The 288,358-nt window shown below is 36.2% G+C and overlaps 2 pseudogenes; both read right to left on the bottom strand.

The window, feature by feature from the left end:
* Positions 1-242,936: 242,936 nt before the first annotated feature.
* LOC119260063 (U2 spliceosomal RNA) lies at positions 242,937-243,044 on the bottom strand (annotated as a pseudogene).
* Positions 243,045-266,751: 23,707 nt separating this feature from the next.
* On the bottom strand, positions 266,752-270,020 carry LOC119258497 (39S ribosomal protein L9, mitochondrial-like; annotated as a pseudogene).
* Between the last annotated feature and the right edge of the window lie 18,338 nt (positions 270,021-288,358).

The following is a 288,358-nucleotide window of genomic DNA, read 5'->3' as shown; positions in this document are numbered from 1 at the left end:
CACAGACATTTTCCCCTCTCATCAGACAATAACCATAAAGATGGTTTAGTTGCTGTTTGTTTTATGGCTTCAAAATCCTGACAAAGAAGTTATAAGGGCAAGTTAACTTATTAAAATGCTTTGAGCCCTTTGAAGAAAAGATATTTTTATTAGATATATGTTTCAAGGCATTCCTTCTTTCTTTGCAGTTTTCTTGCTCATAAAATGTATTCTCATTTCAAATGGACTAAAACTATTGAATGTGTTTTCACTTAAGTTGACTTCATCTGCTTATATACATTAGGACCCATCTGAAATAATAATGCCTTTGTTAAAAATTTTACCTTTTTCAGAAAAGTAAAACCTAGGCATTTCAAAGAGCCAAATGCCTGATATGCTACAATACATGAATCGATCTCCTTAGTGACTCATGATGTCTTGCAACATTCCCTCCTTTGCCCTTCACCATACACTGGATGTGATCACCTGCTCCATTAGAATGCCATGGTGTCTTGTCATCAAAGACTAAACTATAGACAATTAGATGGTCTATTTCTCTGCCAAAGTCTGAAATGAATCTTTATTCCAGATATTGGAATGACAGCAACACCCCTTGTCCTCCACATGTGATTCCTAAATAGCACCCCAGTGGCTTGAAAGAGTCAATGGATTTCTTTAAGCCTAATTTATGCCCAGAATATGACCTAGGTGCAGGGGCGGACAGAACACATTATCTGATGTTCAGATTGCTCAACTGTACTCTAGAGAATCAAAACATTAAGAAGCATATGGTATGGATATTGTCTTGGTGAAAGCACGTTGTTCTAGTTTGGAATTTAAAACGAGCAATGCAGGAATTGTTATTAACTAACTCAGACTCTTCTAAATCAAAAGTCTTTATAAAATTTCAGGAAGCAGTGTGGTCATGACTCATGACTTGTTCTAAAGATTTTCTGTCTTCCATATCAGGGTTAGTGATTCTACCAAAAAAAAAAAAATCTTAATAACTATCCATAAGTACCATTTAAAAAACCAGCTTTTCGCTTTATCTTTCCCTCACCCTAACAGTGGCAATGACAGTGTTCAGTAACAAAGACTTTGAGCTGCTGGCTGGTGCTGAAGTTAAATGCATATGACAGAAATACCAGCACTGATGGATGGCTCTGGACCTGCTGTGCTGACAAAAGGCTGGAATGTTTGCAATGGTTGGTTATCAGTGAAAATGGGCATTACCCGATTTGGCATTTGAACACTTTGCATAACCTGAAGTGATGGTCAGCACTGAACCCTGGAGACACAAATGCTAGCAGGGTTAGTGTTTGGTAGAATCTGTCTATCCACTGAAATGACACATTATTTACTGAATCCCAGATCTAGACCTTTCGATAAAACCTCAGTTGGGAATACCAGGTTCGTACCAGTTTCTAGTACTTTTATGAGCACTTGTAATATGAAAACCTCCTCATTTCCATCATTTTTTTCTGCCAAACCACTATAAATTAATAGTTTGAAATCCCTTTGCCCTGATATGCATGATTCTTTTTGTTTGTCTATAAATAAAATGATCATATTTGTATGTTAGTTTAAGCTGGCCTATTTTTAACCATATTCAGGCTATTTAAAAATATATAAACTGGAATCAATTTTTTTATGAAAATAATAACATGGATCCTAACATAGTGTATAAAATTAAACATTGAACCAAGGAGACAAAAAGCATTTCAAAAATAATGATAAAGTATTGCAATTCACAAATATAACTTTGGGTTTCCAAGTAGCCCAAGCAAAAAGAAAAATAATAGAGAATACTGATCTCTTTTTCCCTCTAGACAAGAAGATCAATTCATTAGCAGAAGTTAGTTTTCTCTTGTTCTACACACTCCACACAGTTCTGAAAGTAAAATTTCCGAGTTATTGTTCTGAAAAAGAAGAACCATAGACTCAATCTTGTGTAATGCTCAAAATGGAAGTTTTTATTTATTTATTTATCTATTTATTTATTTATTTTAAAAAAGATTTATTTATTTATTTATTTATTTATTTATTTATACAAGCACTGGGTACAGTCAGAAGCGCGGGAGGGTGAGAGAATTCACCAGAGCCAGAGTAGAGAGCAGAACAGGCAGACTGATGAAGTACACTGCTGAGGGGAGCAGTGAGTGGCAGGAGAGTTCTGCACATCATGTGGGACCCTCGCCCTGCGGCCGGGGATTGAACCCTCGCTGCAGAGGCTGTGGCAGCTTCGCAACCCAGGGCTCAACCGTTGCGCCACCGGGGAGGCCCAAAATGAAAGTTTTTTGATACTACAATGATATTCATCACATGACTACTTCTTGTATTCAACCTTAACAGGAGATAGGAACATAGTGATGAGAGGAAGTTCTCTGAAAAATGTAAAAAAAAATCATTTTGTTATGTAGCATTTTGGCTAGCTGACTTCAAAGAATGCTCATGGCCTCCCTGCTGATGCAAAGGGTTAAGTCTCAGCACTATGAAGCTATAGCCAGCCACTGTAGTACAAGTTCAATCTCTGGCCAGGGACCTAACCCACATGGAGCAGCAGATCTGTGATGTCTCACCCACTGCTCCCCTCAGCAGTGTGTTTTGTTTCAATCTGTCCATCCGTTCTGCTCTACACTCTTTCTCTGGTGAATCCTCTCACCTCCTTATTTATGCTCTTGTATGCATAAATAAATAAAATAAAATAAATCTTTTTTTAAAAAGGATGCTCAAAATTCACAGTAATTCTAACAGACAAAATAAACCAAAGGCCTATTGAAAGATCATTCATAATTATATTGCAAATATAAGCAATCTTCATGAGCAAATCATTTTTGAATATCTCAGCAATTTTTAGGATAGTTGTTGAACAGTTATTAAATTATCATAAAATAACATAACAACTAATACATCTAAAAGATACAGTAAATCAAGTTCTTCTTAATATATAGAAGAAAATTTTGTATGACTTCAAAACTATGGTTAAGGTTGCCCACAGTAGACTAACTGTGGGTAGGTAGTAGAGTATTAAAAGGTTGTTGCTGGGTTGTGTTAATGAGTTGTCATAACTCAGAAAGGTGATATTTCAGGAAAATCATTTCTAATGATATACAAAAATAACTTCCTAGCAAAATACAGTAGAGATACTCAGGGTCCCCTTCACTATTATAATATAAAATGAGGAAATCAAACAAACAAATGAGAAGAAGTTGGGTAAAAGAGTTGAAATATCTTTGCACAAATGTTGATTTTAACATTTACATTGAACAGTATAACATTTTCATTCTTTTCAAATCAAAAGAAATGAAATGTTAGCAATTTCACATGGTTCTATAAATAATATAAATGATATATTTCATTTCCTCTACCATGTTTGTGTGAAGTTAGAATTTCTCCTATAGTACACTCCTAAAAATATTTTGGACAGTTACAAGAAAAGTAAACTGTAATTTCAGTGAGAAAACAATTTTTTGAAGCAATTTTAAAACTATAGTTTTTCCCTTGTCCACATAGTTTAATAATATACTTTAACCCTGCTAGGTTGACACATTTGCTGAGAGATTAAAGAGTAGCAAGAAAATAGATTGCAAAAAAACTGCTCACACAAATCGAGACTAAATGTAAATAAATTTGTCTAAAGACTTTAATTTTACCATAGAACTAAATAAATTTTTAGATCTTATTTAAAAAAACACATGTCATTTTAAAAAATTACATGTCATAAAGCAACATTTTCCAAACAGTCTGAATAAAAAGAAGTTTGTTATAAGAAATAGTTTCAATCTTAAGTGTCAGAAAATGCAAGTTATAGTGAGTTAATGAAATTGCTTTACTGAAGTATTTCTTTATGTCTTTCACATGATAATATACTCAGTAACTTATTCTGGAAAGAGTCTTACTATTCAGAATTTGCCACACTTCTTTAATTAAGAAATATTTTCTTAATCGAATACATGTGTTTTAGGCTACAGGGGATGCTGTCTTAAGGAGTGATTCAAAGAACCCCAAATTTTCAATGAAAAATGTTATATTTGAGATTATGATTATAATGCCTGGTTTTCACCAAAGGCATGCATAATCTCTGAACAGAAAAATATACTATTTTTCAAATTGTATGTACTTGTCAAAGATACATATGTGAATAATTCTCAGTATTCAATTAAAAAACATAAGTTAAACCAAGTCAAATTTGAAGTTGTCAACAAAATAAACTTTGGTTTGATATTGAAACACACAAAGTCATTTTATATAATGGACTAGTACTCAGTGTTAAAAAAAAACAACAAAGAAATCCTACCATTTATGACAAAATGGATGAAGCTTGAAGGCATTGCACTAGGTGAACTGTCAGACAGAGAAAGAGAAATACTGTATGAGCTCTCTTATATGCGGAATGTAAAAAATAATAAAACTCATAGAAAAAGAGAACAGACTTGTGTTAGCCATGTCACATAGTGGGGGGAGGGGAAATTGAAGGATTAAAGACACAAACTTCCAGTTAAAAGATAAGTTAGTCCTAGGGATGTAATGTACAACATGATGACGAGTTAACTTGGTGTATGATATACAGGAAAGTTGATGAAAGTACATCCTGAGTTCTCATCACAAAGAAACATTTTTTCCTCTCTTTTTTTTCCTTTTTATTGATCTATATGAAAAGAGGGAATGTGAGCTGAACCTATTGTGGTAATCATTTCACAAAATATGAAAACCAAACCTTAGTGCTATATGTCTTATACAGTGATTTATGTCAATTATTTCTCAACAAAACTATATGGAAAAAATAACATAAGCAATAATAATACATAAATAATAACATAAAAACAATAATATAGGTGGAGGACTCAGGAGTGCCATGTAGCTCTAAGTTATTAAAAAAATAATATTTGCATTTACTTCTGATTCTCTCCTACCACTTATTGATTCTATAGAAATAGTTTTCAAATAATTCCAGTTTATCTTCTCTGTTTTTGAAACCTTCCTTAAAAATCTGTGCTAGCTCTTGTCCAAAAGGGTGTACATCTACAAGTACTTATTGAGTAGCTTTAGTATGGTAGACATCAAAAATAAAAGGGAAGTAAGAAGGGCCCCTACTTTTGAACAACTTTTATCTTGAGGAGACTAATACATACACCAATAATGACTATATGCTCACAGGCCACTAATTTAAGAGATTGCACCAAAAAACTACATGAATTAGGCACCAAAATGAAAGTCAGACATTATCTACAAATGTAACCATTATCCAACAAAATCTACAGTCAACATCTTGCTCCAAACTACCTTCATTTCTTATCTGGATTATTACAGCTAAATCCTTACAGTCTCACAATCCTACTCTTACCTTCCTACAGTCTATTCTTGATAGAAAAGCCAGTGTGATTCTTTAAAAACGCAGTCACACCCTGTGGCTCACCTATCTACTTCCTACCAGTAGTTTTTCTCCTGTAAGGCAGAGTCCTTACCAGGTGCTACGTGGCCCTACTTATCTGCTGTGGAGAAATCAATGTCCCAATAACTGTGACAATGAAAAAGAAATAAATGCGAATATCATTCCCTACCACTCTCCCGTCACACTCTCTGTCGAAGGCATATCAGAGTCTGTTCCCCAGTACACTGTGTTTCTGACTTGGTATTTGCCCTTCAGATCTTTACTCAAATGCCACCACATTGGAGAAGACTTCTCTGACCACTGTATCTGATGTAGCACCTCCCCAACATTTGACTTACCTTGCCTTGCTTTCCTCTTTTGCATTTATCAATGACTGGTATATTATACACTTATTTCTTTTGTCATTTATTGTCTAAACAAAGGGAAGGACTTGTTCTTTTCTGTGCCTACAGGTTACCTTGAATGTAGCAGGAACTCAAAAAGTAATTGTTCTATGAATGCATGAAATAATAGTTCCAATTCACAAAGGTTTTATTAGGTTATGCTTACAGATATATTTTTGCACATTAATTAGGATGAGTCTTTTCCATCAAGGGACTTTTATTTGAAAACTTTCCACCCCATTTTTAAAATCTGGATCAAGTAAACTATTTCATTCCTTTTCAGAACAATGTACAATGTAGAGGCACAAGGCAATGAAATTGGTTAAGATTGAAACAGGAATGGAAAATGAATGTCAAAAAATAGAACGACAAGATGCTATGCAATCTGACCTTAGAAGAACTAAGATGCTTTACAGAAATTTCTCCTTCACTTACATCCTATGCAACCAGCAGTCTTATGGATCTGATTGTGGACACACCAAGGCATTCTACATACGATAACTCTCTGTGTGCAATTGGAAGCTCTTCTCTTTCATTCAGTTAAAAAAAATTCAAGCCAAGAAAAAATAAATCATGTGACCATTATCAATAATCTAACTATCCAATAAATTCTCTATAATGGAAGAAACAAATTTCTAAAATCACATTTTTATTTATCCATGGAATAATAATAAGTGCCCAAAAACATATTGAAACTTCATTAATGTTATAATTTGCTTCCATAATTTGACTTGACTAGTTTGAATTTAGAAGCAGACTCAGTAAAGATCAGTAAGCCCCTGCAATTGATGTCTAAAATGGTCTTCTCTATAGTCCACTTTTTAATGAATACATTAATTTAGCTTATGCAAATTGTTATTGGCTAAACCAAAAGAATAACTTTTTTATTCCTTTGCAGCCTCATCCTTAAACCCAAGCCAACTGCTTCATCCAGGATCAATATTAGAGGAAAGTATCTTTGTTTTTAGTTATTGAAAAGTGCTAAAACAGTAAAACTATAGGTAGGTAGATAAGTAAATAGCTAGGTAGATGATAGATACGTAGGTAGATAGACAGATGATAGACACATATGGAATAAGATTATTCAGAGTCTATATACTCACACAGCATTAGATTCTTCTTTTTTTTAAAGTTTTATTTATTTATTTATTTATTTATTTATTTATTTATTTATTTATTTATTTATTTATTTATACAAGCTCTGGGTACAGTCAGAAGTGCGGGAGGGTGAGAGAATTCACCAGAGCCAGAGCGGGGAGCAGAGCAGGCAGAAGGACCGAAGTACACTGCTGAGGGGAGCAGCGGGCGGCAGGAGAGGTCTGCGCGCCATGTGGGACCCTCGCCTGGTGGCTGGGGAGCAGCTGGGGATCAAACCGGCGCTGCAGAGGCTGCGGGCAGCTTCACAACCCAGCGCTCAACCCCTGCGCCACCGGGGGGCCCAGCATCAGATTCTTAAATCTAAGTTACCATCAGTCTCTGCAATAAGTGCAAATTTCCTTTACAAAATGTATTTCTTCCCCAGACATAAGGACACATTAAAATCTTATCTGTAGTAGGATTCTTTTCACCTCCATTCCTAGATAATTGGAAGTAAAAATCAGAAAATAATCATCAGGAAGAAAAGATACAGTTCTATTTCTGTGGGTTTTTTGTTTGTTTGTTTGTTTTGTTTTTTGAGTTCAAGGCTTTGGGTGTCAAAAATCTGAAGGAAACTCTAATACCCACACAGATCTCTGTCCTTGACTGGCAAGAGATCCCTAGGTCACCTATCAAAACCGCTTCATTGGGTCCCAGTGGTTCAGACAATTTCTCCAGACTCTGTATCCTAAGGCTGTAACCTCTGTGCTGTTTCCTGGGAGTTCCAGCCTCTATCCTGAGACACCGGATATGATGATGTCTCACAACAGAATCTTTAAGGTTCTGTCTGCTTGTCTCTTGGTTCCTACTAGCCCAGAAACTGTTTTTCAGTTATCCCTCAGCGTGTCAGACACAGGCTCCAATCCCACTGCCAGACCAGGCTTTTAAACCTTCAACCTGGGCCCAAGGATAGACTTTCGACTGTACAGGCATAAAGGATAATAGGTATGTTTTCATAGTTCTTGGTAATTACATTGAGCTTGCTTATTGTAGTATTAAGAATAAACATTGAAAATTTGTAGGCAAAACAAGAAAAATAAAAATAAATGAATTTATTTTATGATTCCTCTTTAAAAATAATGACCAATAAAATGTAGGTAGAAGTAGCTTTAGTAGTAGCTATAAGAAGAAACATTTTTAAATAATGAGGTCCTTTATTCCGTAGGACAAATATATTATTCAGATACCAACTATATCTGAACCACAGTGTTTTCCATTTAAAATAACTAACTATTAATAAAGTAAATGAAAAAAGCATTGGCTCCTTGTTTCTGAATTTTTAAGTAATATTTAAAATAATGATTCAAAATTTTATTTGGTATAAACATTTTTTAAAAATGATTCTAAACATTAAAAAAGAAAAGGCTTTCTTTTCCTTTTTCCTACAGCAAGATAACTGGAAGGTTAAAGTTACAGACTTGGTGATTTAGAACAGTGTTATAAGATGCTGAAAGTTTAGCCTCACGTTTCATTTTATCTCTCATTTAAGTATCCAGCATGAAATGATGTTGATGTTTATTTTACTGCTTCCTTACCAAACATTTCAACTTAGCAATCTGGTGAAAGGCCTCTCAAGTTTCACAGAAAAACAAGGTCTGCTTTATATAAATGTGTTCCATCTATAAACTAAACTAGAAAGTATTTACATCCGAGAAGTGAAGTTGTGCACGTTCTGTAAATATACATAATAATTAAAATTAAATAGTTATAAATATTATTATATTTGAATCATGCAAGCATTAAAATACAAGGAAAGGTATTTTGCAGTAAACATGCTAAAGAATTTTTCCAGAACTCTAAGAATCCTAGATAAATTGTTTCATTAAAATGTAGAAGAAAAACAGAACAGACAAAAATCAATCTTTACATTACTGCTTTACTGTTACAGAAATGTCCAATGAAAATATAGAAGCTATAGCTTCTTAGTTTTGCTCAGAGAGGCCTAAGACACACTTTGTGCCTTTTTGCTGATGCTCCTGACTCAGCATGGAGTGTCCTCTCTTTCTCTACCAACCAAATTACTACATCTCTTTCAAGGCCCTTTTCAAAAGCTGTTTTCCATGGAGCTTTCCCCACAGTACAAGTCAGAATTAATTACTCCTTCCTATGGGCTCTCAAAGCACTTTGAACCTCTAAATGGCAATTACTTTATTCTGCCTTGCACTATTTACATGTTTAAATATGTCTGCCTCACAAGACTTTAGGCTCCTCGAAGACATCTTAATCAACTTTTTTTTTTCCTCACCTTACCAGAATTCTTCATCCTGGTGTTCTTACTTATAATTTAGAAAATGGTTACCTGTTACAGAAAGGGTGCCTGATAACTTTGTGTTAAAAAGAGCTGAACTGTAGTTATTTTCTTTGAGTCACTTCCAGTCAAATTCTGACTATAATGATGGCTTTCTAGGATGATCATTTTGTAACTTTGCCAAGAAGTTGAAATTGTTACCACTGTCAATGTGTGGAATTTTCCAATGTTCTTTGGATTCCTAAGCTCACCTTTTAATATATCATACCTGTAGAATGTCTAAAAATGTCACTTGGATAACTGTCTTTTCCCTGTGCTTTTACTAAGATTAACCTTTTGAGTCATATAAATGAAATATTCAGGGAGAGAGAAAAAAGCTGAAATGAATGTCATCTTTGTCCCTTTACTTTGTGAACTTTCAACTTGAATATTGCATTATCGGTTATGTTTTAAACTTTTATCTCTATTTCTAGGTGCTTCTCTCTGTGGAGGTGAGAACAAACATTATTTACTCTCCGATGTCCTTTAATCTGGTGGCAGGTAGTTTTCAGTTAGAAAAATGTGGATATAGACTTTAAAAATTTCCCCAAGGAATATAAATAGTATTGCTATTAAAAATGGACTTGAAATTTTCACTTCTAATCAGTGTTCTAGCCACTAGACCAGGTTACCACGCAAATGATGATTCGATCATATATGTAAAACATTTATGAAATTAAACCTACTGTAGGATTAGATGAATGCTCTGAGCATTGTTTTCTAGCTTAGCCTTGTATGTTTTCACAGATAACTAGGTTTATATATGAGATCAAATAAATTTTTCCATCCATGTATTTTAATGTCAGTTTAACTATTCACAATTTTTAGTTAAATTTAATCATCTGATTTTCTATGATAACCAGGTAGATTGATATCTATTCTCCAATTACAGACAGAAGAAACTAGGCTCATAAGTTTAGTTTAAAAAAATCATTTTTTTCTTTCTATTCCAGGGTTCTTTCCTTTTTGTCAAACTTAGTAACAGGAAAAGAAACGTCAGAGACAGGAGTGGGTGAAACTTAGAAGCACTTCAGAATAATTTGCCTCCAGATTTTCTGAATTCTATTTCATTAAATACAGATTGTTTGGCATGTGTAGATTCTCATTTTTAAGTATTTTTTTAGTTTATAAGGAACTATATGAAGCACATAATCCATTGTGATGCTTAAGTTTCAAATACCTTTGTCCCTTGTGTTAAGAGTACATAGAAATTTTGTCTCCTTATGTCCATGATCATGTACTAAACTGAGTTTAAATAAAGGAACAGACTATTTTAAGCATTAATAGCAGTGTCACATTACTTTATTTTGTTTTGCATACTCTTAAAAATTAATGTTCACACTTTGACACATAATCCAAATATTTTTTTTCTTTAAGATTTATTTACCTGTGCATACACGAGTTGGGGTACAAGACAGAGATGCAGGAGGTGAGAGGATTCACCAGAGACAGAGTGGGGAACAGAACAAGCAGACTGACTAAAATACACTGCTGAGGGGAACAGCAGGTGAGTCAGGAGAGGAGGTCTGCTGCACCATGTGGGTAGCTCCTTGGCTGGCCGGGGATCAAACTCATGCTGCAAAGGCTGTGCATTGCTTCATAGTGTGGCGCTTAACCCCTTGTGCCACCAGGGAGGCCCATCCAAATATTATTATGAATTTGTACCAAAGTTATCAATGGAAGGATTTGTAATATATAAATACATATAGCCAAGGTGGAATACTATATACAAAGAGCACAAAACAATGTTGTGTTTGGGGCCTCCCTGGTGACACAAGGGGTTAAGAACTGCACTATGAAGCAATCCACAGCCTCTGCAGCACGAGTTCGATCCCCGGTCGGCCAGAGAGAAATCCACATGGTGAAGCAGACCTCTCCTGTCTCGCCCGCTGCTCCCCTCAGCAGTGTATTTCAGTCAGTCTGCCTGTTCTATTCCCCATTCTGTCTCTGGTGGATCCTCTCACCCCCTGCATCTCTGGCTGTACTCCAGCTCTTGTATGCATAAATAAATAAATTTTTTTAAAAAAAACACAATGTTGTGTTTGTACAAATTCAGATCTGTTCTTAAATTTCCAAAATATCACTTATTGGAATCTGTGGGAATTGAGCAATAATAAAACCAAGCAGTGATACACCTGAAGAGAAAATAGAAGTAATGTAAGTTACTGTTTACTTTAGGTATATAGTTTCAACATTCATATTTACAAAGAAATAGAAATCAAAGAAATGTTCAGTATAAATTTTAAGACATAGGCAGATATGTGAACACTTATAATGTAAATATGCTATCTACTTCATATCCAAATTATATTATCATCTACATAATTTAAATTGTGTGAATGAGGAATGAAGCCAAGTTTCAGTTTATCGTAGAGGAGTAATAATATACTTGTAGTTTACAAAGAAAATTTGCAGACATTAAATGATCTTCTGGAATGCCAGTAAGGGTCCACCAATGAGAGCAAATGTAAGAACTCTATATAACACACCAATGTGGGCAGATGTTTGAAGAACTTGTGTAAATGATTATAGTGAATTCCTTCTTGCATATATGAGAAACATATGCTTTTGTGAAGTTTCATTTTAGATCAAAAGGAAAGAGAAAAAACTAGAGATATTTTTAAATTGAATGCTCATCTGATTTCTAGCTTCATTTACCCTTAAGGACCCCTTCCCTACTTCACTTGGAAAACGAACCTACTTACACTATGAAATCGACCATTAGACTACAAAAGCCATGATAAAAAAAATCCCAAAAAATAAGGAATAAGAATGTTGCACTTCGTCACCATTGTTTCAAGAAAATAGTAAAATGTGTTTGTGAGTAGTTGAATTAAATTTTGTCATTTATAATAAGATAAAGGCTTATTAGACCATACTTAATTTACTGTAATTACAACAAAAATGAAGGGCTTCAAGGTTGAAACAATAGGGTTGCAATATTATATAAATGAGTTTAAAAATATGAATATTATATAAATTCATCCATGACACAGACTAGGTATCAACATTCTCCTTAGGGAAAAACATGCATCATTACTATTAATACAAATACTTTTAAAATATCTTTAATATGTTAGGTCCGATAATAAGTACCAGGAAAGATAAAAAGAGGATTTAGATATTAACCTTTTCCAATAGGAACTTACAATCAACACAATTATACTTTAATTGTAATAAACTCCACACCCACAAGCAAAGGAAATCCTATAAATCAAACAATAGATTAGTAAAAAGTTCTATATTCACAACAAATTCTTATCAGTGATAACATAAAGATTTAAAAAAAAAATAATTCTGTGAACTGATATAAAACATTGCCAGTAAGTAAAATATAGGTGATTGAAAAATAACCTTACTATACTCCAAAATGGGTAAGTTGCAATGTAAACAATTGAGAAAAGACTGAGAACTTACCATGGTTATAAAAGTGTCCAAGTGTTGAACATTCTCTTTTAAAATGCTTTCTAGGGCCTCCCCGGTGGCGCAGCGGTTGAGCGCTGGGTTGCGAAACTGCCCGTGGCCTCTGCGACACCGGTTTGATCCCCGGCTGCTCCCCGGCCACCAGAGGAGGGTCCCACATGGCGCGCAGACCTCTCCTGCCGCCCGCTGCTCCCCTCAGCAGTGTACTTCTGTCCTTCTGCCTGCTCTGCTCCCTACTCTGGCTCTGGTGAATTCTCTCACCCTCCTGCGCTTCTGACTGTACCCAGTGCTTGTATAAACAAACAAATAAATAAATCATGCCTCTATTAAAAAAAAATAAATAAAATTAAAAAAAAAATGCTTTCTACTTTGAGAATTTAAATGGAATTTGAAAGGAAAGAAATACACAATACTCTAAATAAAAATATTCTATATCCTAACCAATTTTTGTATGTTAGTAGACTGAAATTGTAAAATAAAATTTAGCGAAAGCCTTGTTGACAAATTATTCAGAATTCTATAAACACAAGAAACTTAACCTCTTAATTTACAAATTGAAATTTAGGGGTTTTGTCATCTTCTGTAAATTTCAACTAAAATTTGTGTTAATTTTTATGTAGAGGGGCCTGCCCTGGTGGCGCAGTTGTTGAGCACTGGGCTGTGAAGCTGCCCGCAGCCTCTGCAGCGCCGGTTCGATCACCGGCCACAGACGAGGGTCCCACATGGTGCACAGACCTCCCCTGCTGCGCCTGCTGCTCCCCTCAGCAGTGTACTTCGTCAGTCTGCCTGTTCTGTTCCCCGCTCTGGCTCTGGTGAATTCTCTCACCCTCCCGTGCTTCTGACTGTACCCAGTGCTTGTATAAATAAATAAATCTTAAAAAAAAAAAATTATGTAGAACGCTCAGTAGGTTCAATAAATGCATGCCCAAGATTTGTTAAATTGTCTTACAAAAATATACATGCTTTATATATATGTATATGTCTATATATCTATATGCAGATCTATAATGTCAAGTATGCAGTATATAATCAATATATTTTTGTTGATCTGAAAATCTATAGGAAATCTACATTATTTATGCCATTTTGGAATTTCTCCTCATTATGCCCACTTTAACAGTTTTAAAAAAACTTATTTCCCTGGACATTGGGAAATTTAATTATATTTTGTAGGAAGTAATGTTTTTCCAAAGGAAAAATAAATGTTTATTATATATAACAGAAGCATAGAATCAGAAATTAAAAAATTGCTTCTGTGACATTGCCTTTTATCTTGAAATCTCAATGACTAATCTCCCATTTTCTCTTATGTATGTTAGAAATAAGTAATGATAGCAATTAATTTTGTTTTATTACTGAAACCAAGTTAGTCTCAGCCTGGGGTTGAAGTTCTCAAAGATGGGCAGATTTAATATATTTGTCATCACCTTGATATTGCTTAACTTCAGATAAAAGTGATGGTTAATAAGTCTGTGAATTGAGGACAAACCCCAAGTTGTTATGTTAAAACAGTATTCAAGAACCTCAAATGTTTATTTTTGTTCAAAGTTACACTATATCTTGCTAGGTTCATATTAATTAATCTAAACAATTGCTTCTTTCTCTTCAAGTTATCCATTTATTATTTTAGTTACTATCCTGCTATATTTGTTATATCTTTTAAATAAATAGAATGTAATTTAATTACTACATAGGTTTTTAATTTCTGTTGGATAGCTTAGTAAGACATCTAGAATTTAATTTAGGTAAAAGAGTCTACTACTTCCTTTAAGTAAGTAAAAGAATTTTAAATGCTGTGAGTTCCCATAAATGGATAGTTTCTGAAGATCAAATAAGCCAGGGTCAGTTTAGTGCATATCAAGTGAGATGTCCAGTGTTTGCATTTAAAAATGAATTTGCAACTGTCTTTTGTCTATTTTCTAATTCATTTTTAGGGCTTTAAAGATCTGTTATAACAGGACTCTTGTTACATTTAATAAGTGCCATGTTGATTGGCGTTCTCTAAGTAGGCTTTTCAGTTTGCCTGTGGGGAAATTTAATATAAAAACATTCAACATTCTTTTATTAGTGTTTTTTACTATTCCCAGTCCCATCAGACCTTTGGTGCAAGCAGTGTATTATTGAAAAGCTTATCTGTAAGAAGTGAGCCAAGGGGAAATTCAGCCTTTATTAATATTGACATCATGTTCCCACACAATGGCTGTCTAAAGAAACTTTTCAATTGGATTTCAACTGCTTTGATGCAATATAAATGGAAACAACTGAATGCATGGTTTAACACAGAAAAGTGAATGATGCTGTACCCTACATACCCAATCATAACGTTGGAGTTTAGAGGTTTTCAGGGCCATAATTTAGCATTTTCAATGTAGAATGGCTAGTGGGATGTTAAATTATGTTAATTTTGTAGGTTCTTGAATGCATATACTATTTTCTTTGGGTTCTTTTTCCATTGCCATTACCTATTTAAAGAAAAAGGACAATTAATATATTTCTAGGATGAGCGTCATATTTAAGGAACAGGATAAGACTTAGTCTAGTAGTTAAGCTTTAGTTGAAGATATGTTATACCAGGATTATTATTTCTATTTTTCTTATTGTACAGCAGCAATATCCAGAAAAGATTAGAGAGTTTAGAGGCAATTTGGCTCAACACGTTGAACATACTTTGTCCTACATTTTCTCCTTTCTTTCAGTTTAACATGTAAAGAGCCAATGAAGCAAACTGCTTTCATAGTAATCCAGAGGGCAGATCTAAATTATAGAAGTATACAATTGTCACTTCACCACAGACTGGACTATCATTAAATGCACAAATATTAGCACATTCAGTAAACCAACACTCAAACAAAAAGCAATAATGCCTTCAAAATTAGGAAAAACCATAAGGTTTTTCTCAGAACCCTAATTGGAATTTATTATAGAAGAAATTCTTGATTCACAGAGCATTATCACTTCTCTAGTTAATGAGTCCAAATTTGACATCTAGAACATTTCTTTAAAGTCACCATATTCCTGGAAACACTCTAATTTTGAGGAGTCTAGGGTTATATTTAGCTTTTGAAGGGTAGTCTTTTAAAAAATATGGTTATAAAACAGATTGATTTAGAGGAGCATTATAATTAGCTGCTGAATATGTTAGAAGGATAGATTATTCTACATGAATCACAGAGCTCACTTTAAGTGTCATTCCCCATTCTAAACTGCCAGCTTAATTTCTTCTCATTTTTCACCACAAGAGCCTTTTTTCTATTATGCCAATAATAAAGGTGTAGTTGTCATGAAATAGGTATACCTTTGTGAAATAATGAATTATAAACTGTTTTGTTTCAATATTTTTAAATTACTGAGTCATGATTATTTGATTTGACAATAACCAGGAAAATGCAACTGGAAAATAATTTTATTAAAAATATTTATCCAGATTTAGTAAATAAGACTCTGGCAAACATTTTTAAGCCACTGGAGAAAATATTGTAATATAGAATAGTGATGATAAGTAGGACTGATCAAGTATTGTCTTTGATAATGTCAGAAAACTACAAAAAAAACAACCTAAGCAGCACTGATGTTAGCAATATTGATGTTCAATATTTAAGAGAAAATTACAGTGATACATGTAAACTAACATATTTAATATAAAAGATAATTTAAATTAAATTATGGACTTTTTTCTGAAAATAATGATTTGATAATAAAATAAAAATGGCACCAATCTTTGAAATCCATTAAAAATTTGCTAGCTAAAAGTAATGGCATCATATGGGTGAACTTTATAGAAAAATCTACATTATTATACCATTATGGAACTGTGATAGTAAGAATTATGTAAGATCAGCAACATTGTATAATCTTGGTATTCATCACAAGTGTTAAGAGAAAAATTATTTGGTATACATTGTATGCGTTATTCCTCCTAAAATATGTCATTGGGCTGGATGCAGAGGGGATATTCAGCAAACATTTAATACATGAAATAGTAAAATACAAATAACAGAAAAAAATGTTTATTGTTCTTTAGGATAGCCTATTGTCTTCTTTGTTGTGTTTTCTAATTTCAAAAATCAGTTTCCTAAAGTAAATTATACTAGAACAAACCATAGTATATAAAGGAACTTATTACTAAAATGATGAGTTTCTAGAATCCAGATGGCAACCAACACAGAAGTCTCATTGCTGTAACAGAGTCATGTTGGGCTGGGTTGTGGTGTTACTGTCAATGAATTGTTAAGTTTGAGAAAGAGAAGTGAGGGGAAGAAGCATCTGTTAGTTGAGAACTAGGTGCAGTGTGCTTGGGGAACGGCCTTTGCTCTCCTTTACAAGATTTTTGAGAAAATGGTACAACAGATTGTTTCAGTCCATTGAGTTTCTAATTCAGTTGGTCTGGGGTGCATCCTACAATTTTCTTAAAGCACATTCTCTGTTATTGCTAATACTGCTCATTGAAGAAACAGTCTGAGAACTACTGAATAAAAGAATGGGAGGATTTTTTTTCACCTTTATCAAATGGGGAACTTCTTTATCAGGGGTTATTAACAATAGATAAGTTACTATACTACTTTTCCTGTCCTTGAAATTATGTATCATATTTAAAGAAAAATAGAGTCACTAGATATTGCCTAAAAGATGCTCAGAATAATTATACCTCTAAATGGCAAAGCTACAGTTACATAAAATTGAAATTATATAAAATTGGGGTACAACCACTTTCAAAGAAATAGGCCTTGCCTTGTATTAAAAGATTTATGAATAAATATACACTTAGAATTAAATTAAAATAAAAGTCAAGGGATGTATACTTCTATATCATCCTTATCATCCTATTTTTAATAACTAGGGCAAAAATCACTTTCTAACCAAGTAAGTTCTAACCTTCTTTCCCAGTAGTAGAGTTGCAGCTCTCCTATCTCTTCAGCATATCACCCAATAGAACCTCTTCAAAGCTACCGACTCTCTTGGGCTTCCCTGGTGACACAAGGAGTTAAGCACAGCACTGTGAAGCTATCCACAGCCACTGCAGCACAAGTTCGATCTCTGGCCAGCCAGGGCGTTACCCACATGACGTAGCAGACCTCTCCTGTCTTGCCCGCTGCTCCCCTCAGCAGTATATTTCAGTAGATCTGCCTGTTCCACTCCCTATCTGTCTCTGGCAAAGTCTCTCACCCCCCACACCTCTGGCCTAGACCCCAATTCTTGTATGAATAATAAATAAATCTTAAAAGATTGTTACCTATTCTGACAATTATTACTGTTTTTATTTTTGTTTTTGTTATGTTACACTTCAAAGAAGGGTTGGATTTTATAATTGGGTGAGCTGGTTTGGGATAAAGATGCTGTATAAGGAATCTGGTTCTGAGGGGGACAGAGATAAAAGCAGATTTAATGTGAATATGTTACTGCACATTCCCTACTTTCCTAGTGATTAGATAGGGTTATGTGATTAGTTCAGCCAATAATCTCTGAAAGAAAATTTTGTTCAACTCTCCTAAAGCATAAAAAAGTCAGTGTGCAAAAGTCCAATTTTCTCTTCACCATGAACATCAGGCATCAGGAAAAGTGTAGCTACAGGCCCACGGTGTCTGAATTCCTGAATCATTATGTGGAAAATCATACTAAAGACTCCCCACATCCACATTTTGTTTCCAGGTGTGTTACACCTTGATTCCAGGAGAAGCCTATCCTAACACTATGAACAACGACAATGCAGTGTTCTGGGCACTAAGATGCAAATCTGATGGCCTATTTGGAGGGCAAAGAAAGAGACAATTCCTACTGCTAGAAAAGGAGTGTCAGAAAAGGCGCCCTTAGCATTTATGATGTAGTTACAAAAAATCAAGTATCAGAGTCATGCACAGAATACTGGATTAAGAAAAAAATATGTTCTGGAGATCTTAGAATTTATAAGAGAAAAAAGTTGCTTCTGGTTCCATCCTGTCTAAGCTACAAATGCTACAAGTTTACATATAGGATGGAGAAAATATGACTATTTTCCAAAGCAAGTTTAAATTGAAATGATAAAACTGAGAAAAAATGCTTGTGCATAGAATCTTTGTCCAAAAAAATTTCTTTCATAGTCTCACAACAATCAGATTCCAACATATGCATATTAGTTTACATATTAATATATACAAGTATATAATCAGCCAGCTATATATTAATATGTAGTATAAATACATAATTACATCACCTTTGAGTTTGTATATGCATCATTTATTAGTAAAATTTAGAGGAAGTGTGATATAATATCAATTACATATATATATAAATGTATATATATATAAATGTGTATATATATATATATATATATATATATATATATATATATATGAGAGAGAGACCAGGATTCTCTCTCATTTTCCATCAATAATTGCCTTAGTGACATGACAAGCCAGGTACTTCATCTCTTTGGGCTCAAATTTCCAATTCTGTGAAATACCAGATCTTTATAGATTACTTCATAATTATTCCATTGTATCATTCTGCTCTTGGAAGAACACCATATAGAGGCATTTTGTTCTCCACTTGAAACTTAGTCTCACTTCTACTCTAAAGGCAACGTCAGGAGTATGAAGAAAGTTAAAAAAAAAAGTTTTCTTTTGCCTATAAGAGAATGGGCTCTCACTCTTTCCCCAGACAGCAGAGAATAAAGTGATAAAGAACTGAAAATTGAATGACATGATAAATATGCCATATAAGAATTTTGATGATCTCCTCCTACCTCCCTGGCCATTTGCTACTTTGCTTTCTGTTCATCAATGTCTCGTGTTAGTAACTTTAAATGTGTGGTTTAATTTCTTCTTATAAAAAAACGAATGAATGAGAAATTATATTCTTATGCCAAATGAGGTGAGACCTGTGGTTTTGGAAAGGATAAAAAAATTAAGACACTTTCATAATAGAATTTACCTGAGTTACCATGGGCTTCTGATGTTTTTGTTTTAGCAGACTAGTAACAAACTAACCACTTGATATTTGTGAGGAGATAAACACTCCCTAATTTTCTTTAAGAAATTATTTCTCTTTCACTGGGCACATTCCAGTGAGGTCTTGTTAAAGAGTTCAACTTCAGCTTTCCTTGTTACTGGGGGGATGGGGTGACCAAACCCAGAGAAGTTGCACCTCAGAATATGACCTTGTGAGAGCAGCATGAGTGAAAATTCTTGAGGCTTACTTACACAAGTGTGATGTTGTGCCTTCTGGAATTCCTGCCACCAAGGCTTCTGGGTGGTTGTTGTCATTGTTTTCTTGCCTTTTAATTTACTCTTCCTTTTGATTCTGATTTGCCTTTTACCCTTCCCATATATTTTCTTATAGTAACCATGGTTGGTTTCTATTGCTTGCTACTAAAGTACCCTAGCACATTGGAGTCTAGTAGGATAATGGAATGGAATAAAAGGGTCAATAGGTCTATGCTCTAATTCTGACTGTCACTACTAGCTGTGTCACCTCAAGGATGCAATTAACCTATCTAAGGCTCATCCTTAATCTGCAAAATAAAGATATTCAATTTCCTAAGGTTGCATCTTTGAAATTAAATAAATAACATGTTTAAAGCACCTACTCTTAGATTGGATGAAATGCACTTAATAACTTATTACTAGACCCACAAGAAAGAGAAAGGAAATTAATTTTCTTCTATCTTTTCTTCTCTATAACCTGATTTCAGACTTCAAAAGACTTGCTAAAGAGTATGTGACTGCAGTTTCCTCTGACCTTGTGCATTTCTCCATCTGTGCTTGTCTTTCTTTGAACTGAGAGAACATTCTGCCTTCCAATGGCTTTGGATTCCTGAATAAGACTGTAATGGTAATCTTTATTTTCTTATTTCATTTTGCTATAACTTTTGGTTTAAAAATTTTTGTTTTGCAAGGGACACTGTTAAATACCTGTTTGTAAATATCTCCCATTTATTCTACCATTTGGATGTTAACTTTGTTTCATAAAATCCTTTTATAAAATGTAAAAAAAAATCATTTTAAAAGACATTGTTCATGTCATCAATAAATCGATATGTGGCATATAGAGAAACTACAGAGTCAGTCAAAACCAAACCAAAAATAAACTCTTAACTCTTGGCAAAACCGAGGCAACTAGATGGGGGAGGATGGTAGGTGGGAGTGTGGGAGGGAAGGGGCCCAATGGAACATGGTGGAGGATTGTTGGGGGCACTGATGGTGGGCAAAGTATAAAAATTTACATTCGTAGAGGTTTGAACCTAAAACTCCTTAAGCAGGTACAACAATGTAAACCAACATTAGGTCAATAAACACAATGTGGAAAAAAAAGAAAAGCTATTTGATACTGTATTAGTATTGTTCAACTATGTAAAAGAAGTGACATTTTCAACCAAGCTTTGCTCTGTAAAGTATTTTAACTCATCTTTTCATTTTCTTATATAAGATTCTGTTTTAATTGCCAAACACAGCACTATATGATCTCTATTAAAAAAAAAAAAAGACGTCAATAATTCTTATCATTTATGTAGTTAACCAAAGCCCATTAACAAATTAGCAAGTGAAAGGAATCAATTTCCAAGTTCCCTCCTTGTGTAAACTATTTAATATTAGATGTGAAATTGTTGTTTTCTAAAACATAATCCTCTCTTTTGTTCTTATAGACTCTCAATCATTTTGATTTGAGGATGAATTTGGAAAAATTTCTTCAAGTGACTGGAATATTTTTAAAGGGTTATGCGACTTTGAAATATACATGTTTTTCTAGGGTAGAAAAAAATAAACCCTTACATTTTGGTCTTTTTGCCTACAGTTCTCAGTTCTTTGAATATTGTGAGAGTGATATATAGCATTTATCATCCAGTTAGTTATTTTATATGATTGCTGCATAAACATATGGGGCGCAGGCATGGCTGTTAGTGAGTATTCTTTGAATTCCTTTTATGATCTTGCAACTGTATCTGTACCTGCAAGTTAGAATGGTCAATCCCAAAGAGAAAAAAAACGCCCATGAAAGGGCAGTGAGAAGAAAGAATTATTAACAGGTTATGTCTTCTTGTTTAAGCTTAGACTGAAATTTTGTATCAGTGCCCTTGGCAATTGACTTATTTTCTGCAAGCTATTAAATCAAACCTTAACCATTTCCATTCCAGAGCAATAGTCCAATTCTCTTTACTCGGTTCTACTTTAACCCTTCAACCATTTATCATTTTCATTAACTATAAGGATCTCTAAGATCTAAAAACAAATGTTCCTTAGCTATCATTATTTTTAATGTCTATCTGTATTTGTTATGAAAGAGAATAGTAAAAACTATGTCAAATTTTGATTATGCATCTCTAAGTTCAATGTGTTTATAATTAATGCTTTGTTAAATAAATGTAATACTATATAAAATATTTAATAGGCATTTTAAATATGTTTGAATTTTTGTTAGAATAACAGCAAGAATTAAGGATTTTTACCAAAAAAAATTGATCTGAAATGAATAGCAATATGTAAAATCAGTAAAATGTGAGTTTATAAATCAGGTTGGTTAACAAAATGGACACACACTGGCTGCAAAGGAAATCTCATTTTAAACAACGCCGTCAACCTAAAGAAAAGACACATGAAAAGAAAGGAAATTACTGAAGCCATTATACATACAACACACCCAGCTGGGAGTCCAGCTGCTCAAGGAAGCTGGCAGTTCTTGATCTTTGGGAGTTCCTAATTAGAATACAAGTTAGAAATATAGTAGAAAACATAAAAGAAAAAGAAATCTAATATTGGTCTTAGCTCCTGTTATGTCTCTTTAAATGTTAGCAAAGACAGTGTTATAGCAACTTAGCTAAGTAAGCAATAAATAATTTTTATAACTACTAACTTTTGATACCAATTATACTTTATCAAAGGCTCCAATATTCCATCACATATTTATCCCTACTTTCAGAATAGGCATGCTTACCAATAGCTTGGGAACTGTGTGCTACATTTTAAAACTGCGGTATATGAATCAAGTGGCATGCACTTAGGATGCATTTATATAATCCTTAAAAAGCAGATTTTTCTTCCATTTGGCTCTCACTACATACTTCTCTAAAGGTTTTGCAGTAGATGAGCCTTTGTTAGATTATAAATCATAGCATGCTTGAATAAATGTTCTAGAAATTGAATACATAGTATAATGTTTCGCACAGTGATAATCACCTATAGCTTGAGAGCATATAAATATGTGATTAATTTAGACATTTTATTTCAAGGAACCCAAATAAATATATGCCCATATATTCTGTTATTTATGGTATTTCAAATTCTTCCTTTGCAGGTTTATAGGATTAATGTGTCCTTCCCAAGGTCCATGTTAGCAAAGGAAAAATTCCAAAGCAATTACTAAGAGAATGAAAATTAAAACAAATAAAAAATTATAACAACCTTATTTCTACTTAATTGTCTGTAGAGTCAAGGTAAACTATGTCTAGGTCCAATTTTAAGTGGATTATTGCCTTCATTCTCCATTTTACGGCTAGTGAACCTTATTTTTCAAGGTTGATCAGTATGCAAGACAATGTATTCTCTGATTGATCAGTATGCAGGGTTGGATTACTCAGGAGAACATTTGGGCATTTTCACTATGTCCTGTGGATTAACCTGCAGAGTATGCATTTTGGAGGGCAGGTACTGAGGGAGGAAACAAAAATGACTTAATGGTCTGGCACTGTGGAAGTCTGATCAACTCCCCGAGTGGAGGTCGAACCATCTTATGAAATCACTTGCCATAGGACAATGATCCTAAGCTCTGTGGAAACAAATGTACTTTACTGTGATCACAGAGCAATAAAAGTGATTAAACAAAAAACAATGACATTCATTTTTCATTTTTTAATTATAAAATCATAGTGATGTTTATTCAGATACATTGATTTTCTACTGGTAGAGGCTGTTCAATGTGTGTGTGATATTTTTGAGTGGAAGTGTTATGGGTGTTTACTGAATTACATTTCAAACAACAATTTTAGACTCTTTCTCATAAATAGTGGTACTCTCTCTAAAAGATTTCTGTCATTGCACAGCCTATTGGTCTTTGCACTATCACATGAGAAGACATTTGAAGTTTTCTGCACAGAATCATAGTTTAAAAAAAAAATCCTTTGCTACAAAAGGAATGAAAAAAGGGAATTATTTTTTCAAAAATTCAGTGTAGCCTCTAAAAAATTAAATGCAAGATAGATATTCTAACTCCAAGGTTAAATTTTATTTAAGAATATTTTTTAAATTATTGAATTCTCACTTATTCTTTGGGTTAGCTTAAATCTTTTATATTGGATAACCTCATCACAATAGGATAAATCAGTGGGAACAAAGATTAGAAAAAGATTTAAATTATGTGTTTTATTATCTCATAAAAATTAATTATGTTAGTATAAAAAATACAAGTAGAATTTTTTCAAAAATTAAGCCAATATAAGAGTATAGCATACAAGAAATCTAAAGAGACAAATAGAAGTCATTTGCATTATGAAACAAATATCAGCAAGATACTGATTTGATTGAAATATATTCAATTGACAATTATTGAATCTTTACAGTGAGAGCACCCAGTTCTAGACGTGTGTGGGATAAACATAACTTTTTCAAAGTCACCCAGTGTAAGTTCCAAAGCAGCATCTAGGTAAAAATCAAATCACTTTAACCATAACCATAACAAAATATTTATCTCACTTCAGGCTCCATCTTTTTGTAGAAAAACATTCAAAAGCAAATATGTTATTAAGGAAAAACTGACATGAACCCAACATTAGCTTCTACTAATATGTCAATCTTGTGTTTTATCTGAATAATTAACGTCATGGGCGTTGGATGATAGTAAGTGTCAATGAAGAAACACATAATATGGAAGAAAGGAAAAGTGTTGGAAGGGATTCTAGATAAACACCATAGAAAAAAATCTTGTGCTTTTTTTTTTTATTTAATGTATAGTTTATTGTCTATATAACCATGCCTTAATGTTTGGGGAGAATATATAGATCATTTTTAAAAATTATTTTTCAAGAATAACACTGACATAAACATCTATTAGTTTCAGGTGTGCTACATAATGATTTGATATTTGTGTATATTGTGAAATGATCAGTGCCACAAATCTAGTTAACATCCATCACCATGCAGCGTTACGACATTCTTCTTGTGATGAGAACTTTTAAGAGCCACGCTTTTAACAAATTTCATATATGTAATCCAATACAATGAACTACAGTCACCATGATCTGCATTACATTCCCAGGATTTATTTTATAATCAGAAACTTGTGATTTTGACCCAGTTCATCCTTCACCCACCCCATCCCCCATGTCTTATACTTAAAAGGCTGACTTTGTTTTCCCTGTGTACTCTAAGAATGAGATCACAATGGCCTCAGTTTGACTTTTAAGTTTAATAGAATAGAGAGCTAATCAAGTTATTCTTAAGTGATATGTTTATTGTCTAGATACATACTGGAATAAAGAATTAAAGCTATTAGTCAAGCAGATCTTACAAAAAAAAAAAGAAACCACCAAAAAAAGCAACCTCCCCCAATGAAAAACCACTAAAATTGACAAGCAGAGCTTGGTAGGAATTATTACCAGAGTAGAGTTGAGCCCCACTGATATCAGAATTGGTGCTGCTGCCAGTGGAGGGTATCTTTCAAAATCCCATAGACCTCTCTGAAGTCCTAAGAGCAGTGGAGTATGAGTCCTTCTAGATCCTGCTCCTGAGGGGATTTGACAGTCCTGCTCTCCACTTTTCTGCCTTTTCTCATTACCACAGCCTCTGCTCTTGTCTCAGTGCCTCTGCCTACTATTACATCTTGCTTTCTCATCTTTTGGGCTATTTTTTGACCCCCTCATCCCTCTTCATGACTCTTCTACATAACAGTTTCTGTTGGCACATATTTCAAGATACTTCTACTACTAGGACTTTGATTCCCTTTGTATTTCCAAATTCCTATCCGTTAAGCCAGAAGCCCCACTTCTTTCTGTCTAGACTCATCCATAATGGGTGACCATATAGTCAGAGACATAGCTCTTACATCAAATTTTGGACAGGCAGATAGTATGGCTAGCACAAAAGTGGGAAAATAATCAGGAGTTCAATGATTTAGTTTTGCAAATTCTATTATAGTTTAGATCCCTGAAAGTAGGTGTGAGACTTAAACACTAAAATCATGGTCCCTGGGGGGAGGTAGAGGAAACCTGATCCCCAAGCACTGGCAACTGGAGTTTTTAGTCACACCTAAAAATAATCAGGTTAGCACTTCATATGAAATTTGTATTCAATTTTGAATAAAGATTTCTGGCCCTGAGCTTTAAAGCAGCCTGAACTAACTTGTAGTTTCAGCTCCAACATGAAAAGAGCTAGAAGTCATCATGTCCATCCTTGCAAGAAAAAACAGAACAAACAGAAAATCAAGAACTGCTCTTGCCACCTTGCTATCTGGAGAGACAGGTGTTTCCCAAACAATATAGCAATTGCTATCTAACTGATCTGGTGCAGGAGCTGCTGGAACCATAAACTGATCGCAACAATTATAGTCATTCTACTAGGTGAAGAGAGACAGGAATGGAAAGAAATCAAGAAAGAGAGGGCAGCATGAACAAAGACATAAACCCCAGTGAGGAATGGCCAATGGCATGCAGGGAAAACAAGTGATTCTATGTCACTAAAGAATAAAATTAGAACAGGGAGTGGTGGGTAATGAAAATGGAGATATTTAAATATGCCAAATAACTGCAGATAATATCATGGCAATGACGTTAATCTTGTGAATATAAGAGGGTCAAAGAAAATTTTCAGAATGGAGAAAGGAGGGTAGAATCAAATTGTTTTTTCAACTAGTCAATTCTGATTACTATTTATGCATAAGCTTTAAAATAATAAAAAAAAATGGCAGGAAGATCAGTTAGAATATTGTTAACAGTCTGAATAAAAGTGTTGAAGGCCTAAACTTCACCTCAGTGGTAGACAGAGTGCAGGCAGAAACAGAGGTTATGAAGTATTGAGCAAGAAAAATTTACTGAATCTAAATATTAATGATGAGGCAATGAAGGACAGGGGTTAGGGATGGAAGAACATCAGTTGTCTGTACTGGTTCTTCAATGTTTGTTCTTCATCAGGATTCAGAAAACTTTTTATGCAAAGAGCCAGGTAATAAATATTTTAAAGTTGCATGTCATAAGATCTCTGTTGCAAATATTCAACTCTGCCAAATAAGTGTAAAAGCAATCAGAAACAATATGGAAATGCACAAGAATGGCTTTACACCAGGACAACTTTATTTTCAAGTGGCTCAAATTCACAGTAGGCCAAATTTGGTTCCAGATAAAGAATGAAATCATCAAAACTTGTTTAATATATTTTATATATGTGTATTTAAACATGTAAATATATATCATATGTGTATATATAATCTATATATATGTATATATGTGAGAAATAGGAAGTTGTGGAAGATGAAGATATCCCTGTTGGTTGTTGAGTTTAAGAATTTCTAGAAAATTCAGTTGGTCTGTACACAGAAAATTTATTGGGAGCAGGAAGTGAGGTGGGGGTGCTCAGGATACACATACTTTAGTTTTCAGCGTGAAATAGTTTGAAATCTTGAAAATGGATAAAAGTATCTAATGTCACAAAGGATAAATCTAGATTAGAACACTAGCAGCATGTGTTTTTATAACATTCTTGCTGCAGAAGATACAGAAGGAGCAATATATACATGTTTTTGTTCTCCTGAATTTACAGAGTAGGTGAAAAATGGTGATAGATAGCTAGAAAGCTCACTTTATGTGAAAATTTCAATCAGAATTGATGTGCTGGGCCTCCCTGGTGGCGCAAGAGGTTAAGCGCCACACTATGAAGAAATCCACAGCCTCTGCAGCACAAGTTTGATCCCTGGCTGGCCAGGGAGCAACCCACTCGGTGAGGCAGACCTCTCCTGTCTCTCCCGCTGCTCCCCTCAGCAGTGTGTTTCATCAGTCTGCCTGTTCTGTTCCCCACTCTGTCTCTGGTGAATCCTCTCACCCCCCACATCTCTGGCCTGTACCCCAGCTCTTGTATGCATAAATAAATAAATTTAAAAAAAATTGATGTGCTTTTGCTGGTCAAATCAAGTAAATATTATCCTTTGTGAAAGATGTCTTATTCTGTGTTAGCTGTATGTAAGCATTTACCTCAACTTATTGCAAGCACAAAACCTGCAAAACAGAGAAACAAAAACAAAAGAAAGAGTATCTACACTGAGCTCTTTCATATACGAGATTCAAGTTTATCACCCATGAAGATACTAGTGTGTTCAATTTACAAATGGAAAACTGAATCTTAGAGATAATCAATTGAAGGAACCAGAAAAATAACCACACTTTCCCAAAAGCATATACTATGATTTCCATTAGGCCACATTTCTTCATTACAAGAAGGAAGCCAACATCAAAGATATTGTATTTACTTTATATATACACACACATACACACTCACACATATCAATTATATTTTAAAAGAAAACAATGTAGAATTGTAGATGTGTCCATATTTCCCAGTTAGGAAACTTTGTAAGGAATCTGCCATAGAGCTATTTATTAAAAACCATGAAAGAATTAACACTAAATCTCATTTTTTGAGCCTCCATTTCTCCTTGCTGATTTACTTTGAAGAGAGAAAATCAGTGACCTCATTGTATGAAGTGGAAATGTGCTATAGATTGATCCAATAGCAGATTTTTTACAGGCTGTGCTTTTGTCCTTGTCTTCATATTGCTCTGTGTAATTGGCTTGGCACTCTACACGAAACAAGCAAACAGACCGAGGGAGATGCGATCCTATATATTTGTTAACATTGCACAATATGAATTGCAATATGAACTCTCTTTTGCAAGGATAACAAATAGATAATTATGGCTTCATTGTTTGAATATGAGTTTTCCCCAATAAAATTTGGGGATCAATAAAGAAGAATAGGAAATATTTCTTCTCTATGCCACCTAATTATTATATCAGCTTTTGTGTGCCTGAATCTAAACCTAATGGAAACCAGAGTTGGGAGGATTTGATGCACCAAAGCAGAGACGAGACTGTAAATGTCTGGAGGATGGGAGGAGGCTCCTAGAACTCCAATCCAAGCAGCAGAGCTGCATCTTATAAGTAAATTTACATACTGGAAATGACAGTATAATTTTAGTTCCCAACTTATACACATAGATTCATGGATACAAATTTGGAAAGATTTAATAACTTCCTTAAGTAAATTCTCAGCAGTCTCTTCCAGTGATTTCATAACATGAGCAGGTTGAACTAGCATGAGCTTTGAAATCAGATAGATTAGAGTTCAAATCCTAGATCTTCCATCACAGGCTATGTGACTTTGGACAGCTAGCTTAGGGTCTGTGAATCCCAGTTTCCTGAAGAAAAATGGGAATTATACCTACTAAATGTTTACTAAACGTTTACCACCAAATAACCCTTGAATGTCATTGTCTTAACATAACAAACATTTATTTTTCATTCATTCAAGGGTCTTACCAGGATAACCCTGTTTGGTCTCTTGAGTATTTCATCTCTAAAAACAACCAAACAACCCAAGTTCCTGTCCTCTCTTAGGTTCTTAACACTCTCTCTGCCAAATGGGGGAAACTCATGGAGGCTGCTTCACTGGAGAATTTTGTAGATTGGTACTGGAAAATGTAAACACTCTCTCATTCCATGGAGTTGAATATTCTACAGAACAGAATTTGGTCACAAAATAATTCCTACTTTGGGTGGCTGGGAAACAGTCCAGTTGTTCAACAAGGGAAGTGCTGGAACCAGAGTGAAGCAAGTGTGATGATAATGATGCAAACTAGGGAGACACTCATTCTCCAGGTGAGGCAAACACAGAGTTGTGCAGGAGCAGGGTTGCTATGTGCAGAAAGCAGGAAGTGAGCATTTTACATTTTGCATCACCAGACATCACCCAAGTTCCCGTGAAGTAAATAGCTTGAGAAGAAAACAGTCAGTCTCTGCCACATCATCTACCTATCAGGTCTATTGTGAACATAAATAGAATATTAAGTGTTTGATGTTCACTTATTTAGGTCTATCATATAGAAAAAATATTCCCTTGCCTTTTCTTTCCAATAAAGTAAAAATAATTACATTTCTACAATTTAACAAGTATCTTTAACAAATACCCTTAACAAATATCTTTCAAAGTATGCCAATTTTATCATCCTATATTATTTTAACATATGGATTTTTCAAAGTTAAGCCACATGTAACTTCTTAACAGTTTTTATTCAGCCACTAAAATATTTAGCAGTAAGATATAAACTAGGCAAAACAGTATAAACCCCCAGAGGTTTGTTGCAACTTAACTTCTTTGAAAAATAAGCTTTGGTCTGTGGATCTTGATTTCTTAATGGTTGTTGGATGCAGGCATTTCTCTCAGCCGCTGCTCCCTTAAAATTCAGTGAGGCATTGTTAGGGCATGCTTTCCCATAATGAACACATTATAGTAATCTTTACAGAAGAGAAAAGACAAGAATGACTGTGGTGTAATCTTCAAAATGTTTGCATGGCTCTAATGTTGGTCATTTTAGGGAAACTGCCAACAGCTCATGAAGCAGTAAACATGCGTTCTGTATTTAGAGACGTAGTTTAACTTTCAGGATAGCCAATTCCAACTTCAGTTTATCTTGCTTTATGTACAAAAGAGCTGTTTGGATTTTGACAGCTTATGTGCAAACTATTCTACAAAAGGTGGCTGTTGATCTACTATTGAAAGACAAGGATATTCTTTGGAAAGGCTTCTTTGAAACTGGTTACTGCTATGAGTTGATGAAGTTTTTATTGTTAATTAAGCCTAGAGAATCTCTTCATCTATGATGACTACTTGACAGAAATCTGAAGTGATGCTGTGGTTTGCTTTTCTTTGTCTGGGAATGTTTGCACTCACCATTTATTCTTTTATTTGCTCATTAGCAGATATCTATTTAAGTATTCCCTGGGCCTACCAATGCACTGGATATTAGGGATATTAGAATGTATATATTGCAATGGAATGGGCTCTATACCCAAGAAGTTTCTGGTTAAGTGAAGAATATGAGCATACATATACATGGTTACAAACCATGTATATAGGGCATGCCAGTGTCCTAAAAGAGCCCAAGATTGTGTGTTATACATACATGGAACTACATGAGATTTCTTGCAGAGATGGTATTTGGGCTGGAGGAAAAACCAACAATTGAAATTACAGATATGACAGTGAAGTGTGTGCTAGTGGTAGTGACATGGAAGAGCTAGAGCAAGAACAAGAACAAAGATATATCAGTCTAAGGATTTTTCTCCAAAGTACAGTTGGATAAATTATGAGTAATAAGTTTTAAGTGAGTAGTAATAAAGAACTACAATATTATTATAATGTCACATATAGGGTACTGTGGGTTCTCTTCGTAAACGCAGAATCAGAACTTCCATGGACCTATTCTCTGAGGCTAAGTGCTTAATCTCATGAATGCTCATGTTTTTCTGGGTTCTGGAATAGTTATCATTTACTGAACCTGCCTGTAACAATGCTTTATTTTGAAAAAAATTACAAATATACAATTTAAACCTTAAAATATTTTGATATTTTTCACTGGAAGATAGAGACTTTTTAACAATGTGACAACAATACCATTATGACACTTCTAAATCAACTGATAATTCCTTAATTTCATCAAATGTTGGTTGGAGAAATCAAATTTTCCCAGTATTCTCACCCAGTTTATACATAGTTTATTTGTTCATAGTGGAATGCAAGCAAAATCTATGCATTACTTTTGGTTGATAAGATCTCTTACATTTCTTTCACTGTACATATTCCCCCTTTCAAATTTTTGTTGAAAAAGCCAGAGTTCATGGAGTTTCTCATAAGCAATACTTTGCTGATTGCTGAGGCTATCTGGTTTCACAAAACCCTGAGTGAAAGCAAGCCAACAAATTGAGTAGCCACATTCCTCCATCTACTCCCTCCTGTGCTACACAATATGATTCTTCTAATTTGGTGCACTGTTCCTCTTCATTCTAACAATGACTCAACTCACCCAAATTCAGTCTCAGAGGACAGTGCTATGTTTTTCTATATATCTCAGTGGCAAGCTAGATCCATTCACTTCTTAAACTAAAAACATTTTCATTTTTCAAATGCAGTGTTTACTTCTTTTCAAGACCCTCCTCGGGATTTTGCTGCTTCTGCTCAACCTTTTATCTTTTGTCCACAATCCTTTCTGCTCTTGCACTCTAATTCAAATCTCTTTTACTACTATCACACTCAATTGATGTATTATTTTCATTTTAATGATGGCAGTTCTCAGCGTTGCTGCTATAGGTTCTTCATAGTAAGAAAAAACAAACAACAAAAACACAAATGAGATGACACAACACACACATTTACATGTGTGCAAATACGCCACTAACAAGAGCTCCAAATATAAGTATCACTTACCTAAAAGTAACATTCAGCTTATTTGTATAAAAAAAGAGAATTGGTATTAGATATCAATAAAACAGAATTGATTTTTTTATTATCCAGTCAACAGAAAGATTCATATTCTAGACTTTGAAACCTAAATTTTCCAGCTCATTACTCTCCCAGTACATAGATACTCATCACAAAAGCTATATAGAATCTCCTTTTTTGGTGTTCTGTAAGTAAGAGGAAAATATTAGAAATGGCTGCAGATACACAAAAAACTTTCTTATGGTGATTTTATTTATTGGCCAAATATCACGATACGTTGACTGGTACACTTTTGAAGAAATATATATATACATATTAACATATATTTTGCTTTTTTGTACTATCCATGTTCTACACACACATACACACACAAATGATTTTACATAAAAAGGAGAAAGACCTCTTTTTGCAATCTTGCATCTCTGAGTTGTTCCAATCAGGTTGGTTCTCAATTCTGGACAACTCTAGAGTAGGGTCTTTCAACTTGCAAATTACAACTCATTGGTAGTTCATTCAATGAATTTAGTAGACCAACATCAACTTTTTATATTAAAATAGAATACAATCATTTTGTTCGCAAATTTTTGTTTCAGTTCTGTGTACAAATGCAGATATTATCAGGGAACTTATTCTCTCTCTCACTCTCTCTCTCTCTCTCTATTTCTCTCTCTCTCTTTCTTTCATCTATCATCATTTATTTATTGCTGCAAGTCCAAGTTAGATACATGAGACAGTCACAGCTCTAGCTTGTTGTAGATCTTCCCAGCACTGTTAATTTGTCCTTTAAATGGTATTGAAAGGAGTAGCATTCTTTGTATTTCATCATGGGAGGGATAGAATAGTCAAGAATTCTATAGCAAGTAATATTTAACAGGGTATTTATTTGTACTTGAATAGCAAAGGAAAGAAGAGGGAAGGTGGAAGAAAAAGAGGGAATAAAAGAAAGATAAAAGGGGAGGATAACGAGATAAAATGCAAGCTGTAAAGTGTAATCAACTAGAATACTTGCATGTGCTTATCTCAGCAGGGCTGATGACAATCACACTGCAGTGTAATAATGAATTGACTGAGTTATCCTGAGAACTTACAGATGTTCTTAGAATATATGCTTAAGAAACAGGAGACACCTCTATAAAGATTTGTTCAAAACATTTTTTTTAAAACACAAGAAATTAAGACCAACACATGCTAATTTCATTATATACAAAAATATTGAAGCATATCACGAGAAAATCAATTTGTAAACACTAAGATTGAAGAGTAATAACTAACATGAGTTGAAGAGCAAATTATCAAAGACCAATCTAATAGCCTTTGCTGACAGAGCAGAGTACATTCCAGATAGCAGAAAAGCAATAAACGCAATGCATCTCACCTCAGGATGGCCTTTGATTCTGTCCCATATGACATACTCATCAACAAGCTGAGAAAATATAGCTTAACCTAGTGTTTCTCAAACTGTGCATTGTGACCCACAAGGTTATCATGAAAAAGTGCCAAAGAGGTCATAGGATTTGTAACTGTTTTGCTTCTCCATAGTGCCTGAGTCCATGAAGTACCAAAATGTGGAAAAGGAAAACAAAAATTCCTGAAAAGATTTCACTCATTCTCACATTTCCAGAAAGTCCCCCTGCCCTTTGCCACTCTTACAGAAACATTGTTCCCTGTGACTGGCCATAAAGAAGAGACATCTGGTTGGGCTAGACTTCTGGGTGTTGACCTTCATTACCACTTGAATCACTTCCAGTTACCAACCACATTCATGCTATATAAAATAATATGCCCAAAGATTAATAATAACTAAAGTGTATTAAGTATTTATAATATTGGGACCTCCCTGGTGGCACAAGGGTTAAGACGCAACCTATGAAGCTATCCACAGTCACTGCAGCACGAGTTCGATCCCCAGCCAGGGAAATACCCACATGGCGCAGCAGACCTCTCCTGACTTGCCTGCTGCTCCCCTCAGCAGTGTATTTCAGTCAGTCTGCCAGTCTGCCACTTTGTCTCTGGTGAATCCTCTCATCTCCCGCACCTTTGGCCTGTATCCCAGCTCTTGTATGCATAAATAAATAAATCTTTTTAAAAAAGTATTTATAATATTTAAGCAATTCATATGCATTTAAGATGTGAAGTACTTAATCTCTGTTAGGGTATCTAACAAATAGCAGCTTTATTAATAACTAATTTAATCCCTTAACAGTCCTACAAGGGAGGTACTATTATTTACAAATGAGGAAATTGAGTGGTCAAGAATTGAAGTAGCTTGATCCTGACTACGTGATAATAACTTGGGAAAATAATCAATCAAGATTTCAAATCAGGCACTTTGAATCCGGCATCCAGGCTATTAACTACTGAATGATGACATGGGTCTCAACATAGAACAATAATCACAGGGCTCAACACAGACAGTACTCAGTAAGTGTAAGTGATTGGGATAGTTCATTTCATGTGTTAATTTGACTAGGCTAAGGGATGGTCAGAGAGCTGGTAAAACATTAATTCAGATTGTGTCTGTGAGAGTGTTTCTGAAAGAGATTAACCTTTAAATTTCTGAAAGATGTGTCCTTCCAATCACTTGTATGTCTGAATAGAACAAAAAGGGAGAATTTTCTCTCTCTCCTCTCTCTCTCTCTCTCTCTCTCTCTCTCTCTCTCTTTCTCTCTCTCTCAGAAATCCATCTTCTGCCTTTGGAGACTGATGTTCCTGGTTCTTAGAATTTCAACTCAGACCAGAACTGTCATCCATAATCTTATTCTCAAGCCTTTGAACTCAGACTGAATAAGATCATGGACTTTTCTGGATGGTGAGTAGCTTACAGATATCAGACCATGGGGCTGCTCAGCTCCCAGAACTCACAATTTCTATAATAACGTTCCTCGCCTATATCTAAATTTGTATCCCTATAAATCTGTCTATCTATCTGTCTATCAATCCATCTGCCTACATATCTACTTATTATCATCTATCCTATAGGTTCTGTTTCACTGGGGAGCCCTGACGAGTATAGCTATTTTATTAATGTTCATAATTCACATACCACCTTATACAAGTTTACTGGTGAAGAATCTCACATTTAATGAATTTAAGGACATTTTAAAGAAAATAGGGATGCTTTCAGATGCATGCAAAATGCAAAGCTTTCCTGACAATTCAGCTAGAACAATAATCTGATGAGTCCATATGAAGAAGGATGAGAGTGGCAAGTCATTAAGCAGTGGTCTTGAGAAGGTTAATAGAGCCGTAAAAACAAATGGAAATAAGAGACCTGCACAAAGGGAAATAAAAGTTTTGCTGAGTGGAACTACAGGCTCAGATGGACTATAGAAATTGACATTTTTTGAGAGGATCAAGCCAAACTTTCGTAGTTTTTTCATGATGTGAGATTTTTTCTTATTAAAGAATCTTTAAAGAAGAAATAAGTGAATTTTGTTGCCCAAAGAAGAAAACTGATTGAATACTTCAACTAAATTTTAACTCTAAAATGGCTCAAGAAAGAAGAAATTTCTCCTATTGTATTTATTTCAATAGAAAGCTGAAAATACTCATTATTTTAAAGGGATGAAAACAGCATTTTAAGTTACCTATACACACGTCGTATATTCTTCGGTGGTAAATTAAATTTACACATTTGCTCTTGAATTGGCTATGTCTTCATTTCCCCCTCTATTCATGCTTGTGTGCTCTATATTTGTAGATTTACAGAGAATGGTGTTTATAGAAGAAGAATAAAAGCAAGAGCATTCGAGGAGAAATGATTGTTTCTTCCATATGTAGAGGGTTTGTCTGCAGCAGCGATCTGTTCATCACAGCTCTGCTGCTCTGTTTTGTATGTTACAGATTGTCAAATGAAATGTTTATTCTGCCCTTTTTCATTTTCTCTGTTCATTTGTTATTCTAAAAATAGAATATTTAGCTTTTTTCCACTACAAAAGGTCATTCTCTATTTTTTTAATGTTCCATTTGTTTTCTTAAGTGAGAAAATCAAATATGGAGAGATGTAATGCTTCAAAAAAATCTCCATTTGGGGAAAAATTAGGGTAAGATTGACTCAAAGTATGATAAGTAAGTCTACAAAGTATTATTTCCCAATATAAAAAGAAACACTGAGTAATCAATATATGTTCCAATTTCTTGGCCTCTAATATCAGAAATTACCTTTAGAGGAGATATAGTTAGTTTTAATAGAGGTGAGCAAGCCAAAGTGTTATCACAACATTTCTGGTGTTCTGTGTAAAAGTTTGTATGGATTTTCATTTAAAAAAGAAGTTTATTAAGCAAAATAAATGATAAGCCATGTAGGTTGCCACTGACATATCTAAGATAATTAACAGAAGTTGAAGTTTTAGCACATAGAAAAATCTTTTAAAAATTATCTCTACTCAGTTTTCTTTCTCAATAGTTTGCATAGTGGATACTTAAGAGAGAGAGACAGAGAGAGAGAGAGAGAACCAAAAACCTCCTCTCTACTTCATTTTTAACCATTTTTCTAATATTTATTCCCAAGTCCGTCTCCTTAAATCCTTTGACTTCTGTTTTCTCTTTTATTCTCTTCTTCCTTGCGTTATTCTTCTTTGGTTTATTGTGGTAAGATATACGTAACATAAAGCTTACAATTGTAGGGCCTCCCTGGTGGCGCAGGGGTTAAAATCTCAGTGCTATCAAGCTATTGTCAGTCACTGCAGCATGAGTTGGATCCCTGACCAGGGAGGTGACACACATGGCTCAGCAGACCTCTCCTGTCTCGACGCCTGCTGCTCCCCTCAGTAGGGTATTTCAGTCAATCGACTTGTTCTACTCCCTACTCTGTCTCTGGTGAATCTTCTCATCCCTGCACCTCTAGCCTACACCCCAGTTCTTGTATGCATGAATAAAATTTCAAAAAAAAAATACCATTTTAACCATTTCCAGTGTACAGCCCTGTGGCATGACTACATTCACATTGCTGTGCAACCATCACCACCATTCATCTCCAGAACACTATCATCTCCCACACCAAATCTGTGCAGGCATGAAACAATTACTTGCCCCTAGACACCACCATTTTACTATTTGCTCTAGGAATTTGACTGTTCTACATACTACATATAAGAGGAATCATATAATATTTGTCTTTATGTGATCAGCTTACTCCCCTTAGAAGTCTTTAAGTTTCATCCATGTGGTAACATGTGTGAGACATTCTTTCCCTCTAAATCTGGGTGATATTGCATTGTACATGTGTGTATAAATAACCAAATGTGATATATATGTGTATATATTTCCATTCCTCAATGGAAACTTTGGTTACTTTCACCTTTCTATTATTGTGAATAATATTACTATGAAAAAGGATTTACAAACATCTGTTTGAGTCTCTGCTTTCAACAATTTGAGGGACATCCCCAGAAGTGTGATTGTTGTATACTATGGTAATTCCATGTTTAATTTTTTGAGGAACTGCTTTCCATGGAAGCCATACCATTCTACATTGCCAAAAGCATTGTACAAGTTGTCCAATATCTTTATAACCTCATCAGCATTTGAACTTTCAGTTTGTTTCTTAGCTTGTTTATCTTTTTGTAGTAGCCATTTTAATGGGTAAAAAGTGGTATCTCATTGTTTTCATTTGCATTTCCCCAATGATGGGTGATGTTCAACAGCTTTTCATATACTTATTATATATTTTCCTCAGAGAAATTTAAATTCATGTTCCTTTCCTATTTTTAATTGGATCATTTGGGTTTTTCCCTTGAGATTAAGTTCTTTGTATATTCTGGATGTTCATTTTTTATCATCTATATGATATTCAAACATTATCTCTTATTATTTGGGTTTACTTATTTATATGTTGATAATGGTCTTTGATGCACAAGTCTTTTTAATTTCAATGAAATCCACCTTACCCATTTTTTCCTTTGTTGCTTCAGTTTTAATGTCACATTCAAGAAATCATCAAGAGATCCAATGATCATGAAACTTACCCTCTGTGTTTCCGTCTAAGAATTTTATACTTTTCACTATTATTTTTAATAGTGGTCATTTTGAGTTAAATTGTCTATATGGTATTAGTTAAGGATCCAACTGCATTATTTTGGATCTAGAAATTCAGTTCTGCTAACACCGCTTATTGTAAAGATGGTCTTTGATCCATTTAATAGTTTTAGGTCATTTGTTGAAATTTACTGGACCATGTATGCAAGGGTTTATAAAATAAAAAAAAACCTCTCATTTTATTCCATCATTCTATACATTTGGCTTTATGCCAGTAGCACAGAGTTTTCATCATTTTAGCTTTGTGTTAAGTTTTGAAATCAGGAAGTATACGACCTCTGAGAGAACTTTTTCAAGATTATTATGGTTTTCAAGGGTATTTTCAGATTCCATATAAATTTTAGGATATAATTTTCTCTTTCCTTAAAAAATATCAGTGGGAGTTTGATAAGTATTGCATCAAATGTTTAGATTGCTAGGGTAGTATTGACATCTTAATAATATTAATGTTTTAATGCATGAACATGGATGTCATTTCATTTATGGGTATCCTTTTCAATTTCTTTTGGTGGTATCTTGTATTTTTTTGGTAAAAACTTTACCTCCTTGGTAAAGTTTATGCCTTAATATTTTGGTCTTTTTAATGCTATTATAAATGGAATTGGTTTCTTAATTCCTTTTATTGTGTACAGAACGTTTACTGATTTTTGTGTTGATTTTATATCCTGCCATCGTTTCTGAATTTATTTATTAGTTCTAATATGTATGTGTAGAATTTTTAATTTTATACAGATAAGAGTGTCATCCTTGAACAGAGATTTTACTTCTTTTCAAGTTGGATGGCTCTTTTCCCCTTGTCTAAATGTTATAGCTATGATTCCAACACTATGTTGATAAGAAGTGGACAAAGTTGGAATCCTTGTCTCTTAGACATTGCTTAGCCTTAAAGGACAAATTTTTATATCACTATTGAGTATAATGCTGATTGTGAACTTTTCACATATACCTTTACTATGTGAAGTTTATCACCTACTATTCCTAATTTATTTTGTTTTAATTGTTACAAGATAATGAATTTTGGCAAATCATTTTTCTTCATCTATTGAAATGATGTATTTCTTCTTTCATTCTATTAATATATCTAATTATATTATTTTTTGCATGTTGAGCCATCCTTGCAGCCCACTAATAAATCCTGAGTGGTTATGGTTTATAATCATTTTAATATGCTATTGAATTTTGTTGTTGATATTTTGCATAGGATTTTTACATTAATATTCATAAAGGACAGTAGCCTATGTTTTTCTTTTCTTGTAGTGTCTTTCTTTGACTTGGTATCAATGTTGTTCTCTTTTAAATTAAAAAAAAAAACTCTTTAATGCTATCTTCTCCCTTTCAACTTTTCAGGTTTTTATATTACCCATTATATTCTTACTATTTCTCAAATTGTGGAGGTTGGAGTTGGGTATAGAGTAGGAGACTGAGGCATAAATTTCTGTGTTAGGCAATGGGTGGTGACAGATTGCCAACAACTAAGCTGTAATATCTTTCTTTTATCCCTGTCACAAATGAATTATATTCCATAATGGAGATATAAGTCTTCCAATAAAAGTTTTCAGAAAGAAGCAATGTTGGTTGAAGTATCTGTGAGGAGGTCAGTGTTTGAAAGTTTTTTGTTTATTTGTTTTTTATCATGGACTCCCAATGTTATATTTATTATTATTTTACTTAAATGTCTTCAAACACAAAGCTTATATAAATTCCATCCATAAACAACTCTTACACAAAAGCAAATTAAATTTAAAAATTAAATAGATTCCATCCAACCAAAATCAAACAATTTTATGACAAATAAGACCATTTTACAAAATCAAAAATTGGCTCACATGATGCCAATTACTACCACAAGAAACATTTCAGGCTCACCATGGTTGCACTATTTATGTTGTGATGATTTGGTTTTCCCAACACTCGTATTTAGGTGAATTGCTGAAAAATATTTATATGGCAAAGAATGGCTTCTATGCCTATTTCCAGGTAAACATTAATTAGTTCCAACTGGATTGATGTATACTAACTTTTGCAGAAATTTTGGTTATTTTTCTTGTTTCTGTTTCCTTCAATCAGAGATTCAGATGTGGATTGAAATTCATGGTCAAGCACAGAAGAAACAGTGATTTCAAAATGATGAAAAGCTATCTAAGTATTAGGATGAGAAAAAGATATAGAAAAAGGCAATATAAACTAACTAGCTAGGTATCTACCTTCTTATACTTTCCAAAATAATTATATATACACATATATGTATTTATGTTGTTTGTGCATTCTTATTTATAAAGAAACTACAATTTAAGAGGAAAATGATAAGGAAAAATAAGAAGAGACCAATGTTAAAATGAGGAAATAATTACTCTTTTATACCATCTGATGTAAAATTATATACTTGGGGTAACTTATTTTTTGGACTATGTTGGAGGACTGTGGGTGCCTTGGTGATGGGGCAGGATGGTGACATACAGCTGAAGAGGTGTGAACCTGTACCTCAGAATCATATACAATGTTGTAAACCAATGTCACCTCAACTTAAAAAAAATGAAAAAATGGAATTTAAAAAATTTTTCATTTTTGTTATAGTGAACATGTAAATATTTTGCATTTCCCTTGCGTTTGATAACTTATAAAAACTTTGTTGTTCAACAGGATATGGTCAGAACTGAACTGGAATTGAAGTCAGATGTTGCAGTTTATACCTTCAGGAACAAAACTTCATTCACATAATATAAATGGTACCTTTGGAATTTATGTGACCTTGTGATCCTGCTAACAAATATGTTGTATAATCTTGGTTAAGACTCTTCAGCATCTGGGTCTCTCTGCAGAAAAAAATGTAGTTAGATTTGGGTTAATAAAAATTATTTAAAATTTGTAAATAAGGCAAAAAGTTAGGCAATATGCCCCTTTAATATCATATTGGGACACTATTGAAGAAGCTGTGACCGTTAACTATTTGATTAGACCCCAGTTTAGACGACTAAAAATGTAGAACATTTTTAAAATCTGATATATACAAATCTGCTTAAGGGAATTGGGAAATCTATTTGACTCTATTTTGATGCATCTATATTTTAGTGTTGTAATGGTTGTACTTTGTTCTAAATTAAAGCCTAAAATACTGCAATTATAATTTGAATTTGACTTATTTTTACAGGTTTTGGCAACATTTTTCTCCCTAAGAAACATGTGAAATTATTCTGGAAAAAAAATACTTCCATAAAATTTAAGAAAAACCACTAAGGGCATTTGTTTTTTATAAACAACACACAGCTGGTAGCAATGTTGGCAAGGACACTTGCCAGAGAGCTACGTATTTGCTACTACAAACTGTTCTGTTCACCCTTTATCCAGGAACAGCTGGTAAAATGGTATTTAAGAACAGTTTGATTTAATCTAATGAGAAGCTATGCTGCAATGCATGATACCGCCTGCAGAAAATAATTGGACAAACATTGATTTTTTTATGTTGCTATAATAGGTACATTTTCAATAAATAGGAATTTATATGCATATTTATTTGGCAACATTTCCCTCTATATGAAAGCTAGTGATTGGTTCTTAACAATCATACACACATACATATACACACTAACACATACACACGCATGCATGTGCATACAAATGCAAAGCACACATAAATTAACACCCAGTGTATATAAATATACTACACTGTTTTAACATTATTGCTGGCACAGAGGGGAAACATTATGTGGAATACAGCTTCAGATTTTAGGGCTATCTTTGAAACCAGGATTATCTGTGGAAAAGACACTAGTTTAAGGAAGACTCACCAACTATCAGAGTAGCAGTTACTGATCAATTAGTTCTAGGGACAAAATAATAAAGCAGCACACACTTCAATCTCTGGAAAGACAGAAAAAGAGCTTCCTAAGTCTTCCATATCCCACCCTGTAAACCTTTGAAAAGTAAACTGTGTGGTTGCTTGCACATGCATTCTCCTCTCTGTTTATTTTTCTTTTATCTTTTCAATTCTAAATTCTATGGACCCTGAAACAAGATAATCCACCCTGGTGGTATTTCTGTCATGACTTGCTATAGTAAGTGACTGAAACCACAGATGACCATATCTTGCCAAAACTTGATTCAGTTTTTATTGATACATAGGTACTAATAGTTCATATAAACACTGAGACTTTAAGATAATAATCTAGTTACTCTTCTTAAAAGAAATAGATGCATATATATTTATTCATAAACTCTTCTATTGTCTTCTAATTGGTCTGTGTATTTTAAAAGAGGGAAAAACACAGGTTTTCTTTTTTAAGTGAAAAGGATACAAATGGGAAATAGTGGATGGTGAAGGGAGATTAATATAACAATAATCTGCAGAGGTATGGAGGCTAGGGTCAAGGTGATCATTTCAAAGTCCAATGAACAGATACAGATTTCAGGTAATTACGGAATTTAGGTTTTTGATAATGTAGAGAATGTAAATGAGAACAGTGATTTCTGCTCCCATTCTTGAAGTTAAATAGAACTAGATTCATCTTCCCATCACATAAAAGTTAAAAAAAAAAAAAAAAAAACTAGGAAAATATAAGAAACATGTTTTCATGCTTTATAGAGATGGTTGTGTAAAATCAATATCATTGAGAAACAGAGAAGAAAGGAGGTTAATTCTATAATCTACCTGGATTACAAACTGGACAATGTCTTGACGATGAACCAAAATCATATACCAAAACTAAGTGGAGGAGATGGAGATGGATGTCAAAGGTTTTTTGTTTTTGTTTTTTTAAGATTTATTTATTTATGCATACAAGAACTGGGGTGTAAGAGTATTCACCAGAGTGGGGAGCAAAACAGGCAGATTGGCTGAGATGCACTGCTGCGGGGAGCAGCAGGCAAGATAGGAGAGTCTGCTGTGCCCGTGGGTTGCTCCCTGGCCAGCCTGGGATCTAACTCATGCCACTGAGACTGGCAATAGCTTGTTAGTGCTGTTTTTAACCTCTCCACCACCAGGGAGGCCCTGGGGGGTCAAAGTTTGAAAAAGTCTGGGCTGCTGGAATTTGCAATGCAAAAGTTCAGATAAGAGAAAGAAAGAGACACACAAAGAAAGACATTTTAGCTTTGTAATATCTACAGTTCTTACAATGCTAACAGTTGTCTGAATTTCAACCAGATAAAGGCAGGTCCTGTGTAACACCCAAGGCACAAAAGGGGCCCCAAAATATTATGCCTTAGCAGTAGGTCTAAAGTAACCCAGAATAAAGATCTTTCAGTCTTAATAAAGCTTTAAAGTCATCTTCAAGGAGTCTAGGCTAATTGTAACATAACTGGTAGAACAAAGTCTAACACATTTTAAGAGAAGACAACAAAATCCTGTACTCAGTGACTTAAAATTCACAATAGCTAGCATCCACTCAAAAGCAGCTCAAAGAGGCACAGATATCATAACATAAAAGTACCCACATATGACAGAATGATACAATAATCAGAGAAGGACTTTAAGGACTATCACTAGTAATTTAAAGGTGTAAAGCAAAATATGATAATAATGAGGGGAAACAGGGAAGATGTAAAGAGCTTAACAGAATTTCTAGAGACCAAAAAAACATTATCTAAGATGAAATAAATTTATGGAATTACTTAAAAATTATATACATTAGAAGAATAAACTGAAGGAAAAAATTATATACATTAGAAGAATAAACTGAAGGAATAAAAGAGATCAAAAAAAGAATTATTAGTTCATCTGTAACGTGTTACAATATCAAGAGTAGTAATATGTATTTAATTGAATCCCAGAAAGAGGGGACACATTTGAAAATTAATTTTTATAGTTTTCTTTTCTCAAATTTTAATTCCCAAGCAGGACAAATACAAAAAAAGAAAACCACACCACATTACATCATAAAAAATATAGTTAAGACCAGTGATTAAAAAAAATACTCTTAAAAACACCAAAAGGGTGGGGAAAAAGATATCATATGGGGGGAGAATAATCATCCTATACTGAATAACAAACAAAACTCATCTCAGAACCTTCATTTGAAACCATGTGACCCAGAAAACACAACAGCACTTTTAAAGTGTTGAAAAGGGGTTGGGAGTGGGAATCCCTTCACAATGAATTCTGCGCCACCCAATAAATCCCCTGAAAAATGATGGTAAATAATTCTTCCAATCTTGAAAAATCATCAAGCAAATGCAGATTGGGGTACTTTCTGGTCAGTACTCCTTAAGACTGTCACTGCTATGAAAAATAAGGGAAGTAAGAATAACACAAAAATTCCTAACTAAAATGAAATAAATAAAAATTGCATAGAAAACAGATAATTAGCTCTGGTGCACAGGGAAATAATGACGAACACCATTATTACGCTTATGTAAACTTGAACATTTATAACATTTTAAACTTCAAAATTTCTAACTCTCATAACAAAACAGTAGAGTCAGTATTATTATACCTATTTTAGTGGCAAGAAAATGAAAACTGAGAAAAGTGTATATATTTGCCGATGAACTCAGAGAAAATGCTAGGATGAGGATTGAAATTCTTAGCTTTTATTGTTTTTTCTCACAGAAGTAGTTTAAAATTGACGTTTTCCAGGAACTTTTATCAGAAGCCTCTGGTAGAGTTAATCACTCTCCCTGCATCACAATTTTATTAGTGAACTTTTACTATTCATATGCCTAAGCCTTTTTTTTTAATAGACATACCCCTTAGAGGTAGGTATTAGGTCTCAGTCATTCATTAAATTCACAGCAGGCAACAGTGTCTGTTGCATCTTTAGAGGTCAATAAATGATGTCCTAGTAATGAATTACTAAAAAAATATTAAAGTGAACATTGAGAAAGGTAAGAGACAGACTTATTTATATTACACGAAATGATATTATCAGAAGAGGATATATATATATATTTTTACTAAAAACCATGCAGTGTACCAAATACCATCGTTCTTAAAACATACTTATAGTAAATAGTATGAAAAAATGAAACCTATACCTTAAGAATGTCAAAAGGAACTTAGGGGCTTCATGGGAGTACTTGAGGTTTAGAAATGTGTCCCTTTGAGTAGGAATACTTGCACTGAATAGTCATTTTCCATCAGTTAGGTTCTTATACCTTTCACCAAAAATAAATTAAAATTTTTAATTTTTCTTTAAATTTTTTTCTTCAACTGTAGCAGAAGTGTACGTCAGGGCCTCCTGGATGGCGCAGTGGGTTGAGTAGAGTGGGGAACAGAACAGGCAGATGGACCAAAGACACTGCTGAGGGGAGCAGCGGGCGAGACAGGAGAGGTCTGCCATGACATGTGGTTATCTCCCTGGCCGGCCGGGAATTGAACCTGCACTGCAGAGGCTGCAGACAGCTTCACAGCGCTGCACTCAACTCGCTGTGCCACAGAGGAGGCCCTAAAGAGTTAACTCTTAACCAGTTAAGTGCACCTGGTTTTCTGATCTAAGAATAATAACATAATAAATGGGTGTTATTTGAAGTGTACAAGTCTGTGATAGCTTGTTACACAACAACACTAATGCAGAAAGTACAGCAGATACAGGTGTAGAATAGTGATGACAATATTAAGCATTTTTTTGTTTCTTCCAGCTTTATTCAGATTTAATTGACATAAAACAGTGTGTATGTTTAAGCAAGACAGCGTGATGGTTTGATACATGTATATATTATGAAATGACTGCTGCAATAAAGTCAGTTAATTCATCCTTCACCTCACATTATTACCACTTTTGTTGTGGTGATGATGGTGACATTTAAGATTTACTCTCTTAGCAACTTTCAAGTATGCAAAACAGTATTTTTAACTATAGTCATCATGTTGTACATTAGATCCCCGGAGTATTAAGCTTTGATTCTACATAACCTCCTTGGAACTTCAATGCAAATGTGAAGGGAAGTGAGGATGGAGAAAATTCCGGAGAGACAGGTGAAACAAAATAATAAACAAACCCTAGATTAACTGAGTTTATTTTAGGTTGATTGAATTAATATTTCCATCACAGAGTGGAAAGGGACTTGAAATGAACTGAGTTGAGAAAAATGCGAAAAATAAAGACGCTACCTCATCCAGTTAATGCCAGTAGTTTCTTCACAATATACTGGTAGAATAATCATTATTTTAAACACTGATTGTTAAAACACAAAATCAATCATTTCATATAAAAAGAAAAGCATAAAGTTCTTTTTTGCTGGCTATATATGAAATGCCTCACAGTTTGACCCTTTCACTTAAGTTGATAAGCAAAGGAAAACAGAACTCAATCTCTTTAAAGAGACTTATCATGATTATGTCATCTGCAGTAGAAGGCAAGTAGAAATCAAAATGTGTATATTTAGGCTTAAACATTGACTTAAATCGGGCTTAAAATGTACAATAATTCATATTGGTCAGTACATCTTGTCGATGTACACAAATTTGTTCCCAAGTAAATCATGCCAATGAGTTCTAAAAGGATTGCTGCTTTCATCAGCACTTGCTGATAGAGAGGTAGTTGGAGAAGAGAAAATGGTGCTTTTCCTTTACCCCTAAAATAGCAATTATCTAGTTGTTGGGTTGGAAAGGGAGTAGAAGAGTTGGAAATATCAGGGTCCTGTGTTGCTTCTGAGGCAGGCCAGTAGCAGCAGTTCATCCTGGAATGTAGGGAAGTCAGAAAGGGCCAAAAATTAAAAAAAAAAAAAAAAAGAAAAACCTTAGTATCACATCACAGGAACTGTTACAGAATCAGTATCCAACTCTGAGACCTTTATAAGTCACCTCACCCCTTGTTAAGCACCCCTCACTGGTTAAAATAAGATCTTTCTAATGTTCATTTCAGTTTTAACAATCTATGAGACAAAAGTTGAGGACCAATTTGATTCTCGGCAGCACATTTTTTATCGATATAGTTGATCTCATTCGCCCCCTACAAATTTAAAAATTAATACATTCAGATTGATTTTAAGGTTTCAGCTAAGCAAGCACTAAGGTCCTGAGGACATAGTTTTGAGCAAAACTGAAGTCTGCTCCTTGGAGTATACACTTAAGCAGGTTGACTCCATTTGTTGTTGTTGTTGTTGTTGCTTTTTCCCCCTTTTCTTTCCCTGGGAGAATTAGAATTTATCCAATGGATAGCTGCTGGCAATGTTTTCAAAAAGTGGTTTGAATATAGTAAAGTAGATATTTAATTAGGTGATGGAATTGTAAGTTGTGTTATTTGAGTCTTCACTTAAGATTTAAATTTTGAAACTACACATATTTATTGGCACAAGAAAACATTTTTGTCGTGGACAGCATGATTTTCTTTTCCTCTTTCATCCTCATAAGTATGTAAGCAAGAAGTACTTTTATCTTGGAAAGGCTGAAAGCATAATGGATAGAGATTATTTGTTTCTTTGCATCATTAGGTCCATTTCTGTACTGCTGTGAATCAGTGAGAAACTACAACATAGACATCCAGAGAATAGGTTATCCAGTTTAGACCATCAGTTGGCACAATGCAAAGTCTATTAGTGTTTAGTTGTTTTTTTTTTTTTTTCTGTTAGTAGCATTGAGCTTAATTCTACAATTATTCCATATAAGAAACACACTGAAGTCAATGGGTGTCTCAGAATAAATTTGATTACGGCTTGGTCCATTGAGCAAATGAATGAAATTTGGCTTTTATTAATTTGGAATTTCGCAATTAGTATCTCAACTTCCCAAGCAATTTATAGATATGTTTCTAATGGTGCTTATTTGTACCAAAATGACAAGAAAAGAGTTTTTTTTTTTTTTTTTTTTTTTTTTGCTGCTATGGAAAGAATCTTACTTCCTGAGATTGAAAAAGTTTTCTGAAATGTTAATTGAAACTAAATTCTTAGATAGGAAAAAGGAATAAAATGACACCATATCTTCCATTTCACATTAGCAAAATATAAAACATTATACACCTGCAAAAATTGTTCTCTCTTTCTGATGAAGCTTGTGATTATATTTTTCAGGTTTGGTTTGAAAAGCTAAGACATCTGTTTATCCAGTGCATACAGAATAACTCTCATGTGTCCTTATCTCTGAAGATTTCAAAGGCTTTCATTCTGGTTTAAATCCTTTGAAGAAGCAGTAATCAAAGACAAAAATTATCAGAGGTACATTTTTGTTTCCCAAACAATGAAAATAACAACACTCACCCTCCTTGGATTTCAGGCACTAGTATAAAACTTCAAAATTGGAAATTTGCCATTTAAATAAAAAAGTGGTACAGATAAATAGTGGCCAAAAAAAAAAAAAAAACTAAGAGCATTTCTTCTACTTCCTGTTATTGCATATATTTAAATTCAATATGTGAATACTTTAAAAAACACTATGATGCACCACATCAAACAAAACATCCTACTGCAGCATGACACAACGCATCTGGCTGGTGTGTATGAATTCAGATAAAAAATTAGTTTCAGCATAGTTTTTTATTTTAGTTTATTTTTGCTTATGGAAAAGATGAAGATCAGAGCAGTGAGAATCCTGTCCCACACAAATGAAGTAAAAACACACATAATAAAGCTGTGCTTAGGGAGCTGAAGTGACTGAAGTAATAGCAGTCTTTATTGCCCTTCATTAGTTTCACAATATATAATTTGACCTTCAACACACGTAAATCCAAGTATTAAGGAGCTGCATTATAATTCATTCTATCATCCTCTTTTCAAAGAGAATGATATAAAAATAATATCTATTGCCCTTTTGACCCTGTTTAGTTAAGAGTAAAGATTTTGAGCTCTGACCTCTTTCTGCATTAGCAAAATTGAATGTAGTCTTCAGGATAGATGGCTGCTGTTGCGGCTCCACCTGGGGAGGAAGTGGCAGCCATGTTGCATCAAAGAGAAAACAAGAGGAATTCACTTTTCCTGCCCAGAGACTAATAAGACCAATTCAAGGACAACTGGGTCTCCTCCAGTACCTCTCCTTTTCCAACAAAGAAAGAAAGGAATTTTGCATTATATTTGAGAGGTGAAAATGGCCTTTGGATTGGAGTTCTGTTTTAGTCATTGAAGCTGCTAATAGATATATTTCTGGAGTCTGGCAATAGATACAGCATCAAAAGAAGATGGAGGGATGAAGAGTCACAGCAATAGGGGAGGTAGATGAACCCAGGCCAGAGTAAGTGGGGTTGGATACCTGTGATTCCAAACCTTGTTTCTAAACAGTTAATCACCTGGGGAGCATTTATAAACCTCAGTCCCCAGCATGCACTTATGACCAAATAGATGGGAATTGTTGAAGAAATACAAATAAGTTTTTTTTTTTTTAACTTTGTAAATTTGAGCAACTAGATAATGAGGAAAATTGAGAGACAAAAGAATAATTAAAGAAAGAGAGAGTCATCAATGGAGTGAAATGCCACGGAAATGTCAAGTAAGGGGAGACTGAAAATTACCTTTGGATTTAGCAACATGAATGTCATTAGTCACTGTATTAGTTGGGGGTTCTCCAGAGAGACAGAAATAAGAAGAGATTATCAATCTATCAATCTTTCCATCTATCTGTCTATCAATTGATCAACTAATCTGAAGTAGAGGAATTTATATGAAGGAACAGGCTCCTGCAGGTGTGGAAACTGACAAATACAAAATCTGTAGGGCAGGGTGGCAGACTGGAGACCCAGGAATGAGCTTGAATCTGAAGGCAGTTTGGAAGAGAATTCCCTTTTCCTGCACACAGGTCAGTCCCTTTTCTCTTAATTTAATTTTCAAGGGATTAAATGAGGCTCCTCCATATTTTAGAGAGTAATCTGCTTTACATGTAATCTCACCTAAAAATTACCCTCACAGAAAGGGGCAGGGAAGGTGGTGGTATAATTTCTTCTTCACATCACCTCACATCAATTTTGTTGCCCTAAGGAAGTGGTCACAGAACCAGCACTGCAACATTAAGAGGTGGGAGCAAGGAACTGTAACTGTTTTTAACCTTTATGTCAGAATTCCTTAAGACCTGCCAGGGCAGAATATGCCCCTTTACACCATCTACCAAAATCAGTGCTAATAGTGAAATCAGCTATATTTCTGGTGGAACAGGTAGCTTAGAGTTTTGTGAACATGTTAATTTTACCCTATTTAAATAGACACAGACCGAGGGGGAGGCAATGGATAGACAAGTTGAGTAGGTTCACTTGAAGTGCCTAAATAAGCTTAACCCAAGTTTTGTTTTTTGTTTGTTTTTTTGTTTTTTTGTTTTTTCAGAGAAAGAGTTTTATTATCTCAGATAATGGTGACAAAGAACATGAATTACTTCACACACTGTCTCCCTGGGTCCCCTCCTGGAAGGTGCTTTTTTGGAGAGAAAAATGGCTGACAGGGACAAAGGAGGGTGTTTGGATGTTTGAGGTTCTGGGCATTGCTGATCATCTGATCATCTGAATATGCTCAGATGAGGTCCCTGCATCCGCGTACATTGCACAGTAAGAAAACTGTGGCTTTACCCCTCCCCTAGTGGAGATTTTAGTATATAACAAAGTTGGCGTAAATTTGGGTCAAGACCTTAGACACTGGGCCTGCACTGTCTTCTTGACACACTGCTGGGCTGCTCAAAATGATTAGGGGTGGTTCAAATCTAGCTATCTAGACATTTTTGCCTCTGAGTACATCAAATGGGAGTTGCTTATTAGTGACAATAACTTTCTTGAGTAAACCAGGCAAGCAGTGGACCTGCTGTTAAGGATTTTAACATAGATAATGTAGCTTTCAGTAAACCCCAATTGCCTGGCAGTGAGTTAACAGCCGGAGGCCCTAACCCTTTGTTTCCCAGGTTTCTGAAGCCCTAGAATTATCTGTCCTAGATACTTATTTACCCTGTCTTCTGAGGCCTTGGTCTGACAAAACTGCCTGTAATCTAGGCCTCACAGTGAACAAACCCAGAGTTAAAAAGGTGGGAAAGTTTGGTTATAAATGAAGTGAGAAAAAAAGTTATAGATAAAGGAATAAATAAAAATGTTATGTAATGCAGGAGTCTCTACATGTCTCTTCCCCATGTGTCTCTGCCATGTCCCTGGTGCAAGTCCAAAGTCAAGAAGCAAACTAGCTTTTCCCAATGTCTCTCTTACTGTGTCTCTCCAGATATTCTCCCCCAAGTGTTCTATATCTTCACCTCAGTTCTGCCCTTCATTAAGTGGGACAGGAAACATGGAGCCTCCCCTTTAAAAAAAAAAAAAAGATTTATTTATTTATACAAGAACTGGGGTATAGGCCAGATGTGCGGGAGGGTGAGAAGATTCACCAGAGACAGAGCAGGGAACAGAACAGGCAGACTGACAAAATACACTGCTGAGGGGAGCAGCGGGAAAGACAGGAGAGGTCTGCCATGCCATGTGGGTATCTCCACGGGCCGGTGGGGATTGAATCCCCACTGCAGATGCTGTGGAGAGCTTCATAGTGGTAGGCTCAACCACCCCCACCACCAGGGAAGCCCGAGTCTCCCTTTTTTATGAAGATGTCTGTGTTACAAGATGACCAAAAAAATAGGGTCTTCCTCCATAAGTCTTGGATCACAGCTCTCCCTTGAATTGTCAAGTGTTGCGAGTGATAAAGGTATCTCTTGTTATGTTAATAGGTTAAAGTTTGGTAAACACCCAAGGTTTCCAAGGAAACCAACTAGAATAGAGGTTTGGAACTTTAATTCCCACCTTCCTGACCTTCCGGGAAGATGAAACTAGTGGTTGAGTACAGTTGCCAATGGCCAGTGAGTTAATCAATCATGCCTAAGTAAAAATTCAGGGTCTTCAGGGAACTTATGAATTGGTGAGCATATGAAGATTTGTGGGAGAAGGGTGTGTCTGGAGAGGACACAGAATCTCCCCACCTTTACCTTCTGCTTTGCTCTGTGCATCTCTTTCCTCTGGCTATTGAGTCCTATTCTTTAGTATCTTTTGCAATAAATCAGTAATTCATTAAGAAAACCAAGGGGCAGGGCCTCCCTGGTGGTTGCAGGGGTTAAGTCTCAGAGCTATCAGGCTATCCCCAGTCACTGTGGCCTGAGTACAGTCACCGCACAGGGAGCTAACCCACATATGGTGCAGCACACCTCTGCTCTCTTGCCCACTGCTCCCCTCAGCAGTGTATTTCAGTAGATCTGCCTGTTCTGTTCCCCACTCTGTCTCAGGTGAATCCTATCACCCCCCACATGTCTAGCCTACACCCCAATTCTTGTATGCATAAATAAATAAAAGAAATATTTGGAAAAAAAAAGAAAACCAAGGGGTTTCTTGGGACCTCCAAACTATTTAAGAAGTGCATGCTCTAAATGGGTGTCCAGCTATCTGGGTCATGTAAAATACAATTTCTGATTCAGTAAGTCTGAAATGTAGCACAAGAGTCTCGTTTTCTTACAAGCTCCCGGTTTATGCTGTTGATCTATATTTTGAGCATCAAGGGTCTATCTGCTGGTAGCTTGGACAAAAAAAATGATACAAGATCATGTAAGTAATCTACTCAGGGCTTTGGCTTTTAAGAGAATGATAATACGACTGAAGATAGTAAGAAATTACAGTGAAGACTGCAGTGTTTTAAGTCTGAAAATTGAAGATACATGTGGTGTTGAATATCAATGTCCGCATGAATGTCTAGGAACAGAATGTCCAGATGTCCAAATAGCTGAAATATTATCCTAGTTTGTTTGACTGGTTTTCAAACACCAAACATCCCTCTCTCTGCATATTTGGAGAGCCTAATTATTCACGTTTCTACTTGATATACTTCCAATAAATTGCTTTTCTCTTTAAATTAGCCAGCATTAATTCTGTTGCTTGGGAATTGGTTAAGTAGAGATCAATTAACAAAATTTCTACTGAAGGATATAAAATAACACAGTATTTCCTATAATGAATATATTTAATTTGCTAAGATGTATGTGATCTAAATTACACGCACACAATTCAATAATAATTCTATTTTTCTACGATTTAAAAGAAATACATGACTACTTCAGAATCTGCTGTGCATATATTTTTTAAAAGATTCTTATGTATGGATTTCAACAAATTAAAATTGAGCTACAAGATACATAATCAATCAGTGAAATAATTTTCTCAGTGATGTGGCTTATTAACAATTGAAAGCAAAGATTCAAGAGAAGCTATTAAGATACATTAAGTTCCATTTCTTTGAATTTATTGCAAAACTCTGCTTTACATGTCATTGTTTTAAATTCAACCTTTGGGATATGAAGTTTAGCTGATCCTAAGTTGCTTAAGAGGAGCAAGAATAGTACACAAGCCTTTCCTATATTAAGGACTAGAAAAATTAGGTCCCATTTAGTAGAAAAGCCAAGTGTGCACTGTGAATAGCATTGTCCAGGCATTTTTCATGTAAATGTTATAGGACATCCTTTGCCCCCCTAACATAAACAACTGAGATGATGAAAAAATGATCTAAGAAAAGGGGATCTGTGAATTGGTTATTTTAATGGGAATCCAGAACAGCAGTTGATATTTAGGAGCGTGATCTGTATTTTGGGGATGTCAATCAACAGGATGGAATGGGGCTCTGTGGTAAAGGGAAGAATACCTTGTAGCATAGAAATGAGCTAAGACCAGAAAGAAAAGAGCATAATCTTAGGAATATAATAAACTTTAGCTCTCTTTACCTTTTCTCATTCTGAGAAAGGGCCTGGGCAGATTCACAGAAGCAGTTTTTGAAGCAAGAATAAAAAGAAAAAAATTAAAATTTCAAGTATATGATTTACTACTTATGGAGGAACGGGAGGGGCATAAGGTGACGATCTTGAGTGTCAACACTCACCAGCAGAATAAAGTATTGTTTTATCCTGTCCTCCAGGAGACACAGGGGATATGGTCAGCACTGTCTAACTCCCAGGCACTTCTCCAAGAGCCTTTTTAATCTATGCAAATCTCTGTCCTTGAGGCAAAGATCACAATAGAAGGTCCCCTGTCTCAGATTTTGATCTCTTTCTATTGAATTTTTTTTGTAAGCAGAGATAGTAGGGAAGAAGAAAACAATCTTTGAAAAAAGTACCACCTGTGCCTTTTTCTTGGTGCCTATGAAGTCTTGGATCAAAATTAAGTGAAACAAAGAAAATTAATGAAGCATCATTCGTAGTTCAACCCAATCATACCAGGTAAGATAGCAGATACATTCCAAGCACTCAGTGAGTGGTAACCATTTTTATTGGGCAAGATGCTAAAGACTTTCTCCTCCTACACCTCATCTTAAGTCGTGCCCATTAGCCTGTACATTCGTAACTCTCTAACCATCTCAGAGTGATAAGACTGACAAGCTTAGATGAGCATTATCTACATAAATTCCTGAAACAACAGAAATTAATGCGGAACCCATTATCAGAAATCATACTATAGCTGGTACACAGCTCTGATCATTGCAAATGAGGTTTCAACTAGACCTGAGAGCACTTTTAGTTCTTTTGAAGTGTTTTCCAAATCGGAAAATCTTTCTCTTAAAAGCTTCTCTGAAAATTAACATGGATCTTGACCAAGGATGATTGGTCTCTTCCCAAGGAAACATTATCCTCATTAAGTTATGCTGAATAGCCTAGCCTGTGCCATCTATACTCCTTTAACATGTTTTCAGTATTAAAATTAACTTAGACTCATCAAACATTGATTTTAACCAAAGCCTGCATGTGAAAGTATGAACTGAATAAAACATGGATGAAAGGACATAATTACTTTGCTGAAAAATAACAATGTGATTTTCCCATAATGAACTTTTTTCTAGAAATAAAAGTGATTTTGACAGATTAAGGATGGAGTCAATTCTATATTTCTCTGATTAAAAGTCTCTTGCCTCCCAACAAAGTTATAGAAGCACCTATATAATTTTCTGTAGTTAATCAACTTATTTAACTAGTATAAAAGTATAAAAAGTGACTCAGGTAACACTTATTTTAGAAGGTTTTATCATTATAAAACATCTTTTTTAAAAAATAAACGTGAAAAAATGATCAAAACAGACTATGCCATTCAATAATTGTTAAATCATTCTAAGATTTTAAACATTTTCTCTTGTTTTTTTAAAACAAAATTATGATTACACAACATGCAGAATTTTGTGCCCTCCTTAATGTGTGCCAGGAACTATTTTAATAATTTTACATATAATAAGACATCATGTACATAATATAGCATGCATTGATTGTTTTTTGTTTATAAAACGGAGATAACAACAATGCATCTCCCTTTAACAAACAAAAACAGTGAGTCACAGATTGGTCAGATAACTTGCCTAATGTGTCTGAGAATGTGATATATAGTTAGGATGTGAACTGCAGCTGTTCTCTGAATTTCTGTGGCAGTGTAGGAACATTTTGAGTGACTCTGCAATATTCCATTGAATTATCTTAGCTCTCCTTATAATTGCTGAATATTTAGTTGTTTGCAAACTCTGCCTAACACTTGGAAATATGACCTAAGACTAGATTCCCAAGAAATGAATTACAAAAATTATTTAAATATTGGTTTTTGACATTTAGAATTAAAACATTTTTAAGTAATGACTTTTGCTGATCTTTTTCATAATGATCATGTTATAGGACAGGGAGAGGGGTCAGCCCAAACCCCGCAAACCTGCCTATTCTAAATGGGTTCTGCCATCCGCCGCATCAACACAAAACATATGACACTTTAATGGGAAGGAACTTTAATAAAAACTAGAAAACAATACAGGTAAGGCAAAGAGTCTAGTTTCTAAATGAAGCACCCAAAGTTACCCGTCCCCTCGTGGGTAAAAGTCCATCCATATGGGATTGGCCCAGAACAAGGCCCCAAAGCCTGCCACAAGTCTAAAGCATCTTTCTGTGGGGACCCACAGAAAAGGGTCAGAAACAAGCAGACAAGCCCGGAAGGAAAAGAGCAAAATCAACATCAAGATAAAAGCTGCCATTGTCACCTCCCCATGGATCTCACCCACGTCTGTGTCACCCAGTCCACAACCCAAAGACAAGCGCAGTTTCTTCACGTGTCTCTAGGCTCCATGCGCCTCCTCCAGGTCTCCTGGCTCCATCCTGCTTCCTTCCTTCCTCAGTCTCTTCTGCAGCTTCTCCTCTTCCTGCTCAGCTCCACCCTTCCTTGGGTGGGGCAGGGAACCTCTCCCTTTCCTGGGGACCACCCTGTTACAATCAATTTTATTTCTTCTATGCTTACAGAAAGTAGACAGTATAATTTGGCATATTACTGACTGTACAGGAAACAAATATTGCACTGTACCATATGTTAATAAATCCTCATTGCATGCATGTTCATATAATTAATAATGTAACATTAGGATTCATTGGCTGCAAGCAACAGAAAGAAAAATAGAAAGGGTTTTATTGAAAGGAAATCAAATAATTCATATACTCAATGTAAAGGTTTAACAACTAAAAATGAGTAGTAAGAGGAATTTGACAAACAGCTTTGGGAATCCCAGTCAGGAACTTATGGATAGTTTCTTTTATAAACTAGTAATGGAATAAATTTCATCATTTTGAACTTTTTTTAAAAAAGATTTATTTATTTATGTATACAAGAACAGGGGATACAGGCCAGATGTGCGGGAGGGTGAGAAGATTCAACAGAGACAGAGTGGTGAACAGAACAGGCAGACTGAAGAAATACACTGCTGAGGGGAGCAGCAGGCGAGATAGGAGAGGTGGGGATCCTCACCAGCCGGCAGGGATCTAAGCCATGCTGCAGAGGCTGCGGACAGCTTCACAGCACTGTGCTCAACTGCCTGAGCCACCAGGGGAGGCCCCATTTTGAACTTTAATAGAAATTCAGATTCCTGGGAAAGTATATAATTGACTTTTCTCTTAACAAAGGCTGGGATAGGGAGTTAGGCAAGACTAGACTTGACAGTTCCAGTCCTACAACAACTGTTTGAACAAACCTGAGCAGGCAAGAGCAACAAATGCCAAATTCAATATCGTCGTAATGTGGTAACAAAGCTGAAAAGTCAATAACTTCCTAAATATCCAGCAAGCATCTTCAGGTTGGAAAATCCATGCCACAAAATGTCTTCATTCATAGGCAGGAGCAAATGGATTAACTTCACAAAGACATTGCCTTGACGTGCTATAGATTTTCAAATGTAGACAAATAAAAGAAGATTGCTGCTATAAACTCTTAGCTCTAAAATAGTAGAAGAAGACTCAAAATCAAGGGTGGGTTGGCAGAGAAGGCGTGAAATAAAACTTAGCAATTGAAAAATCAGGGAACTGCCAAGATCAAAACACTAGGAAGCAGAATTAAAACATCAGGCAGGTAAATGTGGTATTCATGAAAGAATCCACCTCCAAAGTTGGTAAATTCAAGGTCAAACTGATAAGAGGTGAAGAGGGTACAGAGTCTGGGGATAAGTGGCATATGAAAAAAATATTTTAGAACTTATTTTGGAAGTCTCAGAGCCAATAGGCAAAATAAGCACAAGCACATAGCAATATCCAAAGGGGAAAAAAATCCAAGGATAACTCATTAAACAAAAGCTTAATGTGGTTTTTTCCCTCCCTTAAATGCACTGGAATTTATTTGAATGACTTAGAATTATTTTTATTTGAAATGCCATGAGCTGGGATTGTTAGGGGGAAATGATGTCCTGAGCTAATCCCATAGAGGCTTTGTGGACCCCACCCCTACTCCAGACTAAAGCCATCAAGACATTGGGAAAGACAAATCCCGTCACCACCAAAGGGAGGGTGGCTGGGACCTGAGGGTGGAGTTGGGCAGCCAGGTTGGGTATAAAAACCAAACACGTGGGCCTTGGGCTCTGGCTCACTTTCGCTCGCCTCCTGGCTACACAGCTCCTGGCTCACGGCCAGCTCTCAGAGCGCCATTTTGGGATTCCTGATCAGCGGATCGGGTAGGACTCATTAAAAACTTTTGTTTCCTACTTTTCTCCCTGTACATTTCCTCATTTCCCCTTCCCTTGTAAATAAACCTTTTATTAACCTTTCGCATGTGCCTGCAGTAGAGCATTGATAAGTCCTTTTAAGAGCGCGGGTGAGGACCTACAGTCAGGCACCCCCTTTTGTATCGGGGTTGCTCTACAACAGGAGCACCTCATTTTTTTTTCATTATTTACACCTCTGAATGTCTTGATCTGATCCTACTCAGTAATATCACTATACTTTCCAAAATTATGCAGTATAGAACTCTGTCATATAACTACCATTGTGATATAAATCAGTAATTTTTTATCAACCAATATTTGTTAAATTCTTACTATCATATAGGCTCTGCAGACATTAAAAATGAAAACTTTATATATATATATTTATATATATAAATTTGGGAAATATTTGATTCTGACAACAGAACTTGGCATTACTAATGCATCTTATATTTGATTGGCCAAATTTCTCCCTTCAGGATAATATCAACCCACGTACCTGGTGAAAAAATAAAATGCCATGGTAACAAATTTTTATTTTTTTATTTTTTATAATTTTTTAAAGATTTATTTAGTTATACAAGAATCGAGGTACAGGCCAGATGCACAGGAGGGTGAGAGGATTCACCAGAGACAGAGCGGGGAACAGAACAGGCAGACTGACTGAAATACACTGCTGAGGGGAGCAGTGGGTGCGACAGGAGAGGTCTGCTATGCTATGTGGGACCCTCACAGGCAGGCGGGGATTGAACTGGCGCTGCAGAGGCTGCAGACAGCTTCACGGCATGGCGCTCAACCACCAGCGCCACCAGGGGAGGCCCGGTAACAAATTTTTAAAGCTCATTTTAATCATTACAAATTATGATATTACCAGACCAAAATTGATCTAAAGCAGGAATTCAGATAGGTAGAAAGAATCTCACCCCTCCCCCATCATCACTATTAACAGCATCATTCACCATTTCCCCCCCAGGGGCATTCATGTAGGCAGATACAGATACTAATTTTTATAGTCTCCTGCATGTGGGGTCAAAAATCAAAGCCTAGGCCCCTCCCCCAAGATGGTACTTAATACATGACCTTCATCTGACAAAATTGTATCCCCAACAGACTATATCCTCAGGAAGTAAGTTAAACCAAAAATGACCTCCCTTTCCCCAAATGAAATTAAGGAAAGTTAGTTTGGATATAAGCAGAGGATGGCAAGAAAGGAGGGTGAGGATTTATTCTTCAGAAGTTATAACTACAAATCAGCTATCAAATGGTTTGAAATATAAAGCTATCACATACATACTGATCTAAACAAAAAAAGAAACAAAAGTACTCCCAAGGAATAAATTTAGCTTATGTGGACCTGATTAGTAACACTCATGGGTACTCAGAAAAGAAAGAAAAAAAAAAATCTATGACAGAATAGTTCTTCATCCATGGTTTCAAACACTCACAATGATTTTGCAAGAGAAAAACTTCTTATAAAAGATAACCTAAGACAAGAAGCATGTCACTAAATTAAGAATCAATAGGGATAAGACAACAAAATGAAACCAACAAATACTTTCTACATTGTAATAATTATGCTTATTATATTTGAAAGATATTGGACTAAAATATCCCCAAAAAGTAGTACACTGAAAACAAAACCCTCAACTAGCAGATTTTAAAAAGAAACAGAACACCTAGAACTAAAAAAAAAATTGAAAGTAAATACTCAATGATTACGTTTAATATCAGCTTAGATGCAGATTGGGAAAAACTTGGTGAAATGGAAGGTAAGTCAAAAAATGTTTTTCTGTAACTGATGAACTTCAGGAAGTTCAACAATATAATAAAAGAAAAAAGGTACTACAATGAGGTACCATCTTACACCAGTGAGAATGGCACATACTAAAAAAACTAGAAACAACAAATGTTGGCGAGGTTGTGGAGAAAAAGGAACTCTCCTGCACTGTTGGTGGGAGTGCAAACTGTTCCAACCACTATGGAGAGCTATGTGGAGATTTCTTGACCTACTAAACATAGAACTTCCATACGATCCAGCAATTCCACTCCTAGGTATTTACCCAAAGGACACAGAAACATCAATTCCAAAGAGCACCTTCACCCCTATGTTTATAGCAGCACTGTTTACAATAGCTAAGCTTTGGAAACAACCCAAATGCCCAAAAATAGATGACTGGATCAAGAAGATATGGTACATATACACCATGGAATATTACTCAGCATTCAAAAAAGATAAACACATGCAATTTGCAGCAACATGGATGGAGCTGGAAGGGATCATGCTCAGCGAAATAAGCCAGAAAGCAAAAGAAAAATATCGGAAGGTCTCACTCATAGCAGGAATCTAGAAAACACACTCTATGGAGGGTGGGGGGTCGGGAGGGGAGGGATCGGGGTCAAAATAAGGGGGTTGTAACTGTATGGGGAATATAAAAAATAAAATTTAAATAAAAAAATAGACACCCAAAAAAAAGAAAAAAGAAAAAATGTACCAAGTTAGAAATCTGTTCCAAGTGAAATTATCTTTTTTCCCCACGTAGTCAAGATTTATTTCAAGGCCGGAAAACATTCAGACTAATAAGAAATGGTATTACTTTTGGGCCTCCCCAGTGGCACAGTGGGTTGAGCGCAGTGCTGTGAAGCTGTTTGCAGTGCGGCTTCAATTCCCTGTTGGCCAGGGAAATACCCACATGGTGCAGTAGACCTCTCCTGTCTTGCCCGCTGCTCCCCTTGTTATAGGGCAGCCCCCATACAAAACAGGTTGCCTGACTGTGGGTCCTCACCCACGCGCTTAAAAGGACTTATCAAAGCTCTACTGCAGGCACACACGAAAGGTTAATAAAAGGTTCATTTACAAGGGAAGGGCAAATGAGGAAATGTACAACTCAGGGAGAAAAGTGGGAGCCAAAGTTTTAAATGCGTCCTACCCAATCCGCCGATCTGGAATCCCACATGGCACTCTGAGAGCTGGCCGCAAGCCAGGAGCCGTGAAGCCAGGAGGCGGGCGAGAGAGCGATCCCCCCAAGGCCCACGTGTTTGGTTTTTATACCCAACCTGGCTGCTTAACTCCACCCTAAGGTCCCAGTCACCTTCCCTTTGGTGGTGACGGTATTTGTCTTTCCCAATGTCCTGATGGCTTTGTTCTGGAGTGGGGGTGGCGTCCACAAAGCCTGCATGGGATTAGCTCAGGACATCCTTTCCCCCAACACCCTCAGCAGTGTATTTCAGTCAATCTGCCTGTTCTGCTCCCCGCTCTGTCTCTGGCGATTTCTCTCACCCTCCCACGCCTCTGGCCTGTATCCCAGCTGCTGTATAAATAAAAATAAATCTTAAAAAAAAAGGTACTACTTTTAAATCACAAATGCTTAACATAAAACTTAAAAAAAAGACACTATTAACTGTTAATATATGGACAAAATAAGGATATTTTCAGATAAAACAAAAGTGAAAGCATAAACCACTATCAAGGCCTCACTAAGGAAAATTATTATCTAAAAAAATGTTAAGGTATAAAAGAACCATAAACAGAAGTTTTGAGATGTAAGCACAAAAATAAAATATAAAGTGTAAATATAAACATGAAGACTTTATAAATAATATTTATTGAATATCAGGCAATTGTTTTAAGTAATTTCATCATCTTCACAACTCTATGAGGTAGGTACTGTTATTTTTGTCATCCCCATTTGCCAAAAGAATACAGATGAAATGAAATAACTTGTTCAAGGTCACCTAGGTGATAATTTTATGATTTGGCTACACATTTAGGGTTCCCAGGATCCTGCCCCTGGGTTTTATAATTTGCTATAATGACTCGGGGAACTCAGGAAGTTGCTTTGCTTACGATGACAGTTTATTATAAGGGATAAAACTAAGAAAGAGCCAAACAGAAAAGATGTGTGGGTCAAGAAATGGGAGGAAGGGTATGGGGCATCCACGTTCTCTCTTCCATGTCTTCACTGATGTGGATGTTCTCCAAACCCCAATTGTTTAGGAGGTTTTAAGGTGGTTTCATTAGGTAGGCATGATTAATTAAATCAGTGACCATAGGTAATTAACTCAAACTCCAAGTCCTCTCCCCTCCCTGGAGTAAGAGGATAGGCCTGAAAGTTCCAATCCTCTAATCATGCCTTGTTATCTCTGGTGAACAGCCTCCATCTTAACACGATCTAGAGGTCCCCAGCTAGTCACCAGTATTCTCATTAGCATACAAAAGACATCACTCTGGGAGTCCAAAAATTTTAGGAGCCTTATGCCATGAACCAGGGAAACAGACCAAATATATATTCCCTACTATACCACACAGAGCCTGTGTTCTTAATTAGTATGAATACTGCCTCTCTTTAAATGAGATAACAGCACAGTTAAGTTTAATAGATACTAAAGTTTTACTCTGATATCTGAAGTGCTTCCTTTCACTTCACAGTTAGTAAATACAAAAATAAATGTATCAATTTAGTAGACTTTTATTCCCCTGAAATTAGATTTGGAAGGTACTGGATTATAGGAAGAAGTGCATCTTGGAGCTCTTAATTGAAAGACTGGGCAGGTTGACACATGTTGGATTTACAAACACGAAAATATCAAGGGCAGTTGTCAGGTACCACAGAAGAAACTACATGTAAATTACAATAAAAAAATTCATGTTAGAGGGGTCTCCCTGGTGGCGCAAGTGGTTAAGATACAACCTATGACACTATCCTCAACCACTGCAGCACAATTTTGGTTCTGTGACGGCCAGGGAGCTACCCACATGGCACAGCAGACCTCTCCTGCCTTGCCCGCTGCTCCCCTCAGAGTGTATTTCAGTCAGTCTGCTCCCCACTCTGTCTCTGGTGAATCCCCTCACCCCCCACACCTCAGGCCTGTACCCCGGTTCTTGTATGCATAAATATATAAATCTTTAAAAAAAATTGTTAGAAAAGTAGGTCCAAGAAGCAAACGAAGGTGCAGAAATAAACACAAAGCAGTTGTAAGAATATGTTTGTTATAGAGCTGTAAAAATGGTGAAGATGAAAGTGTTACAGGGCAGGAAATAAGTCCGAAGAGCCTGAAATATAAGCTGTTTACAGATGTGTGTAAGTCACTGTTCTCAAATTGGAGGCTGAGCATACAGTGCAAGCACAGGTTAGTAAGAATAAGAGATTCAGAGGTGGGATGAATGGGCACAGCTTCTTGACTTTGAGAATTCTTATTCTTCATAATAAGTGTATTGGTACAGCTGATTTCTAAGTTTTCTTTCACTTAACATTTACTTTGTTGTGGGAATGATTTCATGGAAATGATCTAATTGTAGGTCCTAGGGGTGTTTGTGAAGATACTGTTTCAGTCTGACTTTCTTGGTTTAATTAGTTTCAATGATGAATACCATGATAAGGCTGTGTTATGTTCAGATTCCTCTGAGGTAACTCTGACGAAGACTCACACAATGTAAGGGGACAGAACTTCAAGTGAAGTGGGGATTCAGGATCATCTTAAGCTGATTGGAGCAGCATCATTTGGGGGATCAGTCATTGGAATCCTTCTAATTATCTCTGGAAAAGTCAGGTGCTGGATCAGGAACTGGACAGAAATGGAGACCCAGCATAGAATTTGTATTTTTGTCTTCAATCAGACAAAAAAAAAAAAAGATTTGGATTCAATTTGTCTGGGATACTGATGGTAGGCAATTGAAAGATAAGATTTTATCTCCCAAAAGAAGACAATGTTTGGTTGGGAGAGAAGGCAAGCTATACTGGTATTTTGAGTCCCTAAATTTAATAATTGTGGTGTCAAAACCCTATAATTTGGAAAAGTAATTGTGATGATGTTTGCATTTTCTCTAATCATTTTCCTTTTGTTCTTTAGCATATGGTACGTTCCTTATGAAATTACAGTGTACCAGCAGTGCAAAAGAGAACGAAGATTTATTTTTTCTTTTGCCATGCTTGGCCCAACAATTAAAGGAGGCAGAATAATTCTAGGGATGAGCTATCATGGTGTTTATGATAGATACTGAAGAAAAGATTACAAGAAAATGAAACTAAGAGTCTCAAAGTCTAGACCTCCTTTTTAAAATATCCAATTATTTGTCAACTCTTCTGTATCTCTCCCTCCATCAGCACATACAGGGTAGGTGTTCAGTTACCCAATGTTTCCCCGGGTGTGATAACTCAGACTCATTTAGCTTCTACTGAGACCACAGGCTCAATCATTGCCTTCCCAACTGCACATCTCCCTGGCTCTGCCTGACTTTTTGCCACTCTCTTTGGCTCCTCTGCCTTCCTCTCATTTGCGATTATCAGCCTCTGAATTCCTCCTCAGCAAAATGTCTTTTCCCTTTGCTTAGGACAGCAATGATAGTGATAGATAAAAGTGTAAATATTCAATATTTGATAGATGCCATTGGTAGTATGTATACCATGACAGAGAGTACAGGATTCAATGTGATCCCAACGTGTGTGCAACTGGGTGAATGGCTGTGAGTTATCTGAGCTGGGAAGATTAGAAGTAAAACACACTTGGTAGAAATGGGGTGATAAGCTTTGTGATAGAGACAATAATAATAATAATAAACACTTCCTTTAATTGAACATCTACTTCATTCAGTGTTCTGAATCTTTAAGTGGATTAGTTCTGAGTTTCAGATTAGTTCTAAGGTAAGTGCATGTTCAATTTGATTTGATTTCTGGGCCATCCTAATGACTATAGCCAAATGGGTGTTGGGTTTCAAGTTTAAGATTTAGGAAAGGGGTCAGCATAATTTAAACCTTGAGAGCTGATGCAATTATCAAAATGTGCATGTCAAATAAAGAAAATAGTCAGCCAAGAGCAATCATATAATGAGGGAACACAGGATTGGGGCTAAATGATGCTTTGAATCAAAACTCTGCCTATTTAATCTAAGAAGAGATTCTGATTCAAAATACAACCTCTACTTTCTAGTTGTAATCAAATGATTCTGCTCCATCCCTTCCCTAGCATCGTTACTGGACCAGGTAGGAAGTCGGTGTCTATAGTTTCCTTGGGTATAGAGAGAATATGGCTGCCCAGAGAAATACAACTTGCTTGTTCCATTAGCTGGGTAGATGTGAAATATTATTCCTTTGTAATAGTCCCAAGCCTCCTACCAACATTCTAGGTCAATCTGCTTTTCTTGAGTTATCAGTCATAAACATTTAGTTTCTTAAATTAAACATCTCATGAAAAATAATTTAATAATGATTAAATTATAATAACTTAATACTTATTTTTTCAAAAGGTGATCAAAATTTATGTTTTCTTTTTATCCATTTTTTTTTTTATCATACTGTAGTTTTATACCAGAAAACTTGTTTTTGGCAGAAGGCAGGCAATTTCATTCTGTGATTTTATATTCAAGTCTACCCTTAATTTACAATAAAATACTTTCACCCACTTAGCAAAGATTTGTGTTTGCATATTATAGACTGCATTTTTAAGTGTCTACTCTATAATTTTCAGTCTTTTCTTATATACAATAATAAGTGATAAATGATGTAATTGTTGTTAGGAAGTGTTAGTGGGCTTCAACATAAATGTTCTGTGCAAGGCAATCTTAAAATGTGTCATCTAAGAAATTCTCAAAATTGGAATATTAAGACAGATAGCATAAGCTCTTTGGTGTGAGTGCTTATGCCTTCACAAGATTTTGTTATTCCATTTGTGAGATTGGACAATGACTGATGGAGCTGGTGAGAAAAAAGCTCTTAATAACCCTGGAAGTTCAGCTCCTTTTTTAATTCTAACTAATGTGCATGGAATGAAAATACCTTATAGCACTGTCTGTGTGTACACATGTGTCCCATAAAGGGCAAGGAAATCTGCACCCACAGGCATGTCTTTGTTATTTGGGTTTGCTTTTGTGATGCCTCAAAATGAGCTGATATCCACTTAGCAGATGACTATTGAAAACAGACTGATTCATTGAATATTGCCAATGTCCTGAAAAGAAGCATTTGAAGTAGAGGATGTTTGGTTCCAGGGCAGAGTCTATAAATAGTTGTTTACTTTTGTGCTCAAGACTAGATCATCACTGTTTTGAGTTTTTATTTGTCATACTTCTAATTTTTTACCCAGAAGATGATGTTCTGGAATTTGAGATATTTGTGTCTGTTTGGCAAAAACTTAAAATTATTAACTAAAAGATCTATGTGCAAAAGATTGGGATCAGACAAGGTCATATAATCTACAGAATCTCAAGAAGGGAACAATTACAGAAAATCTTTTGCCTTACAATAAGTCTTGTGTTTTCTATAGGATGTGAAATTCTACAGCAAGATACTTATTCTTTAGAACTTTATTTTGTAGAAAAATGCAAATTTTTAGAAGGCATGTTCTTCCATATGTATTTTAGCTTAAGTAATCCTGAGTTACTATTTTAAGAGTAGATGTTAGCGGTATTAATCTACTATATCTGTGGATTACTAGGTACTCACTACAGAAACACAGAAGGGTTGGGACAGTGCCAAGACATTATGTATTGGGGATATGGGGAAATCATGGATGACTTGCTTTTATCCACTCATTCTACAAATATTCTCAAAAGTTTATTATGTGGCAGGCAATGTGCTAAGTTCTTGGGACATAAAGATAAACAAAACAAATATTTATCCTTTCCTTATAGAGCAAATTGTCAAGTGTATCTGTGCCCTGACACTATCCTAACAAATGACTCCAACATTAGGCACTCACAAGAGCAGAAATATATTCTCTCAAAGTTCTGGATGTACTGTGAGGTGTCAGCAGTGGCACTTTCCTCCAGGAGCTCTGAGGGAGTATCCTTTCTGTACCTGGTAGCTGCAAGCATGCCTTGGTTTGTGGAGACAGGAGTCTAATCTCTGCCTCCATCTTCAGATGGAGGCACTCCATTTGCCTTTGTCCACTCCTCTTCTTATAATGCCAGTCATTGGATACTAGGCTTACTTAAATCCAAACTGAGTTCCTCCCCAGATCATTAACTAATTACATTTACAAAGATCCTATTTCCCAACAAGATCACATTCTGAGTCCTGAGATGAATTTTTGGGGAAGACTATTTAATGCACACCATCAAAGACATAATACCAATCAGTCATACCAGGAGTTTTCATACAGGGTGAAGCTGGGAGAGGTGATATGTGACACATGAGAGTGGTGAAGAGGAGAGGAAAGATTGTTCTAGGCAGAGTACTTTGAAAAACCCAAAGGAAAGAATGTGGAGTGGTTTGTAAGAATTTCAGTGTAGTAGAATTTCATGAGAATATAAGGGGAGGGAGGAATTAGAAAGGGAAAATTATGAAGGTTTTTTTCTTTTTAAGATTTATTTATTTTTATTCAAGAACCAGGGTACAGGCCAGAGGTGTGGGAGGGTGAGAGAATTCATTCGAGACAGAGCAGGGAACAGAAGAGGCAGATTGACGAAATACACTGCTGAGGGGAGCAGCAGGTGAGACAGGAGAAGTCTGCCACACCACGTGGGTATCTTTGCAGCTGGTGGGGCTCGAACCTGCACTGCAGAGGCTGCAGACAGCTTCACAGCGCTGTACTCAATCTGCTGCACCACCAGGGAGGCCCTTTTTTTTTTTTTTAAAGGAAGAACCAGTTAATGAAGCTGTGAGGAGCTCTTTCCTGAGATTGACAGGCAGCCATTTTGGTGTTTTAAGTGGGATATCCTTGTCGCGTTTATATTTGCATTTCAGGAAGGTCACTCTGTGTGCAGAGTGGGAGAGAAAGGCAAAATTGGAAGCAAAGAGATTTAGGAAGGAGGATATCACACCTTATTGTATCTTCATGTTAAGTGTCCAACTCCCCTCAGAAAGCTGCATCCAGACGTGGCCGCGGCTTGGGCACATGTCTCAAGTAAGTTCACATCACTCACTTATTTTGTGGAGATTTACTCTCAGGATAAATGACAAGAGATTTGAAAATTTTGGTCTTCACTCAAATCACCAAAGGAGCCATTCATAATTGTACCCTCAATCTATCTTCCTGTTCTTTCTCAAGCCAATTTTTTGAACCTGTTCTGTGATTCTGAGAGCTAGCTTAGATCTTTTCTCTAAATTCATGATCTTCACTTAAGAAAGTTGAAGTCATTTTTACTGGTCTCAGTAGACACCCACATGAAACACCCTCATTGAGTCAAAGGATGACAGTGACATAAATTAGAATTGGGACTGAGGTCATGTGGATGAATTCAAGCATTACTAGGAAGCAGCATTGATGTGATTTGGTGTGGATCACGTGTGTAGTTAGGGAGTGGAGTCGAAATGAATGTTCAAGTTTCTAACACAACACTTTAAGTGAATAGCAGAACCATTACCTGAGATAAGACTCAGCAGGAGAAAACTAGAGAGGGAATTTATTGCCTTCAGTTTTAGACAAATTGTTAGTGCATGACTGAGGGGGACCTTGGAACCCCTGAATTTACATGCTCTAATGAGATCTCTCTTTGTCACTAAGACAAAGCATACACTTAAAGTGTTAGTGTGCTTAGAGCAAAAGAAGAAAGTTCCTAATAAGAGTTTCTCAATAAACACCCCAAATTTGCCATCCCTATGTGGGCAAATACTCAGCCAAATAGGGTTGGCTCTAAGTGAGGCTGCTGAGGGCTGAAAACTTGCCACAGTCTAAGGTACCTCTGGCAGGAAACCACGGATAAGGGATTCTGAAGCAGGTCTCAGAAATTTGTGACAAAAGAAGATACAACATCAAAATAACAGCTGCCATTGCAGCCTCCCCACATGTCTCTCATCTATGTGTCTATTCCAAGTGTCTTTACATGTCTGTCTTCCATGTGCCTCCTTCCTTGTCTTTCCTGAAGTACCAGGTTGCAAGTCAGGGCACAAGAACAAGATCTCTCTCTTTTTTTTTTCCCCAGCCCACCTGCTTTCCACGATATATAGTTTCACCCTGCTATTCAGCTCTACCCCTCATTTCCAGTAGCCAGTGGAAGGTTGCATATAGGCAGGGGCTGGGAATGTGGCACCTCCCATTAACAGAGCTGTATCTGTACCAAAATGAATTTGAAGTATCTGCAGAACATGCAGTTGTAGGTGACCAATAGTATTTGGGTCACCAAATACTATTTCATAGTATTTCAACCTATAGGGCTATAATTCAGGGCAGGCCCCTGGAGGTAGAAGAATATATACGTGGGTGTGTGTGTATATACATAAATATGAGTTATTAATCCATGAGGTTGATGCTTTAAGATCTGGCTGCTACTATCACAATCACTGCAGGCAAAACCTACTGAGTGATCAGACACTATCAGTTCTTAATAGCCCTCTTGCATCTATTGGGTTTTCCATTCCTTTTTTTCCTTAGTGATTTCTACGGCATTGATGCTTTTAAAAACATTTCTCAACTCTTACAGTAAAATAATATCCATAGAATAAGTCCCATAAACAGGTCCCATAAAGAGATTAGGAAAATTCATTTTCTTGTCCTCTCTCCTGGCCAACATCATTTTTCTCTGATAGGTCTAATTATTTTCAATATTTGGCAACTTTAGAATTCTGCTATAGTTACATTGTCTCAATAAAATTTGAAGCCCATGAAGTTTGGGGGTACTGTTTTACTTTCTTCTTTTTTAGTTTTTAAATTGAAATCATTCAGTGGTTACTCACATATTTATCAATGACAATTTTAATGTGGACTTGTTTCCAACTTGAAATAGACACCAGAAGAAACACAATGACTTAAATTTTCTAAGATCATAGTTATTATGTGACACAAAAAGGAAGTGGGAATAAAAGACACCAAGCACAAATATGATTAGTGGATCATTTTGCTTTCTTTGTAAATAATTTTTCATGCACAATTACACTTACACCTGCAGGTACTAAATTAATTTTTCTCTTTTGATGAGTAAGTCATGATGAATACCATCTGAGAAAAACTCTTCCGTTTCAAGCCCAGATTATGCTGTCTAGAAATACATGCTCAGATATAAAATGGAGCAGTATAAGTTTTCTCTTTATAATTTTTCTTTGAATCTCTAAATTTGTGGAATTTGTGTTAGTGTCAAGGATATAACACTACATGCATCAAGTATGAGTTTTCTCTTCACTCAGTTAGCTTTAATTTTCCCGATATTTCTGCCTAAGCTTAGGCTGGTGATTATAACACTTTGCACATGAATCGTTTTCTTCATCTTCAAAGAACATTATGAATATTAAATAATTATTCCTCACAATGCTTCTGCAAGGTAGGTATTTTTATTCCCATCCCATTTTACAGACCTGGAAACTGAGGGACAGAAGCCATATAGGTTTCCTGTGATCCCCAAAGATTAAAAAGTACTAAAGACCTTTTGAATCTCAATCACCTTTCCTCTTTCTCTTTTGGCTCTTTCTATGGATTTTAAGATATAAGAAAGAGATTGGAGAAAAAAATGTAAACTCTGTGATGTTTTCAAAGGAAAGAGAAAATTTCACACCTTTTCAGCTGCAGGTAAAGAATTTTAACAGCTTGTGGAGTGCTAATTAGAGCCCATTATAACTTGATTGACCTCCATTGGCAGTAGCACTCTCGTGGTGTCCTTGCAAGATGGAGATTTTGCTTCTTTGCACAGTTGTGATTTGTGTAACTCAGTTTCCTGCCTATGGAAGCAGTGATAATTCAGAGGCAGTAATCAGAAGTGGACTGTGTAAATCAATATTTAAAATGGAATTTTCCCTTTGCATGCTCTGGGAATAATAAGCAACAGATCCTATTCAATACTTCCAGTGGCCCAAATGTTATCACATTTACTTGCATAAGGATATAGAAAATTGAGCTTCATTATCCGTCTTAACTTCTTAATTAACAAAGCTAAAGACTATTCAAGAAACAAAACATCTGTATTTGGCCTTCGTGGCATTTGATATTTACTATTTGCAAAAGAAATCAAGTATGTATATTTGCAAGGTAAATGCTTTGTACTCCAGTGGCAAAATTAACTTTTCTGAATAAATACATATATAGGTGAAAAGTGTTTTCTTTTTACTTCATTCGAGAATTTTCTTGATGATCTAAGGGGATTTTCTCCTGTCTCTGATAATTAAATTTAATATTGTTCTATATACTTGTTCTCTCACCTTTCTCCTACTCCCACAATTCTACTTGCTTGTGGCACAGAAATTTGTTGTGTGGAAAAGCATTTTTATTTCATACAATTTCTTCCTTCCCACAAATAATTCTCCCATTTTCTCTATGTCTTTCTTTTCTTTCTTTTTTATTTTGTTAAAAGATGTTCCTTTTTTATATTAGTCTCAAATGTATGCCACATTGACTTGATATTTCCATATGCTGTGAAATGATTACCACAATAAGTCTTGTTAACAACCATGTGTGAACTTCTTAATGCAAGGTCTTCAGGACTAACAAAGGTCTTCAGGAATGAATATTATAAATTAACAATATAAAATCCTAAGGTCTTTTCTGTTTTATTTCTCTTTCATAACTTTATCCCCAGACTTCCTGGTACAGTCAACTCTACCTTTTGCTTTTACAATAATTTTCCTGACAAGACAGTTTTCTTGCAACATTTATTGAGCACTTGTCTGGTGTTGTCCCACCAGAAAATGGCTTCAGGAAGTCAGAATGCCTAATTTTCTCAGTCACCACTATTTCTCCACAATTTAGGAAAGTGTCTGGTACATGGCAAGAATACAATAAGTAACTGCTATACAACTGAACAGGCATACTGTTTCTTGCATATCACCTTTGACTATCCTCACCTCAGTCAGTCTACTTGCCACCTCTACAAACATGATTTTAATTCCATCTACCATGGAATTTATGTCATTCAGTTCCATCAATTAGTAGAGGGTATTTGAGAACTCAAAACAGAAGTTAAGCTGGCACTGAGGGGAAAGAAAGAAAGAACCTCAAATAGGTGCAGTCAAATATATCATACCTTAAGGTATTTTACATCATTTTCAGTTAAAGTAGCATAAATATAATGTTTTCCTTTCTCCATGTATTTCAGCTTGATGATATACCTCTTTTATACTAGTGAAATTGATGAATGTATAACTTAGTTTATATTTATCTGTTTCAAGATGAATTTGTAGTGGACTATAAATATATAATGATATCAAATTAATTTTATTTATTTATTTATTTATTAAAGATTTATTTATTTATTTTTTTTTATTTATTTATACAAGCACTGGGTACAGTCAGAAGCACGGGAGGGTGAGAGAATTCACCAGAGCCAGAGCGGGGAGCAGAGCAGGCAGAAGGACTGAAGTACACTGCTGAGGGGAGCAGCGGGCGGCAGGAGAGGTCTGCGCGCCATGTGGGACCCTCCTCCAGTGGCCGGGGAGCAGCCGGAGATCGAACCGGCACTTCAGAGGCTGCGGGCAGCTTCGCAACCCAGCGCTCAACCGCTGCGCCACCGGGGAGGCCCCAAATTAATTTTAATTACCAAGAAAAATTAGGCCAAAAAATGTGTCGACAATTAAAGGAGCATCAGTCAGCAGTATCAGTATCATTACCATATGGAATGCTTGCTGTAATAATGTTCTTTCTTTTTAATTGAAGTAACATTGGTTTATAACATTGCACATAATTCAGAGGTCTAGGATTGCACCTTAATAATGTCCTTTACATTTGTAAGAGATGAGCCAAAAAATTGAGTTTTCTGGCTGCAAATCTATAGAGTGACACCATGTCTTCTTGTCTCAATCTGTGATCTTTATTTAACACCATGTCATTGTGTTTCTGAGCAGGTCCACTACCTTAATGGCAATTTCTTGCCTTTTTTCTTGGGGGATTGGTTTTGAGGGGTTTGAGTCTCACCAACACATTTTGGCTCAGAGGACATAATCTTCATTGTCATAAACATCTTGACTGCAAAGCACAAATATACATTTAGACAATTTCTTCACTAAAAGAGTTTTGTACTTTCTCCTTTTTCCAAAACAATCTCAAACTAAACTCCAGCAACTTTTTTTTTGACTCTGAGAATCTAAAAAAAAATTCTACCTAAATCAATGGTAATAATGTTTCCAGACTCAAAAACAAATAAAAAAACAAAAAAATAAAACAACCTACCAAATTATACCTAATAGGAATGCCTTACTTTTGGTTAGTGGGGGAAACTTGTACACCACTTCCCCTAAAGGATAAAAAATAAATTTTAGGAAAACTCACATACACTAGCGTGTAAATCTGCATCAGTGAATGAGCTAAAGTTGTATTTGCTTTGGTATGTAAAGGAAAAATATATGCTTTGATGTTAAGAAAGTTGCCCTAATGACTGGCAATTATGGCTATCATTTGACAATAAATCTTCCACATGGTATTCTTATATTCCTAGGGCCAATTTCTTCCTTCTTCACTCCCACATTTTTGTGAAAGCCAGACTGTAACCTGTCAGAGGTGTAGGGGTTTAGGACAAAAGGTTTTCTATTATCCTTCTTCTCAATAACTAAATCATACAAAGGGAATGAAATATGTATCACTTTATTGTTCACAAGTTTAAAATAATATAAAGTGGGGGGTGGGAGAAGGGAAACCCAGTTAATAGAATTGCATCCTGGTGTCATAGGGAATTATTTCCCCAAACTTTCTTAATATTATACTTCTTTATAACAAAATAATATAATGAAAAGAAGATATGTATCTAACCCCTCTCCCTTCTTTAATCAGACTCTTGGCTTTAATTGCTAGTTTCGAAAGCATACTGGTCTAGAATTTTAGTCTAGAATTTGCAATGAATTTCTCTTTTCTCCTTTCTTTTCTCATATGTTCAACAATGAATATTTTCATCTTGCCTAAGTTACACTTAAAAAGTGCATCATTCTCTCTTCCTACTGAAAGATACGTCAAGCAAATTTCACACAAAATACCCAACAAGGGAAAGATAAACATTTTTTTTTTCACTTACTTTACTTACACTGAAATTCTTTCTGTGGTTAAGGTCACAGGGATAAAACTAAGGCTGTCAAATAGTAAATTCTACTAACCTGTACTGAAAGAGTTAATTTAAAATTTGAAGTGTTCACCTTGTTTCTAAGTAGTAATTTGTATTCTGATTAAATTTTACAAAAAAAGAGAAATTGTAGAGAGCAGTAAAATGACACCTGTCTGGCTGCATTGTATTTAATTGGTTTTTTCATTCAACATTTAATGTGCAAGTATAATATAGTATTAATTCATATTGTACTACTGTTTTCCTTATTATATGGTAATTTTTGTCCTACCTCTTTTTAGTTATAATTTTAAATAAACTACCACTACTTTTATCCTTTTGCTTTCTTTGCTTCTGAATTAAATTCTATTCTACCAAAGTCTGAGTCTTAAAATCTTTCCATCTCTTCCTTAGGCCTTACTCTCATAATTTTTGACACGATATTCTACAATCTGTTTCAACTTTTGATTTTATTGCATTTATCATACTTCTCAAGGCTTCCTCACTATATTCCCTACAACTATTGATATTAGTATATTTTAAGTCACACTTAATGTCGCAACTGAATTATCTTTCTTCAGTATAATTCTTTTAATAGGAATTTATATGATTATTTCTGGCATCTAACATACTGGATTCAAATTTTAAGATTGCTTAAATATGTAATATTCTTTGCCAAAATTCTATTCATGTAAGCCTATGTCAGTGGTGCTTCAATCAGAGAAGCAGAAATAATATAGTAAAAAATTAGGTAGGTAGATAGATAGATAGCTAATGAGGGATACTCTTCAAAAATGTGAAATCTAAGCAAGCCTGAAGTCCATAGGATAAGCAGTCAGAACAGTAAGTTCATGAGCTGATTTAAATCCCACAAGCTGAAATTTTGAGCCCACAAAGGGAGTCAAGAAGGAAAGATAACCTGAAGGATGGTATCCCAGGAGTATGAGCTGAAGCTTGGAGTTCAAGCTCAAAGAAATTTTAAGTCCTCTTTTAAAATATTTCACTTTATTTCATCCTGAGGACTGGTAGTGAGGAAACAATGACAGATATAATAAATGTAGGAAAATAAGCTAGAAAGCAAATGATGGACTTTGCGTCCAGACAAAAGAGATGATAAACTGAAGTTAGGCTGACCCTTTTATTAGAGGCTTTAATTACTTCAAAAAATACCTTCATTGCACAATACCTATGTTGCTATATCACTGAATAGCAACTAAGTACAAAATGGCTGCTTCTGTCCTCCAACTATCCTGAGAGAATATCCCTCTGAGCCCATCCTAACTGAAAATGTACCAGAAGGGGAATTTTGGTGACTGTACTTCAGCCAAGTCAAGTGGACACCTCACAGAGTCATCAGTCTATAGGAATAAGGTCTGACCAGAGGCTGCTCTGTAGCTCACTCAGAGTATCTGCTGTGCTGTGAATTATCCCTAATGACCAAGTACTCATAAAGCAGGGGGAAAAATGACTGCTGATTACAACTAATGTTCATTGAAGAAAATATTTATTCTGTCAGGCATTGTTTTAAACACTTTAGGTGTATTAACTCAATCTTCATAACAAGTTTTGAGATCAGGTACCATTATCCTCATTTTCACATGAGAATACGGAGGCAGATAGGTTAAGTAACTTGCTCAATGTCACACTTGCTCTTGCAAGTGACAGAGCTAGTTTTTAAACAGAGAATCAATCTTCAGTCTGTAAACTCTGAAGCTATACTATGCTAAAATATCAAAAAGCCCTGACTTTTAAAATTTTGTGACAAAAAATTATGACTTTTTCAGGAGGAAAAAGAAAAATATCAGATGGTTTCACTTACAGGAGGAATATAGGGAAACTGAACAAAGGGTCAGAGGGAAAAAAAAGACAAAACTAGCAGGCAAATTATAGGCCTGAGTCATAGAACAGGGGAGGGTGAGGGAAGAGGTCAAAACAGTGGCGGGAGAACACAAGGGGCTATGGTGACAGTTCATGAATGAGGTGGTGGTGGGAGATTTCTGGGGATTACACCTGAGCAGAGAAATCAAGTATTGTACAAAAATGAGCAACAATGTAAGAAAATCTTTTTTAAAAAAATGTGCCATTTTAACATGTATCTAATTTGTGTGACTGTGACGCTTAACTTAGTTTATTTTTGATAAAGAAGATGCCCAGTTAGAATAAGTGTTCATTTTGCTTTTCTTTTTCAAACTATGGACTGTTATAAAATGTCACCCATCTGGACACAGCCAGCCCATTTAGTTAGGGAAATGCTTCCTCAAAGACAAGTATGAGCCTCTCCTCTCTCTGGTCTCCAAGGACATGCACTGCTGACACTCTTTTGACTCAGACCTGGTTCCCTGCAGGGTACAGAGCACTTTTTATTACATACAGTCCATCCCAACAGAGCCAGATGCAAACATTCAATGAAGGATGAAGGAGGCATCAATAAACTGAAAGATTTTAGTGAAACCACTTACTGTAAGTGCGACAGACTTGGATGGGGTGGGTGACAGTGTAAAGTACTCTGAAAAATCGCTGGCTCCTACTGTTTTATCTCACTCACACTAGAGTCATTCCTAAAAATGAAAGTACTTGGTAAGGCCAAGGATTTCCTTCACCAGGACTTGAGGTTATTAAGAAATTGAAAAATGGGGGTGTCATTACGCAGAGACTTAAAGGGGGGGATCATTCCAATCACTGTATATCATATTACCGGGATTTACAAAGATTACTCTAATCCTTAGCACATCAATTAACAACCAACCTGTCTTTTTTTTTTTTTTTTTCTATTTTTTTTTTTCATGGAAGCAATATTCACAGTTGATGTCTGAGTTCTTAGACAGTAAAAAGCTTGCCATAAAATAGGAGATGTTAGGGGCTTCTTATGGAATAATGGAAAAATGGAAATTAGTGTCAAAATGATGTCATGGCTTCAAAACATTGTTGGTACAAGCGCCTGACAGGCATCCTTGACACACTCTATAATGACATAGTAAGAAAGCAAAAATAATGTGACAATGACTTTCTATAGGACTTATGAAGAATGACTGGATGGGTGCTGTACTCCATATGCTGATCTCAAGTAGAAGATGCATTTCCTCTGTAAGACATCAATATTTATGAGATTTATTGATTATCTTGTCACATTTAAAATATGTGCTTAACAGTATATTTAAGGGTCAATTGGAGTCACAGGGACACATACAAGAGAACAGTAATATCTATAAGCAGGACAGCAGAGAGAGTGTGATGATCTTTGTCAGTTCTTACTAATTCAGGCAAATTGTTATTCTTCCATTAAGAAAATAATTCCCTGCAAATTTAAAATAACTCTCATAAAGAAAAAAATTAGGCGTATTGGGTCTTATGTGCAAAGGGTAATTAAAAATATACATAAAAATATAAACTCTGGTAACCTTTTTTTTTTTTTTTTAAAGATTTGTTTATTTATTTATGCAATCACTGGGTACAGTCAGAAGCATGGCAGGGTGAGAGGATTCACCAGAGCCAGAGCGGGGAACAGAACAGGCAGACTGATGAAATACACTGCTGAGGGGAACAGCGGGCGTGGCAGGAGAGGTCCGCAAACCATGTGGGACCCTCGCCAGCAGCCGGGATCTAACCGGCACTTCAGAGGCTGCAGGCAGCTTCGCAGCCCAGCGCTCAACCGCTGCGCCACCAAGGGAGGCCCTCTCTGGTAACCTTTTTATAGAGTATTAATATTGTATTATTTCGGAATGTCTGACTTATTGTCAATTTATTCACTGTACGAACCATCAAATCACATATTTTTAGAGCTGGATAAAACTTTAGCAGTCATCTAGCTTAACTCGATGAGATACAGGGCTGACTCAATAGCACAGAACGAGTTAGTGGTTGAACAGGTAACTGTACTTCTAACAACTAAGGTAGCCATTTTTTTTTATGCCAAGTTAAATCTAGTAGGACTACATTTGGCTGCAAGTATTGTGTCTCTTACTGAGAGGCCAGAGCATAGGCAGTTCTACCCTGGTATGCAGAGCATCTGTGCCCTTGCGGATCTAGGTCTTCTAGCTCTCCCATAATTTGTGTGTGGCTTTGGGCTTTATGACAGAAAGAAGGCTGCTGAACCTTTAAATTTCATTTCATGGGGCCTCCTGTTGGCAAAGGGGTTAAAGACAGTGTTACCAAGCTATCACCAGCCACTACCGCGTGAGTTCGATCCCCTGCTGCCAGCCAGGAGCAACCCACATTTTGCAACAAACCTCTCCTGTCTCACCCGCTGCTCCCCTCAGCAGTATATTTCAGGAGATCCGCCTGTTTTGCTCCCCACTCTGTCTCTGGTGAATCCTCTCATCCCTCAACCCCGCCTGCACCTCTGGTCTGCACGCCAATTCTTATATGCTTAAATAAATAAATCTTTAAAAAATAAATAAACAAATATCATCTCACGTCTGTGTTCCAGGCAGGAAGAAAGAAGGGAAATAGACAGAACTAAGATGTCAACTTCTTGTCAGATCTCAAATATCACAACATCAGTTTCTACTGGAAATTTTAACTTTCAGAGCTCCATAACAGAGACAACAGGCAGAACGACATTAAAAATGGAGGCTAGGAAGTCCATTAATAACGTCTACCATACTATCTGCTGTGAACTTGTAACAGGGTGGTCCCTCTCCCTGTCCTATAACAAACTGAATTGTGTTCCCCAAAATTCCTGTGTTGAAGTCCCAACTCACATTGATTGGAGAAAGTGCCTTCAGAAGAGGATTAGTGTTAAATGAGATAAAGGAGCAGTCCTGATCTGATAGAACTGATGCCCTTATGATAACACAAAGAAACATTAGGACTCTCTCTGCATGGTAAGGACATAAAGGCAACTGTCTGCAAGCTAGGAAGACAGATTTCACCAAATACTGAAGCCTATTGTAACCTTGATCTTGGACTTACAGTTTCCAAAATTCTGAGAACAATAATTTCTGTTATGTAGGTCCTCCTGCCTATGTTGTTGGTTATGGTTATTCAAGTAGACTAATATGCCAACATACATTCAGTTATTCACTTAAGAATTTAGAACACCTCAATGCTGTAGTTACTGAGATACCTGTAGGAATAAGGTGAACATGACATGGGTTTTTGTAGCAGGCAGAGAGCAGGATGAATAATCGACAATAACAACTGCATGATAATTGTTCACATGGGTAATTACAGAATGCTTTTGGAATACAAAGGGGAGTAAACAGAATCTTTACCTAATAGCCCAGCAGCATGGCCTCAGGGAGGGATTCTTGGAGTAGTTCACCTCTGAACAGACTAGTTACTTAACCTCTAAACTTCAACTGTGAAATGGAGATAAAAATCAAATCAACCCTTTATATTTGCTATATTTGGTGTGTCAATTTAATGAGATAAATGAGATAATTAACTACACCACAGTACCTGAAATTTAATAAACATTCCAAAAAAAAAAAAAAACAAACAAACAAACATAATATTGTTACATAAGTTAGGGTCACCAGAGATTTTCCTACAAAGGGCCTGATGATAACTATGATGGCTTTGCAGGCCACATTGTCCTTACAACTAACCCACTCCGCCAATGTCATGTGGAGTCAGGCAAAGACAATAGAATATTGTATTTCAACAAAATTTTATTTACAAAAAGAGTTGATGAGTCAGATCTGACAAATCACACATATAGAACTGTAAGTGATTTTAGGCACTGTTTTCATAGGTATCTTTGTATTCCTTAGAAATGTACCTTTGTTTTACAGTGACAACTGCCTGATCATCTGAGTATTTGGGGCACACCCATGGGTCCTACACATGGATGCCCAATTCTTCAAATGTTTTCTCCTGTAGATTTCTATCCCAGGACAACCAGGGCTTCGCAACAAACTACTATGTCAAATGAGCCTGACTTTCTACCTTAAAGTTAAGTTTTTATGTTTTCAGTCATAAAATGAAACCTAGTCTTTGGCTCAAAAACTCCAGAACTGGAAAGGTGGTGGTAAGCTGGGGATTTTTTTAAAAAGTGTAGTTTTCATTTTTTTTTAACTCAGTGCAATGTTATATACTAATAAAACTAAAAGTAGGCTATAGCCCCAGCCCTCGAGAAGCTTCCAACTCTTGGTGCCTTCAGAGGGCTGTAGCAGTAATTCTCTAGTAATAGAGCAATTGGTTTGTCTGATTTCTTGAGAAATCATGAAGCTTTTCTCAAGAGTATCAGGATAAAAGCAGCAAGGATTTCACGACCCTCTTTGATGATAAAGGTTGAAGAAGGCTTTTAGTGGTAGGCTATAATTTCATCATAATTCAAATGTTGCCTGTTCAATTTTCAATCTCATACCTCCATAGTCCTTTTCCTTCAATTAGCAAAATAAATCACTGGAGAGCCGAGCTGACAACTGGAAATTTCCAACTTGTATAATCCATCTCTTTTTTCCAGAGGGAACCTTGACATACTCTTCTTGCAAATTTTAAGCTGCTCTCCTTGCCAAAGTTGTTTTTTGAAAGACGAAAGAGTTGTGGACAAAGTAAAATTGTGGGGAGAGACCTTGAGATAGAATATGATTATCGTGAGAGACAAGTTGCCTGGAGATTCGTCTTGCTTTCTCTTATATAGAAATAAAACACCGGGACTAAGCTCTTGTTCACAAACAGCCAGATGCTTCGGCTCTTTTTCCTTTTGATGTATATTTGTGTATGAAAGCTTCGTTTTCTTTGTTCTAGTGATTGAGGGAGTTTGGTCCTTTCATTATAAGCATCTACTTTCATTTCCTTCATCGAAACAGATACTTATCCCATAGAGAATTATCCATGTTTGTCTGTGGGTTCTCCTTTTTCTAGTCACATACTCCTAGTTCAATCTTTTTTTTTTCCTTTCCTTTACCAGACGTCCGCATGGCACTCTTCCAATTGTGTTTATCCACTCCAGCTAATTGACAGTCACATAAGTGCAAGTAATGTGAGGTATTATTGTGAGAGATTTCTGTTTGCCTCTTTAATTAAGCAGTTGTTCACAGGTGCATACAGTTACAACAAAATTAATTGATAGCTTTATATCACACTTCTTGAGCCCACTGCTATTTGATGTTTGCAAACACAACTATTAGATTTGTCTTATCTTGTATATAGGGAGTATTTCTCATTTTCTTCTAACAGAGGTGAGGACAGGTTGCCCTAAATACTAGAAAATCTATCGAAGCAACAAAGATAATTTTAAGAGAAAGAAACAAAGTGAAATATTTACTTTTGGAACATTTTATCACCATTGAGAAATACAATGGAGGCACCTCATGTTTCTGTATGCAATGCAACTTTCCGGAATATCAAAAACCACCGCTACCCAAAAGAAATAGCTTCCTGTGAAGGCTATGTGTTTATCTTTCAGTGATACTGAGGAGTTACACACAGCTACAGGCGGCAACTAGCATTTCCTGGGATTAAATTTTATTAGTAGTCATTTTTCACTCTTTTCTGCATTTTATCTGAATACCAACAAGGCACCTTTTGCTTTGCACTTCAGAGTGGGCTTTCTCCCCAAAAGGAATATAAACAGATGCACTGCTATTGTGTTTCAGTTTGTTAGAAGGAGCAGGGGGCTGGAGGTAGGAAGTATCTCATTCGCATGGTCTTACAAAGGCAGCTTGGTAGAAGGATTAAAATGTAACCTTTTAATAAAACTTCATGCATTCAACCCTGGTCTATTATTTATTACCTATACATTGTGGGAATGTTCCTCCATTTACTTATGGGTGAATGGGATAATTAAGTAAGTACCTCCTAGAAATGGGACAATTAAATGAGTGAATGCAGTTAAGTCTCAGAATGGATAAATGTGAAATAAATTAGAGCTACTGTTAGTGTATTATGTGACTTAAGCAGTTTATTTAAATTTTTTTCTGTCGCATGTTTTTCATTGTAACTTTTGGATTTGAATTCTGACTTGTTCATTGTAGAAAACATTATAGATATATTAACAATTTAATTGTTACTAACCTAAAGTTTCCCCAGTTCTCAGATTGATATACATGATGTTTGCAAGAATACAGCACCTATGTTAACAATATCGTTGATTTCTAGCCTTGTGTCTTATTTTATTATTTCTGCTCCCCATCTGCTTTCCCACCTGTGGATTACTTCAGTCCTCTAATATGGCAGGTGGTGAAACAGGTAAAACAAAGGACTTACCAGGTATGTGGAGTGGGTGGTTCTCCAACCTGAAAGCTTTAATAGCTCCAAAGGCCCTGTTTCCTACCAATTTAAATGTTCTACTGCCACTAAATAAAATTGTAAAGCTTTCATGACAAAATGCAATGAACACCAAATTAAAATATATGTTTAGATATTGGGGGGAATTCCACTAGCACACTTGAACTAGTGACATTTTGGGGTAGGTCATATTATCAGATTAGCACATCTTCACTTAGAGAAGAGCAGGGTGTTGAGGGAATATGATATTGAATACAAATGATTAGATTAGAGATTAATCTTAATTATTAAGCCTTTAGGTTGGTGAAGTGTTTAACTCTGATCACTGTGATTGGGTGAGTGCCCAGTAGCAGATTTGATCTGGAGGATAGCTGCCTGGCGTGTGTGTGTGTGCGCACATGTGTGTGTGTATCTGGAACATATGTAGACAAAGATTGCATAAAATCATTTCTGACACACAAAAATCAAGATCTCTGAAGATACCAAATTTGTCATCAGCTCTAAGGAATAAGCATAGGGTCTGGAGGAAAAGATGAAATCTAAAAAGTCAGAAGCTAAGCAAAATCAGGAGCAGAGTTAGAGCCGATAAATAGGACAAGAGGCAAGACATAAAACCTTGGCTGAGAACAAGCCTGGATGATGCACAGAGAATATTCCTTCTTACTGGTGCTGGCTGCAGGATGCCTGAATCTAACTGAGTAAAAGGCACAGTAGAACACATATGAAGTGGTATCATAAATAATTTGCTTTTTTTCTGGGATGATATCATTTATATATCCAGAATACACAAATATTTAGAGACAGAAAGTAGATTAGTGTTTGCTTGGGGGTGAGAGTGGGGTGAGTGGATAGGAAATAGAGCTTAAGGGTCTGGGGTTCTTTGAGGTCATGAAAATGTTCAAATTGATTGTAGTGATGGTTGTCCAACTTTGAATAATATGTATGTTTTTAATACCCCTTCTTGATTTTGACTCTGTGAATTTATGAGAGACAATGAGAGACTTAAGGGAGCTGATGAAGGGAACACATAAGCTGCATTTGCAAGCACAGATTAAGTAGGGAGCAGAACTTTGGATGTGCCAAATTTGATACTGGTCAAGACTCAGGATAATGGCCCATAGAAACCAGGACTTAGTATCATTTGGGTTGGTACCATTTGGTACCAGAAATGGAACCAGAAATAAGTGAAATATATCTTTATCATCTAAGTTCTGCCCCCAAATGGGACCCCTATCTACTCCACAGATAAGGGCTAATCTTCCCAACTCTCACTCTTATTCTGATATCATTTTCCTTAGCTGTATTTCTCACCTGTACCAGTCCTTTCACTGTTACATTTAAAAAGTGTCTATAGGGCCTCCCCTGGTGGCACAGGTGGTTGAGCACAGCGCTATGAACTGTCCGCAGCCTCTGCAGTGCTGGTTCGATCCCAGCCAGCCAGTGAGGGTCCCCCATGGCGCCACAGACCTCTCCTGTCATGCCCACTGATCCCCTCAGCAGTGTATTTTGTCAGTCTGCCTGTTCTGTTCCCTGCTCGGTCTCTGGTGAATCCTCTCACCGCACATCTGGCCTGTACCCTGGTTCTTGTATAAATAAATAACTAAATCTTTTTTGAAAAGGTGTCTATATCCAGGCCTCCCCAGTGGCTCAGCAGTTTGACCGCCATGCTGTGAATCTGTCCACAGCCTCTGCAGCATAGGTTCAATTCCCAGCCTGCCAGGGAGAAACACACATGGAGCAGCAGACCTCTTCTGCCTCACCCGCTACTCCCCCCAAGCAGTGTCTCTGGTCCATCTGCCTATTCTATTTCCTGCTCTGTCTCTGGTGAATTCTTTCACCCTCTCATGCCTCTCACCTATACCCTGGTTCTTGTATAAATAAATAAATCTTTAAAAAATAAAAGTGTCTATATCCAATTATAAACCAGAGTCATCCTGCAGGGGCAGGGGAGGGAGAGGGATCAGAGGGAGGGAGGGAGGAGCACAGGGGACTGAGGTGATGGTGCACGGGTGCACTGGTGAAGGAAACTATGGGGACTACATCTGAGGGCAGGGGAAGCAAATATTCTTTAAAAATGAACAATGATGTAAAAAATAAAATAAAAAATTAAAAAGTGTCTATATCCTAAATATATTCTCTTAAAGCACCTTTTCATCTTCTTACAGATGAAATTTGTCCATGACATGGAATACTCTATTTACAACTCTCTCATTTTCCTTCTGCAGACTTCCCAGGCACTCATTGATTAACAATGGCATTCAAATACATTTATACTGTTCCTTCCCACTCTACCTGCTGTTATCCTTTTAAGCAATTTCAATTTAACACATAACAAATTTGGGCCTCCCCTAGTGGCGCAGGCTGTTGGGCACAGTGCTGTGAAGCTGTCCGCAGCCTCTGCAGTGAGGGCTTGATCCTGGCTGGCCGGCAAGAATCCCACATGGCGAAGCAGACCTCTCCCACCTCACATGCTGCTCCCCTCAGCAGTGTATTTCATCAGCCTGCCTGTTCTGTTCCCCACTCTGTCTCTGGTGAATCCTCTCACCCTTCTGCATATCTGGCCTGTACCCTCGTTCTTGTATAAATAAATAACTATATCTTAAAAAAAATAACACATAACAAAGTTAAGGCCATAGCCTCAGTTTTTCTTGAACCCCTAAAGATCTTCATTTTCATTCCTTGTCAATAACCCATTCCTATGACTACATTTAAGAATTTGATCACAGAGAGAAAGCCTCTGTCTCTGGAACTCTTTTATTTCATATGCAGTCATGAAAATATTTTGCCTACCATTTATATTACTTAAATATTATCAAATTAGGGGGCCTCCCTGGTGGTGCAAGGGGTTAAGCACCATACTATGAAGCAATTCACAGCCTCTGAAGCATGAGTTCGATCCCCAGCCAGCCAGGGAGCTACCCACATGGCGCAGTAGATTTCTCCTGACTTACCTGCTGCTTCCCTCAGCAGTGTATTTCAGTCAGTCTGCCTGTTCTGTTCCCCACTCTGTCTCTGGTGAATCCTCTCAAATCCCCACCACCACCACCACTACCTCTGGCCTGTATCCCAGTTCTTATATACATAAATAAATAAATCTTTAAGAAAATTATCAAATTATAACAACATTTAAACAGAATAGGATAAAAGAGAGATGATGGAATGGAATAAAATGGTAAATGAGTATAAAATAAAATAAAGCCAGTTACAAGGTTAGGATCCAAGAAAATATATCATATATTCTAATTGCTAGAGCAGAGCTGATTCACAAAACAAAGAGGGAAACTTGATCATAGTTCCTGTAAGGGAAACACAATTCTTAAAAGGGAAACCCAGTGTTATGTGATCTCCTTTATGTGTGATAAAAGTGAAAATGTCCTCAATATCCCTCGGGTTAGCCCTGCTAATGATTGCTGTTTCTTATTATGTTTTTTATTATGTCCCCTAATGATGTCAGTGCCATTCTCTTGAGAAAATGCAGTAAAAGCAATCATTACTATCCTCAAAACAATGTGTTATAAATATGCGACTGGACTGGCCCCAGAATAAAATTTAGAATACCTAGAATAATCTGTGCATCATATATCTTTCATGAGAATTATTTCTTTAAGTGAATCTTTGAGATGATGTGGAAACTAGAGAGTTCAAGTTTTAATATTGCTTGACCAAAAAAAAAAAAAAGGAATATATAAGAATTCTATGCTACATTTGTAAAGTGGAGTTGCATGTTGACACTTGGTTAACAGAGATTAGGCTTGAAATATACTTTTGAAAACTACCTATGCCATCTTAATTTGTACATCGACCAAACAAATGGCTGAGAAGTATTGAGATTTTCTATGAAAATATTTCTTTCTCTGCTTGAACAAACAGACATAGAACCCAGATGATTTTCAAGTTGGCAGTTAAGAAATTTCCCCCCTCCCCTCTTACCTTGGCCATAAAACATCTCACACAAGGTATCTATAAAGCATTCTCATTTTCAACAATGTAACTCCTAGTGAACCCTCAAGATAGATTAATTGGCAAAATGTATCCATAGATAACTGAATGATTTGACCTGCTACATAGAAGTGCTGGATATAAGCCAGTTACTGCTGGAGGACATCTGCCAAAACTTATGATTTGAATTTTGAATAGTTGATCCTATGCCACAATTTCTGACAATAATTAAAAGGCAGGATCAATTATATGTTGAGGTCATTTCTATTCTAGTACATGACAGTCAAATCATTTCTCAATGTAGAAAATTATACTTTTCTCCCTATGCTTATTATGGTGGTATGTAGCTATCTCATCCAAAAATATTTAAGTCACTAATATACAAACACTAGAATCTAAAGCACATTATTTTGTTTTGTTTTGTTTTATCTCATTTGAAATTATTTTTTTATCTCTCAAGAGACAATGCCTGCAGACTTCATCAGTAGTGGGATGTGGAAGTGAAAGAAAAATGGAAATTCCATATAAGCCACAAGAAATAGTTTCTCTACCATGGGCTTCTGAAACTTAATTTGTCTATGACTCAAGAATCAAAGAATGGGCCATAAAAGCTACCAACATTCTTCTACCATCACAGTTCTCTACATTCCAAGTTACAGAAATTTTCAGTGTCATCACTACTTTATAGCAATACCAGTGATTTGCAAAAGCATCTGGCACAAAATAATAGGCTCAATCTCACTTCGTGAGAAGTAGGCTCTGTGATAAATTGTATACTATTGAATCTGAAGTTCATTTAAATAGAATATTATTTTGAGAACCTTAGATTTATAAGTTATCAAGAGGATACTAGAACTAAATTTAGAAAGAAGTTGACGTAAACCTTTAAAAAATTTTAGAAGAATATTTAATGTAAATAGCAGTATAGAAAAGATTAGAAAAGATTACACACGGGGCCTATCTATATAACATTTGATTAGTCACAGAGTAAAATTAAAAAAAGGCAGATGAAGGTTTAGGATGAGTGCCTATCAGTGATTTTTTTTTCATTCAACTCAAAGTATTTTTTAATTTAATTTTATATATTTTTTATATCTTTTTCATTTTTTCACAATATATGCATTTTCGTCTTGGTTATAATCCCCAAAAACTTCCATTCCCCCTTGTTTTGACCCTACTCCCTCCCCCCAGCCCCCAGTAGTGTGTCTCTGGTTTATAGTTGCTTCTTGATTTTGATTTCTACTTTATAATTAGTCTTTTCCCCAGTCCCTTATTTAGGTTTTCTAAATTCCTGCTATGAGTGAGAACATCCAGTATTTTTCTTTTTCTTTCTGGCTTACTTCACTGAGCATGATCCCTTCCAGCACCATCCATGTTGCTGCAAATTGCATTAGTTTATCCTTTTTGATTGCTGAGTAATATTCCTTTGCGTATATGGACCGCATCTTCTTGATCCAGTTATCTATCTTTGGGCATTTGGGTTGTTTCCATAGCTTACCTATTGTAAATAGTGTGGCTATAAACATAGGGTGCAGGTGCCCTTTTGAATTAATGTTTCTGTGTCCTTCGGGAGTGAAATTGCTGGATCATATGGAAGCTCCATTTTTATCAGGTTGAGGAATCTCCACACAGCTCTCCATAGTGGTTGGACCATTTTGCATTCCCACCATCAGTGCAGGAGAGTTTCTCCTTTTTTCCCCAGGTCCTCGCCAACATTTGTTGTTGTTAGTTTTTTTGTTTTTTTTAATATGTGCCATTCTCACTGGTGTAAGATGGTATCTCATTGTAGTTTTGATTTGCATTTCCCTGATTACAAGTGATGTTGAACATTTTTTCATATGCCTGTTGGCCATTTGCATTTCCTCTTTGGAAGTTTCTTTTTAGCTCTTCTGCCCATTTTTTGACTGGGTTATTGACTTTGTTTTTGTTGAGTCTCATCAGCTCTTTCTAGATTTTTGTGATCAGTCCTTTATCATTAGTGTGTGCAAAACATTTTCTCCCAATCAGTAGGGTGTCTCTTTGTTTTAGTTACTGTCTTTTTTGCTGTACAGAAGCTTTTTAATTTGATGCAGTCCCAGCTGTTTATCTTTGCCTTCACTATCACTATCAGTGAATTTTTAATAAATCTAAAGGAAAGACAATTTTACCAAGAAAATTTTTAACTTAAATTTTTAAATTAGATGTTCTATATAAAGAATATACTTAGTTAACAAAAAACTTAGGTCTAAAAAAAGGAATAACATTGATATTATCAAATTTCATCTGATTGAACAAATCCAGCTCCTCTAGCAATAATTTATTGTATTTAAGCTTCCTTGATAAAATCAGGAGTTTTTGTGCAACTTCAACTGTGTTAAACTGTTATGACCTTTCATGAGTTATGAATTTGTTTTTGCTTACTTAATGAAGCTTCTAACTGAGAAACTGTGTTATACTGGAATCACACAAGGACTTTATAAGCATGACGGAGTAGATAGTTTTAAGGGAATCAATATCTAGTTGCATTGCATATCAGTGCAATTTCCATGCATATTCTTTTTATCTTCAAAAAGATTTACTTATGTTTTATTTAGGTAATAATGGTTTAAAATATTATATGTGATTCAGAGTTAGGTTCACAAATTAGAATCATCTTCACTTTCTCAGCTTCACAAATAGAGGTATATCTCTTGTTGGTCTTAATTCTCACTCATTGCCCCCAGGTGTAAAACCCTCAGAGAGCTAAGCAAATAAATAACCAGAAGTATTCTATTTAAGGATGTGCCAAAAGAAGCAGCTATAATGACTGTTGTGGTAAAGACTTTGAAGCAAGGTAGCTACATTCCAATTTTTGACTTTGAACAAAATGGAAAGAAGATTTTGTGGTACAGTCAATAGAAAAATCATTTTAAATATATATTGATGAGAGAACAGTGCCATTTTGTTGAAATACAGGTTTGCCCACTCTCTGAAAGGTGAATGTTCTTGTGAAGCCTTTCCTAAGTGAAAATGGTAAAAAGTGAAGCATCAATTGCCATTACTTACATGGAAATATTTTTGAACATTCTCAGAGTGCAAGAAAAAAACTACCAAATCATAACCAAAAAAGACACAAAGCTTCAGATAACACATACAGTGGAAGCAGGAATGATATGACCCGTATCCCATCACACAGAATTGAAATCAGAGCCCTGGAAGGAGCTTGGCGGGGATCACTCTCGCTGCTTAGGGTGTGCCACCTTTGAAAGGGCTGCCGCAAAATAGCTATGTTGGCTTCTCACCTCTTAAAGTTGGAAATTCTATTCAGATTTCTAGTGGCTAATTAAAGTAGGTACTAATATAGGTCTTTTTCAAAACCAGAGCCTAACTTGAACACTTGAAAACCAGGGTTACTTCAGGAGGATTTCAAAGGATTGAGTGTCATATCACCAAGGACCCTTTCATGGGTGTAAAACCTTTGCTGTAGCATGAGACCTTGTACTCAGTGGAACTGAGCTTGACTTAAAGCCTCTGCTGTTGTGTAAATGAAATCTGATGAGAAAATAAAGCATTTAGGGCATCCCTGATGGCGCAAGGGGTTAAGATACAGCACAATGAAGCTATCTGCAGCCACTACAGCATGAGTTTAATCCCTGGCCAAGGAGCTACCCACATGGCACAGCAGACCTTGCCTGACTCACCTGCTGCTCCCCTCAGCAGTGTATTTCATCAGTCTGCCTGTTCTGTTCCCTACTCTGTCTCTGGTGAATCCTCTCACTACCACCCCCAAATCTCTGGCAGACACCCCAGTTCTTATATGCATATATAAAAATAAATCTTAAAAAAATAATAAAGCATTTAAAGGAGCAGAGGAAATGCATACATAATATGCGTGTCTACCATTCCTGTATTCCTTTTCCCTATGGTGTTTGCCAGACCCAGGGTGCTGAATTCTGGTAGATCCACAATGCCAGGTTGTTCAGAGAGACTCAGGGCACCCACAGGTAAGTGTGTTACATAGACAATTGAGTAAATGGGGGCACTGACTGTTGCAGGGGCCCTACTTTCCATTTGAGTCACAGCTTGCTTCACATGCAGGAGGATGATGAAGGGCCCCTCTAACTAATGAAATGATAAAGGGACTTATTTGATCCTTTCTTATATGTCCCACTTTCCTGCATCTACCAACCACTTATGCTGACAATTATGACACTGAAAGAAAGGGAAGGATAAACAACACCTAAAATCTTTTCCTTTCAATTTTTCCTACCCAACAAAAGTAGAAAATATGTGCATATCCAACAAAACACCAAGAGTTAAATTAGTTCTGTGCAGATTTTCCAAATGGTAAGAGAAAAAAAAATATGTATTTACAAGCTACAAAATAAAAATTGATCATTTCAATAAGTCAGCATATAACTTACATACTTTTATATATGTATGTAAAATTCTCAATGTCCAATATAAAGATGAATGGTAAAATTCATGATAATTATTTAAAAACTTCATTTGTTTTTACTTAGAATGACATTATATAGCAAATAAAAAAGTTCATAAGGGAAAAGTTGTAATAAAAAACAAAACAAAGTCTTCCTGGTGGTGCAAGGGATTAAGACGCAACCTCTGAAGCTATCTGCAGCCACTGTAACATCGGTTTGATCTCGCCAGGGAGCTGCCCACATGGTGCAGCAGATCTCTCCTGTCTCACCCACTGCTCCCCTCAGCAGTGTATTTCAGTGTATCTGCCTGTTCTTCTCCCCACTCTGTCTCTAGTGAATCCTCTCACCCTCCCACACTTCTGGTCTGTACCCCAGTTCTTTTTTTTTTTTTTTTTTTTTTTTTAATAGAGGCATGTTTGTTTATTTATTTATTTATTTGTTTGTTTGTTTTTTTGTTTATACATGCACTGGGTACAGTCAGAAGCGCGGGAGGGTGAGAGAATTCACCAGAGCCAGAGTGGGGAGCAGAGCAGGCAGGCAGAAGGACCGAAGTACACTGCTGAGGGGAGCAGCAGGTGGCAGGAGAGGTCTGCGCGCCATGTGGGACCCTCCTCCGGTGGCCGGGGAGCAGCCGGGGATCAAACCGGCGCCGCAGAGGCTGCGGGCAGCTTCGCAACCCAGCGCTCAACCGCTGCGCCACCGGGGAGGCCCCTGTACCCCAGTTCTTGTATGCACAGATACATGTTTTTTGTTTTTTTTTTTAAAAAAAACTTTTTTAATTTCAATACCTGTAACATGACTTTCTTCTTCCTTCCTGTACCAGGGGTCCAATTTTTATTTCAGATTGGGCCCAACAAATTGTTAACTGGTCCTGAGCATTGGTACCACTAAATAACCATTTCTACTTCTATATGAAGATAAGTAAGCAATATACCATGCTTTATATACAAAAATGAAGATTAGAATGAAATAAATTCTGAACATGTCATCCTGGATATGAGAAACAGGAGCACCCTTCTCTGTGAGAGAATATTTTCAATAAAACTTTGCTTAGGGCCTCCCCTGGTGGCATAGCGGTTGAGCGCTGGGCTGCGGGGCTGCCTGCGGCCTCTGCAGTGCCTGTTGGATCCCCGGCTGCTGGCGAGGGTTCCGCGTGGCTCACAGACCTCTCTTGCTGCAACTGCTGCTCCACTCAGCAGTGTATTTCGTCAGTCTGCCTGTTCTGTTCCCCTCTCTGGCTCTGGTGAGTTCTCTCACCCTCCCGCGCTTCTGACTATACCCAGCGCTTATGTGGATGAATAAATAAATCTTAAAAAAAAAAAAAAAACCTACAAAAAACTTTGCTTTATTGCATTTAACAACTACCTACAAAAATATATATTTCATTTATAATCTTTGGAGGATTATATAAAAGACAATGGCAATTCGATCCACAAGACTTTTAAACAATGAGAGTTATGATCACAGGAAGTCAGCAACATGAATTTCAACTTATAGACTCTCGTTTTACAGAGGCACAATAGAATAATGAATATCTAACTTTCAAGATTAAAAAACTTAAAATACCTCACATTATGGGAAAGTTCACATTATGGAAAACTTAGCTTAAAACCCCAAGCATTTGTCATTTTACAGTTTCCATGGGTCAGGTATGGGGTGAGTTTATGAAGATGCTTCAGTCTCAATGTCTGTCCCGAGGCTGCAATAACCATGTAGGCATGTTCACCTCAGGTTCTTGCACAGAAGCCCTCAGTTACTCCTTTGATAGTGGAAGGAGGTATCCCCCATTTGCTTGCTAAATGGATCTCTCTGAAGCACAGCTACCTTCATTAGAAAGGAACAAATGAGAGGCGATGGAGAATGGCAAGACAGAAGCCACAGACTTCATGTGACCTAATTTCAGAAGTGACATCACTTCCATCCTTTGGAAGTGAGTCTCCAGGTCAAGGTCACATTCAAGCAGAGAGGATGACCCAAGTGCATGAAGATCAGGAGGTGAGAATGATTGGGGGCCCTCTCAGAGGCTGCCTTCTACAATTGGATAAGGGAAAGAATTATTAGATTCTTAAATCAAATAACCTTAAATCAAGAAGTTTATATTTCCATTTTATTTTTCTCTATCTTCAAATGTCCCAAGTAAGACTCTTTGAATGGTGTGAGACACAGCAAAGCAAACAAAAGCTATTACTCTTCAAGGAATGGAGACTTGATTAAGCAGCTGTGTAAACATATGTGTTTGTATTATATACACACATACACAAATATACACAGACGTTTGTGCAATATGCACAAATATAGCTAAATTCAAGTTGTTCCCTCAATTCCATATATTGCATATATGTGTATATAAAATACATATATTACATATATGTGTATTATATATTATAATATACATATATTACATGTGGTGATGCATATATTATATATAATATAATGTCAGGCCTAATAAACTATGAGAGAGGGAACTATAGATAGGCATTTGGAAATTAAATTGTTTCTCCTCTCTAAGTGTAGATGCTCCATCACAAAACTAATAAATGGAATGTCATATCATTCCCTGTAGCTGAATTCAAAGTCTATCTTTCCCAATTTTATCACTTCTTGTTCTCTCCTCCCTTCACCGCTCTCCATGATCTCCTGCCATTGTCCTCCTCTTCAGTGGGCACACAGCCCCACACCATCAACTCTAAACTGCTATGGTTGGTATCTTAATTCCAAATCTCGAAGTGAAAGACGTAGAGATCCACACATCTCTACAGGTCTGAATTTCCAACTCTGTGCATTTTGGGATTTGCTTTTCCCCTTTCTTAACTGACTTTTACAGTATCTGCCATCAAGTGGTAGGATCTGAAACTACAATATGGCATGGAGAAGTCACACTGGGGATGTGGGTGACACACATACAAGAGCCTGTGCTTGATGCTGTCAATTATCCATCAGTGATAAATGGAATATGGTCTGGAATACTGAAATGATGATGAGAAAATAGAAAATTTTGACTGCTACTAAAAACATATACTAAGTTTATATCAATACTTCTATAAAGTGTTTTATAGAATTACTTCTGTGATTTTATTTCAATTTCATGAGTCTAGCATACCTTAATTAGTTACTATATCACTCAGAAATTTAATTTTCCAAATGCTTCAGTTCCAGTAGAAAACATTAATGGAGAGATTTACCTTGTGAGTAGAACTGTCCGATTCATATAATTTTCATCATTTTTCTTTTTTTAGATACTCGCTAGCTTTATATCCTTATATCCTTAGATAACATAAAAGATAAACATTTTCTAAAAGAACCCAAAGAGGTGTAGGTAAAAAATCATACTGTACTTTAATCCAAAAAATAAATATCCCTATATGTATGAAATTAAAATAAGTGCAATTTTATTAACTGAAAGTGTTAAAAGGTTACTTTAGATTATGTTAATGTATTATAAGATATTTCTCAAGGTATGATACAGGTGCATTTGATTTCTAAAGGTAATAATCTAATCTTTTATCAGTAAACACACACTTATGTTTGCTAGTAAAATGTCTACTTACTTACATTTCTGGAAGTACAGCAAAGACTGCAGTTATTTAATGTATGGTATGATACCACAACTTAAAACATAACCTTATTTCTAAATATAATTTAAGCCACACATATCTACTTCACATGGCTGCTTTCTTACAGAATTTCCTTTTTCTTCAGGGAGGGCTTAAACCTTAGCATATGTGAAATAACACTGGGTGAAAAATCACAAGGCAGAACACTGACAAGTCTCTCAACTCTCCCAACTACTTTCACAGGGGATCCAACCAGTTAAACTTGTGCTTACTGTGCTGTGCTGAGAATGGAATGAGATACTGGTTATGAATACATTATACAACCTGTGGAGAATTACACTAGTGAGGGTGCTCAGTATTTGGGGATTGATTATGGGAAAACTGGATTCAAGGAGGGGGCCAGTGACCACTAGAGGGGGTGAGGCCTCACTGTCCTGAATTAAATTTGCTGAAGTATTTCCTATCCAATTATTGGAAAGGATTATGTTAGCAATGTCCATAGATTGTTATGCCACTAGCTCTCTTTTAAGATCTTCTTATAAAGGGACCCAACAAATGAAGAAAATTTGCAAAATGGCTTGTTTTACCATCATGACATAATTCAAAGGAGAGTGAGAAGAAGCATGAGTCACCGTGCTATTTTCTCAGGCTTTACTTATTCCTACTCCTTCATTAGCCACATCTCAGTCCTCAGAACCGGAGTTCAGGTGCTGAGTGTGTTGCTTAGGGCAACTTTTAGAATGTTTCTCCATAGTCATTTTTTTCTTTTGTTATTTCTCTTTTGAGAAATAAAATTCCCAGGAGCTAGCAGAGTGTAATAGAGTGTATTAGGCAAGGAAATCACTATCAGTAAAAACAGTTAAATAATGATTAATTTAATAATAATGACAGATATCCTGCCATTTACAAATACTTTTCCCACTTTTTTCATCATAATGCTTATCTGGCTTAATACAAAATAATATATTTGATCAAATCTAAAAAGAAAACTTTAATATTTAACAGGTCTTTTAGGAAGAATTACTTCTAGAGGTTCATATACCAGCTGCCTACATATTGGTAAACAATTTTTTTTCTGAAACTAAATTTTCTCTTCTATAAAATGGGAGCATTGATAACTTTTTCAAAAGACTATTCTGAAAAATAAATGCTAAAAGGCATATAAAAGCATTTTGTGAGTAATAAACTGCTATTCAATTCTAGGTCTCTATCACTCTGCGGCTATTCCCTCCTCTATTGATTAATAGTACTCTCACTCACATCCTGTCTTCACCTGGACAACACCAGGAAACTGTTCTACCCTGAGGTCCAGTGCTTTGGAAAGCATCTGCAGTTAGAGCTAGACTTAGTGCTCATTTTTTCTACTTTGCAGAGAAAATGGAAGCAATTGGAAAAAAAAAAATAAACTCCCTGAGACATTACCACATTGGCCACCTGCCAGCATCTGCATGCACACACTTTGCTTCTTTCTTGTATCCAGATTGAACTGTATTCTACTTCCATCTAGAGCCAACTCCACCACTTGTGCCTCGATCCACCTCTCCTCACGTTGCCCAGTATCATACTCCAGGAAAACCCCTCTTCATCATCAGTGTTTCATTCTTTGCTCAAACCTTCCCATCAGTGAACAAATATTTTAATGTAATTTCTCTATTTTAAAAATAGAGGCCTCCCTGCTGGCTCAGGGGTTAAATCTCATTCTATCAAGCTATCACCAGCCACTGCAGCATGAGTTCTACCCCAGGCCAGAGAGCTAACCCACATGGCGCAGCAGACCTCTCCTGACCTGCCAGCTGTCCCCCTCAGCAGTGTATTTCAGTCAATCTGCCTGTTCTGCTCCCTACTCTGTCTCTGGTGAATCCTCTCACCACCACCACCAACCCTGCAACTCTGGCATGCACCCTCCTTCTTATATGCATAAGCAAATAAAAAATAAATCTTTAAAAAAGAAAAAAAGAAAAATACATCCTTCTCTTGATCTTCCCTACTCTCTGCAGCCACCCCCCATTTTTCCATCCACTTAAGTCAAAGGTCTTAGGAAATGTCTGTTTTTATTTTCTTCAATCTTTTCCTTCCTTCTCATCTCTGTTAAACTCACTCCAATCTGACTTTCATCTAGTGAAACTGCTCTGTTACAGGCCACATTGCTAAAGCCAGTAATCAATTCTCAGGTCTCATTTCTTGGAACTGTTAGCCGCATCTGACAAAATTGATCATTTCCTCTTTCTGGATAAACTTCCTTTCATCAGTTTTCTAAAGACTCTATTGGTTTTCCTTTCACTCTGTTGGTCTCTGATTTGTCCAGTCTCCCTTGCTGGCTCTTTTCCCCAGACCTCCTAAGAGTGGAGCTCAGGTATTTGGACTCATCTTGTCTCTATCAACATACACACACTCTTCTGGTATCTCCAGTTTCATAGTTCTAACTACTGCCTACTTGCTAAAGATTTTCAAATTTCCTTTTAAAAATTAAATTATTCTGGCCTCCCTGGTGGCACAAGGGGTTAAGCACAGCACTGTGAAACTATCCGCAGCCTTTGCAGCGAGTTCAACCCCTAGCAGGCCGGGGAGCTACCCACATGGTGCAGCAGTCCTCCCCTGTCCCACCAGCTGCTCCCCTCAGCAGTGTTATTTCAGTAGATCTGCCTGTTCTGTTCCACACTCTGTCTCTGATGAATCCTTTCACCCCCTCCGCACCTCTGGCTTGTACCCCAGTTCTTATATGCATAAAAAAACTTTAAAAAATAATAAATAATTTTCATTAAGGTATCATTGCTTTACCCAAGTGATCTGGTATCACAGTTCCTCCGTGAAGTCTTCTTTAGTTTTGTTAATTCTATTCTAGTCACATGAATTTCATTGCAATGTTGGGTATATCAGGTAGAATCTCAATTTAGAAGTATTTTATTGGTTCTTACCTATGACTTGTTCGCTTTTCTTCCATATAGAACGAACATATTTGTACCTCCTTCAATCTCTGCTCAAATATCCCCTGGTCAATAAGCCAACTTTAACAATTACTCTTAACACTGATGACTGTTCTCTTTACGTTCATCTACCTTGTTTATGTAACTTACGGCACTTTTACCTTGTAAGATGCAATGTAAGTTATCCACTTATTATGTTTATTGTCTATACAATACTTCCCCTTGCTAAAATAGCAGCACCATGTGGGACAGAATTTTTGTTTTGTTTATTGTTATATTTGAAAGAATCTAGAATCTGACACATCATAAGCATGCAATAGATATTACTGAATGAGTGAATGGAAGACTTTGTTGTAACAATGCATATGTATATTAAGTGGAGTTTAATAGTTCCCAAGTATTCACTCATAAATTCATTTAAGGATGTTTTTTTTTTCTCTCTATCCCCATGAGTAAATGAGGAAATAAAATAAGAAAGGAAGCATAGCTTGGATCTATGGATCTAGCTTGCTAATTGCACAACTTTTAATTTTACTCATTATTTTGTTGCTCCTAAAAGAATTTGGGGATTATATTAATATAGCCCTGAAAGAAGGAAATTCACATATAGTCAAATAACATATCAGACACATTTGTTAATGCAACAGTAATACAAAGTTGAAAATACTTGAGGATATTTTATGCTTATAAGACATCAGATTTATGTTTAAAAATTTTTCATCAACATTTGTAGTACAAGATAGTAGCTAAAGACGAAATTTTACCCAAGACAGTCATTAATTTTTACAGATATCATCTCATAATGACCTTGGAAAATTTGGGTTCCAGTGTTATTGGACAAAATTTTACAATGCAAAGTATTATGCTATTTGTCAAGTTAGCTTTCGATTAAGGTTAATATTACTGAAATAACTACATCTGCTCTCCTCTCTATGTGATGTTTATCACCTAATAAAAATGCTAAAGTTACCAAGGAAAGATGTTTAATTTGTTCTCACTGCTCAGTTGTATGTTGCATCCTATTTTGTAGTAAATGGCATAATGTCCCAAGTGGGCTGCCATACTGTCAGATACATTATTTATACATAACATTACTGGTTAATCAATGAACAACAAATGCAATAGCCTTTTCTTTTCTTCTTGATTTTTAAAGTGATAGCAAGATGAACATGTAGAAAAATATTGCATTTTCTGATATCAAACAATCTTTGATGATTAAAATATACAGTCTAATTAAACTGCATGTTATAATGCATTTCATTGAAGGAAAACAGTTAACTAGTCAAATACAAACATGGTTTTACCTTTTTCTAGCAAAATATGGAGAAAGCACCTTTTATTAAATATTAAAAAGGGACATATATATCCCCAAAGGGATGCATAAAATTCATCTTAGAAAATAAAATCACAGGGCATTAATAGTCCATTTAGAATTATAAATTCTGTTTCAAAGTGTATGATATGATAAAGAAGTAATAGGTAGACATGAATAAAATACCACTCTTAAAATCTTATTGATAATTTACCAATGAACCTAAATGTGTTTGACCTCAATTCACATATGGACAAAACTTAAGCATTTTTCTAGTTTCTCCCACACTTATGTTTTATGATAAATAAAGAAGCACAATTGGCATAAATTTGTTTAGACATTTTTGTTTACTACCAGAAATCATATTATAAAGTTAAACTTTTTAGAAGGCAAATTTTAATAGTTTGTTTAACTTAAACTATTTGTGGAAGGATGAATATGAAATAAAAAGTAAAAAACTTGATTCCTTACTTTAAAAAGATAAAAGCAATAGAAAAAAATGACATGTGTTGTTACACTATACAGAACCAAATATATAAACATATTCAGCTGAATTCCCATAGTACAGCTGAACTCCTAATCTGATAATCTGAAAACTAGAAATGACCAGTTTTTAAAATGAAGTCATATACCAAAACCAGTAGTACTTCTGAAAACAGAAAAGACAAAGAAATACATAAATGCATATTGAGACCTACTAAGTGTGGGACATGAGGCCATGTATGTCCATCCTCTCGAAAGCAAATTTCAAGTCTCCTGATTTATAATATTTAGGCATAATTCCCAAATGCATGAACAATTTTCTCCTGTGAGAATTATAATAACATTTAGAAGTTCATATTTAAAAAGAGAGAAAGAATAAAGAAAGATGGTTTGTTTTTCCTTTAGCTCATTCTGTTGTTTTTATTAATAGAAGTTTTAGATCAATACCAAATATTCTGCTCAGTTCCAGTGATTGAATATGAATACATTATGTGCATACAAAAATAGTGATAATCTAAGTTGATACAATAGTTCATTTTGCATTAGTGTCCTAGATGGGACAATGTTAAGAAGCAATTTAAATGAAATTCATTTAAATGTCAGCTCTCATGCTTGCGATTTTTCTATAATTGGTTATTTAATTAAAATAATTCTCATAGTCATTAATTTAGACTAAAACTTGCTGTGCACTGACATGTTTTAATTACATGGTATTAACAAAATTGATATGCTTTAAAAAAGCATGGTTAAATTTTAAACAAGAATAAATTAGAAATCTCATAGATCATCCTACTTAGGGTATTTATGAGAAAGTCGGTCATTTTAAGTGTTTATTGCAAACAAAGTCACACCATTACTGTGCATGCAGTTTATACCCTACATCCTTTAGAAATATTTGATGCACATACAGAGCTTTCATTCTGGAAGGTTTTAACAATGTATGAAGTAAACTATTAACAGAAAACCACAAAATGACCCACAGATAGATGAAGAGTTGATGCTTATGTGATACAGAATCTCTTGAAGACTTTAGATAAATAACATAATTTCTTACATAAGAAAATAACTTCAAATTTAAATTAAAAGATTAAAATATAAATGATTTTGTTATAACCATTTTGTGATCCTCCTTGCAGACACAAAAGAAATAGGCATATTGATTTGGCTTTATTTGGTTTTTACATTACATTTGTGAGGTTACTTTGTGTCACATTCTCATCTCAATCTTTGTCAAAGGACTGGATAAATATTTTACCCTTTTCAAATTGCAATTACAATTTTTGTCAGGAGTATGAGAAATCACAATTTTAGTGTTTTCTATGAATTAGAAGACGTCTATATTGCTTTGACCTTTTTAATATTCTGTGATTTAATTGGATGGACAGTCTACTTTTACCCAGGATTGCCAGTCTTCCTATTTAATAAACTTACTGACACAAAGACCACGTTAAATGGCTGCTGCTTCTTTGTTCCCCTAGTAGAAGATTTTGGACTGGTTGAAACATTGTTTTTGCCAACTAATATTTCTCCATATTCTTTTGGCCACTAGAGATTGAAAAACTCTTTTGTGGCCAGCAGGGTCGATTATTTCTTTTGTGTTTTGGGTTTATAATAGTTGCAGAATCATGTTTCCAAGCCAATTTCTTCACCCTGACTTGGCTTTAGTCTAGAACCATGAATGAGAAGCCCACAGTATGATAGCCAATGTGCAGAATCAGAGAATGGGAAGATGTTTATTTATCTGATGTTAGCCTGCTTATATGTTTTAAAACACTTCTGTTGTTCAGGATACATTTGCTATTTTGGATCATCTTCCCTGTAGGGTTGGATGTGGCATGGGTAGTCCTGAAGACAAGGGTGGAAAAGAAAATAGTGATTGTTACCATTTTTGGTTTTTGTTAAATTTTATTTAGATTCATCGAAATAGGTGAAAACTACTTTGCAGGACTCATTCTGGTTCCCCTCTTCATTCTTACTTTCTTGTTACCTGTATGATTCTTTCTCACTCTAAAAATCATAAAACTGGGGGCGGAGCAACATGGCGGCGAGGAGACGCTGCGAGTAAGATCTCCCATTAAAAAAAGTGAATAGGGAGGAAAAGCGGCAGGTCCCAGTGAGAACTGGGACACGGAAGATAAATGGGTGACGCCAGCGAACTGCCCGAAGAAGAAAGTGGCCATAAAAGAGGACTAGAAGGGAGGGAAGCGCAGAACCCTGCTCCCCTCCCCCGCCCACAGAGGCAGCACTCTCCGACCGGCAGAGAGGAGGAAACAACACACCAAAACGGCCCACAAGAACAAACGACGCAGCAAGCGGGACTGTGAGCTGAAAGGAACTATTGCAGCCACCACACCCCGTGAACGGGAGCTGAGGCGAACCCTGCAGGATCCGCCGCGGCGGTGAGCGAACGGCTCCGGGCGCCAATAGAGAAGAACAAAGACTCCGGGAGACGCGGGAGACGCGCACACAGCCCAGGCTGCCGGTAAGCTGGCGCGGAAACGCGGCGCACTCGGGGAGCTTGAAAAGCAAGTGCAGACCTGGATCGCGGCTGCCCAGGTCCCCGCGCCTGCGACCTAGGCTTGCGGGGAGACGCACGGAGGTCCTCACTGAGGTGAAGGTCCCTCCCTGAGTGAGCAGGAACCAGGCGCCCAGGCACGGGAGCTGTGCAAAAGGCGCCATTCCCGCGCCACTGAACTGGGCTACAGCCCGCGTCCTGGAACTGAGGGCTTTGAACTGAGACCCGGGGCACGAAAATTCGGGGCGTGGTTTCTCCACGACGGTGGGGCACAAGGCAGACACAGCACCCCAAAGCTGTTGAGGTGTACCCTACCATTCCCGCTCTGTTCTCTGTCCCACGGGGTGGGGGGAGGCGAAAAACAGCCCCCCAGGCCAATAGGAGAGATCTCTGGTGCCACCTAGCGACCAGGAAAAAAAAAGTCACTAACACCCTATAAAACAGGACATTTCTTAAGACTGCTTGAAAAGGGCAGAAGGTTTCTGGAGGACCCAGTGGCCAGCCGGGAAGTTATTCCACGCCAGGCCCCTTCCGACCAGCAGTCTGAGCCCACAGAGGGAGCAGGCACCCACGTCCGGGGCAGACCGGGGCGCAGAAGAGTGTGCCTGAAACGGAGGCGCAGGGACTGCATCCCGCTTCGCCATTTGAGAACAGGGACATTTCTTCAGTAAAAACTGTCTAAAACCAGCAGAAAGCTCCCCCAGAAGACAGAGATGGCTCCTGGAAGAGCCAGAGGGGAGCGGAGAAGTTCACCCAAGATGTCAGTCAGTCCGAGCAACACAGTGTCCCAACGCATACGACAAATTAGAAAACAGACAGTAGGGAGTAGAAGAACCACACGCAACCTAACAACTCCTCAGGAAAGAAGCACACCACAAAAAGAAAACCACTCCCCAGATTGCAACGACAGCAACTTGGAAGAACTTCTGAGCCTTCCAGAAAGAGAATTTAAAATTGCCATGATTAAAAAAGTGATAGATCAGAAGAAGGAAATTGAGTCCCTAAAGAGGGAAGTAAGAGAAATGCAGGAGATCAAAGAATTAATGGAGGAACTAAAGAACTCTGGGAAAGCAATGAAAGCAGAATAGATGAAATGGAAGAACGAATAAGTAATCTTGAAGACACAGAAATAAAAAGAACCAAAACAGAAAAGGAAAGAGAAGTACGAAGGAAAAAGAATGAAGAAAGACTTCGGGAACTATCTGACTCCATGAGGAAAGGAAATATAAGAGTTATAGGAATTCCAGAAGGAGAGGAGAGAGATGTAGGAACAGAGAAAATATTCATGGATATAATTGAAGAGAACTTCCCAAATGAGAAGAAGGAGCTGAAAATTGATATACAAGAAGCAAGAAGAACACCAAACTTCCACGACGAAAGGAAAAACACAGCAAGACACATAATAGTAAAGCTCCCAAGAATCCAGGACAAGGAAAAAATAATGAAGCTGACAAGAGGGAAGAAACAGATAACATTCAAAGGAAAACCAATCAGGCTGACATCAGACTTCTCTGAAGAAACACTACGGGCAAGGAGAGAGTGGAGGGACATAGTCAACAGACTCCAAGAAAACAGATGCCAACCAAGAATACTCTATCCCGCAAAGCTCTCTTTCCTCCATGAAGAAAGAATATGGACCTTCCCAGACAAAGAGAAACTCCGGAATTTCATTGCGACTAAACCCCCACTCCAAAAAATACTACAAGGAATCCTAAAGCCAGAACCTCAGAGGGACGAATAACAACGAAAGAAGACCAAAAAAAAAAAAGTTATTAAAAGAATAAATAAATAAAATCAAAGGAAAGACAAACATAATGGCAAATACAGATGCTAACATATCAATATTAACTCTAAATGTAAATGGACTAAACTCTTCAATAAAAAGACACAGAGTTGCAGCCTGGATTAAGAAACAAAACCCAACCTTTTGCTGTCTCCAGGAAACACATTTAGCTACAAAAGATAAAAATAGGCTCAAAGTCAAAGGATGGAAAACAATCCTACAAGCAAATGGGCCAAAAAAGAAAGCAGGAACAGCTATACTTATATCAGATAAAACAGACTTCAAACTCAAAAAAATAAAAAGAGACCCCAATGGTCACTACATTATGATTAAGGGGACAATACTTCAAGAAGAAATAACACTCATTAACATATACTCACCAAACGAAAGAGCACCAAAATATATCAGACAACTGTTGTCCTCTCTGAAAACAGACATCAGAGAAAACACATATGTAGTGGGAGACTTCAACACACCACTATCAACAATGGATAGATCAACAAGACAAAAAATAAGTAAAGAAACTAAAGCTCTAAATAAGGACCTAGAGCATTTGGGCTTAACAGACATCTATAGAACACTAAACCCAAAAAAAACGGAGTACACATTTTTCTCAAGCGCACACGGATCATTCTCCAGGATCGATCACATACTGGGGCACAAGACAAACATCAACAGATACACCAAGATTGAAATCATACCAACCATCTTTTCTGACCACGAAGGCATCAAACTAGAAATAAATCATAAAAAGAAGGCAAGGAACTCTCCTACCTCATGGAGATTAAAAGCCACACTACTGGAAGACCACTGGACTAACGAGGAGATCAAAGAAGAAATTAAAAAATTCTTTGAATTGAATGACAAGGAGGACACCAATATCCTAAATGTATGGGATGCAGCAAAAGCAGTAATAAGAGGAAAATATATAGCAATAGAAGCTCACATCAAAAAACAAGAAAGAACTCAAAGAAACAACCTAATCTCGAAGCTCAAAGATCTAGAAAAAGAACAACAAAAAAACCCCAGAACCAGTAGAAGAAAAGAAATAATAAAAACCAAAGCAGAAATAAATGAAATTGAAACTAAAAAAACAATCCAAAAGATCAATGAAACCAAGAGCTGGTTCTTTGAAAAAATAAATAAAATAGACAAACCCCTAGCCAGGCTCACAAAGGAAAAAAGGGAGAAAGCACAAATACACAGAATCATAAATGAAAGAGGAGAAATCACAACGGACACAGCAGAAATCAAAAGAATAATCAGTAACTACTATGAACAGTTATATGGAAACAAGTTCAACAATCTAGAGGAGATGGACAAATTCCTACAACTCTACAATCACCCAAAGCTAGATAAAGAAGAAATAGAACACCTAAACAGACCAATTACAAGCAGCGAAATTGAAATGGTAATTAAAAACCTCCCCAAAAACAAAGCCCAGGACCTGATGGATTTACAAATGAATTCTACCAAACATTCAGAGACGAATTAGTGCCTATCCTTCACAAACTCTTCCAAAAAATTGAGAAGGAAGGGACAATACCAAACACGTTCTATGAAGCCAACATTACACTAATACCAAACCGAATAAGGACAACACAAAAAAGGAAAACTATAGGCCAATCTCCCTAATGAACACTGATGCAAAAATCCTCAATAAAATTTTAGCTATCAGAATCCAACAATGTATCCATAAGATAATTCACCACGACCAAGTTGGATTCATTCCAGGGGCACAAGGATGGTTTAACATCCGAAAATCAATCAACGTTATCCAACACATCAACAAAAAGAAATATAAAAACCATATGATAATATCAATAGATGCTGAGAAAGCTTTCGACAAAGTGCAACACCCATTCATGATAAAAGCCCTTGAAATTCTTGGGATACAAGGAACATACCTCAACATCATAAAGGCCATCTATGACAAGCCAACAGCCAGTATCATTCTCAATGGTGAAAAGCTGAAAGCAATTCCATTAAGATCTGGAACAAGACAAGGATGTCCACTCTCACCACTGCTTTTCAATATAATACTGGAAGTCCTAGCCAGAGCAATAAGACAAGAGAAAGACATCCAAGGAATCCAAATAGGAAAAGAAGAAGTCAAACTATCACTATTTGCAGATGATATGATAATATACATAGAGAACCCCAAAATCTCCACAGAAAAACTAATTCAACTCATCAATCAGTTCAGTAAAGTGGCAGGATACAAAATCAACACGCAAAAGTCAGTAGCCTTCCTATACACAAACAATAAATCTGAAGAAGAAGAAATCAAAAAAACCACCCCTTTTATTATCGAAACAAAAAAATCAAATATTTGGGAATAAATCTAACAAAAGAGGTAAAGGACCTATACAAAGAAAACTATAAAACACTGTTAAAAGAAATAGAAGAAGACACAAAGAAATGGAAAGACATCCCCTGCTCATGGATTGGAAGAATAAACATTATTAAAATGGCCATCCTACCAAAAGCAATATACAGATTCAATGCTATTCCAATCAAAATCTCAATGGCATTCTTCAAAGAAATAGAACAATTATTGATGAAATTCATATGGAATCACCAAAAACCCCGAATAGCCAAAGCTCTACTGAAAAAAAAAGAAGGAAATGGAGGCATCACACTCCCAGACTTCAAACTATACTACAAAGCCATAATCATCAAAACTGCATGGTATTGGAACAAGAACAGACATACAGACCAATGGAATCGAATAGAAAATCCAGAAATAAACCCACAGATTTATGGTCAACTAATCTTTGACAAAGGAGCAAAGACTATGCATTGGAGCAAAGAAAGTTTGTTCAATAAATGGTGCTGGGAAAACTGGGTCGCTACATGCAAAAGAATGAAGCTTGACCACTACCTCACACCATACACAAAAATCAACTCAAAATGGATTAAAGAACTAGACATAAGACCTGAAACCATAAATACATAGAAGGAAATATAGGCGAAACACTACGGGATTTGCACATCAAAGACATCTTTACAGACACATCACCCAAAGCAGTGATAGTGAAGAGAAAGATAAACAGCTGGGACTACATCAAATTAAAGAGCTTCTGCACAGCAAAAGAGACAATAACAAAAACAAAGAGAAACCCCACCAACTGGAGAACATTTTTGCACCCAACACTAATGATAAAGGACTGATCACAAAAATCTGCAAAGAGCTGATGAGACTCAGCAACAACAAAGAAAATAATCCAGTCAAAAAATGGGCAGAAGAGATAAAAAGAAACTTCTCTGAAGAGGAAATGCAAATGGCCAACAGACATATGAAAAAATGTTCAACATCACTTGTAATCAGGGAAATGCAAATCAAAACTACCATGAGATACCATCTCACACCAGTGAGAATGGCACATATTAAAAAAACTAGCAACAACAAATGTTGGCGAGGATGTGGAGAAAAAGGAACTCTTGTGCACTGTTGGTGGGAGTGCAAACTGGTCCAACCACTATGGAGAGCTGTGTGGAGATTTCTGGACCTACTAAACATAGAGCTTCCATATGATCCAGCAATTCCACTCCTAGGTATTTACCCAAAGGACACAGAAACATCAATTCCAAAGAGCACCTGCACTCCTATGTTTATAGCAGCACTGTTTACAATAGCTAAGCTTTGGAAACAACCCAAATGCCCAAAAATAGATGACTGGATCAAGAAGATGTGGTACATATATACCATGGAATATTACTCAGCATTCAAAAAAGATAAACACATGCAATTTGCAGCAACATGGATGGCACTGGAAGGGATCATGCTCAGCGAAATAAGCCAAAAAGAAAAAGAAAAATACCGGATGGTCTCACTCATAGCAGGAATCTAGAAAACTTAAATAAGGGACCAGGAAAATGAATATAAGAAAGTGAAAATCAAAATCAACAAAAAACTATGAACCAGAGACACTTTTTGGGGGGGGGGGGCGGGAGGGAAGGATTGGGGTCAGAATGGGGCGTTTGCAATTGTATGGGGGAATATAAAAATAAAATTTAATATTTAAAAAAAAAAAAAAAAAAAAAAATAAAAATGAACAATGATGTAAAAAATAAAAAAAAAAAAAAAAAAAATAAAAATCATAAAACTCCGTACTATAAATAATTTGGTAATAATAGAAAAGGATTATTTTGGTTTTCATTATAGACAGTTTCAGGATTAGTGAGACAGGAATGAGTACTTTTTTCTCTTCCCCATATTTGCCTATATTTACTCTGAAGCAAATTCATTCAGTTTTCAGTATGATGATAAAACTAAATGAAGCTGATGATGAATTCATTTATTTTTGTGTATTTGAATGGTATCTAACTTATAGTAGTTGCTCAATAAACACTGGTTAAGTGAAAAGATCAATGCTGAAAATAATTATAAGCAAAAAAATTCAATTCTTTTAAACATAGCACAATCATTTTCAAAAGTCAGAAATTAGCAGATATAAATAGAAGCCTACATGAACTCAATCTCTGTAGAAGTATTTTCCTGGTTCACAATGGAGATACTACACTCTGGTTTGCTCACACTGCTATTAAAATGTAAAAGAGAAAAGTCCTCATTAATCTGTTCTGTAATCTGAGATTTTACCACATCTGGATCTCATAAAGATCATTTAGTTGTTCCTTATGCTAAAATTATTAATATTTTCATTTCAAGTGAGAATTTGAAATGATATAAATTTATTTTCTTGCCAAATTCTCTTGAGAATTAGAATTTATCTGAGGTAGTGAAACAGCAGAGATTTGAATTTTGGCTCGGCGACCTCTGAGTCCATGACCTTTAGTAAATTATTTTTTTTGAAACTTCTTTATCTTAAAAAGTGTTCTCTCTCTAATAAAATCTTACAGTGTCAGTGTTGGCTACTATTACTATTTTGATTTTTCCATTGCTTTATTATTATTATTATTATTATTATTATTTTTGCTATCCTGATTCTTTCCCTGCCTGCCTTCCCTTTGATTCCCTATGAGAGTTAAAAGTCCTACTGGACTGGATGTCCAGTTGACATAGGCAATATACTAGGACAAGTCCAGAGTGCTTGATGTGCGACTCACCAACATGAGCCATGATTAAACACATTACCTGGAAACTAGAAGAGATTATTTTCTTTCAAACAAGAATATTTCCTTTAAATCATGAAGCCATAGTTTTGGTGGGTGGTGGTGAAGAACAGACATAAGAATACCGACAGGGTATTGAGAATCATTCAGAGGATCATGCTATTATTATAGGATCTGAGTATTAAGATCATTCTAGAGGTCATAAAGGTTGAAAAGGAATACTAAAGAGTGCTCTAAAACCCAGCAGAGTATCTGCATGAATATTTTAAGAGATAAGAATTTAACACCTGTTTTTCTCAATAAGAACTTGGTATCCTCACTATATTGAATGGGTGCTAACCTCAGGATTATTACATGTATGAGATTCAGGGATGCATGTTAAGTAGTTTACATGCAATATCACACATAAATGATTTTTATAAAACAGTTCTGAATAATATAAAACACAGAGAACTTCTGAAGCTGACAAATATCTAATGGAAAAACGGGCAAAGGATAAGAACAGGTAATTCATGGAAAATACCCATAACTTAAAATAAACATAGAAAAGATGTTCAATGTCACTATTTAAATTTGAGAAATGATATCAAAATATTGACATGACTGTCTCTGATCCATCAGATTAACAATTAAATGTATAAGTAATACGTAATACCCAGTTTGGGTAAAGATATGGGGAAACAGGCCCTTTCATGCATTTTATTGGCAATACAGATCAAAACTTTAAAATGTGGAAGTACTTTTTCTAGTAGTTTGACCTTTAGAGAATCCATTCAACAGGAAAATAGCCACATGTGTACACGCACAAGGCTTACCTTTGTAATATGTTTAGCAATTATACAACCTCACAAATAAAGAGAGGAAATCATTTTTGGAAGCCTATTATGTTTCTATAAAATTGTAGGAAGAAAAAGAACACATTGAGAAAATTAAATAATTAAATATGGTTTCTTGATTTGGAAGTTGAGAAACATTAAGAAATGTCATATATAGGAAAATTTTGTAAAGATTCCATTTAAAAATTCTCTGCTCATTAAGATTTCACTAGCTAACTTCCAGGTGGCAAAAATTATGGCGTTTAAAATTATTTCTAGGACATCTGGAATTTTTCATGTAACTTTTCATGTAAATGTAGTTTTACTTGTATTAATAAGGGCTTTCTACATTCCTCAGTTGTGACTAGTGAAAACATTTGCTGATCTCATCAAGGAAAATTCTCCATACCAGTTTGAAGATGACATTTCCTTCTCTTCTCTTCTCTTGAAATAACAGAAAGGAGTTAATTGGAAGCTAATCTATTTAATTATTCAAGAAATATATACAATACATAGACACTTATTCTGAATGCCCAAGATTATGCAGATGAAGACAGAGTCCTGTCATTAAGGTATTCACAGTATAGACACTTTCATAATCATATGCATGATTGGCATGACCAATATCATCCTTCACATATAAAAGGGATTCTATCTTCTTCTTTCCCAAATTAAAATCTGTTCAATCCCTCTTATGAAAAATACTCAAAATGTTCAGTATCTCTTGGTGTCTTAAATGCTACCCATAAACAACCCAAGAATAGGAGAGGACTTTGTCAGTGCAAAGATACTAATCCTACTTCTAAATGCCTCTTGAGGAGAGAACTGAGGAACCTGCTCAATTCCCTGGTGAGTCTCCAATTATTACCTGCCATTATTTCCTGTTTCAACATATAGGATCCCTATTGAATGCCAGTGGATGGTTCAGCCCATCTTGGAGTCATCCCCATCAACTGCCTTGGTGACACCATGGTGACAATGCTAGCTCTTCTATGGAGGTAGAGGTTTTCAGGAAAGTGGGAATGAGGTACAATCCCTGCCATATCACTTAAAAGCTCTCGCTGCACTGGAAGCCTTTGTCTCTCTGGTAAACGATTTAATGCCTAATGCTAGATTGCACACAGGTGGCTCATTAAGGTAAGATGCTCAAACCCTCGGGGTGTTATGATGGACTGAGGGGGGCTTCTTAATATAACTCCTATTAGCTATTCTCAACTCTGATATCACTGTTCCTTTCAATTCCTTTGCCTGGCCCTTCTCCTAGACACCAGACTGTCCCTTTCTTTTGACTTAGATCCTCATTGACTTCCTGTCATGTAATGTTTGGCATTACCTCCTCCCCTCCCCAGCGAACTACATGGCCAGATTACATATGTAATAGGGGAAAGGAGTGAGTTGGGCAGCTCAGTGATCATCTCTCGCTGGAGCCACCCACGGGAGCTCCAATGGTGAAACTGCCTCTGGATGGAGATGAATAGTGTCACGTGATTGCTAGCGTGTAGAAGCCTGGAAAGCTGTACTCTCAAAGCTTTGAGAAGGGGTTTTATTTTTGTAACAGTCGGAGACTTGAATTTTCATTTGCTGCACAGGATTCCTTTGCTGAGGGATACCACTTGAGTGAATTTTTTCAGTTACTCAAAGTTAAATGAAAACATTTGAGAAAATGGTATCTGCGGATTTTCTTAGTTCAGTCAAAAGACTGATTTTCTAGTTCAAGGATGCTATTAAATTGAGAACACAGACATATTTAACTTCTACAAGTTAAACAGATACAGAATTTATTGCCATTTCACATTATACCCAAGCCTCGGGGGAGGACAGAGAGAGATATATGCATGCGTTTTGTGGGGTGACGATTAGGCACTGGATCTGCTTTTCTGTACTGGGAAGTAAAGAAGGTTCCTCCAGGCCTGTCAGCAAGGACAAGACCAGCATGTATATTCTAATACGTCAGGGTATCTGAGGGAGACACCCAGAAGAGCTCTTGCAGACTATCTGGAAGATACAAAACTGAAACTAGTACACTATAACTACATTGCAGTATTTGTCTTATAACTTAGAACCTATACATTTTAGCAAATTTATCAGACAATCTGGTAACCAAAGAAAGAAAACGCCATCTAGAGTTGCCAGATATAGTAAATAAAACATAGAAGAATCAGTTATACTTGAATTTTACATAAGCAACAATAGTTTTTTAGCATATTTCTAAAATATTGAATAGGGTATACTTATATGCTAAAAAAAAAAAAAAAACTTCATTATTTATCTGAATTTCAAATTTAACAACGTGTCCTGTACTGTACTTTTTGTTTTGGAAACCCAGCTTCATTATGTCTCTCCAAAAGGAATTTTCCATTAAGTGGATCAACTCAGTAAATAGATCTACTCAACACTTTTTAATCATTTTTCCCCTGACATTTTTAGTTTTGGAGTCAATTTCATTAGCTCTCTTTTTTCAGGAGTAGTCAAGTAACTCAATTATGGCCAACCAGACACATGAAATCTAGGAAAAGCTACCTTCTAGAATGAAAAGACAGTGCTTCTCAAGGAAAACACATTTTGATCTTTCATCCCCTGTCTTGTCTGTGACTCTAAAGCAATGGCTGTATGTGCAGCAGACTTTTCGTGACCACGAGGTGATGAAGCCGAAGAACAAATGTTTTTACATGTTGATGGAGAAATCCTGGGTCCCAGATGTGCAATGAGTCACCCTACTTGGACCACTAATCATCAGACTCCTTGTTATTAGACAGATACTAATGCCTATCATTTAAAGCTATTATATTTGGATGTTGTGTTCTCTGTAGATGACTGAGATCCTTATAAATACCTATTAGATCTCCTACCTATGTAGACTTTTTTAGTTTTATTTTTTAAAGACACATTTTCCTTTTTATTTTCTAATTATTTATTTACATATATTTTACATCATTGTTCATTCATTTTACAGTGTTTGCTTTCTTTTCTTAGGTGTAGTCCCCATTGAATTTCTACCACCAGTTCACCCATACACCATCACCATAGTCCCTTGTGCACTTCCCACCCTCGTTTTAAATAACTAAACAATCAAGTTTGGGGTTGAGAGAGTGGCATCATGGGTAAACTGATTTACTCTTCTAAAAATTCTCTGGGGCTGAGGACAGATGACAATAAAAGATAAACTGATATCCCCCAGAGATTCTTAGAAGACTATGTTTGAGCGTTTATAGTTAGAAGGGTTATACACAGGTTTTTTTTTTTTTTTGTGAGATACTTAGTGATATTGCAAGAAAAGGGGGTCAGAAAGAGTGGAGTTGCTTGCAAACCTTATGAAACTGGAGATCAACTGTGCTGCTTCTAGGTCAAGTGACAGATTGTAGACAGAACATTTGCAAAGAACACATTAGTCCTCTGGCATCTGGTGGTAGTTTGGAGAGTGTCCAGAGGCAGCATCTTTGGCATGACCACTGGTCTCCTCACACCATCAACAAGGGCAGAAGTGAGGCCATGTAGGGAGTAGTCAAAACCGCACTAGCTTCAGAACAAAAGAACCAACAACTTGCAGTGAGTAGGCGGACAGCTGGCTTGTGAGCACATGGGAAATGTCCCTTCAGAAACTCTCAGTAATCATTGTAGTGCATTTGAATGTGTCCTGAAGTTCAGTTATTACTCAAGTCGAGGAACCTGATCTATTGCATTTGGTATTATATGTTCATGGGTATTTTAGCACAGCCTTTTGGTGGGGCAATATTCCTGTTAACCTAAGATTTTTAGAATTTATTTATATTCTGCTAAAACTAAGCTGCATGTGTGATGTGTCTAAAGTTTTTCAAAAATGTTTCTAATGGTGTTATAATCATTGGATGGAATGTCTGTTCTCCTGTTTAGTTCATGTCCTGGTTATTACTTCCCTGAGTTTCTATAATAGTCTCCTATTGATCTTTACACTTCTCTCCTTAACCTCTTCAAATCCATGCTTTACTCTACTACCAGACCATGTTAGGTTCATATTTAAAAACCCTTCAGTTGTTCTCTTTTGCTATAAGATACTAATGAAGTAGTTTTCTTTCTTTCTTTTAGGTATTTATTTATTTATGTACACAAGAACTGGGGCACAGGCCAGAACTGCGGGGATGAGAGGATTCACCAGAGACAGAGTGGGGAACAGAACTGGTGGATTGACTGAAATATACTGCTGAGGGTAGCAACATGCAAGACAGAAGAGGTCTTCTGCGCCATGTGGGTCAGCTCCCTGATGGAGAGCTGACTCATGCTGCAGTGGCTACGGATATCTTCATAGTACTGCGACTAAACCCCTTGAACCACCAGGGAGGCCCTGAAGTATTTTCATATCAACAGTTTACTTTTGCCTATAAGATTATAGTTAAATACCTTCCACGATGTGTCCTCAGTTGCCTTTATGACCCAATCTTCCAACATTTCCCAAAGTGCCCCTTGTTCTACACTCCAGACATGTAATCCACTCCATCAGTACTTTTTGTCCTCTTTCTCATAGCACATTCTTCTCTTACTACATGGAATGTCGTTTTTCTTTTTGTCTACTTCACTTACTCCTACAGATTCTTCAAACACATTCCTAACATGATTTTCTTTATTAAGTCTTTTCTGGGACCCATCAGGGAGAATTAGCTATACCCAATGCTGTGCTCCCATCATAATTTGTGCACATCCTTATATTGAACTCATCACTTAGAATTATAATTATTTGATTGCATGTCTCTCCTATTATATCATGAGTTCCTCGAAGGCAACTAATCTGATTTTGACCTCTTTTTAAAATCAGCTTCTAAATAGTAGGTGTTTAATAATTCTTAATTATATAAATGAATGACTCATATTCTTTAAAATGAACTCCACATCATGTCCTGTTATTTCTACAGGCCAAGTATTTCTCAATTTAGTTGATTTCTCTCATCCCAATCACTACTACCATACATTAGAACTTTGCCAACTAATTCCAGGATTATTTCTATGGCCAGAGCTTTTGTCTTCTTTCCATCAGAAGCATTTTAAAAAGAGACATTATTTGAGCAGATTTGAGGTTTCGTAAAAATAAGCCTTGTGTTTATGTAGAAATTGGACCATGGCTGGTGAAGAAGAGAGAGAGCAAGCCAGCCTGATTTCCACACAGCTGCCAGGATCATTTCTCTAAAACCCACAGCTCTGCTCATATAACTTCTCTTTGTAAAATGCTTCTGATGGGAAATGAGGAGCTAATCATGTGCTTCAACATGTTTCTCCCCTAGTTGTTTGCTGTGGTTACTAAATTCACATAGAAAAGGAAAACTTAGTGTTGCAACTGGAACCCAGCATAAGGTTTTGGCTAATTACTTCATGGTTGGCATTTTCACTGAGTCAGTAGAGGTTATGACATAGCTTTCCCTTTTCTGTTGTCCCTACCCCTGCTCAACGCACCAGTGCAGGAAAACAGACTTTTTTTTTTGTCTTCAGGTACACTCAGAAAATACCCACATCCCAATTATTAATTTTTGAGTCCATAATCTCTTCAGCAATCAATCTTTCTCAAGGAGGAACAGCTTGCTGAACTGACCAGATCCAAATCAAGGCATCTGGTAGAAGACCTAGCGCACATGTCCTGGGAAATCTTGAGCCTAAAAACCAGTGGGTTTTCTTCAATTGAAGGGGATCCCCTGCCAAACTGATTCCACCTGGTACACTGGAACTAGAAGTTTTCTAGAACATATCTCCAGGTAGACCATCTGTCAATGGTAGACCATCTATCTGCCTCAACTAGGGAAACCATCCTACTCTTTTTTTCATTCATCACCAGAATTCCCTAGAAAGAGAATTGATCTTATTTGCTAGTGACCTGGCAGCAGCCAATTCTCAAAAAATTCTAAAAGTGGATCTACATTACATGGAAAACAAAGCATGCACTCTGCCAATGACATTGTTCATTATCACAAATGCAAGTACTATTTGATACTGCCTTTGTAACAAGCACTGGCCAAGTGCTTTATGAATTGAATCATCATAACTCAATGAGCTTGGTATTATTATTATCTTTCAGTTTACAAATGAGGAAATAGAGGTACGTTATTTAAAATAAAGAGCAGAATTTGAGGCAGTTAACCAAACAGATGTACAATGACACTGCTGGCAACTGTATGCCTAGGTTTTTAACTATGATCATACATTGAAGACTCACTGGGTCCACAATGGGAGTCAGGAACAAACAAGAGGGCAATGATCTGAGATCAGGTGTCTCTGCTGACAAGGTAATAGAGAAGATGGACGAGAACTTGAAATGTCTAGTGATATGTTCTTTTTGATTAGCTCCAGAATGCAACATGTGGGGTAAACCAAGAAACAGAAAGAAAACCTTATAGAACCATAAACATAAAATAAACTCCTCAGTGGAATAGGTGTGGACCCATTAGAACTACTGACCTTTAACTGCAACTAAGAAATTTTACCAGGGGGCAGAGTAAAAAGGAATGAACTTCAAGTTATGAGAAAAAAGGTATGATATAGATAATAGACAGATTAGAGCAAAACCAGAAAGGTTTGAACACAATTATTTCCCTGGACTGTGAAGTTTTAGATATAAAAACTCAATAATGCCAGTGTAGGATAAGTGAAAAAGTATCAGGCTTTTCTGCCCTCCTGCCATTAGGATAGATGATGGAACCCTGTTGTCCCAAATGCATGCCTGATGGCGGCCCCCTGGAGTAGGGTGTGGGCATATGTAGATGGGATTCACCACGAAAGTAACAGAAGCAGAGAAGCAGAAGAACAAATGGGAAAAGCAGAGAAGTGGGAGCAAAACTACGAGAGAAGCAGAGACCACCAGAGAATGCCAGAGAGCCCAGAGTGAAGACTTGCTAGGGGCTGGGAGGCCTACCGGCCTCCCAGGCCCCTGGCACCCCTGCCTGCTGTGTACCTGGTAAATCCCAATAAAAGCTTACAAAAGCCACCAAGGGCTCTAGGACTTACTCCTCCTTACCCTGTCTGCTCGGGTCATAGAAAACCTGCACTGTGCCCATTCCTGCCCCTACAGCCAGTCAATAATATTTTAAAAAAGCATATTTTAAAACATTTTCAAGGAAGTATTCCAGTTAAATGAAAATTTATCATGACAAAAATTTCAAGATAGAAGAAAACAAATTATTAGGAAGCTTGCTGATCAATGAATGAAACATTTTAAACACTGAAAAGATGTTGATATTGTGTATATGGTATAATATAATATTTATGAAAGAACTCTTGAAATAGAAAAACATAATGTAAGAAAAAAATGAGCATTACTATGCTTCTAAAAGTTTTAACAAACCTCTGTGCAACAAGAATATGAGTTTGCTAAATTCTTTTCTTACAGGAAGTGAAAATGTGGTTGGTTAATTCATAATATTAATAAATGCATATAAATTCAAATAAACTATTGAGTCACTTTTCTGCATATGCCATTTCCTCTGCCTCCTCTTGGCGCTCTGCATGGCCCATCTCTCTACTTCAGCTTGATTATATCTTAGGGGATCAAAAGCGTCTTTCCAAATCATCTCTGTAAAATAGTATTTCTCATGACGTTCTATCCCCTTCTCCTGTTTTATTTTTATAGCACTGCCACATGGGTCTGCTAATTCTAAGCAGCCTGTTCGGTCACCATTTTGTTACCTACAGTTCTAATTCCTAAGCAAGGTCAGAACTGCCTGGTCGGTTAGGTACAGGAGCCCAACGCTGCAAGGTGCCTTTCAAATCGATCAAGAGTACAAAGCTGGATCAGCTGGGAAGGCTCTGCATCATGAGGTATGACCCCAAATGCCCGGAGGCTGATCACCAATGCATAAAATGTACTCCCCACTTATATATCATGAGGTATGACTGAGAAAGCCCGGGGGGCTGAGGACCAATGTATAACAAGGGACCCCAGAAGCTGATCAGTGGAACACCTTTTTGATAAGATTGAAACTGTGGCTGGGGAACTATGGCTTGATCTCAATTAGAATACCGAGACATCAAGCAGATGAGAAGTGCCTGGAGAGGAGACTCACAATCTCTAATATAGATGTCAGCACATTTTCTAGTTACTTTCTTCCCCTTTTCTTTTTTCCCTACTTCATCTCACAACTGATGGTGGATAATTCTTCTACCAATAAAAAGGCCAGGATCTTGCTCTTGAGCAGCATCTTGCCTTAGGTAGCCTGCTCCACAACTCCTGTTTCTTTATCAGTGTGGTGTTGCCCATTGCAACACTGCCCTAATATATATATATGTAGGTACATATTTTCTTTCTTTACCAGTTTTCTCCAATAGAATAGAAAGAACCTGAAGACAGGAGTATCTTTGTTCACTGTTCTATTCCAATGCCAGGACAATGCCTCACACATATCAGACTCCCAGTAAATGTGAATGAACAGTATCCCGTTAATCAATAAGAACAAAATACCCCAATCTAAATATAAATGAACAAAGCCCATAAAAGCATAATACACATAAAATACAGAAGATAATTAAATTCACTAATAATCAAAAGCTTTAAGTTATACCAATAGAAAGATATTTTATGGGGTCTCCCTGGTGGCACAATGGGTTGAGTGCAGTGCTGTGAAGCTGTCCGCAACCTCTGCAGCATGGGTTTGATCCCCGGTCGGCCAGGGAGATGCCCATATGGCATGACAGACCTCTTCTGACTCGCTCGCTGCTCCCCTCAGCAGTGCTTTCAGCCCGTCTGCCTGTTCTGTTTCCCCCTCTGTCTCTAGTGAATTCTCTCACCCTCCCGCGCTTCTGGCCTGTACCCCAGTTCTTGTATAAATAAATGAATCTTTAAAAAAAGAGATATTTTATGTAAGTATGTAGCAACAATTTTAAAGATTAATAATATTCTTCATTAACAAAATATGGGGAGATGTGAAATACATTTTTAAAGTCAATTTTTATGTCTTACCATTATTTCTTTCATTCAGAAAATCCACTTGTATGAATTATTCCTACTGAAATAGTCAATTCTATAAATAGATTTAAAAATAAAAATTGCCACCTTTTTATAAAAAATGATGTTATGTGTATCCCATTTGGTATATAGAGGTAAAATATTGGCATTGTGTAGACTGGAATACATGGCTATAGCACAAGGAAAAAAAAAGAAAAATTTGCCTCTGATTATCTCTAGAAGGTCGCGCTCCATGCTGATTTGTTTTCTACTTTAGGAGTTTTTGAAATGCCTGAAATTTTGCAATAGTATATAACATTCTACAATTAGTAAGAAAATATAAAAGACACATTTACACTTTTTCAAAGGATTCGTGAACAGTTTTCACATCTCTAGTGCTTTCACCACAGAGGGTCTATTAGTCTTGTGTGTGTATTTTTTATACACTACTGAGTTCTGTATGCTGATGTCTCTTTCAGGTTGTTTCATCTGTGTTCAGAAGTGGGCTTACTCTACAGCTTTTCTTTTTTCTTGTACTGTGCTAGTCCAGTTTGAGTTAAGATAACTACACTTTCCTGATAAAATGAGCTCCTCTCCGATCATGCCCCATGCTGTGCTCGATGTATGATCTAATCGCTTGAACCCTTTCATAAAAAGTGCCATCTTTTTCATGCCTCTGCGCCTTTGTTCAGATCTTCCCTCTGCTGACTGGTCTTTTGCTGTCTTCCTTCCTTCAGAAGTGTCAAATTATCTTTTGAGACACAGGCTAAACGTTCTCTGCCATCTGACGTTTCCTCTAGCTCCCCCAGGAGAATTCATTTTGCTCTGATCTGAACTCATTTTCTAAATAACACTATCAGCTAATAGCATTTATCACATTGCAGTGTAATTATTTTTCTGTGTATTTGTCTCGCTGATATCTTTCCATGTCTAGCCCTGGGTACAGTATCTAGTTCATCATAGTTTCTCAATCTCAGTAGATATCATTCGAATAATGTAAAGATATCCAGGCCCACCTGAGAGATTATGAGTTAAAAGTAAAAGTTCACCATTTCCTTGCTCATCCCTTTGAATGATTATTTAATTTTCCAGACTGATAAGGTCAGCATTTACTATGTTATAACAAAAAGTGAGGTGGGGCTTAATGTCATCTCTCCTTAGCCCTCCCAGTTCATGAAACCCAGAGAGTCCCCTGTCCCTACTGAGACATGTTAAAATGTCTTTCATCTGTCAGTTCTTCCTTGTTTCATTCAATCTTGCTCTTCCTGGCTGTTTATTCTTCTGGTTGCCCTTTTCTCTAGGCGAGACCTTTTTTCAACTCTTGGTTTCCAGAGTCAGTCTCACTACGCATCTCTCAGTCTCTCAAAAGCAAGAGCTACTTGGAGCCAACCAAGAACCAATGAATATATAAATGCCAGTTAATATTGTGAAAATAGTCATATTCAGTGCAGGATCTGAACAAGATTTCAGCTCTTCCTACTGAATTGTTTGTTTCTTAACACTTTTGTTGATTTTTACTGGTGATACATTCAAAAAAATAATTTAATTGAGGTAACAATGGTTTACATTATTGTTCTTTAAGTGTCTATAGGATTAACCTTTCCATACCTCAAACAGTAAAGCAGGAGCTCTAGTCTGAACTGCAACTAAAATTTAAATGTATCTGGGAACTTCAGTAGTGCTTTTGTTAATTACTGCTTACTAAATGAGAATAAAGAGCGGTCTTGTTACTCATCTAAGGAAAGTTATAAGGGCTGTGAAAGAAAACATGAGGCCCGACCGAGTATTTTGGTTCGTACGGATTAACCTGCAATTTCACGGGGGCGAGGTTCCTTGGCAAAAGAAAATGCTTTTGTGTGGTGGATCTCTGTGAGACAGGAGGCAACGTGGAGGCTGCTTTGGACCTGGGACGCATACACAGAGCTCTGCACAGCAAGGACTCTGGGAAGCAAGCACTTTTTTGGCACCACTTGTGTTTGCACCATCACAAGCGCCAGGAATCAGCACCTTTGGCACAAACATCAGCATCAAACATGCAAACAAGTATCTAATTGGCTCCTTTGTACTTATCTTAAAATACTTTAATTTAAAAATTATACCGGCATATTAGGAAAATAATGGAAAACCTAGAAAAAATATAATAAAGAAACTAACAGTCTCTCATAATTCCACCACCCAGATAGAGTTACATACTTTCATTAGCTTTATTTTATATATGATTTTGTGTTTACATTTCTACTTATCATAGAACTACCTTTTCAAGATTGACTGTAACCTTATCTTCTCTACATAAAACTTACCCTGAGTGCCTCTCCACATCTACCCCAGGCAGAGTCATTATAACTCTCTTCCCCTATTGTTTAAAGTACATTCTCCTATCAAAAGAAATGGATAGTAAATTATCCAATCTACTTATTTATGTAATTCTTTTTCCTAATAATTGGAAGCATTTTCAATACAAGTACCTAGCCCAATGTCTGATACATATTAAACTTTTATTAGTTGAATAAATGCATGGATAAGTGATCATAATTATTTTAGCCACAGGGCAAATATCTCTGTAGATCTTATATTAATAGTTTGATGATATTCTATCATCTGGATGTAGCAAAATGAATTCACTATTTTCCATTTGTTAGAGTATTGTATCAAATTATTATTGTAAATAACATTACCAAGAGATATTTTGGTGTGCAAATGGACATCTTACTATTTTTTTCCTGATTGTACAATAGAAGAGGAGTTACTCAGTTAAAAGGAATAAATATAATCCATGAAGACATATTGTTTTCCATAAAGATTATATCATTTTGTACTCCCAGCACTTAAATGACCTTCAATTCCACTTCATCACTCCCCACATTAAGTTAGTAGTTTTTAGATGTACATGCAAGATGCTTTCCTTTATACATAGGCACATTAATCTTATAATACACCTATACACATTTATTTATGTTTTAATTATATGCACAAACATGGTAAGAAAATCATGTTTTAAATTTCATTTTTAGACTGCATTTTACAGTTACCAAATTTTAGAAACTAATGTTTATGTTCAAATCATAGCAATTTTGAAGCTGGCAGTATTAAGCAATGTCATATAAATATGTATATGCATGTGTGTATAAATCATACTACTAAGAATATTATTGAGCCCCTGATATGTACAAATACAACAATTGGGATTGACAAGCCAGAAAAAAAGCCAAACTATAATTCAACAATATATTGTATACGCATACAGATATTTTTATTTAAATATATATAGTAATCTAATCAACATGACATTTCTATCTTTCCTTATTCTCACCAGACTATCAAGCATATAAGACAACCACCCTGACCTCTATGTCTATTACATATTTAGCCCATTATGGCCATTTTGTAAGTGATTGTATTTAATTGATCTTGAGAGTTTTTGAAGCATATTTTCTCCCTGCTGTTTAAAGAATATTCTTTTTTTTCCCTTACTGTTTGATTGCCATGGTAGAAGTGTGGTACTTGGAAAAGCAAGCATTTTAATTTTATTTCATATTACTTTCGCTAGTGAAAATGAAACCATTTCAACATAACATTGGGCATTTAGTCTTTTTTCTTCAAAGCTGTGGATTGTCATTAACTGACAAAATATTCCGCTGCCAAGATCTTGCAAGTATTGTATTTGTTGTCTGATGCCAAACATCCTCTTTAAATGCTAATGAACAAAGTATGGCATGCATTCTGTTCTTGATAGATTATGCCTATACCTTCTGTGGTCAACAGAAGGGGAATTCCCGGCCCATATGATTTCCATTCTGGCTCACTCATCTCCTTAGTACTTACAAGCCAGTTAGCATTTAGATGTATTACTCAATCTTATTCTTACAATGAGTAGAACAGCCAGTGTTTAGATGCATCCACAAAATCCAAAGAAGAAATGCTCTGAAGCAACTTCCCTTTACTTATTCCCCCCACTGAGGCAAATACAATAAACATTCAATTGCACATCGAAACTTCCATTGTCTATGAGTAACCAAACTATAGAAAGCCTTGAACAAACTACCAATTACTGTAACCTTCCCTTCTCTGGTGTTCTGGAGTGATCCAAGAATTTCAAGATGATGGGTAGACATAGTTTAGTGAATGATTTTAGGGAAGGAAGGCCAAAAAGTGTGCAAAATGTGTGATGCAAAAGAAATCAGTAGACTTTTGCATTAGTCCAAACCTGTACAAAGATAATATGATGCTGATGCTAGAATTAGGAAAGGGTCTGGGGGCAGAATGTTCCAGATGCTTCAGAAACCAGACTATTTTGAATTTGAATCAGGGTTTTAGCCTGTATTGCTGTGCTGATATTACAATTAAACTTACTAAAATATATTCTGATTTATCACCTGTGAAATGCCTATAATGGCAGGATATAAGATTTAAAATTGTTTTATACATTGTATGCGATGATGCACTAAATCTTTTAACATAGTACCTGGAATGTGGTATATGTTCACTATCTATGTAGTATTTATTTTCTGTTGTAGTGTAATAAAATAACATATTTAGCAACTTGCAATTCACAGGTAATCTCACAGTTTTATACGGAAGTCTGGACAATGCTGAACAGGATTTCTGCTCAAGGTCTTAAAAGGTTCCAATCAGAGTGTCAGCCAGCTTGCATTGCCCTTTGGAGTTCAAGTTCTCATCCAAGCTCACTTGATTGTTGGCAGAATTCAGTCTTCACAGTTTAAGACTGAAACCCCCATTTTCTGGGTGACTGCAAGCAGGGGTCACTCACCTTCTAGAAGCCACTCATTGTTCCTTGCCAAGTGGCCACTCACAAGCCCTGTCATAGCATGGCAGCTTACCTCTCCCAGGCCAGTAGGTGAATATCTCTGTCCAGTATGATAAGACAGGATCTTATTAACATGATGTAATAAAGGGAATAACTCAGCACCTTTGACATATTTGATCAATTTGAAGAAAGCTGCAAGCTCTCTAACTCCATGTAGGAAAGGACGAGGGGAGTGGTAGAGGGAAGTGGGTGGCGGGAGGGAGGGCCATCCCCTTGGAGTTCCACCACAATATGCATGCAGCTCTTGTGTAAGCTGAATACTTCTTTAGTTACAAGACACAGAAATTCAAATTGAGGGGCCTTCCTGGTGGCACAAGGGGTTAAGTCACAGCACTGAGAAGCTATCTGCAAACAATGCAGCATGAGTTTGATCCCCAGCCACCCAGGGAGCGACCCACATGGCACAGCAGACCTCTCCTGTCTCATTCCCTGTTCCCCTCAGCAATGTACTTCAGTAGATCTGCCTGTTCTGTTCCCTACTCTGTCTCTGGTGAATCCTCTCATCTCCTCCCACACCTCTGGCCTATACCCCAGTTCTCATATGCATAAATAAATAAATCTTTAAAAAAAAAACCAACTTGAAATAGATTAAGCAAAGTAATATTTCTAAAGGGAGGATTCACTGTAAGTATTCTGGAATTCTTCAAGGATCCAAGAAAGGATTTCAGAAATCAGGGTAGTGTGGGTGACTTTAGAAACCTAAACAAGGGTAATAATATCTCTGAAGATATAATGTCTCAACATACAAAGAGACTCAGTTTCCTTACATGCTAGATTTGCCTCTTTCTTAGTATTATATGAATCCTCTCAAGCCTGCTTTAAGGCTCCCAAACTTGCATCTTCTCTGTGGCAGATGCAGAGCCTTTCCCACCATTTCCAGAAGAAACATGCTTGCAAAGGACTCCATTAGTGGTGGATCCTCAAAGACCAGTAACTTTGACAGGGTCAGTGGGATATCATGATTACTTAGCTAAAGCTGTGTGGCGTTCATGGGAGGAAATATATTAGTTCCCAGGAAAAAGGTAAAGTCTGGCAACAAAGTTAAGAAAATGAAAGCTTAATAGAATATCTTCGAATAAAATATTATGAATATTTTAGAGCATGAAGCTGAAAAAAAACCACACAGTAATCTTTCACATATCCATTTCCTAAATTCTGTAATTGTAAACATTTGCTTTGTTTGTTTTTGCCACCTACTATCAATCATTTCCTTATTTCATTTCAAATATGATAGTGAAAACAGCACACATCACTCTAACCATACCAGCATGGCTATCATCATTAATTAGAATTTGGTAGATTGAATTTGAAATTAAAGTTGAAAACATAAGCAGTCCACTGGATACACCTGAAAGGATAAACTTTAACAGATAATTATTTCTGATTTTATTTGACTATATTTTCCTAATCTGAATGACAAAAAATGATGGCATTTTATTAAATTGGATAGTTTGTTTAAATACAGCAAATATGTTCAAATAATATTAGGAACAAAGAGAAAAAATAATATAGTAAGCTCTTATTATACATTAAAATGCAAGTACACCCACTTGTTTAAGTTAGAACTCTTAGAGACCTATACTTCTCCCTCATTCTTAGAAGCCAATTGTTTGCTGGGCAGCCAGCTTCTTTCAGATTTCTATACACCCTCTCTAATCTCCTGCACTGTCTTCTTCCTTCCCACTCTATTGCTGTCTGACTCTCACTCTTTCTTGACTTCCTCTGGCAATAATCTCACAAATTTTCTGTCCTGGGTATCTCCTTTCCATAAAGTAATCATTATAATAACACCAATGTTATCTATCTAAAGATCTGGTTTATCCTCTCCTTAAAACTTGATAGTCCTGATATTTCTCTTTTGCCTGAATAAAACCCACTAGAGTATTTGTACCATGTACATTGTGACTGTTGATCTTGACTATTTCTTTTTTTAAAAAAGATTTATTTATTTATGCATACAACAACTGGGGTACAGGCCAGACGTATGGGGGGTGAGAGGATTCACCAGAGACAGAGAGGGGAACAGAATAGGCAGATTGACTGAAATACACTGGTATGGGGCTCAGTAAGCAAGTCAGGAGAGGTGTTCTGCGCCATGTGGGTCACTTCCCTGGCCGGATATTGAACTCATGATGCAGCGACTTCAGGTAGCTTCACAGTGCTGCATCTTAACCCCATGCACCACCAGGGAGGCCCTGATCTTGACTATTTCTAATAAATAAATTCCATAAAACATGTTATCACCAGATGATAATCTTCTATAAGTAAGAAATTATGGAACTTACTAAGATCCACATAGGGAATGAAAGTGTTTTTATAAAGTTCCTGTATATTTTTTATTCCCGAACTGATGGCAATATCAATTTATCAACAAATGACAATGGGATATGTACTCATGCTGGAATTCTATGCTTCCTTCCACATATATGGTAAATAGGCCTTTATGATATTATGGATAAGAAGAGATTTTTTTGGGTCTTTTTATTAGATTGAATTCCACACTAGAATGTCTTAATTGGAGTGCCTATTAAATTGTCACTATTCAATAGGATTACATTTTATTTAGGTACAAGTAAATGCATTAACTTCTAACCAAGTATTAAGCCTGCTTTGCAAATTTAAAAAACAAATTCAAAATTTCATACAGGATGAGAACTTGAACTAACACAGGCTTAATGATACATTATTATTTGTTTTTATGAAACAAATGTTTTCATTTTTTGATATTGTTGGTTTCATGAGTTTTGCATTTATAGGCTCATTTTTTAACAGTTAACCAAATCTACTAGTAGTCAAGATTATTTGTAATATATCATGTATAATTCTTAGAGCATTATGGTGGAAATTTTGTTCTTTTATAATGTCATTTAGATATTGGAGGTAAATTATTTAGATGTAATAAAAATGTTTATATGCCTCCAAAGGAACTGTTATTATAAGAGCTTTTCCATGACTCTAATTATCTATCTTTCCTAATACACTTTACAATGAAATCCAATTTTCATAATTTCAACAGAAAAAAACACAGCACTTTATTAGTGAAATTGAAATGCATTGTATGTTCACAAATGAGAGGGGGAAAAACTTATAAAATGCATGCATAATTTTTAAAAATCAATTGATATGGATTTCTCCGACAATCAAAGGTGTACTATGAATACTTTATTGTCTAAACTTGAAGGCATTACAACCACTGTTACCAAGGACGCATCATGTTGTCATGGAAACAACATGGGTTTTAAGTCAGAAAAATCTTGACCTTGTAACTATAGAATTCATAAACTTGAGTAAGTCATTTACCCCTCTGAACCTTCATCTATATTAAAAACTGAGTCAATCGTAGCTATTAGATAGGACTATTAAGAAGATTAAAAGTTCCAGTGTATCTAAAACACCTCACATATTCATAGCACATAGAAAGTCCACAAAAAAACAGTTCCCATCCCTTGGCTTCCTGTAAAGCAATCAATGAAAGAAGTAATTTGTATTTTAAAAGAACTAATGATTGAACTAATGGATCTGCCTTTGTCCCAATGCAAGATATAGAAGATTCAGAATATTGTGAATATGGAAGTCTAACATAGATTCTAGAATGTAGGTTGACCCCTAACATTTATAACAATGCTTTTGCTGGTATGACAGAGACATGGATTCCACAGCTACTAGTTAGATTTGAAAATTTGCAATGTTGCATTTCTTTCTTTCTTAGCTTTCTCAAATATAGTATTATAAAACAGAGATGTTGAGAATGAGAGATTTCTTGAGCTAAAAATTTAAATTTCATTTCTTTTCTCTCTTTTGTCAGAAGGGAGTTCTAGAAATTTTGACCAACTAAAATTATTTTTCTTAAAGAATGATAACAACTTATTTTCTTTTTTATGCTTTCAATAGGTTCCTTACTGCAATATGAATTATGTAATATATAGTGCTCTTCCTTATCTCACAAATTTCTTCCTTGTGCTCTTTAGTTTCCTTAGTTGAGTTCCTGATATCCTATGCTTTTCAAAATACCTCTACAGGAACCACAACAAACCTAATACTTTCAAGACAAGTATGCAAATTCTATGTATTTCTTCAATTAATTCCTCTCTTCAGTAGTGCTCCCCATGGCCCACTTGTTAAGTGTGGGTCAAGTATGATCTTTTCAAACACAAACTACTCCACACACCTTACATGTATATCAAGTGAGGCAAAATATTGGATGGTAATGAATGCATCTATAAGCATTATTTCTATAGCGAAAAAAAAGGTTAATTTGAAAGTCATTCCTTCATTCAAGATGAACAATTTTTTCTAGTCTTCTGACTATTTATAGAAAGACCTTTACATGTGCAAACTAATTAATAAATGGGATCAATTTCAAGGTATTTTTTCTGGTTCATCACCACTTAATCATTCAATTTAAAAAACATTTTAAAGGCCAAGTCTAAAATAGATTTGCACCCACGCCCCCAGTGTGAATTTTTCATTCTTTACAACATGCAGTAGGTACTGTATAATGACCTTTTCTCTGTTTGGAACAGGGATTAGAATAATACATTTGACCCTTTACAGTCACCTGGGAGAGATGTTAGTCTCCATGTTCAATAAACTGAAATATGTCTCAAGTGTCCCAAGGTTAAGGCCATGACTTTAAACTATTTAACACAGAGTATCATACTGATTCACTTAGACTCTCAGGCTTTTAAAAAAAATTTGGACTGAATTATATATATTTTTCAGAACAATTTCTTTTCTTCATCCAATTAAAGCAAATATTTTACATTGCAAATAAAGCAAGTTACCCTAGATGCATTGTGCATTATAATAAAATTTATAGCTGCATAAATAGCAGTGTAAACTTACAGAAAGACTAGTAATTATAGTGCCATTGATGGTCTTTGTTGCTTTAATTCTGAGGCAGCCAGAATGATTAAACTGAATCTTAATCGACTTCTCCATTAAAAATGCTGGCAGAGGAGCTCCTTTAACCTTTCCCATTGATTGAACACAACAATCACCATTCAATTATAATGCAAAAGGACATTTGTTATAATGTAGAAAAGATGCATGAGCCATTTCCTTTTACTCAAGACAATCAATGAGATGACTCCTACTTTTGCAAAGGTGAGAATGCTTTACCTGGAAGTCTGCTAAAGTCAAAACCAAAGGGAAACCTCCCCACTGTACAGAGGAGCACAAGCCTGTTGATGAAACTAATCTTGAACAAATTCATTAAGAAGAAATGTATGTTCTATTACTATTTACAATAGCCACATCTATCCTTGATATATTGTTTTTCATCCTACGGCTTCAAAGTACTTAAATTACCGTGATCAAGGGTTTAATGATGAATTAATGAGGGTGGTTACTGGGCCTTTTATATGTGTTCTCAGTCCATGCTTAGCAATACAAATCAAGGCAATATGGGTAATTGGAGTAACAGAATTTTAGACTAGAAAGGAGCCTTCAAAATTAATTGATTTACTTAAGGTCAGAGAGCTAATTGTAACCAACTTTGCACCAGGATCTAGACCAGTCAATTGCCCATTCAACACTTGCTGCATTTGTCACTTTTGAAGTGTATTTCATTTTTAGTTACACTTTTTACCTCATTCCACGTTTCTATGGAATGCTTACGTCATGTACTTAGGTCATGTAAACTACTACGTAACTTATTATGTTACATGGTAAGCTGTAAATATAGCTGTATTGTTCCATATACATAGTGATGGTCCATTAAAGATAGCCAAATGTTCTTTGCTTTCCTCCTGTTTGGGAAGAGAAGAAATCTTCCTTCTACTCCTTTGATTCTTCCTAGGCTGCAAGTGATCAATTAATATGAAATAGGTTTGCAGGAGAAAAAAACAAATTTAATGGTATATGTGGGGGGAATCTACATAGGCATAGATTTCAAACACAAAAGGACAAAATAGAGTTGTATATCTGAGCTAAGGCATGGGATAAGGACCTAGAGATTCAGGGAGAGAGGAGAGAGATTAGAATACTCATATTAGCAGGAGTGACTCATATGATGAAGACCACATGCTCTGTAATTAAAAGTTTGCCTTGCCATTGAGATAGGTTTCTCTGATAGAAAGCTTATTTCTGAGTAAAAGCAAAACTTAATTCTGGACAACACATCCAACTTTCATTACTCTAGGGAGATAAGGGAGTAAAGTATCTCTTGAGCCTGTAGGTTCTCTATTGACAATTCAAAATCATTCATAGGCCAGAGTGACACATTTTGGGAAGCCCTACTCTTCACTCTCATTGAGAGGTTGAGTGCAATTCTATAGAGGAACAAAATCTGCCATTCCAAAATATGATTTTTGGCCTTGGATTTATTTAATGAGAGGGGTCCTAAAGGCTGAATGGAAGTTGCTTTTGATATTTTTAGGTAATTTCCTCTTTTAAGGGATTTTCCCTGGAAGACCTAATTTCCTCATAAATTTCCAATGGGGATAACAGAACTTAAGTTTGCCTACCTTTGCTTCCCCAATGAGTATCATCCCCTCCCCCCCCACAACCTCTCTTCTTTTAGCTAAGCTAAAGCCATATGGGCAAGTTAGTCATGTTGGGTCTCTCCCAAGTATACAGGAGGTATACATGTCATTATTAAACTTCTTTTTGCCTCTTTTCTATTTTCTTATTCTGTCTGATGCCTGTTTATTTATCAGCCTAGAAGAATCCAGATGATCCTTTGCCCCAGCAACTCCCCTCCTCTTTGCATCTAGGATAACACAATGACTTGACCAATGAAATGTGTAACAATAACATTCTGGGACTCAGATGTGATGTTATATGACATACTTCAATTTTTGCTCATGTTGGAACCTGTGCTCTGGGGGAGGCTAACTGCATCATAAGAAATAAGATCACTTAGAGACCACCAAGTTATAAGAAAGCTTAGATCACCACATGGAGAGGCTGTGTGTAAGAGAACTGTGAGTCTCCCTGATCTAACCCCATGATTTCCTGAATGAATTTACATGGGGGGAATTGTAAGAGAGTGGAGCCATCTGTAAGTTTTATGGCTCGACCCCATGACTTCTTGAACAAGAGAGGGACATTGGGAACCAAGGGGAGAAAAAACCTCAGGGAAGACTTTAGAAGTCAGAGTCTGCAGGTGACAATGGAGCGTCCCACTTCTGAGAGGAGCCTCCTGCTTCTGCTTCTGCATGCCATCTACTTCTGTTTCTGCTCCCACTTTGGTTTGGCTGTTCCTCTGAGGTTGTGAGCTTCTGTTAATGCTCAGGTCCTGTATACACCTTTTAAGCTGGGTCTGCTTGAGGCACTTTTACAATTTCAGTGCCTTTTTAGACTGTATCTCCATGCAGTGAGTGGGTGCCATTTTCTCCACTCTCACTTATAGTCACCTTCAACTACAATTTCCAGCATATTATGCTGAATGGGGGACAATTAAAAAGGAGCAAGGTGGAGAGAGAGAGAGAGAGAGAGAAAGAGAGAGAAAAAAATAGAGGTGGAATGAAGGTGATAGCAGAGGGTAGATATGCAGAGGAGAGTGGGTGAGAGACTTGGGATGCTGCTCCTTGTCAGCAGAGACAATGCAGTTGTTATCTTGACCTCATCGTTGATTTTGAATTTCATTTCTCTCCTGTCCAAGCTCTCTGTGACCTGCCTAACTTTTTTCTTGTAGTTCTCCACCAGAAGATGCCTTGTGCAAGTTTTCAGGTCTCAGATACCCTACTTTGGCCAGAAACTTTTGGCCAGGCATTTACACATGAGGGGATGGGTAGTTTCTGGAGTTTTATGAAGAATATCTTTTCTTCCTCCTCTCTCTCTCTCCCTCTCTCTCATGTGTATACACACACACACACACACACACACACACATATAAAAGATGGTGTCTGAAATCATATGGGCAAGTTTCTCAGTCATGCTGAGTCTTGCTCATGTATACTGGAGGAGTATATATTTTAATAAACTTTCTTTTGACTCTCTCTGATCATTCTCTCTGATGCTTATTTGATTATTTGTCATCCTAGAAGAACCCAGAAGGGCATGGTATAATTTCCATTTCACCCTAACTGAGATATTCTTTGAAATGTAAACATCAAGAAATACTGCATCCTGTGATATTGTCATTTATCAGAAAAACATGTATCTGGTCTTTAAGATGACCAAAATTTATTTCTCATACATATGGCCTTTGTCCAAGATTCCTGTTTCACAACTTTGAAAACCCTTAGAATTTCCTAAGTGAAAAAAATAATACTGTCCTATGTTATGTTAATGAGATGGCTTTTGGAAAATTCTGAGGAGGGCTCTTTGCCAGAGAAACCTTCCCTGTGATTAGAGGTTTGGAATTTTTAGTCCCACTACCACCACCAGGGAGAAGAGTGGAGGTGGAATTTTGATCAAATACTGACGGCCAATGATTTAATAAATCATACATATATAATGAGGCCTCCATGAAACTCAAAGGACAGGATTCAGAGAGGTTTAGAGTTGGTGATCACAAGGAGGCAAGAGAGTAGTATGACTAGAGAAGGCTTCCATTTGACTGTTTCTGACTTAAAGCCTTTGATAATAACCCATGATCTAGTATGGCTGTGAGTCAATCTAGCAAATCAATCAACCCCGAGAAAGGTCCTGAGAACATGATTTATAGCCAGAAGTGTATGTAACAACCTGGGCTTGTTACTGGTGTCTGTAGGGGTAGAGGGACCATAATCTTGCAGGACTAAGACTTTAACCTGTAGAACCTAATGGTATCTTACGTAGACAGGGTCAGGTTTCAGTTGCATTATGGGATATCAGGCTGGTGTGTGGAAAACCACCCCACACATTGAAAATTAGTACCCAAATCCATTTACATTCTCATATATTCCAGTATCTGTGGAAGGGTAATTGCCTAATTTAGCAAACTGCCCAGTCTTCTCTATAACATTGTTTCACTAGCTCACCCAGCACTTAAAACTTCCCTATCTCTCATTTCAGTGGAGTTGAGTTCAGTTTCTCTCCCCTGTTGCAATAGAGTTCAATAAAATCTTCCTTGTCCATTTACCTCTGGCTTGTGCAATTTTTCTTTGACACAGCCAGCTCAATCATTTTCTCCTTGCTATCTGAGGTTTTAGTCATCAAAGATTAGGTAGGAATGTATCGCTCCTGTAGTATCCTCTCCTAATTGTTCTGATCCACAAAATCAGGTGCATGATAAAGTGAGTGTTATGTTATGCCACTATATTTTGATAAAGTTTGTTATGTAGAAATGTATTACTGGATACTCTAGATGGATGGATGAATGGATGGATGACAGATGTTCATGAACATATATATAACACATTTATAATTTATATAGTTATGCATTATATAATGTATGCTCTCCAATGAAGTTCATGACCCTCGTTTCTAACTACATTCAATGGAGCTAAATGTATAACGTTCATGGTACCATAATACTTTGCAGCATGCACTAGGGGTTGAGTGCATTTCATTACTTGGGGGAACATGTATGGCTCTTCATTTTAAGTAGCTTGAATATGTGTCTAACCACTAACACTTAAAGATTATTAGAAGCATAATAATTTCATGTGCTTTTAAGCAACTATTTATATGTAGCCAACCCCATATCCCCAGATTGCCTATTTTAAAATGCAGCTTGAATATACAACTGATAGCAATTATGATGTTTTTAAATTAAATAAGTTATAGTCTATTGAAATAATTATAGAACATGAAGACCTAAAGTAAACAAAACAAAACAATCTTTTCTCTGCAAAAGAACTGAATTTCAAACAGTATCCTTCCAAATTAAAGGCAACCAAGTTTCAAATTCTAAATTCAAACAGTTAACATTTTTTTAAACACTAACAAAACTTCCAAGGAAATCATAAATTCCAAACTAACATGGACATTTTTGTGAAAAGAAAATCTCTTCCTGTTGGAGTCAAACCCAAATATTACTTAATACAAACACACACACACATACACTTACACACATATATATGCACACATATGTGTGCATATGTGTGTATATATGTGTGTATATGTGTGTATATATGTGTGTTTATATATGTGTGTATATATATATGCAATATTAGAAATTTTCTAGGTCATAAAATAAAAAACTGTAGTTTTAATCTATTTTCTGAAAACATGTTTGCTATAAGATACACATATTCCACATATCTCTTTTGGAGACCAGGTATCACAAAAAGAATACCCCAAATCCTGCAATCATGGCAGGGGGTGCAGTTCCAAAATGGTTGGGAATTTTTAGTTGGGTGTTTGCAGAAGGAATATTTTAGCTGGAACACACTGAACACATTCTGTACTTGATCAGACTCAGGGTGGCTCAAGGCAGGCTCTGGGCACAGAGGTTTCATGGCAATTCTCTACATTGTGTAGGAGTGAACTGATAAATTTCTTTTCTGTGGGATGAAAGATTTGCCCCCAAGCTTAGGAAACAGAGCAAGCTTTGTCTGGTGTAATAGTTTTTGATTATATCACTTGTGGATTAGAAAACTTTGATGGGTGATTGCCTCAACAATTAAAGCCCTTCCAAAGTCAACTTATTTGCACTGCTTTCCAGTAATGATGGCTATAAAGGTATAGACAGGCTATTTAGTTGTAGTGCTGTGCCTTGAACTCCTATTACTATTATCTTCCTATTACTTAGCTTTATAGTATTTCCTAGAATTTATACAGGTGGTTATTGCCAAGCTACCATGTGCCTTTCTTTTTATTGTTAGAATGACAGGTGTAATAGTAGATAAAATTTAGATTAGGCTTTAAGTTTTTATTTCTAGGTAAAAAGTTTTAAGACTATATTGGAATCTCTTTCTCTGAAGGGCTTTGTCTAGGTTAACTCTTTCCTGAGGGAGTTTGAGTGACTCAGAGAAGAGGTATTTCATCATTTTCAACAGGCACATAAAAATAAATTTCTGCCAGACAAAAGACAGAGTGTTCTTTGGACTCTAAGTGACTAACCTGGTCACCAGATAGCTAGTCTTCAAGTTTCAGAATCTGACATCTAGCACTTACTGATAACTTTAAGATACATATTTTAGAAATTACATATGTATCAATGTATTATTTTTGTATTTTGTTTTGGTTAATAATGTCATTTTCCCTGAATTCAATTGTCCTTAAAGTAGGTCTAATTTCTTGATTTATTAGGTATATTTGGAAGGACATTAACTAAGCTACTTCATGCATTCATTTATTAAACTAACATTTATTATGTCAGAAAGGGCTAGGTCTGAGAATAGTCATGAATCACCTGTTAAAAGAATGTTGGGTATAGAGAGGAAAAAATAAAAACCTATTCCTGAGATTAGAAGGGTTTCTTTGGGACAGTAACTTAGGAATAGAGCAGGGATTCATGAGAATGAAAAGTAGGAATCTGCTACTTGAGCTGCCAGATTGGAGGAGGGAAGTAATCCATTAGAGGATGATGATAAAAAGAAAATCCAGTAAAATCCTATTTAAAAAAAATGAATTTAGAAGATTTACATATTTTTTCTGTCTACAGAACAATGTATTCATGGGAATCAGGCTTTTCTTGAAAATTTTAAATAACTTGTCATAAGTCCATCTGAGCTTTTTCAGAGACACAGAGAGCACTTGTGCTTATACACCCACCATCTACTGCATTCTGGGCCAGTGCCAGAAAAGCACCAGAATTAGAGCCAACCTGGCGAAAGAGTACTCACATTTTTGATTACACACACTCTGTCCCCCCTGGCATATTAGGAACAGGGGCATGAAGTAGGCCATGGAGAAAGCTTTGACAGATCCTCTCCTGCCTGCCCAGCATTTGGGTGACCAGGGAGTCCAGCCCCGCTCATGGCTTAATCAGATATCTGAGATTCTAACCTTGTGTTCGTGCTATAGGAAGGGACACATCATCAGCATGGGTCACAACTCAGTGCATCATTGCAAGGAGTTACTCTGCCAGTGTTGATAAGGATAAGGACTGGATCATAAGCCTTTTCTGTTCATTGGTTGGGTTTAATTGCCACAACCACTCCTCAATTAAGTTCCATTTTCTGAGTCAGCCCTCAACCATTCATTATTGGACAGCTTAACATGATCTCTCGTATTAACTGAAAAGACCTCTGAGATCAAAAATGCAAGACTATGTTAAAGAGGAATTTTAATATAGAATTTCACAAAGCTCTCTCGTTAACATGAGGAACAATTTATTTTTTACTTGTTACATTACAATACAACATTATATAAATTTCAAGTGTGTGTCATTATAAATCAATGCCTGTATGCATATACTATATTAAATTTACCACTTAACATCCAACTCTATCCTTTATCATAAAATTGACTTTTGGCATTTTTTAAAGAGGAAAGCATAATAAAGAGAAAAACTCCCAAGGACACTGACCATCCCTCTTTTGTGGAAATCTCTTATAAACAGTTTCACGTAGACATAATTTGGGAAATGCCACTTTTTACCTCTCAAATGATGATATCTATATTTGTATTTAGGACTTTACTAGTCTTGATCATTTAAATATGTGGCCATCATATTGTATTTAAACATTTACACCTCATACTCAGATTTTCTGATATTATCATTACTACTTTATTTTTATGGATATTTGCCTCGTCTAATTGGTTTGTGCTTTTCTTCTTAATCATGATGAGTCAATGGTTGTGAGGTAACTTCTAATGGTAGATTTTTAGTTTTCAACATAAAAGATATTTTCTATATTTTAATGAAACTTTGTATATTGAGACAGCTGTAATTTCACAAGCAGACATCTCTCACATACACTTTAGCCAGTTTCCCCCAATGCTAACATCATTCAAAATTGTAATAAAATAACACAACAGGATATTGACATTGAGACAGTCAAGACAGAACATTTCCATCACCACACAAGGGGGAAGTGAGTGGGGCCATAGAAGGCAACTGATTACATCTGCCATGTATTCTGCGTTATAACTATCTTTTAAAAATTTGGTGTCTACATAGTTTCAAGTTTCCAGCTCTGTTGTAGAAGATATCTCAAACAACTATTCAACCTGTCAAGTTTTGTGAAACTCCTTGCAAGTTTTTACATATCTTGACTGATTATAAATTGATCCTCAATTTTTTCTGTATTAATGCCCTTTGTTACATAACTTTAAATGTAATTCTTTGGTGCCCTATCTTCAGAATCTGGGCAAGACTACGCCAGTTGGCCAATAGAATGAGACAGAAATAAACATGTAAGAGTTCTGAACCCAGGCTCAAAAGTCCTTATGTGTTTCCGCTTCTCCTTCTGAGTTCTGCTGTTGTCATCATAATAACATGCTCTAGCTGACCTGATGAAGGTTAGAACATTCAACAGAGCAGCGTTGAATGACTCCAAGTCCCTAAGTCAAGGTCAGCCTAGATATGTCAATAGACACTGGATCCCCAAAAAACTAAGAAACTCTGAAAACCCAGCAAAACCAGGGGAAGGACGATGACCTGGTTGGGGCCTCATCCTAGCACTTACAGGGCACAACACAAAAATAAACACTTGGGAGAAACAATAAGAGGGTTAACTAACAGAAAGTGAGAAAAGGAAGAGCTGAGAGAGAGAGAGAGAAAGAGAGAGAGAGAGAGAGAGAGAGAGAGAGAGAGAGAGAGAGAGAGAGAGAGAGAGAGAGAGAGCTCATCCTATCCTAGATAGTGTCCATGTTACAAAGTCCAAGCCCAAAGCCTGCGATGGAAGATTACTGTTGGTTGCCCAGCATGGGAAGCAGAAGCTGGCATGAAGATGGGGCAGGGTGTGGGGGAGTGGGAGTAAGGGGACATGGTGGCACCCAGGAGGCTGGCTAAAGAGGAGACCAGAAAGGTGCAGGGTCCAGCATTGTCCACTGCCATAAAGCAGAGTGAAGAGGAGAAACAAAGCAAGAGAGCAAGAATGAGAGTGAGAGTCACACAGAGAGAATGATTCGTTGCAGAGAGTCGGTTGTGGGGCCTCCCTGGTGGCACAAGGGAGCACAGAACTGTGAAGCTATCCACAGCCTCTGCAGCACGAGTTCGATCCCCAGCCAGCCAGGGAGCTACCCACATGGCACAGCAGACCTCTCCTGTTGTGCCTGCTGCTCCCCTCAGCAGTGTATTTCAGTCAGTCTGCCTGTTCTGCTCCCCACTCTGTGTCTGGTGAATCCTCTTACCACCCCCCTCCCACACCTCTGGCCTGTACCCCAGTTCTTCTATGCATAAATAAATAAATCTTAAAAAAAAAAGAAAGCCGGTTGTGTATATTTCAGTTCTTAAACCCTGTGGCCATTCCACTCCACTCCCTTACCAGTGGTACTTTCCTCAGGATATCAGAGAGTGAGTTTGGGCCTCTACGCTGTGCCAGTGCCGTAGTGTCAGGTTGGGTGGTGGCTAGATCTCAAGGGGCAGAGAGACCTGCTGGAAGAGCCTCCACTGGGCAGATCAGGGGAGTCCAGTACACTCCAGGTTGATCCCAGACCCTTGAACAGCAGCACTGAGATTTGTATATGCTGAGTGTTGGGGTTTGTTTGTTTGTTATTAAGTTTTATGTGGCAATTGAGAACTGATACATATGTGGTTAGTGTTTGTCTTAGTTGGTTCAGGTAGCTACAACAAAGTCCCCACACACTGGGATGGCTTATGAAAAACAGAAATTTGCTTTTTACTTTTTGGAGGCTGCTAGTCCAAGATCAGGGTGACAGCAAGGTTGGGCTCTGAGGAAGGCACTCTTGAGAGTTGCAGACTTCTGACTTGTCACTCTGTCCTCACACAGTGAAAGCTATGTGTTATTCTCCGGGTTGCTTTTATAAGGGCACTAATCTCAATTACTAAGGCGAAGACCTCATGATTGAACAATCTCTGAAAGGTCCTACATGCTAATCCATCAGCTTGGGCAAGGATTTCAACATATAAATTTTGAGGGGACACAAACATTCACACCATATCAGTATTGTTCCCTGATTCCCAGGAATGAGGCAAATTTATCTTTTCAAAAGATAAATTTCAATAGGTGGGGTTTGACATAAATATTTATGTTTCATCTCATCCAAAAAAGGTATATTTTTTTATGGAATTCTCACACTATGCCTGTAAACACATCTCCATATATATACTTTTTCCACATGTTATGAAAACTAAAAACTGTCTCCATCTGTTCTGTTGTTTGTGCAAATATCCACAGGTTATCAGTTAAGTTTTTTACAGCCTTTTTTGGGAGGGTTCCTGAACTTACCATTGTTTTCCTCTTTTCTACATCCAGAAAAATGAAGGTCACTCACAAATCTTGTCATTAAAATGAGAAAAATATACATAATATGTTCCACATTGAGAATTTTTAAATATATGATTTAGAGAGTAAATACAAATGAGAGACTTCAAAAATCCAAAATAGCACCATGACTTCCCAAGAGATCCCATAACATACATATGCATACAAACAACACAAATTCCTGAAGGGTTTTATGGAAAATCTTTTTGACTGTTTAAGAAATACCTTTCTGTAATATATAAAATTCAGGTGACTTTCTTCTTCAGTTTTGAAACTTCTAATACTCTTCTGTTTTTGCTTTTGGGTTCAATAGATTAAAAGGCATTTGGTCATTAAACACCTTTGAAGATATTTGTCTGCAGATTTTACTTTGGGATACAAAGAAACAGAAACAATTTGTAACCTGTAAAGGTGGTAGTATTGAAGAGTAATATTTGAACAAGAATTGCTTGAGGAGGAATTTCCTACTTTAGACAGGCATCAATAGCAGATGTTGAGACCTACTGGGAAATAAACACAAGTACTGCGGAAGGGAATACTGTATTGTGGCAAATATATATCTGATACAGCAGAAACCTCTCTCTAGAAACTGAAGTTAAATTGCCCATTAATGTTTTATAAACACTTTTTTATGGACGAGCTAAAAATTAATCAGAAAAGAAGATGTATTTTGGATAGCAAGATGTGTACAGGAATTTCTAGGATCTGCTAGAAGCAATAGGTTTTTCTCTCTAGAATTGGGAAAATGTACCAGTTTACAATTAAATTTTTTAGTATTTTTTGAAATGTAAATAGCTTGAAGGTTATAGTGAATGAAATGTCTGAATGTTACATTAAAGGAAAAAAGAAAATTTAAAGGGATAGTATTAAAGTTTACTTTTTCTAAATTATACTATTTATAACATTTACTATTACATGTCAAAATTTCACTATTAATCAAAGATAAATATGATGGTTCAAAAGAAATATATTTAATTTTTAGCTTTAATATGTTAATTTTTTATTGAGAGAGAACCTAAAAATCAGAACATTATCTGTAGTCAAAATACATACACACATACATATACACTAGTCTATTATGTAACCATTATACTTAATTTTTAAATGTATTAAGGTTGTTCCTAAAATTGAAGGGACTTTTCTATAGAGCTTTATTTGAAAAATTCACTGAATATTTTAGGACATAAAAACTATATGGTAGCAATGTACTGAAATATATTTAGCATCAGTTTTTGCTAAAGCATTAATTTTAGCATTAGTTTTTGAAAACTTGAATAGAACATTTGGTTTAAACATATAAAAGTAAATTATTTAAAATAAATATGGAAGAATATGTCAAATATCTAATATATGGCTAAAATTATAATTTAACTTTTTTTAAGAGATAAGTAGCCAACTTTCTTTGTCAGGATTGATTTTTTTAAATTTTTTTTTAGAAGTGGGGAACAGGCCACAGTTGTGGGGGGTGAGAAGATCCACTAGAAAGAGTGGGGAGCAGAATAGGCAGATGTACCATAACACACTGCTGAGGGGAGCAGCGGGCAAGACAGGAGAGGTCTGCTGTACCATGTGAGTTGCTCTGGGCTGGCCAGGGATTGAACTCATGCTGCAAAGGTTTCACAGATGTGCACTCAACCCCCTGGGCCACCAGGGAGGCCCTAATTTATTTTAACATTCTTTCTATGATCAAGCATGTGTTATATGTAAAAGGAATTTTCTATGAAACCAACAACAACAAGTCATGTTCATTCAACAAGTCATGTTCACTGAAATATGAGATATAAAGGAAAAATATGCGATACAGAAAGGTTTCACAAGTAAAGGTTTCACAAGTAAAGATTTGTAAAAATCTATATACGAAATTAATATTAACATGTAAGTATTACTGTAAGTTAAATTGTGTCTCCTCTGATTTATATGTTAAATCCTAACACTCAGTACCTCTGAAGGTGACTGTTTTTGGATATATAAGACCTCTGAAAAAGTAATTAAGCTTAAATGAGGTCAATTAACGTGTACTCTAATCCCAGGACCAGTGTCTTTATAAGAGGAGATTAAGGCCCAGAGGGAAGACCAGGTAAAGCACAGGGGAAAGATAGCCCTCTTCAAGGCCAGCATAGAGGCCGTAGAGGAAACCAACCCTGACACCTTTAGTTTGGACTTTTAGCCTCCAGAATTGTGGGAAAATAAATTTCTGTTGTTTAAACCACTTAGTCTGTGGTAATTTATTATGGTGTGGCAACTCTGGAAAACCAATGCAAATACCATAGGACAAATGAAATTATTTCAATACAAGACAGTTTTTGTTACTGTCATAATTAAGACATTATGATGTCATGACAATATAGTACATTGTGATGATTTCATGCAAAAAGCAATTCTTCTTACATAACGTTTCAATCAGTGCTATGCTTAGGACACAACCACTTCCACTATGAAATTTCTCTACATTTTATATATAAATTACCTCGTCCACATCCTCTTCTCCCTACCTAGCCCCACTCACTTCCATCTATGAAGGAGCAAGGATGCCTTATTATAAAACAATGTATTGCACAGAAAGTCTAACCTAAGTCAAGTGCATGAATTTGATAGACTTAAAAATCCTTCCATGTTTCCTAAAACTCCCTTGGAGAGAATTTCTCCTCTCTTAATGAGCCAATTGTTTTCATTAACCACTAATTACTTTTTCTAAGCATAGGGGTATATGTGACAAAGATGATGAAATTACATGGGAAAATATTCTGCTGATAATTGGGAAATATTATACCAGCCAAAAATAGCAAGCATCCAGGAGATTATTGCTTTAAAGTTTGTGGAAAAATTAAAGCATTAGTCTTAAAGTATCATTATACCATGAAGAGTGAAGACAAATTTTAATCACATTATTTTTTAAGTTACTGAGTACTACTGTATAATACTGTTACTAAAATATACACTAAATTTCAATGTTTATAAGGAGAATACAAATAATTTTGCCACATTATACTTAACAAGCTCAGGACCTCCCTATGCTAGTTTGTTTTTTTCTTTTTATTTATATGTTTTTACATCATTGTTCATTTTTAAGCAATGTTTGCCTCTCCCCACCCCAGATGCAGTCCCCATAGAATTTCCTTCATCAATGCACCTGTGCACCTTCACCTCAGTCCCCTGTGCTCCTCCTTCCCTCCTTCTAATCCCTCTCCTGCCTCCTCCCCTGCAGGAAATATGCTAGTTTATTTAACCAGTACATACTGGACTACCATCCACTCTGAGAAAGATTTGTCTTTTCTGACAGGAATCTACAGAGTAGATATTGTCCCATGTATCTAAGCTTTATTTGACAGTATGAGATAAATGGTACTCAAACCTCTTCCTTAAAGAAAGAAAACCTTTAAGTGGAATAGGAAACCTAGAAGCTACTATTTGGCTGAATTTTCAATCTTTCAGAAAACTTTTTCACCTAAGAGGTTATAAGAGTCATAAAATTTCTTGCGACAGGCATTTAGGAAGTTCAGGTTGCTGATGACTGTACTCTGGAAGCATTCACATAAACACAAAAGACATGTAAATTGTACACCATTTTGAAGAGTCAGCACAATGATAAAGACTTAAAATGAACATGAACTTAGATCTACTGGCACTAGGGGAATCTGATAGCAGTCAAAGATCTTCATTGATGATTCAAAGCTAAAAGTTTCTCTCCAATTCTGCTCTCTTTGCAATATATTGTCAAACCAGTAGACTAATAAAAGTGGATGAAAAAAACAATTGTTTATTTGCAAAGCTAGGAGATTGAAAATACATTGCTTTCCTATATCTTTGTGTTGTAGCACGGATATTGGTCTAATCTTTGCACCTTTATATTGTGTTTTATTTTTCTAAAGATCATACAATTTTATATGGCAATTATACCACAATAAAGATTTAAAAATAAATATGCATCACATATATGTACACATATACTTTTTAAAATATATTTTTTCTTTTTTAATATATATTTTTCTTTTTTAAATATAAAAATATATTTTTAATATATTTTTTCTTTTCTTCTTTAAAATATATTTTTTCTTTTTCCTTTATATTGCTTTTTTTTAATAACTCATTATGTCAAGGCATTTTGGATAAAATTTTAAAATAAGGAATGTAAATGTTCTAAAATAGCATTTGGTGAAAAGAAAACCAGATGGGAGATTAAAAGTGAGAGAAACTTTCACATGTAGGATTTAGTAGACTTGCATGGCAAACAGTGGAGAGAAAAGTACCATAAATTCAGTTGGGGAAAATATTAATTAAATTAGTAATTTGGTCTTTTGTATAAATAAGACAATTTATTATTGATTCCAAACTCATTGCTTTGGCTCTCTATCTATATGCACAGAGGTAAGATAATGTCATTGCTGATAATTCAGGGTCTGGTAACAGGCTGTCAGGTTACACCCAACACTTACTGTCTAGGTATCCCTGGAAATTTATCCTGAATCTGTTCCTCATCTGTTAAATGGAAAACTAACAATATTTCTTTTAGACTTACTAGAGTATTAGATGACCAACGTATATATATAACTAGTGTACTTTACAGAGGGCCTGGTAAATGCTTAAAAAGCTGAATACAAAAGCACTAAATTGAAGGGGTATATACATTCCTCTGTTCATAGCAGTACTATTTAAATAGTTAAATTATAGAAACAAGTTAAATTATAGAAACAAATATAGAGAAGTGAATTAGGAAGATGTGAGGGGTGTGTGTCTGTGTTTACACACACACACACCCCTATATATATATACACACACATTATCTATTTATAAACACACAATGGAATACTACTCAGCTATATAAAAGAAGATAAAATTCTGGCCATTTTTGACAACAATGATGAAACTGGGGCTTAATATGCTAAGTGAAATAAATCAGAAAGAGAAAGACAAATACTAGGTGATGTTACTTATATGTGGGATATAGAGACATGAAACAAAGGGTCAGATAAAACAAACAAAAACCCCAACAAATGCTAGAAGTCTGACTGTAGAATTGAGGCTGCTAGATGGGGAGTGTGGTTGGGGGAGTGCAAAGTGGGGAGGTAGCACAATGGACTGTGGTGAAGGATTTGGGATGCCTCGGCGGAGAGTGTGGTGTGGTAACATACACCAGAAAGGGCAGATCACATGCTACTAGAGAGTATACAGTGTTGTAAACCAATTTTACCATAATAAAAAAACATGATGAACATTATTATTTTCACTCATCATAATCAAACAAATATTCAATTAACACGTGAGGAAAAAAACAACAAAATCCCGCACTGTAAAAAAAAAATAGAACAAAAGATATATACTCCAAAGATAAGTATTTGATACATAAAATGGCTTAAACAGAACTCTTGGTGCACGAACTTATAATGACAAAATATCCTAATGAAATACCTAGATTAGGAATTAAGGATGTGACTCTATACCATACAAGGCATTGTAAAGGGATAGAAACAGCTACTTTACTACTCCTGAAAGAAGTATTTCTATGTCTAATTAAATATATCATCACCCAGTATACAAATTATCTCATAATCTATATGTCACTTGAATTTTTTCTTTGAGCGAGCTTTCCACTTTAGTGATTATACATTTTATTCTAGAATTAATAATCAGTTGTTCACATACTCTATTCTTCCTCCAACAGTCTTGTTCTGTTACTGTGGACATTAGCTAATGGTTTTATCTCTCTCTTTCAAAAAGCATTTAAAATACCTAAGAGAGAACAAAAGAAAATCAGAATTTTCCTTTCTAATTAGTATACCAACTCTCACTATGCCCAGCCTGGGTTATTTTTATTTTATTTTTGTGAAATGGTATGTAGTGATTTTTAAAAAGCACTGGGAGAACTATTCAATGTTTTTCACTCTAAAAAAAAAAATGTAGGACAGCTGTGAAAGCTGGGATCCTAGGGAGAATGAGGTAAGATTCCAGGTGCTGTCTTTGGCTGCCAGTTCTGTTAAACAGTATTGTAGTAAAATAAATAAATAGATAGATAAATAAACACTGCTCTTTTAATTGCCAGGCAGGCAGGTTTTGGTAAAAGATATGCCAAGTCACAAGGGAGTGTTCATGAAAGGCAGTTTAGCGCTTTCTGCTTCATATGCATTGGCATAATGGGCACCTGTAAGACCAGGCTATGCTGGGCATGATTGGAGCAGGAGAGTCTGAAGAACTATAGGTGGTATTTCTTTGTTACTTTGTCCCTCTCTCCACTCCTTTTCCTCACTGGCCCCCAAAATTTTTCTGAGCAACTTTTTAGTGGAAATAAGACAGATGTTTAAGGACCTTCCTGGTGGTGCAAGGGGTTAAGATATAACACTATGAGGCAATCTGCAGCTACTGCAGCATGGGTTCGATCCCCAGCCAGAGGGCTGACCCACATGGCATAGCAGACCTTTCCTGACTCGCCCGCTGCTCCCCTTAGCAATGTGTTTCATTCAGTCCACCTGTTCTGTTCCCCACTCTGTCTCTGGTGAATCCTCTCACCTCCACCACCACCTCTGGCCTGTACCCCAGTTGTTGTATGCATAAATAAATAAATCTTTAACAAAAAAAAAGAAAGATGCTTAAAATTAATTTTCTGGAAATATTCATTACAGTCATCTTTATTTCAGTTTCTTCACTTTTGAGTTTATCAGAACAACTCTAAATTAAAATACAAGGACCATATTTTCTCACAGATTCCACTTCACTGTTGAGTGACTCAACATGTATCTGTCATAGGCGTATAATTTCTAAAAGTCTTTCACATAAAAAGAATAGGGAAATGGAGGATATGCAAATCAGAGACCAGATCAAACATGAGTGCAGGGTACACTTTTTTTGTGATTTTAGCACAATTCTACATTTAGCAATGTAAAAAAAATTAGAACAAAAGATATATACTCCAAAGATAAGTATTTGACACATAAAATGGCTTAAACAGACAGAACTCTTGGTGCACAAACTTATAATGAATCCGAAATTATCAGGATCCTAGCGGGAGCATGAACAGAGTCAAGCCATGGTATAAAGAAATGGCAAGTGTGAGGACTCAGTTTTAGTTGGAAAACATAATTTTACCCAGGAATTAATAGATCAGCTTTCTCCAGAAACAATCAACTGTCTAAAGCATGGGTAGTAAAGTGTTGCAGACAAATATGGCAGATGCCAAAATAAAAACTAAGAAAGAGAGGGTATCATGGATGAAAGTTAAATTTCTTCTAGAGGACAAGCCAGGAAAGAAAAGCAACATTGTAGGGAATGACATGATTGCTAAGATTCCAAAAAGTAGGTCTAGGTGTCAGAATATCACAAGCTTATATATGTATTTTTTTAAACAGATCTTTTTTTTTGTTTGTTTAGATTTATCTATTTATGCATACAGGAGCTGGGGTACAGGCCAGAGATGTGGGGGGTGAGAGGATTCACCAGAGACAGAGTGGGGAATAGAACAGGCAGATTGACCAAAGTTCACTGCTGAGGGGAGCAGTGGGTGAGTCAGGAGAGGTCTGTTGTGCCATGTGGGTAGCTCCCTGGCCAGCTGGGGATTGAACTCATGCTGCAGAGACTTCAGACAGCTTTACAGTCTGCGCCTTAACTCCTTGCACCACCAGGGAGGCCAAAGCTTATATATTTTAATGATGGGCTTGTACAATTCAAGGGAGGACTTATTTTTAAATTTAAGATTGTGAAAATGGTTGTGAATTATGATGAAGTCAAGATTGTGGCCATGTTTAGTTATGATGCCATGAAATGAAAGTGAGAATGGTTCAAGTTAAGGAGATGAAAGAATGAGGAACAGCTGTTGGAAATTCCATATACATACGTACATACATACGTACATACATACATACACACACACAGACATATATATATATTCCAAATATGAAAGAAAATGGAGAAAGACTGTAATCTGGGTCTCACAATAATGACATCCATTGTCATTGGACTCTCACCCTAGATTCTTGTAGTCAAGCACAGTGAGAACTAGGAAAGATCCATTTACGTGATAAATGGATCACGTAAACCTAAAAAACCAATGCTATGAGTGAGACCATCCGGTATTTTTCTTTTTCTTTCTGGCTTATTTCGCTGAGCATGATCCCTTCCAGCCCCATCCATGTTGCTGCAAATTGCATGAATTTAGAAAACCTAAATAAGAGACCAGGAAAAAGACTAAATATAATAAAGTAAAAATCAAAATCAACAAGCAAATATAAACCAGAGCTACACTATGGGGAGGGGAGGGGAGGAGGGATTAGGGTCAAAATAAGGTGGGGTGGGGAATTATATGGTGACTATAGCCGGGGTAGAAATGCATACATTGTGCAAAAATGAAAAATGATGCAAAAAATATATAAAATAAAAAAAAAAATGCTGGAGAAATAATGGGTCAGCCGCTGATCTACAAATTCTAAGGCAGTTTTCTCCTTGCTTCTTCTGTTGTTGCTCTCTCATACTAGCCTGAAATTAGGTTATGATATTTTTTTTGGTTTTGAAATATATTTATTCAATCAGTGATAAAACAATAGCCACAATAACAAACACCCAAGCTGGTTTTAAACCCCCCTATTAAAACAATGGTAAATCACTTCTGTGAAAACAACCTATCAGTGACAACCTCATGCTTTGAAAGGGAGCCAGTTGGCATCAGACTCACTCCAATTAATAAACTTCTAAAGCTGATATTAACCTACTCCCACCTCTATAACTAACTCATAACATGCTCTATAACCAACACAACCCATGCTTTCTAGACTAATACCAATCTACTCCAGCATCTGTAACCACCAGTCTGAGAATTCTTTTTTTTTTTTTAAGAATTATTTACTTATTCATTTTTGCATAGAAGAACTGGGGTGTAGGCCAGAGGTGTGGGGCATGAGAGGATTCACCAGAGACAGGGTGGGGGTGCAGAATAGGCAGATCTTCTAAAATACACTGCTGAGGGGAGCAGCAGTCAAGACAGGAGAGGTTTGCTGCACCAAAGGGGGTGAGCACCTTGGCCAGGGATTGAACTCAGGTCATGTTGGTGATGGTACTGAGACTAACCCCTAGGCCACCTAGGAGGCCCCAGTCTGAGAATTCTTGACATCAGAGTTACTTCTTTAGGTTAAAGACACATGAGGAAATATTCTTACCAAAAAAGAATTATTGAAAATGAACTACATTATTAGCAAGATAAATAGTTATCATATTTAGTCTACTTTCTACCTTTCCATACTCTCAAATTAGTTAATATTCATTTTGGTAAGTTAGGAGTTCTTAGATCCACTTGGATGAAGGACTGGGGTTTAGAGTGGAAAGGAGACAAACATGAAAGCCAAAAAAAGTGACGGTACATCTGTCTTAATTTCTGAGGGTTGTTGGAACACAGTACCAAAACCAGAATGGCATCAAAAACAAAAATGTATTTGCTCATAGCTCTGGAGACTAGAAATCCAAATTAAGTTGTTCATAGGGCACTGTGCCCTCTGAGCCTCTGGGTAGAATCTTTCCTTGCTTCTTCCTAGCTTCTGGGAGTGGCTTTAGGTCCTTCATATACTCCAGCCTCGTGCTGCAGGGCCTGTGGACTGCTTTATAGGCTGCGTCCCAATGCCTTGCCCCACCAAGGGAGGCCCTGTGTCTATTATCTTAAGCATTTTGAATAACCAAATAGTAGTAATTAGGTAATATTTATCACTTACCAGGTATCATTCTACTAAACACATTACATATATTTTTCCCTTTAATCATAAAACAACTCCACTGTTTGTAAATCATAGTATTCTCTCTCTCTCTCTCTCTCTCTCTCTCTCTCTCTCTCTCTCTGTCTGTCTCTTTCTCTCTCTGTCTCTTTTTTAAATGAGGCCTGTGATGCATGAAAAGGTTTAGTATTTTGCCCAGGGTCACACAGCTAGAAAATGGGGAGAATTCAAACCAGTGTTATCTGACAATAAAATCTGGCTCTTAGTTTCTTTCTTTGCAAGACTAGTTTCTGAGCCTTGTTTTGACATACACAATTTTTTTTAAAAGGTGAAAAATATGGTAACTCAAAATATATATTTAAAATGCATCCTTTCTGTGTAGATTATTAATCAGAGGATGAAAATATATTGTGTGATCATAATTTATTTCTAGTATTTCTAGAAATGGCATTCAATAAAATTACTAACTAGTTTTTCAATTAGGACTGCTCACTTTAGGAAAATTTATCTTTTCAGGAACACTTCAAGAAAAGCAAATAGCAATGACAAACACTATTCCTATTATATTATCTAAGAAAGTAAAGGCCTTGATCTAGAAAAAATTTCAGTTAAAAGTCCAAACATACTACTCTCTGGTTTTATCTTGAAAAAAAAGCCCTGGAACCCCACCTTTAATAGACCTCTCTCACCTCTTCTCTCTTGTGGTATTGTTTACAATTGCTTTCTACCTCTGTCTCTAAGCACATGCTGATTAAAATGTCTTAATTAAAATTATGACTACTACAGAAAAATTATTGAGCAATTCTTCAGGATGAAAATGCTTAGTGTTAGAAGCCTAATTCCACTGTTCATGTTTATACTGAGCAATATTTTCTAAAAGGTTCACCTTTGTGTTGTGTAATATTGGATTCAGTCCCAACAGCTAGAAGGTATTGTTTTTAAAACAAGGCCAAGCAAGCAGAAAAGTTTGTACGATGATACAGATTTGATTAGCTCTTAAACAAAACAAGTTCAGCCAAGTTGGTCTGTGCTGTGATTCTAAACTGAATCCAGTAACTTTCTTCTGCAGCCATCATTCTGAGAAAGAGTGGTGCTTTGTCATATTTTAAAACTACATTTAAAAGGAAGAGGTGATGTGATGGCGTGGGTCATAGTGCCTGGCAGCCTTACTCAGAAGCCCTGCAAAGACACTGGGATGGAAATCAAGTTAAAATTGTAGCACCTTGTGAGCAATGTCAAGGAGTTTCACTAGGAAGCCAGCATTATCTCTTCTTATAAGAATAGGGCTTTGTTTACTAATTGATTAAACTCTCCACAAAGTAGCAAGCCCTAAAGGGTTCTGGTGTAGGATTCCTTCTAGAGCTGTTAGCCTAGCAAAAACCTGGAAGGTCCATCCTGAACCAACCTGGGGAATTAATTAATGTCGATGCTCCTCTCAAAGAGTGAGCTTTTAACCAGCCAGGCATCCCTATGATCGACAAAGTCTGTCTAAAACCTGCTTTGTTTTTTTGCATGAAAGCAGAGATACAAAAAACTAGTTGAGTCCATGCATCTAGGACATTATGTTATGTACACAAATCACCTCAGAACATTGTTAAAAATGCAGATTCTGATTCAGTCCGTGTGTGATAAGCCCTAAGACGCTCAACTTCTATTAAACCCTTAGGTGATGCCAGCACTCTTAGTCAATGGACCCAGCATGACTTTAGTCTCTTTTCTTATCTGTGTTAGACATGAGCACAACTGCCACACAGACTAGATGAAAATCTGCCTGATTTAAAGGAAATCATTTATAGACTGACATTTTTCACTAACAATTCAATTCAAATTCAACAAGCATCTACTGAGAACTAATTTCTTCCTTACAAGTCAACTAAGTCTTCCACAAAACAGCTTATACCGATTTCCTCTGGGTCCTACTGAAGGTTCCTAGTGGTTAATATACCTTTGTGATCTATGATAACCACCTTTGCCTAGTGTGTAGTCCTTTGTAGTCCAGGAAGAAATGCTTATGTGGGCAAAGTGAAGCAAATTGTTTTTGTTACAGGACCCTGGGACTAAGACCTTGCTTGTCTAACCTATCCAAGATAGACACTCCAGGCCAAAAGGAATTTAGTCAACCACCAATGAGAAAGGGACCTTCTACTCTGCAGAAGCTTCTGCTTCCAGACAATGGCTCGTGAACCAACTAAAATCTGTGCAGATTGCAGAAAACAGATCTAGAAGTGACCATGGTCTCATTAATATGTTAAAATGCATAACCCTGGGTGGAGACTCAAGATGCTAATGATATAGTCTATGATGGATATGCATGCAACCCATCTCACGTATTCCAGTGTAGTCCAGTCCAAATACGCTATGATGCTGCTACCCACTACCCCACCCTGGTAACCAGTCCCATAAAACAGAATCCCCCAGGTCAGAATGGGGCATGTGCAGTTGTATGGGGGAATATAAAAATAAAATTTATTATTTAATAAAAAAAAAACAGGCTTATAAAAAAAATAAAATATTAAATATTGAAAAAAAAAAACAAAACCAGAATCCCCCAATCCTACCACTCTCAGGTTAAGAGAGTGGTTCAAAGCATTTGCCACCCCCTCCTTTTGTGTTATCCACAATTACATACTCAATTAAAACCCACTGGCTCTTTCCAAATTTTGGGGAAATTAGTTGGCGAATGCCAGCAAATACACTTCAGGATCTGTAACACTTTCACTTCACATATTATCTGCTAAGTTCAAGGATTACCTTGAAAAATGTGAAAGTGTGATTTGCTTCCAGGATCTCTTATAATCAAGTACAAATTGTACCAAATCCAGGGGAGAATAAGGTTTGTTCTGTAAGAGTGATTCTCAACTTAGAGGAAGAACCTACTTCTCACCAGATTCTCATGGACAACTGGCTTTCCCCAGGCTTCCTCTGCTCTCAATGTACCATCCATAACAATAGAGTTTTAGAGTCTATTCACTCAGGCAGCTATACTCTTGAGCAATGTAGTAGGTTGAATGGTAGCCACAAAAAGATATGCTTGCTAGGATGTATAAATGTGACCTTTTTTGGAAAAGAGGTCTTTGTAGATAAAATTAAAGTTCTTAAGAGGATAGCATCCTGGATTATCTTGGTGGAAACTAAATCCAATGACAAGTTTCCTTACAAGAGACAGTAAAGGTGAAGATAAATACACAAGGAAGGTCATAAAGAGATGGAGACAGAGATTGATGTGTAAAGCAGACAAAAATAATGCTAACAGCCACCGGAGTTAGAAGAGGAAAGAGTCTGCTGAGGGAGTGTGGTGATGCAAGCGTCCAACCTCCAGGGTTGTGAGAGAATGAGCTTCTGTTGCTATATGCCACTCAATTGTGGTAATTTGTTATGGCAGCCTTAGGGAACTAATACAACCAATAAGCCTCCACCCGCTCTTCAGACAGAGCTTTAATTATGATTTTCTTTTAGCCAAGGGAGAGTATTTAAATGACTGTAGCTTACAAAGAATGAAAATGACCTAGAGACAGCTTCTTTGATTCTACAGGACACCAGAAGGCCCATTCAACCACTTTTACTCATTACTTTTACTTAAAGTGGAGCAAATCAAATTTGGATACTGTTGAATGTGATGCGAAGTATTCTTTAGGAATGGAGTCTAGTGGAGTAGACAGATCCTAATAAAATCAGATAAAGGTATAAAGTTGTATTAAGTGATCAAACAATGGCTACATGCTCTTATAAAACCTGGATGATAGATTCAATAGTATGTGGGGATGAGGTCATGAACGTCACTCCAGAAAAAGCGGTATTTGAGCCAAATATTTTATTTGCTGAAAGAGAGGGAAGCAGGAGAAAAGCATTGCCACCGAGGAGAGATCATTAACAATGGTCCCATGGCAGTCTCCCCTGCAGCCTGGAGAGAAAAAAATTCCTACAAGCTAACAGGTACAAAGTGACCCCTCTGATGAACTAGCCATCAGATAATCAATGTAGGCTACTGTACAATGTAAAGTAGGTGCTTTATGTAAATTCTGTTTGACTTAGAGGAAATTTACAAATAGACTCTAATGAGGCATCTAAGTATCAACAGAAAACTTTACTTACGTAGATCATTTACTTATGCAGATCTACTTATGTAGATCATTTTCAAAACATCTATACATACAAGCATTAGATAAAAGATATATACATATACATTTATATTTTCCACAGATTTATTTTTATTTATTTATGCATACAAGAACTGGGGTGCAGGCCAGAGGTGTGGGGTGGTGGAGAGAGGATTCACCAGAGATAGAGTGGGGAGCAGAACAGGTGGATCTACCAAAATACACTGCTGAAGGGAGTAGCGGGCAATACAGGAGAGGTCTTCTGCACCTTGTGGATCAGCTCCCTGGCCGGGGATTAAACTCTTGCTGCAGTTCAGCTGGCAATAGCTTAATAGCACTGAGACTTTTACCCCTGCACCACCAGGGAGGCCCTTGAAAGATATTTATACATTTAAATGAAATGATTGAATATATGTAATTTTCACATTCTCATAACTTTGTAAAATGTGATTACAGTGCTAGATATAAGTGAAATGTGTACAACAATCAGAACAAAAATACAAGGTAGTTAAGTCTGAAAGTTAAGAAATGCTTGATCATAAAGATACCATTCTTGCTAGGGTTTGGCTCTGAGAAAATTTATAAAGGAAACCTAAATTAAATTGCAGTTCTGAAGGCCTGCAGAGGGAATTCTCATACTCTACACTCCTGCAAAAACAATAAAATTAATAAATAGTCAGCTGTAGTCCCCAACATGAAGGAAGATTTCCTTTTTGCCCAGCAAAAATCTCAGCCAATGGAGATGCTGTCGCTCAGCCAATGAGAAGCTGTCCTCACCTAAACTCAGACTTTCCTCCAAGGTACTTTTATTTTTCTTTTGCAGATGATGTCCTTGTCCTGCCCTCCTTTCTATAAAAGCTTTTCATCTCATATAACCTCTTGCGGCTCCATTTCTGTGATTGCCAGATGAGATGCTGCCCAATTCATGTCTTATTTAATAAAGCCAATTAGATCTTCAAATTTACTCAGTTAGTTTTTATCTTTTTACATACAATGTATAAACATTTCAAAAGAGAAAATGGCTGGGGGTGGACTGGGTAAGAAGAATTCTAGGCAGAGGGGCCTCCCTGGTGGTGCAAAGGATTGTCTCAGCACTATGAAGCTATAGGCAGCCACTGCAGCACGAGTTGGATCCCCAGCCAGGGATATACCCACATGGCACAGCAGACCTCTCCTGTCTCGTCTGCTGCTTCCCTCAGCAGTGTATTTCAGAAGATCTGCCTGTTCTGCTCCCCACTCTGTCTCTGGTGAATCCTTTCACTCCCTGCACCTCTGGCCTACACCCCAACTCTTGTATGCATAAACAAATAAAGTAAACCTTTAAAAATAAAGAAGAATTCTAGGTAGAGTGAACAATAAATGAAGAGGCATTCCTGGCATATTAAGATAGTTTAACCCTGGTTTTATCCAAAACTAGGTAAAGATTTGTCTGCAGTTAGCTTGTTCTATAAAGCAACTACAAAAGAAAAAGAAGTGTAAAGTAGGGAGGAAGAAAGTGCCACCCCAAAAATGCATTTCTGGGTTAGTTACCACTGTAGGCAACTGCAGCTTGCACTTTTGGGATCCTTGGAAGAATGTAGATTGTACTCTTGCCTTTCTGCTCAGGTCATGGAAGAGGAGTTAATTTACCCGCCCCGGTAGTCAAAAGTGGCCCCAAGTTGGACAGATTCTTAGGGGTGTCTTAAGTGGAGATGGCACAGAAGCCCTAGGATGGGAAATAAGAAATAGACCACACAGTAGAGAGGAGATGCCAGAATATAACTTAGCACAGCTGGTTGCTGCAATAGATAGTTGAACCAAGTGATAGATCAAAAGGATGAGAGGCTGAGTGTCAATATGTAAGGTAAGACTAAGTTGTTTTATATATAAAATATGGGTATAAAGTTCACAAAGAAAATCTAAAAGTTAGGTTGTGGCTTTATTGTGAAGGACAGAAAATGCTTTGTAAAATTGCTGTGCTTACTCCTATAGTCAATGAAGAATAATCAAAGCTTTTAAGAGAGAAGCAAGACTCAATTATATTTGTGGTTTATTGAGATAATGCTGGGGTTAGTAATTGTTTATTTGACAAATGGATGGCTTTCAGCCAAACACTATGCAAATTTGGGGACATACTATGGCAAACAAGATGACTCTGCCTTCCCAGGTCTTGCATCCCATGGAGAAAGACAAATTCATAAGCTGCGGCAATAAGCTGGGGTACATATTAGAATAGGGGGCTTATTGTTGTCACACACAGAAGGAGTCCTTGCACTAATTTTGGGAAGTCAGAGAAGGTTTTCTAAGGTACTGGCACTACTTTTAATATTGAAGAGTGAATGGAGTCAGCAGGATGAGAGAGGAAAAGGAAGAAAAGTCCAAACAGAGGGGCTGGCATTGCCAGGAGAAATGCCAGGCAAATCTTACATGGGGAGTCCAGGATACCAAAGCAAGTTCAGCATAGCTGCCAGTAGTGGTATGTGAGTGGGGAGGTGCTGAGAGATGTCTGGAAACTAGAGAGGAGCTGGCTCATGTAGCAATTTTAAAGATTAGGAAAAAACAGCCAAGAATCTCTGAACTAAATGAGCAAAAATGTTGTGAATCATCTTCACTCTTTAGCACAAATATGTTAACTTTTATTTAAATCCAATCTGTACTTCTTAAGCTGTATTCTCAACAAATTTGTTTTTGGCTAATAGGATGGAGCCACCTTTCTGAGGCCAGAACCTACATTGGACACAGGCTGAGGATGGTCTCTCTTCCATGACTGCAATCTCATTGCACAGAACAGATAATGGCATCACAGCCACCTTTTGAAAATGGGGCTGAAATTGTTGCATTAATTTCAAAAAATTACTTTAATCTGTCGCTTTTCTGTTCCACCCTTCTTTTGTTCCATATAGAAAGGTGGCTTATGTGGCTTGTTTTATATTTGTTTCATAGTTTATTATCTTGGCTGTGTATCTATGAAAAGAATATATATATATATATATTATATATATTATATATATCCTTTTTTGGGACTGGAGGGTTTTGGTGTTGACTCCCATCTTTTTGGAAAGAAAAAAAACATGGCACATAAACTCTGAAATGTCTGTTTGCTACATTTTAGAAACATTAGAAATTAAGGAAGGGTCATGTGGAATAATAGATTATTTACTTTGCATCAATGCTAGTTTACAAGAGCAAACGCAATGCTCCAGGAATGCATGAAATGTACGTTATATTAAATGTGAGGTCATACTCTCACTTGTCAGAACACGGCTTCTAGTCCAAAGTTTCAAAACTTAAGAGACCTGTGAGATACTTGGACAGGCTCCAGAGCAGAGCAATGAAAGTGATAAAAGATTTGAGAGCTAATACCTCTGAGGGAAGACGAAAAGAACAAGAATTATTTCTCCTCTAAATGAGAAGTTAGAGGTAATTTAACAATCTTCATGTGTATGAGAGATTTCACGTGTAATGCACTGGTGTCCAGTTCTGGGGCAGTCTGAGCAATGAGGCCTGTGTACAAAGAAGGAATGCTAGCAGGGGCAATTGCTACGTGTTGGCAAAGGGTATTTCACTGTAGAAATCTCTCCTACATGCAATATTGGATATTATCTAGTAGCCAGGTGTCATGTACTGTCTGCATGAACACTGGGGTAAAATAAATGACTTCTAAGAATCTCTAAATTCAGTAGTTTTCAGGTTTTTAAAAGGTCTTCCATTTGAGGGGACTCTGAGGGCAAATAAATTATTGGCCAAGATTTTATTCTTACACTTTCTAGAAATAGCAGCACATTCTAATCATTCCTGGTTATATTTGCAACCAGAATTCCAGAAGCTTCTATCATATTACCATTTTACCAATCTTATGCACAATAGACATACACAACCTATACACAATAATCACATTGTCAGTTGAATATAGAATACTTTCAAAAACATTTCTATTCCTATATCTCTTATGTCAATTCTATTCCATTTATCTCCCACAATCTGATAAGATACTGTTGAGCTGAGCCATCTGAGCCTTTCATTCTCAAAACTGAGGATGACAAATATATAGTCTAATAATTCAGTTGAAACAAACATTCTTCCATTTCAGTGGTAAAATCTGCGCACAGAGACACCTGCATATTTTTGGAAGTATACTAAGTTATGATTTTATGACAGACAACATAGCTTTCCATTTACAATCTTTTTAGAAAGGTGGATGATGACAGAAGCTAGGACAATACAATAAAATACTATGTCTGCAATAAAAAGTCAGACTTCACTCTCCTGAAATGGGCTCATGCAGATCACTATATCTCTGTTTACGGGGAATTTTAAGATAGTCACAAAACAAAACTGCCAAGCATGAAAGAATAATTCCTTTAACAGCTGTTCAGTAAGGTCAAAAACACAGAAACTACTGAAGGTTACAAAAGTATGTTGAAAAGTCTTGGGAGTTTAGCTCCATTGGCACAGAAATTTTAGAATCATTTTCTGATCATACCCCATAGGATTTGGCGTGCTTACAATTGGTTACAAGATTTTAGGAGATGCCGTTTTGACTTGCCACCTCACATCATCACAAATGAGGAGACAGAGTTCATAAACAAAAGCACAGACGTCTCTGATGCTTCATTCAAGAAAGAAACCAACATGGATCAATAGGTACAATCTGACACCAATACCCCTTTTCTGCCCAGACATCTGCAATAGGACTTCTGTTGTGCACAAGCCTGAAAATCTGATTTCAAATGCACTATTGACAGAAAAGCTGGATATAATAAGAAATGAAATGAAGCTGAATAAATACCTGTACTCAGAGTCAGACATCAAAACTGTATTTGGTGAAAAATAACCAAAAGAAAGCAAACAAAAAAAAAAAAGACAGACCCAAAGGTCATCATATGAAACATTGCTATTTTTTGGTTCATGACTCCAAATTGAAATACAAAATCAGCCCAAGGTCACGTTTGTTTCTTCTTGCTATTTAGTTTGAATCTATTTCTCTCTCTGTTTGTATTGACATAGATTTGCCTCTTTGTTAAAATTCCCAATGAAATCCAAATGTTATGACATAGAAGGTATGAGGTAGCATAATTTTTGACTTCAAAGTCAGGTCAGAGAACTTCCAATGTAAATAGTTTAAGAGCATAGAGTGGTTAAAATAGAAATTAGTGTAAATCAGTGTACTGTGACCATCATCCTGATGTTTATTGAGGTGACTCCCTGAGCTCCTTATTTGTTAACCTCATCTGATCTTAAATTTCATAGATTCATACTGTTAATACCACCTTCTATTACATTTATTATTAAAAAGATTATCGGTGTGTTTGGATTGTGAAAACTGCTTTTCAGTGGTCCAAGTGCAATAAAATACAACTTGCGTGGAATCTGCTAACGGCTTGAAACTTTCCTCTATTATAGTGCCACTGACTTATGATGAAACAAAAACAAACACTTATTTAAATTAGTCAAACTTTGACAGAGATGTTTTTAGATTTCTCAGATGGAGCAATTTAGAAAACTTTGGTTATAAAACATCCTCTTGGGATAAAAAAAATTCTTAACATAAGTATGAAGGTTTTGTAACACTTTCAAAGTGTGACAAATTTCTTAATCCTAAGAAATTGATAGTTCAATAATCACTTCCACTTTAGGGGTATCAAGATTCTGAAAAATATCAAGATTCTGAAAAACAAGGCAATTTATCCAAACTCATGTCAGTAGCAGCCCTAAAACCTAGTTCCTCATAGTAGAGCTCACAGAGTTTGCTCAGTCAATCTCAAACATATACATATACACAGAGAATTCTCAATTTATGAGCATGTCATGTTGCAAAGATGCATTGGCAATGGGTGGCATTTTCCCCACTGAAACATTGTGATGAGAATTTGGCTTTCTAGAAAAGCCCTTGACAGCCCATTTATCCAAAAGAAGAATATTCATGATGGGGATAGTTCCAAATAGATATCTATTACAGTATTTTTGAAAGAAAATGTATTTAGGGGTCTTCTTTGGGGCACAGGGACATACTTCACTTAGCACAGAGGATTGACTACTCCTCCACACCTGGACAGTAGGTTCAGAGCCCTGTTAATTCTCCCTTGGAAGGGTCACTTATGGTTGGAAGCTCCAAAGAGTCACTGAGAGGAGGTCACAATTTCTTCAGTCTTTCTTACAAGATCCATCTTAAGCTGACTATATATTACTTCTATTCTTTTCTCTTTTCAGGTACCAAGAAATGGTTCCTTCTTTCTTCCATGGAAGACAGCTACCCCCTAAGTATCAACCATAATTCCTTACACTAGCTCCCTTATTATAATCTCTGAAACACAAAGAATTTCTTTGAACTTAAATAAAAGGTGTGAATAAGTGTTTCCTACCTTCTGGTCCTTTAATATGCTGTTCTTCCTCAGCATCCAATGAAATCATCAGGTATGCATCTCGTCTACAGCAGGATGCTTGTGGCCAGTGCTCTATATAGTATTCCCAATTGTCTTATGTTGTCTTGGTTCCGTCCCATTCCAACTTCTCATCCTGAGGAATGAACTTGATGTCTAAATTTTGACTCTTCTCATGTGGTAATCTTCCCTCTGACCTTGTCAAAGCCTATCTGGCTTTCCTTTTTTCACTCAGACTACTGTTGTACATGAGCAAAAAAATCATTTAAAGTAATGGGGATAACTAGTGATGTTGACAAGAGATTGAAAAATCACTGGTTTTCAATTTCACTTCTGAGTATGTGCCCAAAGAAAATGAAAACACCAACTTGTTCATTACAGAATTATTTGTGCTAGCCAAGATATGGCAATACTTAAGTGTCTATCAATAGATGAACAGGGTAAGCGTGTGTGTCTGTGTGTGTGTGTATGCACACTATGGTTATATATATATATCTATATATATATATCACATTCATGCACACATATATTGCACACATACACAGAATAGAATTCAGACATAAAAAAGAAGGAGATTTTGCCAGCAACAACATGGTGGACCTTGAGGACATTATTCTAAGTAAAATAAGTCAGACAGAGAAAGACAATTACCATATTATCTCACTTATATGTGGAATTTAAAAACAACAACTGAGCTCATATAGAATAGATTGGTGATTACCAGAGGCAAGGGTAGAGGGTGGGTGAAATAGGTGATGGGAGTCAAAGGGTACAAACTTCTACTCATAAAATCAATAAATCATGGAGAGGTAATGTACAGCCTGGTGACTATAGTTAACAATAATGGATGATATGTTTAAAAGTTGTTTAAAAAGTAAATCTTAATAGTTCTCATTGAAAGAAAAAAAATTTTTGCAACTATGTATTGTGATAGATGTTAACTAAACTTGTGATCATTTCATAATATATAAAAATATTGAATCATTATGTTGTGTACCTGGAACAAATATAATGTTATATGTCAATTATATCTCAACAAAAGAAAATTTGCTGGTCTAAATGCCTCACAACTACATTCTGTCTGTATTAGTGTCCTAGGGCTGCTGTCACAAATGCCACAAATTGGATGGTTTAAAGTAATAGAAATTTATTGTCTTATACCTCTGGAGGCTAGAACTCCAAAATCAAAATGTTGGCAATGCCAAGCACTCCCTCTGAATCTTTTAAGGGAGCACACTTCCTTCCCTCACCCTAGATTTTCATTGTGTCTATCAATCCCTGGCTTTCCTTGGATTGCAGATGCATAGTTTCATAATCTAGCTCCATTTTCACATGGTGTTCCCTGTCTTTGTCTGTACACAGTATTCTTACACTATGTCTGAATTTCTATCTTCTTGTAAGGACACCAAGCCTACTGGCTCAAGAACCCAGCCTACTCCCTTATTACTTCACCTTAACAGTAGTTAATTACATCTGTAAAAACTCCAAATAACATCACCTTCTGAGATAACTTGAGTATTAAAGTCTCTATTAGTCATGGTTCTCCATGACCAAAATAATAAATAAAATCATTTGGGGATATATAGAGAAATATATCCATTTGGGATATATAGAGACACAGACAGATATACTATGAGGAGTTGATTCATGTGATGATGAAAGCTGAGAGGTCTCAGAATCTTCTGTCTGCAAGTGGTAGGTACAGGAAAGACAAGTGGTAGAATCCAATTTAAGTCCATAGACCTTCCATGTGACCTTCTACCAGATGAGGGTATAAAATTCAATCTAAGGGCAGGGGAAGTCCAATGTCCAAATTCAAACAGGCAAGCAACTCTTCTTTTCTATTCAGACCCTCAAAGGTTTATTGGATGATGCTCACCCACTCTGGGGAGGGCAACCTATTTTACTGAGTCCACCTATCTAAGTGCTCATGTCATGCAGAAATATACACAGACCCACTCAGAAGTCATGGTTAATGTGAGCCCAGTCAAGTTGACACAAAAGTTTGGCTATTTCAGTTTCTAATATATCCTTTCTAGGGACGCAATTCAACCCATAACACTGCTATAGGAAGTTTCTCCCTGTGTATTATTTCTTTGGTGCAGCTACACCATTCAAAGGGCCTACTCCTAACTTTCACTGTCTAAATAAACTCTAAGGGTTTCTAAGACCTGACCCTGACCCTCTTTACCTTGCCTGTAGTGCCAGAACATTCCAAGATTCTATAATTTCATTCAAAGGACAAATGTATGTGTTGGTGCTGCTGTTGCTACTAAGGGTAATATTTAATTCTGGATTCTATATTTTCTTTCATATGTTTGGTTTCTTTTGATGAACTACATAGTTTGTCCTTTTTTCCTAGTAGTTGTCATTGTAAGATCTTTATGCAATAGCCTTAACACATCACTTCAGGTGACATCTAATAACTATCTTCTGTGAGCAATAGATATAGCAAATTCCAAGAAAGATGTAGCAAATTCTCACCTTTCTCTTCCCTACATGTCACCATCAAAAATTAGTTTATTGCTACTTTTTTGTTGTTATTTACACATTTAAATATACCTACACCTCTATTCTTCGGTTTATTAGCCTTAATGAAATATTTTGATCTGAGGTTATATAGGATAAAGAATTCAGCATATTTATACCACCTCATTTTTTTCTCTCTCCTCCCAACTTTTGTTACTTGAATTTATACTGACAGGACATAAAATCTTAACAATCTGCTTTTTAATACTTTTGCTCTTAGACATAGTCCTACATTTAATCATGTTCAAAAATAACCACTACCAGGTATTTTGCAGGAGTATCATCATTTGTTTTGTGTGTGTCTAGGTGCGTGTTTTGTTGTTGTTTCTTTCTTTTTTTTTTTTTTTTTTGGTATTAATGGTTGTCAGTATTTCTAGGAAATTTTATTAAATTATTGTTATTTCCTATAATAACTTATCTGCTATTTTCCCTTGGGATGATAATTATGCATATGTTGTATCTCCCTTTTTTGTGTTTCCTGTCTTTTGTTTCTTAATTACTTTTAACTCCTGATTCATTCACATTTCATCAAATTGTAAAATCAGTGCACCACGTTGTGGCTTAAGCAAATTATTATTCTCTTTTGTCCTGCTTCTGATATGATCTTATTTCCATTTCGTTTTCTCTTTTATTTAGTCCTTTAGTCCCATCAGTTCATATTTCATTTGGTTCTGGTACCTTGTTCTATTTCCCCCTTGTTCTCTGTATTTAAATCTGGGTTTATAGAGCTGACTTGCATCACTGGATTTTTTAAAACTTTGTGTCACATAGTTTAATTACAATTTTCATATACTCATTGTAAGTATTTCTATAAGAGTTTTCCCTGCCCTTTTTTCCTTTTCTTTTTTTTAAAAGATTTATTTATTTATACAAGCACTGGGTACAGTCAGAAGCACGGGAGGGTGAAAGAATTCACCAGAGCCAGAGCGGGGAGCAGAGAAGGCAGAAGGACCGAAGTACACTGCTGAGGGGAGCAGTGGGAGGCAGGAGAGGTCTGCGCGCCATGTGGGACCCTCCTCTGGTGTCCGGGGAGCAGCCGGGGATCGAACCAGCACTGCAGAGGCTGCGGGTAGCCTCGCAACCCAGCGCTCAACTGCTGCGCCACCAGGGGGGCCCTTTCCTGCCCTTTTTTCACTGTTCATTTTCATCTTTCTATCCTTACAGTATCTTTGTAAGATTGAGTACTATTATTTCACATTACTCAGCTTTGAGTAAGATGAATTCTTCCTGAATCCACTGTTTGAGTGAGGATTTTGTTGGGGGTTGAGGTGATTAAGGCCAAGTTCCATGTTTTGAAGTACATCTTTTGATGACATAGGGTTTTGTAAGGGAACAAGTTTCTTTTGCTTTTTATTCCCTTAACTAACCGATGCTGACAACTATAGTGTTAACCATGGTAGAAGTCTCCACTCTTCTAGCTTACCTCAGCAATAGTTGTAGCAATAAGAACAATCTGTATGTTTTCTCTACAAGTTTTACCTCCCCTGCTTTCCCCTGATATTAGACTGGGTCTTGGGAAGCAGATAGGATGAACTCAAGATCCTGCTCCTATTTTTCTAAACAACATAATATTGCTCACTGTCTTCCCTAGCATTGATTACTTTTTAAGAACTGGACTTGTCTTCCTTGAGATCTACAACCCTGGGCATCATTTCTTGGTATTTTGTTGCACTTTTGTTTGACCCTCTCTTTACTTGGCAGTAACTCCTCATATACTGTGACTTGGGTTACAGAGGTCTTCTAAATTCATCAAAGTTGGAGAGTTCTTCCCCTTTCGTTTCTTGTCATTCTTATTATTTTTGGGTGATTACCAACAGGCAGAAGAAGCAGTCCTGTTTTTATGCCACTATTATTTAAAATCTAAAAATAAATTCTGGTTGCTTATTTTTGTTTTGTTTCAAACTTTATTTAACCTCTAATTTTTCAGGGAAAACCATAAAGATGAGAATACTGAGAAACCACATTCAAAGAAAGTGCCCACAGTCATGATGTAGTACATACAAAGCAAGCCCTCCCTTATTCTACTTCTTGAACTCAAAGAGTTTGCCACTATCTTACATTTGGCATAGTTTTAATGGTGGATTTGATCTTATTTCCATGAAAATAAGTATAAAATCTGCACTTTACCTGGATGAGAATCTTAAACTTAATTTAATACTTGAAAATGTAGTTTCAGGGCCTCCCCTGGTGGTTCAGGCAGTTGAGCGCCGCACTGTGAAGCTGTCCACAGCCTCTGCAGCACCGGTTCGATCCCTGCTGGCCAGAAGGGTCCCACATGGCACAGCATACCTCTCCTGTCTTGCCCGCTGATTCCCTCAGCAGTGTATTTCATCAGTCTGCCTGTTCTGTTCCCAGCTGTCTCTGGTGAGACCTCACCCTCCCTGGCATCTGGCCTGTACCCCAGTTCTTGTATAAATAAATAAATAAATCTTTAAAAAAAAAGAAAATGTAGTTTCAATGGGATTTCAGACATTTGGAACAATAAATGCATTTCCAATGATTCTTTTAAACGCTGTTTACCTTCAGAGGTAGATACAGGGAAAAGTTAATTAATATGAAGATATTTGAATGATTAGTACATTTTTCCTAAATTTATTTTATTAACAGAATATATACTTCTAGATCATCTCTATAGCAGCATCTTCTGACAGCCAACCTCTTAAAACTATTAAACTATAATGGAATGTCATTTTCATAAAATATACTGCTGTCCTTTTTTCTTTTTGCTGAACATAAAAAGGCAAATACACAATGTCCATACTTAGATAAACTCAGACATGCAACAATTTCTGACACCAATCAAAACTCTAGATACACACTGCTTTAAAAATAACTGGAATTGAAAAGTAAACAAAAGAGCGTTTATGAAAGATGTTTTTAATCACTTATTTGCATATATGGACAAAAATCTACTGAAAGATGAATATTCCTATATAATAATATTCAATAAAACCTGGACTTTCAGGTAAGAATATGTGGGATTTACTCATATATGTGTCAGTACAAATAAAGATTGTGCTATAAAAATTAATCTATTTAACCTTGCAGACACTTGAAGTTAGGGCAAAAGCATTGTTAAGAGATTGCTTCTTTTAACATGTCCTAACTTTTACTGTTACCTGTGCTGCCAGTGGTGGGTGGGCAAATATCTTTCAGCTCCTAAAATCCCCTTTGCTTGGAAGCAGAAAGGATAGTGATTTGGCCTGGGACAATACTTTTGTTGGTTGGCACAGAGTTCTAATTATTTTCTGATACATCCCAAGATATAATAGATCACACAGTAAATACATTCTTCTTTTGGGGTCCTTTCTTTTTTGCCTTAGTTTCTGCTCAGGCCAGGGTATTTCAGCCTTTCTATGAATTGTCTTTTATCCTCTATAAGTGTTCTGATTATTAATATTTTTCTTAATATATTCTGTTACTGAATACAAAGAACATAATGGCAATCAGATACTTACTTTATTTTATTTAAATTTTAATGAAAAGTTAAAATAAAGAATGAATTTCTTTGAGGAGGGTCAGTTTTGACATGAAGAGCAAGCATATGGCATTCGCCCAGATTACATTTATTTCCATTCATTTGCATGAAAGAGATAACACATGGAAAGTTTTCTTTTGAAGCTTTTTCTGACCTGCCCTTTAATGTTAAATATAACATTGACATGGCATTAATTCTGTAGATAGCAAAAAAAAAAAAAAAAAAATGCTTGATTTTTTCCAAAGAATACAAATTGGATACTTAAGGGTTAAAACAGGGCAGTAGCATTCATCATATTCTTATTAATTATTTACTATGTGCAAAACATGTTGCCCACTGCTATGGGGTTATAAGCAAATGAACCTATCCCTCAGAAATTTTTAACACATTTTTGGAGATGACATGGAAATTAAATAATTAAAAACTAAACCAGAAATAAATGACTTTGATAAACATTAAATAATTCAATTCCAAGACCACTACGTTCAGAAGAACTACATCAGATCATGTACTGAAAAGGTCACATGTTGGAGAGGATGGAGTTAAGAAATGAAAGGTAAATAGAAATTAAGTGGAGATAAAGAAGTGGAGTTTTGTGAGAGAAAGGAGTAAGTAAGAAGAGAGAAAGGAGATATGAATATATTAGAAGTTAGGGAAGTTCTGAAGTCATTGATTTGCAGAAGTGATTCATATTGGTGAGTTGGATGAAATAAACTTAAAAATTAAGATTGGAATCCAACTCAGAATCTTAGTGCCACAGGAAATCTCAAAGGGCTATATATCCCAATATTAAACTTTTGCCCAGCATCATAATTTTAAAACCTAAATTCAGATAGTTTTCCTTTTCTTGTAACCTATAGAATTTGGGTTATTAATAATTTAACATTTTTCTCACTTTGTTTTGAACTTATTTTTTTCTTGATGCTGATTATTACTCTTTAGAGAAAGCTGTCTTTTAATCAAAATTTGTTAATTAATACAGGGTAAAAAGACAACCTTCTATGTCAGAGGTTAAATAAAACAAAAGTATGTTTGTCATTTGCCACAGATCAAATATGCAATGGAGAATGATGGAAGACTGCTCCACATGATCACTCAGAGATCCAAGCTAGCAACCTTATTGTTTAGCTGTACTATCTGGAGCACCTGGTTTTCTAGGTTGCTTTAGCAAGGAATGATCCAGTGGTAGGGTCACACAATGTCTCTGCGTGCTCGGTACATTGCTTCCACACATCCTGTTGGTCACATAGTCCTCCATCTTGCAGAGCAGTTTAAAACATAGAGAAGACATATGAAATGTTTGGCAAGTTCTACCATCCCTGTCATACACATCAATGTGGGAGATATATCAACTGAAGTTGGCATATCATTTCACATTGGAAATTCATAAGTATTTTCCAATCTTCTGGTTCTTAAAATATCTCTATTCTCCAAAATTTAAATTTGCAGTTATAGTTCCTAATCTTTTACTCCAAAGCCTCTTTAATTGATCTTCAGTCTACCCATTAATGGAAATAAAAATTATGTTGATTCTCTAAAAAAATAGTAAGAAAAAATCCAGAGCAATTTTTTTTTTTTATCTCTGTGTGGATTTACCATTTCATACATTATTTAAACCAAAGGTAAATTCAAACCAGCTCTCAGTAGGACATCTCTGGCTGCCCTCTGAACTCAACCTTTTTTATTTTACTTTTATCATTTTATTGCAACACTTTCACTTTCTTGACAAATCCACTTTTACTTTCACTCTTTCAAAAATGTATCCATTCTTCAAAGTTCTCCACCAATTGCACTTTCTCCAAAAGGTTTCCACAGATTCTCCTTATCAAAATTAACCCTTCCCTCTCTAAACAGTGTATTTTTGGACTTCCAGTGCTTATCCTGTCATACTTTGCATTTGCATCTCTAAAATGCATGTAAGGGGCCTATTGAGCGCTGGGTTGCGAAGCTTCTGCGGTGCCGGAGTGCTTCCCACATCGCGCAGACCTCTCCTGTCATGTACTTTGCCTGCTCTGCTCCCTGCTCTGGCTCTGGTGAATTCTCTCACCCTCCGCGCTTCTGACTGTACCCAGTGCATGTATAAATGCATGCTCTAAAAAAAAAAAATGCATGTAATAAGGACTTTGTTGTCCTCAACCCTCCCAGGCTTCCTGTCCCCCGAGAACATTTGTCCATGTCTGGAGATAATTTTGATAGTCAAAATCTGGGGAGGTAAGGGACTACTGCTTTTGACATCCGGTGGATAAAACAAGAGATGTGGCTAAATATCTTACAACGTGTAGGCCAGTTACCACAACCAAATATCAACTGTGTAAAATGTTTATAGTATCAAGGTTAAAAAACCCTGCTGTAGAAGATGAAGACCAGGTGAGAACTACTCTTCCCATTTTTCCTTCCTTCACAGTGTCAACCATTATGCTTTATAGACAGTGATATATTTAATATTTGGCAATAATCAGATGCCAAAATGTCTAAAAGAGTTACCAGGTACTATTGTTAGAAAAGAGAAATTAATTTTAGTGATAGCTATTGTTGTGCCTTCTAATATTTGCCCATAGAGTTCCCCTTTTGGGGCACATAAAAATATACATTCTATTCCCTTTACAGCTGGTACCACTGTTATTTCTGGCCATTATTTTGTAGGTGGAAGTGACTTGAGTCATTTCTAGGCCAAGCATTTATTGCTTGTGTGAGATCCTCCTGTACCTAAGGCTTCACACAGCTGAATCAGCCTGCATCTACAGTGAGTGCCCACAAACATGCAATGGATAGATAATGTAAGCAAGAGCTCAATGGTTAACCAAAATTCTATATCTGATACATCAGTGTCATATGCATGTGAAATTTTTTTTAAAATCTTATGTAAAATTCTGCTGATACTTAAAATGCTAAATTAGTAGTATGACTGCTCTAAACATTTCAGTGTTATCATTTCAGCTTGTTAGTCCACTATTCTCTGACATCAACCTGTTCTTTGGATTCATTTTGTTTACAAATCAATGAATTTATGAAATCAACAATTTTTGAGAGTATTCTTATATTAGCCCTCTATTGTTTTTGAAGATTTACTTTAATACCCTCATGGATAGAGCTGTAATATTGACCTTATCTTTCCTAACCACATGTAGCTTATATATTTTCAATAGCACTATATTTTTTCACTTTGCAATATGAATCTAATACTATTTGCTTCTGTAAGTTTGTAAAACACATTCTGTTGGCATGAACACACTCATGGGACACAGAAGTACCATAAAATTATAGAAAGAGCACTGCAGTGGGGTAATGAGATAGCACATAGAACTTTGCACCTAAAGATAGAAAAGATGGGTCCCAATACAACTCTACAGTTTATCGCTGTACAATAGGTAAAGTCTATACATGCACTTTGTAAACCACAATGCACTATGCAAAGGGCAGGTAGTAATAGGGTGCTCACACATGTCTTGCTCGGGTTTCATTGCCACTGAACTGCTCAGCTATGAACATATGAACTGACTCCTTGGTGTTCAGTTTCCTTGCTTACATAATAGATTGTACAACAGTTGATTTTTACTTCTCTTTCCAAGTATGAAAAGTCCAAGTTTATATAGACAATGAATAATTCTTAATAAATGATTTTTTAATTTTTTAATTCCATTCTCTTGAAAAAATGTGAACTATTCCCTTATTTTTCAAGTTAATCAAATATTCTAGAGGTATTTTATATAACAAACACAATGCATGACTATTCTCAATAAATGTTGAGATGACTACTGTAGTACTAAATCATTAATCAAAAATAATTCATTTGTAGCACAAATGTATTGATAGTAAAGACTAATAGTAATAATAGTAGCTTTGGGCTAGACAGTGTTTCACAAGTATTATGTTCATTATCGTACTTAATTTCACAACAATAGAAAAAGGGAGATAAAAATAATGGTGAGGTGAAGTTATGATACTATGTGGTACATTGGAATATATGACCTCTTTAGTCATTTTAAATTTCCCAAAGCATTTGTGATCACTCTGTAGAATCAGTGTACAAACTATAATCTGAAAGAAATTGTGATATTTTACAGTAGGTGAACACAACCATCTGATTTATAGTTCAATCTGTTAATGCACTCTGTTATTAGGCCACCTGGCAGTTTTATGCATTGTGAATTTAAAGAGGAGCTCAATGTAACATAAGCTTTACAAGCTGGGGAAATATTATTGAAATGAAACATGAATGAGGACCATTTAAACAATAAAATAATGTGTATAGACTATATATTTTTTAGTTTTAGCTAATACGTGCCTTAGGTATAAATTCTAAAATCAGTTGAGATTCTTATGAGACTATAAAGATGAAATTCAAAATAAACTTATTATTGTACAATTGTTAATCATGTAGTATTCATGTGCTTATAGAGAAGCAAAAATACAGCCACAAATTCCTCTGAAAAATTAAGATCACATATCAGCCACCTTTTTTTTAGTACTCACAGAAGTGTACTTGGGGAAATGTCAGAATAAGAAGCCAGAATTGGGAGGGGAAAAAGCCCTGTGACTTATTGACCACCTCTTTTATGACTCTCAGTTTTATTATCATTTAAGGAATTTGATCCACCATTGTTGAAGTACAAAATAAGGCTTATACAAAAATAATCCTAGAAAATGTCAATAAGATTAAACAGAGGCATAATGGTGAATCTGTATTAGCCTTGAAAAAGATAAGTCTGCTGCAACGTAAGGATATTCACCCTATATTGTTCAAAATATATCGATTAGTAGTTCATATGATTTTTGAAAGTATCATATGATGAACCCTAATAAATTATAAAGAGTATTATAGAAAGTATTATAAGGAAGTTCAATTGTTGATAATGATCTATGAAATATGAGCTTGGCTTTATTTAATTTTATATCACTATTGTAGTTTTTATTTAAATTTATAATTAGAAATTATAGGATGGTCACTGTTTTATTTAGACATTATACTACAATCAAATTCTATTATCTGCATCAGGCTTTTAAATGGATCTTATTATAGGATTTATAGTTACATAATTTTAAAACATTTTCCAATATACCTCTGATTTAAAAATACATGATAACCTAAATCACATTTTTGTTTTATTAGACTTACTGTTTTTTCTCATTTTTAAGACTAGGAAATGTGAAGAATTAATAAAAATGCTAAGAGTTCTATATCTTGAAATATAAAACACTTCACAAATAATTCTGGAAAGTAATCGTTTTTCAAATAGTTATTTCTTCTCTAAAATTTATGGGTAAGTGTTGAAACTGCTTCTCATAATCCCAATGCTTTCAAATATTTATCTTTCAAGTGAAATAAGTAAACTATATTTTCTTATACATTGAATGCCAGTCAAGTATTTAAAATATATTCAGTAAGTAATATGTTATTATGCTTTTTACCTTAACAGTTACCAATCAGTAGATATTTGGATTCTACAGTTTGATTCTGTTATTTCTATTTAAGTTTCCAGGTTTAATGTCTCAGTTTAGAGATTTGGATAATATGCTGGCTGAACTTTTTCATTAAACAAACTAAATCCCCTCAACATATCCATCATGGCATATTATTTGTGCTAATTTTGTGAGAGCTGGATACTTCTTATTTTGCCATTTCCTGAGGTCACAGTGTATTTTTTACCAGCCTGATATGACCTGAAGACTTGTGGTTTGGGAACTTGAGGAGGTCACAGGATATGATAAAATTCATTTTACTGAAGTGTACTGGTTATGAAAATTGCTTGTTCCAATGGGCGATTTCACTACTTCATTTACAGCGTAAGTGCTCGTTGTGCTTCCACTGGCTGGGATCTGACCCCTATATTTCTCATTTTCCTTCTGAAATGTGGGTCAGAAGTGTTGTCAGATTCCTCCTCTCCTGTAAAACATTTTATTTTTAAATATTTGACATGGGAGTTTTCTAAAAGAACAGGTTTAAAAATAAAAGTCCTGCTGGATGGCATTTATGACTCTGAGAAGTATCATTGCCACTGACCTCACAACTCTTCTTAAATAGTCAGAGAAGGGCAACAAAATTGTCAATTAGGCTTCTGGGGAACAGCATTGCGCCGACTCAACTCACGCTTGGCAGCATAATCACACAGCTCTGACTTCTATGTGAGAAGCCATTCAAGCCTATAATAATGAGGGTTCAACAAATTTGAACTTTCTTTCTCAACAGCAGATTTAGAAGCTGTTGATTTGTTATACATGTATTAAAAGGTGTTGTAGCATTGAAATGCTACTTCAAATATTCAGCTTAATTCTCTGATTCACAAATCAGAGGTTAGGCTTCTAGAAAGCTGTAAGAAGTACATTTCTGCTTTTCCAGAGATGGTAGTTTAAAAAAAAAAAAAAAAAAAAGCTTTCCTTTCTTTTCTTTCACTTCTTTTCACCAATGCATTTTATGCTCTTATGTTTTAGAGAGAATGTTGGTCCACAGAGGGCTTGTGAGTATCTGCAAATCAATTTTTAGATTTAGTATTCAGTGTACTTGTGAATAAGAATAAAAATAATTTAAAAAAATTCAATTGTAGGTTCTAACTTGGTTTTTACATGTTACTAACCACTGCAGCATTTTTATGATTTAAATCAACAACAATTGTTCTTAGGAAGAAAGACATAGAAGTAAAATATAATTAATATAAAATTCAAAGTGGAAAGAATAGATTCAATAAAGCATAGCAGAAAGAAATAAAATAGGCTCCTCTTTTCTGCCAAGTCACCATCCTGAAACTGGACCGCAACATTCTATCTGGTAAGGTGATATCCATTTAAAACATTTCCTTCATGGAGAAATTGTGTTTGGTCTTAATAGTAATCTGACCCATTTGTTTCATTTGTAAATGAACATTTACCAAGCCTAGACCTGTTTCTCAAAGGTAGAGACAGAGAAAGGGAAATAGGATCAGGGCCAATGGTGCTTGCTTGCTCTTTAGGAGAAGAATGATTTCCCCTGCATGGAAGGAAAGCCAGTTATAATAATACTACCTACAGACAAACAATAGAGACCCACTGTAGTAACTGCCAGAAGCTGAATTAGGAAATCAAAAGAATAACAACAGCTGGGCTGGGCCTTGTATTGGTCACCTATTGCTCTATTTAGTTGCCAGCCAGAATGGATGGTTTCTATCCTTCAGTGTGATATATTCACACAAAATCCCAACCACACGTTTGCCTTGGAATCTAAATTCCTTAGTCAATTAGTGTTATGATTTTATCACAGCAGTTATTTGAAACTGAATTGCGGCAGTTATTATCCATGATAGTTTTTATTCCCTGAGGAGAATTGCTGAGATTGAACAAACCTGGAAAAATACCTCAAATAAAATTCATTTGAGAAAATAATTACAATTTTGATAGTTTAACAGAGGGCTAGTCAGATGTAGCCTCAAATGTATCTGTTACCCAACCAGGCAATATTTAAATACATTTACAAGAATGCCAGACATTAAGAAAGAAAAATGGCTTGGCTATCTGTTGAAAAGATCTCATGGAATTCTTTTTTTTTTTTAATACAGGCATGTTTCATTTATTTATTTGTTTGTTTTTGTTTATACATGCACTGGGTACAGTCAGAAGTGCGGGAGGGTGAGAGAATTCACCAGAGCCAGAGCGGGGAGCAGAGCAGGCAGAAAGATTGAAGAACACTGCTGAGGGGAGCAGCGGGCGGCAGGAGAGGTCTGCGCGCCATGCGGGACCCTCCTCTGGTGGCAGGGGAGGAGCCAGGGATCGAACCGGCGCCGCAGACGCCACCCGCAGCTTTGCAACCCAGTGCTCAACCGCTGTGCCACCGGGGAGGCCCTAGATCTCATGGAATTCTTCAGAGAGACTGTGCAACAAATTTGTCACTGGGTTCAGAGAACATCTACTGAAATGGAATTGTAAACCTTGGTTCTATATATAATAAAAATCCACTGTACATAATAAAAATCCAGATACATCTACATATTTCTGACACTTATGCACCCTTTTTGAAAAGGTTAAAGCTATAGTATAGCTGCTAGTGATCCAGTAGGAATTGTCCCATTTTTCCATATGTCTATACTATGTCCAGTTATATAGTCATATCCAGAAGGATTGATTTTGTCACATTTTACATTGACCATTTCAATGAAAAAAGGCGAAAGCCTATACATACATAGATTTACTATAAGCTTATTGTAAACAGTCCACAAATATTTTTAAAAGTTGGTTTACAAGAATTGCCACTATCATAATCTCACCATTAGCTTTCATTTTCTCTTGTATTTCTTGTATGTGACTCAGTCCAAAGACTTTAAACTCCTATATACGACACCGTAAAAGTACTGACTTGGAATAATTGTTTGTACACGTACATCCCTCACCTTTATTCCCTTATCAAGAAGTTTCCTCAGGGTTTAGGGTTTCCCTGAAAAGTAGCTAACCATATGAGGTATAAATGTTGTCACCAAGAGTTCTGAGTTGGTATATTTTTAACTTGTATTAGTTTTTTTAGCTGAGTCACTTGCCCTGGGGATGAAAAAGAAAATGAAAAGCAAATAGCAAGATAATAATAGTGGGAATTCTTACAATCACTGGGGGAGTGGGAAGAGAAAGAAGCTGGGATCATCTAGAGAAACAATAATGTTTCTCCAGCCCCTCATTCTTTGTTGCTTTAATGCCATGTGTGTCCAGCTGTGGCGTCAGGCTCCCACGTTATCACACATTGTAGCACACGCTCATTGCATAGACTATCTGTATAAGAACAGAGATAGGCTGCTTTTTAGAAGCTGACAGACTAAAGAAGCAACATTCAGATCCAGGTAGAATTCTTAACCACTGTGAACCCAGCTTTCTGGCTTGCCATTTATATTATCTACTTGTTCCTCACAGCGGCCTCTACCCCGGATATCACTGTCTGCCGAACTTCGCAGGTGAGGAAACATATTGCTCTAATTTGGATTTGTCTCTTTCAGGCAGTGGTGCCTTTTATTGAAGTTCAAAATGCTAGTTTCAAAATTGCAAAAATTTTAAATAATTTAGCTAAAAAATACAAAAACTAAAAATATAGGAAAACCACTTTTGGGAAAGTCACCAAGAACAGATAATTCATCTCATTCACAGAAAGGTCTGCCGCTCTGCAAATGGAGAAATTCTGAGAAATGAAAGCACCACTGATGTTTGAGTTCCTCTTCATACTCTTTCAGGCAGAGGATAAGTACCGGATTCATCAGTACCCTTGTGGCTGAAGGTAAATCTGCCCGCTAGGCTGGGAGTGGAGTAGACTAAAAGTAAGGAAGTTACACTGTGAGGCTCAATTCTTTCTTGCTTGAACTTGTCTATAACTGTTGGGCTGGAAAAGTTTGACTCCTCTTCTTTAGGTAAAAATAGCAGCCAAAAAAGCAACTTCATTTTCTTTAGAGCTAGAGAGTTACCCTCACCACAGTTCCTGTTGCCTAGATGAGAAAAACCACAGTATTTCTAGATTAAACTCGGGTTGGTACATGTTTAGGCAAACAGAATGATGTGCCTTGGTACTCCAGGACCTGCAGATAGCCCAAAGCAAAGATATTTTTTTAAAAAGATTTATTTATTTATGCATACAAGAACTGGGGTGTAGACCAGAGCTGTGTATGTGTGTGTGTGTGGGGGGGGGTGTGGTGAGAGGATTCACCAGAGACAGAGCGGGGAGCAAAACAGGCAGATCTGTTGAAATACACTGCTGAGGGAAGCAGCGGGCGAGACAGGAGAGGTCTGCTATGCCATGTGGGTCAACTCCCTGGCTGGCCAGGGATTGAACTCATGTTGTAGTGGCTGGTGATAGCTTATAGTGCTGTGTCTCCAACCCCTGCGCCACCAGGGTGGCCCAAAGAGGAGGTACTGCTAGCAGTTGCTACGGATCCTAGATACTGGTGAATGGAAACTGCCAGACAATACTGAAGTAGTGGCAGATGGCAGCACCTCCCAGGAAGGCCAATGAAGGCCAGCTGAGGGCCTGAAAACAGGCTGACTAAGATAAGTGCACAAGACACTCTGTGCTACATCAGGACAGGCGTGGAGGGCTAGCTAGGGATGTGATGGATGAAGGTTTACATAGTTCCTTCCTCACCACATACCTAGCACACTTCAATAAGTCCCTTAAAACAGTTATTCTTTGAAAGAGCAGAGTGATATGTTGCAGCACTTACAAAAGATTTTAAATGATTGCTACAAGCTCCTTGAACTGTCCTGGATGAACAACACTCTGATGTCCAGCTACTGAGGGTGTGGCCAGGCATGTGAGGATAGAAGGCCCCCAAAAAGAAACCAGGTACCATTTCCTGAGATAATTGACCAAAATACCACAGATCACCCTCAGCAACCCAACCGATGGGGACCATGATGAAAGTGGCTCCCAGGGACACTGGGTTGCTCACAGCTCAGCACAGACCCAGCATGTTCTCCACCATAGGAATAGTCATTCAGCTGCTATTATCTGCTAATATGTTTGGCAGTTTAGACAGAGCTTGCTATTGATTACAGTCCTTTCACAGGAGAGAAAATAATAATTTTCATTCAAACTTTGGAATGGATGTTAGCAAATTAGAGATAGCCCTTTTCTGCATTGAAGCCAACCCAGAGGATTGACCCAGGGGAAACCAAGTTATTACTAATAATTCTAACTGAAGATTCCTTTTAATGTGATATTTAATTTTTTTCCCCAAATCTTGATTCTTTCGATTATTTTTATTAATTGGTTACAGCAACTACTCTACAAAATGGAATTACTCTGTCATCATTTCTCAGCCAAATTCATATTTGAATCAGTGTCAATGTTATATAAGAGGATTATTATCCTCTTATATAAAATAATCTGACTTCAAATCTAATGAACAATTCTTCAATTAATATTCACAGTTGAAAAGAAAAAAGCATACTACTATAGGAAAAAAGAGGGGAAATCATCAGGGGGTACCCAAATAATAACATTAATATATATGTTGGTTTTCTTTTTCCTGTTAAATTCTATGCCTTCACAGATATCACACAAAAGAAAGTGAATATTGAATCAGGGGAATTTTTAAATTATGTAAAATTTCTTCCTATAATAGTCATGTGTGGGGGAAAAGTATACTTTTGTAAAACTTTTTAAAAAAAGGTTATTATGATTGTTATTCTCAGAAAATTTGTACTTTACAGAAGTCAAATTTGACATTCTCAGAAGCCAGTTCTACCAGCAAGATGATCTGCATTATGATTCAAAAGATAAAGTTTGAGGGCTTTAGTTGCTCTGGACTCTTTCACAGAGTTCAGGGTTGAGAGCTGGTAGAGATGGAGGAATGAGGAGAGAGGATGCTTACAAACAACCACACCCAACTGTCCAACTGTCAATGAGACTGACAATCAGAAATGAACATTTGGGTACTAGAAGAACTATTGATTTCTTCTTGCCTGAAATGATACTGGGAATCACCAATCTTTCAAGGAACTTTCAGTGAAGTTCAAAGAAATAAGTCTGAGAGCTGCAAGAAGTTCAGTTCAGGATAGACAAGTAGGAAATGTCTAGGTTAAAAATACTAGGATGTTCCAGAATAAACTGGAGTTTGCGGTAACGATGGGGACCAGTCTGGTGAACCTGATACACCGTGAGAACCCAGATGACCACACACTTGCGTGATTGCAGGAGTGAGCCTGTGCAAGTGACTGATTAATCCTTAGAGCACCTTAATCACATTCAAAAAACTCCTGCTGCCTGCCAATAAACTACTGTCCAATTTCCTCGCTTTGTTTCTGAAAACCACTGGGGTAGGAGAATTTGTGTTCAAAAATTTCTGGAACCAAAAAAATGTTGTAGTACTATGATTGAGAGTGACTCTATGAATGTCTTTAAATACCTGTGCAAACACTGAAATATTTATAAAAATAAAATAATAGGGGCATACTACTTCTATTATGTCTTGGTTCTGAGATATAGTCTAAGTTCTATGTCCCCAGTAGTTTAAATATATTAATAATAAATTATTTTACTTTATTCCATGACATTGCTCTCTCACAGAATTTTTTTTCCTTGTTCTATCCTCTAACCAAATATCAGGTTCTAGAAAGACATTTAAAATGAGTACATTTGAAGATTCAGAAGAGATTGCTGCTGCTTCCCACACTCCAGAAATGCAAAGTAACTTGGAGTTTTGAGATGTAACAAAGTTTGGGGTAACCTCTAACCTTCCTAACTTGCTGAAAAGCATTTCTCAAATTCTCCCTTCAAAGCATAGGCTGAACTCCCCCAACAGCTCAGACAGTCCAGCCACTTTCCTCACATCATATGAGGGTATGTTGCAAGATCCAGTTTAGGAAATGTTAGTTTTTTATCTCTCCTAAGAGAAAACTTTTTTAACATCTCCTCTGAGAGGTTTACTGTTCCTCCTTTACTGTTTCTAAAGCAGTCACAGGTGGCTTACCCACAGGATGCATTCTATGAAATGTATCTTAGTTCCAGGATAGTCAAGTAGGAAGTGCCTCGGTTATAAGGATTAAGATGTTCAAGTGTAAATTAGAGTTTTCAGTAGCTGTGGGGACCAGTTTGGTGATTTTGTAGTTGTGGGGATGACACAGAGTGTAACTACACAAATCTAGATGGGCACTCTACTACACACTAAGTAGATGGTGTACCATATTTGGCCACCCATCTCGCTATGTGGTCCAACACTGACTGAAACTTCATTAAGTCACACATATTATACTCACTTTCATGTTTCTCTACTTATCCTCAACACACAAGTTGCCTCTATAGACAGAAAAATTCTTTGTTGAGCAAATGATTTGCTGAGTGCAGTAGAATTTGCTTATGGGAAACAGAACATTGAAGTAACATCTTATTTAGGGTTTAGGATTACATACAATAAATATTGCATATATTCTAAATTATTATTATGTTGAACTCTCCATAAAAAGAGAATAATATCAAGATAGGTCCAATATCTAGCACTGGAATAGTGATGGACCCTGAAGGAGATGATTGACTTGCATTTGAGTTCCATGTTGGAGTGAAAGCACAGATAGCTAATTGTTGAGGGCAATGTTCTTGCAATGTGAGTCCTCTATCCTCATCACAGAGAATAAAGTAATGATGGTTACTTATTCTTAGAGATATAGTTTCCTTTCCAGACTACAGCAATAACTATGACAAATCCAAAAACTTTCTTTGGAAGGGTGAATGAAGTTCTAAGTTCAGAAGCTGGTCAATGTAATTGATATAGTCATTGACTCAACACTATTCTGTTGCAATTTTTATCAAATTTTTCCTGTGGCAAAGAAACCTTTAAATAATAAGCCTCTAGAAGTTACAAAGTTTATCTAAAATCTCCATAACTCAGGTAAAAACATAAATATTTTACTAGTTATTTTCAAGTGGCTTATTTTCTATAAAATGAAAAAAAAAATCATTTTCCAGTAAAAGGTAAGACTCCCCCTGTATTCAATGAGTTATAAATATCCTGTCTTTACTTTCTCTAAATTATAAATTCCATTTGTTGAACATCTAATTTAGTTCTATAAATACCCAATTCCATTTTGATATTTGCCAAGTACTGACCTCTTTAACAAATTAGGTCTGTGATCAAATCAGGGGAAAAAATACACTAGAACCTGAATATCTTTTTTTTTTATTTGTCTTGTAAAAATAAGCAGTTAATCTTTTAAATGTTCTAAACCTTTCTGGAACTCTGTGGTTTTTGGAGGAGTTAGAAATTATCTACTAAGTACCTGCTAAAATTAAGTAAGTCAAAAGAATTTATTACATAATTTCAAATTATAGCTTCATAATTTGTTTACATAACTATTGATGGTAGGTAGGTAAGACTGTACTGACAATTTATTTGCAGAAGTCTCTTTAGAAATGTTACCACAGAATACTTTTTAAAATACAATAGCTTTTTAAAAAATATAAAAATAGGACAAGCTTATAGTAAAATTTTCAGGCAATAAAAATAGAAAATAAAAGAATAACCACTATTTATATGGTTTTCATTTTAAATATATCAATCACACCCACATGCTAATGACCTTCACTTGATACAAACTGTTTTCATAACCTGTTTTTCCCCCAATTACACATTTATCACACATCCATTATACATTTCTATTTGCTTAGTATTTTTATCATAGGCCATAAGTTCTATACAGATTTCTCTTTAGTGGATATTGAGTTTGTTTCTCTTGGAAGTTTTCTTTTTCTTAAATTTGATAGAAGACAAAAAGATATTTGCTAATCAACAATGACCTAGAGACTCAAAGGAGGATTAGCATTAAAAATTGCAGGAAATTTCCTAGATGTTTGCATACATAATTTTATCTCATGTATAACTCAACTCTATGACCCTGTTTTACAAACAATGACCATGATCTAGATATTTTTCCTGAAGGAATAAGTTAATAGCAGCTCATCATTATAATGCACATTTCAAATTTGTTTTCTAATCAAATCCCTTTTTATTGAGGTAACATTGGTTTAAATATATAATTTGGGGGTATACTTTCACACCTCTTAAGGAGGGATGTGACATCTGGCATGTGTAAGGGGACAGTTCCAGCACAGACCGAATTGTCTTTTTAGGTACCATTGGATTCTCATCCATCTCAGGCTGAGATGTTCCCTTCTTGTTTTAAGGTCCAACATGTGATCACATATAGTTCTTACTTTTTGTTTTTACACTCTGGATGATAATGTCTTGTGACTGCTTCCTGTGCTTTTGTGTGCTTGGAATTTGCCATCTCTCTACCAATGACTGGATTCCTTCTGCACCATGAACATGCTCTTACTCAGGTCCAGGAGAAAAGGAAGTGGGTTTCAAGTTTATTAACAATGAAGACTCTCCCCTATTTTGGGTACAAACCTCAAGTCAATCCCCCTGCACGCTGCCAGATGAAACTCTCCAGTAATACAATTTAGCATTCTCCAGGCAACTTCAGTCTCACCTTGATTTGTATTGATGTAAGTGTTATGGACATAAACTGCAGGTTTCTCTATTGTCACCCCCAACAGGCTGAGCTTCTCATGCCTTATTCACACTTATGTCCCTCTAAGTAGTCCAATACCTGACACATAGTGCTTAAGATAAGGTTGATGATCGCAGGAGTGAACAGGTAAACAGATGACTTGGGGCTATCCCTTTGTGCTCCTAAGTACAAAATCTATTTCATTAAAATGATGACTTCCTATCACACAATAGCAAATACAATTTAAGTAATCCTAACCGTTTTTAGAATTATTTAACATATTCTGGAGAATTAGTCCTTATATTTTATAGTATTCTAGAGCAGATTTTAATGTCAAATTGTAAATATGAAAACAGAAAAATACTAAGTCTCCATAAAAGAACTCTACAATATTTAGCTAAAAACAGGCACGGTTCCCTTCAGCAAGCTTTCCTATTCAAATCATTTTGGTAAATAAATGTTTAACAAGCAATAAAACTGATGGTTATATTTACATGACAGTCAATTTATGTTCTGCAAAAGCTAAACTCCCCATCCTCAATAATACTTTATATTCCTTGACATTAGTTTACAACAAATGGCACAATTGTATTTAAAAAAAAAAAGGAAAAAAAATGCATAATAAAAACCATTCACTCTGCCAAATATGTCATTACATTTTTTCCCCCTGTTCAGCTGCCAGATGTATTGCATTATATTATCAAATTGATAGATCTAGTGTTATTTCTACATTTACCATTTTACAACAACAAATAGAAATATAAGGAAGCTTTGGTAACAAATCTTGCTTAATATGTATGTGAAGTAGACAGTTTGTCTAAGAGAAAAATATAGCTGATGACAGATTTCATTTCATTCTGCTAGTGCTTATTAAGATGTCTACAAACAAGAAGCCATATCTGGGTACATCTCTTTCTGCAAACAAAGGAAAGTTTTAATTGCTTTAATCAGCATTTGCATTGTCTTTGTGGTGACACAGAAAAACAATTCAGGTCTAATCAGGAAGTGTCTTCTAGAGGAGAATTCTTCAGCTTAGACTCCAAGTGAACCTAATAACATATTTTCTATAGTTCTTGGATAAAGTTTAACAATGTAATAGTGTGCTGACTTCTGTTTAAATTATTCCTAAGCCATTAATAGAAGACTGGTGCTGTTTTTGCTTTGTCCTTATTAGGAATATCATTTTCAGATATGAAAATGGTTTCCATAAAAATGAAAAAAGCACACTGATCAATCAACCCAAGTGTCTGCATTATAAATTTTTTCACCAATATTATCTTAAACATAAAGAAGTCTTTGCTTCCCAGGTATTCTTTTCAATTCATTTCCTTAAATATGTATTATATCACTACCAGGTAAAAGACACTGCTATAACTAAAAACATATTAAAAAGGAATAAAAGAATTCTTCTATATTTAAATAAATCTGCAGCCTGGGTTTCTTGACTGAGAACATTTTCAATACTCTTGGAGTTTCAATGTAAATGTAAAAAAAAGAGACATTTTGCTGAATATATTCATATTTTTTATTTCTTCATTGAAGTAACATTGGTTTACAACACTGTATATGTTAGGGGAATAGATTCACACATTCTCAAATACATGTTACCATACTACCTCTGCCATCAAAGCACTCATTGTCCTTTATAAATGTCCTTTACAACCTTCACAGGCAAAGATCCTCCAACTTACATCTTGGTTTTATATATATATATATATATATATATATATATATATATACACACACACATATAATGCATATGTATATGTGTATATCTGTGTAAATATATGTATACACTCATATATATGATTTGCATATTGTAAATGCTGCAAATATTCCATTCCATAATAAATATAAATGCTCTCATTAATAAGTAGGGGATGTAAGAGCAGTATGGACTGGAAAGTGGGCTCCAGTGTCAGAAAGAACAAGATTCAAAGCTTTCCTCATTCCTCAATCCCATTTGAGACAGTTTATACAATTCCATATAAACTTAGTCTAGTTATCTATCATCTTATTGGGTCTCAGTTTACTCATTTGTAAAATGGGGATTTATTCAATTTTCTCCATCAATACATGATTGAACATTTCTTGTGGATCAGACACTGTGTTGGCATTGAGGACATGGGTGCCCTGTCCTACAAAGCTTCTGTCTAGTGTGGGTGTTAGTTCAATAATCACAGAAGCCAGTGAAGGGATTGGAATGCCCCAAGGGCTACACAGAAGAGAGTCACAATACGTTTGGATTCTAAATCTTCAGAAGTTGTGGTTTATATTTAAAGTGGAAATGAGGGGGACATAATAATAATAAAACAAAACTAGCAGGCAACCATAAATAAGAGACAATCTATGAGAAAAGGGGAGGAAAAGGGATCAAAACAGGGGAGTGAAAAGCACAAGGGACTATGGTGATGGTTCATGGGTGAACTGGTGGTAGGAATTTTATGGGGAATACACAATGATGTAAAAGATATAAATAAATATTTTATAAAAAATTAAAAAATAATAAAGTGGAAATGAGTTAGTGAATCAAAAAAAATATTACTGTAAGAAAGACCTAGAAGGCTGGTGTGAAGGAGATACCTGCATATACTGAAATAGTTTTAGCTTTACGTTCTTTTTAACTTTGTTAGAGTCAATAAATGTTGGGATGGAGAAAGCCCAAATCATTGCTATATGCTTCTTCAGAAAATTGTGTGACCTTGGATAAATAATTAATTTCTCTGTGCCTCAATTTGTTCAGTCCTGAAATAGACTTGTTATTCAGATAAATTAATATATGTGAGGGTCTTAGAATAGCACCTGACATGTATTAAGGGTTCTCATTGTAATGTCAACTAGTAGGCATAGCAGTCCATCCCAGGAGACAAAATGCTACAAAAAAACCTTAAACAGGGCCTTCCTGGTGGTGCCAGGGGTTGAGCACAGTGCTGTGAAGCTGTCCACAGCCTCTTCTGTGCAAGTTTGATTTGCCAGGGAGCTTACCCACATGGCGCAGCAGAACCTCTCCTGACTCTCCCACTGCTCTCCTCAGCAGTGTGCTTAGGTCTATCTGCCTGTTCTGTTCTCTGCTCTGGCTCTGATGAATCCTCTCACCTCCCACACCTCCGGCCTGTACCCCAGTTCTTGTAATCATAAATAAATAAATCTTAAAAAAAAAAACCTTAAACATCAGCCTTATATTTTAACAAAGAAAATAAAGATTAGCTTAAAGGTACTCTTTTCTAGAATTGAGAGAGGGTGAGGCCTTCTTTTTAAGGATCCTTTTTCCATCTAATTACCCCAGGCTGGGAAAGCTATCTTTCCCTGTCAGTAGGAAAAACATGTGGGAAGACTCTGGCCATGACAGAAAGTGGTTGTGGAAAATCTGTCCTTCTCTTCTGGAGTCCTAGTGTGAGTTCCTGCCTAGGAACTGCACAGCAATTGAACACAAATATAATTAAGAAAATACCATTGTTTTCAAGGAGTCTACAACTTAGTTGGTAAGAAATCAAAACACTAACAATAGCACACATTCCAACATAATAGTATTTGTAGAACAACCTACATGGCAATCAGCTCTGTGAATATAAAAATCAAGCCTTATTTATCTTTATGTCCCTCAGAGCCTGATAATAATACTCAATAAATGTTTGCTGGATTGAACTGAATACATTAACAAGTGCAAACAAATAAAGTCTGAACAAGTAATTGCCCAAAAAATGTCACACCAAGAAATGATCACAGTGGAACTCTGGGGTCCCCACCATATCCCTGGTAGACATGGGGCGCCTCAGTTTTTTTCTATGAGCTTCTGATGTACTTCTTAACTAGGATACACTAAGGAGCAATGAAGTCAGATAGTGGAGATCAGATACCATTAATAAGTCCAGAAATTCTACCTCCTATTTACTATGTTTATTTTTTTAAAGATTTATTTATCTGTTTATGCATACAAGAACTGGGGTGCAAGCCTGAGGTGCAGGAGGTAAAGGGATTCACCAGAGACAGAGTGGGGAGCAGAACAGGTGTATCTACTGAAATACACTGCTGAGGGGAGCAGCAAGCGAGACAAGAGAGGTCTGCCGCAGGTGGGTTAGCTCCCTTGAGAGTGCTCTGAGACTTAACCCCTTTGGCCACCAGGGAGGCCCCAATTTAATACATTTAATAGTGCAGTGCTTCTCCTGCTAGTGAAATGCCCTAAATTTGAAAGGATTGTTTTCTGTGAATGAGCTTATAAGTAATTTGACTTATAATGAAAACAATGCTAACAATTCCTAATCTCATGCCTTAATTTACTATTGTTGTTATTGCAGGGCATCTATGAATATGAAGCTCCTCATCCAACCAAGGGAAGGAAAAGTCTGCTGCCAGTATATTCGGTATATTTGGTATGGGTTCTAGGTTACCTGAGAAAATTCTCTTTTGGGTCCTGACATTCCTCTCTTGATCCCTTTTCTCTAAAATGGATAAACATAAATGTTTTTTAGTTCTACCTTCCTACCAAAAGCAGTTGACATTTCATTCCTCTTCTCTACAATTAAAAATGTTTTAACCTATCAGGGGTACAGGTTTTATGCAAATAAATATGGTGGTAGAATTCAGGCAGATGTCTTCTCTAACATCTTCTGTTGTTTTTAATCTTTTAGAATCTTGTTACTCAAAGTGTGGTTCTTGGACCAGCTCATTCACATCACGTAGGGACTTAACAGATATGCAGAATCTCAGGTCAGACCACACACCTACTGAATCAGTCTATGTTTTAGTAGAACCCAGGTGTTGTGCCAGCACATTAGTTTGAGAATTATTACCCAGCACACAATTTTGGAGGATGGTTTGGGCAAAATAGCTCTGGGACTACATAGAGACTGAGATGGGCCACAGGTTGGCCATGGAATGTCAGGTGGCTAAGCCTGACCTCAGTCACCATTTTGAACTCAGTTACAAAAGAAACTAATTTTATCGCATGGATTTTCTAAATAGATACTGCATCAATCTCTCTCTTCTTGAGGATAGACAAGGAAGGAAATGAAAGCTATTATTGATTATTGGACTTATTAGAATTATCACAGAACATCACAAGCAAGTAAAAGGTAGCAGAGATGACTGGTGTGCTTGTCTTTGAGTGGACATCAAGGGAGGAATAAAGGAGCCAGCTTCAGAAGAAAGCAAGTTCTTGCCTTCATAAATATTGCCAGCCAGGAAGTCAAGAAACCTGGCAGAGGCATGGGTTGGGAGGTATTGCTGAGTTCACTCTGCAATGTTTTCAAGATAATTGACTGTATTGTGGAGATTGCAATTCCATGTACATGAAGCTATTGAGAAACTTTACATTAAAACATTTATATTTTTAGCTGCTCTTGAATAAAATTTTCTTTTTTCCCTTTGATGCTATTGTCTGTTGCACACCTTTTGCCTATTATCAGTCACAAACTATCTGTACTGAATTATTCTGTCAAGTGAAAATCTAGGAACTTTACACCTGCCAGTTCAGGCTGATTTTCAATATTGTGCGAAAATGCCAAGAATGACCTGTCAGTCTGTATTTGTGACAAGAGTCCTGTTCTTGTTGCTCAATGGTTTGTAGAGTGTATCTTGGAAGAATTATTTTATATGGTCCAGTACATCTCAATATCCCAGTCAATCATTATCTCGTTCGCAAGGCCCCAATAAAAGTAGAGGAACAAAATTGAAGGGGTTTCTTTAATTAGTGATAAAAGTGAATATGTTTGGAAAACATTTTTCATTTCATTTTTGCCTGAGTCTATTTAAACCTCGATTGAAGACAAATGCAAGTGGTTTTACAGAAGTCTGAGCAATTTGTGATCCTGTAACATAACAGTATTGGGGAGTCTCCCATACGATACTGATATTAAATATCCTGCTAGGAATTGAATGATGACCTGGAGCAGAAGTACTCAAATTTCTTTCTCAAATTCCATGATGCTCCCTTGAAATTAGGAAAAAACTGCTGATTTTTGGTAAATTATTTCTAGTTTTCTCTGGATAAGTTTTTTGTTTTGTTTTTTGCCTTCTTATTTTGAACAAGGGTCAACAACAGCAGGGCTAGGAGGTAATAACTAATCTGTTTGATTGACGACCTCTGCTGGCAGGTCTGGCCAAAAAACACAAAAAACTGAAAACTGCTTTCCTGATAGGTTTGTGGCTGGCTACAAGGTTAGGTCTTCATTCCTAATGCCCAGAGGCTTCAGACTCCAGTCTCAAATAATAATCAGAGTAGTTAACACTCTGTGAGTACTGACTATATGAGTAAGCTCATGTGAGATGCTCATAACAAATCCATATGCCTGGCACTGCTCTCAGCACTCTGCAGGTGTAAGCTCAATCAATCCTTCTAACAAAATGTTGCCCTTTTCATTGAAACAGACTCAGGTACACAGAGTGAAGAAACTTGCCCAAGGTCACACAATCAATAACAGAGCAGAGACACAACTCCAGGCCGCCTGGCTCTGGAGTGTGCCCTCGTAACTGCTCAGCTACAGGACTGTGAACAACACGAGGCCTGAGTGTTTTCTCCAGAACATGCACAGGTGCTCACTTATTCCTCCTAGCAATCAAATGAAGTAGATTGAATTATTATAACTTCCATTTTGCAGATACAAAAACAGAGGCCCAGCTTGTTGAAGGACATGGAGAGGACAGAGAATTATGAACAGGTAGAATCTGACTCTAAACTCTATGTTATTGACCAGTTTTCTCTATCTCAATGTCCAATTCCAGCAGGTAGCCATAAAAATGCTTTTTATTGAAACTAGGTATATACATTATGAATACTGAAAAAAATGGGCGAGAATGATGGTTAAATTTGAAGTTCATTACCAGGGTGAAACCTCCTCCCTTTTCTAGAGAATCAAATCAACCACAAACCATTTAGGATTAAGGCCCTCCAGCTCTGGTGGCATTGCTTACCCTTGCAGTTTTATGTCTGTTGCTCCCCATACTCCGATGCCAGCATGTCTCTGATTTTTCTTATCAGAATGCCCTGGGATACACTGTCCATTGCCTGAAGACTTCCTTCTCTGCCCACCTCTCCAGCTATTGTCTTCTTTCTCATGAATACTCTATTAAGACTTATTTCAGAGGTAATGTCATCAGAATCTTCACCTTGACATCGCCTTCAAACTGCAAGTAGTACCTGTTCTCCTTTTCTAAGCTCCTTTCTATGTCTCTGCATGATAATTCTTGATTATGAATCTACTTACCCAAGTAGAGCATGCCCTTCTTAAGAGCCAGGAATTTATTTGCTTCCATTTGTGACTCCAGCACCTAAGAGTGTGCTTAGGAGGTAGTAAGTCCTCAACAATCATTGATACATGAATATACTAACATGAGCCCCAAAACCCATGTAAGGAGGTTCTCAGAAGCTACACCAAGAATCACAAGCATCTTTGCTTGCTTTTGTATTTTCAGAAGGCAAGAGCAAGTCAAGGATTTTGAATGCAAATCATAAAAAGAAGAGGGCAGAGACAGTGAGTCAAGGGTCCTAGATGTGACCTTAATGTTGAATAGAAATAAAAGGAGTACACTGAGCTGTTCAATATCATGACCTAACTAACGCAGAATCCACTCATCTCAGACTCCATCAAAGTGATTATTTTTCAGTTTTAATGACTTTTTTACTTTGGAAAATATTAGATTTACAGAACATTTGCAAAGATAATGCAGGGTATTCACCTATATCCCCCACGCAGTTCATTATCATTTTGTCCTATTTTCATGACCACACCACACTTTGGCAAGACTAAGAAACCAAGACATGGGTACATCAGCACTAACTCAATTCCACAGTTTGTTTGAATTCATAAGTTCTTCCCTAATTTCCTCTTTTCTGTTTTAGGATCCCATCCAGGATAACACTTTACATTTAACCGCCATGCCTTCTTAGTCTCCTCTTAACTGTGATAATTCTGAAGTTGTTTTGTAACCTTCTAATTTGACTTGAAGTTCAATGAGATTCCGGTTAAAAAAAAAAAAGTAATGCTACATTGCAATCTTTGTTATGTTTTTGTGAATATTATAAGTCTTTGCAGGTTCAGTTCTAGGCCTGTTCCTTGAGTCAGTCAACACTTTGTCCCACCCTGAGTGTCCTTTTATCTCTGGCCCCCGGAATTCATATTGTCATGAGTTCCCTAGGATTTAAACACCAATGGCAGCTTTTATCCACCAAAATAAGAAAAGACACAAGTTCTGAGTAAAAGCAGGTTGCCGAAAATACTTACTGATATAAAATACATATTTCACTGATGGCTCAAATTAGGTAAGTATTAAACTTTAAAAGATTCATTAAGAAGGTGAGTAATGAAGTTAAAAGCATGGGCTTTAGAATTATAAACTCTCAGTACCTTTTCCAGCTCTGTCACTTAAAAACTGTGATTTTAATCCTGGCATTTAACCTCAATAATCTCATGAATATCCACCTGTAATTATAATTCTAAAATGTAGAAGGTTTCAACTACATCTACAACTTGCTACACAAATTACTTTTATTTATCACCATTAAAATCTTAGACCAGGTAAAAACACCTATGGCCTGAAAAAAATATCTCACATGTCATAATTTTTTATGACAGTTTCTCTTCTTTGTCATATCTGATTTTGGACTTGCTATGAAAACAACCTTGGTTTCCATAATAAAATATTATCAGCCCTTAGCTATTAGTTGTTTACACTTATTTAAATTTCACTGCAGCCCTACCCAGTAGGTAGTAGCATTATTCTACTTTTAAAGGTAAAAATTGAGATTCAGAGAAGTTTATACAACCTACCCAGGATTACACAGCAAGGAGATAGAGAAACCAAGATATAAATTCAGGAAACCTGACTTCAGCACACCAGCTCTTAATCAGAAATCTGTAACACCTTTTAAGAAGTTTCTCTAGAGATGTGACCAGCCATAGAGAGGAGGCTCTTTCCTAAGCTAGAAAAAGCATAGGTTGGCCTTGGTATCTTCTAGGCTTTACACCTTTTTGGTCACAAGCTGAACATACTAGGTCTGCCTCATGGGTTTCATCTAGCGTTAAATATAGAAGAGCAATTCCCTTTCAGATCCTCCATAGTCAACACATCCCCTGCATGGCCTACCAAGTCCTGATATATCTTTAGGACTTCAAAACCAGAACAAACTGAAAGAAATAGAGATTAGACACAAAGTATAATCTGTGTTTAAAAGAAAATGCAGGGCCTCTCTAGTGGCACCAGACTTAAAGACAGTGCTATCAAGCTATCGCCAGCTACTGCAGCACAAGTTCCATCCCAGACCAGGAAGCTTACCCACATGGCTCAGCAGACTTCTCCTACCTCACCCATTGTACCCTGAGTAGTGTATTTCAGTGGATCCACCTGTTCTGCTCCCACCTCTGTCTCTGGTGGGTCCTCTCACCCCCACCCAAGCACCTCTGGACTACACCCCAGCTCTTGCATGCATAAAGAAATAAATCTTTAAAAAATAAAATAAAATGCAAATTATAAATTGGGGCGAGGGTGGATGTGGTATTTTGACCATTTGTTTTGAACATGTATGGCAAAGTTTATGAAGTTGAGTCACATAATTCATGTTAACTGAAATTCTGTGTGACTGATTCAGGTGCTTGGAACCCACCCCAGAATGACTGAAGCCAAAAGAATTTGCCAGCCTAAAGCCAGCCCATAGTGCACGATGTAAGTGGAATCATCAATAGTTCTGCTTGAAACTATTGGTCAGTCTCTTGAATGACACGTAATGAAAGGTCACCACTGGGAACAGGTATTATCTAATCATTGAAGTAAATTAAAATACAGCTTTCTTTCAAGTTAATGAGCAATTTCAACAATTAATATGGGCATGCTCTTACTTTAGTATTTTATTTTTTTCTTTTTGTGGTGTTTTCTCAACTTCGCTGCTATATACCAATTCAAGGGAGTGACAGTTAACATTAAAATACACTTTGCCATGTGTTATACCCATTAAAGAAAGTTCACGGCCACAAACTACATTTTATACCATAATTTATTAGTTTATTGAAGTATGAAGAAAGTAACATAACTTATGATAGCCACTTATTATAAAACTAGAGTCACTATTATAGTTTGCTTTCCTACCACATCAATTCCTTAGGAACCCAATCATCTGAAATTCTTCCTAAATATTTCTAAGGTTCCCAAGGGGTGTTTCATAAGAATCCCACTTCCTAATCATTCCATTTACCTACTACCTGGCATTAGTAGCTATTTTCCTTCTGTGCTCCTTTCTATTTGGTGGCATCTCCTATCTCAGCTGACACTCTCTCAAGATGCCCACCAGTGTTTGGGTAATGGATTTCCCCATGTCTGCCAGTATTGCTTTCAATGCTGCTGAGTCCCCTCACTTTTACTTTCCCATGGAGATTTCAGTGATTCAACGTTTGAATGCTTGCTTGTTCTTATGTTACACGTATACATTTCCAGACCTCATCAACGACGTATACATGGTGTGATCAGACTCTCTTCTCTCCTACCACCAGTTCCCATCCAGGATGGTATGCCCCACTTTCCCCCTGAGTCTAAGTGTTTTTCCCAATAACCTCTTCATTTACATGGACCCAGGCAAGTCTGACTTCACAGTTTTCCAGATGTACTTGATCTGAAGGTGAACACCATCTACACTCCAATTTTCTATATCACTATATAAAGAGGCCAAGTTTCTATAACACTAGTAATGCAACAGTCATAATGAAAATGTATTTCCTTATTATGTTAGGGCTGCTTACAAAATCCCAGTACATTTCTCACAGCCAGATTAAACATTTTATTGCCTTTATTTTTCATCAAGTATGCAAATTCTTTTTAGCAGGCTTCATTTTTGATTTAAAATCATTTTTCATGAAAAACTAAATCATTTATGGCCATATGGTCTCATGACAATGCATAGTTAAGAAAAACTCAGTATATTTTATACAGGAATGCCACTCAGATGTCCTTTAAAGTGAAAGAAATACACTTTTTAGCCTCAGAGTGAGTTGCTTTAAGAAAGGACTCTTAAATATTGACAAATATGAAATGTGTGTACTTGCCAAAGACAAAAGATGCTAGTCAATACCATCTCCTTCCAATTATTGCCTGGTGGCACAAGGGGTTAAGATGCAACCTATGAAGCTGTCCTTAGCCACTGCAGCATGAGTTCGGTCCCCAGCTAGGGAGCAACCCACATGACACAGCAGATCTCTCCTGACTTGCCCGCTGCTCCCCTCAGCATTGCACTTCGGTCAATCTGCCTGTTCTGTTCCCTACTCTGTCTGTGGTGAATCCTCTCACCCTCCACACTTCTGGCCTGTACCCCAGCTCTTGTATGCATAAATAAGAATAAATCTTTAAAAAAAAAGAAAAGAAAAGGAATTATTGTTTGGTTCCTAGCAGGAGGAGACAAAATAATATACTCTTATATGTAACTTTATAAATAGAAGCAAAAACTGAAAAGACATCCTAGGGGGAAGATCCAAGATGAAGCAAATTCTGACAACACTAACATGTGATCTATAGGTACTGTGCATGGACAGGTCCCACATGGTTTCTCTCCTGAACACAAGTAGTTCAGGCAAAAATGCATGAACTACCAGTAAAATAATTATATTTAGTGAGTACTATCTACTAGGCACTGTAATATGATCAATATATTCAATATCTCAGTGGATCATAACAACATTCAAAGAAAGTAAATATTCCCACTTACAGATAAGGGACCTGAAGCTCATGGGGGAAACTTACTTGCCCAAAGATGTTTAGCTAATAGATGGCAATGCTAGAATGGGAGTTCAGGTATGTCTGACTTCAAAACCCACACTAGTTCCACAATTCTAGGATGCCTTTCAAAGAATAAATTAATGAATAAATAAATAATCTGAGCTGTTGGGTACCCTTTATTCAATTCTGATGACCTCCTACTTCCATTACTCATTCAACCACAAGGCAAGCACCAAGCAGTCAAGAGACAATGTGGTATAGTTTGAAGGAATGACAGCCAAGGGGATCACTAAGGCATTGGGTTGCAAACTTGAGACCATCACTGATTGACTGTACAACTTTGAAAAACTATTTAATCTGCCTAAGTATTTATTTCTTCATCTGAAAATGAAGATAATAATTCTATTTGCAAAATACCTTCTAGGGAATTAAATGATGTATATGTCACCTGACCTCATTCAGATAAGGAAATTTTATAACATTTGTATGTCTGTTATATGGCACTATTCAGCAAAATGCTAATTGCCTTCTCTAATCCTGATATTACATTTGGAACTCTAGATATTTAAATCAATGCAATTTGGACCTGTAGGCTGTGGCAGTTGAAGACAGTGAACATAGTTCAAAGAAAGAAAAGAATTACTATAAATGCCTTGTTATTAAATATACTAACATCAGGACTTAGCAACAGGACAAAAGTGTACACATAGGCTCTAAATATATAACAGTTGATATGAAAATTCTACATTCATAGACAAAGAGAGTGTTTCCTTTTCTTCTTATTTGGGGATGATATTTATGGGGAAGTTTAGATGGCAGAGTGTGACTACTGAAGATATTGAAAACTTCATTCGTTTCTGGAAAAGAAGAAGTCTAACAAAGATTCTGAAATTAAGTATGATCATCCAAGGAATGGGAATAGACAGAATAGCCTGAGGAGAAAGAGACTGGGCAATGAAAGGTTATCTGTGTTTTAAACTGATGGAGAAGATGTCCCAGATGCATAATGTTCTGGCCTGCAGGATAAAGAAAAGTGGTAAAAGATACACGAAAGGAGAAACTGTCATGAGGACAAGGGTAGAAAACTGTGTAACTATAATGAACAGCACTGCTTCCTAAATTGAAAATAATGGTATTGAGAAATAGAAAATCTTATTAGTTAATGGAAATAAAATAGAAAAAATAATGCATCTCTCTTAAATTGCCAACTTAATCTCACCATCCTTTTTTAAACATCAAATGTCTCTTATTACTCCCTAAATCCTTAATATGACATTTAAGATTCTGCATAGTATGGCATTTACCTAACTCTGCAGCCTAAATGCACAGTTCTTTTGGGTACCTGGAAGCCATCTCTTTAAATCAAACTCTATTCATGCTGTTTCATCCCAACAACACTTAGTTTCTGGTCTTGGCTTTACTCTTAGTCTGCTGGGCAACCTCATGCTAGCTACTTCAAGTCTCTGAGCCCATGTTTTCAACTTTATTAAAAGGAATTTGGGTGAGAATATCACTAAATTCCTCTCCAGATCAAACACTCTATGAGTCTATGAATATTCAGAAGAATGTTATTAGCATAATTCCAGGCTCAGGGAAAAGGGAAGGTAATTGACATTTATTAAGAGGCTACTGTAATGCTTTGTTTTGACCTAGCAAGAAGAAAGCATGCTTCACTTAGAAAATTTCCCCAATTGCATGCATTGCAAAGAGGAAAAAGTAATAATTATAGCAGATAAAAGTAGATGATAAAAATGTTGCCTTCAAAATATTATTTACTAAATACATGTAAATCACTAAAGAAATCATTTCTATTACAGCTGTCAACTCTACAGTCATTATTCTTGACTGCAGTTTTGACAAATTGACCCTCTTTCTTTAAATATTTCTATAACCCTATGTGTTTACTCTACTTGCCTTCTGAAGATCACTCTCATCTTCACAAATTCCCTGGTCTACCTCTTCCACCAAGACTAGGAGATCCTAATTATTTTTAACTGGATTTTCCTATATCTTTCATGAGTCTATTCTCCATTTTTAGTCCTGTCCAGAAATTTCCCCACTTCCTTAATAATATCAGTTTTCAGGATGGAATTAGCCAATGTAGCTTTCGAGGAGAGGATGCACAGAATCTGGGAAAGAGGGAAGAGAGGGATGAGAGAGACTGGTAGTCACCCTCTGGCATAGACTTCCACAGAGAAGGAGGCAGTCGTCACATTTTTAGGTCTGTGAGGGTCATAGACACAGTGAAAGAAACCACCAATCTAGGAGCATTGGGCCATGGTACAATTCAGAAGTGTGGGCAGATGCCATGTTCAAGGTCAGAGTCAGAAAGAGTGGTGTCGGACAACCACAAACTTCCTCTCAAATCAGTCAATGAGATGCCAGAAATCAACTGGATGGAGTAGAGGCAGGAAAACAGCTAAAAATGGAACAAAAATAAGGTAGTAAGACTGATAAAGAAAATACAAAACATTTTTTTTAACACAAACTAAAATCACAAGTTGTTCTTCAGTATTTTCTGTCCTCATAGAGATTTTCCCAGTCTTTTCAATTCTGATAGATGGGAGAAAATATATACTATGCCTAATTCTAACAAAACTGTGAATAGAAATATATATATATATTAATTACTTAATTTATTATTTTTGCCAGGCAAATAGTTCCTTTGATAAAATGAGTCATGTATGTTAATATAAATGGAATTATTTAATTCAGACATAGTAGGGGAATAATACTTATATTATTATTGTTTTTTAAATTCAGCATTCATTCTGACTTTTGAAGTATTAAGTACCAATTGAGAGACCGTAGCACAATATGAGGGTTTGGGATTGCAGGTGCAAACATGAATTCATGCATAGGGGAGTGTGGAATGAGACTAGGCAAGTTAACAGGAAACATAAAACCTATTCATCCTGAATAGAATTTAGTCTATGACAGTTTATCCTGATTTGATAATCCCGGTTTATTCAGTGTAGAGAAGATTATATAATAATAAATATGAACACTATATTCCTATCTTAAGCAAAGAGGATTTTAGTTATGTTCATGAGGTATTTTTTTAATACTTGGGTTTTTTATTTTACATATTTTTACATCATTTTTCATTTTTGCACAATGTATGCATTTTCATCTTGGTTATAGTCCCCATACAATTCCCACCCCCCCTTATTTTGACCCTAATCCCTCCTCTCCTGCCCCTCCCATGTGTCTCTGGTTTATAGTTGCTTGTTGATTTTGATTTTTACTTTATTATAATTAGTCTTTTTCCTGGTCCCTTATTTAAGTTTTCTAAATTCCTGCTACGAGTGAGGCCATCTGGTATTTTTCTTTTTCTTTCTGGCTTATTTCGCTGAGCATGATCCCTTCCAGCTCCATCCATGTTGCCACAAATTGCATGAGTTTCTCTTTTTGATTGCTGAGTAATATTCCATTGTGTATATGTACCATATCTTCTTGATCCAGTCATTTATTTTTGGGCATTTGGGTTGTTTCCATAGCTTAGCTATTGTAAATAGCTAACAGTGGTTATTGTACCATGATTCAGGCAAACAGATTCACACCTCCACCCATGCGCACCCCCACATTCAAGCCACCACCAAGCACCTACGTCCCTCCACCCAATACATTTGGGACCCCTCCCCATTTTGTTCCCACTCTCACTCTTCCCTCTAGTAGCCTCAATTTTGCAGTCATATTTCTAACCATCGCTTTGGTTTAGTTTTGTCAGTTACCTTGTTTTGTTTCTCTTTATTCTACATGTAAGTGAAATAATCTGGTATTTGTCTTTTTCCCTCTGGCTTATTTCACTGGGCATAAACCCCTCCAGTTCCATCCATGTTGCTGTAAATGGCAAGAGTTCATGTTTGTTTGTTTTTAAAAATCAGTACTCAGGGTGATTTGAAGGTGATTTTTTTTCAAACTTCATTTTTTAATTTATTAAATTTTAATTGAAGTAACATTTATATGATTGAGCATATCCCCTATTCAAGTGTTGTTACCACACCACACCCACCACCAGAGTAGGGGTAGTCCATTGTGCTCCCTATTCTATTCTCTCACCTCCACCTCTCCCTTGTATAGCCTCAGTTCCACAGTCAGTTTCCATGGTTTGTTATTATCTAATCCTTTGTTTTGTTTTTCTCTATTCCACATTCAAGTGACACAATTCAGTACTTGTCTTTCTCTTTCTGACTTATTTTGGTTAGCATAATCCTTCCAGTGTTATCTATGTTGTCACACATAGCAAAAGTTCATTTTTTTTTTATAGCTGAGTAGCATTCCATTTTATAAATATACCACATCTTCCTGCTCCACTCTTCTGATTTTGGGCATTTAGATAGTTTCGATAACATGGCTATTGTATATAGTGCTGCAATGAACATAAGACTGCATATGTCCCTACAGTAAATTCATGAGTTTTAAAATACTAAGTTCTTGACACCCATAGTAAGATGTCAATTCACTAAAAAGGGAAAATTCGGCAAATGACCCATCTTGACAAATCAATTAGAACGAGTTGTTCTTTTTGTGATTGAGGTTTGGGGATAGAAATTCAGAGGTATTCATTCTTTACGGTATTTCAAAAGAGTTAAAGATGTTATCTGAAAAAATATTATAACCCCTTGCAGACACAAACCTCTGTACCACCTACAGTGAATTTCCCATTACCTGAGGAAGAATACCTGTGAAACTCCTAAATTTTCCAGGCTATACCTGATTTGCTATTTTAATAGTTGGCAAGAAATGTATACTTTGAGTTAATCACTAGCTCAAAAGATGGGGACTTGCAGCCCTCATGAGCAAGTTTGGTTTTAATTTGACTTTGATAAAGTATTTTCCAAAAGTTCACTGGAGATGCTGCCTCTTGAGAGGAAAACTGTTTATGAAGTCAGTATGGAGGGTGGCAGGAGAGAAAAACCTGTAATAATCTTACTGTGTGCTTTTGCCCATTCTACCTTAATGGTCACAAATTGGTACCCAGGTTGAATATGTCACCCCCAGCCATGCCTTTTCTCATCTCTCGCCTCTCTCAGGCACGCAGAGTTAACCACACATAGGTCCCCAAATTAAGGATGGCATTTTCAAAACTATTTGTGATGGAACAAAATCCTATTTGTCAGATTCACTGGGGTGGGGGGGGGCAATTAGAAGCCCCAAACTTTGAAAATATTGTGGCTTTCTCTGATGTTAGTTCAAGCATAAAGTACTCTTAATAGTCTAAATAAAACTGAATTGCGCAGAGTGACAGAATTTGTATGTATGCAGAAACTGAAACATCTTTCCAGATTTTTTGTGTGTATTCTCTCCCTCCTTAGCCTATGCATTTCCTATTGGGTTATCCAGCTCTGGTTGGGACAGAAAATATTTGAGGACCATTGATCTAAGGGATGTTAACTTTCCATTCCTCCAAAGTTCTCTAAATGCTATTACTGACCTAGGAGAGGGCATCTGAAAGTAATATACCTAGACTATATTATCTTATTTTCTGGAAAAATTCCTTCACTGAATTATGATTTAATTTTATGCCCTCAGCTTTTATAAAAGGTCATTTTTGAAGAATAGTCATTCATCCATTTGGAGAGCTATTCTGTACCTTTTGCAAAAACTAGTGCAAGACTTTGAACATCCTTGCTACTTAAAGTCTCTTGTATGAGTATTCATGTGACACTTTTTCCCTCTATGTTAGTGACAGGGAAATATTTTCTGTTAATAAAGTTAAGTTTGTACTCTACTTTTGGGAGAGCATTTAAAACTGTACAATTCAATGTGCTATCTATTTTGTTTGACTATTACAAAGTGCAAAATTAATTTTGGTTCTTTATTGTTTTATCTGATTCATCCTTCCAAATGAAAAAAAGTGTCTCTGTGCTTGGGAAAAAAAATATCAGTCTGCTTTTCTTAAACAGTGGTTTGTTGTTCATCTTCTGGACACTGAATCATAACCCATCAAGTTTTGTTCTTCACATTACCTGCAGAAAGGCTTGAAGTCAATTTTGTGCCCCAGCGCCAGTAAGTGTAGGCATGTTTAGTAATCTCTGCCACACCCACCTCACTGCCTCCTTGTTCACCTTGGCCTCGCTGCTGCCCCTAGTTAGGCCCTCGCTGTCGTTATCTGGCCACATTGTCAATATCTGTGTCAGACACTTTTAAACCTCATCTCCTTTTTAACTGCTGAAAGGAAAATGAATCACTTTAAACAATTACTTCAGATTTTTGTCCTTGTTATAATTTTTCCTAAAATTTCTAATCTAAATTTCTTATGTTAAAGTCACATGATTTCTGGAACAGGCATGCTTCAATGACCTTTTAAAACACGATAAAATAACAAATAGCAAAAATAATGGCATTAAAAATAAAGGAGGGCAAGAGGCAAAGAGTTTGGTTTAGTAGACTGGGAGGATGATAAAAGCATGTGGCTCAAACTAGGGAGAAATTGTGAAAAAATATAGAAGGTACATAAAGCATGACTAATTTTTATTGATGAGACATTCACTAGTTCTCCCTTCCTCCTGATTTTCTTTGTCTTGCTCACCCCCCCAATACAATTCCTTTGTTGAAATCTCCTTTGTTGAAATGGAGTATGCTATTTCATTTGTTCATTCTTTTATATCCTACTCAGTATTAAAAATACTCTCAATTATAGACTCAGGCCAAAACCGAGACAATGTCGATGACGCTATAAAATTCCATGGAAGCTCAACTTCATTTCCCCTTTGAAATGTGTATCTTGCTACCACATTGACTACAGAATAGCTAGCCAAGCCAAACTCACTTTACTGTCAAAAAACTATTTTCATAATCAAATGTGGGGAGGTGAACATGGGCATAAAGCTCACAGCACCTGAATATAAAGAGGACATATTTCAGTCTGGAGCTGTGAAAATTAATAAGAAGCATTAATGGTAGCCTATGAAGATAGTGTGGAGGAGGGGGAAATACAGCTATGAGGATTTGTGAGTATAATCAATGAGGTGATTTGGTAGGGCTAAATGTTTCTTAGATTGTTTATGTCATTAATTTATGGCTTCCTTTAGAAATCCTGTAGTAGCTTCTCCTTCAGCATTTTGGGTGTTATATTTGTCAGGTTCCCTAGATGAGGTGGGGAGCCAGGAGAAGGAATGGTGATGTTGCTACCCCCACCCCCAGGCCATGTAGGGAGACTTTGGTTGTCACCTCTTAGGGGAAAATCTTACCGGCACGTAGTGGGTAGAGATCAGGGATTCTACTAACATCCATTAATGCACAGAATAACCCCCACAACACAGAATTATCGGGTCCAAATGTCAATAGTTGCTAAGGTTGAGAAAGCCTGATGTACATTAACCCTATGGTATCATCTGCTTCTGCACTCAGTCATTTATTTCCTCAGTGCATATCACACTCTGTCTACAATGCCTCACTCAGGGGAGGGCATGCTGTTGTATAAACACACAAGGAGGGGACTGAAACGCCTTGTGTGGCTCATAGTGCCATCAGCATATAATACGCAAAATGGAATAATTTAAGTCATAAGTGAGAAGTACAGTTAGGGTGATTTTTTTAAAGTGCTATAAATACAGAAAAGAGAGAACATTCATTTCTCACTTGGCAGAGATAAGGGAAATCTTCAGACATGAGGTGGCATCTGAATCAGATTTTGAAGATTGGAGATATGACCACATCGTTTAATATATGCCTACACCAAAAAATATTTCCTATCAAAATCATAAACATGCTCCAACTACCAAATTCCTTTCATTTACATCACAATGAACATATAATACATATGCGTAAATTTCCTTGTCCTGTTATTTACTTTTATTGTTTAAGAGACACAGAAACTTTCGCTGTCCTCTATTCTCCATTATTGCTGCCTTGGAATTCTCTGCTGTTCATTGGTCCAAGAGAATTTTACTGACGAGCTTGAATTACATTCAGAAACATTTGAAATTCCCCTGTCCAAAATGTGGTATTGCACTTCTGTGTTAAACCTGATCAGCCAGTGAGTGCTTTCCTACTTTTCAATCAGCTGCAGCTGTTTCATTGAGAGAATGAAGTCTACACACAGGTGACCTGGTTTTGTAGTTTTCCTGCAAATATGATCTCTTAAGACTACCAGGAATATATTTTAATTTTCATTGGACGGAACTAGATAACCTACATGTTTACTTGCAGTGGCATAACATTCAAGGAGACACGGTCAAGAAACTCTAGGATTCCACATTGAAAAAAGCATGCAGGCACTTGAACACAGTAAGTTTCAAATGGAATAATGAGTCATAGGTCATTCCCAGAGACTCCTCCAAGAGCATGTACTAAATTAAAAATTGTGGGCAAGTGAATCAAAAATTCCTTCATCGGTTGGAGATCTTTTAATCATTCTAGAATGCAAGCTGTCTTTCTGAAAGTATATATTTGAATAATCTCAGAAGCTCTCGAAAACATAATAAAGCACATTTTTCCATTGATGCGAAAGTACTATACATCTCCTCCTCTAATCATAGCATTTATGTCTTTTATAAATATGGACAGACATTAGGAGCCATAACTCAAATATACATTTGTAAAAAAGAAAAGGTTAAACTGTACATATTTAATAACGCCTTATAAGATTGCATGTGTTCCTAGTTTTATGAACCACATTGTTCAATATCTTACAAGCTGCACTTTAATCCCAATAAAAATTTTTTTAAGTGGAAATGACATTAGGACTTAAGTGGAACAGCAGACCTGGCTCCTCCATGCTGCCGTGTCAGCTATTTCTAACCTGCCGATACAGATCTGCATTCGAGAGTCGCAACTCAGGTCAGAACCAATGTTTGGTTTGCTACCTCAGAAAAGTAATAACTCTTACAACTGCCTGACTAGATAAATATCTGATGAAAGGAAAGTCTAAATGAATCTGAAGGTGGCTTGTCCGCACAGAGATGTAAAAGTGTTATTAGTCCGGACATCCAGCAAGGTTTGAGATAGAGGGGGAAATAAATGCAGGCCGCAGGCACAGGAAGGCAGCCCCGGCAATCTGATTGAGTTTCAAACTGTCTAACTTTTCAGTTGTGTGTTTTTATATGTTAAATATGGTTCAGACGATTAAAGCCTTCATTTTAGGCAAAGAAAGGAAATAATGTTTCCTGTCCCATTTGCCAAGCTAAGTGAGCAACTGTTCCTGCACAATTAGAATTGTTAATTGATTTGAAAACATAGGGCTTTGAAGGTGGAAAACTGCTGACATTATTTCAATGGGGAAATGCACTCCTGAGAGAGAGCACTGCAGTACAATTTCTCTCCTTGTTTTGTTGAATATACATCTATAAAAACACTGTGAATCATGCAGTAAAAACTGCTGTGCTGATATCATAAATCTCTGATAATAAAAATTTCATTGTTGAAACAATAAAATAGACTTTTATTATAACACAGAGTATCCACCTAAACATTGTCCTTTTAGCTTCTTCGAGTTAAATGTATGCACAGTTTTACAGTCTATAAACAGATCTGGAATAAAAGTTAATAAATGTCAAAATTTGCATTTCAAAAAATTCTTGCTGCATTTTAGGGAAGATCAATCTATGAACCTTTCAACATTATGTCAAATGAAATGCTAATTGTACCTTTAGGAATTTCAGAGACAGTGACAAGAAACTAAATGCTCTGTTCCTTTGCATCAGCAAGTCGAGGATAATTGTATATCTACTCTTGTGAACTTCTAAGAAAAAAAAGGAAAAAACTAAGAAAAAAGGGTTTTCTATTCTTTAACTCAGGAGGGTAAACTCTTTCAGCCACCCTCCATCAATCCACCTTCAAATAAAGTGTGTTAACATGTTGACAGTGGACAAATCACACCGTGCTGCATTTATTCATTTTATAATAGGTTTGTCAAATGAGCTTCAGTTAAAGAGATTTAAGAGTAAGAAAAATTTTCAGCCAGAAATAACCGACTTATTCCATTCAAAGTGATGTAAGGTTTAAAGGTGTACTTCTTAAAAGCCTAATCTTTATTAAAACGCACAATTTTTGAAGGCTAAGTCACAAAAATAAATACCAGGAGCCCAAAAAGTGCTTTTATTTTCCCTACCCTTAAGATAGAGCACTAATACCTCCCTTTCCTTTTCTGTAATAAATCTTAGCACTGTATCTCTAAGAGATACAAATTATCCTCTATACTGTCTTACAAGTGTGAGTATAGATTGAACCAATGAGCAATGTTATCTAGAAAATAGCACTTAGTGTAAGGTTTCTACCATTTTTTTTAACATTATCCTATTTGTGGCACTGCCTTCATTTCAGACTCAGGCTGCTGAAATATTTGGTGTACCCGCAGAGCAGTGAAAAACGAAGGTCCGTGCAACTGAACAGCAGCTCAAGTTGTTAACCTGCAGCACTAGCTCACCTATCACCATTCTAAAAGTAAAATGGGCATTTTCACCTTCTTCAAATCCATTATAGATAGTGTTGAGTGAAAAGCAAAGATTGTCCCTCTCTACATTCCTAGCTCTCTATGTTGACTATTGAGATGTATTAGGAATAGGAGATAAAACTACTTGAAGTGTTTAAAAATCTTCATTTACAAACTATATTTCACAGGGCCACTTTCAGGCTGATTTTAGACAGCTGATTGGTAATCCTGCTGCTCCTAGGGAAGGAAAGTACCCCAAGCACGCATACCCAACAGTCACAACTTGATTTAAGAAATTCTGCATTTTAGAAAATTCAGGTGGAAATAATGCATACTTTCTGCTCTACTAGATGACACTATTTTATACAAACCGTTAGTTACTGGAAAAAAAGTATATTTCATCTCTTAATTTTACTTCTAGATTTTTCACTTAATTTATGAATTTTATTTCTAATTTTGTTCAAACTTAATAAAAATTTGAATTCCCTGCAAGTCGATATTAATTATATATTTACTGAGAATATGTAAATATATTGGCAGAGACATTAGTAAGCACGATCACAAAACAGAAGCTCCCACTTATTTCAGGAATCGGTTGTTTCTATGCAATGAGCAACTTTGTTCGATGGCCCACTCTAAGCCCACGTGACTTGCATGACTGGATATGGATTTTATTTAATTCCTGAGCATAAAACAGTGTACTTTTTAGCAGTAATAAAACAGTAGGGGATAAAACAGCATACGTTTGTTTAAAGAAGAAGCTTAATGTACAAGAGGGTTCTTGAGCATTTGCATTATAAACAGTTGGTCCAGTTATAAGAAAACATTAGCATAATATTTTATAGGTCACAATATTTTACAGAAAATTCCCAAGTCTCACTAATATGTACAATTCCCCGAATAAACACCGAATTAACCACTATTCTGAGAGCCCTTGGAGCAAATTTCTTGAGACAAGCTTTGTTATTAATCATCCTAATTTTGCTCATGTTGTGTTACATTGGGGACAAACAGTTGTGGGATGGACAAGTATACTACTAAACAAAACGCTCATCTTTTTCTTAAGAGTCCAAACGGAAGGCTAATAAAGACCATTTAAAATAAAAGGGCCCATTACTCCTCAGTTTTATATGAGCTTACATGCTTTCATTGTGCAGAGCGTGTTATTAATTTCACATGCCAGATTCATAGGTTTCTGCAATATCAGGTTTGATGTATTCATTATCGGCACTCAGTACATTAATTCACGCTGAAGTCCGGTAAATCAAAATTATACCATCTGGCTTCCTGTTCTTAATGATGAATTTGATGTAGGGGTGATTAAGATTGTTAGGCTTTTGAATTTTAATGTAAAAATTAGGGGATTAAAAAGGCATTTAGAAATGACCAATAGTTAGAATAAACTTACTGACAGGATCTAATTTGTGTACTTGCTAGTAAAGCTCCATTTTAATTAGCAGCCACAGTCTTTCAGCACAAGCTCAAAGAGACAGAAGTTTAGTGATTAAGAAGATGAAGCTGTTAAATTGATAAATTGACCTTGAAATACTTGTAACTGTGGGGGATGGCCCAGTTACTCAAATTGTTAGTGTGTTGCATTGTTCCATGGACAACTGGGTCCACGAGTGACCCCAGACACAAAAATTTTGCTTCTATTTTCTTCTTTTCTTTTCATCCTCATCTTGGGGCTAGAGGTCTAGGGAGCAAGATACAGGATTGGCACTGTAATAGCAGGAAGGTGAAGATTCCTTCACTGTTTCGGAACTCTTTGACGTGTGTCACTTGAATACTGTGTTCAAACTCAAAAGCACTGTATTGGTCTTCTAGGTTTCCTGCGACAGTGATGCTGTACACACAGCGTGAGCTCTGGGAGGGAGACACTTTGCAGTGAATCAACTCAGGAAATCTAGGGCACACCCACCACTACTTCTCCTTCTGTACCATATTTCAGGAAAAATAGGGAAATGGAAGAATTCTCAAAATCTGCAACGCAGAGTATGTATATAACACAGTCATGCACTCAAACTTGACATGAGACTTCTTTTAATTGAAAGACCAATCTGACATGGATGTTCCTTTGACAGTTAAAATTACCTCTGGTTTTAACAAAAGCATTTGAAATATTATACTGAACTCATTACACCTTTTCTGCATAAAGAAGTTTAACAGTTAAAACAAGTTAAGAAAGAATAGATTCTTAATGTAAAATAATATTAGAATATAAAGAAACATCCTCTTTTTTTTTTCCCAAAGACATAGAGCTAAAAGTGCAAGAAGCCATGCAATAGAAAAGTAAGGTTTAAAATAAAATTATTTCCTGAGAAGAAAAAAAAAATGCACCACCTTGTGCGGTCTCATAAAATGTGATGCTTTAGTTCCTGTGAAATTAATAAATGTAGTCACTAATGCACTAAAATAAAATACAGGCAGAATGACTTACATCAGAAAACAAGTACCTCTGTATATATCAACAATTTGAAGGATTCTGATTCCTGGCAAGTCAAGGAATATTTTAAATCTTATATTTTAGAGGAAATCGAATCTTGACTAACCACTGCAATTTATGTCATTTTAAATAAGATATATTTGAATAAGTATATTTTTCATGACCTAAAAAGACTGATGTCTTCTTTTATAAGCTCATCCTGTGACACACTTGAGTAGGTAGGTATATTGATTTTTTTTTCTTTTTCTGATGGCAATGAAGTGTAAATGGAAAATATCAGACTTGGCAATCACTTAAACCATGTGAAAATTTCAGAGTGAAGGCTATTAGAGTCACTTTGTGATCTCCCCAGATGACCAGGGGAGGGGGGAAGGAAAAAAAAAAACATTTCTACATTTCTTCAGATCCTTTGTGTGACAGCTAAGGAGAATAACATTCTTTCTAATACGCCAGTTTTCGGCTCTAGTTGAGAATAACCTCAGTGCTTTCTTATGTCACTGGCTGAGAGAAGATGAAAGACCCAGCCTTGTGTAAATGGCTTTGTCTAACCATCAGTCTTTAGCTCTGCATGGCAGCTGTACTATTGACATTAGCTTGTGCACTGGGTGAAATTGAAGTGAGTTAAATGTGACCTTGGCTTAGTTGTTGAAGTAGAAATGAACTCTACTGGGAGTGAAAAAAAATAAGACCAGTTTCTCTAACTTCATTTTTTCTTTAATGAGTTTAACAGCACTCTTAGGATTTGATACATTTTATAAAAACGCTTTTATTTCCTTTTCTATTATACACGGAGTAATCAGCATTTAGTAAGGTTAGCATGCCCTTTTGTTATGAAATCCTTGTTTCAGGTATTTATATGCCATATTCTTTAAAAAGGCCACATTTATTTTCCCTTTTCCCCTCCTTATTGATCATAACCTGTAAATATGGATGGAAGGTTTTCATGCACACATGTTCATTGGCTTGAATAACAAACACTGGGCCGCTGAAACAGTTATAAATGCCCTGTGTGTCTGATGACATTGCACTGTCCCCTAGGTTACATGTGCCTCCCCTAACCTACCTGCTGGTAAATTATGTGCTATGAACATGTGAGACCTTCAGGTAGACAGAATGTGCTCGAACACTTCTAAGGCTGCAGCTCCTTTGTTTTTCAGATGCAAGATAATGCAGTGTTTGTATCAAAAGCACCTAAGATTGATTATATTTTTTAGGTGGAGAGAATTCAAAAAGTCTTTGAAGGCATAGTTCTATTTTGATCATTCCTAACTAATACATACACACATACATTAATTACATGTTATGCATGTGCATATGTGTAGGTGCATATGTGTAGGTAGGTGTGATATATGCATATTATTTTAGCTTTTCATAATGACACATGAGCAATAACTCAGACACTTCGAGTTCAGTGTCTGTCATCAATTTATCAAAGAAGCTCATGATGGAAATATTTTAATTAGCCTATCAAATCCAACTTGATCAAGCACAATTTAAACACCTTATACTTTGCAATTCATATTTCACCAATAGTGCATTTCTACTATAGTCCTGTAGTGATATCACTGTTGTGTGTTAATGGAGCCTACACTTTTGACTTCTTTCTTTCTTTCACATTTCTATAAGAGCATAATTCTCCAAAATTTTTCTTCTCCCTAATTATTTTAGGTGGAATAAAGCTCTTCAAAGATAACCACATTCTGATCCCCAGAATATGTTCTGGCAAAAGGATTTTGTAAATGTGATCAAAATAAGGATCTTGAGAGATGGAAGTTATCCTGGATTACCTAAATGGATCCAAGGTAATTACAAAGGTCCTTATCAGAGAAAGGCAGGAGTAGGGTGGGGCCAGGAGATTTGTGATTCACCCCAGCAAGGCAGCTGCTGACTCACTGGAGGGCCAACCCAGGGTCAAAGAGAAGTATTAGCATGGATTTTTAAGCCCAAATTAGAGAGAGTTGCTTTGTTCATGCAGGCATTTGCTTACAGGGTGTCTATCAAAATAAAGAAGTAAACTAAACTCCTCCCTGGTGGCACAAAGGGTTAAACACAGCACTGTGAAGCTATCTGCAGTCTCTGCAGCATGAGTTCTATCCCCGGTCAGCCAGGGAGCAACCCACATGGTGCAGCAGACCTCTTCTGTTGTGCCTGCTGCTCCCCTCAGCAGTGTATTTCAGTCAGTCTGCCTGTTCTGTACCCCACTCTGTCTGGTGAATCCTCTCACACCCCTGCACCTATAGCCTGTACCCCCGTTCTTGTATGCATAAATAAATAAATCTTAAAAAAAGAAGTAAACTGAGGCAAGCTCAAATACAAGAAATTGTGCTTATTTGGGAGTAGCTGAGGGATTGCAATTCAGGAAACACACACTATAGCAAATGGCAGGTGAGTCCTTTAAAGGTTTGAGGTGGGGTGTATTTACCAGCAAGGAGCAGCACAAAGAGGGGGAGTCCAACTAGAGTCTAAATTGATGGGAGAATAGAGAGATATTCTTGGTGACTGTTTCTCTGCCGCCTCGCAGGACAGCAATCCTGGGAGCAATGTGGGATGAAGAAAAAATGACTCAAATTCCAAGCAGTGAGAGAAATATACCTAGAAGGGTCACATATCTGGAGATGTGACCGCTTTCCTCACAGCAAGTCTCACTTTAATTTGGGGGTCAGATTCAGGCAAGGTGTCAAGTCCATGGAGGAATGTGTGGAGCAATGTGAGGAATGTGCTTGGTGGGAATGTGGATTGGGGGTGCAAAATAATCTGGCACAAGCTGTTCTAATCTGGCCATAATGTCTGCTTGCTATTTTCAGCAGATATCCTCAAACCAAGACTTTTGTCCTGGTAAAAGACTCCCTGCCTGACCCTACATTAGCTTAATAATCAGCAGTAACTTTTGGGCATGCCAACCGACACCCCAAGGACAAGCGGGGCTGGGTAATTCCACATGCCTCCACCAGGAGATTAGTCCCAGTTTTCTATAAATCAGGCATTTTAAGGGCAAATCAGACCCTTTAAATTTTGTTCTTCTGGGGACACATGTGTGAGAGTCTACATATTTCTAGCCTGCAGTCCCCTTTTAGATTGAAATCCTCTCACAAGAGTGTATCATGAAGTTGGAGATTAGAGCTCACTAGATCTGGAGTGAAGGACTTCCTTTTAGGTTGTGCTTTATCTTTGGAGTGTCTATAAATGACAACATCCCTCGAGTTAAGTCTGCTGCATCCTGCCTGGCCATCTCCTCTTGAGAACGCAGACTCAAAGAGGCACATTGGCAGGATAGCCTGAGCAAGAACTTTGGATTTTTTTTTCATTGTTTATTTTGTTTTATTTTTAAACATTCTTGTTTATTTTTTCACAATATAGGATTTCTCCCACCAGGTGCGGTCACAAAAGTTTTCCTGTTCACAGTCCTCTACCATACTCCACCACATTCTCCTCCCGCCATGTTCTCTTTCCCTCATACCTCCCTTTTCCCTCAGGTCTCAGACTTAACATCTGCATTCAAGGGTCAGTCTTACAGTTTGTCTTCATCTGATCCTTTCTTTGTTTTCTCTAGATTCCACATGTAAGTGAGTGAAGCCATCTGGTATTTATCTTTCTCCTTCTGGCTCACTAAGATAATCCCTTTCAGTTCCATCCATGTTGCTTCAAATTGAATTAGTTTATCTTCTTTTGATTGCTGAATAATATTCCATTGTGTGGATGGCTCTGGAAGGATCATGCTCAGCGAAATAAGCAGAAAGAAAAAGAAAAATACCGGATGGTCTCACTCATAGCAGAAATCTAGAAAACTTAAGTAAGGGACCAGGAAAAAGAATAACTATAAGAAAGTAAAAATCAAAATCAACAAACAACTATGAACCAGAGACACTCTATGGGGGGTGGGGAGCTGGGAGGGGAGGAATTGGGGTCAAAATAAGGGAGTTGCAATTGTATGGGGAATACAAAAATAAAATTAAAAAAATAATATTCCATTGTGTATATATAATGCATCTTCTTGATCCACTCATCTGTTCTGGGGCATTTTCTGTGTTGTTTCCATATCTTGGCTATTATAAATAGTGCTACTATAAACACAAGCATGCAGGTTTCCTTTTGAATGGCTGTTGTTGTGTTGTTTGGATGGCTGTCTAGAAGTGGAAATGCTGGGTCATATGGTAGATCCAATCTTTTGAGTAACCTCCACCCTTTTACCCATAGGGGCTAGACCAGTCTACATCCCCACAAACAGTATTGCTATATGCACAAAAGAAACGTGGACACCAGGGCTAACAAGAAGCAGGTTCGCATCCCAATGCTGAGACCCTTTGTAGGAAGTCAGGGGCTTATATACACTTCCAGTTTCTACAAGGTTCCGGTGGGTTTGCATTGGCAGCTATACATGGCTCAGTAGGACGTGACTACATACTGAGAGATGAGTCAAATAGTTGCCTACCAAGGATGAGTAAAGGGTCAGCAGTCATGGGACCCCCCACCCCAAGACCATCCTGCCTCATGGCAGTCTGTCATCTAAGATTCATATCAGGGACTAAGTTGCATACCAGGAACTGAGAAAAAGCTTGTTAGTAGGGTCCCAGGCTGCTTAATCCAGGTCACCATGCTTCATTCTAAGAGTTCCTTTTTCTCCATATCCTCACTAGCGCTTGCTGCCTGTGGGTTTTGTTTGATATGCATCCTTCTCACAGAAGTGGAGTGGTATCTCATTGTACTTTTGATTTGCATTTCCATGATGGTAAGTGATGAAGATTTTTTTTAATTTTTTTTCAAAGATTTATTTATTTATTTATACAAGCACTGGGTATAGTCAGAAGCACGGGAGGGTGAGAGAATTCACTAGAGCCAGAGAGGGGAGCAGAACAGGCAGACTGATGAAATACACTGCTGAGGGGAGCAGTGGGCATGGCAGGAGAGGTCTGTCCCACCACGTGGGACCCTCACCGGCGGCTGGGAATCGAACCAGCGCTGCAGAGGCTGCGGGCAGCTTCGTAGCCCAGAGCTCAACCACTGCGCCACCAGGGGAGGCCCATGATGAACATTTTTCATATGCCCTTTGGCTGTCTGCATGTCTTCTTTGGAGAAATACCTGTTCAGCTTTTCTGCCCAGTTTTTGAAAAAAATTCTGTACGACAAAAGAGATAGTGACCAAACTAACATGCTGGTGTGCTTCTGGAGAAAATGATTGGAACCATTTGTCTTCTTTATTTTACTTTATTTCTTTTATTTGTCCATATTCTATTAAGTTCTACTGCATTTATATAATTTTGTTTTTTGTTTTTGTCTCTCTGCTTTCCCTGGAGTATGACCATCACTATGGTGACAATCTTTGTTCCTATTCACTCCAGTGAGTGTCTAGCTTGTAGGACAATGCCTGACATTGAACAGGCAATAAGTATGGCTTGGTCATCTGACCAGTGTTTACTAATAACTGATTTTGTGTGAATATTTGCCCAGGGTTCTTGCTGTATCTTCAGAGTTTTGCTCTAACCCTTGCGATCCCTGTGATTCTGACCTCATTTGTTAAGCTTAAAAAAAAAAAGTTTGAATTATCTCAGACCTGCAAAAAAGTCACAAAAGTAGTACAAAGAATTACTGTATATCCTTCACCCATTTATCATGTTTTTCTTGTCTGTCTTTCTCTCTCTCTCTCTCTCTCTCTCTCACATACACACACACACACACACACACATTAATTTTAGCAACATTTTAGAGTAAATGTCATCTTATCCCTTAATATTTCAGTGTCTATTTTCTAAAATCAATAATATAACACAATTTTGATAATACAATTATCAAAATGTTGACATTAATATTGAAACAATATGTTTTCTTTTTTTTTAAGATTTTTTTTTTAATTTTTATACAAGAACCGGGGTATAGGCCAGATGCACGAGGACTCACCAGAGACAGAGCTAGGAACAGAACAGGCAGACTGACGAAATACACTTCTGAGGGGAGCAGCGGGCGAGACAGGAGAGGTCTACTGCACCATGTGGGATTCTCGCTGGCCAGCAGGGATCGAACCGGCACTGCCGAGGCTGCGGACAGCCTCACAGCGCTGCGCTCAACCACCTGCGTCACCAGGGAGGCCCTGAAACAATATGTTTTCTAATATACGAATCTTATTCAAATTTCACCATTTCTCTCCCTAATGAGCTATGTAGCATTTATATTTTCATTTCTCATATCCAGGGTCTAATCTAAAATCATATATTACATGTAACTGCCATGTCTCTTTAGCCTTTTTTTATATGGAATAATCAATCAGAAATTCTTCAGTGTTCATAAAGCATGTACTTATGTTGTAGAATGTCCCTCAATTTTGGTTTGCATGGTATGTATTCCTGCTTGGATTTAGGTTATTCATTTTTCCCAAGAACACCTTAAAAGTAAAATTGTGTCCCACTCACTGTATCACATCAGAGGCACCTGGTATCTTGCTGTTCTCTTGTGGTGATGTTAGCACTGTTTACATGGTTAAGGTAATATCTACCCAGTTTTACCACTGAAATTGTTCCTATTTGCCCCCTGTAATAAATAAGCACATTGACGGCAGATAGTGCAAGCTTCTCTAAATATTCTGTTATTCACAATACTTTCACTCTTATTTTTTGGGGAGTACTACATATATGGGCATTCTGTGTGAAACTGTTAGTCAAGACTTGGTTTTTGGATATTTGGACTTATTGATCTAAGAATAAATTGTTCCTTGACTTACCAATTAAATGAATCTAATTAATTCACTTCCCCACCTTGCCCACCCTCATTATGTGATGGGGAAAAAAAAACACCTGGAGTTTATCTTAGAAAAAAGTGACTTGTACAGGGTGGAAATTTTCAAGGATATAGTTCAAGTACTGGGTAATTGTATCTAACAGATGAACATAATTTTGCTCGAACAAAAACAGTGCTTTTATTTATACTGGGGAAATGTTGAATAAAATTCTGAATTTGAATACTGTGGTTTGCAGACAAGGTATAAAAGAGAAATGAATCAATCAAAAAAAGTCTTAAGGTGCATTCTTTTTTCTTACAGTTGCCTGATAGAGCAGTCTAAGAAGGAAACTATCGGGCCTCCCTGGTGGCGCAGGGGTTAAGATGCAACCTATGAAGCAATCCACAGCCACCGCAGCACGAGTTCAGTTCCCGGCCAGCCAGGGAGAAACCCACATGGCGGGACAGACCTCTCCTATCTCCCCAGCTGCTCCCCTCAGCAGTGTACTTTGGTCCGTCTGCCTGTTCTGTTCTCCACTCTGTCTCTGGTGAATCCTCTCACCCCCGCATCTCTGGCCGATACCCCAATTCTTGTATAAAAATAAATAAATCTTAAAAAAAAGAAGGAAACTATCAATTCTTTCATAAATGTTTTTGAATAAGAGAAAACACAGATGCATTGGTTGTTTGGTGGGAAGCCAGTTACCAATCAACTATTAAAAGAATGAAAAATCACTTTTGAAAATAAAAACCTAGAATTCTCATAATGAGTATTTGTATAGGTACAATATAATCACACTATTTATTTCATTTTTATGAAAATATCCCTTTTGTGTTCATTTTAATTTAAGAGAGAAATAAATTTATATTCAAATTACTCATCATTAGCCAAACATGGAGATAAATAAGGCAAAACTAAAGTTTATGACTCACCAATTTGAATTCTCTTTCCATAGTTTTTTGCATAACACTACATAATTGCATAACTTACCAAGATATTTGGCCAAGATATTTCTTTGTGCCTTAGTTGCATGATCATTAAGATGGAAGTGCTAGTAATAGCCTCTACATGGTATGAAGTGAGGAATTAAAAGTTCATTTATATATGTTGTTAGAACATTGGCTTTAACAGAGTAAGTGCTATGTATGTACAGGTTGGCCAGAATAATTATTACTTAAAGTTAATGTGTCAAGAGGCTCTAAGACTACCTCAGGTTTGATGTCCCTAAGATCACTCAGAGGAATCAGCATATAGAACATGGACTATGATTCACTAGTGGAAGGATAAAAAGCAAATTCCTCCAAAGAAAGGAGGCACTTTGGAAAAAGTCTGGAAGAAACCAAAAACAAGCTCCCAAGGGTCCTCTTACAGCAGAATGACATTGGACATGCTTAAGTCCCAAGAAATGAGCTGTGACAACACATGTGAAGTTGTACTACCAGGAAAGCTAATCAGAAAGTCAGTGCCCAGACAGCTGAAAGGAGACTAGGTGTTCAGCATAAACCTTATTATTTACAGAAACCATCAGACCTAGTGAGCCATGCAGATAAGATGCTGGAAACCCTCTTAAATCCAAGTTCCCAGATGCCAGCCCCAAACCAACCTTGTCAACACGCCTTTCAAAGAATGGCAGGCCTGCTTCGTTAATTCCTTTCTACCTATTTAGATATCACTATCGTACTGTTCTCCATAAAGGTTCTTTCTCAACACTTTCCACTGCCCAGTGGAAAAGTAATGTGCCTTAGAAGCATAAATAAAATTGGCTGATATGTACCAAAATCAAAATCAATTGCACACTACTAGGTGTTACTTCTAGACAATGACTTGATGCAAATATTTCCCATGTATGATAGAACCAAGACAATATAATGATTACCTTCTGCAACAACAAAAGGCACCTTTTTGGAAAAGATAAGCTATATTTATGAGCAGCTTGAATTTAATTTCTCTGTCTCTTGCTCCTACATATCCAATTTTCCACTTACAATTTCCACACCCAATTTAAAGACAGGTTCAACGTAGAACTAGAACAGCTAATTGTCATACATGTTTAGATCAGACAGGTAAATAAGGCCTCCAATAGCAACAATAGGGAGGTGCACAACATCATCTGCAGGGGCAAACGACATAAGCAGTGACATGTGATAATGCACATGAGACTTACTGACAAGCATCCAAACAAAAACCCCAACCATTGCTATGTGATGGCATAATGAAGGGAGTATATTAATCCTTTATTCTAAAAAGGGCACATGGTCAGATCAGCTTGTAAAACACTTAAAGCCAAGTTAGGGATAGGCAATGAGATCCTCACCTTGATGAGTTTATAATCTCCAGGGTGGGGAGGGGACATAGATTTGTGACTTGAATACAGTTCAGAAAAGTATAATAAAAATGCATAAGAGTACTATAAAAAATTCTCAGCAGAGAAGTTTCAAATTAAAGTATTTTGCTTTGAGACATTGAACAAGTCGTTTAACCTTGCTGGGTTCAAGTTTCACCATTTGTGAAACATTACAGAACTGTGTTAAATTTTCACATTTCAATTAAGGAAGCTATGTTGTACTTCTTAGACGTTGCAAAGGTATTAAGGTAGATGAGGTAGTTGTGGTGTCCCAGATCATTTTAAAAAATAATTATGAAAAATATCTTAAGATCCTGAGACACTTGAAACATTATTTAAAGATTTATTTTTATTTATTTATGCATACAAGAACTGGGTGTAGGCCAGAGGTGTGGAGGGGTGAGAGGATTCACCAGAGACAGAGGGGGAGCAGAACAAGTTGACTGACTGAAATACACTGCTGAGAGGAGCAGAGGGCAAGACAGGAGAGGTCTGCTAAGCCATGTGGGTTAGCTCCCTCGCCGGGAATAGAACTCAAACTGCATTGGCTGAAGACAGCTGGATAGTACCTGAAACTTTAACCCCTGTTCCACTAAGGAGGTCCCCAACACTTGAAATATTAAGAATGTTTTTCCACATAAAAATAAAATGTAAAAAAATTCTGCTATGGAAAATATGTATTGAAAATCATCCCTCTATCCTTAGAATTACTCTAACAGTAGTAGGATCAGTATATTTTTGGGCATCAGAGGGAAGGTTTACAAAGATTGTTATTTTTTTTCCACTGAAATAAAATTTTAATGTAAGACTGTTCCAAAATCAGTTCTTCCTTTCTTGCTTTATTCAAAGGTGCTAGAAAAGACACTGGTTTCTGACCTATAACGGACCCGGGTAGTGCCCCAAGATAAAGTGGGAGCCCTTAAATCATTGACTTCAAACTTTATTGAAAAACTAATTTAACAATTACTAAGTCATTAGTGTAGAGTTTTAAACAGAAGCTCCAAAACATCTCACACAGCATTTAAAGATATAACAAAGTGTCTTGGATGGACAAAATTTTTGCCTTGTAGGTTAAGAAATCATAAGATGTCTAGAAGGCCCAGAGTAAGGTTGAGAGAACTGATATATGGGTATTAATTAGGTCTAAAGAAAGTGTGGAGTCTAGTGAAAGGAGTTATTGCTTCTATTCTGAAACAGAAATGAAGAGCTAGGTAGTGTATTCCACAGCAAAAGATTATGCTTAGCATAAAATAAACTTTATAAACTGTTATCCCTTGAATTTACCAACATACACCTGAGCTAAGATAAAAACGAAGGCCATGTCGTAATACCTGTAAGAGACTGAATAATTGGACATTCCAACCTCAATTCTTTTCAAACTACAATGAGAAAGATTTCAAGCAGACAAAAAATAGAATTTCTTAAGTTAATTCAATCATTGCCACAAAAAGATGCAAATGTCAATTTTGGACAACATTATTACTGTTTCATTTCATCACTAAATTTTTATGAAATTCTAATTTTAAAAATCTAGAATAATTAAAAAATAATCACATTAGGATATTATGATAGAAAATCACTCTAAGGAAGTTTGTAAGTAAGGATTATAACAGAAGTCATGGAATCCAAGGGAGGTATGTTTTAGCTAGGAAAAAAAAAAAAAAACCTAGATCACCCCTTACCATTACTTTCAATAGTTATTTTTCAATAAAGCTAGTATTATTTACTTGTCCCTTCTTCAGTCCCCATGTCTCTTGCTAAAAGATTATTTTTGAACTGAAGTGGTTTTTCGATCATTAAACAGCAATCTCTCTAGATGGTTATTGTTCAAAAACAGAGTCAAAAAACATATACTTTATATCATCTTTTAGTAAGATCTCATTTCCTAATCTTTCAGTTCAGAAACTCTATGGAAGTTACTCTTCAACTATGAAGTTCCACCAACATTTTTCATGATTCTTTGCATGTTTCATGATATTCCATCTTCAAGGATGTCCCCAATATCAATTTAAATAAATTAAATTAATTGCAGCACATTCCAAGTCGACTCATATTTGATGTTTTCAAATACCTCTACTATTAAAACGGATATTGGGGCTATGAGATTTGTAATTTTGAAATCCAATGTCAACAATAAGAAAGAAGAAAATTTAGCTTAGATAGTTCCCTGTGTCCATTAAATTAATAAACTTCTATATCTCCTACCTAGGATAAGTCCTAGTCATTCAAACCCAGCTAAGTCTCATCAGGTATTTATGATCACATCGATAATGCATTCATGGAAGACATTATCTTTGACATCATGAGGAATTACCCAATAATACATTTAAGCTGTCGTTCCAGATTGGTTATGGAATTTTATATGTTCTACATCTTCAGACCTCCAGTAGTTAGCTCAGTATCATGTATCTCAGAAGATAATACTCATATGAGTAATTTTTCTCAGCTAAACTAGGAAAATTTTGTTTAATGCAATTGCTGTTATGGCCCTGAGTCTTCAGGCACAGAAGAAAATAATAAGAATATTTAAGAAAAGTACATATATCTCTCTTATATAACACTGACGTCAAAATTGAGTTACTAACCTCAAATTTTATCACATTAACATTTCTTCATTGCTTTCAGAATAAGTTTGACGCTTCATAGCATCTCAGTCATACATTTTGTCCCACCTCAATACCTGCCACACCTTTTCTCATCTCTACCTGTAGTTGATGAAACTGCAGATCACAAACAATATGACCTTGAAATTCTAACACAAAGGAATAAGTAGGATCTTTCAGGATTGGCACAAGTTCAGAATATATCTGTGAAAGTGTATAGCTTATTTTTTAAACAGGGATTAAATATGGGACAAATGAACAATAGCACTCTACTTTAAAAATGTCCACACACAAAAGTGAGACGAAAAACGGTCAGATGGATGTTCCCTGAAAATCGGCCAGCATAGTAATATGAAGTTGGCATTGAGTAGGAAAGGGGGAGATTTCCTTGATTTTGGAGCCTCGATTCCAAGGCAGGAAAATATCTGGAGTGTCTGTTGCTAGAACTTGAGGTATTCCCCATATTCCACACGTTCAGCTGTAAGGCGTTAGGCAGAAATTCCAAGATAGGTTCGGCTATTTCAAGATAACCACTTTTAGTAACATATACATTTGTTCACATATTCATATTTTGCTCTAAGTTCTCCTTAATACTTTGTTAAAATCAAATTCTGGTATTTGTGGGAATGAAAACAGGCACCATGTCTGTGCTTGGGACAAATGGCATCAATTTGGAGAAGTCAACGATGAAAGAAAATGTGTCCTCTGCACGATGACTGTTGGAACCAGTGAGTACCAAGGAGGATTCAAATAGAACATAAATATTATTTGAGTTTCAGAAATTATATCTGAAAGATATAACACATGCTCATGAGACCTTGAGCTAAATTGATAGTCACTAAAATAAAATTACTTACTTCTTCATCAAAATAAAAAAAACGCCTGGAGTCATCTACATCAGAATTTAAAAACTAATAGTTACTGTTTATTACTTCCAGTTAGAATCTATCTGTATTATGTTGTAATTTATAACACAATAAATATTTCCAAAGCTAGAAACTTCAGAAAGTTTTTTTACTTTATCATGTATTTTACTTTCAGTGTCTTAAGAGGAGAGTTAAATAGCTATGCATACACAATGCTTTCTACTCGTAAATAAACAACTTTAGATAAAGTTCATTGGTATCACTTCCCCTTATCATAGGGAAAAGTCCATTTCTTCTTCTACAAGGTAGATGCTTCCATTTCTATTATATTTTATACTCTTTCTCGCCTTCTTATGTATTTCGTGCCAACAATTATGACCTATTTTAACTGTTTATTCCCACTGAGTTTTAACTATCACTATATAAACATATTTGTGTTTTCCCCATTTAAAAAAAAAAACCTAGATCTATCAGTTATCTACGAAAATACTATCAACAATAACAGAATATGCATTCTTCTCAAATGTCCATAGGGCATACTCTAGAAAGAGTATATTTTGGGCCAAAATACTAATTCCAAAAAAATGATTGCAATTATCTAAAACTTCTTCTCAGACCACAATGAACTAAAATTAGAAACCAATTATAGAAAAATAGCAAATATGTGGACATTAAACAATACAGGCTTATATATATTGAATACATATGAATCAAAGAAGAAATTATGAGGAAAATTAGAAAATATTTTGGGATAAATGAAATTAATTTATAGTATACCAAAGATTGAAAGCTATCCCCCAAGATCAGCAATAAGACAAGAATGTCCACTCTCACCACTTTTATTCAACACTGTACTGAAAATTTAACCAGACTAATTAACAAGAAAAAGAAATAAAAAGCCCCCCTAGTGGAAAGATTGGTGTTTGTCACTAATTAGAGGTTCTTTTTTTAATTTTAATTCACTTTTGTTTTCACTCATCATTATGTTTAAAAGACTCTTGCATGTTGATATTTGTAAATAGCACTTGTTCAGTTTCACTGTAATACAATTACAACGAATCATAATTTATTTATTTTAATGTTGGCAGGAATATTGATTGTTTCCAGTGATTTGCCAGAGATATTGCTATGAATTAGAGATAATATTGCTATGAATATTCTTATACATATAATCTGGTGCAAAAGATTGAATAAGCTATTTAGGTAAGAGAAAAATTAATGAGTGATAAGGTATACACATAAAATCAACCTTAGTAGATGTGTAATAATAGAAAAGGTATAAATTGGTCTCTACTTCTATTCTTGGAACCTGTAAGAGGATGGAAACCTGGTGGTGAATATCTTCTGTGGGCTATTGCTGAGCATAGCATGTGGTGCATAATATTGTGTTCCTCAGTAGCAACAGGCATAGTGTTTCAAAATAGCCAAGGGCATTCTTTATTGACTTAGGGAATTACTGAAGTCTTTTGGATCCTCTCAAGGAATACAGATGGTGGCTTCCCTGATCTCCAGTAATGAGTCATTTCCCCAGATTCTATCTTCACATTCTGCCAAGCAGCATCTCCTATGTTTCCACTTTATTTTCTTTAGGTCAGAACCATGCACAAGCATTAAGTAGCCATTACTTTCTAGGACATTAAATTCAAGTCTTGGGTGAGTACTCCCACATTAATTAATCACCCCTTTGAACCACCACTTTCAAGTTCTACTAAACAACTTGTCTTTGCAATTCCTGCAGATAGTATCTTATAGTTTGGATCTGTACATTCTATCTATTGCCAGAATAGAGTTAATATTTTCCAGCTTGAGCTATCCTGAGGGGCTATCAGTCCAGAGGCAGTGAGAAAAGTAGGATAAATCTTCAGGAAGACTGTACAACTTGGAGGCACCTTACCCATTTGAAAAAAGTACATTTTTAATGTTTTGGGTATTCTGTACCAAGAGTATTTAGTATAGCACAGCATGAGAACAGGAGACTCTAGGACCTGAACATCTATACCTGAATGTCTCAGAGACTTCAGCAACTTTACATATGAAACTGCACAATCTCTTTTCTCCACAAACCACCACTTCGTCCTGAATACTTTATCTCCATCAGAGCACTACAACCTACTTAGTTACACAAGACCTTTAGAAGACATTATGTTATTCTTTCTTTTCTATTGTATTATTTTTTAAGATTTATTTATATATGCATACAAGAACTGGGGTACAGATCAGAGGTGTGGAGGGTGAGAGGATTCACCAGAAAGAGTGGGGAGCAGAACAGGCAGATCTACTGAAACACAACGTTATCCAACACATCAACAAAAAGAAATATAAAAACCATATGATAATATCAATAGATGCTGAGAAAGCTTTCAACAAAGTGCAACACCCATTCATGATAAAAGCCCTTGAAATTCTTGGGATACAAGGAACGTACCTCAACATCATAAAGGCCATCTATGACAAGCCAACAGCCAGTATCATTCTCAATGGTGAAAAGCTGAAAGCAATTCCATTAAGATCTGGAACAAGACAAGGATGTCCACTCTCACCACTGCTTTTCAATATAATACTGGAAGTCCTAGCCAGAGCAATAAGACAAGAGAAAGACATACAAGGAATCCAAATAGGAAAAGAAGAAGTCAAACTATCACTATTTGCAGATGATATGATAATATACATAGAGAACCCCAAAAACTCCATGGAAAAACTAATTCAACTCATCAATCAATTCAGTAAAGTGGCAGGATACAAAATCAACACGCAAAAGTCAGTAGCCTTCCTATACACAAACAATAAATCTGAAGAAGAAGAAATCAAAAAAAAACATCCCTTTTATTATCGAAACAAAAAAAATCAAATATTTGGGAATAAATCTAACAAAAGAGGTAAAGGACCTATACAAAGAAAACTATAAAACACTGTTAAAAGAAATAGAAGAAGACACAAAGAAATGGAAAGACATCCCCTGCTCATGTATTGGACGAATAAACATTATTAAAATGGCCATCCTACCAAAAGCAATATACAGATTCAATGCTACTCCAATAAAAATTTCAATGTCATTCTTCAAAGAAATAGAACAATTATTGATGAAATTCATATGGAATCACAAAAAAACCCCAAATAGCCAAAGCTCTACTGAAAAAAAAAAGAAGGAAATGGAGGCATCACACTCCCAGACTTCAAACTATACTACAAAGCCATAATCATAACTGCATGGTATTGGAACAAGAACAGACATACAGACCAATGGAATTGAATAGAAATTCCAGAAATAAACCCACAGATTTATGGTCAACTAATCTTTGACAAAGGAGCAAAGACTATGCAATGGAACAAAGAAAGTTTGTTCAATAAATGGTGCTGGGAAAACTGGGTCGCTACATGCAAAAGAATGAAGCTTGACCACTACCTCACACCATACACAAAAATCAACTCAAAATGGATTAAAGAACTAGACATAAGACCTGAAACCATAAAATACATAGAAGGAAATATAGGCGAAACACTATGTGATTTGCATATCAAAGACATCTTTACAGACACATCACCCAAAGCAGTGATAGTGAAGGCAAAGATAAACAGCTGGGACTACATCAAATTAAAGAGCTTCTGCACAGCAAAAGAGACAATAACAAAAACAAAGAGAAACCCCACCAACTGGGAGAACATTTTTGCACGCAACACTAATGATAAAGGATTGATCACAAAAATCTGCAAAGAGCTGATGAGACTCAGCAACAACAAAGAAAATAATCCAGTCAAAAAATGGGCAGAAGAGCTAAAAAGAAACTTCTCTGAAGAGGAAATGCAAATGGCCAACAGGCATATGAAAAAATGTTCAACATCACTTGTAATCAGGGAAATGCAAATCAAAACTACCATGAGATACCATCTTACACCAGTGAGAATGGCACATATTAAAAAAACTAGCAACAGCAAATGTTGGCGAGGGTGTGGAGAAAAAGGAACTCTTCTACACTGTTGGTGGGAGTGCAAACTGGTCCAACCACTATGGAGAGCTGTGTGGAGATTTCTGGACCTACTAAACATAGAGCTTCCATATGATCCAGCAATTCCACTCCTAGGTATTTACCCAAAGGACACAGAAACATCAATTCCAAAGAACACCTGCACCCCTATGTTTATAGCAGCACTGTTTACAATAGCTAAACTTTGGAAACAGCCCAAATGCCCAAAAATAGATAACTGGATCAAGAAGATGTGGTACATATACACCATGGAATATTACTCAGCATTCAAAAAAGATAAACACATGCAATTTGCAGCAACATGGATGGCGCTGGAAGGGATCATGCTCAGCGAAATAAGCCAAAAAGAAAAAGAAAAATACCGGATGGTCTGACTCATAGCAGGAATCTAGAAAACTTAAATAAGGGACCAGGAAAATGAATAACTATAAGAAAGTGAAAATCAAAATCAACAAAAAACTATGAACCAGAGACACTTTTTGGGGGGTAGGGACGGGAGGGGAGGGATTGGGGTCAGAATGGGGGGTTTGCAATTGTATGGGGGAATATAAAAATAAAATTTATTATTTAAAAATAAATAAATAAATAAAAATAAAGTGGAAAAACTAAAAAAAAAATGTCTATAAGGATGGAATGGTGAGCAAAACCATTACTTAGAAAGTGTAGAAGTGGGTCAGAAAGTGGGGGGATTATAGTATGGCATATAATATTTGGGGTCCAGATTTGACTGCCATAACATAGAAAAAAATAAGTAGTTAAGCAGGACACAAGTTTATTCTCTCTCACAAAGCAATCTGAATGCAAATAGTTAGACCTGACATGCTAGTTTTGTAACAGGGTGGTCCCCAGAAAAGGGGGAGATTCCAGGTTCCCTGCCCCACCCCAGGGAGGGTGGAGCTGAGCAGGAAGAGAAGAGGATGCAGAGGAGACTGAGGAAGGAAGGAAGCAGGATGGAGATCCAGAAGGAGACCTGGAGGAGGCACATGGGGCCAAGAGACATGTGAAGAAACTGAGCTTGCCTTTTGGTCGTGGACTGGGTGACACAGATGTGGGTGAGAGACCCGTGGGAGGTGACAATGCTGCTTTTATCTTGATTTTGATTTTGCTCTTTTCCTTCTGGGCTTGTCTGGTTGTTTCTGACCCTTTTCTGTGGGTCCCCACTGGAAGATGCTTTGGACTTGTGGCAGGCTTTGGTTCCTTGCTCTGGGCCAATCCCATTTGGATGGAGTTTTACCCACGAGGGGACGGATAACTTTGGGTGCTGGATTTAGAAACTAGATTTTTTGCCTTTCCTGTATTGTTTCCTAATTGTATTAAAGTTCCTTCCCATTAAAAAAAAAGATTTATTTATATATGCATACAAGAACTGGGGTACAGATCAGAGGTGTGGAGGGTGAGAGGATTCACCAGAAAGAGTGGGGAGCAGAACAGGCAGATCTACTGAAACACAATGCTGAGGGGAACAGCAGGGGAGGCAGGAAAGGTCTGCTGTGCCATGTGGGTAGCTCCCTGGTCAGGGATCAAACTCATGCTGCAGTGGCTGCAGATAGCTTCATAGTGCTGCATCTTAATTCCTTGCACCACCAGGGAGGCCCCTTGTATTATTTTTTATTGAGGTAATGTTGGTTTACAACACTGCATAGGATGCAGATGTACAAGTCCACACCTCTTCACATGTATGTTACCACTTCACACTATCACCAAAGCACCCATAACCATCCAACAAAGTCCACTGTGTGATCTCCCCCCTTTGTGCTCCACTTCCTTCCTGTCTGGCAGTCTCAATTTTGCAGTAAGATTTCTAAGGTTCCTTTGGTTTATTTTTATCTGTTCCTTATTTTTCCTATATTCCACATATGAGTAAAATGAGTTAGTATTTGTCTTTCTCCTTCTGATATTTCACTTAGTATAATCTCTTCCAGTTCCACTCATATTGTTGCAAATGGTAAGAGTTTATCTTTTTATATAGCTGAGCAGTATCATATATGTAAATCACATCTTCTTAATCTACCCATCTTTCATTAAGCACTTAGGTTGTTTCTATAACTTGGCTACTATAAAAAGTGCTGCAATGGTCATAGGAGTGCATTTACCCCTTTGAATTAGTGTCTTTGCATTCATCAGGTGGATACCTTGCAATCAAAATCCTGGATTACATGGTAGTTTTATTTTTAATAATTTCAGAAACCACCATACTGTTCTCCATAGTGACTAGACCTGTCTACATTCCTATGAACAATGTATGAGTTTCCTTTATCTCTACACCCTCAACAAAACTTGTTTCTGGTCTTTGCTGTGTGGGCTATTCTCACAGGTATATATTTGCTATATATTTACCTAATTGCTACAATTGCTTAGAGTAGAACGAACAAAATTCATTCCTCAGATTTTTAAACAAAATAAATTATGACTACAGTAAAAGAAGTTGACTTGGTCAGGTATTTGTAGGGTTTTAATAAAATCACTACTTACTTCTTATGTACTTAATTGTCAATTTTAAAAGGGCAGGATAAAAGGCTTCATACAAAACCCTCCATCTGGGAAACTTATTGAAATTGATATCCATTTACTTGAAGGAATTACATTAACTATATTATAAAAGGGATCACAGAATTATGTTAAGAATTATTTCCAACTGCTTACTCTTAATTGATTCTATATTAGAAATGGAAAATAGAGAAGACAGAAACACCATCCAACATTTTACCAATTATACTATACTACCCAAGAGAAAATTAAAAACACTCACTTCTTAAGTTTTTAATCTGTTCTAAGTAGTGTTACCATTCAGACTTCCAAAATCAGCAGTGAAGCAATTATTTATATTTTAAAAAAGAAAACCTTTCAAATTTACTTTTATAAGTCAAAGCTACTAAGTAAACTCCTGATATCAAAATATACATTTTAAAATGCCTAGGTAAAATACTTGTCAATTGATTTCCTAGAAACACTACATTCCCATGAAAAACAGTATCCCATAAGCTGTCAATCAGTGTTTAAAAATGTTTTTAGAAAAATAATTTAGAATACTCTGAATTAAGAATATCCAAGCAACTAAATTAATTGCTTTCTATCTGCAACATAACTCACTTTCTATCTGCAACATAACTCCCTCCACCAACAAATCAGGATCACCTATATAGAGGCAAACTTATGTCTCAAGAACTGCAGAATCAGTATGAATATTATCAATATCATTAATTATTTCATGATTATTACTTATATAGAACTCTAAGTTAAGAAATGAAGAAATTTTTGACAAATATTAAAGTGCAGTTTGAAAATTATGCTATTCTTTAAAGAGAAAAAGAGAAATTTGAATTATAGTGGAATAAAGTTTTAAAGATTATTTTGAAAAATTCATCAGTCATTACTTTGCAATTGATAATAACAGTACCTATACAAAGTTTAAAAGAGGGTATTAAAGGTATTTTTAATGGCAATATGACTCTTAGCTAGTTCAAGAAGAAAAGGAAACTTTTTCTGCTCCAGTGTTTGGACCATAAACTAGTGCAAAAAGCTGGGAGGGCAATGGGTCAATATCTAATATTATTAAGGGTGTGCATTCCCTTCAGATCACTCCCAGGTATAGCGCTGTGACACATCATATATATGAACAAGCAGATTTTGCAAGAAAGTATTTCCTCATATGCAGACATTATAAGATGGAAATGGATTAACTTGGGCAGAGTATCAAGTCCAGGCTAAGCAGGAACAAATTCAACTGTCTATCTATATCTTTCAAAGTAACTGAAATAATTTTGTTGTAATCTGTATTTCTCACAAATATTGTCCAATGGATTTATTTGAAATACACATTGCAGTAAGTCAGAGTTACTAATTTTTCTATTATATGGAGTCTTCTTGCTACACTTCATAAATGTTTACTTGAAAATTTGGTGAACTTTGAAAAAGAAAATAGATTTCAATTGAATTCACAAGCCCTACAACATGTGAAATTAGGTACAATCAAATCTTTTGAAAATTAATTTCAAAGTATTATTAATGGAGTTTATTGTTTCCATTTACCCATTACATTTAGTGGAAAATTTAGATGAGTGAAGCAGTCACATAGCACAGCAGTGATGAAAACATCAGTTTGTTTACTTATTTTTAAATTATATTTATTGTCATAATGTTGATTCACAACATTGTCTATGTTTTAGGAACAGAGGTTCACAACTCCACAAATACAAAAATTATGCTATGCCCACCACCAAAGCACAAATAATCTCCCATATGATCTACAAAGAACTCATACAACTCAACAAAAGGAAAACAAAGAACCAACCCAAAAAATGGCAGAAGAGCTAAATAGATATTTCTAAAAAGATGACATACAGATGACAAACACACACATGGAAAAATGCTCTTTAAAAAAGAAAAAAAAATGCTCATTAACACTTATCATTAGGAAAATGCAAATCAAAACCACAAAGAGATATCACCTCACACCTGTGAGAATGGCCCATATCAAAAAGACCAGAAGCAAGATATGTTGGGAGGATGTGGAGAAAAAGGAACCTTTGTACACTGTTGGTGGGAATGTAGACTGGAAAGCAATTTGGGGATTTCTCAAAAGATTAAAATATATTTAGCATAAGATCTAGCAGTTGCATTCCTAGGTATCTATCCAAATAATACAAAAACACTAATTTGAAGGGATATATTCATTTCTATGTTCATTGCAGCACTATTTATAATAGCCAAGATATGAAATAAGCTAAGTGTGCATGGACAGTTGAGTAGATTAGGAAAACGTGGTATATTTACACAATGGAATACTAATCAGCAATAAAAAGATGTGCTTTTGCCATTTTCAACAACATGAATGTATCTGGAGGAGATGATGATAAGCATATTGTATGGTTTGACATATTTTATGTGAAATACAAGAAACAAAAGCAAAAGGCCAGTCATAACCAAACCAGAAACAAGCTATAGAAATCTGACTGTAAGACTGAGTTTACCAGAAAGAGGGAGGGGAACACTAAGGGAAGGGGCTAGTATGCACTATGGACTATGGTAGAGGACAATGGTTAGCTAGGTGGAGAGTGTGGTGTGGCAGCAACACCTGAAGAAGGGAGATCCTATATTTCTTAATCATATACAATGTTGTAAACCATTGTTTCCTTAATTTTATTTTTTTATTTTTAAAGATTTTATTTATTTATTTACACAAGCACTGGGTACAGTCAGAGGTGCGGGAGGGTGAGAGAATTCACCAAAGCCAGAGCGGAGAGTAGAGCAGGCAGAGTGATGAAGTACACTGCTGAGGGGAGCAGCGGGTGGCAGGAGAGGTCTGCGCACCATGTGGGACCCTCACCCGGCATTCGGGGATCGAACCGGTGCTGCAGAGGCTGCAGGCAGCTTCTTGCAACCCAGCGCTCAACCGCTGCGCTACCAGGGAGGCCCTGTTTCCTTAATTTTAAAAAGTTTTTTTAAAAGAGATAAACTATGGACAAGAAATAAAAAAAAATGCGTGATTATAACAACTCAAGAACTGAAAAATAAGAACTTCACATCTTTAAGTAAATTATTTTAAAAGCATGTATGGTCCAAACCTTTCTGATCACAATCCACTCATCTAAAGAGTTTGTGATGCATGCCTACTTTATGTAGATTTTGCACCACTCTGTCAATATATCCTGTACATTGTAGAACATGTACAAAAACATACATTTTAAAAGAATGACTCAAAATTGAGATAAACAAATTTAAAATGAAAAACTAAATTAAAATGTATCATTTGTCTGTACCAGCATTCCTTGCAGCTGATGAAATTCCAGAAACTTCTAATGAATTAAAGCCACATTTGCCTAAAGGAGCCAGTAAAGTTACAGACAGGTTTGAAAATAATTATATGCAGGGTAGGATAAGAACACATACAACAATGTACCAGTAGTGTTTCCATCAAATTTATGGTTATATATGAATACATGTAGCATGGATTTCTGTGTAGCCAAAAAAACACAGAAGCATGGCACAAAAGATGGTAAAGGTACATCTTGGTCCATATTGAAACAGAAGAGTTTCAAAAAGAGCAGCACCATGTAGAAAATAAATGTTAATGTATTCTCTGAGGAGAGTCTTGTCCTAAAAAAAAGCCATTATTCACAATGCAAGACTTCAAAATACAGTCAATGATCTGAAAGTGAAAGTTGGCTAACCTATAAATTACCTGTAATACACTTTTTTTATGTCAAGTTTTCTTTTTTGTTTTTATTTGTTTCAACTTTTTTTTACTATTTTAAATTTCTAGCAATATTTTTTACAGCTAACTGTATTTCATCTCTTCATAATTTCTAACAATGGAAGTATAAATTATGAAAAGACTGCTGGAGAATTCTCACTCATTTTGAGCAGTTTTTGCAAATTTGACTGCATGAAAGTGTCTAGTCACAACATTGAGTGTGTGGGTAAGAACTGTGTATGTACATTAAAATGTTGAGACTTCCTCACTAAGTGAAGAGATGTCCTTTTTACACCTCTGCATTTTGTAAAAGATAAAATTTCCCCTGACATGATTTCATTGTGTAAAGGCACCTACAAAATTATTTTTTTTAAAGATTCATCTATTCATGCATACAGGAACTGGGGTACAGGTCAGAGGTGTGTGTGGTGGGGTGGTGAGAGGATTCACCAGAGACAGAGTGGGGAACAGAACAGGCAGATTGACCAAAATACACTGCTGAGAGGAGCAGCAGGTGAGTCAGGAGAGGTCTGCTGTGCCATGTGGGTTTCTCCCTGGCTGGCCAGGGGTTCAAACATGTGCTGCAGTGGCTGCGGACAGCTTCATAGGTTGCGTCTTAACCCTTTGTGCCACCTGGGAGGCCCTATGAAGTAGATATAGATATATATATATATATATATTTTTAAAGATTTATTTATTTATTTATACAAGAACCAGGGTATAGGCCAGATGGATGGGAGGGTGAGAGGAGTCACCAGAGACAGAGCAGGGAACAGAACAGGCAGATTGACGGAAATACACTGCTGAGGGGAGCAGTGGGCGAGACAGGAGAGGTCTGCCATGCCATGTGGGACCCTCCCTGGCTGGCTGGGATCAAACCGGCGCTGCAGAGGCTGCTGACAGCTTCACAGCGCTGTGCTCAACCACCTGTGCCACAAGGGGAGGCCCTACGAAGTATATTTTTAATGTAAGTAATGTCCTCCAAAATTTTTTAAATTGATTATTTCAGAATTATATTTTTTGGGGATTGTGATTTGGAGAATTTAGACTTTAGGAATTTTGATATTTTGGGATTTCAGAATTTGTGGGATTGTGTCTTTCACCATCTGCCTAATACTGAGGTCACTGTAGTCATTCTTGATTCCCCACTTTCCTTAAAACTCAACTTCTAATTCAACAACAGATGTTTGCGGTTCTGCTTTTAAAATATATCCTGAATCTGAGGACATCTTATCAGTGTCATGGTCTCAACACCAATTCAAGTATCAAAATTTTACCCCCCAATGGCTGAAACAGTTTCATAAAAATCTCCCACTTTTCACTCTTCAGTTTTACACAGGGAAGCTAATGCTAACTTTCTAAAGCACAAATCAGACCATGCCTCTTCCCTATTTAACATTATCCAATAAGTGCTTAAGATCAAACTTAAGATAAAACCAGAAACCTTTACCCTAACCTAAGACATGATGTAACCCCTAACTTAGCCTTTGGTTCTACAATGTAACCACAGTGGCTTTTTCTTTCTTCCTTTGTTCTTTCATCAGTACCTTTGCCCTCACTCTCCTTTACACCTGTTCAGTTACCCTCCCTCAGATCTTGATATAATGTCTTCTTCTCACCATTTAAAATTTAGCTTCAGTGTCCTCTTCCCCAAAGGGTCTTCTGTGAGTTCCTATTAAAGTATCCCCATCAGTTTACATTATATTAAGATATGTTAACATATTTTCCATTTGGAATTTATTTCCACCCCAAATTATGTTTTTTTAAACACATTTTTTTAATCTGTTTACACTAGAATGTAAGTCCTTGGAGGACAGGGATATTGTATCTGAGGTGGCCTGTGTCACCAACAGATTATAGCAGAAGAGCACTGTGTGATTTTGATGGCAAGCAGAAAAAGATATGGCCATTTCTAACTTAAATGGTTCGTCTATGGACACTTAAACACCATGTTTTAAAAGTCCTTACAAATTTCTATGGAGAAGTCCCAGCATGAACAGCCAGTGACCAACAGCCAGGAGTGACATATTAACCATAAGAACGAGTCACCTTAGAAGCAGATCCTCTGCTCTAGTTAAGTCCTCAGCTGCTGCTGCTTTGGACAACATCTCTACTGCAGCTTCCAGAGAGACCACCCAGCTAGGATGCTCCTGTATTCCTGATCAGCAGATATTATGATATGCTTTGAAGTTAATTATAACACAGCAAGAGGTAATTAGTACATGTGATCTCTGCTGATATGTTCATTTCCCAAGTCCCTAAATTTCTTTGAAGGTGTAGAAATAAGAGGTGAAATAACTTTGCTGCTCCTGTGCACTCCTCTCTCCTCTAGTTGGTTCAGTGCTACTTCTCACAATGTTAGCGTACTCTTTCCTGCAACCCTTCTACTGCAATGGATCTAGAATATTGCAGAGAGAATTCAAGAGAAGAGAGTCTTCTGTGTGTCTGACAACTTTGCATTCAGCCCTGTGACATAAAGCTACTTAGATGCAAAGGTTGCTGGCATCTTGGGAAGCAGGAAAGAAAAAAAAAACCCATAAATATATCCAATGTGGTATATGCAAAATGGAAATGAAAGAATAGTGCCCACTTTACAGTATTTCAAGAGGAACAAATGAGAGAAAGCATATAAAGTTCTTAGCATGATGACTAATCCACAGTTAGTGCTAAATAAATATTGGCTGTTATTATTGACTTTTCTTTTACCTGACTTCCTTTTTATTTGAACGGGCTTTTAATTCACTGAAATAGATTAGTGAAAATGGTATATTATAAACTCTTACCACTACACACAATAGCTGATGATTTATATGAGAGAAATGTTTTCTAAAACCTGTTATCATAAATTGAGAATAGACTTTTTAATACACACATTTTCAGAGGAAAAAAATTAGGTTGAAAATTAACCAAAGGCTATGTTATCTAAATTATAATAAGAGATTGTCATCTTAACATATTGAAAACTAGAGAGGGATGAGCAAGAGACTTAAAATGTAGTGAGAAAGTAAAAGCAGCAAGAGATTGACTTGAATGTCATTATCTTATTGCCTTTTGGAACTAAAAATGTATTGTTTCTCACATAAAGCAAAGCACTGAAAACTATTTGGCAGAAAGGTTATTATTTCACATATAATTACATCTCATACGGAGGAACATTGGCAGACATGTGGTGGCTAAATTGTCCATTTTCAAGTAGAAAAAGAAATGCACTTCTTTTTTCACTTACATCAGTCAAGAAGATAGCCGCCCACAGGAAGAGATAAAGACTTATTTGACACTAGATCTATAACCAATGATTTTAGTTATCACTTGAAATTAGTGAGAATCTTGAAATAGGCTTAAGATTTTTTGAAGAGCAATTTGATACCACAGTGAAATAGCAGATGAAATGGAAAAGTAGAAAGAGAAAATGCTGTTTTCATTTCTTGACTGTGTTTGGATTTAGAGATTTCTAAAATAGATTTTCTCACAGACTGATAGCCCCTGAAAGCCCAGATATATAAATTTATCATTTTTAAATGAAGTATTTAATTAAATTATCTTCTCTGTAAACCAACTAGATAAATCTTGAGTCAATGTAAAACATTTTCCAGAGTGCCAACAACTAAGAATACTATTTAAAAAATCCAGACAACTAAATTTGAACCTTGTAATCCGTTCTGAATATCTACTCAATCACCGGAAGAGTTCTGATTATTGTCATTTCAGATAAATATGATGTGTGGGTGTCTGTAATGTAGATGTGACACCAAATAATTACTTACTTGAAAATGTAAAGACAATTTTATCATCTGAATTTCTTCTAGGGAATGCACATATCTATGAGAAAGAAACACTTGGGTTCACTGAAATGGAAGGTCATATTCATAACCCAGGTATATTTGAATTATAAAAATGTCTAAGTGCATTGCCATGTGTGAGATATGGAGAGAATTTTTTCCCTACTTTAGAGACTTAGAGTAAAAAAAAGAGAGAGAGAGAGAGATGGAGGTGATGGGAAGATGCTGGAAAGAAAGATGTGAAAGAAGGTTTTGCATCATGACAAGTCTCAAGAATTCCCAAAGTTAGGAGTCAAGCAAAAATAAGGTCAACGGAAAGAGAGAGAGAGAGAGAGAGAGAGAGAGAGAGAGAGAGAGAGAGAGAGAGAGAGAGAGAGAGAGAGAGAATCGTCTGCATGCAGTAGTGCAGTAGTGCATACTCATGTATATACTGATGAAATATTTGATTTCCAAGGCTAAGGGAGCATGTACCAGAAAAGATTACCAGAATGTAAGCTTTAGAAAATTCTCCAGAATCATGGGAAAGGATAGCTTTGGACATTCACAGGTTCTAGAACTTAATTGGAGTTAAGTCATCTTCTTTCCAAAGAACTTAGAGGTCCTAGTTGATTACAAGTGTCAGTTCTTCATAACTAGTTCTTTTCTTTCCACACATCCATCAATTAGTAAACATTTCTTGTATTTGGCTTCTTACCTAATCTTCCATGCATTCTATAAGAGATTTCACTGTTTAATGCCATAATTACATAGTTTACTATCAGAAGGAACTATGAGAAAGGAAACTTTGGGGAAGGAAATCAAAATACAGACAATAAGCAGTCATAAGTAGGATAGGTGAGAACGTTAACAATTTCACTCTAACTTTGTACTCGCTCTCCCAAGAGATAACATTTTCCTCTGAAAAGTTTCAAGGATTCCCTAAATTCTCTGAAAATTCTCAGTGCTTACATTTTCATGGTAAATTTTATTCAGAACTCCTCTATCAACTGAACTCTCAAACTGCCTCATCTTACCTCCTCCAGTTTGTATGCATATTCATAAACCCCACTGTGAAACACAGACACTTCTCCTGATTTCTAGGGGGAGGGGGAATTGTATATATGTGTACAGCATATGAGTACAGGAAATTTTACTGAATGTTTGGGAATTTAATTAAGGATTAAATTTCAAAAGCATGCAATAAGTGTCTTACATTGGAATATTAAAACTCCTTGGTCACCAGCAATGTTACTTCTTGTGTTCTATACAGTCAATAAGACAGTTACTCAAAGTGCCTTTCTCTTTGCTTCTCTCTTCTTTAGCATTGATTCTTTGCTGTTTCACCTTAAAATTCTCCATCACCTTTTATGTGAAGCAGCCTAGCTATCGTTTCCTTTCGGACTCTCCTTATAAACCCCAGGCCTAGACAACTTCCCTCTGACGAAGCCAGCTAAACTGGAAACAAATCATACTGCTCATTTAGAGCCAGAAATGTGTTTTATTTTGTAAAAAAGATTTATTTATGAATAGAAGAACTGGGGTGTAGGCCAGAGGTGTGGTGGGGTGAGAGGATTCACCAGAGAGAGTGGGGAGCAGAACAGGTGGATTTACTGAAATACACTGCTAAGGGGAGCAGTGGGAGAGACAGGAGAGGTCTGCTGCGCCATAATATGTGGGTTAGCTCCCTGGCCAGCCAGGGATGGAACTCAGGCTGTAGCAATGATGGTGCTGAGACTAAACCCCTAGGCCACCAGGGAGGCACATTCAAGCCTGTGTTTTAAAATAGCTCAGCATTTCCTTTCCTCTACATAATCTTCTGTGAAGGGACAATGGCAAGGACTTGCATTTTCAGTATGCTTCCTTCCCTGCTACACATTGCAGGGGTCCAATGCAGGGGTCCATAAGTGGGCACTTTATATATCAAAAGGAATATTATATGAGTTTATTTTGAAAAAATGAGAAGTCTACAAACACTTGCCAATGTCACTGATCTCTAGCTTCCACATGCAAATGAGGCTGGTGTACAGGAAACAGCACTTTTTGAGAACAAAAGACCTGCTTGAGTAAAGAGACAGAGAGAGAGAGAAAGAGAAATTAGTAGAATTCTGTATAAAAATGCACAGTTAGTTTCAGTAAACATGAGGTAATAAAAAGGTTTGTAAATGCATTGGAGGTTATCGGTGGACTTATAAAATGGAAATATAGAAGCACAGCCATCTATGAATGTGACCTTAAAAACTGTTACCAATAAAGTGGCTGCCTTTGTGAGTCCAGTCAAGTATCATAGAGAATAAGTGCTAGTCACTATTTTACCTACAAAAACCCAAATGTATTCCTCATTTACTGGAAAAGCAAAGAACTAAGCATTTTTCCACACACGAAACTAAATGTAGTAATCTGTAAATTAGGTAACAATCATATTAAAGAAACTGCTTATGCCAGCCAAAGAGTTCTACTGCTTTATATCTCATCCTGCAAAATCATCTTCTCGGTATCCGTGGAATTTTTTACTTCTGAGATGAATTTTATCAGCCTAACATTACTTTTTCTTTAATTCTCCTTTACTATGTCTTGCTAGGTACCTAAGAAAGACAAGGTGGGAACACTAACATCTCCTTTCTGGCATTTATCTAGGACTCTGGGATCAAAGGGAAGTTGAGGGAGGAACCCTCCACAATTAATCATAAATGGTGATGTCTTTATTGGCTACTGACCTTGCAATAAGTTGCATGAGTTATTAGAAGGTTCTCTGTTTCCCCAATCCCTATTTTCTTGAAGGAGAGTATAAATCACTTGAGCCTCATGAATTTCTCCTATTTACAAAACATACTTCCAAATTTTCCACAGAGGATGCAGTGCAACCACTTATTTTTCCAATTTAAAAAAAATAATTTTTCAGCTTGTTCAGATGTGACATAAGGAGGCTGATGATTGAGATGAACTGACTGAGAGTGACCTGAGGATCCAAGGTGGGTGTCAGCAAGAAGCCCAGAGAGAAGTGGATAGTTTCCATCATCCCCATTTTCAGGTTGTTTGCATTACCTCTTCTCTAACCTTATGCTCGGAGCAACAATCATGGTAGATTGCCTTATGCTGTTCCATTAAGAACTGAAGCATGTAATAAATCAAATTCCATGGTGACATATCTTGTTTCGGTGGGCATGATAAGTTGCTTCTTGGCTGAAATTCAGATGAAGACTATCTGGATTTTGTAAATATACATCTCCATATTTTCTTGAAACTTAAAATGTAAGTATTATATGGTGCTTGGAAAAAAGAATGAAAAGGGAAGACAAAGGAAACACAGACAACAGAAATAGCAAAGAGCTCTCTGTGGAAAAATGCCACTGTGTAAATTTTGAATAATTTTTCCATGTATATAGTTATGCCCATGAGGAGGAAATACATTGTCTTGCTCCTAAAGATTAAATGTAAATGTCTGACCCCATCGCAGAGTAACAGATCATGCAAAATGTATACTCTACCATGTAGAAAATATAACTTTACCCAGATAGAATCTCTCAAAAGAAATTATTTTTGTTTCCTTGTAAGTTCGGGGGAGCATCTATGCTAACAAAGGCATCTATAAGAGAACTTTAACCAAATGTTAAAATTTCAACCTAGAGAAAAGCAATGTAGTCACAGAACAGCATGAGATTCCCATTTGAAGGAAGTGTTAAAATAGTCTTGAAATGGATGTTTTCAGCCATTTACTATCATGATTGCTATTTTGACACATGTGAGGGCACAACAACATAGAGAATTTCATTTCTGTTCCTAAGGTTTCAGTCCCCAGCGGGCAGGATAAAGACTTGCATGCAAGCAACAAGAAAATGAGGCAGGCTAAGAGAAGTTGCATTCAGATCTTAGGAAAAAAACATGTTTTGGTGACTTAGAGCATTACATCTGGTTTTAACAATGAGACAAATGTCATAACCGATAGAGCATATGACACTGGCCTTGAAGAGGTATGGCAATTTGATATACAGCAACTGAGAGACATGTCAGGTAGTGACAATGAGTACAGTCACACACAGCTGTCCCTGTGCCCTGCTGCACAAGGGCATTGATGAGTGTGCTCTGTATTCGAGGCATCCTTCTAAGCTTTGACATGTTTTAACACATTTGTTCTCACAAAAGCCCTAGAAGGTGGTACTGTCCATGTCATCCCATTTGACAGAGGAGAGACTGAGGTACATAACTTGCCAAAGTGCAAGAGAGTTGAGTTTGGTACTCAAACTGAGTCTGGTTCACATGCATGTTATTTTCAGTAAGGTTCAGTGAACCAATTAGATTTTGAGAGAAGGGTGAGGTAAAGCTAAGCACCTATTGTGGAGTGTCTCAGGCAATGAAGAGTCACTGATGGTTTTGAACCAAGAAATGACTAAAGTGGTACTTTGAGAAAACATCTGATATCAGTGTGTATATTAAAGTTAAAGGATAAACCTGATCATCAGAACGACTGGCTGGTTAAGAAGCAAGTGCAGTAATGTAAGATAGTATAGGAACGGGAAAATGCAATTGTGAAGAAAAATGGGTAACTGTTAGTACACAGAACAATCTTTTCTCAATTTGAAAAATATTTACCTCCTACCTCACCACTTGTTTATCTAGACTTTGACAGAATGACAAGATAATCCATCAAGTAGTCTTACATTCTTGGTGATTTAAGTTGCTTCCTAAGTGTGAATTATAAATTTGTGGAGATTATTACAAAATTTCACAAAAGCAATAATACCACAGCTGAGAGGATTATTGGTGCTTTGGTAACCAGTGGCTTGCTAGCACTCATTTGAAACAATTATAAAGTAATGTATTACAGATGTGTATGCTTAGTGATGTAAAGGAATTAATACACCTTTGAAGAATTTACTAATATGAATACAAAAAAATAAAATTTACCATTAACACACAAACATACTAAATAAATATCTTACCCAATGTCTTGAAAATACCCATATTTTAAAAATTTAACAGGGACAATTCAGTAATTATTACATTTTAATGACAAAGAATATTTAATATTTTTCATTTTTTAAAACTAAGGTCCTAACAAACCCTGTAAAATTTTATTCTAACATTACATCTAAAAAGGATTCTTTTCTAACTTGAGAGTTTCATATAAATTTCCATTTAATTTTTTCTGCATTTAAAAAATAGCAAGATTTCACTGGTTTGTTTTCAGTGCCATCTGTGTTATTAACAAAGAAAAGCAAGCATAAGCTTAGAACAATGCAAGAGAAAACTATGTAAAATTAAGCTAAAACTGTCACAATGAAACTGCTAACTTTCACAGAGATCAAATTCCAGTACACTGAAAATGTTTCTTGGGCCTGCCTAGAATTTCTCACCTCATTAGGTGTGAAAAACATAAATTGAGCACTATTTTTTCTTTTGCAAAATTTTGTCCATGATGAGAACAGTTGGGGAAACAAAGCTCTCCATCGTCTTTAGATCTGGGATTTGGAAGAGAGAAAAGTGATTGAAGGCTGCACCCTTTACAGATTCTGGGCACTTGCTCAGTGATTGTTTTTGAAACTTCAAGTGGCTTATGAAATAATGAATTCATCTCCACATTTCCATCTTTTTTAAGAACACAAAATTAGCACTCTTCTTACAAAAAAAAAATGAGGGGAGATTGGGAATCAAAATATGTGGCCAAATATAATGTCCCAAGCCTAGTTCCCAGGTCCAGAACTGATGTTTTCTGAGTCAAACCATTCGACTCTAGATACTGAACTTCTATAACAGTCCCCAACTTCAAATTTCAGTAATACCTCTCCTCCTGCCAGATGTCTAGGTGGGATTTAACTCTACATGCATATTAATATGTTCAATTTAGAAAGGTTGAAAACTGTGACTCATTGCCCATCAAGTTAAAGCACAAATTCAAGATTTTTAAGTACTTAATCTGTACCATGAAATGAGATTTATATTACAAGTAGGAAAAAAGAAGTGCACTTAGGATACTGTCCAAAATAAAACTACCTAGCATAAGTGTGAATGTGTGCTTCTAACTGGTTTATTTATTTTCCACACATTTCCCCCAGTGTCTATAAATGAAGCATCTTTTATTATCCCCTAATCTTATATACCACAGAATCCTGTCCTGCATGCAGTATCAAATTCTACATCATACCACACAAAATTGTGCATCTTTTTATAACAATGTTGAAGAGCATTTTGCATTTCCTATCATTTAATTCAAAGATGTCACCTTACTTCAAAGAATGATAGAGACCACTGAGGGAAGTTACACCCACATTTGATACATATAACCATCACACATTTCCATGGCAACTTGTACTTTTTTGCTGCAAAAAGTGAAATATAGTTCATAAGTGAGTAATACAAAAGGTCATTTCATGTTCCAATACCCAAAATATTTTTACACTATACCTCCCACACACTCCTACCCTCAGAAGCTGAGGACTTTGAAGATTGAAATAATAAAGGGTAATTATAATGCACTTTAATGAAGTTGGAAACCAAGGTATCTCATATTAGTGAGTGTGTTATAATTAACTCTGGTAAATGATAACAAAATGAGTATTTTAGCTCTCACTCTTCCAGGCAAAAACCTGAAGGGACAAATCAATGTAATCATGCTTCCATAAACTAACAGAGAGGAATAAATCTCTGTTATTTCTCTAAAGTACAGTTTCTAATATATTTTGTTTTTTTAAAATTACCACAGAGAAGCTATCTCAATGATAGCATTTGAGGAGAAATGATAACTTCCAGCCAATGAGGTTAATGTTGATAGATAATATCCGATGGATGTTTCAGAAGATCCATTTATCGATCCATTGTCTGCTTACTTAACTAGAAGATAACAGTTTGGCTTCGCTGACAGGATGAAATAAAAAAATTGTAAATTTTCTCTAAATAAAAACAATCTACTTATATAAACGAAAGAAGATTAAAACAATAACTATGCCAGCTCTTAGTCTGAAGGGGCCCTAGCCTCAGCCACATATGGTAACTGGCTGTCCTCCTTCTCCTTGAATTATTCTCAGCTCATGCGATTAGAATTTTTTTGTAGGCATCAAAATGTTCTCCCTGCAGTGTGGATCTTAGCCACCCTCATCCACTCCATTGGATTCTCTTAACATTTAACCAGGTAGATTAAAAATTTGGGTCTTAGTCACTGGCAGGGTACCATGCCAGAGCTTTTTTCTTTATGTACTTTTGGCATATGAATACAAAGTATTGTATTCTTTCCCATACTAGCTTGAGGGTGGGATTTAAACTTTGTCAGAGTACAGAAGATTCTACTGCAGTTCTTCCAGTACAGTATGTGACACAGGACCTAACAAAGAGGCCACAGTGTCACTTTGTGAAAAAGGTAGATGATTTATTGAGTCTTTCTTAACCAAGAATGCCTGGAGTTATTTATTTTTATGTAAATTTGTATTTATTACCTTTACATACACCAATATATTTTATTAATTAATATAATTATTTCAATTTCTGCCCCTAAAAAAGGGATCCACTTTTATGCACCAGTATGACCCAGTTAGGCAAAGGTGAAAGAGTTAGAATCACGTTGAATGGAGAGCATGCCACCCCACACAGGTGAGTTGCATTAAGCCACCGCTGTGAATGTGCCCTCTCTCCAAGCTTTTCTATACGCTGCCCACCTGGTTTTAGATGCTCTTTTTCTTTCTCCTTTTAGTTTACTGTCACTCACCCCAAAGATCTCAGCTAGACATCACCTCCTTTTCTGAGTCAAAGTGTATGCCTCCTGGCTATGGGTTATCTAATACATGGTAGGCTCTCAATAAATAAATGTAGAATAAATAAATGATCTGCAAGATGTCAACCAGATTTCCCCAAATTCTGTCCTTTTCCTCAAAACCAGTTCTCTCTTCAAAAGACATTAAAGTCTTCTTGTCACCCTGAACCAAAATCTTGTAATCATCTTTGACAAGCCCTTCCCCTTCATCTCCTACTCCAGTTACTTAAAAATGTCTGATTCCTGGGTCTCCCTGGTGGCACAGTGTTTGAGCACTGGGCTGCGAAGCTATCCACAGCCTCTGCAGCGCTGGTTTGATCCCCGGCCACGGCCACAGGGCGAGGGTCCCACATGGCGCGCAGACCTCTCCTGCTGCCCACTGCCCCCCTCAGCAGTGTACTTCGATCCTTCTGCCTGCTCTGCTCCCCGCTCTGGCTCTGGTGAATTCTCTCACCCTCCCGCGCTTCTGACTGTACCCAGTGCTTGTATAAATAAATGAATAAATCTTTTTTAAAAAAAAAAAAGTCTGATTCCTTTTTAATAATGCCTTTTGGGTTCTGTCTTACTTCTTCTTGACTATGCCATTATGCCCTGATGATCTAATATATGAATTACTGCAGCCAGTTCTTACATGGTCATCCAGGTTTCAGACTTCACCAACATTCCAAATGATCCTAAATACTCATTTCCCTAAAATACCACTTCCCTTTATGTCACTCACTTGTCTACTAAATCAGGAAAAAAGGTCTCTATTTTTTTAAGGACCTTCATAATTATACACATGCCAAGTCTCCAAGTTACTTTCTATTTATAACCTTTGTTCTAGTTAAGAAAATTTGTTCACTGTCCTAACAGAGCATGACGTTTCATTTCTTCCCAGTGTTGTAATGTGGAGCTATAAACTACATATTTACCCCACATTGTAATTTACCTTACATTATTCTACAGGTAATATAGATAGTATATGACACATCATCCAAGGGTCGACTCAAGTACCGGTGCCTACTTGAAGACATCTGTCACTGAGCTCTGACTCAACACTCTTACCAAAACAAAATCATTTCTACAACAATTTTTATGCATTTCAATATAGATTTCCTTTATGTTTTTCTAATTATTACATGTGATCTAGAGATTGCTTCTCGATATGAGCGAACATGTGTAATCACTAGCACGATATTGGACACGGATCCATAGATTTTTGGAAATGTATTCATTTATTCAGTAAATGCTGATCGATTAACCACTCTATACCAGGCACCGAGGATACAGAAGAAAAGGAAATGAAGTTTGTGTTCTAATGGTGGATATTGGAAACAAGGAAACCGATAAACATTTCAGGTAGTAGCGTGTGGGTTTTCTATTAATAATATAATTATGCTAAATCACACTGCCTTACAAGTACAAATAGAAGCCTCTTGGATTGTGTTGTACTGATGATTCTTCTCTCCTCTTACCATGACCCCAAAAACCAGCCTCTATTTTTTACTGCTTTTTAGGCATGGGTTAGATCCTTATTTGTGCAACTAAAGTTTAGTGAGATTTAATGTCTTCGAACTAGAATGGAACTGAAATATTATTTTTAAGAATTAATTATAATTGAACATATGCCAAAAGTACATAAAGAAAAAAGCTCTGGCATGTTACTCTGCCAAAATAGAAATAGATTTTGGACTCAGTTCAGTTTCTAGTAAATTAATGTCCAAAAGCACACAGGAACAAATGCGCATACGTTTGTAATCTCAGCAAAGAGACCATGTGCACATGGACCCTAGAATTTCATCTTTCCCTTCTCTCCAGAGGGTTCGCTCCTCTGCTGTCACTATATAATGTTTACCTATCACGATCTCTGAGCTGCTTCCTGAAGTCCTTTCATTTAAAGAACTCTGGATATATGAATTAAAAGTGCAGTTTTATTGTCTTTCTGGGAAGGGACATATTTTACCACTTCCTATATAATAACAGGGAGGCACCATGTATTTCACTCTTTGCTCCATAAGTACCTGCAGAATGATATTCACCAAACTGCTAACATTTATCAGAAGAATCACATTTGTGTGTGTATATGGTCTCGACTATGTGCCAGGCACTGTACTCGGTTATGAAAAGGCTGATATTAAATGCCACAGTTCCAGCTCAGGAGGAGTTCACAGTCTAGTGACAAAAAACCCACAATGATCAATTGTGATATTGGCTGATATGTTCAGTACTTGAAATATAAATAGTTTCATTTTCAAGGAATTTGAGAACTGAAAGTTCTCAATGTCAACATCATTGAGTCCTACCCAAGTAAGAGAAAGGAAGTCACATCTTTTTTTTTTTAATAATAAATTTTATTTTTATATTCCCCATACAATTTCAACCCCTCCATTCTGACCCCAATCCCTCCCCTCCCTCCCCCCACCCCACAAAAAGTGTCTCTGGTTCATAATTTTTGTTGATTTTCACTTTCTTATAGTTATTCAATTTCCTGGTCCCTTATTTAAGTTTTCTAGATTCCTGCTATGAGTGAGACCATCCGGTATTTTTCTTTTTCTTTCTGGCTTATTTCGCTGAGCATGATCCCTTCCAGCGCCATCCATGTTGCTGCAAATTGGTCACAAAGGGCAACTGGAACCAGGTCTCCTGAGACCAGGAGCTGCTTACTCTGATCCTACTTTTTCATTCAGCCATTTGCTGCAAGGTCCATTATTTTTCTAGGACCACACGGTTTACACAATCAACAAATTAGTTTCAATGTATAAAACAAGCTTTAAAATGTGTTAAATTAGTAACACAAATTATTTTTAGTTAATCTCTCAGAGCATGATGATAAATATTGTCATTTGACATGTGAGATGCACCACACTATCTATTATCCTTGTCTAATTTCCTGATTCCTTCCACTATTGTGGGTTATGTAATTAATTAAATTAACTTCAGACTTTAGTTCACACTGAAACATCGCCAACTCCTGTGACAGAGGGAAGGATATAAGACTAACTGTATGTAAAACTACTGTTACATAAAACAATTGATTGTTCTTTGGTCATTAAAAAATAGGCACATTCTTCTGGTGAATTGCCTCATCCAGATATATGAGATTCCTATCATACTAGTTTCATGTTCTCAACCTATTGCTACATATGCATTAACTATGTTTTTTTCCTTTCTAATTGCTTGTATTATCCAAAACTTTGAGTACAAGTAGCTGTGATATAAGGATATATGCATGTTGTGTGTGTTTTCAAGATCTAACTTTACAAGCTCAACAGGATTTATATTATGTTCAATGGGGAAGCCCAGGCTAAATTGGGGCCACTTTTGGTAAGATGACTATTGCAATATTTCATGAGATTGATAATTTTTTTTCTTCAGGAAGCACTGATGCTTACTGCTACCTCCTATGCTTACCTTTAGTGAAGAATATTTTAAGAATATTGCTTCATGTTTTATTTATTTATTTTTTAAAGATTTATTTATTGATGCATACAAGAGCTGGGGTGCAGGCCAGAGAAGCAGGTGGCCGGGGATTGGGAGAATTGACCAGAGACAGAGTGGGGAGCAGAACAGGGGGATCTACCGAAATACATGGTTGTAGGGAGCAGTGGGCGAGACAGGAAAAGTCTGCTGCATCATGTGGGTCAGCTACCTGGCTGACCAGGGATCGAACTCATGCTGCAGTGGCTGCCAATAGCCTTGTAGTGCTGAGACTTAGCCCTTTGTGCCACCAGGGAGGCCCTGTGTCATATTTTAGTCACTTAATCTCATATGCATTTTATGTATTTTTGAGGTATACACAATTGTAAGGTATATACAAAATTCCATTTTTGTGGAATACAATGAAGGTGTAATAGCAATCATAACAGAAACAAAAGGAAAACATTTTAATGCAAAAGAGGACTGTCTCTTACTTAGGAAATATATTTCTTAACCAATGTTAGAGATTTATACTTACAAAGAAACGACACTTTGAAAAATCATTATGTGTTCCAAAGCATGTTTTTAAAAGCAAAACTAAAGCTGCAGAAATGGGTTTATTATCCTATTAATTCAAATCAAATGTCCTTTCTTCTTTTGAAATATCCAGATAACTGCAGTAATTTAAAGGAACTTTTTAGTTACCCAGGTAATTGTCTGGATCTTCCACCTCAATCTGCTGTTTCACTCTGTAGCTTAAACAGTCTTTAAAAAAAAAAAAAAAAAACTATTTCCTCCTCTCATTCCTTTTGGGTCATTGTCAGTGCCTATGGAAATGTAAGATTAAAGATTAAAGGTACCTAAAAGATTAAAGGTATGAAGGATATGCAAGAAGACCCCAAATTTTAAATGAGTCTGATTTCCAGTTTTAATCACTAATGATTACATCAAAACTTCTAAAGTTCTGTTTCCCCAAATCATGAAAAAATGGAGTCCTAAACAGTTTCCATGGTAACTTCTACATGTCATTTTTATGTGGGTTCAGTAAAGTTAAGTTTCTTTAAACATTATCAGCAAGGGTATGGGTAAAACACATATTTTCACTCTTACCAGTTCTAAGTTAAACTGCCTCAATTTGTAAACTCCTTAGAGCAATTGCTCACAGCAACTACTTTCTGTTCATTGGGACAGAACAGCAGTGATTCTGAAAGCACAGGCACATCTGTAACTTTATAAGTCATATGATTATAAGTCTATTCTTCAGAAAGTAATATTTGAAGAGTAACAAAAAAATCATAGTTTTTCTGACCTGCATATAAAACCATTCAAGTATACTACATTTATCATATTAAAAATGCATCATTAAAATTTAAAAGCAGGTGCAGTTGCTCAATAAGCTAATGGTATAGTCTGAAGACTCCAGTCAAGATTGTATTGTTGAATTCCCAGTTGGATAAAGGAGAAAGAAAGAGGGAGGGAATTTGAATGACCTTGCACCAAGGTGGTAGGGCCCTCGGATACTGGGCTGTAGGCTGTGGTTGGGCTCCCCTTGGAGGATCTTTCCTGCACTGCATTCTGACGGCTGAGCATGCAAGTGTCCCTCTACACAGAGGAAGCTGAAATCACTTCACCTACGAACAGAAATCTCTATAGGCATGTGGCTGTGAGCGCATATTTGTATAATGGGGTGAATTCATGTTGTTTGCCCACATGCACTGATAGTTCAATGTTTGTCAGAGAACATGTAAGAAAATGACATAAAGAAATTTAATGAGGATAAAAAACTGGTAGAAGAAAATTTAACCTTCGTAAGAGTCATGTCAATCTATAAACTATTAAATGATCACCATTATTACCAGTTGGTTTATTCACCTCACATCATCTTGGGAAGAGCTAGTCAAGATTCCTGAAATCTATTAATTAGTTTCCTCTAGCAAATATTAACTCAGCAAAATCCTATTCTATCATTAAATATGTTTAGAATTTTAAATTGAAATATCTAAATCTGTATACCTATTATCTGATGAGATAAATCTAATTTGTAAAATATTTTTAAATGTAATTTAATGGCAAACTTACATGTTTTCTATAATCCTTTTAAAATTGATACTGATAAGAACAGATACTACACATGATCTTAGCCAAAAGGCTGAGAAGTAGCCCATAGTTCTTTCTAAACAAATTGTGCACATCCAAATTTACTAATCAATGGTAACAAGAACAACATAAAATAATGATAAATAACCTTTTAACCTTTTACAGGAGAGATGGCTACAGTGTAAAAATTAAAAAGAGATAACAGAAAAATAGTAATTGCCTTCTCACTCCTTTGGATATTCTTTTTAAAGTGACTATGATATGAAATTTTATACCCGTATGAGGTCTTTTGGGATGGCACTTTCTTTAACAGACATTTTAAATATTTTATGGGAAAAATGCATCGACCCACCATCTCTAATATAAATACCAGGGTGTATAAGTACAATCTGTGAACTAGAAAGACAGAACTACTACTACTGGTAGAAGCCCTGTGGCTCTTTGCAACTCTCCTCAATTACTGAAAATAAGGAGGGCACATCAATATATTAGTTAAATTATTATGCTGGCTAACCTGTCAGAAATTTTGTATTATTTCTCACTTTTGGATAAGTGTCTATGAATCCAGAACAACAGGCTTTCAGGGACAAAAGCTTTAAAGATCTAAACCCTTAAACATTTTTTAAAGTAAGTCTAGTAGTTTCCTGGGTGACTTAACACTATTGCCTTGATTTGTGTTTTAGTTTTTAGTGGTTTTAGGAAAAAACAGCATTCCCTTTTCCTCTATCATATTTTCTACATCTTTTCATATTTCTCATCTTCTGGTTATTCTCTATAAGTAATTATTCTCTTGCCTTTATGCCGATCAATAACCTACAGGTCTTACGAAATATCTATCCATGTATATATTTTTAATGTAATAGATTTAAGAGATATGCAGCTTGGAAAAAAATCTTCAGCAGATGCATTTTCTCTGAAACATTCCTCACTTTCTAAAACAGAACACTTCTATATTAGCTGCAATGCATTTTCTTTCCATCAACTTTGTATCCACTGATACATCTGTCACAAATAAAAGATGTTCTTCCATTTGTGTTCTCAAAAAATCATGCAGGTTTCATGAAATTTTCATTTTTTTAAGGCAATGTATAATCAACTCTGGAATTAGAAAGAGATTATTTTGTTCCAATGAGATTTTTTTATTGTTGGTTATTATACATTGTTAATAGTTGTTAAGATCTCGTAATAATTTGTGACTATAGATTTTACTCCATTGCAGAGATTGGAAAAACAAGATAAAACAAGATTTTTACAAAAGAAAGATGAATTAATAAAAAGAATTTAAAAAAGAAAAAAAAAGAAAGATGAATTCAATGAACTAAGCACCCATCCATCCACTCACTCACTCACTTTTCCTGTATGTTTAGTATAGTCTCATTCAACATTTTCTATATGTCTGGCACTATGAGGTATATGTTGTTCCCCATAATTGCAGCAGGTAGCAGAAGGCTGCAAGTTCTCAGTTAGAATTCTGAAGTAAAATTTTGAAAGGAACTTTTTAAAGAGAGATGTAGGTAAAAGCTTCTGCACAGTGGAAGAGACATTAATCAAAACAGAGACACCACACTGATTGGGAAAAAAAAAATCTTTGCATTCAATACAACTGATAAGGGACTGATCACAAAGATATACAAAGAACTCAGTAACTCAACAAAAACAAAGTAAACAATCCAGTCAAGAAATGGGCAGAACTTAAAAGACATTTCTCCAAAGAGGAAATGCAAATGGCCAACAGGCATATGAAAAAATGTTCAACAAGCCTTATAATCAGGGAAATGCAAATCAAAACCACATTGAGATACCACCTTACTCCAGAAAGAATGGCACATATCAAAAAAACAAGCAACAGAAAATGTTGGCGAGGATGTGATAAAAAAGGAACTCTCCTACATTGCTGGTGAGAGTACAAACTGGTCCAACCACTATGGAAAGCTGTTTAGAGCTTCCTCAGTCTACTAAAAATGGAGCTAGCATATGACCTGGCAATTCCACTCCTAGGGTTCTACCCAAAGGTAGATCACAAAAACATTGATTCAAAAGAACACCTGCACCCCTATGTTTATTGCAACACTATTGACAATAGGTAAAATCTGGAAACAATCTAACTGCCCAACAATAGATGACTGGATCAAGAAGATGTGGTATATATACACAATGGAATATTACTCAGCAATCAAAAAAGATAAACTCATGCCATTCACAGAAACATGGATGGAACCAGAAGGAATTATGCTCAGTGAAATAAGCCAGAAGGAAAGAGAAAAATATCACATGGTTTCACATACAGCAGGAATATAGGGGAACCAAATAAGACATCAGTGTAAAAAAATAATAACAGTACAAAGAACAACAAAGCAAAAACAGACAATTATAAATCAGAGACATACTGCAGGGGAGGATGAAGGAAAGGGATCAGAGGGAGGGAGGGAGGGAGGAGCACAGAGTGCTGGGGTGATGGTGCATGGGTGCATTGGGGAAGGAAACTCTATAGGGACTACACCTGAGGGGGTGGGGGAAGCAAATATTGTTTAAAAATGAACAATGATGTAAAAAATAAAAAAAAATAATTATATAAAAAAGAAACACCAACAATGGATTTATTAGGCCTTCAAGATAGAAAAAGTAGGAATCCAAGGAGTCAGTAACCCACTCTTAGATCTGGAAGAATGAAAAAGATGGTGTAACCAGAGTCCAGAGATTGAGACTATGAGGGGAGGACAGGGGATGACTGCACCTCAACTGTGGCCGGTAGCCCAACAGCAAGGAAGCCAGAGGCCGGCAGAACTTCCTCCTGTGCGCACCATCTCTGCCTGTGCTTCCCCTGGTTGGACTCACTAAGTGATGGAGTCTACCCAGGTCAGCCTGCAAGAGCAGAAGATGTGGTATATATACACAATGGAATACTATTCAGCAATCAAAAAAGATAAACTCATGCCATTTGCAGCAACATGGAAGGAGCTAGAAGGAATTGTGCTCAGTGAAATACGTCAGAAGGAAAAAGAAAAATATCGGATGGTTTCACTTATAGGGGGAATATACCAAATAAGACATTAACAGAAAAAATAATAATACAAAACACAACACAACAAAACAAAAACAAACAGACAATTATAAATCAGAGACGTACTGCAGGGGCAGGGGAGGGAGAGGGATCAGAGGGAGGGAGGAAGAAGCCCAGGGGACTGGGGTGATGGTGCACTGGGGCATTGGTGAAGGAAATTCTATGGGGACTACCTCTGGAGGACAGGGGGAGGAAACATTGTTTAAAAATGAACAATGATGTAAAAAATATATTAAAAACATGGGCCTCCCCTGGTGGCGCAGGTGGTTGAGTACAGCGCTGTGAAGCTATCCACAGCCTTTGCAGCACCAGTTTCATCCCGGCCAGCTGGCAAGGGTCCCACATGGTGTGGCAGACCTCTCCTGTCATGCCCTCTGCTCCCCTCAGCAGTGTATTCCAATAGTTTGCCTGTTCTTTTCCTTGCTCTGTCTCTGGTGAATACTCTCACCTTCCCACGAATCTGGCCTGTACCCCGGTTCTTGTATAAATAGTCTTTAAAAAACACACACACACATATATATATATATATAATAAAAATAAATTTTAAAAAAGGAGAGCAGGGAAAAGAAATGCTCAGAGTGGAGGAAGAGAGTTGGCTCCTGAGAATAGCTAACAAGGTGCCACAGATAGGACATGAATAATAAAACGGGTTCACAGATTAGCCAGGAAGCTGGATACATAAATAAGTAGGAACAGATAATTTCAATATGGTCTGAAATTGTTAGATAATTGTTAGTAATGATGCAAAGCAGACAGGAAGTCACTTCCATGGAATGGGCCCATGTAAACTTTATAGAAAATCAGTGTGACAAGAATTCAGAGTACAGTGGTTTGAGATCTGTTAACAGGACCTGCAGACAAATGAGCCACAATGCTATGTCATGAAGGTAAAATTGCAGATAGCCAAAATTTAATTAAAAAAAAAATAACATGGATCAACATAAAAGCCCAGGACACTTTTATTCCTTCACTCAAAAATATTTAAATCACTTCTGCATTCCAGGTGCTGTGTTAGATTTTCATGATGCCTAAAATTGGTTAAAGGTAGTTTGAGAACAGGAAAAATGCTTGGAGTGAAAACTAATGACACTGGGTCTACTTCCAAGTATTGGAGAAGTATGTCAGGAAGTGAGGATAAGTTGAGAGCCAAAGGATGACTAGAAATTATGCAGTTAAAGATGGTACAGAAGATTTTCCAAAAGAGGCAACTATAGTGAGAGTATAGTGAGAGAGATCACACTATACTCAGAAAATGGAAAGGAGTTCAGTTTGAAGAAGCAGTGGGCATCTATAATAAATGTGCACATTTTTTTGAGTACTTTCTACCTACCAGGTGCTTCTCATTTGTCCCACTTAATCTTTTTTATTGATTAAACTTTTTCATTTGCTTATTTCATCTTCGTTCATTTTTGTACAATATTTGATTTCTCCCCTCAGGTGTTTCCCCGTAAATCTCCCACCACCACATCACCATTGAACTGTCACCATAGTCCCTAGCTGACCCCTTAATTTTTTAAAACAGCACCATGAAAGGGTACTCTTGTTGCCTGCCTTCTTGAATGGGGGAAACTGAAGAACTCAGATGTTGAATCACACCAGTAGTAAGACTTCTAGCAGAGACATGATTGATTCTGAATGTTAGGAATTTCCCTCTAACAGCAAGAGAGGGAGTGGATCTGAGGAGTGTAAGACTGGATGCTGGCTTATGTAATGTATACAAGAGAAGAGATACAGTAGACATCAGAAAGGCAGAACCACCAGACATGGTCATGTGAGAAGGACAGAATGCAGAAAATGATGGCTAGAGAGCCTGAGTATCTGCTTGGTTGACTAAAAATAATCTCATATTATTAACCAATATGTACCAAAAAAAGGCATGAGTTTATGAAGACAGAAAATTGGCTCACTTTTTCTTAAAAAGATTTATTTATGCATACAAGAGCTGGGGTACAGGCCAGAGGTGTGGGGGTGAGAGGTTTCACCAGAGACAGAATGGGGAACAGAACAGGCAGATTGACTGAAATACACTGCTGAGGGGAGCAGTGGGCAAGACAGGAGCCGTCTGCTGAGCCATGTGGGTAGCTCCCCAGCAGGGGATGGAACTTGTTCTATAATGGCTGCAGACAGCTTCATAGGTTGCATCTTAACCCCTTGCGCCACCAGGGAGGCCGAAAATTTGCTCAATTTAAGATATGACAAGGGGATCTGTAGGACATGACATTTAAAATGTCTGAAAATAGTAGGAAAATGTAGGAATAAACAGTAGGACTGCTAGACTGAAGCTACAGATGGGGGGAATGGCCAGCCTAGGTGAAGATCTTGTACAATGAAAGGTGATGGTGATGATATCCATGAAGGAAACTGTGTCACATCACAAGTCAAGAGACTCCAGGAGAGAAGCCTGGAGGATATCAGCATTGAAGGAGGTCAGAGGAGGCAAGACCTGCCTCAGGAGAGGCAGGAGGAATTACTGTTAATGATGTTAAGTAAGAGCAGAATTTCACATAAGGATAAAGAGATATCATGAAATATCATAGATGAGGGCCTCCCCAGTGGCACAACGGGTTGAGTGCAGCGCTGTGAAGCTGTCCACAGCCTCTGCTGCACAGGTTCAATTCCTGGCCTGCCAGGGAGATAACCACATGGCGCGGCAGACTTCTCCTTCCTCGCCCACTGCTCCCCTCAGCAGTGTATTTCAGTCAGTCTGCCTGTTCTGCTCCCCACTCTGTCTCTGGTGAATCCTACCACCCTCCCACGCCTATGGCCTGTACTCCAGATCTTGTATAAATAAATAAAATCTTTAAAAAAAAATCACAGATGAGTTCAGCAGTCTTTGCGGCTTAGGGATGTGAAGTTATTCACAAATCTTTGTGTCCTAATCATAGCCAGATTTCTCTCCATCCCTTACCTTTAAAAACAAGCTCCAAAGTCATGTATGAATCTGGTTCTACATCTAGAGTAGCAGGGGATACTGAGGCTGAAAGAAATTTATGAACCATAACCCAAGTGGGGTGCAATTGAGGCAAGGTGGTGAAGCAATAATGAGCTTGCAACTACTGGTCATCTTCAAATAGAATGAGCAAACTTCAAATACCGTAGGCCATGAAGGGAAGTGCATGCCCAGATTAAAGTGAAAAGGCACTTTGCAGAAAGTTCAGAATCATTGCCAGTTCAATTCCTCAAGTTAACATTAAGATTAGTTAAATTTCACAAAATATCTCACTTTAGAGGCATTTCCCTCACTCAATTGCTATGAAGGAACCAGCAGGGAATATACAAAAATAATTCACTTAAAAAAAACCCAAAATATTAATTTCACAAACAAAATCATAGGGACATTATGTGTCAGTCATTAAGGTAAGTCAGAGAGGAAAAGAACATTTAAAGCAGACCTTTCTTCTTTATGATTTCTGCAAAGTTAAATGGACAATGAATTATCATGGTTTAACAGGGACTTTCACTCAGACGGTGTGTGTGCAGCCCTCATGCTGAAGTTAACTCTTGGGGGGACCAGGCAATTGCCTATTGTGTCTATGTCACTGGAAATATGAAGACATCAAGACTCCTCCCTACCTCAAAGATTCCTGAAAAAGAAGGCAATGATTTGATGGAAGTGCTGTCAGTCTTGTTTCATAAATACTAAATACAATGTTAAGTGTGAGTACTTACTCTCATTATCCACTTTGAAATAAAAGTTCAAAAGAAAAAGAGAAATTTTAAAAAGATTATAAGACAACAGGAAGAGTTTGAAAATGAGGTAACAGAATTTAGGGAAAATGAAAAAAGGTAAATCGAACATAGCAGAAGTTATAAGCCACCATGGCAAACACATAAATGATAGAAATAGATGTGGTTGACTCATTTGGCATTAGAAATTATTTTAAAACATCAAATGATTAAGTGTTTTGAATTTGTTAAATATAAAACACTTAAAGATTTTTTCATATATATGTGGCATATATATAACATATATATATGATATATATATATATGCAGCCATGAGAAAATCTTATGCTTCAGATCTTTTTACACTTCTTCAAAGGATTACTTTATATGCACACTTTGACGCTTTTCTTTTCAATGTTAATAAGCTCTTTTCCTCAACCTCCATCAGTAAAATGAAGGAAGAGGAGAGCCAAGTCATAATCAATCAGTGAAGACACTAAATCACCATATTTTAGGTGAAAGCTTTCCCTATTTCATGAATGGCAGCTTGTTAATATATTTAATTTTAACTTTTCTTTTTTAATATAGATTTAAGAAATGAAATTAGTAGTTCTCCACTTAACACCACTGTTTCTGACTAGTACAGGACATTTCTAAGCTAAAGTAATCACCTTCTGTCTGGGGGAATATTTTCAGTCCTGGCCATGCTTCCCTTAAATGGAATTTATTATTCTTAAAACATCTCATAATTTGATGTCATGTATTTTATCAGTAATACCTTGTTTGGAGTTTTGCTTGAAAGACTTAGTTAATTAGTAAAAGGGAATAATAAAAATTTCAAATGGTTACTTTTAATCTAGTCTTTACCTAATATTTATAACTTTTTTCACATGCTTATTTCAATTTTAAAACATTGTTTTATTTGTACTTATGTATAATATATAGGTAATATTAAATTCATATTTGAGTTTAACCAAGTATTTGAAAAGATAATTAAACTAGTTATAATTCTGTATAAAAAACCTGATGCTCTAGCTTTGAAGGATTCTTACTCAAAATGTGAATAATGGAAAAATCACATATGACAAAAATTATCTTAATTTTGGAAAGAAAGAGAAATTTGCTGTTATTTTCAAATAGTGTGACATACTCAGCTCTGTGTGAGTGTTGCATGTGTGTGTGTATGTATGTGCAAGCACATGTGTTTAAAATTTTAAAAGAACTAGGCCACTGGACTCCTTTTTTGTAAAATCTGAAAGAGAATTCACCGCCTCTCTATAAATCATACAAAGTGCCACATAAATTAGGTTAAACACGTTACTTGATTTTCAATATAATTAACAGAAAATAAGGACACAAAATAAATAATAACTCTTGAACATCAAGTGAATATGTAAATAGTGTTGAGGACAGTGTTTATGGGAAGAACATATTGGGCTGCAAGAAAAAAACTTCTATAATTAAACTGCAGGCATAAATGAAAATTTTCTGGAGAAGGTGAGTTTGTTGGAGTTGTATGAGTGAAAGAAGGGGAAAATACTCCTAGACTGCTTTCACTTTCTATAGCCGATATGTGAATGCATGTTGGTGGGTGAGATTACTCAGGGAGAATTAAAACAGAAGCAAACTGAGAAATGGGTCTTGGGAAACAAAAGGAGGAAATTAAAACAACTCAAGAAGAGACATCTTTTAAAACTGGACAGAGACACTAAAATATCCAAGGAGGAGTAATTAGCAAATTGGAGCAAAAATTGGGAGCAAGGGCCTTAGAGGGAAATACTAGAGCAAAATGCACTTGGAACAGAGGAAAAACAGACATTTGAAAAGACACAAGTGTTCAATGCATCAGTGCCCAGAAAGTTCAAGGTCTGAAATTCACCCACCATTGGGTGATTTGGAGGACACTGGTGATCTTTACCAGAGGAATGAGTACTTGGTGGTATTAGAAACCCTATTTCAGGCTAATCAGAACTGGTGATTATTGGTGAGCAAAGTGAGGAAATAGAGCTAATGCAAACTATTCTCTCTAAAAAATTTTGTGAATGGAAACTGATAGCTGGTAGGTGACAGAACCCCGTAGTAAATGCACAGTCACAATAATGGTAACAAAGTGTTCTGACCATCCTCAAAGTCTTCGCAACATTTTCAGAAGTCTCTGCAAGGGTATGGCTTGCCATCAAAACCATAGTCCTTAAACTACATGGCATCCACTCTGAAGCTTAGGCATGATAGTGCAGTTCTCTCACCTTTAATGGCTCTTGTTTTCTATCCTACATTGGCCATTGCTGTTGTCCAATGTCACCAATTTCCTTTTCTTTAAATATATAATTTATGTCACTGAGTCTTTTCTCTCCTACCTTGTGAGGTGTGTTGTCTTCTTCCATATCTTCAATTTCTGCTTTAACAGCACCTCTCTGAAGAGGAGAAAACACTTTTTATCCTGTATTGTTTTACCTCTATTGCAAAAACAAAGTAATCGGCTTTTTCTTTCTTCATGGTTTTGTTGTATTATTTCTAGCATCATCTCTTCTCAGGCCTTGAGCAGAAGAAATTGGAGTAGATAAAATAGTCTAAGCAATAAGCAATGGAATCAGTATGAGTGGAGCAGAGTAACTCAGGCAAGTAAATCATAAGTAATACCATGGTCTTCAGGGCACAAAATAAAAAACAGGCTAGAACTGGCTTGGGATAAATAGATTGATAATATTTATTATGCATTTCTTGGATTTTTGTTTATCAAGTTCATGTTTGAGTATCTATTGCTTAGGGAGGAAAATTACAAGGAAGGGGTAATCCTTAAATTCATGTTTGGAGATGAATTTACCCTAGAAGACCTGAACATTATATTGATTGAATGAACAAATTAGAAAACAATAATTATATATCCAGCCAAAAAGTTATTGAGTAAATAGAAATGTATAAGTACCAAATAATTCAGAAGAATTTCCAAATCACTCTTTGATAGGCCAAGGAAATATTAGTTCATTCTCATTAAAATGCTCAAATCAAGTCTTGTTAGTTTTTTTAATCAACATGAAATTAAATGTTTACTTTTCAAAATTTGTTGTCATTATTCACTAAAGAAAATTAACTGTTTCATTATTTATCATTAGTGGCCCATTTATGTAATGTGACTGGTTGACATGTTTTGTTTATCATCTTTGAAAAATTAACAATGAATTAGATTTCTTTCAAGCATCAGACACTCATATTTAAATATGAACTAGCCCACTGAATCTATTTTATGTTTGGAATAAAATCTTAAATGAACATCACTTAACATTTTCTTCCTAAAGCCTTTTTATATTCTTAAATAATTATTACCCAGATGATTTATTCTTTGCTGATTAAAAATGAGGAAGACCATAGGTTTATTAATTGTTAGATTTATATCTACAACCTGAAAGTAAGTGAATCAAATATAAATCCCATGACATATGCTAATGTACAATAGATTTATATAATCTAACAAATTTATCAAGAAAATTTAATGGTATGCACTAAAAATTACTTTGTGACACACATAACAAAATTTGCATTGCAAACCAAGGTACTATCTGCAATTCACATATGACAAGAACATGTTTGCATCCTCCAAGTTACTGTAATCCTGTAAGTGAATGTAAAGAATTTTACATTAGGGAGTCAGCATTTCAGTTCCCTCAAATGAAAATTATTAATCACAAAATCAAAACAAATCCTGTCACAAACAAAACTTATAAATTTAGAGTCCCTGATGTTCACCAAATTTGCACTGAATTAAAATACTGCATGGCTGCATGCACCCTCGGGATGAGACTAGGTAGTGTTCATTCTGGTATTATATCAAGTGAGGTCCAATGCTCTCAAAATTTTACTTGCAAGTTCCACATTTTTCCCTGTCTTCATAATAATTATGGTCATGTTTACTTTAGATATTGTCAAAGGTGACTGTTCACTTATTTTAGATGGTACCTAACTTACTTAGAGGAAGTAATTATGAAAATTAAAATATTGGGGTATAAGATTTTCAGTCAAAATCAAGTTCTATTGTTAAGAAGCACTGAGATGATGCTCTATCACTTCATAGTCATTCAATTAAAAGGTAGTACGGCTTCAGAGATGACTATGTTAATGCTCATTTTTAATTTTCCTGTTATTAGTGTAGCTTTATATTTAGGAGAGTTAGTGCAGAAAATAATTATCCATTTTGAGTACAGAGCTTGTCTTTCTAACTGTCCTACATAAGATCTTTAGGCAGGAAAAAAAATCAAAGCTTTGTAGAACAAATGAATTAATTGTGAAATTAATTGGGCCATGTTTCTACTTTTAAAAATCAAGTTACATTTTAGTGAGTGTGAGAACATTTACCAAAAAAAAAAAATCTATAATCAGGCTGACTACAATAAAACTGGCTCTCTATGTTTTTTTGGAAATATTTTCAGTTTCTTCTCAAGGATGCTTAACCCATATTATGTAGTAAACTCAAGAAAAGCTATTAATAAAATAATGCTGAATTTTTTTTTATTTTATACATTTTTACATCATTTTTAATTTTGCACAATGTATGCATTTTCATCTTGGTTATAGTCCCCATACAATTCCTACCCCCCCTTGTTTTGATCCTACTCCCTCCTACCTCCCACCCCATGTAGTGTGTCTCTGGTTTATAGTTGCTTGCTGATTTTGCTTTTTACTTTATTATAATTAGGTTTTTTCCTGGTTCCTTAGTTAGGTTTTCTAAATTCCTGTTATGAGCGAGACCATCCAGTATTTTTCTTTTTCTTTCTGGCTTATTTCACTGAGCATGATCCCTTCCAATGCTGAAATATCTTATATGGTTTTCTATAGATAAGAAATATCACTGATTTGCTAATATGCATATGCTTTTTCTATTAGATTTTAGATTGAAAGTCTAGATTTCCAAAGTTTCACATTAAGAAAACTTTCAGTTCTTACATACACTAAATCCATAACCAAAGCATGAGAAAGTATGCCTTGTATCCAAATTGGATGATATTTCACTCATCATTTTTTTTGCTGATTTTTAAATCTTGCTTTAATATTTGCATCACAGCACTAGAGGAATTAAGTGAGACACTGTATAAGAATTTTGCAACACTGTAAAATACTTCCTCAAGTTTTTTTTTAAGAATAGAATCAGAGTATCATTTCAGTGCCCTTTAATTAAGTAAATATATCACAGTTGTTTTTTAGTGAGCTTCATGATGCTGAGAATTAGAATGCTTACTTTAGATATAAAGATCAAGGTTATGGCATATGAAGACGAAAGGGAGAGATACAAGGAGGGAGTTAAGGTGGGAGAATTTACTTCTTGCCCAAATATATTTTTCCTGACTGGGTACATAAGTATGTTAATTTTCGACCCTCAAATCTATTCTCCCACATCATTTCTGTAGGACATGTGTGACAGCAGCCCCTTCCTAAAAATTTCCTTCACTTATCATATGTCCTAAAAATGTGATGTCTAGAATACTTAACACTCCCACATACACAAATGTAGAAAATAAATAACTCACTGTAGTCACAGAGTGCAACAATTCATAAATATTTATTGAAAGAGTAAGTGGTGCTTTGAAATGAAAGTGTCTTTGAAATTAAAGTCCTTCTGAGTGGTGTTCTAGCAGTAGTACTTAATTACTGAATGCCTGTGACCAAGTTTATTTCCCCACCACTGCTCAATGGCTGGGTCTCAGTCTTTTTGATTTAATTCGTAAGTACCATATAAAGCCTGGTTCAAAATAACTGCGTGTTGAATGCATTGATATATAAGAATACCCCCAAATTATAACCCAAGGATGAAAGCAATAGGCACTGAAACAGATAAACTAAAATTGTATGATCAATGTTTCTGAATGGGAGAGTCAAGAGACTTCTGAGGAGGAACAGCATTTCACAATTGACAGGACAATATGACAGGACAATATGTTAACATTATTACTTTAAGTTTGAAGTTTATGACATTACACTTACTGATTTTACTTTTTATTCACATTTCTCAGAGTTTGCCTTTTTAGGCAATGTAGTATACTTACTAGGATGCTCTCTTCATTTCTACTTTATCTATTATCTTATTGGGTGTAAAAACGCAAGGGAGTGAGGTGAGGGACAGAGTCTAATACGAAGATGCATTTCTGCTCACAATAAACTAAAGAATTGCTTTATTTTGCAGGGACTTTTTCCAAGAACTAAGTAAACAACAAACCAGGTCAGTTGTGTGTAAAGGAAAAAAATGCAGAAAAGTTAATTCACTTGTTCCCAGGAGTCAAAGGTATATATAAGACTCACTCATTCTGTTGAACTTCCAAGTTTGGCTTGCAGCTCGGAGAGGGACAAGCAATATTTTTTACCCTCACGTTATCAGGGAAGTCCCAGAGCCACCCAAAGGCTTATGATTTTCTTGTTTCAGAAATTGTACCTGTGGTGTTGAGTCGGATGGTGTGGACACGAGGTTGACACAGGCAGGATTGTTAGGTGCAGTGACTAGACAGTCACCCTGACCCACAACTCAACTGAACATTTGATGAGACAGAAATTAAATGGGGGGGGTGATACCAATGCGATTTAGGGGCTAATTGTATTATAACATTCAGTTGATTGAAACTCATACAGAAATTGCACAGGGAATGGAGTGCTCAAATAACAAAAAAAAAAAAAAATTAAAATAGTGGTCTTGGCTTATCAGTCAGAGCATTAAGGGAACAGATTTTGGAATTTGGAAAGATGGCCATCCATGCTTTTCAGAAATGAAACATTTGGTGAAACTGTTGTTTGCTATGATTTGTGAAGTGGCCTGTGTGCTTAATGAACTTGCAGTGTCAGGGAAACAAAGAACAGATTGTTAGAGGTATGCTTTCTGTGTGGATAGCTGCAATTGGTGTGATATTAGAAGAGGCACAATCAGGACAGAACTATATAGATCAAAGCAGGAGTGAAAAATAATCAAGAGATTTCAAAAATTGAGACTTACAATCTTAGAATTACTTACATATTGGAGAAAGTTATCCTGCCCAAACTCTGATAGTAGACGGAAAAAATCATGTGACTATTAGAATTTATATCACAAGTTCCCAATTTTTTTTGAGCAGGAAGTTACCTGAGAAATCTGTTAAGTTATCACGGAGAGCGTATTCCCCAATGCCAGTTTTAATGGAGTCCAAGAATATAACAGGAAATGAAGAACCCTCCACCCTCCACACAGTGGGGACAGGAGTCACAAAAAATTGTACAGGACAGGTCATCCCTAGAGATCAGAATTGTGTCTCGGTCTTCCCAGAAGCTTTTCAAATTTGCTATAGAATAGAACCTGCTGATTGTCTCCTGTTCTTTTCTTTCCAAACAGAAGTGTTTACTGCAATTTCCCTGCCCCAACTCATCATGGTCTAGTATGTCAATATGGGGAATAGCAGACGACTCTCCTATTGTTTCCACCAGAAGTATGTCCTGCAGAGATTCCAGACTTCAATCTCAACAATGACTAGACGGAGCTAGGAATGGAATGCTAGGGTGGGGGGACTGTAATTGCTCCAGTTTTGCTTAATAGGTCCGAAATAGAATCTTGGTTTTACCTACTCCATCTCTGAAACTTTCTAAGGTCCTAAATCTGATAAACAAGCTACACAGCATTTTCCAAAAAAAAAGTCTTAGCTTCCTCTTATGTACTGCGTACTCCTTTATATATGTAGATGGCAAAAATGAAAATGCCAAAGTCCTGATCTGCGGCAACTAGCATTCTTATGGGGGAGATGGAGCATCAGCAATTGTTAAAATTTGTATAATAATAATTTAATAATAAAATTTGTAAAAATAATATACCCAACTGCACACATGGATGGATGAAAGTATATAAATGAATCAGTGAGAACTAGGAAGAAAAATTAACAGGGTGAGAGGACAGGAATGACAAGTTGGTCAAGGAAGTTCCTGTGAAGCTGAAGTGTATATATTTAAAGCGTTGTTAACATTATTACTTTAAGTTTGAAGTTTATGACATTACACTTACTTATTTCACATTTTATTCACAATTCTCAGGCATCTGCACCGCATCTTTTCCTTAGTATGTCTGCTTCTGAAATACTAATGAGACTCAGTATTCTGTCCCTGGCTGGTCTCCTTTTTTCTCTCCACCTGCCCTTTGTGGATAATTGCATCACTCATTCATTCATCCTTTCTTTCAATCATTTCACAAACATTTTTGAACTGCTACTAAGAGCTTGGTGTGTACTAAGCTCTGGGAAATTAACAATTACTATTGTGGTATCTACAATAGAATTGGAGATAGAAGATAAAGTAGTTGGGGACCTTATGGACAGCGAGCACAGTCTGTGGACAGACCCTGTGGCAGTGAGGAGCTACTTCTGGACTGGTAGATTTGGGGGGGGGGGTTTGTTTGTTTTCAGAGTCTTAATTTTTAAATTGAGCTAACATTGGTTTATAATTCAGTTATAGGATCACACCCCTTCAGATTTATATCACCACACCACAACCACCAAGGTACCCAGAGTCCTCACCGGAGTCCATTAGGCCTCCTTCACACTTTGTTCTTCACCCTCCATCTCCCACTCTGGTATTCTTTGTGTTACAGTCACATTCATAGGGCTTTTTATGTGGGTTTGTCTGACACTTTGTTTTCTTTCTTTATATTCTACATGTGAGTAAAATCATCTGCTATTTATCTTTCTCCTTCTAGTTTATTTTTCTTAGCATAATATCTTCAAATTTCATCCAGGCTGTTGCAAATGGCAAGATTTCTTGTTTTTCATAGCTGAGTAATAATCCATTGCATATATGTACCACATCTTCTTAAGCCATTCATATGTACTTGGGAACGTAGGTTGTTTTCATAACTTGGCCATTATAAATAGTGCTGTGATGAACATAGAAATGTGTATATCCCTTTAGTGTTTTTGCATTCTTCAGGTAGTTACCTAGGAAAAGAACTGCTAGATCTATATGGTAGTTTTATTGTTTTGGGTTTGGTTTTTTTTTTTTTTTTTTTTTTTTTAGTGTTTTAAGAAACCTCCATAGTATTTTCCATAGTGGCTAGACCAGTCTGCATTCCCACACAGAGTGTTCCAGCACTAGTTTCTGGGCTCTTTGATATTGCCCATTCTAACAGGTGTGAGATTATATCTGATTGTGCTTTTGATGTGCATTTCTCTGATGATATGTATGAGCATTTTTTTCTTGTGCTTGTTGGCCACCTGTATATATTCTTTAGAGAAGTGTCTATGTATCTCTTATGCCCATTTTGTACTTGAGTTTTGTTTTGTTTTGTTTTGTTTTGTTTTGTTTGTGTGGGTATTAGTCCCTTGTTAAATGTATGATGTGCAAATATTTCCTCCCATTATTAAGGTATCTTTTAGTTTTAATGACATTTTATTTCACAGTGCAAAGATTTTAGTTTGATGTAGACACATTTACTTATTTTATTTTTGTTTCCCTTGCTGTTTAAAGTCAAGTTGCCAAGGACATCACTGCAGTCAATGTCAATGAGATTTTGTGTTTTATGTGTATTTCATGGCTTCAGGTTTTACAACCAAGTATTTAACTCATTTGAGCCAATCTTTGTATAAGGTATGAGATAGTGATCTAGTTTCATTTTTTTGCATGTAACTCCAGTTTTCACAAACACCATTCGTTGAAAGACTTCCCTTTCTCCATTGTAGCTCTTGGTTCCTTTTGGATTGGAAGCTTTTTTATGATAAGGGTAAAGAATGGCCTCTAACCTCTATTTGTATCTAGCACTGGCACAACATTTGGAGCAGAGCAGACACTCAGCAATCTTCTCTTAAACAAGTATCTTAAATAATTAGTGATGGGAAAAAATTAAGCCAGGGACAAGGGCTTTGGCATAATTGAGAAATTAGTAAGAATTATATCTACATTAAAACATATAATATAACTTGTTAATGAGAATTTGTTAATTCTTTTGTTAGGGACAAAATATTCTTTAAAGATGAATGTTAACTTTATGAGTAACCCATGTGCTATATGGAACTAAACTAATTCTCAAATTCAAATTCAATCCTCATGGCTTATAAAAGAAATTATTTTTTCTTGCTATCTGAAATGAATGTATGTTAAAAAGAAATATGAGCTGGGTTTACTTATGTAGTACTTCTAATACAAAGTTGGGATTTACAGCCTACATTAATTATATAAGCTATAAAACAATGGTTCTGTGCTCTGGTTTAAAAATTCCCTTCCACTCCATAGTAGCAGGATGGGTTTTTTTGCTGTTGTTTCTATTTTTTTTTTTTTTTTGTGAAAGTCATAGGAAGAAAGAGATTAGAGAACCCTTTATTCTCCCAATCCAAGCCTATATCACTTTACACTGTGTAGTAAAGTGTAATTTCCATATTCTTCCCTATATATTATCATAGTTATTCCTAACCTGGGAAGAGAGTAGTATTTTTACATCCTGTGCCATAATTGAGTGTTTTATAGATTTAAATGGGGTTATAAGTTTGCCAAGGTCTTTCCAGATTGTAATCGTTGATAAATCTCTTTGAGTTCTCTACCACTTTCCATTTCCACTGCTCAATACTTACAGTTGACCATCTTGTAACTCCTGGACACCTGGAAAAGTGTCATAATTTCTGTTACCATAACTAGTTTCATTGCCTTAGTAACAAAAAGGAATTATTGTTTTGATATATACCTCAGAGCATTATTCCTCTGCTCTTAGGAAAGTTCAACAGAAATGGCAACAGTTCAATCTGAATTACAGAGACAGAGGAAGAGGAATCCAATTGCAGTGACTTAGAAGTAAATGCAAAAGATGGAAACAATGAGATTGAATTTCAGTAAGTTTGGCCACAAAGGAAAGGAGATTAAATGGGAAGTTGATGGAATGAAGAAACCAGGGAAAATATGCTAATTATTGGAAGGAGGTCTTAGGAGTCTGAAAGACTGAGAGAGAAGGCATAATGAAGGTGTTAGCCTCATAGAGGAATATAAGGGCAGGTTGATTATTGTATAGGAGAAAAAGAAGTAAGAGATGGTGGATATTACAAAATAAGAAAAGGACAAAATGAGAAAAAACATACTTGATGTCTTCTGTTCCCATTTAATTAAAGTCAAGCTTATTTACAGAAAAAAAAGTTATAAATATTGTTAATGATCCTTAATCTCATATTATCTGACTCCTATTATCAACCAGGTGCTAAAATTACATTATCTTTATTTTTAAAACTGAACAAAAATGTTTTCTTATTTTACTATGAAAACAGTATCAAACAAATCCTTCAGACATCTTTCTCAATGAGCCTAAGTCATAACAAACATAAACTATGAAAACAATACAAATGGAAATTAATTATATATCTAGTCATTACCATAGAAAAATACTCATTACAGAAGCCAAGGTTATGGTCAAAGACTCTCAAGTGTAAATTGAAACTATGCTTAAGTGAAAGCTTATTTCAAAATTTTAATGACTATTTATATTATAGTTAACATGTTTTTAAATCTCATGCTAAAAAAACTTGTTTCCTTTCAAAAGGGGTAAAATTACTAATGTTTATGTGATGGAAAACAATTGAACAACTAAATATGAATAGCAATGATTATAAATGGCAATACTATGGTTTAAATAAGCATAGGTCATTGGCAAAATATGATGATATAAGGCAAATCAGCTTAGCACATGGTCATATTTCACATCATAATTGTGAAATATTATAATTCTATTGTCTATTCTTTCTATGAAAAGTTAGTGCCTTCAGAAATGTCTTAATGAATAATAAAACTGACTTGATTTTTCCCACTGCAGTCAACTTTTCTGGCATGCTATTAATGATTAATAATAACTGTATGCTCAATCGTTTTTTTTTCACCAGATAAAAGTAGTAATCTAACATAAGACTTTTATTTTTTTAGTTGTATGGGGGTAAAAAGATACTTTGAACACACAGAACAGCTGAAATAGAAAGGAAAAATGTCAATCAATATCTCCATTCTGCTCAAAATAATTAACTTATAATACCTAGGTTTCAGTAAGTTTTTTTTTTTTTATCATGTTCTGGCATATTTTTTGCATGTATTACATTAACTTCATTGGTAGTTTTATATTATAACACAGTGGATTTGAACTTAAAGCTAGACTTTTTAAATAAGAAAGTACAGTACCAATTCAAGAATATCTTAGCTGAATAAAAAAACGACAATCCATATTTTTTTAAACTGTAGGAGTTCATGCTTGTATAAATGTTTCTCTACACATTTACAAGAAGAGCGTCTTTTGACAAAGGTCTAAAAATGCCTGTGAAAAGCCAAACATAATAACATTGTTATTCTGCTACTTATTAACAGAACAGTGCATCCTATAACAATTAGATATGAATATTGCAAACTGAATTTAATATTAAGCTGTCTTTGAAATGCCACTTGCTGCAGGTTTTCAAATGCTTAAAGCACAGCAGGAGATTAACTCCGTCTTCAAATATTAAATCAAAACCTTTTTTTAACCTGATAATTCTTACTGAAAGCAAGGGCTCCTTTTCAAGAGAGAATTATTCAACTATCAAAAGAGAAAACTAAACCTCCCAACTATTATTGGCATACGGTATGTTTCCACAATGAAATACAAAGAAACATTAGACAGACAGACAGCTAGCTAGTTAGACAGAGAGAGCAAACAGAGGACACTTCTGAATTGGTTTCAATGAATATATCTTTGTATGCATTCTTATATGATTACACCCCAATTTATGTCTTAAAATTATAATTAAATAGTCTACCATTCAGCTCTTGCTGTGTTTATATACCATCTTCCATCTACATATGCTTTTTTGAAAGTCTTATATTCTTTTGTTTTCATAGATGTTTATTGGTTTGAGAGTTCTTCATGAGATATAACAAATACAACTGTCCTCAATATAAAGATACCTACAAAGTAATGTCTCACCTATGTACCTTCCTACCTATCTTTTATCCATTTATCTAACTACTTAATAACTACCTACATAATTTATGCAAATTTTTTCTTCTTTGCCAAGTGGAATTTCAGTCAAGGGGACAGTATCCAATTTTCAGGATCATTCCATGAGCTGCAAGCTTTCTGTCAATAATTATGCACGTGTTAAAGAAAACTTGGCTAAAAGCTGAATGACAACCTCCTTTGGGTAGTGCCAGGACACAATGCTAACTTCTAAGTTATAATTCTCTCCCTGAACTCCTACATAACCAACCACCAGGAAGCTCAAAATAATTTCCTCACTTGCACAGTAGAAAATGCAATAAAAAGTCAGAAAAAAATGCATTGCCAAATATCAGTAAATGCTTTAAATAAGGATTCATACCTAATCCTAATTCACTTGAGTTTAGGGAGAATTGCTGTGATAATGTTGCTAACCATCTAAATGACACTATTTTTCTTTCTCCGGTTTTGCTAATCCTTACATTTATTATTATTTTTCTAGCAGAGAAATACCAAGTATGGACCAACTAAAGAAATTATTTTTAAGTAGATGTTTATTTCTAAGAATTTATAATGAGATAATCAGTTTTATTTCTTACAGCCAAACAGTTCTGTGATAAATAGTAACAACTCTCCCTTAGCTTATCAAATATAGAGAGACCAATTCACTATCTACACATGGTTATTTGCTTTCTCTATTTTATGAGTATTGCCACTCTCTTTAAAATTGAGTCTATAAATAATATATAAGTGGAAATCTATCAGATGTTGCTTGTTTACTTGTATAATACTAATAATTCAAGATTTATATCTTGTATTTAACTGAGAGAATATGATTATGTCATAGACCCACTGAATATAATTTTTCAATTCTATAGATTTAGCTAAAAAATTAAAGTTATGGAGGTTGAATAGATTTACTGGTTGAAATAAAATGCCATAGTGGAAATGTGAAAGTGGTTTCGAGAATGATAAACATAATCCCCGATCCTAGCAAAGTCAATTACCAACTGTATAACATGAGTCAGTTTCCTTAACCTTCAAGAGACCCCAGTTGCCTTATCTCTAAAATGGGGTATCAATCATATCTACCTCATGGAATAGAGCTAAATATCAAACTTGACAATATTTTAATAGAATATTGAGTGGGCTTTTTCACATGTGCTCGACTTGACCATCCCTGCCCCAAAGCTCAGCTAAATAAGGCATTCGAAAGTCTACTTTTTAAACAAATCCACTAATGCTAAGAGTCAGAACAAGTTTTACCACCACCAACAGTCATCCAATTCCAACTTCTCTGACTATATAACAGACCTGAGATGAGTGTTTTTGTCATATTTTGACAAACTGTGGTGAGTACAGTGTTTGAGGTGAGCAGCTTTTTTTCTTTAATCCCATTCTCAGGAGGAGAAGGGTGGGGTGACCTCAAACTCCACCAAGTCACACTGGGGAGGACTGCAGAGAAATTGCTTAGAGAAACTAGGGCTTTGTTCAAAAGTTTAAGAATAGAAGTCAATCGACTATTTAATGTTTCCTGAGTTTTTCCCCATTCTTGAAACAAAGTAGTTGATGGTGGAAAATTCAGAAGTTAAAACCACCTGTATTCCAAATCCTGCTCCATCCCTGTTCCAACAACACCCACCCTGTGATTTTTAGCCAATTCCTCTTGAGCCTTGCTTTTCACATCTTCAAAACGGAGGTAATTCATTTGATTTGGTGGGAGGTTTACTAAAATTAACAGGAAATGTCTACTAAATTGTTTAGTTCATGAGTAAGAATTCACTATTTATTGAGACCAAAATGCTGTAGTTTTCAGATACTTTCACCAGTTTTCTCATTAACTATATCCTTTTATTCTTTAGTCACTAACAACTTTATCTTTCTATTTTTACGCCTTAGATCACAGGCTGTTTGAGTCACACAACAGACATGTAGCTCAGCTAAAACTTTTTTCAGTAGTTGCAACATGCTAAGCATTTTGCAAACACTTCTTAAATATATTCTCACTTAATCATCACAATAATCTAATGAAGAAAAAAATAACAAAGGCTGTTAGCACACAAAAATCTCTCTCCTCTTCTTTCTAATTAAATGTCTACCCAGTAGCCCATACTTTTCAGACTCTCTTGCAGATACTTATGGTCACATGGGAAAGTTCCCACAAGGAGACTCTGAGCAGAAGCAATACACACAATCTCAGACTTGGGTCCCAGAACAAAGGGATTTCCTCCTTCACAATATATTTTGCTTTCATTATTACAGGAACTCAAACATGGCAACTACTCACTTCAACCATACATATGACAAAATCACTCTAGGGACTGACAGAGTAACCTTATTGAAGTCCCTGAAACACCACATGGAGATAGTTGCCTATATGCCTTATATAATTCAGCTAAGAAGTGAGTAATGAACTTTATCTTTAATCCACTGTATTTTGGTAGCTGGTATCCTTTTTAATTATAGCAACTTAGCCTTCTATTAATGTTAAAAAACAGAATTCATCTGATTAAATATAAATATCCAATTGACTTTATCAAACAATTCATGAATCAGGCAGCATCTCTAGCAAGCAGAAAGACACTGCAAAGAGTTGTACAAAAAGGAAGGTTTGGGTAGTTAGAAAAAAGGATACAAAAAGAGAAGAGAGATTATTTAGGCAAAACTACCTTCTCTTAGAGGAAGGGAGTGGAGCGTTGTCCTGTAGATTACCATGGTAGTGCTGACCAGATAATTCCAGACGGATTGGTTTAAAATTCAACTTTTGGGAGAGACTGAAACTGCAATTATATTATGTATTAAGTCTTGGTGGAGTTTAACACAAATGACTCCATTCTGACATGGTGTTTCTTTTTCTTATTTTTTTTTAAGACTAATAATACAAATAGCATTAGTCCCATTTTATAGATATAGAAACTGATACTCAATGTGCATTTGAATTATTTAAATTTTCAAAGATAATAATGGGTTAAGATTTTTTAATTGTATTATTTTTTAGTAAGGTAATGTTGATTTACAACACCGTACATGATTTAGGGTATAGTTTCACACTTCTTCTGATGTATGTTACTACACAATCCCCACCACCAAAACACCCATAGACCTTGACTGTAGCCCACTGTGTCTCCTTTCCGTTTTATCCTATACTCCACGTCTCTCTTTAGTTGTCTCAATTTTACTGTCAGATTTCTAGGGTTTGATTTGTTTAGTTTTGCCTTTTCCTTTGTTTCACTTCTTTATATTCCACATATGAGTGAAGTCATTCAGTATTTGTCTTTCTCCTTTAACTTATTTTGCTTAGCATAATTCCCTGCAGTTCCATTCATGTTGTTCCAAATGGCAGGATTTCATCTTTCTTTCTGGCTGAATAGTATTCCATTGTGTACATAAACCACATCTTCTTAATCCACTCACCTGTCCTTGGGCACTTAAATTGTTTGTATAACTTGGTCACTATAAATATTGCTGCAATGAATATAGGAGTGCATATATCCCTATGAAATAGTGTGGGTTTTTTTTTTTTTGCATTCTTTGGGTAGATATCTAAGAATATAAATCTGAATCCATATAGTAGATCTTTGTTTGTTTTTCAGAATTTTTGTTTATTTTTAATTGTGGTAATATTGGGCACCCCCATAAGGTTATAGTAGATGTATTTTTAATATTTTGTAAAACCTCTATAGAGTTTTCCATCGGGCCTGACGCAGTCTACATTACAACTAATAGTGTACAAAGGTTTCCTTTCTCTCCACACTCCCCCAATACTTCTTCTTCTTCTTCTTCTTCTTTTTTTAAGAACACAAGGTCTTTATTTCTTTTTGAAATACAAATGTTCAGTCTGGATGATGAGCATAAACCAAATACTGGAGAAAATGGCTAGCTCTTCCATTTGTTCCAATGAGTTCCAATGGAGGAAGAGGCTAAATAAGAGTCTAGACTTTTCTGGTCTTTTAATCTTCAGCTTATAAGCAATAGCCTGGTACTCTTTAGGCAGGACTGTCCCAACAAGGTCCATGTGAAAACAGTGAGGATGGAGAAGGCACAGTTCAGTCTGATGCCCCACGTGCTCTCTACAATTCCGAATTTGGTCAGAGCTGGGCAGAGTGAGATCAAGGTGCTGCTTCACCTCTGCTCCCCTGTGCCTCTGATTCTGCTTGGCAGTTTTCAGGGACTGCAGGCTCAGATACTCTGGGAGTTGGTGGGAGCTGTTCCCTTGGCAGTTTGCTGGGCTAACCAGTACTTACATCTTTTGGTCTTGGGCCTCTCAAAGTTCACCACATACATAGGTACCTTCACAGTGTCAAGCCCATTTACCGTCACCAGTACTCGCCCCACCGAATGATGGGCTCTTCTGGTAACCTTACGGCATATGGGGCAGCCACAACACCAAGATTTTTGAGGAAGTGGCGGGCAACTATCTCAGGGTTTAGCTCCCATTTGATATTGTTCTTCATTCCCACCTCCAGGTGACAATGTCTCAGAATTTTCACTGTCGCCTCACCTGCCTTGGTCTGGATCTTCTCCAATTTTCCTACTTGTCTCAGCAATTTCTCCTCTTCAAACATCTTTTTGTTTTCAGGGGATGCATACACAGACAGTCCTTGAGGAAGTAGACGATTCGGCCCACTGATTTCCTCACTGACACGAGGTCACCCCGGACTCCAAGTCCCTCCACTGACTGCGTGAGGATGAGCTCCAGCTTCTCTTTGGGTCAATGCTTCGCGTCCTCCACCAGCTTCTAGACGCGGTGTCGCCGGTGCAGACGCGGCTGCCGGCCCTCTCCGGCCAGCGGCACCTTCCACCAGCGCTCCACGATGACCATGCCCCGACTGCAAGACAGGCTGAAGTCGCGCTCCAGGCCAGGGGTGCTCCCCTCAAGTCGCGGCCCGAGTAGCGCTGGGAGCCCTCCTCGCAGCAGCCGCTCTGTGCTGCCCGTGGCCACCAGTTCCGAGCCTCCCCCAATACTTCTTTTTTTTTTTTTTATTTAAAAGATTTATTTATTTATTTATTTATACAAGCACTGGGTACAGTCAGAAGCGCAGGAGGGTGAGAGAATTCACCAGAGCCAGAGCGGGGAGCAGAGCAGGCAGAGGGACCGCAGTACACTGCTGAGGGGAGCAGCGGGCGGCAGGAGAGGTCTGTGCACCATGTGGGACCCTCCTCTGGTGGCCGGGGAGCAGCCGGGGATCGAACTGGCGCTGCGGAGGCTGCGGGCAGCTTCAAAACCCAGCGCTCAACCGCTGCGCCACCGGGGAGCCCCTCCCCCCAAGTACTTCTTGATTTTAGTCTTTTTTGTATGGGCTATTCTCAAAGTGTGAGATTTTTTTCATTGTGGTTTTGATTTGCATTTTCCTAATAAGTGATTGTGAACATCTTATATGTGAATGTTGGCCACTTGTATTTCTTTGGAGAGATCTCTCTTTCGCTCTTTGCCCATTTTTTTTTTTAAATAATAAATTTTATTTTTATATTCCCCCATACAACTGCACATGCCCCATTCTGACCCCAATCCCTCCCCTCCCCCACCCCCCATAGAGTGTCTCTGGCTCATAGTTGCTTGTTGATTTTGATTTTTACTTTCTTATAGTTATTCTTTTTCCTGGTCCCTTATTTAAGTTTTCTAGATTCCTGCTATGAGTGAGACCATCCGGTATTTTTCTTTTCCTTTCTGGCTTATGTCGCTGAGCATGATCCCTTCCAGCTCCATCCATGTTGCTGCAAATTGCATGTGTTTATCTTTGTTTGAATGCTGAGTAATATTCCATGGTATATATGTACCACATCTTCTTGATCCAGTCATCTATTTTTGTCTTTGCCCATTTTTTGATTGAGTTCTTTGTTTTCTTTTTGTTGAGTTATATGAGTACTTTGTAGATTTTGGATATTAGCCCCTTTTGAGATGTATTATATACAAATATCTTCTTTCATTTGGTAGATTGCTTTTTTCATTTTAATGATACCTTTTTTCCTCTGGAGAAGTTCTTAGTTTGATACAGTCAGTCCCATTAATTTATTTTTGTTTTTGTGCCCTTGGCTATTTATAGTGAAGTCCCCAAAGGCATTCCTGAAGCCAATGGCAAGGAATATTTTGCCAATGCTTTCTTCTATTTATTTCATGGTTTCAGGTCTTACATCTAACTTTTTATTTTTAGACGTGTGGTAAAAGTAAGAGGAAATCTCCAAGTTGGAGATTTGAATTTGGAGTAAAAATTTAAAGCAGGCTATATCATTAAAGTAAAAAAATTAACATTTACTCAGTGCAACTACTGTGACGTAAAAACAGAGCCAGACAATAGTTAAAGGGGTGAAGATAAATTTTCTTCAGGTGCTCTTGGAGTAGAGGAAGAGAGACCTCAGGAGAAAGCTGGACACATTCCAAATGTAATAGGGACAAACAGAGATTTATAGCTAGAAGAGTGGGGTGTCAGTGTATGGAAAATTATTAAAAGAAAACATTAGGGGTATGGGATTCTGGTTAGCCATTCTGCATAAGATTCTCACTGAAGGCAGACCAAGATGATAATATATCATTGAGGGTAGGGCAAGAAATTTGATTTGATATGATAATAATCAGATTCCAAAGGTAGAAATTGAGGAGTCTGATCAGTTATGAAGGGCAGGAGAATTTTTTTTTCAAATTTTTTTAAGAGAGATTATTGCTGATAAGCTCAAGACTGAGACCTAGTCAGAAAGAGGATTCAGAGCAGCCTGACTAAAGTTTAAGGAAACTTAAAGTTTCACCATGAATCAAGTACTCTACTACTATATTATTAATATACACATTTTATGATAAGGACTATAGGGTTCAGAAAGGTTACATACAATGTTATACCTACAACAAGAGACTTACAAGAGTTTCCAATCAAGGTCATTGATTCCAAATACTGTAGTTTTTCTGCCATGCAGTGGGGTCCCTCAAAGGACGACTGAGCATTTGAGTATGACTCGATGTGTGTGTTTCTGTGTTTATCCTGTTAATATGAATGTTTTAAGAGGAAGACTATACTTGGATCCGAAGTTTACTCTCACTCATCTTTATTCCACACTTTGTGTCTTAGGGCACAAAGTGGTCCAAGGATTGGACCACTCTTGGTCCAAGGATTGGTTTACATTATAAGTTGGATATAAGAGAGCTCTATTCTTATATAGCCAAGTATAATTTAATAAGAATATGTTCTGAGAAATGTGTCCTTAGGTGATTTTACTGTTGTGTGACTATCAAGTATAGGTACAAAATCCTAGATGGTACAGCCTACTACACACCTAGGCTAGATGGTATATGCTATTGGACAAATGTTGTATAATCATTTCATTATTAACCAAACTGTTGTTAATCAATGCATCCCTATAATTGTGTATTTCATTTGTGAAGTTAAATATGTTTACCCCATGTCTAGTTGTACAATAAAATAATTAGCATACAGCGAATAAACAATAAAAATGCAATTTGCCACTTTGTGAATAGCCAAAATGTATAGATTATGTAGAGGGAGTAGAAGTAAAGCAAACAGCAAAAGACAGAGTTATAGACAAATATATGGAACAATGTGAGTTATTTTGATGATTATTACATAGTCATTTGTAAGAGCAAAATAAAATCAGTGCAGCTCTTGATTACTTATACATGTAAGACTTCTTTTCAACTACATGTTGTTTAAGACAATTTTGCCAAGAGGTTAAAAGAACAAGTCTGGAATCACTCTTTCTGACTCTAAATCTTGGTTCTGACATTTGCTCTTTAGACACCTGACAAGTTATTTAAACTTTCTCAATTTTTTAATTTGTAAAATAAGCTTGATTTAATAAGATAATATTGATAAAGTGCCTAGTACAGTGCCTGGTATATAGTGAACAGTCACCAAATATTGGCTATTGTTGTTATTATTTATAGTACCATCTACTGTGCTTCTACAATACTTCCTTATACATGGTCTCTATTTCCTCTAATTCAGCTTCAACAGAGATAAAGTCTTAACTAAAAACAATACTATATTTAAAATTTCTTTCATTTTTCAAATCACCCCCTTTCGCATCTTTTTAAAGCAGTCATGATTTCTTTTTAAAAATAAGCTTTTTTTTCCTTATTTCCCCCATAATTTTGAAAGATGTCATTTTTTTGTTCTAGTCACTAATGGCATTAAAAGGAACTTTAGAATGAGAAAATTGAAAAATTTCCTGGGCCATGTAAACACTCTGATTAACTTTACACACTGATTAAATTTACACTCTGATTAAATTTTAAATGAACACAAGCTGCTCATTTACAACCAGTACTGAAAAATAAAATACATTCTGCTGACATTGCAAAAAGAGGGAGGCAGTCAGACAACCTCCTAAATCTAGTAGAACTCTAGCTCTATCAGTACACAAGAAATAGAGAGAGGAAAATATCAAACAACACCATAGAAATGCTATCTATAAAATCCAGAGAGAGGAGATTCTAAGAGTAGAGTTACATGGGGCCTCCCTGGTGGCATAAGGGGTTAAGACGTAACCTAAGAAGCTACCTGCAGCCTCTGCAACATGAGATCAATTCCCAGCCAGGGAGCTACCCACACAGCAGCAGACCTTTCCTGTCTCACCCGCTGCTCCCTTCAGCAGTGCATTTCAGTCCATCTGCCTGTTCCCACTCTGTCTCTGGTGAATCCTCTCACCGCCCCCACTCCACACCTCTGGCCTGTACCCCAGTTCTTGTAATACACAAATAAATCTTTAAAAAGAAAAAAAGAGTAGAGTTATATGACCTGATCTCTGTAACAAAATAATTACATAAAAGAACAAAGAGATGGTGTGGGGTTGGGATGGATGGGGGAAGAGGGGCAGATGGAGAGGAGAGTAGAAGGCTAAAAGATACTTAAAATACATGTCACTCATTCATAATATATTTCATAATATATGGACTTTATTTGGAATCTGGTTAAAACAAACATGATGTTAAAAAAAAACACACTTATGAGATAAATAGAAATTGAATAATACCTAGATACTAGATATTTTATTTTTTTTTAATTTTTTTTTTATAGAGGCATGTTTTTATTTATTTATTTATTTATTTGTTTTTTTGTTTGTTTATACAAGCACTGGGTACAGTCAGAAGCAAGGGAGGGTGAGAGAATTCACCAGAGCCAGAGCGGGGAGCAGAGCAGGCAGAAGGACCGAAGTACACTGCTGAGGGGAGCAGCGGGCGGCAGGAGAGGTCTGCGCGCCATGTGGGACCCTCCTCCGGTGGCCGGGGAGCAGCTGGGGATCGAACTGGCGCCGCGGAGGCCGCGGGCAGCTTCGCAACCCAGCACTCAACCGCTGCGCCACTGGGGAGGCCCCTAGATACTAGATATTTTAAAGTATTACCAAATTTCTAAGTAATGAAAAATGTTTGCATTAAAATAATTATTTTACTTTAGATGTATATAATATATATAATAGATTTATAATAGATAGGATTAAGCTTATAGGATGGTATTTGCTTCAACTGTATGTAGCTATGTGACAAATAAGTGAGGGAAAGATGAAATCAAATTGGCCATGAGTTTAAAACTGTCGAAGTGCAGTGATTGGATACTGAGGGATTCATTATACGACTTTGCTTCCTTTTTGTATATTTGGGAAACCTTTCAGAGTAAAATGATTTTTTAAAGAAACAATTTCTGGGCACAGCAGACCTCTCCTGCTTCCCTCAGCAGTGCACTTCAGTCAGTCTAGCTGTTTTGTTCCCCACGCTGTCTCTGGTGAATCCTCTCACCACCCCCCCACACGTCTGGCCTGCACCCCAGCTCTTGTATGCATAAATAAACAAATCTTCCACATTTGCCTGGTCTGCTTTGGGCTCTGAGGCTGCTTCAGGGTGGTCCTGCCAAAGGGGCAGCAGCCCTGGGATCAGGGTCATTTTAAGCAAGTGAAAAGTGTTTGTTTTTTGGGGTTTTTGGCATAAATAAACAAATCTTAAAAAAAAAAAGAATTTCTGATTGCTGAGTAATGAACAATGATGTAAGAAAATTTAAAAAAAGAATGAATAAAAAGAAAGAATTTCTGATCTTATAAAATGCAACATACATACATAAAAATTATTTTAAATTTACAAGATTTTCTTTTTCTTCAATTATTATTTCAAAACATGTGAAGGTGAACAACCTAAAATATTTTACTCTGTTTTGTGAACTATGTTTCTAATGTGTCATATTTGTCTGCTTTTCTTCCAATATTCCTGGGTGACATTATGGAATGCTAATGGGAAAGATCATTTTTCTATAGCTCCCAGAAAGTTATTGATACATATTTATCAATAGAAGCCACCCACTTACAATAGAGTCAGGTATATACCAAAATCCATTTAGAATGTAACTTTTCTATTTTATTTCTTTCAACTGTCAGGACAGTATAGTTGTGGAAAATGTATCCCAAAACCAAAAAATAAATAATTATATGCTAGCTATCCATAACTGTATTTATTTATTATTGAGGTAACATTTATGTACAACACAACATGTGATTCAAAGGCATAGATTCACAGCTCTTCAGGTGCCTGTCATCCCAACACACAACCAATAATTTTATTTTATTTGTTTATTTTAAAAATTTATTTTATTTAGGGCCTCCCCGGTGGCGCAGCGGTTGAGCGCTGGGTTGTGAAGCTGCCCGCGGCCTCTGCGGCGCCGGTTCGATCCCCAGCTGCTCCCCGGCCACTGGAGGAGGGTCCCACATGGTGCACAGACCTCTCCTGCCGCCCGCTGCTCCCCTCAGCAGTGTACTTCGGTCCTTCTGCCTGTTCTGCTCCCTGCTCTGGCTCTGGTGAATTCTCTCACCCTCCCGCGCTTCTGACTGCACCCAGTGCATGTATAAACAAAAAAACAAGCAAATAAATAAATAAATAAATAAATAAAACATGCCTCTATTAAAAAAAAAAAAAAAGACTTAAAAAAAATTATTTTATTTATACAATAGCTGGGGTACAGGCCAGAGGTGTGGGAGGGTGAGAGGATTCACCAGAGACAAAGTGGGGAGCAGAACAAGCAGACAAACCGACAGCACTGCTGAGGGGAGCACCAGGTGAGACAGGAGAGGTCTCCCGCGCCATGTGGGTATCTCCCTGGCCGGCCGGGAATAGAACCTGCTCCGCGGAGGCTGTGGACAGATTCACAGCACTGTGCTCAATCCGCTGCACCACCGGGGAGGCCCCGACCAAAATTTTAAATTATTTTCAAATACTAAAATTTTTGCCAATGCTGGAGGTGCGGTTTAATAGAATTAATCCCCAAAATGTTTTCCTTAAAAAGCAGATACTGGAGAATTTGAAAAAAACTGAAACTGTTTTCATGAAAATGAAGTTGAAGAAAACTGTCTCAAGTTAGATGACAGGATCTTCCACACCTGCCTGGTCTGCTGTGGGCTCTGAGGCTGATTTGGGGTGGAACTGCCAAAGGGGCAGTCCTGGGATTAGGGTCATTTTAAGCAAGTACAAAGTGTTGTTTGTTTTTTTTTTTATATAATGCTAACTTTAAACATTGCAATTTTATGGACTATATTAAGTGTTTGCAATTAATTAAATGTAAAAATTTGAAAGCTTCCTCATAATTCAGGCAGGTATTAAATCTTATTAAAAAATAGACTGATTTTTTTCTTTTTCTTTCTGGTTTATTTTGATGAGCATGATCCCTTCCAGCTCCTCCTCATAGCAGGAGTTTAGAAAACCTAAATAAGAGACAAGGAAAAAACCTAATTATAATAAAGTAAAAATCAAAATCAACAAGCAACTATAAACCAGAGACACACTATGGGGGTAGGGGGAGGAGGGAGTAGGATCAAAACAAAAGGGGTGGGAATTGTGTGGGGACTATAACCAAGATGAAAATGCATACCTTGTGCAAAAATGAAAAATGATATAAAAATGTATAAAATAAAAAAACAAAGAAAAAAGTAGACTGAATTATTTTCTTATTGCTTCTCTAACAAACTACCAGAAACTTAACAGATTAAAACAACATATATTGATTATCTTATAGTTCTGGAAGTCACAAGTGTAAAATGTGTTTCACTGAACTGAAATCGAAGTGGCAACAAGGCCATGTTCCTTTCTGGGTCTCTAAGGGAGAATCTGATTTCGTCTATATTTTCTTTTTTTAAAGATTTTATTTTATTTATTTATACAAGCACTGGGTACAGTCAGAAGCGTGGGAGGGTGAGAGAACTCACCAGAGGCAGAGCGGACAGCAGAGCAGAGCAGGCAGACTGATGAAGTGCACTGCTGAGGGGAGCAGAGGGTGGCAGGAGAGGTCTGTGCGCCATGTGGGACCCTCTCCAGGTGGCTGGGGATCGAACCGGTGCTGCAGAGGCTGCAGGCTGCTTCTCAACCCAGCGCTCAACCGCTGCACCTCCAGGGAGGCCCCGCTATGTTTTCAACATAGACTGATTGAGTCTTTCTCACTGGCATCTCTTTTACACTAACGTTTCTGCTTTCTTCTTAGATATTTAAGGACTCTTGTAATTATATTGGTCCCACGTGGATAATCCAAGATAATCTTCCTCTCTTAAGGTCAGCTGATTAGAAACCTTCGCTCCATGTACTACTTTAATTCCTCTTTGCCAATAACCTAAGCATTCAAAGGTTCCAAGGATAACGATGCGGACATGAACATCTTTTGGAGGGGGGAGTAGGGGGGATTATTCTGCACATAGCCCAACTGAATTCCATACTTTAAAGGCTTTTTTCCAAGATATCTTTTTTTCACAAATAGTTTACTTTGCTATTTTACTGGTAGAAAAATATGGTTGCTTAAAATTAATAGTGATGCTGAGTTCTTTCAGGTGACTCAAATAAAAAGATGCTGTAAAAGTCAATTTCAATGCATATCCAAACCTGTAGAAATGTTTACTGATATGTTCAAGTGACACATCTATAGTTTCAAAATACTAAACAAATTACAGTGGTCTAAGGAATACCCTTACATCAACGGCATTTGTTTATGACTTAGGCATAAAGTATGATGCCCTTTCTGAGCAGTGTGATTTATCCAAACATCGAAAAGAAAGACATAACATTGCCAGAAGCCTATTCTAGATTGTCAAAGCAGATTCAGGTCTTTGCATCAATGGCTGACAATCCTGGATCTTTTCCTGAAAAGGCTGTCAGAGCATTTCAGAACTTGCTCTTTTAACAAAATTCACTACACACAATGAAATGTCTTAAAAGAAGTGATGGAGAAATTCCCAATAGTTCCTCAAGATAAAAAGGATCAAAATTCTATACAATGTCACTCTTTAAAAATGCTATTTTTTTCTAAGGTAGCTATATGCAAAATCATAAACTTTATCATGGACTAACTTATCTTCTGAAAACTATTTTGATAACCAGGAAGGATATACCTTCTCACTTTCTTATTTAGACAGTTATAGTTTTCTATAACCCTTTAATTTTTATATTCAGCAGACATAATAACTGCTTTCAAAAAAATCTTACATGTCCCAATGATCTGTTCCTAAAGCACCTGAATCTCAATGGTAACTCATATAGGTCATTTGATGAAGTACAATATAGAAACACATTATATGTTTAGCTAAACCCACATTCAACCTTCAGTATATGGATAGCCTAATGGATATCACACTAAAATTAGAAGACTGATTTAGCAACAGAATTTTTCCCCACCATTTATTAGTCTTGTCAACTGTTTCAGAGCTTCAGTGTCCATTCCGTTTATTAGGCCTATTTTTCTCCCGAGAAATCTATCAGATTCATCTTCTAAACATACCATTTGTGCACAGCACAATTGCTGTGCTAGCAATTGAATAAAAATAAGTTAACATAGATATATGTGAACTAACACAACCTAATGCCTTGCTTTTAATGGCACAAAAACTCTCAGTTCTTCGGGTGCAAGATTTCACTCATCTCTGATATTCCCAACTCATCTTCGCATTCTGTCCTGGTTTACAACTATGTAACAATATATTACACAGTACTAGAAATAATAAAAAGTGATAGTAGTCACTGATAAAATAATACAATAAAATAATATAATATTTTAAAAGTAAATATTTCTTCTTGACAGACAAGGAAAATGAGGATCAGGAAGGTTAGGTGACATATCATATTGTACTTAAGTTTCGAAACTACCAGGTCTATTTTATTCAAAATATAAACTAATTTCATTGGCCAATGAGGCCTCTAATCAGCCAAGGTGATTATCAGTTGTCTTTCTAAATTTGACTGTATTGACTCCTTTGTCTCCAGTATGATTGTTCTATTTCCTTATCCAAGAATTTATCACCTCTTATTTGGACCCTTGAAATAACTGCTCAAATGGTTTCTGCATTTCTAGTACTTCAACCCATAAAAGTCATATTCAACAACTTTGATCACAGCCATTCCCAGATGAAAAACCTCCAATGGTTCTACATTGCCTGGAGGTGGGTTTTCCAACAGGCTGATCACAGACCTTTGCCAGATGGATTATGAAACCACATCACCACATTCTTTGCTGGCTTCCGCCTCTCCGCCTCTCCCATGTTGTGACTCACACATTTGAAATGCACAGGGAGGGCTGCCACACCAGTTACTTACTTGCATTTCAAATACTTGAGATTAAAGAGAATATGTATGATTAGAAGCCTTCAGCATGTCCCTCTTCACTGCCACATCCCATTCATTTTGGGGGAGCTGGCCAGAAACCACACAGATTGAAATACCAAAGACTGCCTGCAAAGTTCTAATTCTTCCCTTGATCCATGTGGTATTCTGACAGAATTTTCCTTTTATCAAAATATCTGATACTTTCTCAATTTCTTTCCTGAACAAATACTTAAAATATCAGACTGCCCAATTCAAAACACATGCTCACAAAACTTCAGAATTGTCAGTCCATAAGGAGCAATGTAAACTCTCATCTTATATTCAAAATTAATTATAATTTGACCTCATTTCTCTTTCACTGTATTTTGACTAGTTTTCAACATTCACCACCTCATCATCATCCCCATACACTTATGCTACTGTACATTTTTTCCAAGCATGTCTCCTACCTAGACTGTCATTTGCATTCTTCTGTATTTATCTGAATGAACCTATAAAATAGAGAACTAAAGCCTACAGTGTGGTATTGGCTCAAATAACCTCTGTAGTTCAAGCCTGAGAATATGAGTTTCTAAGTATACCCTCCTGCAGGGAGATTTCTACATCAACATTGACCAGAATGATCACTCTACCAGGACTATCTAGAGCAGTATTTGTTCATAAATTCAATGACACAGTATCAGGATTATGAAGTTCGAAAAATTTTTAGAAATAATCTTTTAGTCCAATGACACACATGTAATTCTTTGTAGTGATATTGTGTGTGTGAATGCGTGCATGTCTTATGTCCTAAACGAGATCCTTCCTTAAAGGAGGAAATGTGTCTCAAATGTCTTTGTATTTCCTAGTGGAAGATAAAAAGATTAAATGTAGAATGGTCAAGAAGGAAAACTGTGCAGAGAAATAAATCTCACATTTCCTCTAAATGAGCTGCACATGAAAAATACACAAAAGAAAGTACATGAATAAAAGAGCTAAAAATTAAAAACTTTTCCTTTAGGTTATTTTTTTCCTGACATATGATTTTAAATTAAAACTTAGAATAGCATCAAAATAAGACAGTAAGAAAACAGTTTTAGAAAAAGCCCAAATATAATACAGAACCGGGGAAAACAAGGTATAAAAAAATGAAGTCTCTTTATGAAGGTTAAAATTTTAACAAAGCCACATACTAAAAAATTCTAGAAACCATTATCTATAATTTTCACTAAAGTGCTTATTTTAAACAAATAGTTGCTATTCTAAGGTGAATTAATTAGGAACTATATTTGTTTTCTTTAGGTGTACAATTGCAATCAAGTCATGCAGAAAGTTTATTAAAGCTTGGCAATTTTTTTCAACAGCACATCAGACTCTATATTCAATTCAAATACACTTATAAGAAAAATATCTTTCTCTACTTCAAGTTTTAAGTCTTTAGAAGGAGTATAATTGTACTTTCATTACTCAAAATGAATTTAAAAGTTTTATTGACAAATTTATTATCTTAGAAAAATAAATTGATATTTGAACAATAGAGAATTCCTAATACCCAAATTCATCAACATACACATAGAAGTGTAACTTTTAGGATTTTCTTTAATGAATTTCCTCTTGTTCTGGATAACTCTCCCATCCACTACTATGTGCACCAGTAGAGAGAATACTGAATCATAATTAGCTCCTTGCACCACCCACCACCCACCCCTATCTAAGATAAACTAGGTCCCTTTTAGAAACTTGCTCTATTTCAGGGCTTCTTAATCCCCCAGCCTCTTGCCCATCTTCTGCTGACACACCGGCAGCACAGGGAAAGCTCATGTAATTTCACTGTAGAGTTAGGGACTGGCTTGTCTCTGTGTGGTCCTTCAGTACTTGCTTTTATTGATCTCCACTTGAGGTGTTATTTTATTGACTGGTGAGAAATCTCTGTAAGGACTAGTGTGAGAATGACTCTTGGAAAACTCAGTTGTTCCCTCTGTATGGAACTCCATGAAACTCAACTCATTCTTCATTGGCTAATGATTTTGGAGGGTCCACCTCAGAGCATTTGCTGTGGGATTCACTCACTCTACATGGTCATTTCTTTTGGTTGTAACACTCAGATACTCTCTGAAACTCAGATACTCAGATACTCTCTGAGTGCCCCATGAAAATCTCTGATTTTTTTCCATTTCATTTGGAGACCAGGGAAATCAGGGATGCCCCATGTTAGTTTCTCTTGTACTCTACCCCACCTTTCTCTGATATCTGCTGTGATTTGGGTTGACCTATTTGCATAGGGCCTCTCAAATGACCTGGAAATTTTCTCATCCTGTGCACTGGTGTTCCATCGGAACTACTCTAAAATTGCTTCCAAATCATTCTTGTTGGACATACTACACGTAAATGGGTGGTGGGGCCAAGAAAAGACATTGATGGCTAAATGATTCTCCTGTTCTCTCTCTTCTCTCTCTCTCACTCTCTCTTTCACGCACTCTCTCCCTTTCTCTCTGTCCCTCCCCAGATGAAAAGACCCTTTCTGTCCTTCTCTCATAAAAGGATTTTCTTCTTTATATTTTCCTATCCTTGCATTAAAGGGAGAAAAGGACAGGAAAAGATGCTAAACTGTTGAGAAGGGAACATATTAGGAAATAATTTAAAAATATTACCATCATTAAACACATTTGGGGAACTACAAGCAGTTTGGTATAGTGGCCAATTATTCTGAAAAACACAGACACCTGAATTGGAAAATAATGGGCCTGGACAATTTCAGCTGACACTACAATCAGGAAAGCAGTTTTATAGTGACATATTTTCTTGATTTAGGGAGGTGGTTTAGGGGTTAAGAACAAGAACTCTGAAGTCCTATTATCTGATTTTAAATTCTATACCTACCACCACTTACTGTGTACCCCTGGGAAATTTACATTGCCTCCTAATATGCTTTAGTTTCCTCATCTATAGAAAAGCAAGATGCAAGTGTCTCCTTGAATGTTGTGATAATTCATTGATTGCATATAAAATACTAGAAGAGTGCCTGTATTACAAAAACACTCTAAAAATGTTATATTTATTAACATTGGTATACTGAAAATAAAACCTGTTATTTTCTAATCTGGAGAAACAATCCATTTTGACCCATGGTGAAGTGTGACTCCTTCACCATTACAGTTATTCCTTGAAATTTTATCCCTGTTTCTTTATGCAGAGTAAGAACAAATAATAACTATGCTGAATCTCATGGATACTTAATCATGCAACCTGGAATGATGGGCTTAGTCAAATCAGAATTAGATTTTAGATAATCAGCATATGTGTTCATTAAATTAAAGGGAAGCAGTCATAAAACACTTTCACGTTATTTTCTTCCATTTGAAAATCAGTTTTCCTCTTGTGTGTTCCCAACTTTGTTTAGAGCCCATGGAAACTTTGGAATTAACTAAAAGACAAAATTTGGTCCCAAGTTCTATTAAGCAAGTTTCCATGGCAATTTGCTCACCCTTTATCACATAGGACATCTTGGACAAGTATTATTGAAGAGTGTGTTCTTAGATGTTATAACTGTTGATGCACCTTAAAGCTATCTTGCCAGTCATTTTAATGAAGATTTAAGTATGACTTGACTCATGTATGATTATACTCTTATTTCTCTACTGCTTGATTTGCCATGAGGATTTGATTTTAAAATTAGCCAATTTTTTTTTTTTTGGCATCAGCAAAGTATAAGAAATTGTAACAATTCATTCAAATATGTTGACCTCTGAAATTTATTTAATGAATGTCATTATAAAAGGAAATTTTAAAATATGTAATGGCCAATCAAAACTGAATCTCGGGAAATATGGTAATAAACCCTCATGATGTTATTTTTTTATTGAAGCAACTTTACATTTTAACATTATATAAGTTACAGGTATCCATCATTAAGAATCAACATCTTTATATACTTCAGTAAGTATACCACTAAGAAGTTTAATTCTATCTTTAACCACACAGTCGGCTAATTTTTTAAACTACAAATAAAACCCTCTTCACAAAATTAAAAAGACATATCCTTGGGAAATGAGAAATACTAAATTTTTATATATGAGGGAGAAAATATAGTCAATGTTAAAAACATACAGAGAATATGTTATAACAGGAATACTCAAGTGCTGAAACATGAAGAAAATGTTCAATAATTTAAAAAAGGATTATTTCTAAATAGATTTTAAAAAAGGTTTGTATGACATGTAAGCATCTCTGCATGTTTCAATTACATGTAAAATATGAAAGCAATGAATTGAAATGTTTTATTATAGACAGACAGTTGACATATTAATTAAATGATTATTTACATACTCATGCATATTTTCAGTCAGAGCATTAGGAATATGAGTTTAAAGATTTTTTTAAAAGATGTATTTTATTTATTTATGCATACAAGAACTGGAGTATAGGCCAGAGGTGTGGGTGGGGCATTGAGAGGATTCACCAGAGACAGAGTGGGGAGCAGAACAGTCAGATCCACTCAAATACACTGCTGAGGGGAGCAGTGGGTGAGACAGGAGAGGTCTGCTGGGCCATGTGTGTCAGCTCCCTGGCCGAGAATCGAACTCATTCTGCAGTGGCTGGTGATAGTTTGACAGTGCTGAGGCTTTAGCCCCTGTGCCACCAGAGAAGCCCCAAACGATTTTTTTTTTTTTTAGTTTGGTACCTTGCTAATTTTTTTTTGTTTGAGTTAGTACATTTCTTTAGTTTCTTCATGTACTGCACATCAGTGAAATTTTATGGTATTTGTCTTTCTCCATTTGACTAATTTTACTAAACATAATACCCTCTGTGGTTGTAAATGGTAGGATTTCATCTTTTTTATAGTTAAGTAGTATTCCATTGTGTATATATACCACAACTTTTTTATCCAATGATCTGTTGATGAACACATAGATTGTTTCCAACTTTTAACTATTTAAATAATGAAACAATAAACATGGGAGTGTATATAACACTTCAAAGTAGTGTTTTTGTATTTTGGGGTAAATGCCCAGGCATACACTATGGATTCTATGGAATTCCTATTTTTACTTTTTTTTCAGCTTTAAAGGTTTTCACAGTTTCTTTATTTTTTTAATATTTTATTTTATATATTTTTACATCATTTTTCATTTTTGCACAATGTGTGCATTTTCATCTTGGTTATATTCCCCATACAATTCCCACCCCCTTGTTTTGATCCTATTCCCTCCTCCCCACCCTGTAGTGTATCTCTGGTTTACAATTGTTTTTGCTTGCTGATTTTGCTTTTTACTATATTATTATAATTAGGTTTTTTCCTAGTTCCTTACTTAGGTTTTCTAAATTCCTGCTATGAGTGAGACCATCCAGTATTTTTCTTTTTCTTTCTGGCTTATTTTGCTGAGCATGATCCCTTCCAGCACCATCCATGTTGCTGCAAATTACATGGGTTTATCTTTTTTGAATGCTGAGTAATATTCCACTGTGTATATGTACCACGTCATCTTGAGCCAGTCATCTATTTTTGGTCATTTGGGTTGCTTCCAAAGCTAAGCTATTGTAAATTGTGCTGCTATAAACACAGAGGTGCAGGTGCCCTTTTGAATTAATGATTCTGTGCCTTTGGGTAAATACCTAGGAGTGGAATTGCTGGGTCATATGGAAGCTCCATCTTTAGCAGATTGAGGAATGGCCACACAGCTTTCCTTAGTGGATGGACCAATTTGCACTCCCACCAGCAATGCAGGAGAGTTCCTTTTTCTCCGCATCCTTGCCAACATTTGTTGTTACTAGTTTTTTTAATATGTGCCATTCTCACTTCACAGTTTCTTTAAATGGTATTTACATGGCAAAATTTAAAATATAACAGTGACTTAAAAATAAAATGTTCAATACAAAAAGTTAAATACTGTAGACCAGAGGTATTCTGAAGTTAAAAAATGACAAATAAGATACTTGTATTATCTGTAACAAAATTCAGCAAATTAGATCACTCTAACTACACACAATAAAAGGTATTAAGAAATGTGAAGTCAAACATGAAATTGCTGTTAAAAACCTACATTATAGGGCCTCCCCAGTGGCGGAGCAGTTGAGCGCTGGGCTGCGAAGCTGTTCGCAGCCTCTACAGCACCGGTTCGATCCCCAGCTGCCGGCAAGGGTCCCACATGGCGCGACAGACCTCTCCTGCCGTGCCCGCTGCTCCCCTCAGCAGTGTACTTCATCAGTCTGCCTGCTCTGCTCTCCCCTCTGGCTCTGGTGAATTCTCTCACGCTCCTGCGCTTCTGACTGTACCCAGTGCTTGTGTAAATAAATAAATAAATCTAAAAAAAAAAAAACCAACCCTACATTATATGTAAATAATGTATGATTTACTGAATAAAAGATTTAGTGGAAGTAGCCTCAAACACACTTAAAGATGTTTTAGCATGATACATTTTTTTTATTCTCACAGAGAGTAAGGAAATTCTCAGATTTGACTCAGCGGGTTTATAGTGGGTTGCTCTTAAAGTGAACTTTCTTGTCTTTGAATCAATATTTTCTTTCATATTATATTTTCTAAGTGCCACTATGAGCCTTTGGGAAAGCTTTGTTTTCACTTATATGAAAACTGGAAATTACTCTGTGTATAAATGGCATAAAGATAATTACTTCCATTCTTGAAAAACAGATCAGACTCTTTCTCACTAATAAAACTGGCAATGCATTAGAAGTTACAATATAACTTTGTGCTTAGTAGGAATAATCACATGTGAAGTGTTTTTGAGTGACTGAATGATTGAGGAAAAAGAACAATTATAGAGCTACAAAATTGAATATCAAAGCAAAGCCATTTATTTAGAAGTTTTTTTTTAAGCAACTCTTAAGACCTGGGGCTCTAGAAATCAGAAGTACACTTGTCTTTTCACCATGAAAAGACTAAATGCTATTCTTCTTAACAAAATCGAATGGGCCAATGGAGCAGCTTGTTTTTATAAAAACATAAGGCAACATTTTAATTGATTTATTAGTGTTTGTAATATACTGAGAGCTTACCCATAGCCTCAAAGTGGTCCTGGGATTCATCAAAACATAAACTATCAGAGTTTGCTAATCAGGAAACACCTACTTATTCTCTAGCCACCATGCTACCACTTACTTGCTCCTACTCCCCTAAAAGTAGTAAAAAATGCATTGCATGAAATTAAAGTTCAAATCAGATATTGTATGTTAGGGGTGAACCTATAACCTGTACAATTTTTCCTTCCAACTTCCTGTGTCTTTACCTTGTTTTCTCCTCTCTAAATTTATTTACCATTTTCTAACCTTATACATAGCAATTTATATGTTAGCATATACTTTAATCTAAATGTAGCTCTCTTATACGTTGCCTACCCCGTGCCATTAACGCCATTTCCAAAAATGGAGCAAATGAAGATATAAATATAAAAAGATGGATATATATAGTGACAATGCCAATGAGAAGCATCATTCTAAAAGAAGTTTAGCAGCTGAAAAACATATCACCCAGACTTACCTTAAAGTAATTTCTTTAAATGACTTTTTTTATTAGAAATTGCAAAGAAATGACTTATCATCTAATGTAACATTAGACAAAATTTTAAATTGTGAACATGGAATAGCAACAGCAAATTCTGTACAGCAAAAACCTGTTTAGCATCAGTACAACTTTTCGAATGACAGGCTAACAGGAAGATGCAGGTAAAGGTGCAGACAAGCAATGAAATCATTCGCTAGCCCATGATATTTTGCATTGAAACCAGACAAAAAGGGCAATTAAAAGAGTCATGAAATCTAGAGGATAATGCATTCCTAAAATTTTCTTTGAATCTGAAATAATTTCTCTATGCTGCATGCATTTCATAGGAAAAGTTGCTATATATTTGATATACAGAAATATACTTACTTGTTATCCCAAGGTTATCATTTATAAGCATGTAAAATTTAAGATTTTTTAAATGTTTCTTAAACTCATTTGATCCTAGCAGTCAAAAACACTAAGAATTATTTCATTGGCCAATCACTCTAACCTTACTCTATATATTACAGCTTGGACTAACCAATCAAAATGCAAAATATTAGCAAGGTCATAGTAGTATAACAAAACATACTACTATATTTCATAGATTACAAAAGACATTAAAATTCTGATACCCCATTCATAAGGAAAAGATTGTAATGAGAATAGAAAATGGCACAACATTAATTCATTGTGTGACAAAGAATATAATGAGAATGGGAAATAGTACAAACATAACTCATTCTTGTTACAGTTTTAAGATTGTAATGTCATGGTTCATATCACATACTTAGCAAGAAGGTGGTAGTCAACGTGTTGCAATATTCAATGGTTATCCTGACTTTAGTAAGAACATTATTTTAAATATATGCTATATATACTTTAAATATATGTATATACACAATGTTTTAAAATTTTTGTTTTCAGGAATAGGTATATTTAAATATTAAACAATGTTGCTAAAAGGTTTTATTTGAAAAGATAGTATGGATATGATTAAAATATGAGAGTACTATCATAAATCCACCAGACAAGTGAAAAATATGAAACCAAAATGTGCAATTGGATACATTCAAGTTAATATTTTAAAATGTAATAAATATATTGGTAACCAATTCCTTTAAAACATTTTATAAAGCGATGCATGATTTTATAAAATATTCAACTACTACATTGCAAAGTCAGGGATTGTTCCTAGTGTGGTTGCCAGTCTTTGCCCAATGATTATTTCTGAACTTTGATTTTTCTGAGATGAACAAATATGCTCTCTACAGGAAGCAATATTCTAGCAAGTGTGGAGCACTGGGAAAGCAAAGCTAGTATTTGTTAACAAAAATATAACCTGTAATAGCAATATGAACAATTTAAAAAGTTGCTTCAAGTGATTATGAAGATAAAAAAATGACAAATCCATTTTATCAGCTCTAAATTATCCACCATAGAAGGAAGGCATATTGTGAATTATCACAAACATTGTGTGTGTATGTGTGTGTGTGAATATTTAAAATGTATTTCTATTTCCCCCCTAGTTGATTTTACTTTTTAATTACATAAGCAGTGGTTAATATTAAGATTAGATTTAAACTTATTTGCATTTCTTAAATAAATATCCAATAACATGCTGGGATGTGGGGTCAAATTTAATTAACCCAGGATTTAAAAATTGACATAAATTATCCCAAAAATAGATAACCCACACATTTTTAATTGAGTAGCTGGCATGGGAATATTCCACTTTTAAACATCTTTAGTTTATTGAGAAAGTTGAATGTAAAAAGAGTTTTTGTAAAATGAGTAGTTACTTCTATTGAAATAACTACTCATTTTACAAAAATTCTTTTTACATTCAATGGGGAAAAAGTGTTAGTTACATTGTTAAATCAAAAGTCACACCTAACAGCATGCTTAAATCCACAGTTACATGTTTATAAAATGTAGCTGAATTTTTTTATACTTGAATTTTTTTAAATATTTCACAAAATCTAAATTCTAGTAACTTTCAAGATTTCAATGATTGTTTAGTAGTCCACTGAAGTAATATTTAAAATAACATATTTTGTTGTCTAAGTTAGGTTTTTATAAAATATGTAAAGCTGACAGAGATCATTTTATTGACTATGTAAGAATAGTACTCATTAATTAGATTGTTGCAAAACTGGTTTGGTAAAATTAATGCTACTCTAAGGGAATAGTATTTTAATAGACCCTAAGGAGATTTTAGAATTTAGACATTATATTGTTCAAAACTAAGTGTTTGTCCAATGGATTGTCAGGATATCTTAAAATTCGCAGAGACTTGACCTTCTAATGATTGTGGTTTTAAAGAATGTGAAGAAAAACTGCAGAGTTTTCTGTAATATGTTCTTTTTTGGAGTAATAACTTGGAGTAATAACTTCTTATAATGAACTCAAAGTTAAAACAGAGGTAAAAAGTGAGATAATTACAATATTTAACATATCCCTGAGAAAAATTTTTGATCCAAAATTTAAAATAAAGACAAGTATATTAAGGTTAATTATGAAGAATTTAAACAGCTAAGAACTAGTCAAGAAATTTAAATGACAATTTTAATGTACAATTACAATGTTTAAAAACAAATTTTTTTTTGTTTGCTATGTTCCTGTTCTGAATTTGCTGTAGACATTTGGACAACTGTACCATCTTGCAGTATTACCTAAGCTTTTTATTCTACTTTTCCTCATTTTTGCAAGTAAAAGTTTCAAGATGAGTAAATTTAATGCAGATAAAAATATGATGATTTCTTAACCATGGAATATCGTGCTATAGTTTATGCACACAAGCAGCTTTATGTATCTAACATGATTTTGGCTCTTTAACTTTTAATGCACCAATTAAGATGTTCAAACCTCAGATTTAAATAGCTGTCTATGACAGTTGACGGTTGATTTATTTCCTGATAATCACTGGAGCTCCTAAATGAAAATCAGGAGAGCATCTCTATACAAACACCATTCTTCTGAGTAAGACTTGCTGAATTCAGACTCTGATTTTGAAGGGCAAAGGGCTAGTGTGAAATTTAAAAAATCTGAATACATTGCTCCATTTATGGAGACTTGTTTCTCATCAGCTCACAAACATTTTTGACCATTATTAATATATAAGCCATTGCATAGAATTTGGAATTTAATACTGAATTTTTGATAGTAATATTAGAGTCACAGGCCAATTTTTTTTTCTTTTTCATTACACAGGGTATGAAAGCAATAGTGTTGGCAAATCAACTTTTCATGTAGAAGCAAAGCACATGCATCCCCTGCGATAGGCAGAATAATGACCCTCCAAAGATTTCTAAATCCTAATCCCCAGAACCTGTACACAAAGGAGAGTTTGCGCGTGTGATTAAACTGAAGATCATATATGCCCATATACATGTGGGTTTATTTCTGGAATCTCAATTCTGCTCCATTGTTCTGTGTCTGATGTTATTCTAGTACCATGCCGCTTTGACTACTATCGCTTTGTATTTACCCAAAGAATTAAAAAAAAACACTAATTTCTGAATAATGCTTTGACATGCACACCCATATTTATCAAAGTATTATTCACAATAGCCCAAAGTTGGAAACAACCTAAATGCCTATTAACAGAAGATTGGATAAAAATGATGCAGGATATAAGCATAATGAAATCCTATTCAGGGCCTCCCTGGTGGCGTAAGGGGTTAAGC

Source organism: Talpa occidentalis, unplaced genomic scaffold, assembly GCF_014898055.3.
Source record: "Talpa occidentalis isolate TD23 unplaced genomic scaffold, MPIMG_talOcc4v2.1 talOcc4.5, whole genome shotgun sequence".
Classification (NCBI taxonomy): Eukaryota; Metazoa; Chordata; class Mammalia; order Eulipotyphla; family Talpidae; genus Talpa; species Talpa occidentalis.
The sequence above is the reverse complement of the archived record's forward strand: the minus strand, read 5'-3'. Positions and strand labels throughout refer to the sequence as shown.